We start from the raw sequence: 288,358 nt of genomic DNA on the forward strand, positions 1-288,358 counted from the left end.
GTGGCCTTGACCAAAAAAGGAGCTAATGCTAAGTCTTGGCCTCCACAGGCCGAGGAGGCCTTCTGCACTTTCAAGTCTGCCTTTGCCTCCGCTCCAGTCTTGTCCAGGCCTGATCCATCAAAGCCTTTCCACCTGGAAGTAGACGCCTCCTCCATGGGTGCTAGTGCCGTGCTCATGCAAAAGACTTTGAAAGGCAAGTTGGTATCCTGTAGTTTTTTCTCTAAAACTTTCTCTCCCGCTGAGAGAAATTATTCCATAGGAGCCATCAAGTTGGCTCCGGAGGAGTGAAGACACTTACTTGAAGGATCTGTTCACCCTGTGAACATTTATACAGATAATAAAAACCTTTCTTACCTCCAGTCTGCTCAGAGACTAAACCCCCGCCAAGCTCGCTGGTCTCTATTTTTTGCCAGGTTTAATTTCCTGATCCACTTTGTCCAGCAAGTAAGAACATCAGAGCCGACACTCTTTCCCGCTCTTCTGATGTCTCTGGAGATGAGGTCAAGCCACAGCACATTGTACCGCCGGAATGTTTGGTCACCGTGGCTCCTGTTGACTTGCGTAATCTCCCTCCAGGGAAGACCTACGTTTCTCCCCATCTACGCCTGAAAGTTCTTAAGTGGGGGCATTCCTCTTTACTTGCAGGGCATCCCGGTATCCGCAAGACTGTGCAACTAATCTCCAGAAGATATTGGTGGCCATCCTTAGAAAAGGACATCTCTGAATTTGTGCAGGCCTGTTCTGTATGCACTAGAGACAAGACCCCTCGCCTGAGACCCATCGGTCTGCTCCAGCCTCTTCCAATACCGGAGTCCCCATGGTCCCATATCGCTATGGACTTTGTTACGGTACTGCCACAATCACATGGCAAAACTGCAATTTGGATCGTCGTGGACCGCTTTTCTAAGATGGCGCACTTTATCCCATTGCCAGCCTTACCATCTGCGCCACTGTTGGGTAAACATTTCTTACAGCACATCTTCCATCTGCATGGGCTACCCTCGCATACTGTGTCCGACAGAGGGGTACAATTTTTGTCCAAATTCTGGAGGGCCCTCTGTGGACAACTTAAAATCAAGTTGGACTTTTCCTCGTCTTATCACCCCCAAACCAACGTCCAAGTGGAGCGAGTAAACCAAGTTTTGGGCGACTATCTTCGTCACTTCGTCTCCTCCCGCCATGATGACTGGGTTGACCTCCTCCCGTGGGCGTAATTCTCTTATAACCATAAGGATTCTTCCGCTATAGGAATGCGGATATTGCCGATACGTAATAGGAAGGGAAAGAGGTTTTGGGCGAGTACAGGACTTCACCTTTTCCTTCCCTATTTGTGACAGTATGGCTATGACTGTATTGAGGTTGGGTTGCAGGGGCATAACTAGGTAGAGGTGCAGAGGTAGCAGCAGTACTAGGGCCCTGGTGCCTTAAAGGGGTATTCCAGGCAAAACCTTTTTTTATATATATCAACTGGCTCGGGAAAGTTAAACAGATTTGTAAATTACTTCTATTAAAAAATCTTAATCCTTCCAATAGTTATTAGCTTCTGAAGTTTTCTGTCTAACTGCTCAATGATGATGTCACCTCCCGGGAGCTGTGCATGATGGGAGAATATCCCCATAGGAACTGCACAGCTCCCGGGACGTGAGTCATCAGAGAGCAGTTAGACAGAAAATAATAACTCAACTTCAGAAGCTAATAACTATTGGAAGGATTAAGATTTTTTAATAGAAGTAATTTACAAATCTGTTTAACTTTACGGAGCCAGTTGATATATAAAAAAAGGTTTTGGACAGGAATACCCCTTTACCGGACCCCAAGGCACATTTACCCTATGAAAGGCTAGTATTATAAATGGCACATGGTAGACATGACGCCCTGTAGCAGATTTTGCTTTGGGGCTCAGAAGCTACAAGTTTTGTACCATTTGCTTTAGCAAAATAAATGTATGAGTGTGTCTTTTTTTTATTTTATTTTTTATTTGCTCAGAATAACATTTAGCCCATTTCTACCCTTTAAAATGAAAGAGAACCTGTGTACAAATGCAGTAAGCAGCGAGCTGTCAGTCACATGCCACCGCCTTCCTGAATGAAACAACAAGGTCAGTAGAAGTCTGCATAGCTGAGTGAAACCTGCTAGAGACAGTACATAAACTGCTTGCCTGGTGTCTATTGACGGCTTAAGATTAGTGCTCTGCACAGGTTGTGTACCTAATGATATTCAAGTATACAGACAAAACCATATTGATGTTATATGGTTTCCCAATGAAGCAACAGTAATAAACCATGAAAGTGCTTCCCTCTTCATTTCCAAGTCTCCTTTATTACTCCTATTAAAATTCTCAATATGGTCCTAGTTTCCGAGCTAATTGATGACGGGATGACTTTGGTGAGTGCAACTTACAATGAACGCTTTACAGATCAGGATCATTTCCTTCCAGTGTGAGTTTTATATATTATGTCTTTTATATTTCTAGACAAATCACATTAAACATGCTAATATATGAAAGCAGCAAAGATGAAACAGGTGTTCCGTCTTAATTTTGCTGATTCCTAAATGTGCTAAATAAGATAAATAATTTACCATAGCCTGATAAATACACTGGTGTTCCTATTTTCTAACCTGTTCATAAATCAGTTTTGACAAAGTTAAATAATGATTTCAAAAGTGTTCTCTAACTGTAGTCTTAGGGGCAACAAACAGGCCGGTTATTCCATAAATCCAAAGCATATGCTCATTATCCTTAACTAAATGTAATTACTGTGAATTATGCAAATGAGGCTTTCAAAGAGATGTGCTAAAGCCTTGTCTTGTGTACAGTCTCCGGAGGACTGGAGTTGGACAACGCTGATTAACAAAAAAAGTTCAATTTTTCATCTGTTTCTAATTTTATTTCAAGCATTTCAGTTCACTACGTTACAATGAATCTGCAATAATCTATTCTGCAGAAAGCCTTCATTTAGTGTACAGTGACAGCATTAGTGTTCAGCCGGCACTGGCTCGAAAAAAAAAATGAGAAACTGTTTAATATGATTTAAGAAACAGAAAATCCTATTGTCATTCTGATCGCAGCCTAGTCTCGCCACTTTCTTTCACTGCTCTGATGCTAAAGCACAGCTGTGAGTTGATCCATTAGTGTTATCGTACTAAAATGAAATGAGAGAGAAAATACTAAAGGCAATTAAAATGATCAAACTCTCTGAAATGCATTATAGGTTAAAATGGAAAGGTCGCCATAGAAAATTGCAAATAAAAATAGGGAACATTCCATTCCAAATTTTTTACTGTTGCTTTGTAAGAAGATGAAACATAATGTATAATTTGACTTTCCAGAGCCACTTTAAAATGGTTCAGGTCAATGTAAGGCATTATGTTTTTCTCCTAATGAAACATATCATTTAAAGGGTAACTGTTCCTGAAAAACAAACTTATCCTATAAAAGCGGTGTCCAAGCTGATGTAATTTTCCATGTAATAGAATACTGTATTACCATTGTATAACACATTTAAATTCACAGTTCGCAGCTCGGAATGAGGTAAAGATCTTTCACAAATTGGAGGTCACATAGCGTCTATGTCTCTGTTATCTATTTTTGCAATATTCTGCCCATCTTAACTTCTTTGTGAAAGATTATGGTAACTCTAGTAGAACAGAATTTAGCATTTGATGATAAGAAGAGCTGAATTTAATAAATGAGTAGAAAGTACAGTTCTATTATTCTAGATGAAGAAAAGGAAGAACCTAAAACATACACCAGTCAGCCATAATATTAAATCCAATGACAGGTGAAGGGAATAATGTTGACTAATAATCGTGCCTGGGATTTATCAGGAAGCAACTGAGCAGTCAATTCTCTAAGTTCATGTGTTGGAAGCAGGAAAAAACAGCCAAGAATGAGTATCTGAGAAACTTTCACAGGGGCAAAATTTTGACGGATTGACTTGGCTGCCAGGGAGCTTGGGTGCAGCTGCACGACACTGGAATGAAGCATTGGCAAGGATCAGATGAATGAAACCTATACAAGTATCCACATGTAAAAATAATAGGGACAGGCAGGGTCAACTAGAGGGGTCAATTATGGACAGAATCAGAGTAAGAGATGTAGTAGTCAAAATCCGAGCCAATGTCAATAGCCAGGAGGTAACATGTGAAATAAAGTCATATTCAAACAGTCAAAAGGCAAATCATGGTCAGAAGCCAGTAGGAATGTCAGTAAATAAACCAGGACAGTTGTTTAGCAGGGGTCAGGAGAAGTTTCTGTAGACCCCTTCTCCTGGAACACCATGACAGCAGGGAGAAACAGCTCTCAGCAGCGCGCTTCTTTCTTCTCATTCTAACCTTGTCATAAAGACATGTAAGAAGTTTTTGAAATGACAGCTACACTTTAAAGGGGTACTCCGGTGATCAACGTGTTTTTCCATTGTGACTTACCCTATTTGTTTTGTTTCATTTCTATTCTTGTTGTTTAGGCAACTCTATTTCCATTCTTTTTTGGATTTTTATCCCCCACTTTGTTTTCCTATCTTTGCTTCCGTTTCCTATTTCTTGCTGTGCTGAAAACTACAAATCCCAGCATGCCACATGCCTTGCTGGTTTGGGGCGGCTCCTTTTTTTTAGTTTTGTTTGTTCCGCCCTTTACCCATCCTACTATTTTCCCGGTTCAGCCCCCTTATACACAGCACACTAATATAATCAGCCCTGGTTGAGATACACTGTCATACACACACAAAAGGGACTACAACTCCCAGCATGTGTCATTCAGGAGTCTTCAGTCTGTGGTATAACACCAGCATGCTGCCTCTGTAGACTCCTGGGGGTTGTAGTTCACAACACCTCTGTAGGGCATACACCAGTGTTTCCCAACAAGGGTGCCTCCAGATGTTGCAAAACTGCTACTACCAGCAAAAGCTGTCTGGGCATGCTGGGAGATGTAGTCTTGATACAGCTGAAGACACCCTTGTTGGGAAACAATGCACTTTGTTTGTAATATACTGAATAGGCTAGGCCAGTGTTTCCCAATCAGTGTTCCTCCAGCTGTTGCAAAACTACAACTCCCACCATGCTCAAAGGCTGTCAAGGAATGCTGGGAGTTGTAGTTTTACAACAGCTGGAGGCATACTGGTTTGGAAACACTGGTGTAATATGATGTGTATGCTGAATAGGCTAGGACAGTGTTTCCCAACCAGTGTGCCTCTAGCTGTTGCAAAACTACAACTCCCAGCATGCCCAAAGTCTGTCCAGGCATGCTGGGAGTTGTAGTTTTGATACAGCTGGAGGCAGACTGGTTTATAAACACTAGCATACACAAACATAACAGGGACTACAACTCCAGCATGTTTCATTCATGAGACCCTCCCCCCCCCCCTTCACACATAGAAATCATCCCCAGTCCGAGATTTATTCCCCTGCAGTCTATACATCCCCAGCCCGTGCACCTTGTTATCCCTTCAGATAACACTTCCTCCCCTTCACATACATCTTCTTTCTCTTCTTTCTTCTTCTCTGTCTTCTTTCAGTGCAGACCTGCGTCCTCAGAAGACAAAGCAGGGGGAGGGGGAGATGAGGAGTTGTGTAGGAGCTTCTTGCTCTCTTGCACACCTGTGACCACCTGCAGGGGAGATGAGGGGGCGTGGCTTATCTCTGTCATGCAGTTTTGAAAGAACAGAGAGAAAAAAAGCCATGACATCTTGTCCACAGCCTAATCCTAACCTGTGGACAACAGTCAGAGATCCCACACAGAACTACAGAACTTCCTGGCCCAAAAACAGGTAAGAAAAATAGACACATGCTACACAAACATATAATACATGTCAATTGCAAAAAACAGGAACATTAAAAGAAGATGCAATATAGCCAAAAATCTTAACCACCAGAGTACCCCTTTAACCCGTACAGGACCTAGGGCGTATGGATACGCCTTCTGTACCTGGGTCTTAAGGACCCAGGGCGTACCTGTACGCCCGTGGGGTGACTGCTGATATCAGAAGGCACCCCGTGCAAATGCTCAGGGAGGTCATCAGACCCCCCAATGTTGGCGATCGGCGCAAATCGCAAGTGAATTCACACTTGCTATTTGCACCGATTCCGGGTCATACGGGTCTATGGTGACCTGGTGACCCGGAATATAAGGGGGATCGTGGTTGTCTAAGATACCCACGATCCCCCTGTAGCGATAGGAGTGAGGTGGCAGAGGTGCCACCCCTCCTATCCCTGCTATTGGTGGTCTAGACGCGACCACCAATAGCAGATCGGGGGCTGGGGGGTTTACTTTCGTTTTTCCCATTCCGCCCACCCACAATAGGCAGGGCAGGACGGGGAACCGAAGGCCAAAGATCCACTTACCTGTCGGTGGAAGCTGCAGGACGGGATCGGCAGCGGTGATCGGCGCTGGCAGCGATGTCGTGCGGCAGAAGAGGACGGCTCCCTGGATCCGACGGAAGCCGGTAAGTTGCCTAGCAACATCTAGAGGGCTACAGTCTGAGACTGTAGCGCTCCAGATGTTGCAAAACTACAACTCCCAGCATGCCCAGACAGCTGTTTGGGCATGCTGGGATTTGCAGTTTTGCAACAGCTGGAGGTCTATAGTTTAGAGACCACTGCACAGTGATCTCTATACTGTAGAACTCTAGATCTTGCAAAACTACAACTCCTAGCATTCCCACACAGCAGTTTGCTGTCTGTGCATGCTGGGATTTGTAGTTTTGCAACATCTGGAGGTCCACAGTTTGGAGATCACAGTGCAGTGGTCTCTATCTGTAGCCCTCCAGATGTTGCAAAACTGCAAATCCCAGCATGCCGAAACAGCTGTATCGACATGCTGGGAGTTGTAGTTGCGTACCTCTAGCTGTTGCATAACTAGATCTCCCAGCATGCCTTTTGGTGATCAGTACATGCTGGGAGTTGTAGTTTTGCAACAGCTATAGGCACACTGGTTGGAAAATACTGAGTTAGCTAACAAAACCTAACTGAAGGTTTTCCAACCAGTGTGCATCCAGCTGTTGCAAAACTACAACTCCCAGCATGCACGGTCTGTCAGTACATGCTGGGAGTTGTAGTTTTGAAACAGCTGGAGGTTTCCCCCCCCCCATGTGAACGTACAGGGTAAGTTTCCTGCTTCAAGTTTGAGCTGCGGCAAATTTTTTGCCGCAGCGCAAATTTCTAGCGGGAAGCTCACTGTAAACCTGTGCCCGTGTGAATGTACCCTAAAAACACTACACTACACTACACTAACACATAATAAAAGGTAAAACACTACATAAACACCCCCTTACACTGTCCCCACCAATAAAAATGAAAAACGTATTGTACAGCAGTGTTTCCAAAATGGAGCCTCCAGCTGTTGCAAAACAACAACTCCCAGCATTTCCGGACAGCCACTGACTGTCCAGGCATGCTGGGAGTTTAGCAATAGCTGGAGACACCCTGTTTGGGAATCACTGGCGTAGAATACCCCTATGTCCACCCCTATGCAATCCCTAATTTAGTCCTCAAATGCGCATGGCGCTCTCTCACTTCAGAGCCCTGTCGTATTTCAAGGTAACAGTTTAGGGCCACATGTGGGATATTTCCGTACTCGGGAGAAATTGCGTTTTTTTCTCCTTTTACCCCTTATGAAAAGGAAAAGTTGGGGGCTACACCAGCCTGTTAGTGTAAAAAAAAAAAAAAAATGTACACTGACATGCTGATGTTGCCCCATACTTTCTATTTTCACAAGTGTTAAAAGGAAAAAAAGACCCCCAAAATTTGTAACGCAATTTCTCCTGAGTATGGAAATACCCCATATGTGGGCGTAAAATACTCTACGGACGCACAACAAAGCTCAGGAGTGAGAGCGCACTATGTACATTTGAGGCCTAAATTGGTGATTTACACAGGGGTGGCTGATTTTACAGCAGTTCTGCCATAAACACAAAAAAAGAAATGCCCACACGTGACCCCATTTTGGAAACTACACCCCTCACGGAACGTAACAAGGGGTATAGTGTGCCTTAACACCCCACAGGTGTTTGACAAATTTTCATTAAAGTTGGATGGAAAATGAAAAAAATATTTTTTTCACTAAAATGCTGGTGTTACCCAAAATTTTTCATTTTCACAAGGAAAAATAGGAAAAAAGCCCCCAAAAATTTGTAACCCCATTTCTTCTGAGTAAGAAAATACCCCATATGTGGATGTAAAGTCCTCTGCTGGCGCACTACAATGCTTGGAACAGAAGGAGCGCCATTGGAAAATTTGTCCGGAATTGAAGGCCACGTGTGTTTACAAAGCCCCCATAGAGCCAGAACAATGGACCCCCCCCCACATATGACCCCATTTTGGAAACTACACCCCTCACATAATGTAATAAGGGGTACAGTGAGCATTTACCCCCCACAGGTGTCTGACAGATTTTTGGAACAGTGGTCCGTGAAAATGAAAAATGTAATTTTTCATTTGCACAGCCCACTGTTCCAAAGATCTGTCAAATGCCAGTGGGGTGTAAATACTCACTGCACCCCTTATTAAATTCTGTGAGGGGTGTAGTTTACAAAATGGGGTCACGTGGGGAGGTCCACTGTTCTGGCACCACTGGGGGGCTTTGTAAACGCACATGGCCCCCGACTTCTATTCCAACCAAATTCTGTCTTAAAAAGCTCAATGGCGCTCCTTCTCTTCTGAGCATTGTAGTGTGCCAGCAGAGCACTTGACATCCACACATTGGGTATTTCCATACTCAGAATAAATGGGGTTACCAATTTTGGGGGTCATTTTCTCATATTACCCCTTGTAAAAATGTAAAATTTAGGGGAAAACCATCATTTTAGTGAAAAATTATCTTTTTTCATTTACAAAAAGTCATCAAACACCTGTGAGGTGTTAAGGCTCCCTGTACCCCTTGTTGTGTTCCTTGTGGGGTGTAGTTTCCAAAATAGTATGCCATGTGTTTGTTTTTTGCTGTTCTGGCACCATAGGGGCTTCCTAAATGCGACATGCCCTCCAAAAACCATTTCAGAAAAATTCGCTTTTCAAAAGCCAAATGTGACTCCTTCTCTTCTGGGCATTGTAGTGCGCCAGCAGAGCACTTGACTTCCACACTTGGGGTATTTCCATGGGGTTACAAATTTTGGGGGCATTTTGTCCTATTATCCCTTGTAAAAATTTAAAATTTGGGGGAAAACTAGCATTTTAGTGGAAAAAAATTTAATAAATCATTTACACATCCAACTTTAACAAAAAGTCGTGAAACACCTGTGGGGTGTTAAGGCTCACTGGACCCCTTGTTACGTGCCTTGAGGGGTGTAGTTTCCAAAATAGTATGCTATGTGTTTTTCTTTTTTTGCTGTTCTGGCACCATAGGGGCTTCCTAAATGCGACATGACCCACAAAAGCCGTTTCAGAAAAACTCGCTCTCCAAAATCCCATTGTCGCTCCTTCCCTTCTGAGCCCTCTACTGCGTCCACCAAACACTTGACATACACATATGAGGTATTTCCTTACTCAAGAGAAATTGGGTTACACATTTTAGGAAGATTTCTCTCCTTTTACCCCTTGTAAAAATTCAAAAACTGGGTCTACAAGAAAATGCCAGTGTAAAAAATGAAGATTTAGAATTTTCTCCTTCAATTTGCTGCTATTCCTGTGAAACACCTAAAGGGTTAACAAACCTTTTGAATGTCATTTTGAATACTTTGAGGGGTGCAGTTTTTATAATGGGGTCATTTGTGGGGCCTTTCTAATATGAAGGCCCTTCAAATCCCCTTCAAAACAGAATTGGTCCCGAAAAAATTAGATTTGGAAAATTTGGAAAATTGCTGCTGAACTTTGAAGCCCTCTAATCTCTTCCAAAAGTAAAAACATGTCAATGTTATGATGCAAACATAAATTAGACATGTTGTATATGTGAATCAATATATAATTTATTTGGAATATTCATTTTCCTTATAAGCAGAGATCTTCAAAGTTAAAAAAAATGCTAAATTTTCAATTTTTTCATAAAATTTTGGAATTTTTCACCAAGATCGACAAAATTTTACCACTAACATAAAGTAGAATATGTCACGAAAAAACAATCTCGGAATCAGAAGGAAAGGTAGAAGCATCCCAGAGTTAATAATGCTTAAAGTGAAAGTGGTCAGATGTTCAAAAAATGGCCGGGTCCTACAGTGAAATGGCTGGGTCCTTAAGGGGTTAAAAAAAAAACATTTAAAAACATGTCAAACATGGCACTAAATTTCACATTACTTGAGCAGAGCAATCACAGAGCAGATTGTATCGCACAAATCAACAGGCACGAGGTATATCATAATCCTCACTGTAGCAATTTATATAGAGTATACCTGGACATCGTTGCTTGCGTTAGGTCCATAGACATATTTAGTAAAAAAAAAACTACTCACAAGCTCGAAGACTTTCTTCATTCCTTTCTTTTATTTCTTGTTTCACTTGTTAGCAACTTCACAGAGTAAGCAGCACAAATTTTAACATAAGATGTCTGGTCTTAACCAAGTCAGATGGAATACGACCTGTGCTCCATCCTGCTGCGCACTACATTTCAGAGTAAACCTCCTTAGTCACAGCCATCACGCCCCCTCACATAGACTTGCATTGAGGGGGCGGGACGTGACGTCACTATAATCCGTCCCCGTGGTCCGAAGGCATAAGACTTGGAGCCTCCAGAGCTTCCTACAGTGCTAACAGGTGGGTGCTGCATACTAGATTGTGGGGGTCCCCAGCGGTGGGACCCCTGCGGTCAGACATCTTATTCCCTATCCTTTGGATAGGGGATAAGATGTCTTAGTGCTGGAGTACCCCTTTAAATAAAGGATTACGGTTTGTCCCACTATATGAGAACTAAGTTTGACCAGAAAATTGACTTCTACCATTTTTGCAGGAGCATCCAACTTGGAATACATTTATCCGATGGTAACATGTTGGGACGTTGTGATACGATAGACAAAATAGCTGCTGCCCTGCGAAAATCGTCCTCTTTTGACCCTGACATCCGGGTGTCATCTTTGGACACTTTTATACAAGTTGTGTCAAAGGAAATTGAAAAGAAATGGGATAAGAGTGTTTTTGTAAAATCTAATATTACACAAGCTGAATGTAGTGCTCTCGGTTCTATCTGCAATGATTCCTCCTTGGAGGTGAAGAGGGCGGATAAAGGAGGGGCCATTGTGGTGATGAACTGAGATTACTATGTGAATGAGGCTCTAAGTCAGTTGTCTAATGACAAAGTGTATCAGAAACTAAAAAATTATCCTACGTGGTCTTTAAGAAGGAGATTGATAACTTTGTTTTGGAAAGTATAGAGGAGGGAGTTATCTCAGAAAATTTGGTAAAACACTAATATCAGAAAATCCACAAGGATCGAGAGCGGCCACCTGGTTGGCCGCTCGTTTCAAGATTGGCCTTCCTGTTGCAGCCTCTCTCGATCCTTGTGGATAGTTATCTACAAAAAATTGGAAAGATACTAATGATTTCTTGGACCATTTAGAATTATGTGACTTTGAAGGTGGGACATATCTCTGCATGATAGACGTGCAGAGTCTATACACCAACATACCATAGAATAAAGGAATGCAGTGTGTGAAATAACTTCTTTCCAGAAATCATAGGATTGATAATCTTAAATTACATTTCCTGATGACCCTGTTAAACTTAGCATTATCTAAGAATTATTTTAGATTTGATAAGGAATTCTTTCTCCAAATCGATGGAGTAACCCCTAGCCTGGCCAACGCATTCATGGCAAATTTTGAGACAGTCCACGTATTTGGTACATGTGAGCTTGAAATGTCATCCACGGGGCTTTGCTACATGGATGACATTTTTATGCTCTGGAAACATGACGAATTATGATTATTGACAATTGTAGAGAAACTAAATTAGTGTCACAATACTATTAAATTCACACTAACGTACAGTCCAGATGTCATACATTTTCTTGATGTAGAGGTTTGAAAAACACATAAAGGTTTTCTACTACACTTTACAGTAAACCAACTTATAAGAATAGTATGTTGCACTGCACTAATTATCATGTTCTTATGGTCTTCAAGGAGTTGCTTAAAGGGGTACTACCGTGCTGACAAATTATCCCCTATCTAAAGGATAGGGGATAAGTTGCCTGATTGCGCGGGGTCCCGTCGCTGGGGACCCCCTTGATCTCGCACGCAGCACCCCGCTCTCATCAGGCCCCGGAGCGAACATCGCTCCGGGTCTGATGACTGCCGATCACGGGGCTAGAGTATTGTGACATCACGGCTCCGTCCCCATGTGACGTCACGCTCCCCCCCTCAATGTAAGTCTATGGCAGGGGGCGAGACAGCTGTCTCGCCCCTGCCATAGACTTGCATTGAGGGGGCGGAGCGTGACATCACACGGGGGCAGAGCTGTGATGTCACGATCACCGTCCCCGTCATCAGACCCGGAGCGGTTGTTCGCTCCAGGGCCTAATGAGAGTGGGGTGCTGAGTGCAAGATCGCGGGGGTCCCAAGCAGCGGGACCCTGCGTGATCAGGCAACTTATCCCCTATCCTTTAGATAGGGGATAAGTTGTCAGCACGGTAGTACCCCTTTAAGAGCCAAAAACAGCTGACCAAAAATATGGTAATTTGTTCAAAGAGTCCCCTATGTTTGTTTTAAAAAAAAAGGTAAATCTTTTGGGAAGAGATTAATTAGGAACAATTTAGCTCGCAAGAAAATTAGCAAACAAACATTTTTGGCAACTAATAAGAAAGGCAACTTTCCATGTATATCATGTTTACAATGCAGCAGCATTGTGAAAGGTGATATAATTTGTCCCCCACGAAAGGACACAAGATTCAAATTTAAGGCTTCCGTACTTGTCTCATCGCCAACGTCATTTACCTTTTGAAATGCCTGTGTGGGAAAATATATGTCGGGCAAACGGCACATCTAATAAAAATTTGTGTCGGTGAAGATAAATCTGTGATTTGCAGGTATCTGCAGAGTGGTGCGGTGGCAGACGTGGAAACGCAATATGGTGAAATGAGTGTTGCTAGACACTTCAGGATAAAGATGTTTATGCACCTAACGCGAGCAACGATTTCCAGGTACACTCCATATAAATTACATAATTTCACATAACAGATTGACATGATGGGTATGAAAGACACAGCAAGTATGATAATACTGTGCAAAAAATACATGAGGTGTAACATCTAAATAGTAGGGCAAAATGGTACCATAATGCTCAAATGCAAGGAAACATAGATTACACCACAGTTCTAAAAAAACAAGTCATAACTGGGAAAATACCAACCAAGCCAATGACAGTCCCAACGCACGTTTTGCTCACATTTAATCAGGGAGCAATGACGTGGCGGATCCACATGTGAGTACATGGGACAGGGAATTATGGGAGGGCGGGAAACAGCGGCGGGAATGAAGGTAGGCGGGCTGACCCTGAATCACATTATTCCTTAGTATTTAGATGTTACACATAATGTATTTTTTGAACAGTATTACTCTATCTACAGTGTCTTTTATATCCAGCATCCAATGTTTGTGTGTTATGAATCTCTCTGTTTTTATATAGTTTTTAATATGATTAGAGATGAGCGAATCGAAGCTGACAAACCCAAATTCATTATGAATTTCATGAAAATTTTATTTGCAACAAATCCAAATACCACTGCGATTCTATTGCGCAAATCGCTTCATTAAAGGGGTACTCCGGTGCTTAGACATCTTATCCCCTATCCAAAGGATAGGGGATAAGATGCCTGATCGTGGGAGTCCCGCTGCTGGGGACCCCCGTGATCTTGCACGCGGCACCCCATTTGTAATCAGTCCCAAGAGCATGTTTGCTCCGGGTCTGATTACCAGCGACCACATTGCGGGTGGTGTGTGACGCCCTCCGCCCCCTCCCGTAGGCTTGCATTGAGGGGCAGAGCGTGATGTCACACGGGGGCGGAGGCGTGACGTCACACGCCGCCCGCCCTGTGGTCGCCGGTAATTTATTAGGAAAGGGGTTAAATTATTTATTAATTAAATGTATTATTATTTATGATATTTATTATTATTTATTAAATGTATTAGGGAAGGGGTTAAATGACCTTTATTAACACTTTTTTTTTGTACTTTTTTTTTGCAGTGTTATAGATCCCATAGGGACCTATAACACTGCACACACTGATCTCTCATGCTGATCACTGGCGTGTATTAACACGCCTGTGATCAGTGTTATCGGCGCTTGACTGCTCCTGCCTGGATCTCAGGCACGGAGCAGTCATTCGTCGATCGGACACCGAGGAGGCAGGTAAGGGCCCTCCCGGTGTCTTGTAAGCTGTTCAGGATGCTGCGATTTCACTGCGGCGGTCCCGAACAGCCCGACTGAGCAGCCGGAATACTTTCACTTTCACTTCAGAAGCGGCGGTCAGCTTTGATCGCCGCATCTGAAGGGTTAATACAGGGCATCACCGCGATCGGTGATGTCCTGTATTAGCCGCGGGTCCCGGCCGTTGATAGCCGCCGGGACCAACCCGATATGACGGGGGGACACCGCGTCACCCCGCGGCATATCGCAGGAGCCGGCGCAGGACGTAAATATACGTCCTGCGTCGTTAAGGGGTTAAATGTATCATGCCATCCCAGTAAGGTCAGACTTACTTTTTAGTGCCAAAAGGATACATTTATTGATGATCCAAGAACAGTAATATAAATACAGAACAAATGAATGCAGGGAATAATGTTAATTGGGCGGGGAACATCTAAGATGCTTGATCGTGGGGGTCCTGCCGCTGTGAACCCCCACAATCTCTCCTGCAGTATTCTATGTCTGAACTTCCCTCCATGCCTGATGACGGGCAACACAGGGGCCGGAGTATCATGATGTCACGGCCTCGCCCCCTCGTGACGTCACAATCCGCCCCCTCAATGGAAGTCTATGGTTGGGGGCGTGGCAACCGTCATCACCCATCATCAGGCACAGAGCGAAGTTTGCTCTGTCCAGCAGATGACACAGGGTGCTGCAGAAGAGATCGTGGGGTCTCCCGTGATCAGACATCTTATCTCCTATGTTTTGGATAGGGGATCAGATGTCTAGGGGCAGAGAACCCCTTTAACCTATGATGGTCAATGAGCTTTCTCTGGCACTTGAAATATGTGTTATTTGCATGTGTGTACAGTATTGGTGCCGATAAAGACTTTTTTTTAAAAGCTGTCAAACTCTTCATTCACATATCTAGACAGAAATGCTGGACATTTTTGTTATTGCACTGGGCCATTACCAGTATAAATCTGTGCCATCTACATCTTTGCATTTTAAAATGTAATTTTTTTGTCATCCATTCGCTAATGTTTATTTTTTCCAGGTTCACTTATCATCCATCTGTAAATAATCTTACATATGATTTTAGCTTTAGACCAGTGGATAAATCTATTTAGGCTTATAAATGGATACATTTGTCTCTGTTAAGACTGATGATCTTGCACAAGACGTCATTAATCTTCTTCATAACACATAACTAGCTGAGATATAACTGCTTCTATTGAAAGAAATTCTTGGATGTTATTGCGTATAGCAGCAGCTTCATTTGGAATTTGTTACTAAATGTAATATAGATCTATTTTACCAGTGCTGGTATCAACATACAAATGAATTCATTGAAGCACATGTGTAACTCAGCCAAGACTCTTTCAGATGTGTAATTGAAGACAAATTTTTGGCATTGGGAGCAAAGGTCCTGCCATGATCAGCAAATGCAAAATGATCATCAAATCCACAAAGGAACATTGTTCACGCACAGAAGCATGGCAACAATTACCTGCGACAGATGGTGCATACCTTTTGTAAAAATGTTTAACAATAGTAAGACTTGAAAGGCATACTTTAACTACAGTATAGTTTTAAAGTGGCCCTATACAGATGTAGCCACTGTTATCTTGAGTGTGTAGACCCACAGCAGAGCTTTGATAACATAAGACCCATAATTGCTACATATTCTAACACATGGGGAGAGATGTATGAAAATCTGTCGAGAGGAAAAGTTGCTGAGTTGCCCATAGCAACCAATCAGATGGCTTCTTTCATTTTTCAGAGGCCTTTTTTAAAAAGTGAAAGAAGCGATCTGATTGGTTGCTATAGGCAACGGACAGGTATTCATAAATCTCCCCCATGGTGTATTACACAGGTGTTCCCTTCAAGAAGCCCTATGTGAGTGAATAAAAGCAGAAATACAGCAACCTAAGGACATTGCAAATTTTAGTGTCCATTAAGTTACTAAATGGCATAATACAGGACTGTAGTGAATCAGTGTGACCCTGAAAAATTACTAAATTTAATGCAAAATATATTTTGACAAAAAATTCAAGAAAAGATGTAGTGTAAAATGTCAGCCTGCTCTTAAGGCCAGCTGGATACTGATGTGTATTGAAGAGGCATGTACACACTTGTGTTTCACAATATTTAAGGAATACTGTAATGGAATATAACTTAACTCCTTCGGATAGGGGATAAGTTATAGATCGAGGGGGGGTTTGAGCGCTGGGACCCCCCACGATCTCCTGTACGGGGACGCGGCAGTCCGCAGTATGTATCTCCATATGTATGCTACAGCTTCCTGCTGGGGATGGCCGGCACTTCCTGTGGACTGCTGTGGCCCCGTACAGGAGATTGCAGGGGGTCCCAGTGGTCGGAGCCCCCACTATCTATAACTTATCCCCATCCTTCGGCGTCTATTACAGTGAATGAAAGCTCTGCTTTAGTGACCCAGTGCCACCACTACAAAATGAACGAAGCTGAATGTGGAAGCCATAGCTCTGACAAACAGCTGACTGGTAGGAGCACTGTGTATCAGCACCCTGCTGATTAGGCATTGATAGCCGGTTCTGTGAATGGGCCATCAATGTTAAATGGTTGGAAAACCCTTTTTGCTAAATTTAGTCTTCAATACACATCTAAGACAACCCATTATTAATCAAATCTAATGAATCTTTATACAAGTATACACAGTGAATTGGCAATTGGAATGCATTTTTTTTAAATTCAACCCTGCAACATACTATAACATTACAACAGGGCATAATAACACATTGCAGTGATGGTGCAAGCACATGAGCTGTGCCTATACCATCAAGTGTCAGTGCCACATGAATTATACGGTTAATAATGAATATATATGTGATCACAGCCATTTAACCCTTTACATGCTTTAGGGGTCTAAATGGTTAGAAATGGTCTACCCATTGGTGATTGCATGATTTATGGGGAAAAAAGAAAGCAAAAAAAACTGCTTGTCTTTCTGTAAAAAAATGCTTTTCTGAAGGTAAAGTGTATTTTTTTTAATGCATTTTATTTCTGGGTTTTTGTTTCCCCCTGCTTCTCCACATCCCTTCTCACAGAATGTGTCTGATAGGTAGACTGAGACAGAGAGAACGCAACATTATCCCATTCCACTGTGTGAAAAAGACTCAGCATTTAAAAAGATCCTGCCGGCAGCGTGGTGGGTATTCATTCCACCTCTTCAGTGGGGGTGGAATAGGCAACTTTCCCTTTTTACAGACATGTATGGTTGTTTTTTTTTTTTTTTGTTTCTATCTGTGGATGCTGATGGTTTCTGTCAGACTCCTTCTTAGTAAAGTCTGGTTATAAGAGGGTTCCAATAAGGTAAGCTCTAGGTCCCAGCTAATAGCTAATATCTCAGAATCTTTATTTCTTCTTGAGCTAAGGATCAGGCCTCCCAAAGGGGATATTTATGTCTTATCAAATCTGTCTTGGCTCCCAGATGCACCCAGTCCTAGATGTCTACTAATATGGTGTATGGTTGGATAAAACATTTACCTGTTATAGGCTCTATCTGTTTGCTTATAGCTGCTACCAATTATCCTTGGTGCTGGGCAGGTCCAAATTCCAGCTGTCCCTGACACACTTGTCACTTACATATGACTCTGAACTAAATGGATGCAAACATTGCTGCTTTGCTTCTTCAGAACTTCCATATTAGTGTTGACTTACACAACATATTGGTTTACTGCACTAGCGTTGACTACAAAACATGTTGGTTTACAGCACTAGCGTTGACTACAAAACATGTTGGTTTACAGCACTTGCCAAGTGCAAACAAGAGACACAACCTCAAAAATAGCATGTTTTTAATTTAATGCAATAAAACATTTATCATTTGTGATGGAACCATTTCCACTCATTTTACATGCTTTCTCTCTTCCAAAAAGCTTTTACATTTGGACAAACTTTCTCTAAATAAGGACAGCTGATTTGCTAAAAGTAAAGGGGGTCAGGAAGGATGTTGGTGGTATTAGGTGTTTATCTTGTTGTGGCCCATCCTCTTCTATTATAATTCCTCTACATCTCTTTGCCTAAAGATTTAGTTTTCTAAAACAAGCTATTCAAACAAAACATCTATATAAAGATAAAATTATTAATATACTGTAGAATATATTAGCTACAGTAGGATGTGTAATACGTATAATTGTGTTACAAATTATTTTCAGTAATAGTTCAAATGTCTCCACTAGTGATCACCAATTACGTTCCACTTCCAAAACAAACTTTAGCTATTATGGACCACTACAGCAGAAGAAAATAGAAAAAAGTTCAAGTGCTGTCAGATAATGGGTTGCAATACAAATCGCCCAACAGCTTAACAAGAATTTTATCAGAGTGGAACAGTCTTTTTCATGCTCGATTTGTCTTGTAATCAAATTGCCCTGAAGGAAACACAATACTTTTCTATATTGTAATATCACAGTAGAAATTTTAGACATTGTGTAAGTATCAGAGATGAGAAAAAATAATATCACTTAATATATGTGTGTGAGCCGGAGGTAGAAGAAATTATGAAAACAGACCAGTTTTTTGTGCTACTACTGTATCAACTATGATTTTTATAATTGCTGCTTTTTCCTAATAACATCCAGAAGTTCAAGGATTCCTTTCATAAAACTGAAGTATGTGGCCTAACAAACAGAATCATTTTATTTTCAGCAAATATCGTCTGATTCCCGGCCCCATTAACCAAAAAAATTCACAATAACTTCATGGTCAGGAAACGAGCACAATTGTATGTTACATTTTTTTAGGATATGGATAATAGCTTTTAATAATTTGCCCACTTTATTGTATGTTTCACAGCTGATGCACTTTTGAATAAATCTATATTCCATAATATTTATCTGTATGTTCTTCTTTCCATACTGCATATTTATTGCCCAGGTGACAAGTTTCTTTAGCGTAAAGATTATTTGCATTCATATCTTGTCATGTCGGGGGTAGAGAGCAGTGCAGATCTGAGCTCACCTCAAACCACTGTCCCTACTTACTTGAACAATTTGTCCTGAGCAGCTGTCCCCACCCAGGCAGCAGTCCCTCCTATGTGCAGGAGTGTCAGAGTAGTAAGGACTCCCCTATCAGACCACATTCTAAAGGTTTTGCAAACAAACAATGTGCTGGATAAACAAGGATATTAATTTCTTAGTGTGAATTCGGGTAGAAAAACAGACATGGTGCACATCTACAATCTTGTATAATGATCTGATTGCTTCTCAGCATAATATTAAAAACTAACAGGTTGTTAGTATACATTTTTGATCAAAAAGTACAAGCCCACTCGCCACGTCAAGGCCACCTATTTAGAGTGGGTCCCTAATGTCCCTAGCATAAAATGGCGCAGCACCGAGCGGCGTCCACCACCGCCGTGACACCAATGCCCACAGGGGGGAACGACCCACCGGCAGAGCGGCCCCAATGCCACTCAAACCAGTCTATGGGCCGCACCCCCCCGCAGACACGGCGCCACGGCAGTAACGGACACCGCACAGCACCACACCAGTATGAACAAGGTGTAATGGCTCACTTACCATGCTCTCCCAGTCAGACTGGGAGGCTGCTAGGAAAGAATGACCCATGTGTAGCTAACTACTACTTATATAGGGTTGGGCTGAGGGGGTGGGGAAGAGTGCAGCACATGTTCAAACAAAAAAAAAAAGAGGGGATAGAAATCACAGTATGAATTTGGGTAGAAAAACAGACATGGTGCACATCTAAAATCTTGTATAATGATCTGATTGCTTCTCAGCATAATATCAAAAACTAACAGGTTGTTAGTATACATTTTTGATCAAAAAGTACAAGCCCACTCGCCACGTCAAGGCCACCTATTTAGAGTGGGTCCCTAATGTCCCTAGCATAAAATGGCGCAGCACCGAGCGGCGACCACCACCGCCGCGACACCAATGCCCACAGGGGGGAACGACCCACCGGCAGAGCGGCCCCAATGCCACTCAAACCATTCTATGGGCCGCACCCCCCCCCCGCAGACACGGCGCCACGGCAGTAACGGACACTGTGACTGGTTTGAGTGGCATTGGGGCTGCTCTGCCAGTGGGTCGTTCCCCCCGTGGGCACTGGTGTCGCGGCGGTGGTGGTCGCCGCCCGATGCTACGCCATTTTAAGCTAGGGACTTTAGGGACCCACTCTAAATAGGTGGCTTTGACATGGCGAGTGGGCTTCTACTTTTTGATCAAAAATGTATACTAACAACCTGTTAGTTTTTGATATTATGCTGAGAAGCAATCAGATCATTATACAAGATTGTAGATGTGCACCATGTCTGTTTTCTTCTAACCAAATTCACACTGTGTTTTCTATCTCCTCCTTTTTTTTTTTGTTTGAACATGTGCTGCACTCTTCCCCACCCCCTCCGCCCAACCCTATATAAGTAGTAATTAGCTACACATGGGCCATTTCTTTCCTAGCTGCCTCCCAGTCTGACTGGGAGAGCATGGTAAGTGAGCTATTACACCTTGTTCTCACTGGTGTGGTGCTGTGCGGCGTCCGTTGCTGCCGTGGCGCCGTGTCTGTGGGGAGGTGCGACCCATAGACTGGTTTGAGTGGCATTGGGGCTGCTCGGCCAGTGGGTCGTTCCCCCCGTGGGCACTGGTGTCGCGGCGGTGGTTGTCGCCACGCCATTTTAAGCTAGGGACGTTAGGGACCCACTCTAAATAGACGGAAACCACAGTATTACCTTAGGAGACTGGAATGTCAGTGACAAAGTCCATTGACAGATTTGACCAAGACCTCTGAGGTCAAAGGATGGCCACCTATAATATCTGGCAATTAGATGTTTTGTGCCAGCAATACCAAGGTGACTTGCCAAAAGAGAATCATGAATCTCAAACATTTGTCATATATGAAAGTGGCTAGACCTTTTGGGGGAGATTAGATTTCTTCTTTCATTGTCAAAGAGGCCTGTGAAAAAATGAAAGAAATAATATGATTGGTTGCTATGGGCAACTGTACCACTTTTCCTCTACAAAGGTTTTAATAAATCTCCCCAAACAGTTTACCCTGAAGTACATTATCAGGAGCCAGCTGTTTTAATGAGCCCCCTCACCCCTTTTTATCTGAGGTGAGGTTCCCCCTATTTTCATTTTCAGTCAGATACCAACCAAGCATCTACAGACTGATGTTACCAGAGTGGGCGTTACATTGTTACTGTCCCTCCCCAGCCTATATAATGTCAGCCTGTTACTGCCTATGAGGGCCATTTTTGACACTCCAATGGGCAGATTTACTAATCTAGTCTATTCTGGGTATGCTTATAGACCAGCGTATGTGGTAGTCTCCTGTCTATTGTGCTCCTAATTTATCAAAGGTCTCACAGCCCTTGATAAATTCTGTGCTCAGACTTCAGGGTCTACAGCTTAAACTGCATTTAGACCTGCTCCAACATGGTCTGACATTTCAGCGTATTTTGGGCAGACGCGACTTGTCGCACATAAGTCGCACTTGATAAATTCAGCACCAATGCATTTTCCAATGCATTTCCGTCTAAAATAGACTTGCATGCATCATGTTCTAAAAATCCTCTAGAGCAAAAGTCGCAGAAAAGTCGCACATATTTAGACTGTGACTTTCTGTGAGAAAAATTTAGATAGGAAAAAAACTGTCTAAATCCTTTGATAAATCTCCTCCAAGTCTGTTGCTACCAGCTTTTCCCAGTACACCTGTGGTGGTGGGTTGCTGGGTAATATTTAGAGGTTAGCTCTGTTTTTGGGGCTAATGCTAAACCCAGCATAGTAATGGACTCCTTCACTACTAAGCCTTAAAATTCAATTTAAATCACACAACACAAGTAAAAACATTTTTATGAACCCCCCCCCCCCACCCCCTTACATGCCTTTGTTATCTCTTTATTTAAAAAAATATTAAATAATGTGCATTCAGGTAGTCCTACAAATCTCGAGAAGTTGCATACATGCATCTAAAATGAGAAGAAAGGAAAAACTTAAAAAATACATTCGTACATTCGTACATTCGTAAAGTTGCTAAACTACCTTTGGCTGGTGAGTCACTGTCTGAGGTCAGCCAACTGCTTAATGCTTTGTTTTGTGTTGTAATGTTATAACTTTTATGGGCTTGTTCTACAGTGAGTCTACAGTTATTCAGGTAACAGGTCACTATCTGAGGTCAGTACATTGCTCAATGCTTTGTTCAGCCTATTACCTACTGTGTTTGTAAAGCCTTTCTGGGATCAGTAGTTCCACTTCAAGTTTCTCTGTGCTCTCTGTTCATTTTTTCTCTAAGATGGTGGCCGCAATGCAGTAGATAGGGTTTTATCAGCCTTTTAACCCCTTAAGGACGCAGCTCATTTTCACCTTAAGGCCTCAGATCTTTTTTTCAAATCTGACCACTGTCACTTTAAGCATTAATAACTCTGGGATGCTTTTACTTTTCATTCTGATCCCGAGATAGTTTTTTCGTGACATATTCTACTTTATTTCAGTGGCAAATTTTTGTCAATACTTGCATCATTTATTGGTGAAAAATTCCAAAATTTTATGAAAAATTTGAACATTCAGCATTTTTTTTTTACTTTGAAACTCTGCTTATAAGGAAAATGGAAATCGCAAATAAATTATACATTGATTCACATATACAATGAAGGACACGTATCATTATTTGTTTATGGTAGAAGCAGTTTACCACTTATGCCGAATTCTAAATTATGCGCAGAAGCTCTAAATGTATCAATCAAGCGCAATGAGTTTCATAAATTGCGGGCAAATATTGTAATCTCCTCAATCCACTCTTTGAAAAATAGAATCGATGATTTAGAGCACCTTGCTACATCAAAGCCAAGATGGCTTATATTTGCGTTCTAAAAAAGGTACTTGCGGAAAATGTTTGGGTGTAAGGGAAAAGTATGCAGTTAATAAATCCGTTCTTACTACAGATGTCACTGCAAGGTTCCCTGTATTGCGACATCAGGAGGAAATGCTCTATCAGAATGTACGCAAAAAAGACGCAAAAAAACAACTTGCGCAAAATTTTGCGCAAGAATATACACACAAAAACGGTGTAAATTCTTTGATACATGTCCCCCAATATGTCTACTTCATGTTGGCATCATAAAGTTGACATATTTTTACTTTTGGAAGACATCAGAGGGCTTCAAAGTTCAGCAGCAATTTTACAATTTTTCACAAAATTTTCAAAATCGAAATTTTACAGGGACCAGTTCAATTTTGAAGTTGATTTGAGGGGCCTTCATATTAGAAATACCCCATAAATGACCCCATTATAAAACTGCACTCCTCAAAGTATTTAAAATGACATTCAGTAAGTGTGTTAACCTTTTAGGTGTTTCACAGGAATGGTAGCAAAGTGAAGGAGAAAATTCAAAATCTTCATTTTTTACACTCGCATGTTCTTGCAGACCCAGTTTTTGAATTTTGACAAGAGGTAGAAGAAGAGAAATAACCTTAAAATTTGTAACCCAATTTCTCTCGAGTAAGGAAATATCTCATATGTCTATGTCAAGTGCTCTGAGGGTGCACTACAGGGCTCAGAAGGGAAGGAGCGACAATGGGATTTTGGAGAGTGAGTTTTTCTGAAATTGTTTTTAGGGGGGCATGTCACAATTAGGAAGCCCCTATGGTGCCAGAACAGCAAAAAAAAAAAAAAAAAAAAAAAAAACACATGGCATATTTTGGAAACTAAACCCCTCAAGTAACATAATAAGGGGTCCAGTGAGCCTTAACACCCCACAGGTGTTTGACAGGAGAAAATGTCCCCCAAAATTTGTAACCCCATCTCTTCTGAGTTTTGAAATACCCCATGTGTGGACATCAAGTGAACTGCAGGTGCACTACAATGCTCAGAAGAGGAGTCACATTTGGCTTTTGGAAAGCAAATTTTGCTGAAAAACAGCAACAAAAAAACAAACAAACAAACACATGGCATACTATTTTGGAAACTACACCCCTCAAAGAACGTAACAAGGGGTACAGTGAGCCTTAACACCCCAAAGGTGTTTGACAACTTTTCGTTAAAGTTGGATGTGTAAATGAATTATAATTTTTTTCACTAAAATGCAGTTTTTCCCCCAAGAAAATGTCCCCCAAAATTTGTAACCTCATTTCTTCTGAGTATGGAAATACCCCATGTGTGGACATCAAGTGCTCTGCTGGCGAACTACAATGCTCAGAAGAGAAGGAGCGCCATTGGGCTTTTGGAGAGAGAATTTGTTAGGAATGGAAGCCGGGGTGCATGTGCATTTACAAAGCTGGTGCCAGAACAGTAAACCCCCTCCCCACATGTGACCTTATTTTGGAAACTACATCCCTCACAGAATGTAATAACGGTTGCAGTGAGTATTTTCACCCCACTGGTGTTTGACAGATCTTTGGAACAGTGGGCTGTGCAAATGAAAAATTTAATTTTTCATTTTCACAGACCACTGTTCCAAAAATCTGTCAGACACCTGTTGGGCGTAAATGCTCACTGTAACCCTTATTACCTTCCGTGAGGGGTGTAGTTTCCAAAATGGGGTCACAGGTGGGGGGTTCCATTGTTCTGGCACCATGGGGGCTTTGTAAACACCCATGGCCTTCAATTCCGGACACATTTTCTCTCCAAAATCCCAATGGCGCTCCTTCTCTTCTGAGCATTGTAGTGCACCCGCAGAGCACTTTACATCCACACATGGGGTATTTCCATACTCAGAAAAAAGGGTTTTTTTTTCCTATTTTTCCTTGTGAAAATTTAAAATTTAGGGTAAAACCAGCATTTTAGTGAAATGTTTTCTTTTTTCATTTTCCCATCCAAACTTAAACATCCCACAGGTATAGTGCACCTGTGGGATGTTAAGGTGCACTATACCCCTTGTTACATTCCGTGAGGGGTGTAGTTTCCAAAATGGGGTCACGTGGGTATTTGTTTTTTTGAGGGGTTTATGTCAGAACCGCTGTAACAATCAGCCACACCTGTGCAAATCACAAATTTAGGCCTCAAATGTACATACTGCGCTCTCACTCCTGAGCCTTGTTGTGCACACGCAGAGCATTTTACGCCCACATATGGGGGATTTCTGTACATGTGGGGCAATACCAGCATGTTAGTGTAATTTTAAAACATTTTTTTACTCTAACATGCTGGTGTGGACCCCAACATTTCCTTTTCATAAGGGTTAAAAGGAGGAAAAAGCCCCTCAAAATTTGTAAAGCAATTGCTCCCAAGTACGGAAATACGCCATATGTGGCCCTAAACTGTTTCCTTGAAATACGACAGGGACATGAAGTGAGAGAGAGCCATGTGCATTTGAGGCCAAAATTTGGGATTTGCATAGGGGTGGACTCGGATGGAAGCGTTACAATTAGCTCCGCTATCAAAAATATTCTATGCCAGTGATTCCCAAACAGGGTGCCTCCAATTGTTGCTAAACTCCCAGCATGCCTGGACAGTCAGTGGCTGTCCGGAAATGCGGGGAGTTATTGTTTTGCAACAGCTGGAGGCTCTGATTTGGAAACACTGCTGTACAATACAGTTTTCCTTTTTATTAAAGGGGAAGGGGGGAACAGTATAAGGGTGTGTATATGTAGTGATTTACCCTTTATTATGTGTTAGTGTAGTGTAGCATAGTGTTTTTAGGGTACATTCACACGGGCGTGGCTTTATGGTGAGTTTCCTGCTAGGAGTTTGAGCTGTGGTGAAAAAATTTGCCACAGCTCAAACTTGAAGCAGGAAACTCACTGTAAACCCCAGCCCTTGTGAAGGTACCCTGTACATTCACATGGGGGCAAACCTCCAGCTGTTGCAAAACTAAAACTAGCAGCATGCAATGACAGACCAGACATGCTGGGATTTGTACTTTTGCAACAGCTGGAGGCACATTGGTTGGAAAATACTGAGTTAGGTAACAGAACCTAATTCAAGGTTTCCAACTAGTGTGCCTATTGCTGTTGCAAAACTGCAACTCCCAGCATGTACTGATCAACAAAGGGCATGCTGGGAGTTGTAGTTATGTAACAGCTGGAGGCACACAAATACAACTCCCAGCATGCTGAGACAGCCTTTTGCTGTTCGTGCATGCTGGGAGTTGTAGTTTTGCAAGATTTTGAGGGCCACGGTTCAGAGGCCACCGCCCAACTGTCTAGGCATGCTGGGAGTTGTAGTTTTGCAACATCTAGAGGGCTACAGTTTAGAGACCACTACATAGTGGTCTCCAAACTGTCACCCTGCAGATGTTGCAAGGCAACTACTTACCTCCTGCAGCAGGATCGCCGCACACTACGCAAGCTGGAGGATCGCCGCCCGCTACCGCCAGGTAAGGACCTCCACTGCCGCCGCCACTCACATCACAGTTCCCCATGCTCTGCCCTAACTACCGTGGGTGGGCAGAGTTGTGAAACCGAACTTTAACCCCCCTGCCCCCGAACTGCTATTGGTCAGTCGCCTCAATCCTATCCCTTCAGGGGGATCGGGGGTGTCTTGGACACCCCTGATCCCCCTTATTTTCCAGGTCACCGGTTCATCGGAGACCCGTATGACCCAGAATCACCGCAGATCGCCGGTTTGAATAGACTGGGGATTTCCGGTGATCCGGTGATACCGCGATGTGCCCATGTGCCGGGATGCCTGCTGAAGGATTTCCCGCCCTCTGTCCTGAAGATGTTAAAATGAATATAAAATTTAAAATAAAAATGTTATAAAAACAAAAATATTTTATAAAAATGACATGAAAATAAATAAATAGGTAAATTTAAAATAAATAAATATTTTTTTAAATAAAAATAACAAAAAATGTATCAATATAAATTGTAGCACCTTGTGCTATTATTAATAAATTATTTATTTAATACCAAATGCAAAGAAACTTTATAGCTTTCAAATCGACATGTATTTAAAAAAAAGAAAAAAAAAGTGTCAGTCAGTAAAGAGGAAATCTTTCCTGGTCTAGAAGTGGTTAAATTCTATTATGGCAGGAAAATATAACACTGGGTTTCACACATCATAAAAATCATATAATCATGAGGATAATATGTCTGTAAAATAGGTAAAAAAAAAAATAATAATCATAATAATAATAATAATGATAATAATAAGGACAAATGGCTGTCACAGCACACACTGTGGAAAAACACCTGTAATTCCAATTTTGGAATTACGGGTGTTTTCTATTTTTGTTTACTTTTTTTTGTGTTTTTCAGATTTTTTATATAGTTCTATATAGACTTTTAGAGAGTTATTCGATTATAAATGTGACCATTTTTTCCCACTTTCATATTTTGTTAAGGATTTTTCGATGTGCGGACGCAACCTAATAAACAAAATTAAATAAAATGTTTCTATATCTGCATGTAGATCCTTAGTGATGTATTCCCTCGCCGATAGGCACGCCTTTTTCTAATTGCCAGGATCACACATAATTCATCGGCATTCGCAGAGCGTGCCCCTTTGATACAGAAAAATAAACAGTTTTCCATCAGAAATCCCACATTTGACTGTTTTCCCGGCATGCTTCATCAAATAAATGTGGTCTGCGGGCATTACTGGCGGCTGCGGTCCGGATCTGGACCGCCAGTTGATTACCCCTGGCCTAGGTCCTATTTTCGGGGTAGGGCTTATATTGCAGCCCACCCTGATAATCCTGCTAGGGCTTACTTTCGGGGTAGGGTTTATTTTCGGGGAAACACGGTAGTGAAAGTCTAAAACTAAATAATGCAGGCTTAGACTGCTATTAAATCTCCCAATGTTGATGCTTAATGTATTGATTATCATCATTTATCGAAAGAACATTCTGTAAAATCAACAATCCTATGTAAGACGACTTCAACACTGCTTAAGCACCTTTTTTAGGATCGGAATTCTCAAGCTTTTCTGTGTTTTCCTTGGAGTTTTTGGAATGTTTTTACGATGTACTATTGGAGATACCAAGGAGACCATGGAAACTTACGAGGCAAATTTTCAGGATTTTAACGTCTTAAGGACCCAGCCAATTTTCACTGTAGGACCTGGCCATTTTTTGCACATCTGACCACTTTCACTTTAAGCATTAATAACTCTGGGATGCTTTTACCTTTCATTCTGATTCCAAGACTGTTTTTTCTTGACATATTCTACTTAATGTTAGTGGTAAAATGTTGTCAATACTTGCATAATGTCTTGGTGAAAAATTCCCAAATTTTATGAAAATTTTTTAAATTTAGCATTTTTTTTTTTACTTTGAAGCTCTCTGCTTATAAGGAAAATGAATATTCCAAATAAAATATATATTGATTCACATATACAACAGGTCTACTTTATGATTGCATTATAAAGTTGACATGTTTTTACTTTTTGAAGACCTCAGAGGGCTTTGAAGTATAGCAGCAATTTTCCAATTTTTCACAACATTTTCAAAATCGTAATTTTTCAGGGACCAGTTCTGTTTTGAAGTGAATTTGAGGGGCCTTCCTATTAGAAATACCCCATAAATTATCCCATCATAAAAACGGCACCCCTCAAAGTATTCAAAATGACGTTCAAAAGGTTTGTTAACCCTTTAGGTGTTTCACAGAAATAGCAGCAAATAGAAGGAGAAAATTCAAAATCTTCATTTTTTACACTGGCATGTTCTTGTAGACCCAGTTTTTGAATTTTTACAAGAGGTAAAAGGAGAGAAATCTTCCTAAAATGTGTAACCCAATTTCTCTCGAGTAAGGAAATACCTCTTATGTGTATGTCAAGTGTTTGGCTGGCGCAGTAGAGGGCAAAGAAGGGAAAGAGCGACAGTGGGATTTTGGAGAGTGAGTTTTTCGGAAATGGTTTTGGGGGGGCATGTCGCATTTAGGAAGCCCCTATGGTGCCAGAACAGCAAAGAACACCCCCACATGGCATACTATTTTGGAAACTACACCCCTCAAGGCACTTAACAAGGGGTCCAGTGAGCCTTAACACCCCCCAGGTGTTAAAGTTGGATGTGTAAATTATAATTTTTTTCACTAAAATGATGGTTTTCCCTCACATTTTAAATTTTTACAAGGGATAATAGGACAAAATGCCCCCCCAAATTTGTAACCCCATCTCTTCTGAGTATGGAAATACCCCATGTGTGGACATCAAGTGCTCTGCTGGAGCATGACAATGTTTATTAGTACCCCTTATTACATTACGTGAGGGGTATAGTTTGCAAAATGGGGTCACATGTGGGGGGGGGGGATCCATTGTTCTGACATTATTGGGGCTTTGTAAACACATGTGCCCCTCAATTCTGGACAAATTTTCTATTCAAAAGCCAAATGGTGCTCCTTCTCTTCTGAGCATTGCAGTGCACCCGCAGAGCACTTTACATCCAATATGGGGTATGTTCTCACTCAGAAGAAATGGAGTTCCAAATTTAGGGGGGCTTTTTTCTTATTTTCCCATGTGAAAATGAAAAATTTAGGGTAACACCAGCATTTTAGTGAAAAACATATTTTTTTTCATTTTTCCATCCAACTTTGAAGAATTTTCATTAAACACTTGTGGGGTGTTAAGACTCACTATACGCCTTGTTACGTTCCGTGAGGGGTGCAGTTTCCAAAATGGGGTCACGTGGGTATTTCTTTTTTTGGGTTTATGTCAGAACCGCTGTAAAATCAGCCACCCCTGTGCAAATCACCAATTTAGGCCTCAAATGTACATAATGCGCTTTCACTCCTGAGCCTTGTTGTGCGCCTGCCGAGCATTTTACGCCCACATATGAGGTATTGCCGTACTCGTTACAAATTGTGTTACAAATTTTGGGGGTCTTATTTTCCTTTTAACACTTGTGAAAAAAAGATGGGGCAATACCAGCATGTTAGTGTAAAAATTTAATTTTTTTTACACTAACAGGCTGGTGTAGCCCCCAACTTTTCCTTTTCATAAGGGGTAAAAGGAGAAAAAGCCCCCCAAAATTAGTAGTACGGAAGTACCCCATATGTGGACCTAAACTGTTTCCTTTAAATACGACAGGGCTCTGAAGTGAGAGACGCCATGCGCATTTGAGAACTAAATTAGGGATTGCAAAGGGGTGGACATAGGGGTATTCTACGCCAGTGATTCCCAAACAGGGTGCCTCCAGCCGTTGAACTCCAGAAATGCGGGGAGTTGTTGTTTTGCAACAGCTGGAGGCTCCGTTTTGGAAACACTGCCGTACAATAAGTTTTTCATTTTAATTGGGGGGGGGGGGGCAGTGTAAGGGGGTGTATATGTAGTGTTTTATCCTTTATTATGTGCTATTGTAGTGTTTCTAGGGTACATTCACACTGGCAGGTTACGGTGAGTTTCCCGCTAGGAATTTGCGTTGCAGCGAAAAATTTGCCGCAGCTCATACTTGAAGCATGAAACTTACTGTAAACCTGCCCGTGTGAATGTACCCTGTATGTTCACATGGGGGAAAACCTCCAGCTGTTTCAAAACTACAACTCCCAGCATGTACTGAAAGACCGTGCATGCTGGGAGTTGTAGTTTTGCAACAGCTGGAGGCACACTGGTTGGAAAACCTTCAGTTAGGTTCTGCTACCTAACTCAGTATTTTCCAACCAGTGTGCATATAGCTGTTGCAAAACTACAACTCCCAGCATGTACTGATACTTGGAGATGTAGTTATGCAACAGCTGGAGGTACGCAACTACAACTCCCAACATGCCGAGACAGCTGTTTGCTGTTTGGGCATGCTGGGATTTGCAGTTTTGCAACATCTGGAAGGCTACAATTTAGAGACCACTGCACAGTGATCTCCAAACTGTGGACCTCCAGATGTTGCAAAACTACAAATCCCAGCGTGCCCATACAGCAAACAGTTGTGTGGGCATGCTAGAAGTTGTAGTTTTGCAAGATCTAGAAGGTCACAGTATTAGAGATCACTGCGCAGTGGTCTCTAAACTGTAGACCTCCAGCTGTTGCAAAACTACAAATCCCAGCATGCCCAAACAGCTGTCTGGGCATGCTGGGAGTTGTAGTTTTGCCACATCTGGAGGGCTACAGTCTAGAGACCACTGTATAGTGGTCTCAAACTGTAGCCCGCTAGATGTTGCTAGGCAACCTACCGGCTTCCATAGGATCCAGGGATCCAGCCACACGACATGCCGCCCGCCGATCACCGCAACTGATAGCGTCCCTCAGCCTCTACCGATGAGTAAGTGGACTTTTGTGCCCGGTCCTCTTCGGTTTCCCTTTCTGCCCCGCCTATTGAGGGTGAGCAGGATGGAGAAAACGAAAGTTAACCCCCCGCCACCGATCTGCTATTGGTCATCGCTCTAGACGACCAATAGGAGGGGTGGCACCCCTGCCACCTCACTCCTATGCCTTCAGGGGGATTGTGGGTGTCTTGGACATCCGCAATCCCCCTTATATTATGGTCCTGTACGGGTTAACAGTCCTGGATTCTATGCATTTTATTTTATTTACTTTACCTAGTATTTTTTTTTTCAATTTGTACCTATGTTGTACCTATGTTCCATGGCTGGTCTCGCAATTCTTAAGTGATCTTTACCCCGATGTTCACTTTTAGCAGCATACAAATGAGTGTCTCTGGTTTTTCCCAGGTTGCAGTGCAGCATGAGACATTACATCACTAGTCAGATGTAATAAGGGAGCATGGCTGTGCTTCAATGAGTGGAGCGACCTCTGGGTGAGAGAAAGATCATTCCTCACAGGGCTGCAGGGAATTGCAGTTTCAAGCACAGCTTGCATAGAAGAGAGCCTAGCTGTGCTGCAATAGATGGCGTGGCTGATGTGTGGGAGAGAAAAAGTGACCTTACACTTACAAACAAGGGATCCTAGGACTTGTAGTTGGAGGGAGGGAACTCCAACAGGAAACTGCCATTTCACAGAAAGAAAGTAGCAGCGTAATGGTGGACTCACAACACAATTTAGCCCCAAGACAAGCACAGTTGCTTCCTAAGCATGTCCATTATAGTCTGGCAGGTAAATACTTAAATGGGTATTGGGACTTAGACATCTTAAAGGGGGCTGCTTGGACCCCTGCGACCTCTGTTTAGCCCCCGGCATTCTGTGCCAGATGCTGCTCCCATGTCTATGTAAGGGGGCGTGACCCCTGCGGTCAGATATCTTATCCTTTTAAGGCCAGAATATCCCTTTAAGTCCCCTTATGTTGGATAACCTCTTTAAAGATTAAAATTTTAGCATAATCCAAGTATATACAATATAAGTGCAAACTTTAATTTGAAAAAACCTTTGACATGTTGTCCAGACATGAAAAGTTTAGATCGCACTGGATCTCCTGATTGGAAGTTATAAGCTGTTGAAGTGCAGTGCAGCGCTCTTCACTCCCCAGGCGGCCACATTGTCTGACTCATTTATTCTTTGGACTAATGCAGTGAATGAGTCATATTTGATGGACAGCACATGCTATCACACACATTTGCCTGCAAATAACTGGTGATCATGGCGGGTTTCTAAGTGATAAGTCTTCTTGACAGCAGCATTTAACCCAAGTTCCAAGCCATCCTCCCCAGACTTTAAGCACAGGAGATACTGGAGGTGGAAAAGAAATAGTCAGAAGAGCTCTTACCTTATCTGCTCCCTTCAGACTCCTGATACACTGCCCCCTGCAGGACCTTTAAACTCATGGTCACATAACATGATTGACATGATGTCATTGCAGGTTCCTCGCCCTTTCTAACTTTGGGAACAGCACTCTCAATGCATCAGTGATGTTCCTGCTTTGGAGATGCTTCTTTGTCCAATCACAGGCAGAATTACAGATTTTAACAGTGTCAAATTCTGAGGGTGTGATAAGATTTAAAGGGGTACTCCACTGGGTACTCCATCAACTGGTGCCAGAAAGTTATACAGATTTGTAAATTACTTTTATTAAAAAAATGTGTATATTTTTGGGTGAAAAAATGCTGTCCCTGCAGCTATTGCCTGTGTGTTTCTGTGAGGAGTCCAAATACAGGAAGTGAGGGAAGGACAAACAGGGCTCTGTGCAGACGCGTGGCTTGTCAATCACCCTAATGTGTGAGCCGGGGGTTTCACAGAAGCTCAGTGTACAGAGTCCTGCTTGTCCTCAGTGTACAGAACCTTGCTGGATTCTCAGTGTACAGAGACCTGCTTGTCCTTAGTGAACAGAGCCCTGCTTGTCCTCAGTGCACAGAGCTCTGCTTGTCCTCACTGCACAGAGCCCTGCTTGTCCTCAGTGTACAGAGCCCTGTTTGTCCTCACTGCACAGAGCCCTGCTTGTCCTCAGTGTACAGAGCCCTGCTTGTCCTCAGAGTACAGAACCCTGCTTGTCCTCAGTGCACAGAGCCCTGCTTGTCCTCAGTGTACAGAGCCCTGCTTGTCCTCAGTGTACAGAGCCCTGCTTGTCCTCAGTGCACAGAGCCCTGCTTGTCCTCAGTGCACAGAGCCCTGCTTGTCCTCAGTGCCCAGAACCCTGTTTGTCCTCAGTGTACAGAGCCCTGCTTGTCCTCAGTAAACAGAGCCCTGCTTATCCTCAGTGTACAGAGCTCTGCTTATCCTCAGAGTACAGAGCCCTGCTTATCCTCAGTGTACAGAGCCCTGCTTGTCCACACTCACTTCCTGCATTTGGACTCCTCATAGAGACACACAGGCAATAGCTGCAGGGACAACAATATACATGTTTTTTAACTAATGTATATTACAAATATACCTATAGTGGTATTATCTACATCAGGGGTCTCAAACTCAAATTATCTGGGGGCCACTGGAGGTAGAAGCTGGTTGAGGCTGGGTCACATGCGTCCCTTACATATAATGCCCCCATCATGCGCCCCTTACATATAATGACCCCATCATGTGCCCCTCATCATCCACCAGCAACCCCTTCATTCCCCCCTACCCATGTGTGGTAATAGAATGAGCTGACGGATGATAGGGTGCTACTTCTGGGGGTTCCCCACATTAGGTAGGCAGCAGGTTCCCAACATTAGATATGCAACAGGTTCCCCACATTAGGTAGGTAGCAGCAGTTTCCACCCATTTGGTAGGTAGTAGCAGGTTCTCCACCTTAGGTAGTAACAGGTTCCCCACATTAGGTAGTAGCAGGTTACGGACAATAGGTAGAAGCAGGTTCCCCACATTAGGTAGTAGCAGGTTCCCCTCATTAGGTAGTAGCAGGTTCCCCACATTAGGTTGTAGCAGGTTCCCCGCATTAGGTAGTAGCAGGTTCCCCGCAATAGGTAGTAGTAGGTTCACCACATTAGGTAGAAGCAGGTTCCCCACATTAGGTAGTAGCAGGTTCCCCATATTAGGTAGAAGCAGGTTCCCCACATTAGGTAGTAGCAGGTTCCCTGCATTAGGTAAAAGCAGGTTCCCCACATTAGGTAGTAGCAGGTTCCCCCCATTAGGTAGAAGCAGGTTCCCCACATTAGGTTGAAGCAGGTTCCCCACATTGGGTAGCATTGTCTTCAGCGTCTGCCCCCTGGAAAGACTTATATTTCTCCGCGTTTGAGACTTCGGATCTTGAAATGGGGTCATTCTTCTCTGTTGGCAGGTCATGCTGGTATCCGTAAATAATTGCAACTAATTTCTCATCAGTATTGGTGGCCCACTCTGAAAGGGGATGTCATGGATTATGTTTGTTCTTTCTCTTGGTGCCCGGGACAAAACACCACTTGCCAAGCCTGCCGGTCTAATACATCCTTTGCCTGTTCCTGATCTGCCCTAGTATATCATTGCAATGGACTTTATTACGGATCTTCCTTCTTCTAGCGGCAATACGGTCATCTGGGTTGTTGTGGACCGATTCTCTAAGATGGCTCATTTTGTGCCTTTGCCTGGGTTACCATCCGCACTTCAACTTGCCAAACTGTTCCTTTGCCATATCTTCCGTCTCCATGGATTGCCGACACATATTGTCTCTGAACGAGGAGTCCAGTTCGTCTCCAAATTCTGGAGGGCACTCTGCTCACAACTTCAAGTTAATTTGGATTTCTCCACTGCCACTGGGATCACCCCCAGTATAATTGTCAAGTTGAGAGGGTGAATCAGATTTTGGGGGAGTATCTTCGACACTTTGTCTCCGCCGGCCATGACGACTGGTCTGATCTTCTACCTTGGGCTGAGTTCTCATACAACCATAGGGATACCGAATCCACAGGAACTTCACCCTTCTATGTAGTCTATGGACTTCTTCCTCATCCTCCTCTACCCTTACCTTCTTCCTCCGGAGTCCCCATGGCTGATGAACTAGTACAGGACTTCACCACCATTTGGAAGAAGACTTGTCTCTCCCTTCTTCGTGCCATGACCTGTATGAAATCTCAAGCGGACAATAAAAGGCGTCCTCCTCCTGAATTTTCACCTGGGGACAAGGTATGGCTGTCATCTAATTATATCCGCTTCAGAGTACCGTGGTACAAAATGGGACCACACTATTTGGGGCCTTTCAAGGTCAAGAGATGTCTTAATCCAGTGGCATATTCGCTACATCAGCCTTCCTCCCTCCGGATCCCAAATTCTTTCCACGTCTCCCTCCTGAAACCAGTCATCTATAACCGCTTCTCTAAAAAGGATACTTCTCCCACACCCATCTCTGGTACCTCTGATGTATATTCTGTCAAGGAAATTCTGGACTCCAAGCTCATCAGAGGTAAATGTTTCTTTCTTGGAGATTGGGAGGGATTCAGTCCTGAAGAGAGGTCTTGGGAGCCACAGAATAACATCCTGGATCAGGATCTTCTCAAAAGTTTCTTGAGCCGTAAAAGGAGGGGTAGACCAAAGGAGGGGGTACTGTGACAGACACCGGCCATGAGCGCAGCGTCCCCGACCGCCGGCAGGGCCGGGATTCGCATCGGGGGATCCTGGCCCGTCTCTTACCTCACTCCACTCCTGCAGCTGCTTCCTCTCAGCCCCGGCGCGTGCGTCCCAGTCCCTTAAGGTGCGCTCATGCCGGAGCTTTGAAATTTAAAGGGCCAGTGCACCCATAATTAGTGAATTCACCTGTCACCATGTTATAAGTTATTTGCCCCCCCACGGATCTTCAGTGCTTATTGCAAGAGAAAGCGTTCCCATTGCCTGTTTTGCCTACCCGTGTTTCCTGACCTTCCTGCTATGTTTTTGACCCCGAACCTTTGCAGCCTGCCTAGACCTACCACTATGTTGACTACGCCTCTGCCTCATCCTCCGGTACCCCACTTTGCCCAGTTACCTGTGTGGTCGGGCCGTGTCGGTGGCAGCGACCATGGTGTCGCCTGCCGCAGCAAATCCTTCCTGCTTTTCGGCAGGCTCTGGTGAAGACCAGCGGCACCTTAGACTCCACTCCCTGATACGGTCTGAGTCATCAGCCACACAGGTAGAGGATCCACATCCAGTTTCGTGACAGCCCGCATTCAGGTGCGTGACAATTACATTGATTTCTTTAAATTTAAATTTAAGATTTATATTAGATTCCAAAGTTTAATGTCCCAGTGTTTAATTTGAACTAATACTGCATGACCATAAAACCCAATCTAGCAAGTAGGCACATGGCGGCACAATGACATAGCCTAAAGGTGGCAGCAGCATGAGGAGACCATAATCTGGCAGAATGATACAGCCGGGAATTGGAATTTAAGGTAATGTCCTAATGTGGCCGCAGCATGAGTAGACACTAGGGCTTCACAATCCCTGAGATTAAAATATGAATTTTAAAATTGAAGAATTATGGTAGCTAGTGTTCCCATAAAATATTTGTAGGCAATGTCCCAGGCCCAGCAGCATCAGTACACCATATATTGGCTGAATTACACAGCCTGGAGGTGGCAAAAGCATGACGAAACCATATAGTCTCTGAATGGCACAGCCTGGAGGTGGCTGAAGCATGAGGAGATCACAGAAATGTAAAAAAAAAATATTGAAATTTAGGATTTTGAAATTGAAATTTTAGCTTACACTCCCAAGTTTTGGTTTCCCGTCCCCCGGCATGTGGGTACAAAGGACCAAATTTAACAAGGAGTCACATGTCACATGGCGGCACAATAACAGAGCCAGGAGGTGGCATCAGTATGAGAATACCATATATTGGCTAAATAACTGCCTGGAGTTTGTGGTAGCATGAGGAGACCATATAGTGTCTGAATGGCACAGCCTGGAGTTGGCAGAAGCATGAGGAGACCATAAAGTGTCTGAATGGCACAGCCTGGAGGTGGCTGAAGCATGAGGAAACAATATAGTGTCTGAATGGCACATGCTGGAGTTGGCAAAAGCATGAGGAGACCATAGAAATTTAAAATTTTGAAATTGAAATTTAGGATTTTGAAATTAAAATTTCAGCTAACACTCCCAAGTTTTAGAGTCACGGCAGAAGCATGAGGAGGCCATTGAAATTAAAGATTTAGAAATTTTAATTTTTTTAATTGAAATTTAGGATTTTGAAATAGAAATTTTAGCTAACACTCCAAAGTTTTGATGTCCCGGGCCCCAGCGTGTGGGTACGAAGGACCAAATTTAACAAGGAGTCACATGTCACATGGTGGTTCAATGACAGAGCCTGGAAGTGGCATCAGTATGAGGAGACCATATAGTGGCTGAATAACTGCCTGGAGTTTGTGGCAGCATGAGGAGACCATATAGTGTCTGAATGGCACAACCTGGAGTTGGCAGAAGCATGAGGAGACCATTGCAATTTAAGATTTTGAAATGTATTTTTATTTTTATTGAAATTTAGGATTTTGAAATTGAAATTTTAGCTAACACTCCAAAGTTTTGGTGAAACCTAAACTGTGCTCCAATGTGCCCCTCCCCCTCCTCCTCCAGTTAAGCCCCGACAGGGCTCATGTGGCCATGAGATGTAGGCGCCACGTCTCCTGTGCCCTGACCACCGATCGTTTCCAACACATGTTGTAAGAAATAAAGCAGTGGAATGACGTTGTTCATCCGCAAGTCTGGTGACTTACTAATAATGTGGCTTCCTCAATGGGCCTGAGCAAACGGCAGGTGTCACGTATGAGCTGCCACTGGTTCACATTGAAGTTACACAGGGGAGTACCCCTATCTGCATGGATCGTCAAGAAATTGGTGATGGCTTTTCTCTGTTCGTACAGTCGGTCCAACATGTGAACGGTGGAATTCCAACGTGTGGCAACGTCACAAATAAGACTATGTTGGGGGATACCGTTCTGACGCTGCAGCTCAATGACGGTGTGCTTTGCTGTGTATGAGTGGCTGAAGTGCATGCAAAGTTTCCTTCCTATTGTTAGGATGGCTTGCAAATGGGAGAACACTTCAGGAACCGCTTCTCAACCAGATTAAACAAGTGTGCCATGCAGGCCGCATGGCTCAGCCTTCCCAGTCACAGCACATTCAAGATGTTCTTCCCGTTGTCGGTCACCATGGTTCCCATTTCCAGATTTTGTGGAGTAAGCCATGCTCTGATTTCTTTACAAATGACTTTTAGCAGTTCCTTCCCTGTGTGACTCCGTTTGCCAAGGCAAACCATGTGAAGAATAGTGTGACACCGCCGAGCCCTGCACACATGGTATGCTGAAGGGCCACTGAGACTTGTCTGGGCAGTGGAGGCTGAGGACACGGTGGAGGATGAGGAGGCGGAGTCGCACACCGTCACAGGACCAATGGGCTGACAGCATGGAGGAGGAAGCGGTGTGAACTGTCTAAGTTGGTGTTGTGGCTGTGCAGGAACCACATTCACCCAGAGAGCTGTAAAGGACATGTATTGTCCCTGACCATAGCTACAGCTCCATACATCGGCGCTGCCGTGCACTATGGTACACACTGACAGGCTCAAGGATTGGCCCACCTTCTCTTCCACAAAGAAATGACGGCTTGGGACTCTCCACCTCGGTTCGGCACAAGCCATCAGTTTTCTGAAGGGTGCAGAGTCCACCACTGGAAAAGGGAGGGACTGTAGCACCGGCAACTTAGAAAGGCGCACATTCAGCTTCTTCGCGTTGGATGAGTGGGCGCACACTGTTGTCTGTTGGACATGGCTTTTCCGATGGATTGTTGGCGGAATGACTGGCTAAACGTAGGAGAAGCATCTTTAGCGACAGAAAGAGGGTATAACACACAGCTCCTTTCGGCTGAGGTGGTGGACCCTTGGCTTGCTGAAAGAGGGAGTAGCATGCCACTTGGTGATGCAGCAGGCTGGACCACTATACCGGAGCCATAGTTCTCCCAGGCCGCTTTATGGTGGCGCAGCATGTGTTGACACAGGGCCGTGGTGCCAACATTGGGACCCTGCAATGCTTCACATCCTGCCGACATATCTTGCATGTGACTATGATAACCTCTTCCGAATGCTTGATGAAAAACTGCCACACCGCCGAGTAGCTGATTTTCCCACCAAAAGTGCACACTAATTGACTGCTACTGCCGCCGTGTCCAGGAACCCCTGTTCCACTACCTCCTGGGAAGGTAGGCTGCAGCAAAGCAGGTGGTCTCCCCCCGGCACGTTTGGCTCCAGAATTTCCACTTCTGCCACCATGCTGACTGCCAATCATTCTACCACCATGCTGGCTCAGCTGCTACCTCACGGGCAACTTGCAACTCTCTTCTCCTGATGATGATGAAGCCCCTTCTGCACCCAGCTCCCAATTGCGATCAGCTTCATTATCATCATCAACAAGTGTCTGCACGTCACTGATGTCCTCCTCAGATTCCTCAACAGTGTCTGCTTCAAGACCCTGAACGCTGGCAACACCGCCTCCCACATCACTCTCCTCATCACTACTTGCCTGCCAAACAGAGGAAGCGGCGGTTGTCTCCTCCACTTCTTTGCTGGGCAGTAGCTGCTGACTGTCCTCTATTAGATCATCCTCACTAAATAGTGGCGCTGAACCCACAGCATAAGATACTTCTTTAGAGGAGGAAACAGCATAGGCCAGAGGCAATGGGAGGACAGGGACTGCTACCCGGGCCATGCCAACTGAGGGTTGTGTCTGAGGAACCCACCGACTGTTGACTGGGGGTGTCAGATGTCACTTGTGATGAAGTGGATGAGCGTGTTAATCAATCGACGACGGCAGATGGGTTGCTTGTTGCGACGCGACCGCTAGCTGATGCCGGGAGCTCAGGCCTCTCGTTGCAACTCCTGCTGTCACTCGCCCCTAGTCTGCTGCCTTAAGAATTTTGGCCTCTGCCACTCCTCTGTGCACGTCCTGGCACTTCTCTGCTTGACATACTTAGTGCGTATATGAGGGGAGTACAATAGGCTTCACTACGCTTAAAACAGTATTTGTCTAGAACAGCAGCAGGTGTGTAGTTTTGGCTGTGCTTCACAGAATTTAGTCCATTGACAGATTAACAGCTACAAAATAGTACACTACTTAGATGAAGGTATGTGGTATGCACTTATGAGGGCAGAAAAATGCTCTACAGTACTCTTAAAAAAGCACTGAGGTAAAACATCAGCATGTAATTGCTTTTGCCTGGACTTTCACAGTATCTAGGCCCTTAACAGATTAACAGGTACAAAATAGTACATTACTTAGATGTAGGTATGAAATATTTACTTATGAGGGAAGAAAAATGTGCTACAGTATGCTTAAAAAACTTTTTTTTGCACAACACCAGCAGTACACAACAGTGTTGCAGCACACAGGCGCTGTTGAGTAAAACTCCAGCCGGTGATTACTTTTGGCTGTCCTTTCACAGTATGTAGGCCCTTGACAGATTAACAGGTACAAAATAGTACACCACTTAGATGTAGGTATGTGGTATGCACTTATGAGGGCAGAAAAAAATGCGGTACTGTACGCTTCAAACATTATTTGAGTAAAACCCCAGCCGGTGATTTCTTTTGTCTGTCCTTTCACAGTATGTAGGCCCTTGACAGATTAACAGGTACAAAATAGTACAGCACTTAGATGTAGGCATGTGGTATGCACTTATAAGGCCAGAAAAATGCGTGACAGTACGATTAAAAATACATACTTTTGCACACCAGCAGTACACAGTCGCTGTGTACTAAAACCAAAATTGCACTCTTCCCAGACTATTAGAAATGGACTGCTGGATATTATACCGCAGGGGTCTAAAACTCCCTGCCCGCGGGCCATTTGTGTCTCGCGGAACAAAGGTTTGTGGCCCGCACCAGGGATGTGCGATTTGTATTGCCCGACGCCGGGGACATGAAGTTACAGGCGCCGGGCAGGGGTTTATTCAGGCATTTAGCCCTGCTTCGGGCACGCAGCGCTAAATGCTGGAAGGCTTCACTTACCCCGCCCTCCTCCTCCTTGTCTTCGGTTGGTCAGCTGGCCCGAGTCTGATGAGGGATGTCGCGCATGTGACGTCCCTCCACAGACCCGCACAGGAGGACGTCAGTGACGTCAATTGTTAGGCCGCCGCCGTAGAGAAGCGCAGCGCAGGACAGGTAAGTGTGTCTATGTGTGTGTCTCTCTGTCTGTGTGTGTGTGCATGTTTGGGTGTCTGTCTGTGTGTGTGTGAATGTGTGTGCATGTGTGGGTGTCTGTCTGTGTGTGTGTGCATGTGTGGGTCTCTGTCTGTGTGTGTGTTTGTGTGCATGTGTGGGTGTCTGTCTGTGTGTGTGTCAGAGTCTGGGGGGCGGGGGTTAAACGAAAATGCTACCTAATGTGGGGGACCTGCTACTACCTAATGTGGGGAACCTGCTACTACCAAATGTGGGGAACCTGCTACTACCTAATGTGGAGAACCTACCACTACCTAATGTGGGAACCTGCTACTACCTAATGTGGGGAAACTGCTACTACCTAATGTGGGGAACCTGCTATTACCTAATGTGGGGAACCTGCTTCTACCTAATGTGGGGAACCTGGTACTACCTAATGTGGGGAACCTGCTTCTACCTAATGTGGGGAACCTGCTACTACCTAATGTGGGGAACCTGCTACTACCTAATGTGGGAAACCTGCTACTACCTAATGTGGGGAAACTGCTACTACCCAATGTGGGGAACCCCCAGAAGTAGCACCCCCATCATCTTCCAGCTCATGCTATTACCACATTGGGGTAGGGGGAATGGGGGGGGGTTGCTGGTGGATGATGGGGGTGTTGCTGGTGGATGATGAGGGGCGCATGATGGGCGCATTATATGTGAGGGGCGCATGATGGGGTAATTGTATGTGAGGGGTGCATGATGGGGTCATTATATATGAGGGTTGCATGATGGGGTCATTATATGTGAGGGGCACATGATGGGGGCATTATATGTAAGGGACGCATGCGGCCCAGCCTCACCCAGCTGCTACCTCCAGTGGCCCGCGGATAATTTGAGACCCCTGGTCTACAGAAAAGTATAACCAGCAGATTTATTGTGGAACAAAGACACAGAATTGGGCAGAAAAATTATTCCTGCCTCCTCTGCTAAGGTTTATGAATTTGAGGCAGCTTTTTGAAATATATGAGACAACACATAGCTCTCTGCCCCTCTCTGTAATACAATGCTGTAGAAAGTGACTGGGAGGTTAATGGTTGCAGGAAAAATCATTTTCAGTGAACAAAAAAGCACTGTTCTCTGTCCACCAGAATGCTGATGTGACTAGGAGGGGAAACTTTGCTGTAATAAGCTTTTCTGTGTAATATACACACACAGGCTGTCCGTCCTATATCTCTGCAGTGTAATGAGTGAAGTGACAAGCCGCAATATGGCTGCCGATTATATAGGACTGTGACATCACAGGGATGACTGACTGCTGATAGGCTGCATCCTGCATGTGATTCAGGGTAATCCCACCTACTTCCCTTCCCGCCTTGCCTTCCCGCCTTCCCAGTATCCCCTGCCCTATTTACTGACATGTGGATCCGCCATTGGAGCCTGGACAGCACTAAATGGAGTTTAAAGGGGTACTCCGGTGAATAGACATCTTATCCCCTATCCAAAGGATAGGGGAAAGATGCCTGATCGCGGGAGTCCCGCCGCTGGGGACCCCCGGGATCTTGCACGCGCACCCCATTTGTAATCAGTCCCAGGAGCGTGTTCTCTCCGGGTCTGATTACCGGCGACCACACGGCCGGCGGCGTGTGACATCACGCCTCCGCTCCGTGTGACAGCTGTCACGCCCCCTCCCGTAGGCTTGCATTGAGGGGCGGAGCGTGACACTGGGGCGGAGGCATGTCGTCACACGCCGCCGGGCGTGTGGTCGCCGGTAATCAGACCCGGAGCGAACACACTCCGGGGACTGATTACAAAAGGGGTGTCGAGTGCAAGATCACGGGGTCCCCAGCGGCGGGACTCCCACGATCAGGCATCTTATCCCCTATCCTTTGGATAGGGGATAAGATGTCTAAGCACCGGAGTACCTCTGTAATGAAGCGATTTGCATGACAGAATCACGGGAATATTCGCATTTGTTGCTAATTGAATATTCAATGAAATTCTAAACGAATATGGGTTCTTCAGCTTCGATTCGCTCATATCTAGTCACAGCCCTATATAATTGGTTGTGATGTGTTCTGTGGGGAAAAAAATTACGAATATTTGTAATTGCGAATATATAGTGCTATGTTCGCCATATTCTCGAGTATGCAAAATTCGCAATAAATATTCAAATTGTGAATATTCACGCTCATAACTATTTATCACAAATGGCTGGGCCATTGTATCAATAAAGCACTTTCTGCCTTTTGTCTCAACCCCATTGTTCATAGACTGTAAGCTCTCACAAGCAGGGCCCTCACTCCTCGTATTTGAAGATCTAATGCATAATATTATAATTATTATACTATCTGATACTTATATTTATTTGCACCCACAAAATTGTAAAGTGATGCAGAATTTGAAAGTGCTATATAAATATTATTATATAAATATGTATTTTTTATGGTTGTGGGAAGAACTTGGACATGTGTCCCATAGAAATCCTAGGACCCTTTAGGGCTCATCTTGTCCACCACCAACATCAAGGGCAACTCACACACCACCTAAATGAACACTTAATAGGATGTACTCCAAAGGAAATAATTGCCATCTATGACCAGCTGTGGAACCACACATCCTCTAAGCTGTTGTCACATACAGAATGATATCAAAAGACTAAGTTAGGCTTTATTTACACCTGTGTTAGAAGCCCTCAGCTTCAGCGTCATGAGGCTCTATTGCAAATTCTAGAATATAAACCCCTTAAGAACCAGGCCAATTTTCACTGTAGGACTAGAGCGTTTTTTGCACATCTGACCACTGTCACTTTAAAGGGGTATTCCAGGCAAAAACTTTTTTTTATATATCAACTGGCTCTGGAAAGAGATTTGTAAATTACTTCTATTAAATCTTAATACTTCCAATAGTTATTAGCTTCTGAAGTTGAGTTGCTGTTTTCTGTCTAACTGCTTTCTGATGACTCACGTCCCGGGAGCTGTCCAGCTCCTATGGGGATATTCTCCCATCATGCAAGGGATATTCTCCCATCATGCACAGCTCCCGTGACGTGACATCATCATTGAGCAGTTAGACAGAAAACTTCAGAAGCTAATAACTATTGGATGGATTAAGATTTTTTAATAGAAGTAATTTACAAATCTGTTTAACTTTCCGGAGCCAGTTGATATATATAAAAAAAGTTTTTGCCTGGAATACCCCTTTAAGCATTAATAACTCTGGGATGCTTTTAACTTTCATTCTAATTCTGAGATAGTTTTTTCGTGACATATTCTACTTTATGTTAGTGGTAAAATTTTGTCGATACTTGCATCATTTCTTGGTGAAAAATTCCTAAATTTGATGAAAAAAATGAAAATTTAGCATTTTTCTACCTTTGAAGCTCTCTGCTTGTAAGGAAAATAGACATTCCAAATAAATTATATTTTGATTCACAAAAACAATATGTCTACTTTATGTTTGCATCATACAGTTGACATGTTTTTACTTTGGGAAGACATCAGAGGGCATCAAAGTATAGCAGCAATTTTCACATTTTTCACAAGATTTTCAAAATTGGAATTTTTCATGGACCAGTTCAGGTTTGAAGTGGATTTGAAGGGTCTTCCTATTAGAAATACCCCACAAATGACCCCATTATAAAAACTGCACCCCTCAAAGTATTCAAAATGACCTTCAGTAAGTGTGTTAACCCTTTAGGTGTTTCACAGGAATAACAGCAAAATAAAGAAGAAAATTCTAAATCTTCGTTTTATACACTCGCATGTTCTTGTAGACCCAGTTTTTGAATTTTTACAAGAGGTAAAAGAAGACAAATCCTCTCAAAATGTGCAACCCAATTTCTCTTGAGTAAGTAAATACCTGATATGTGTATGTCAAGTGTTCGGCGGGCGCTGTAGAGGGCTCAGAAGGGAAGGAGCAACAATGGGATTTTGGAGAGTGAGTTTTTCTGAAATGGTTTTTGGGGGGCATGTCACATTTAGGAAGCCCCTATGGTGCCAGAACAGCAGAAAACCCCCACATGGCATACCATTTTGGAAACTAAACCCCTCAAGGCACTTAACAAGGGGTCCAGTGAGCCTTAACACCCCACAGGTGTTTGATGACTCTTCGTTAAAGTCGGATGTGTAAATGAAATATTTTTTTTCACTAAAGTGCATTTTTTTCCCAAATTTACCATTTTTATAAAGGGTAATGGAAGAAAATGCCCCCCCCCCAAATTTTTAACCCCATCTCTTCTGAGTATGGAAACACCCCATGTTAGGACGTAAAATGCTCTGCGGGCAAACTACAATGCTCAGAAGAGAAGGAGTCACATTTGGCTTTTTGAAAGCAAATTTTGCTGAAAAGGTTTTTGGGGGCACGTCGCATTTAGGAAGCCCCTATGGTGCCAGAACAGCAAAAAAAAAAAAAAAAAAAAAAAAAAAAAAAACAGAATACGATTTTGGAAACTACACCTCTCAAGGAACGTAACAAGGGGTTCAGTGAGCCTTAACACTTCACAGGTATTTCACGACTTTTTGTTAAAGTTGGATGTGTAAATGAAAAAAAAAATTCACTAAAATGCCTGTTTTTCCCCAAATTTTACATTTTTACAAGGGGTAATAGGAGAAAATTACCCCCAAAATTTGTAACCCCATTTTTTCTGAGTATGGAAATACCCCATGTGTGGACATCATGTGCTCTGTTGGCGCACTACAATGCTCAGAAGAGGAGGAGTGCCATTGAGCTTTTGGAAAGGGAATTTGTTTGGAATGGAAGTCAGGTGCGTTTACAAAGCCCCCCGTGGTGACAGAATAGTGGACCTCCCACATGTGACCCCATTTTGGAAACTACACCCCTCACAGAATTTAATAAGGGGTGCAGTGAGTATTTACACCCCACTGGCGTTTGACAGATCTTTGGAACAGTGGGCTGAGCAAATGCAAAATTACATTTTTCATTTTCACGGACCACTGTTCCAGAAAACTGTCAGACACATGTGGAGCGTAAATGCTCACTGTATCCCTTATTACATTACATAAGGGGTGTAGTTTCCAAAATGGGGTCACATGTGGGAGGGGTCCATTGTTCTGGCACTTTGGGGGCTTTGTAAACACACGTGGCCTTCAATTCCGGACACATTTTCTCTTCAAAATGCCAATGGCGCTCCTTCTCTTCTGAGCATCGTAGTTTGCCCGCAGAGCACTTTACATCCACATACGGGGTATGTTCTTACTCAGAAGAAATGGGGTTACAAATTGTGGGGGGCTTTTTTCCTATTTTCCCTTGTGAAAATGAAAAATGTTGGGTAACACCAGCATTTTATTGAAATTTTTTATTTTAATTTCCCATCCAAATTTAATGAAAATTCGTCAAACACCTGTGGGATGTTAAGGCTCACTATACCCCTTGTTACATTCCGTGAGGGGTGTAGTTTCCAAAATAGGGTCACATGTGGGTATTTATTTTTTTGCGTTTATGTCAGAACCTCTGTAAAATCAGCCACCCCTGTGCAAATCACCAATTTAGGCCTCAAATGTACATAGTGCGCTCTCACTCCTGAGCCTTGTTATGCACCCGCAGAGCATTTTACGCCCACATATGGGGTATTTCCGTACTCAGGAGAAATTGCATTACAAATTTTGGGGGTCTTTTTTTCCTTTTACCTCTTGGGAAACTAAAAAGTAAACGGCAACACCAGCATGTTAGTGTAAATTTTTTTACACTAACAGGCTGGTGTAGACCCCAACTTTTCCTTTTCATAAGGGGTAAAAGGAGAAAAAGCCCCCCCAACAATTGTAGTGCAATTTCTTCAGAGTACGGGAATACCCCATATGTGGCACTAAACTGTTTCCTTGAAATTCGACAGGGCTCCGAAGTGAGAGAGCGCCATGTGCATTTGAGAACTAAATTAGGGATTGCATAGGGGTGGACATGTGGGTATTCTACGCCAGTGATTCCCAAACAGGGTGCCTCCAGCTGTTACTAAACTCCCAGCATGCGTGGACAGTGAGTGGCTGTCCAGAAATGCTGGGAGTTGTTTTTTTGCAACAGCTGGAGGCTCCGTTTTGGAAACACTGCTGAACAATATGTTTTTCATTTTTATTGGGGGAGGGGGGGAAGTGTAAGGGGTGTATAAGTAGTGTTTTATCCTTTATTATGTGTTAGTGTTGTGTAGTGTAGTGTTTTTATGGTACATTCACACTGGCGTGTTACAGTGAGCTTACCGTTGGGAGTTTGCCACAGCTCCTACTTGAAGCAGGAAGCTCGCTGCAAACCCAATCCGTGTGAATGTACCCTGTACATTCGCATGGGGGGCAAACCTCCAGCTGTTTCAAAACTACAACTCCCAGCATGCACTGGCAGAATGTGCATGCTGGGTGTTGTACTTTTGCAACAGCTGGAGGCACACTGGTTGGAAAACCTTCAGTTAGGTTCTGTTACCTAACTCAGTATTTTCCAACCAGAGTGCCTCCAGCTGTTGCAAAACTACAACTCACAGCATATACTGATCGTCTAATTGCACGCTTCGAGATGTAGTTATGCAACAGCTAGAGGTACACAACTACAACTCCCAGCATGCTTAGACAGCTGTTTGCTGTTTGGGCATGCTGGGATTTGCAGTTTTGCAACATCTGGAGATCTACAGTTTAGAGACCACTGCACAGTGATTTCCAAACTGTGGACCTCCAGATGTTGAAAACTACAAATGCCAGCATGCCCAGACAGAAAACTGCTATGTGGGCATGCTGGGAGTTGTAGTTTGGCAAGATCTAGAGGGCCATAGTTCACAGCACAGTGATCTCCAAACTGTGACCCTCCAGCTGTTGCAAAACTACAAATCCCAGCATGACAGCTGTCTGGGCATGCTGGGAGTTGTAGTTTTGCAACATCTGGAGGGCAACAGTGTAGAGACCACTGTATAGTGGTCTCAAACTGTAGTCCCCTAGATGTTGCTAAGCAACTTACCGGCTTCCATCGGATCCATGGAGCCATCCTGTTCTGCCACACGACATGCCGCCAGCGCCGATCTCCGACACCGATCGTCGCGCACAGCCTCACCCACAGGGTAAGTGGATCTTCGGTGCCGGTTCCCTTCATTTCCCCGTCCTGCCCCGCCTATTGTGGGTGGGCAGAACGGGAAAAAAGAAAGTTAACCCCCCTGCCCCCGATCTGCTATTGGTGGTCACATCTAGACCACCAATAGCAGGGATAGGATGGGTGTCAGGTGTCAGGGGGATCGTAGGTGTCTTGGACAACCACAATCCCCCTTATTTTCCGGGTCACCGGGTCACCATAGACCCGTAATGACCCGGAATCGTGCAAATGGTAAGTGTGAATTCACTTGCGATTTGCGCCGATCGCCGACATGGGGGGGTCTGATGACCCCCCCTGGGCATTTGCGCGGGGTTCCTGCTGATCGATATCAGCAGTCACCCCCGTCCGGTCCCCGCCCGGCACATGTCGGGGACCGAAATTCCAACGGGCGTACAGGTACGCCCTTGGACCTTAAGTGCCAGTGAGCAAAGGCGTACCTGTACGCCCTTGGTCCTTAACAGGTTAAATGGAAAGATAAGGCTGAATGACAGACCCCTTAATAGAACCCATTTTAAGTCAATGGGATCCTTAACCCCTTAACGATGCAGGATGTAAATGTACGTCCTGGTGAAGTGGTACTTAACGCACCAGGATGTACATTTACGTCCTAAGCAAAACCACGAGCATTGGAGCGATGCCCGGATCAAGCGCGGCAGGTCCCGGCTGCTGATTGCAGCCAGGGACCCCCCCCGTAATGGCGGACATCCGTGATCCTGCGGATGTCCGCAATTAACCCCTCAGATGCCATGATCAATTCAGATCACGGCATCTGCAGCATTGCGGTCATTAAAATGGATGATCGGATCGCCCGCAGCGCTGCCACGGCGATCCGATCATCCAGCACAGCAGCCGGAGGTCCCCTCACCTGCTTCTGCTGCCTTCCTGGTGTCTTCTGCTCTGATCTGCCTTTCCGCAGACCAGAGCAAAAGATGACCGATAATGCTGTTCAGTGCTATGTCCTATACATAGCACTGAACAGTATTAGCAATCGAATGATTTCTATAAATAGTATGGGGACTATTAACCTGTTGGGGACGAAGGGCGTATGCATACGCCCTTGCGTCCTGGTACTTAAGGACGAAGGGCGTATCCATACGCCCGTGGGAATTTCGGCCCCCGCCGCGCGCCGGGCGGGGACTGGGCCGGGATGACTGCTGATATCTGTCAGCAGGCACCCCGTGCAAATGCCCAGGGGGGTCATTAGACCCCCCCATGTCGGCGATCGGCGCAAATCGCAAAGTGAATTTACACTTGCGATTTGCGCCGATTCCGGGTCATTACGGGTCTATGGTGACCCGGTGACCCGGAATAGAAGGGGGATCGCGGGTGTCCATGACACCCACGATCCCCCTAAAGCGATAGGAGTGAGGTGGCAGAGTTGCCACCCCTCCTATCTCTGCTATTGGTGGTCTAGACGCGACCACCAATAGCAGATCTGTGGCGGAGGGGTTTACTTTCGTTTTCCCCATCCTGCCCTCCCACAATAGGCGGGGCAGAACGGGGAAAACGAAGAGGAGCGGCGCCGGAGTCCACTTACCCCTCCGGAGGCAGCGGAGCGTCGGGGATCGGCGGCGGCGACGGAGATCTGCGGCGGCGTGCGGCAGAAGAGGACGGCTCCCGGATGCGACGGAAGCCGGTGAGTAGTTGCATAGCAACATCTAGAGGGCTACAGTCTGAGACCACTATAGTGGTCTCTAGACTGTAGCCCTCCAGATGTTGCAAAACTACAACTCCCAGCATGCCCAGACAGCTGTTTGCTGTGTGGGCATGCTGGAATTTGTAGTTTTGCAACAGCTGGAGGTCTGCAGTTTAGAGACCACTGCACAGTGATCTCTATACTGCCCTCTAGATCTTGCAAAACTACAACTCCCAGCATGCCCACACAGCTGTTTGCTGTCTGGGCATGCTGGGAGTTGTAGTTTTGCAACATCTGGAGGTCCACAGTTTGGAGATCACTGTTCAGTGGTCTCTAAATTGTAGCACTCCAGATGTTGCAAAACTACAAATTCCAGCATGCCCACACAGCAAACAGCTGTCTCGGCATGCTGGGAGTTGTAGTTGCGTACCTCCAGCTGTTGCATAACTACATCTCCCAGCATGCCCTTCTGTGATCAGACATGCTGGGAATTGTAGTTTTGCAACAGCTGGAGGCACACTGGTTGGAAAATACTGAGTTAGTTAACAGAACCCAACTCAGTATTTTCCAACCAGTGTGCCTCCAGCTGTTACAAAACTACAGCTCCCAGCATGTACTGACAGACCGTGCATGCTGGGAGTTGTAGTTTTGCAACAGCTGGAGGCTCACTGGTTGGAAAATACTGAGTTAGGTAACAGAACCTAACTGAAGGTTTTCCAACCAGTGTGCCTCCAGCTGTTGCAAAACTACAACTCCCAGCATGTACTGACAGACCGTGCATGCTGGGAGTTGTAGTTTTGAAACAGCTGGAGGTTCCCCCCCCCCCCCATGTGAACGTACAGGGTACATTCACACGGGCGGGTTTACAGCAAGTTTCCTGCTTCAAGTATGAGCTGCGGCAAATTTTTCGCCGCAGCGCAAATTCCTAGCGGGAAACTTACCGTAACCCGCCAGTGTGAATGTACCCTAAAAACACTACACTACCACCTAATAAAGAGTAAAACACTACATATACACCCCCTTACACTGTCCACCCCAATAAAAATAAAAAACGTATTGTACAGCAGTGTTTCCAAAACGGAGCCTCCAGCTGTTGCAAAACAACAACTCCCAGCATTTCCGGACAGCCACTGATTGTCCAGGCATGCTGGGAGTTTAGCAACAGCTGGAGGCACCCTGTTTGGGAATCACTGGCGTAGAATACCCCTATGTCCACCCCTGTGCAATCCCTAATTTAGTCCTCAAATGCGCATGGCGCTCTCTCACTTTGGAGCCCTGTCGTATTTCAAGGAAACAGTTTAGGGCCACATATGGGGTATTTCCGTACTCGGGAGAAATTGCACTACAAATTTTGGGGGGCTTTTTCTCCTTTTACCCCTTATGAAAAGGAAAAGTTGGGGTCTACACCAGCCTGTTAGTGTAAAAAAAAAAATTTTACACTAACATGCTGGTGTTGCCCTTTACTTTTTATTTTCACAAGAGGTAAAAGAAAAAAAAAAATAATAATTTGTAACGCAATTTCTGCTGAGTACGGAAATACCCCAGATGTGGGCGTAAAATGCTCTGCGGGCGCACAACAAGGCTCAGGAGTGAGAGCGCACTATGTACATTTGAGGCCGAAATTGGTGATTTGCACAGGGGTGGCTGATTTTACAGCGGTTCTGACATAAATGCAAAATAATAAAAACCCACATTTGACCCCATTTTGGAAACTACACCCCTCACGGAATGTAATAAGGGGTACAGTGAGCATTTACGCCCCACAGGTGTCTGACAGATTTTTGGAACAGTGGTCTGTGAAAATGAAAAATTAAATTTTTTTGTTTGCACAGCCCACTGTTCCAAAGATCTGTCAAACGCCAGTGGGGTGTAAATGCTCACTGCACCCCTTATTACATTCCGTGAGGGGTGTAGTTTCCAAAATGGGGTCACATGTGGGGGGGTCCACTGTTCTGGCACCACGGGGGGGCTTTGTAAATGCACATGGCCCCCGACTTCCATTCCAAACAAATTATCTCTCTATAAGCTCAATGGCGCTCCTTCTCTTCTGAACATTGTAGTTCGCTCGCAGTGCACTTGACGTCCACATATGGGGTATTTCCATACTCAGAAGAAATGGGGTTACAAATTTTCGGGGGCATTTTCTCCTATTACCCTTTGTAAAAAAGTAAAATTTGGGGAAAAGCCAGCATTTTAGTGGAAAAATATTTTTTTTTCATTTACACATCCTACTTTAACAAAAAGTTGTCAAACACCTGTGGGGTGTTAAGGCTCACCGTACCCCTTGTTATGTTCCTTGAGGGGTGTCGTTTCCATAATAGTGTGCAATGTGGTTTTTTTTGCTGTCCTGGCACCATAGGGGCTTCCTAAATGGGACATGCCCCCCAAAAACTATTTCAGAAAAACTCACTCTCCTAAATCCCATTGTTGCTCCTTCGCTTCTGAGCCCTCTAGTGCACCCGCCGAACACTTGACATACACATATGAGGTATTTTCTTACTCGAGAGAAATTGGGTTACAAATTTTGAGAGGATTTTTTCCTTTTACCCTTTGTAAAAATTCAAAAACTGGGTCTACAAGAACATGCCAGTGTAAAAAATGAAGATTTTGCATTTTCTCCTTCACTTTGCTGCTATTCCTGTGAAACACCTAAAGGGTTAACACACTTACTGATTGTCATTTTGAATACTTTGAGGGGTGCAGTTTTTATAATGGGGTCATTTATTGGGTATTTCTAACCAGAAGACCCTTCAAATCCACTTCAAACCTGAACTGGTCCCTGAAAAATTCCGATTTTGAAAATTTTGCGAAAAATTGGAAAATTGCTGCTGAAATTTGAAGCCCCCTGATGTCTTCCAAAAGTAAAAATTCGTCAATTTTATGATGCAAACATAAAGTAGACAAATTGTATATGTGAATCAATACATAATTTATTTGGAATATCCATATTCCTTATAAGTAGAGAGCTTCAAAGTTAGAAAAATGCAAAATTTTCAAATTTTTCATGAAATTTTTGCATTTTTCATCTAGAAAGGATGCAAGTATCGCCAAAATTTTACCACTAACATAAAGTAGAATATGTCATGAAAAAACAGTCTTGGAATCAAATTTATAAGTAAAAGCATTCCAGAGTTATTAATGCTTAAAGTGACAGTGGTCAGATTTGCAAAAAATGCTCCCGTCCTTAGGGTCATAATGGGCTCCGTCCCCAAGGGGTTAAAGTGAAAAAATAAAAGTTAAAAAAATAAAAAAATAAAGTAAAAATAGATGTGAAAAACCCCCTCCCCAATAAAAGCATAAATTGTCCCATTCTCCCTATTTCCCCCCCAAAAAGTGTTAAAAAATATTTTATATACATATTTGGTATCGCCGCGTGCGTAAATATCTGAACTATTAAAAAAATGTTAATGATTCTGTGCGGTGAACGGCGTGAACATTAAAATAAAAAAAGTCCAAAATAGATGCTTTTTTATAACATTTTATTCCAATTTTTTTTTTATAAAAAATGAATTAAAAATTCTATATAAGCAAATATGGTATCAATAAAAAGTACAGATCACGGTGCAAAAAAGTGAGCCCTCATACTGCCGCTTATACAGAAATTTGAAAAAGTTATAGGTCTTCAAAATAGGGGGATTTTAAATTTACTAATTTGGTTAAAAAGTTAAACAGTAATCGAAAAGTATGTTATCATGGATATCATTTTAATTGTATTGACCCAAACAATAAAGAACATATGTCATATGTGTCAGGATTCGGCAGGCTGGAGGTGGATCCTCTGTGTCAGAGAGGGATTGGTGTGGACCGTGTCGGTGGACCGGTTCTAACTTGCAGCGGCGGTAGCAACCAGGTCGTATCCACCGGCAACGGCTCAACCTCTCTGACTGCTGAGATAGGCGCGGTACAAGGGATTAGACAAGAGCAGGGTCGGACGTAGCAGAAGGTCAGGGCAGGCAGCAAGGATCGTAGTCAGGGGCAATGACAAGAGGTCTGGAACACAGGCTAGGAACACACAAGGAACGCTTTCACTGGCACAATGGCAACAAGATCTGGCAAGGAAGTGCAGGGGAAGTGAGGTATTATAGGGAAGTGCACAGGTGAAGACACTAATTAAAACCCATGCGCCAATCAGTGGCGCACCGGCCCTTTAAATCGCAAAGACCCGGCGCACGCACGCCCTAGGGAGCGGGGCCACGCGCGCCAGGACAGCACAGACGGGGAACGAGTCTGGTAAGCAGGTCGGGATGTGCACCGCGAGCGGGCGCGTCCTGCATCGCGAATCGCATCCCGGCTGGGGACATTATCGCAGCGCACCCGGTCAGCGGGTCTGACCGGGGCGCTGTGAACAGGAGAACGCCGTGAACGCTCCGGGGAGAAGCGGGAACCCGGAGCGCTTGGCGTAACAGTACCCCCCCCCCCCCTTGGGGCTCCCCCTCTTTTTAGAACCCGAGAACTTGTGGATAAGGTCCTTGTCAAGGATGTTGTCCTCGGGTTCCCATGACCTCTCCTCCGGGCCGCAATTCTCCCAATCTACAAGAATTTTTTTTTTACCTCTGACCGTCTTGGATGCCAGAATTTCTTTAACCGAGAAGATGTCAGAGGACCTGGAGACAGGAGTAGGAGCAACAACCTTAGGAGAGAAGCGGTTAAGGATGAGTGGCTTAAGGAGAGAGACATAAAAAGCATTAGGAATACGGAGAGAAGGAGGAAGAAGGAGTTTGTAGAAGACAGGGTTGATTTGGCATTTGACTTTAAAAGGACCAAGATAACGTGGTCCCAGTTTATAACTGGTGACACGAAAGTGGACATACTTGGCGGAGAGCCACACTTTTTCTCCAGGAGAAAAGACAGGAGGAGTTCTTCTTTTTTTGTCGGCATGTTTGTTCATCCGGGATGAGGCCTGTAGGAGAGATTTTTGAGTCTCTTTCCAGATGGTGGAGAAGTCCCGAGTAACCTCATCAACAGCGGGCAAACCAGAAGGCATGGGAGTGGGGAGGGGGGGGGAAGAGGGTGACAGCCGTACACCACAAAGAATGGGGATTTAGCAGAAGACTCAGAGACTTTGAAATTGTACGAGAATTCGGCCCATGGTAGGAGATCGGCCCAGTCATCCTGGCGGGAGGAAACAAAATGTCGCAAATAGTCACCAAGAACCTGATTAACTCTTTCCACTTGCCCATTGGATTGGGGATGATAAGAAGACGAGAAGTTTAATTTGATTTTAAGCTGATTACAGAGGGCCTTCCAGAATTTCGACACAAATTGAACGCCTCTATCCGAGACGATATGCGTGGGAAGCCCGTGAAGGCGAAAAATGTGCACAAAAAATTGTTTCGCCAACTGAGGCGAAGAAGGAAGACCTGAAAGAGGAATAAAATGTGCCATCTTAGAAAAATTATCAACGACCACCCAATTAACTGTGTTGCCATGGGATAAAGGTAAGTCTGTAATAAAGTCCATAGCAATCTGAGACCATGGTCGCTCATGAACAGGCAGAGGATGGAGGAGACCGGCAGGCTTCTGGCGAGGAGTCTTGTCCTGGGCACAGCCTGTACAAGTACAAACAAAATCAGCAACATCTGTTTCCAGGGTAGGCCACCAATAAAAACGAAAGATGAGCTGGACGGATTTCTTGATGCCAGCATGGCCGGCGAGGTGAGAGGAGTGTCCCCACCTGAGAATCCTGAGGCGCTGGCGTGGAGGGACGAAGGTCTTTCCTGGAGGAGTTTGTCTGATGGAAGCTGGAGAAGTGGAGATCACACACTCAGGAGGAATAATGTGTTGCGGGGAGGTTTCCATTTCAGAGGCATTCGAGGAACGAGAGAGAGCATCAGCCCTAATGTTCTTGTCAGCGGGGCGAAAATGAATCTCAAAGTTAAAACGGGCAAAGAACAACGACCACCTAGCCTGGCGAGGGTTCAGCCGTTGGGCAGACTGAAGATAAGAGAGATTCTTGTGATCGGTGTATATAATAACTGGGTATTTGGACCCCTCCAGCAGGTGCCTCCATTCCTCGAGAGACAGTTTTATGGCCAGTAGTTCTCGATCCCCAATGGAGTAGTTTTTTTCGGCCGGAGAGAAGGTCCTAGAAAAGAAACCACAAGTAACAGCATGTCCGGAAGAATTTTTCTTTAGGAGTACAGCTCCAGCTCCCACCGAGGAGGCGTCTACCTCCAGTGAGAAAGGTTTAGATGGATCAGGTCTGGAGAGTACGGGAGCAGAAGAAAAGGCAGTTTTGAGACGGTTGAACGCCTCTTCCGCTTGAGGAGGCCAGGACTTAGAGTTGGGGTTTTTCTTGGTTAGGGCCACAATTGGTGCCACAATAGTGGAAAAATATGGAATAAACTGTCTGTAGTAATTGGCAAACCCCAAGAAACGTTGGATAGCTCGGAGTCCGGAGGGGCGTGGCCAATCCAATACGGCTGATAGTTTGTCCGGGTCCATTTGGAGTCCCTGGCCAGAGACTAAATATCCTAGAAAGGGAAGAGATTGACATTCAAAGAGACATTTTTCCATTTTGGCATATAACTGATTGTCCCGAAGTCTCTGAAGAACCATGCGGACATGCCGGCGGTGTTCTTCTAGGTTGGAAGAAAAAATCAAAATATCGTCCAGGTAGACCACAACACAGGTATATAAAAAATCCCGAAAAATGTCATTTACAAAGTCCTGGAAAACGGCAGGTGAGTTGCAAAGCCCAAAAGGCATAACCAAATATGTCCATCTCTGGTGTTAAATGCGGTCTTCCACTTGTCCCCCTCCCTGATGTGGATGAGATTATATGCACCTCTTAAATCCAATTTGGTAAAGATGTTTGCGCCACGTAGGTGGTCAAAGAGTTCCGAGATAAGAGGTAGGGGATAGCATTTTTTTATAGTGATTTTGTTAAGACCGCGGTAATCAATGCATTGTCGTAAGGAACCGTCTTTTTTGGAGACGAAGAAGAATCCAGCTCCAGCAGGGGAGGAAGACTTGCGGATAAATCCCCTTTTTAAATTTTCTTGGATGTACTCTGTCATGGCTTGTGTTTCCGGAGCAGACAGGGGATAGATTCTGCCCCGGGGTGGAGTAGTACCAGAGAGGAGATCAATAGGACAGTCATAAGGCCTGTGAGGAGGCAAAGTCTCTGCTTGTTTTTTGCAAAAAACATCAGCATAGTCCAGATAGGCCTTGGGGAGACCAGGTATCGGAGGAGCCATAGGGTTTTGACTGACAGGACTGGGAGCAGACATAAGACACTTTTTGTGGCAAGTATTACCCCAGTTCTTGATTTCCCCGGTGGTCCAATCGAGGGTAGGGGAATGGCGTTGAAGCCAAGGTAGTCCAAGAAGAATTTCAGAAGTGCAGTTAGAGAGGACCAGAAATTCAATCTTTTCATGATGAGGTCCAATGCACATTAAGTGGGGTTCCGTGCGGTAACGCACAGTACAGTCCAATCTTTCATCATTAACAGAGGCGATGTAGAGGGGTCTGGCGAGACAGGTCACTGGGATGTTGAACCTGTTAACGAAAGAGGCCAAAATAAAATTTCCTGCAGATCCGGAATCCAAGAAGGCCACAGCTGAGAAGGAGAAGGTAGAAGAAGAAATCCGCACAGCACAGTAAGACGTGGAGAAGCAGAGTTCCCACCTAGAGCTGTCTCACTTTTGTGCGGAGTCGGAGTGCGTCTTTCCTGACGTGGAGGTCGGATAGGACAATCCTTCAAGAAGTGTTCGGTACTGGCACAGTACAGGCATAGGTTCTCAATGCGGCGGTGTGTCCTCTCTTGAGGTGTCAGGCGAGACCGGTCTACTTGCATAGCCTCCACGGCGGAAGGAACAGGAACAGATTGCAGCGGACCAGAGAAGAGAGGAGCCGGGGAGAGAAACCGCCTCGTGCGAACAAAGTCCATATCCTGGCGGAGCTCCTGACGCCTTTCGGAAAAACGCATGTCAATGCGGGTTGCCAGATGAATAAGTTCATGCAGGTTAGCAGGGATTTCTCGTGCGGCCAGCACATCTTTGATGTTACTGGATAGGCCTTTTTTGAAGGTCGCGCAGAGGGCCTCGTTATTCCAGGACAATTCGGAGGCGAGAGTATGGAATTGGATGGCGTACTTGCCCACAGAAGAATTACCCTGGACCAGGTTAAGCAGGGCAGTCTCGGCAGAAGAGGCTCGGGCTGGTTCCTCGAAGACACTTCAAATCCCCGTGAAGAAAGAGTGTACTGAGGCAGTGACAGGATCACTGCGGTCCCAGAGCGGTGTGGCCCATGACAGCGCTTTCCCAGACAGAAGGCTGACCACGAAAGCCACCTTTGACCTTTCAGTTGGAAATTGGTCCGACATCATCTCCAAATGGAACGTTGCGAGAGAAAACCACGGCAAAGTTTAGAGTCCCCATCAAACTTGTCATGCAATGATAAACGGAGGCTGGATGCGGCCACTCGCTGCGGAGGAGGTGCAGGAGCTGGCGGAGGAGATGGTTGCTGAAGCTGTGGTAGAAGCTGCTGTAGCATCACAGTCAGTTGAGACAGCTGGTGGCCTTGTTGCGCTATCTGTTGCGACTGCTGGGCGACCACCATTGTAAGGTCAGCGACAACTGGCAGCGAAACTCAGCGGGATCCATGGCCGGATCTACTGTCAGGATTCGGCAGGCTGGAGGTGGATCCTCTGTGTCAGAGAGGGATTGGCGTGGACCGTGTCAGTGGACCGGTTCTAAGTTGCTACTGGTTTTCACCAGAGCCCGCCGCAAAGCAGGATGGACTTACAGCGGCAGTAGCAACCAGGTCATATCCACCGGCAACGGCTCAACCTCTCTGACTGCTGAGATAGGCGCGGTACAAGGGATTAGACAAGAGCAGGGTCGGACGTAGCAGAAGTTCAGGGCAGGCAGCAAGGATCGTAGTCAGGGGCAACGGCAAGAGGTCTGGAACACAGGCTAGGAACACACAAGGAACGCTTTCACTGGCACAATGGCAACAAGATCCGGCAAGGAAGTGCAGGGGAAGTGAGGTATTATAGGGAAGTGCAAAGGTGAAGACACTAATTAAAACCCATGCGCTAATCAGTGGAGCACCGGCCCTTTAAATCGCAAAGACCCGGCGTGCGCGCGCCCTAGGGAGCGGGGCCGCGAGCGCCGGGACAGCACAGATGGGGAACGAGTCCTGTAAGCGGGTCGGGATGCGCACCACGAGCGGGCGCGTCCCGCATCGCGAATCGCATCCCGGCTGGGGACATTATCGCAGTGCACCCGGTCAGCGGGTCTGACCGGGGCACTGCGAACAGGAGAACGCCGTGAGCGCTCCGGGGAGGAGCAGGGACCCGGAGCGCTAGGCGTAACAAAATGTCATTGTACGGCGTGAAAACAAAACCTTCCAAAATTAGCAAAATTGCTGTTTCCTTTTTAATTTTACCACATAAATAGTATTTTTTTGGTTGCGCAATACATTTTATGGTAAAGTTAGTGATGTCATTACAACGGAAAACTGGTTGCGCAAAAAAAAAAGCCCTCATACTAGTCTGTGGATGAAAATATAAAAGAGTTATGATTTTTTGAAGACGAGGAGGAAAAAATGAAAATGTAAAAGAAAAATTGTCTGCGTCCTTAACCCCTTAACGACCACGGACGTAAATGTACGTCCTGGTTTGGCGGGACTTCCCGCACCAGGATGTACATTTACGTCCTGTGTATGACTGCGAGCATCGGAAGGGTGCTCGCGTCATACACGGCAGGTTCCGGCTGCTTGCAGCAGCCGGGGACCTGCCGGTAATGGCCGACATCCGCGATCGCGCGGATGTCCGCCATTAACCCCTCCGATGCCGTGATCAATACAAATCACGGCATCTGCAGAATTGCGGCACTTTGATTGGATGATCGGATCGCCCGCAGAGCTGCCGCGGGGATCCAATCATCCAGCATGACAGCCGGAGGTCCCCTTACCTAGCTCTGGCTGTCTCCCGGGGTCTTCTGCTCTGGTCTGCGATCGATCAGACCAGAGCAGATCACTGATAATACTGAGCAGTGCTGTGTCCTATGCATAGCACTGCACAGTATTAGCAATCAAACGAGTGCTATAGATAGTCCCCTATGGGACATAAAAATTGTAAAAAAAAGTTGAAAAATTTTAAAATAAAAAGTAAAAAAAAGTGAAAAATCCCCTCCCCCAATAAGAATGAAAATTGTCAGTTTTTCCCATTTTACCCCCAAAAAGCGTAATTTTTTTAATAAACATATTTGGTATCGCCACGTGCGTAAATGTCCAAAATATCAAAATATAATGTTAATAATCCCGTACGGTGAATGGCGTAAACGTAAAAACGTAAAAAGTCCACAAATCCTGCTTTTTTGTCACATTTTATGAAAAAAATGTATAAAAATGATCTAAAAGTTTTATATATGCAAATGTGGTATATAAAAAAAAGTACAGATGACGTTGCAAAAAATGAGCCCTCATACCGCCCTATATACAGAAAAATGAAAAAGTTATAGGTGGTCAAAATAGGGCGATTTTAGATTACTGATTTTGTACAAAAAGTATTCGATTTTTTTTAAGCGGTACAAAAATATAAAAGTATCTAGCCATGGGTATCATTTTAATAGTATTGAGCCACAGAATAAAGAACACCTATCATTTTTACCATTAAGTGTACAGTGTTAAAACCCTCCAAAATTTGCAAAATTTTGGTTTTCATTTAAATATCTTCCCTAAAAAATTTTTTGGGGGTTCGCCGTACATTTTATGGTAAAATGAGAGGTTTCATTACAAAGTAAAATTGGTCACGCAAAAAACAAGCCCTTATATGGGTCTGTACATGGAAATATAAAGGAGTTATGAATTTAAAAGGCGAGGAGGCGAGGAGGTCCCCTCATCTGCCTCCGCCGCTATCCTGGGGTCTTCTTCACTGATCTGCCTTTGTGCAGACCAAAGCAGAAGATCGTTGATACAACCGATCAGTGTTATGCCTATGTATAGCACTGAACAGTATTAGCAATCTAATGATTGCTATAGACAGTCCCCTGTGGGGACATAGAGAGTTAAAAATAAAAGTTAGAAAAAAAGTTAAACAATAAGTACAAAAAAATGTGAAAAAGCCCTTCCCCCAATGAAAATCTAAATCAAAATATAATGTTCATGAGCCCGTACGATGAACTGTGTAAACGCAAAAAATATAGTCCAAAATTGATGTTTTTGGTCCAACACATTCACTAAAATATCAATAAAAGCAATCAAATACTCACATATATACACAAAATTGGTCCTAAATTAAAACTACAGGTCATGGCGCAAAAAATTAGCCCTCATACAGCCCTGTATCTGTAAAGAATTGAAAAGTTAGAGATGGTCAAAATAGGAAGATTTTTTTAAAAGCAGTACATTAATAGAAAAGTATGTAAATACGGTTATCATTTTAACCGCATTGACCCACAGAATAAAGAAAACATGTCACTTTTAGCGTAAAGTGTACAGTGTGAAAAAGGAACCCTCCCAAATTTGCAAAATTGAGGTTTTCATTTTACATTTCCTCACACAAATAATACTTTTTTTGTGGTTTGCCGTACATTTTATGGTAAAATGAAAGGTCTCTGTACAATTGGTCGTGCAAAAAACAAGCCCCCATATGGGTCTGAGGATGGAAATATAAGAGTTATGGATTTTATGGAAAGCGAGAAGGAAAAAACGAATACGCAAAAATAAAATTGGCCTAGTCCTTAACCCCTTAAAGGACAACTGCAGTGGAACACATTTATATATGCCCCTACCTCAAAAATAAACAAAATAAACTCATACATACCTTCCTACGAGCTCCCGTTGGTCCGGCACAAGCCTCACGGTCCGGCAGTGCTGACGTCATTCCACTTCCTGGGGACGGGGACGCCGCAGAGCCGTCGGTGTATCACCGGCCGTAGTGATGTCCCGCCCCGATCGGTGATAGGCTGAGCCCACTGTCATGTAAGAAGCCGGCCAGAGCTCCATACATGACAGTGGTCTCAGACTATCACAAGCCGGGGCAGGACATCGCTATGGCCAGTGATATGCCGACGGCTCTGCGCAGGGTTTTTCAGTTTTAGCATTTTTGTTTTTTCCTCCTTACCTTTTAAAAATCATAACCCTTTCAATTTTTCACCTAAAAATCCATATTATGGCTTATTTTTTGCATCACCAATTCTACTTTGCAGTGACATTAGTTATTTTACCCAAAAATACATGGCAAAACGGGAAAATAATCATTGTGCGACAAAATCGAAGAAAAAACGCCATTTTGTGAATTCTTCATGGACCAGTTTCGATTTTAAGTGGATTTAAAGGTGTTTGACGAGTTTTTGTTAAAGTCGGATGTGTAAATGCTTTTTCCCCAAATTTTACATTTTTACTAGGGGTAATTGGAGAAAATGTCCCCCTAAATGTGTAACCCCATTTCTTCAAATTTGTAACCTCATTTCTTCCGAGTATGGAAATACCCCATGTGTGCATGTCAAGTGCTCTGCTGGTGCACAACAATGCTCAGAAGAGAAGGAGCGCCATTGAGCTTTTGGAGAGAGAATTTGTTTGGAATGGAAGTCAGGGGCCATGAGCATTTACAAAGCCCCTCGTTGTGCCAGAACAGTGGAACCCCCACATGTGACCCCATTTTGGAAACTACACACCTCACATAATTTAACGTTTGTCAGATCTTTGGAACAGTGGGCTGTGCAAATAAAAAATTTAATTTTTCATTTTCATAGACAACTGTTCCAAAAATCTGTCAGACACCTGTGGGGCGTAAATGCTCACTGCACCCCATATAACATAGGGGTTTAGTTTCCAAAATGGGGTCACATGTGGGGGAGGTCCATTTTTCTGGCACTATGGGGCTTTGTAAATACACGTGGCCTTCAATTCCGGCCACATTTTCTCTCCAGAAGCCCAATGGTGCTGCTTCTCTTCTGAGCATTGAGGTGCACCCGCAGAGCACTTTACATCCCTATATGGGGCATGGGGCATGTTCTTACTCAGAAGAAATGGGGTTACAAGTTTTGGGGGGCTTTTTTCGTATTTTCCCTTGTGAAAATGAAAAATTTGGGATAAGACCAGCATTTTAGTGAAAACATTTTTTCATTTTCCCATCCAAATTTAACAAAAATTTGTCAAACACCTGTGGGGTGTTAAGGCTCCCTATACCCCTTGTTACGTTCCATGAGGGGTTTAGTTTCCAAAATAGGGTCTCACATGGGTATTTATTTTTTTGTGTTTATGTCAGAACCGCTGTAAAATCAGCCACCCCTGTGCAAATCACCAATCAAGGCCTCAAATTTACATAGTGCGCTCTCACTCCATAGCCTTGTTGTGTGTCCGCAGAGCATTTTACACTCACATATGGGGTATTTCCGTACTCAGAAGAAATTGTGTTACAAATTTTGGGGGTCTTTTCTTCCTTTTACCTCTTGTGAAAATAAAAAGTATCTGGCAACACCAGCATGTTAGTGTAAATTTTTTTTACACTAACAGGCTGGGATAGATCCCAACTTTTCCTTTTCATAAGGAATAAAAGGAGAAAAAGCCCCCAAAATGTGTTACACAATTTCTCCTGAGTACAGAGATACCCCATATGTGGCCCTAAACTGTTTCCTTGAAATACGACAGGGCTCCGAAGTGAGAGAGCGCCATGCACATTTGAGGACTAAATTAGGAATTGCATAGGGGTGGACATAGGGGTATTCTACACCAGTGATTCCCAAACACGGTGCCTCCAGCTGATGCTAAACCCCCAGCATGCCTGGCAACAGCTGGAAGCTCCATTTTGGAAACACTGCCATACGATTTCATTTTTATTGGGGGGAGGGGACAGTGTAAGGAGGTGTTTATGTAGTGTTTACCCTTTATATTGTGTTAGTGTAGTGTTTTTAGGGTACATTCACACAGTTGGGGGTTTACGGTGAGTTTCCCGCTAGGAGTTTGCGCTGCGGCAGAAAATTTGCAGCAGGAAACTTACTGTAAACCCACCCGTGTGAATGTACCCTGTACATTATCAATGGGGGGGGGGGGCAAACAACCAGCTGTTGCAAAACTACAACTCCCAGCATGCACTGACAGAACGTGCATGCTGGGAGTTGTACTTTTGCAACAGCTGTAAGCTCACTGGTTGGAAAACCTTCAGTTAGCTTTTGTTACCTAACTCAGTATTTTCCAACCAGTTTGCCTCCAGCTGTTGGAAAACTAGATTAGATGTAGTTATGCAACAGCTGAAGGTACGCAACTACAATTCCCAGCATGCTGAGACAGCTGTTTGCTGCTTGGGCATGCTGGGAGTTGTAGTTTTGCAAAATCTGAAGGACCACAGTTTAGAGACCACTGCAAAGTGATTTTCAAACTGTGGCCCTCCAGATGTTGCAAAACTACAAATCCCAGCATGACCAGACAGCAAACTGCTGTGTGGGCATGCTGGGAGTTGTAGTTTTGCAAGACCTAGAGGGCCACCGTTTAGAGACCACTGCACAGTGATCTCAAAACTGTAGCCCTCCAGCTGTTGCAAAACTACAATTTCCAGCATGCCCAAACAGCAAAAAGCCGTCTTGGCATGCTGGGAGTTGTAGTTTTGCAACATCTGGAAGGCTACAGTTTAGAGAACACTGTATAGTGGTCTCAAAACTATAGCCCTCCAGATGCTGCTAGGCAACTACTCACCGGCTTTCGTAGGATCGCCGCACGTCATCACTGCACCAGGGAGCCGCATCGCCATCCTCTGCTGCCTGCTGACGATCGCCGATGGGTAAGTGGACCTCCGGTGCCGGTCACCATTGGTACCCCTGCTCTGCCCGGACTACTATGGGTGGGCAGAACGGGGGAACTGAACTTTAACCCCCCTGCCCCCGGTCTGCTATTGCTTGGTCGATTCTGACCGACCAATAGCAGGGATAGGAGGGGTGGCACCCCTGCTACCTTACTCCTATCCCTTCAGGGGGATTGAGGGTGTCTTGGACAACCACAATCCCCCTTATTTTCTGGGTCACCATATGTCCCGGAATCGCCACAAATGGCCAGTGTGAATTCACCGGTGATTTGCGGCGATCGGCGACATGGGGGATCACAGGACCCCCCTGGGCATTGGCACAGGAGGCCTGCTGATAGATATCAGCAGTCATCCTGGTCCGATCCCCACCTGGAGCGCGGGGGGGATCCGAAATTCCCACAGGCGTACAGGTACGCCCTTGGTCCTTAAGTACCAGGGCATCAGGGCGTACCTTGTGCTCATGGTCCTTAAGTGGTTTAAGGGGTACTCCGGTGGAAACCTTTTTTTCTTAAATCAACTGGTGCCAGAAAGTTAACTAGATTTGTAAATTAAGTAGAAAAGAGTGGATCAGCTCACCTGAGCCTCCAATGCACTGCAATCCTCAGGACAAGCAGCACAATAGACGAAATAAGCCAGTACATTAAAATCCAGAGTTTGTTGATATCTTGTTAAAAGTTCCATAGAAAAACTGTTAGGGGAGTGCATCAGGAAATATCACATACAGTAGACAGCTTGGAAAATGGGTTCCTTCAAACCAACACGTTTCGGTCAAGGACCCTTAGTCATGGCATACATGTTCACTTGCCAAGTAACATTTTTATACTGGCCTTTAAGGTCCACCCCCAACAAAGGGAGGGGGGGAACTTCTGTGAGGTTTCAAAAAACATTATCACCTGTGCGCATGTTAAAAGCAAAGACAAAGAGAAAAGGAACCCAAAAACAACAAAAAGAGACATATAGGTGTTGTGAGCTCAGTAGTGCAGGATAACATCGGGTTTGCTGTTCATTCCGTATGGTTGGATACTGTTGAATAAATAACTCCACATGGTTTTTCTGTTACGGAGGTGACTACTTGAATCTCCGCCTCTTTTGTTTTGTGTGACTCTGTCAATGCCAGAAAAAATCAGAGTGGAAGTATCTCCTAAATGTTTAGTGGCAAAATGTCTGGAAACATTGCATACGTTGGGAGTAATTGGACCAGTTTCATGCCTTACATGCTCCTGGATTCTTTTTTTCAATGATCGTTTTGTACTTCCAATGTGGTTTAAATTGCAATTTGTGCAGGATATATTGTAAATCACAAATTTACTATTGCAATTAATAAAATTATTGATGGGGTATTTTTTATTGTCAACGGGGCCCTCAACTGCAGAGCACTTGGCAGCATATTGACATACTACACATCTGGGCTCCCAATACCTATGAAAACCCTTTACAGATAACCAGGAGTCTTTTTTACTCGTAGTTTCAACTAAACTAGGAACCACTATAGACGGCAGAGTGGGTGCTCTTCTACTAGAAAAACGCACCCCCTCCTGTGAGAGCTTTTTTAGATCTGGATCACAGAAAAGTATAGGTAAATGTTTGCTAACAATATTTTTTATCTTGTTAAACTCTGCACTTTCTGTAGTAACAAATGTAAGTTTACTGCTGTTATCGGTTTTACCTTATTGAGGAGATATGATTGTTGCATGGGATCTAATCGGTTACGGGTTTTACTGAGGAGCCCAGAGGGATACCCTCTCTGTCGGAGTCTGGTGCACACATTATCAGCCTCCCTGTGGTACACTTCATCTGTGGAACTGTTCCGTTTGATACGTATCAGTTCTCCTACAGGTATACTTTCAATTGTGTGTTTTGGATTACATGAATTGGCCCTGAGAGTGGTGTTGCCTGAAATTAGTTGTTGTCCTTAGCAACTAAAACAATATACTAAAAATGTACTGTGTTTTTTTTTCCCCAACTATAGGTAAAGTTAAAATTACAGTCATTAGCATTCAGGTACTCAATACATTTTTTTGCTTGATTTTGATTCCCATTCCAGGCAACAGCCACATCATCTATATGTACCAAATTAAACAGTGTTGAAAAGGGTTGTTATCAGACATAAGACAAACAAATTAGCAAGGGCAGGTGAGGATTTAGCCCCCATTGAAGCTCCTGTTTTCTGCAAATAAAAAGAATCGTTGAACATAAAATAATTATGTTTCAAAACATATGAAGTAACTTCCAAATGAAATTGTTTTAAATCATTACTGTAATTGGAAAAAACGTGCATGATGTTTTCAATTGCTTGTAAAGCCAAGTCATGTGGTATGGCAAATAGAGTGATTCAATATGCCAGGTAATCCATGAATATGAATCGCTCCATGTGAACTGCTACATTAAGTAAATGTTTGGAATCTTAATATAACTAGGACACCTCAGCACAAGAGGCGGAAGTACCGAGTCTAACCATTCACAAAAATTCTCATCTAGAGAATCGATTCCCGCCACAAACCGGTTCTTGTGCATTTTTGGCAAACATATACAGTGGTCCCTCAACATATGATATTAATTGGTTCCAGTAAAACCATCATATGTTGAAACCATCATATGTCGAGTACATATGTCTATGTAAAATTGGTAATTGGTTCTGGGGCCTCGGAACCATTGTATGTTGAATGCATATCTCTATGGGAAACTGCTAATTGGTTCTGGGATGACCATTGTATGTGGAGTGTATGGGGAGTGTTTAACAAACCAGGGTGCCTCCAGCTGTTGCACAACTACAACTCCCAGCATGCATGTACAGCCATTGACTGTCTGGGCATGCTGGGAGTTATAGTTTTGCAACAGCTGGAGGCACACTGATAGGAAACATTGATGTATGGGGTGTATTGTGTGTATATGTATTGTATGTGATGAGTGACATCGCATACAGTACTGTACAGTTCTTTAAATACCTTCAGGGGGGACAGAATGTCCTCCATTACCATCCTGCCGACTACAGCTCTATAGGAAAGGAAGGGGAGGGCAGCCAGCAGCTCATTGGATGCCTGCAGCAAGATGCTGCAGGCTATTGGCTATGGCTGCACTGGGGGGGGCGGGGCTTACACGGAGCTCACAGTGGAAGCCTGCGTGAGTTAGCAGGACAGCATGTGAGTAACAGGAGGCAGAACGGGGCACACGGGGCACATTAAACAACTATCTGTTAGTTACTGAAGTTGTCAGCGCTGTCAGATAGCTGTTTGTACGATGGCCCCGACACACAGCAGCATCATATGTCGAGGCTGCCTTCAACATACGATGGGCTCTGAGAGGCCATCATATGTTGAAATGATCATATGTCGGGGCCATCATAAGTCGAGGGATCACTGTACTCAATTTCTTTCTCAGAAATGACAGATAGGGCTGCTACCTCTTGTAACAGTTCTCTCAATTTAAGGCTGGGTTCACATCACGTTTTCCCCATACAGGAGCGCACACGGCAGGGAGGAGCTAAAACCTCGCGCTCCCATATGCTTTCGTATGCGCTCCCGTTTGTAATTCATTTCAATGTGCCGGTCGGAGTGAAACGTTCGGTCCAGTTGGCTCATTTTTGCGCCGTATGCGCTTTTTCCCTGGACCTAAAACTGTGGTCAACCACGGTTTGAGGTCCTGTTGTAAAAGCGCATACGGCGCAAAAATGAGCTGACCAGACCGAACGTTTCACTCCAGCCCGCTCATTGAAATTAATTACATATGGGAGCGCATATGAAGGCATACCGTATGGGAGAAAACGTAGTGGGAGCCCAGCCTAACTTGAAAGCATGATGTTGGATTGGTGCTCAGCAGGCGGTAGGTGTTCCTATCTTGAAGCATTTCTTCACTAAGCTTAAGGTATAGTCCAGTGTTCAGACACATCACGGACCCCCCTTATCTGTGGCACGAACAGTTAGATCTTTTTTTTTAAGAAGGGAACTCATAGCTTGTCTTTCTTTTTTAGATAAGTTGTCTTTTGCATCGTAATTTCCGGCACTGTGTTTTTTCAAAGAAACTAAGTCCTTCATAATTAAGTCCTGAAAATGATCCAATACTATTGGTCTTGTTTGTACAGGATAAAATTCACTATTTTTAGTTTTAAATGTTGAGGATTTATTTATAATGTTATTTTTTGCTTCTGCCTCCAGAATATTTAAATTGCGGTAAGCTATTTGTTCAGCAAAGGATATTAGTATTGTATGAGTCTCCTCCTGTGGTTTAAAATCCACTTCTGATTCCAACATTTTTCATTTAATGACAATAAAAAAACATTTTTTGCCATTAAATGAAAAAGATCCATCAGAAATGTTGGAATCAGAAGTGGATTTTGAACCACAGGATGAGACTCAAACAATTACGATGCAAAAGACAACTTATTTAAAAAAGAAAGACAAGCTATGATTACCCTTTTTAAAAACAAAGATCTAACTGTTCGTGCCACAAATAAGGGCGGTTCCGTATTGTGTCTGAGCACTGGACTATACCTTAAACTTAGTGAAGAAATGCTTCAAGATAAGAACACCTACCGCCTGCTGAGCGCCAATCCTACATCATGCTTTCAAGATAAATTGAGAGAACTGTTACAAGAGGGAGTAGCCCTATCTGTCATTTCTGAGAAAGAAAAGGAGTATATGTTTGTGGAAAAACCTATTACACCTATTTTTCACACTTTGCCAAAAATGCTCAAGAACTGGTTCCTGCCACCGATGCATCCTATCGTGGTGGGAATCTGTTCTCTAAATGAGAAGATTTGTGAATGGTTATGTGGTAGCCCTTGGGGGGTGTATGCTAGTGGTGGTATGGTACCGGTATATGAGGGGTTAATGTTAACCCTATTATTCGTGATGCCAGGCTGAGGGCTGGTATGCTGGGGTAATGCTCCGGCCTATCGCCGCCCTTCCCAGTAACGATAGGTGCATGAAATGACTGAAGGTCCACAAGGAGATTGAACTTGAACAAGTTTTTTAGTGGGGTTCTCTAAAATGGCGCTGGGCAGGAAGGACGCTATCGGTGCAGCCCCGACTTCCGGCCCCTCCAGAAACGACTCCTGCATCTCTGAGTTCCCTTTCGGCTGGGATACAGCAACTTGGCTTCCACGCCCAGGGGCGGGGAGTGGCGCAGCGCGGACTTTCTTCGTGCGCTTTTCCGGCAGCAGTTCGGCTCCGCCTGTGCCGCCCGTACCAGAGGATCGCAGCATGAACTCATTGCGCAGTTTACACATTTCAACTGTAGAAAAATCTTCGCCTCCCCCCTTACTTTTCTCTTGGTTCAGTGATCTCTACATCTGAGGGGAAGCGCCTGGACGAAGTCTCTATTTTATTGCTGGCAAAATTTTTAATCTCTATTACTTTTCTCTTGGCCTCCTTATATGGTGCCCCACAAGCACCGTTCTTGTACACAGCAACACATGAATAAAGTTCGCTTTCTGGGGGGGGGAGTACACTCTCACTAGTGGCAATAGTAGGCACACACCCGAATCCTGTTCGTGCAAAGCCAAAAAGGCTTTGTGGTAGCCCTTGGGGGGTGTATGGTAGTGGTGGTATGGTACCGGTATATGAGAGGTTAATGTTAACCCTATAGTTCGTGATGTCAGGCTGAGGGCTGGTATGCTGAGGTAATGCTCCGGCATATCGCCGCCCTTCCCAGTAACGATAGGTGCATGAAATGACTGAAGGTCCACAAGGAGACTGAACTTGAACAACTTTACTTAAGTGCTTGCGATACATCCAAGGCACAGTAACAGTCTCATGCAAACAGTCCTTATATCGCTCAGTGACTGACAGTTGTTGCGGACCTTGAGCTATTTAGAAAGTCTCTGAATTTAGGGTAGATATTTGCAGATCCGTCCGGATTTAGGGGTTATATTAGGTCCGGTGATGCTGCAGAGTGTCTGGGGATTGATACACTCTCTATTCTGAATTACCAAGCCGTTGCCACAAGGCTCGGGCCTAACTCACTGCGATAGTTGCTGCGCAGATCCTTCTTATTTGACAGCCCAGGAACAAGAGAGAGCAAACATGGCCGCTGCTCCCTTATATGGGCAGGAGGTGGGGTGAATCCGATTGGTCCGAACATCTGTCATTCACCATTACACAGAGTAATGGGATTGCACACGTCACAGGGCCTCCAAAGGTCCTTAAGCAGAATACCATAGAGATTACCTAGTCACGTGACCCGCAGATCCTGCAACGCTATGGAACAGGTAATTAACTATTTATTTACAGTTGTATTACTATATTTACATCAACCTTACATAAATTACTGAACTATTAGTTGGAATAGAGGCGACAAGGGGTAGGCTACACAACAGGGATCCCTACATCCTAGTGACTCTGGCTATGGGGACCCACACATACATAGGTACCGTATAAGATGCGGTACCGGGACACCACAGTTAGACTAGGTACTTCCGCCTCTTGTGCTGAGGTGTCCGAGCTATATTAAGGATTCCAAACATTTACGTAACATAATGCAGCAGTTCACATGGAGTGATTCATATTCGTGGATTACCTGCCATATTGAATCGCTCTAATCTGCCATACCACATAACTTAGCTTTGCAAGCAATTGAAAAGATCATGCACATTTCCTCCAATTACATTAATGATTTAAAACAATTTATTTTGGAAGTTACCTCATATATTTTCAAACATAATTATTTTTTGTTCAATGATTCTTTTTATTTGCAGAAAACAGGAGCTTCAATGGGAGCTAATTCCTCACCTGCCCTTGCTAATTTGTTTGTTTCAACACTGTTTAATTTGGTACGGCATGTATATAGATGACATGGTTGTTGTCTGGAATGGGGATCAAAATCAAGCAAAGAAATGTATTGAGTACCCCGCATCATTTGAGAAACCTTGGCGTGGTGTGCGGGCTCAAGTGTGTCCTTCATATAAGGATATACTGGCTAATGTCTCAATTTTACATCAGTTTTGAGGGTTAGCTAATGTCATTGTTTACATTGACCACAGTTGTGAAACCACATTGTGATCCATAGGTGCAGGTCCTCCACTCCAACTTAGGTGCACAACTGCACTTGGAGTTGAGCACCTTGTATATCCTTAGATCACATCAATATAAGTGTTTGTTTAAATTCAGTCATGTTTAACGCATCCACATGCACATTTATCTGGTGTCAGGATGCCATTGTGGTACTTGTGACCGTTTGCAGGCATCCTCCATTGTATGCAATTTTTGCTGGAGATCGCCCTTAGCAACGGTTTACAAGTGCAGGACCTCCGCCCCAGCAAATGTGCACAACTGCACTTGGGGTTGAGTTTTCCTGCTATAACCATGTTCATGCAAATATAAGCTGTAATGTCTTTGCTTAAGGCTTATACTAATGCACCCTTTTATCTTGCTGGTTAGCATTAGAGTTTCACCTGTGAGGCCTGCTATAATGAACCAACCAGGGTGGGGCTTGTAGCTTGTCTACTCCCTCCCATTGTATCTGTGCTTAGATTCACACTGGAGGTGACTGAGGAGCAATCTGCAAGTCAGGCCTATCGCTGCCTTAACCCCTTAAGGACCAAGCCCATTTTGGCCTTAAGGACCAGAGCGTTTTTTGCACATCTGACCACTGTCACTTTAAACATTAATAACTCTGGAATGCTTTTAGTTATCATTCTGATTCCGAGATTGTTTTTTCGTGACATATTCTACTTTAACATAGTGGTAAATTTTTGTGGTAACTTGCATCCTTTCTTGGTGAAAAATCCCAAAATTTTATGAAAAATTTGAAAATGTTGCATTTTTCTAACTTTGAAGCTTTCTGCTTGTAGGGAACATGTATATTACGAAAAAAAAATTTTTGATTCACATATACAATATGTCTACTTTATGTTTGCATCATAAAATTGACATGTTTTCACTTTTGGAAGACACCAGAGGGCTTCAAAGTTCAGCAGCAATTTTTGAAGTGGATTTGAAGGGTCTTCATATTAGAAATACTCCATAAATGATCCCATTGTAAAAACTACACCCCCCAAAGTATTCAAAATGACGTTCAGTGTTTTAACCCTTTACGTCAGTGTTTTAACCCTTTACGTGTTTCACAGGAGTAGCAGCAAAGTGAAGGAAAAAATTCAAAATCTTCATTTTTTACACTAACACGTTCTTGTAGACCCAATTTTTGAATTTTTGCAAGTGGTAAAAGGAGATTTTTTTTTCTTGTATTTGTAGCCCAATTTCTCTCGAGTAAGGATATACCTCATATGTCTATGTAAAGTGTTTGGTGGGCGCAGTAGAGGGCTCAGAAGCGAAGGAGCAACAAGGGGATTTTGGAGAGAAAATTTTTCTGAAATGGTTTTTGGGGGCATGTCACCTTTAGGAAGCCCCTAGGGTGTCAAAACAGCAACAACAAAAAAAAAAAAAACACATGGCATACCATTTTGGAAACTAGACCCCTCGGGGAATGTAACGTGGGATAAAGTGAGTCTTAAAGGGGTACTCCGTCCCTAGACATCTTATCCCCTATCCAAAGGATAGGGGATAAGATGTCAGATCGCCGCGGTGCCGCTGCTGTGGAGCCCCGGGATCCCTGCTGCGGCATGGCGCTATCATTACAGCACAGAGCGAGTTCGCTCTGCACGTAATGACTGCCAATACAGGGGCCGGAGCATCGTTACGTCACGGCTCCGCCCCTCATCATGTCACGGCCCGCCCCTTTCAATACAAGTCTATGGGAGGGGGAGCGACGGTCGTCACGCCCCCTGCCATAGACTTGCATTAAGGGGACGGGCCGTGATGTCACGAGGGGCGGAGCCATGACGTCACGCGGCTCCGTCCCCTGTATCACCCGTCATTACGCACAGAGCGAACTCGCTCTGTGCTGTAATGATAGCGCAGTGCCGCAGCGGGGATCTCGGGGATCCCCAGCAGCGGCACAGCGGCGATCGGACATCTTATCCCCTATGCTTTTGATAGGGGATAAGATGTCTAGGGGCGGAGTACCCCTTTAATACACCACAGGTGTTTCATGATTTTTCCAAATGTAAAAAAGAATATTCCCAAAAAATTTACATTTTTAAAAAGGGTAATAGCAGAAAATGCCCCCCAAAATTTGAAGCCCAATTTCTCCCGATTCAGAAAACACCCCATATGAGGGTGAAAAGTGCTCTGCTGGCGCATTACAGGTCTCAGAAGAGGAGTAGTCACATTTGGCTTTTTGGAAGCAAATTTTGCTCTGGGGGCATGCTGCATTTAGGAAGCCCCTATGGTGCCAGGACAGCAACAAAAAAAAAAACACATGGCATACTATTTTGGAAACTAGACCCGTCGGGGAACGTAACAAGGGGTTAAGTGAACCTTCATACCCCACAGGTGTTTCACGACTTTTGCATATGTAAAAAAAAAAAAAAAAATTTTTACCTAAAATGCTTGTTTTCCCAAAAATTTTACATTTTTAAAAAGGGTCAAATCAGAAAATTCCTCCCAAAATTTGTAATACAATTTCTCCCGAGTACGGCGATACCCCATATGTGACCCTAAACTGTTGCCTTGAAATATGACAGGGCTCCAAAGTGAGAGTGCCATGCGCATTTGAGGCCTAAGTTAGGGACTTGCATAGGGGTGGACATAGGGGAATTCTACGCCAGTGATTCCCAAACAGGGTGCCTCCATCTGTTATAAAACTCCCAGCATGCCTGGACAGTCAGTGGCTGTATGGTAATACTGGGAGTAGTTGTTTTGCAACAGCTGGAGGCTCCGTTTTGGAAACAGTGGCGTACCAGACATTTTTCATTTTTATTGGGGAGGGGGGCTGTGTAGGGGTATGTGTATCGTAGTGTTTTTTACCTTTTATTTTATTTTGTGTTAGTGTAGTGTTTTTAGGATACAGTCACTGCGGTCTCAGCTCAAGCTAGCAGCCGGATACTTACTGGAAACCTCCGCCCATGTGAGTGTACCATGTACGTTCACATTGGGGGGGGGGGGGGGACATCCAGCTGTTGCAAAACTACAACTCCCAGCATGCACTGACAGACTGTACATGCTGGGAGTTTTAGTTTTGCAACAGCTGTAGGCACACTGGTTATGTATCACTGAGTTTGTGACCTAACTCAGTGTTTCACAAATAGTGTGCCTCCAGCTGTTGCAAAACTACAACTCCCAGCATGTACGGTGCATGCTGGGAGTTGTAGTTTGCAACAGCTGGAAGCACACCGGTCGTGAAACACTGAGTTAGGTAAAAAAAAACTCTCTGAGGTTCACAACCAGTGTGCCTTCAGCTGTTGCAAAACTACAACTCTCAGCAGTCACCAACAGCCAACGGGCATGCTGGGAGTTGTAGTTATGCAACCAGAAGATGCACCACTACAACTCCCAGCATGCACTTTAGCTGTTTGTGCAAGCTGGGAGTTGTAGTTACACAACAGCTGAAGGTACACTTTTCCATAGAAAAAATGTGACTCCAGCTGTTGCAAAACTATAAGTCCCAGCATGCCCATAAGGGAATGCTGGGAGTTGTGGTGGTCTGCCTCCTGCTGTTGCATAACTACAGCTCCCAGCATGCCCTTTCAAAGCATCAGCAGGAGGTTGTCACTCAGCTCGAAGCCGCCGCTTCAGGTCAGTCCCTTGCCGCCGCCGCTCCTGGGGCCCCGATCCCAAAGGGATGCCGGGGATCGGGGGTCCCCAGCTGCCGGGGTCAACTTCCTGCACCCGTTCACGTCCTCCAGAAGAGGGGCGGAGTGGGTTGCGGGAGTGACACCCGCAGCAGGTGCCCTGATTGGTCGGCCGGTAAACCGGCTGACAAATCAGGGCGATCGTGAGGTGGCACCAGTGCCACCTCACCGCTGCTGGCTATGGCTGTTCGGGGCCATCAGAGACTGGAGACCCGACTGACCCGGAATTACCGCAGATCGCTGGGCTGAATTGATCTGCGGCCATCGCCGACATGGGGGGACATAATGACCCCCCTGGGCGATATGCCGCGATGAGTGCTGAACGATTTCAGCAGGCATCCGGGTCTGGTCCCCAACCAGCTAGCGGTGGGGACCGTATTTCCCACGGGCGTATGGATACACCCTGTGTCCTTAAGGACTCAGAATGCAGGGTGTATCCATACGCCCTGTGTCCTGAAGAAGTTAATATTGGTTCCTGGTTTTATTTATCTGGCCAAGTAGGTTAGTTGATAGGACCCGCATCATTTGAGAAACCTTGGCGTGGTGTGCGGGCTCAAGTGTGTCCTTCATATAAGGATACACTGGCTAATGTCTCAATTTTACATCAGTTTTGAGGGTTAGCTTAATGTCATTGTTTACATTAACCACAGTTGTGAAACCAAATTGTGATCCATAGGTGCAGGTCCTCCACTCCAACTTAGGTGCACAACTGCACTTGGAGTTGAGCACCTTGTATCACCTTAGATCACATCAATGTAAGTGTTTGAGTATCTGAATGCTAATGAATGTAATCTTAAATTTACGTATAGTTGGGGAAAAAAACGCAGTTGCTTTTTTGGATATCATTTTGATAGAGAAGAAAGTACAGGCAACTCACCACGTTGTTGTAACTTCGTGTTTATTGCTGGGACATGCAGGCAAAGCGGCTCCACGCCACACCGGGATGCCGAACACTAGTGCGCTAACCGATCTTTTTTGGATATTGTTTAAGTTGCTAAGGACAACAAAGTAGAAATCACCCCATTCCGGAAACCCATTTCAGGCAACACCACTCTCAGGGCCAATTCATGTCACCCAAAGCCCACAATTGAAAGTATACCTGTAGGAGAACTGATCCGTATCAAACGGAACAGTTCCATAGATTAAGTGTACCACAGGGAGGCTGATAATATGTGCACCAGACTCCGACAGAGAGGGTATCCCTCATGGCTCCTCCGTAAAGCCTGTAACCGAGTAAATCCCATGCAAATGTCATATCTCCTCAATAAGGTAAAACCAATAATCGATAACAGTAGTAAACTTACATTTGTTACTACGTATAGCACAGAGTTTAACTAGATAAAAAATATTGTTAGCAAACATTTACCTATACTTTTCTGTGATCCAAATCTTAAAAAGTTCTTACAGGGGAGGGTGAATGTTTCTAGTAGAAGAGCACCCACTCTGTCTTCTATACTGGTTCCTAGTTTAGTTGAAACTGTGAGTAAAAAAGACTCCTGGTTATTTGTAAAGGGTTTTCATAGGTGTTGGGAGCCCAGATGTGTAGTATGTCAGTATGATGTCAAGTGCTCTGCAGTTGAGGGCCCCGTTGACAATAAAAAATACCCCATCACTAATTTTATTAATTGCAATAGTAAATTCATGATTTACAAGATATCCTGCACAAATTGTAATTTAAACTACATTGGAAGTACAAAACGATCATTGAAAAAAAATAATCAAGAAGCACATATGGCATGCAACTGGTCCTACTTCCACTCTGATTTTTTCTGGCATTGAAAGAGTAACACAAAACAAAAGAGGTGGAGATTTAATCTGTCACCTCCGTAACAGAGAAACCATGGATTTATTTATTCAACAGTATCCAACCATATGGAATGAACATCAAACCCGATCTTATCCTGCACTACTTAGCTCTGAACACCTATATGTTTCTTTTTGTTGTTTTTGGGTTCCTTTTCTTTTTGTCTTTGCTTTTAACATGCACACAGGTGATAAAGTTTTTGGGAACCTCTCAGAAGTTCCCCCCCTCCCTTTGTTGGGGTGGACCTTCCAGGTCAGTATAAAAATGCTACTTGGCAAGTGAACATGTATGCCATGACTAAGGGTCCTTGACCCGAAACGCGTTTGCGTGAAGGCACCCATTTTCCAAGCTGTCTATTGTATGTGATATTACCTGATGCCTCCCTTACCTGCCTTTCTATGGAACTTTTAACAAGATATCAATAAACTCTGGATTTTAATGTACTGGCTTCTTTTGTCTATTGTGCTGAGATTTGTAAATTACTTCTATTAAAAAATCTTAATCATTCCAGTACTTATTAACTGCTGAATACTACAGAGGAAATTATTTTCTTTTTGGAATACAGAGCTCTCTGCTGACATCACGGGCACAGTGCTCTCTGCTGACATCTCTGTCCATTTTAAGAACTGTCCAGAGTAGGAGAAAATCCCCATAGCAAACATATGCTGATCTTGACAGTTCCTAAAATGGACAAAGATGTCAGCAGAGAGCATTGTGCTCATGATGTCAGCAGAGAGCTGGCACCAGTTGATAAAAAAAAAAAAAAAAGTTGATTTAAAAAAAAAAAAAAAAAAGTTTTCCACCGGACTATCTCTTTAAAATGACTACCTTATGTTATCAAACCTTATATCTCAGTGCATTTGTTTCAGATAAATCCTTGTTGTTGGTTCTGGGGATATAGTGTCCCATGCAGGCTCAAGTCCTGCAGGAATGTATGCTTCTATGAGACATGTGAGGAGTCTGATGGAGAATGCACAGGTATAATTGGAGACTAGAGTTGAGCGAACTTTTGAAAAGTTTGGTTCGCCAAACTTGCCAAACTTTTCGTAAATAGTGACTTTGGTTCATCTCGATTCAACTCGAACGGGCAATGAAATAAGCCCCTAAACTCATTAATAACACTGCTTAACAGCTTTAAACCCCTGTCTAACACTGTTAGGAATGTATTCAAGTAGTTTTAAAGTGTTTTTAAGGTGACATGCGGTAACCCATAGTAACTATTATCAGTTCGTCCATTTTTTAAGCTTATTCACACCAAATGAAATTTAAAAATGTTTCAATAATTTTTTTTTTAAATTTTGAATAAAAATAAATATTCAATTATATAGTTCCTAGGCTGGTGATAATGACATGCATGGGTTGTGTATTCGTAGACCTGGCTGAAACGAACAGCAGAATATGTAATAGTGGCTTACTGGAGGAAGTTTTAGTAGTCTTCATAAAGCAGTAGGTTAAGAAACCTTTAAAATTCATGAAAATGTGGCCAGCTAGGTGACCTAGGCCTGGCTGGCTGGAGGGAGGAAGGTTTTAATAGCAACCTTCAGCATGTCAATGGTTTACTGGAGGAATCGTAGTAGCCTGCTTACAGCAGCAGGTTAAGAAACCTTTAAAATAAATTTGAATTTTGCCCCAACCAGGCAGCCCAGTCCTGGCTGGAAGTAGCAGGTTTTTCAAAAAATCTATTTTAATTTGGACAGCAGCCCTGGCTGGCCACAGAGTATTTGCAAAAGCAAACAAAATAAATTAGAATTTTGCCCCAGCCAGCCAGGCGACCCAGGCCTGGCAGGAAGTAGTAGGTTTCCCAAAAAAGAACACAGCAATGGAGCAAAACTTTTTTTGGACACGTGTTGCCCCTGGCCGTAGCTACTACTCCACATATCAACCATGGCATGCACTGTTCTGCACACAGACAAGTTCATGGAATGGCCCACCCTCTCCACCACATGATTGTGCAAACTGGGGATGGCTTTCTTTGCAAAAAAAATGGTGACTAGGTACGTGCCACCTGGGCTGGCCACACCCTATTAGTTGCCTATATGAGGGCTTGCTCCACCAACAACTTGGCCAGGTATGAATTGAGGCATACTACAACATGGTGACTGGGAGAATACTGTTGTCTGGAGGACATGGATTCCCCAATGGATGACTGATGGGATCGGGGAGGAGGTGGGCACCTGAGCTCATCAGACCAGCAGCCCTGCACCTGTTACATTTCACAGATTTTCTTCCCCTACCTCATCTACGTTCTTCTTCACTGACACTGCCACTACCCTACTGCTCTGAACACATCAGCTTATGCCCAGGTGGTTCTTAAGTCCTGTCCAACACAATATCATCTTCAGCATGGACTTCATTGACTGCATGGATTTCTTAGGCTCCTTTCTCCCCCTCAGCATAGCCACCTTGACGCCTTACAGTATTCCCACCATGCCTACGACCACCAGTCCCGCTTGTGCTGGACTTAACCACTGATTCTACCTGATTCCAGACATGTTTTTTTGGGTTACTTTTATCCTTTTTGGGTGAATTTTCACCAACCTGCTTGCCAGAGATGACAGCACAATGCGTACTGCAGGTGTTTGCGGAATAAAATGAAATTCACCAGAACTGTATTCACACTACAGGCTAGATACGTGTAACTTCAACATGCTTTTTGCATGGCAGGGGTGACAGCACAATGAGTACTGAAGGTGTTTTCGGCACAATATTAAATGCACCAGAACTGGATTTACACTACAGGCTAGATATGTGTAACTTCAACATGTTTTTTTATGTGGCAGGGTTTGTTAAGGATGGGTTAATGTGAGGCCTTAAACTGTGAGTGACTACCGCTGTGCTATTTTGCCAAGTATCCACATAAGCAAATTCACACCAGACCAGGTTGGTATGAATTCCCTCCTCGGTACTGACTCCAGGGAGTTCTGTTTATTATCCGGAAATCACATTAGTTTATTACAATCTGGCAAAAAGGGGAGGGTAAAGCTATGCATCAAGTCATCGTTCTATATGCTGATTGGTCATTTGAGCGTGGCGTAGCATAAGTCACTTATGTTGCAACATCTCTATCTTGAGATTTTTCCATCCTTCCACAAAGCCCAATGTTTAGACTTCGTGTATCCACAGGCTCCATCTAAAGGTTCTAGTCTTAGTTACAGGCAAAGAGCAAGCTGAAATGTATTGAAATAAGGAAAACACAATTCTTCTGCAATATTTAGCAATAACATATATCATTTAACACAGACCCAACAATTCCCCCCTAAGAACTTTGTTTTCTTCCATCTCTCCCTAAGGTGTGTTCTGCCTAACTGTCCCAGGTTCAGGTGGAGGAACATAAACAATGGGATGCTTCACTGGTTTGAGATGAGCGGCTCCTGGTGAACCGCCCCCCTTTCTACTCAGACTTGTCCTTTACCTGGGGCTTCTATATTAGCCCTACTCTGTTGGGTTTGCACTTGCACTATTGGCATACAAGATGGTTGTTCTAATGGGGGAATTTTCTGGATGGTAAGAGGAATACTAGAAAAAGCTTTCCCATTGTCCTTCAAGGAGCCTGATTTAGTGAGCGTCATTCTCTGTAGTAGCGACTTGCCGGTATTGTCTTTTCCTCTATCGGCACTCTGTGGTCTATAGTTACAGTCAGTCCCTGTGTTCCATCCCACTGCTCCTCAATAGTCACATTTGTTCCCCCAGTAGTCATCCATCACACATATGTATACTGAATTGTCATCCCATAGATAAGACATTGTTTTGGCATCTCGGGATAGTTCACTATGTCTCAATACTCAAATTTAAAGGTAGTCACTGCTGAGACATATCCTTTTCCGTATAAGTGGGATGCAAACCCAGCAACCTAATCCGACTCGACCACACTACTGGGCCGACTTGACAATGACCCAAGAGTTGTATCCCACGTTTTGATAACTCTGTATCTCACATTTTGGTGTAGGAACCCTCTTGCAGTGTGAGGCATGTATCCATGTTGATTTTCCTTCCAGTTTCACTGAAGTCAGAGTTGTCAGTAGAACCTGATAATGACCTTCAAATCTAAGTTTCAGCGACCCCCTAACGTGTCTTTTCACGAGGACAAACTCTCCGGGCTGCAGATTGTGACTTCCTAGTTCAGCGTCTGGATCTGGAATGGAAGAATGGAAGTAAACTGCAACATGTGTTACTTTCAGCTCATTACACGGTGTGATAACAAACTTTACAAACTATCATTCCCTGCACTAAGCTGCTGAGGGTAGTAACATCCTAGCTAAGGGACCCCCCCCCCCCTTTAAAAAAAAAAAAAAAAAGTGTCTCATATGGGGTTAGACTTATTGGCTGTCGGGGTGTGTTTCTAACAGACTACAGGGCTATGGGCAGCACTTCTGGCCATGGAAAGTACAGGGTGCCATTCAGTCTTTTAACTTTTCCACTGCTCTGAGGATGATATGGAGTATGGAGTCCAATGTCTGCTCCCACCATTTTTCCCACCAAGTTCTCTTGTAATATCCGCAATGAAAGCTGGTCCCTGGTCGCTTTCAATTACTTCAGGGACTCCAAATCTGCATACCAGTTCCGTTAGTAGTTTCTTTACAGTAGTCTTTGCTGTAATATTAGTGACTGTACTCAAACTTTCCACTTTTGGGCAATTGCATGTGGTCAATCTGGATCCTCTGAAATGGGTAGCAAGGTTTGGCCAAGTGTTTCTTAGGAGTAACTTCTGTTCTTCCAGTGTTCCAGGTGTTGCAAATGTCACATCCCTTTACATATTTTTCAACTGGTGTTGTTATTCCTGGTGCAAGGTAGATTTTGTTGATAGAAGTGATCATTTGGGTTTTTCTTCTGTGGGTGACTCCATGAGCCCATTGAGTCACCCCCGGGTAAAGGGCTTGAGGAAGACAAATCTTGTTTGCTCTTCTCCATAGGCCGTCCGATTAATTTAGTTCAGCTCACATTTTTCTCCCACATATTCTTTTCCTTGTCCAAGGCTTGAGTCTGGAACTGTTTCAGTGTCTTGAGTCGGGGGTTTTCCTTTTCCTCTTCAGGTTCTACTGATCCTTTCTTCTGTCTTCTTGTCACCACATATACCCCTGCTTCCTCTTGAGTGAGGGGCTGTATTACAGCTTCTTTAGCTGCCTGGTCTGCCAAGAAATTTCTTTTGGCCTTTTCAGAGTCCAATCTTCCGCGCGCCTTGAATTTGATAATCACCACTTGTTTAGGCAGTTTTAAGGCTTCAATCGGGGTCCTGACAGCTTCAAAGTTCTTTATAGAGGTTCCATTTGCAGTCATGTATCACCTTAAGGCCCATTTCAATCCTAAGTCCAGCGCCACTCCATGCCCATATGCAGAGTCTGTGTAGATGTTGGTGGTTTGTCCTTCCGAGATGCGGCAGGCTTCAGTTAGGGCAATTAGTTCCGCCTCTTGTGCTGAAACACGGAAAGGGAGTGGTCTTGCCAGCAGAACTTTGAACGGGCTAACTACTGAGTATCCTGTGTGGAAGTTGCCACTTTCATCAGCATATCTGGTCCCGTCTGCGTGGAGAGTAAAGTTTGCATTGTGCAACGGTATTTCTTGGACCGTTGGTAGATGTGATGTCTCTATTTCCATAGCCGTCTCCATTTCCATAACTCTAAACAATTGTGCTGAGGGTCACTGAGGTCTTCATCATTTTGTTCAGTTTCTTTTCCTTCATCAGGGTAGCTGGACTCAGGATTGTGCATCTTTGAAAAATGACTTTCTCTGGGAGTAACACAGAGCATTGAAGCCTCACTTGTCTTTGTAGAGAAAGTGGATTTCTTTGGCATTGAGTTAGAATAGCCTTCAGATTATGCGAAGCAAGGATAACGATGGAATGTCCAAGAAGGATGTCCGAGGTCTTGTTCAAAGGTCTTTAGCTGCTAACACAGCTCAAAGGCAGGTTGGTGCAGTTTGTGCAACAGGATCTAGTCTGCAAGAGTAGTATCCCAAAGGTCCCAATTTGTCTCCTAGAGGGGCATTTACTAAGGGGTTTAGTAATTTTTTTCTGACAATTTTTGGCGCAAAATTGTCGCAATTGCGCCTACCCTATTTTTCGTGCGACTTTCTCTAGCAAGAGCTAGAAAGTCAATATTTTTTTCCCGCTTGATTTACGCAAGTTTTCATTTTTGACTTGCAGTGGTCAGGTATTTATTAACTGAGACAGCCGCAGCTGCACAATAAACTGTCGCAACGGCCGTAAAAATTGACTAAATTTACTCCAGCTCCAACATGGAGCAGGAAAAGCTACTGCCACCCTGGCTCCGACATACTTTCTCCCCGCTACGCTCACTTTGCTACAGGGACACTGCAGTGATTTACATCCCCCCCTCTCACCTGCCAGCGCCACACAACTCCCATCTGTCTGCTAACTGTTGCAAGACTACAAGTCCCAGCATGCCCTTACAGTGAGGACACGCTGGGAGTTGTAGTCTTGTAGCAGCGGGAGCTGAGCGGCACGGGCGGGAGACAAGGGGGGGGGGGGATATCTGTGTCCCCATAAGTGAGGGTAGCAGGGAGGCCGTATGAGGAGCCCGGGCGGCTGCATTGTAATGTTAGCCCGGGCTCCTGCACTGACAGCCAAAGGCTTTGGCTGTCAGGGCATGCTGGGTGTTGTAGTTTTGCAACAGCTGGAGGGCCACAGTTTGCAGACCACTGGTTTGTGGTCTGTAAACTGTAGTCCTCCAGCTGTTGCAAAACTAAACAGCTGAAGGGGACCGGCGAAGACGTTCACTTATCCTTCCGAGGCTCCAGCGACGATCGGTGACGGAGATCGTCGGGCGGCACTGTCGCGCGGCAGTGTCTTGCGGCAATGTTGTGTGGCGCTGGTAAGTTGCCCAAGCCCTAAAACAGTGTTTCCCAACCAGGGTGCCTCCAGATGTTGCAAGACTACAACTCCCAGCATGCCTGGACAGCCTTTGGCTGTCCAGGCATGCTGGGAGTTGTAATTTTGCAACATCTGGAGGCACCCTGGTTGGGAAACACTGGCCTAAAACAGTGTTTTCCAACCAGGGTGCCTCCAGATATTGCAAAACTACAAATCCCAGGTTGGGAAACACTGTGCCCGGCCTCTGCCCCACCTTACTGTAAGAGCATGCTGGGAGTTGTAGTCCTGCAGATGGGGGCAGGGGACAAGCTTGTCACTTGCCCACACATCTCCTGCACCACACAATTACAACTCCCAGCATGTCCTTACTGGAAGGACATGCTGGCTGTTGTAGTCGTGCGGGGCAGGAGATGTGTGAGCAGGTGATAATAAATGTACTAACCCATTTTTTTTTCTCATTTTTGTAATAAATTTTTTTTAAAACTTGTTGTGTTTTTTCCTTACTTTCCTAGACAGGCTTAGTAGTGGAAGCTGTCTTATAGACGGAGTCCATTACTTAGCTGGGCTTAGCGTTAGCCACAAAAACAGCTAGCGCTAACCCCCAATTATTACCCCGGTACCCAATGCCACAGGGGTGCCGGGAAGAGCCGGTACCAACAGGCCTGGAGCATCAAACATGGCGCTCCTGGGCCTAGGTGGTAACAGGCTGGCGTTATTTACTCTGGGGAGGGCCAGTAACAATGGTCCTCGCCCACCCTGGTAACGTCAGGCTGTTACTGTTTGGTTGGTATTTGGCTGAGAATGAAAATAGGGGGGACCCTATGCGTTTTTTTAAAATAAATAATTAAATATTAAAAAAAAAACACATAGGGTTTTTATTCTCAGCCAAATACCAACCAAAGAGTAACAGCCTGACGTTACCAGGGTGGACGAGGACCATTCTTACTGACCCTCCCCAGCCTAAATAACGCCAGCCTGTTACCGCCCAGGCCCAGGAGCGCCATTTTTGATGCTCCGGGCCTGTTGGTACCGGCTCTTCCCGGCACCCCTGTGGTGTTGGGTACCGGGGTAATAATTGGGGGTTAGCGCTAGCTGTTTTTGGGGCTAACGCTAAGCCCGGCTTAGTAATGGACTCCGTCTGTAAGACAGCTTCCACTACTAAGCCTGTCCAGTAAAATAAATAAAAAAAGACACAACAGGTTTAAAAAAAAAATTATTACAAAAAAACACTCCGCCACAAGCCCTCGTTAACCATTTTATTAACATCAAGCAAAGAAAAACGCTGGTCGTCGAAGTAGTCCACCGAATCCGAACGAGTCCACAGGATACACGGATCTGTAGAAGAAGTAACAAAAAAAAAAAAAAGTACATTTAGGGAGAAAAAACAGTGTTAAAAAAATTTAATAAACACACACACACACTAAACACCGTTTACCACTATTCTGAGCCAAGACTACAATTTAGTTATTGACTTATTTAGATGTGGTGAAAAAGCTAAAAAAAAAACTCAAAAACAAAAGATCCAGAAGGAAACCTAGCAGCCAAACCTATTCAGACAGCAGGAAAAAGGAACAGACTATTTTTTCTACTACATGAAGTACATTTCCCACTTTTGCCTATGTGTGCCAAATTTATTAACGCCGTGCAACAATTTAGTAAACATAGTCAAAAATAAAGTAGAAAAAAACAGGGTAAAAAACAGACTACATAGTAAAAGATTAGTAAATGCCCCTCCATGTTTTTTTGTGCAAGGACTACAGAGACATGGCCCTTTGTTTCAGAGACAAACAGATAAAACAGCAGTTCGCAATTTGGGATACCAAGCACTGGAGCAGAAAGGATAAGGTCTTTTAGGCTGTTCAAACACTGTATAGCTTCTTATGATAGTGGCTGCTTCTGAGTCATAGCTGGAATGGCATCATACAGGGGTTGCATCAGTGCTGAGGCATCAGGAATTCATTGTCGGCAGTAAGTGATCATACCAAGAAAGGCTTGTAGTTACTTGACAGTTGTAGGTACAGGAATTTCTTGTATCACTTTCTTCCTGTCTTCCGTGAGGTGTTTAGCACCTTGAGAGATACAATGTCCAACTTTTTGTTGTGCCCATTGAACTCAGAAGCAGCCACTATCATAAGAAGCTATACAGTGTTTTAACAGCCTAAAAGACCTTATCCTGTCTGCTCCGCTGGGCTGGAAGTCAGACGGCCTCTCCGCCACTGCGGAAGTGCATGCTGCTGTTTTAGTTTCCCAGAAGCTTCTTAACCGTATGCCAGTGGAATAATAGATGAACTACCACTGACAGCAGGCTTCACGGGACCCATATGGTCTAAACTATATTTTCTTTAAGAGCACATAGGACATTGGTAGTTTTATTATATTATACATGTCATTTTCTCACATACCCCTAATATCTTGTCATCACCCCTGAGGATGTCACCAAATTGGCGACAGAAACACGTCGGGTGAGGGGAGTTATCCATCTTTTTTCACCAATAAAGAGGCTAAAGTGATTAAGGTTGTGCTGATGTTAAAGATATGAGCACCCTTGATTTAATGTTTTTTTAACAGCTCTATGATTTGTAGGACATATATCATTATATGAGCACGTGAAAACACTCTATTTTGGTTTATACATTTTATGTAAGAATATTAAAAGCTATGTTTTAGGCACCTCAAGCACTGGTTATTGTTTTGGTCTAACTGGTGGTACTTTATACTGTTTATGCCTTGAGGATCTTTGTGAATGACAGTCGTGTACGGGACCTTTATAGTTGTTGTGCTTTATTCCATTGAAGATATGAATTTGCATGGTTAACTAGAGCTTGCACTTTCTGGGTTTCCATAAAACCAAAGCCCACTCGGTGTATTATTCCAGATAAGGTATTATTCCAGATTCTTGTTTCAAGGGCTGTTTGTAAATATTCAGACACCATATTTGGTCTAATGGTTTAGTATATGTTACTGTAGGAGGTATTGGGAGGCACATGAAATTGCACCACAATGTGATTGTAACTGGTGAAAGTGGTATCTTTCCTGAGGAATGATGATCAGTGATAGGAGACTGAAACCGTGCATGGGGTTCATCTTGGGCTGGAGGATTGTCTTCACTGGGTAGAGAGGTCTGACTTCTTGGTGAGGCCGAGCAATTATTAGCAGAATGAAATACATAGCTTTCCGGTGAGGGCTGATCTGGGAGTTTGTGGGTTTGATTTGGGAATAGGCCTGTGATCTAGTTTTTAGGTACAAAGTAACCCCCATCCTGTGTCATACCTGGAAAGAGATCAAGTGCTTTAGCACTAGGATGACTGCTAGAGGAAGTTCCGTTTGGAAACCTTCCAGCAACTGGCAAGTCCTGTTTGGGTGTATCGGATGAAGGCTCATTACAGGGAGTAAGTAGATTGGGTAAGCCAAGATGACTGACAGTAGAGGAAGTTGGTGAGGCACTGCTTCCTGGTCCTCCAAGATGGCTGACAGCACAGGAAGTGGATGGAGCAGCACTTCCTGGTACTCCAAGATGGCTGACAGCACTGGAAAGGGGTTGAGCAGCACTTCCTGGTACTCCAAGATGGCTGAGCGCACAGGAAGTTGCTGTAGTAACATGGCCACCACTAGACGGATGTTGAATAACATATAGGGGGGTGGGTGCATTTTGGGGGGGTTCTATTTTTGCAGCATACGGAGGTGCTGTGGCAGTACATGGTGGAGCATTTACAGGCCAGGGCTGGCCACAGGAAACACAGTCTTTTACTGAGGGCAGGTTTTCCTGACCACAACATGAACCAACAGCTAGGATCTTCATCATTATTGAGTGGTGATACGTCTCTATTTTTTGTAATACAGATACATAAACACATTGCTCTTCTCATCTCTGTATCCCTTCTCCACATTTCTTTCTTTAGCAATAGCGAATGACGCACGGTGCCATGCCTCGGAAGATGCCAGCAAATCATTAGCTTCCAAAATCCCTTTATGCTGTTGAAGAGCCTCAGACCATAAATCTTGTTGTAATCTACCCTTTTCAGGCAAATTGCATACAGCCATTAATTTTTTCATTTTGTCAAGATACTTCTTTCCCTCACGGTACATCACTGTGTCACGTGGCTCTTCACACCCAGGAAGCGAGGAGGTTGAACTTTTAAATGCAGAGGGCAAACGGCTCATATTTTACCCTTTACAGTTAACCAGTGCAGGAATTTAACAGTTTTAAAGTCTCAGGTAGAGTGAGGGTGTCAAAGTGACAACCACAGTGTGTGTGATGCTGCTATTATCTTCTACTCTTGCATTACTGATACAATATAAAAGACACGAGAGCCAATCTTTGCTCCAGTACAACCCAAGTTATCAGTAAGCCGTCCTCTATCAGCTTATATGATACATGGAAAAAACATCAGCCCAGCAGTACACCTAGAGTTATTAGGGATTAGAACACAAAGATCTACAGCAATCTTACTCCCTTGACCAAATCCACTAATTAAAAAGTCAAAAATGCAATTAAATCCGAACAATCAGGAAAAAAACACTGGATTTTTAAAGACTCAAAACTCCAAAGAGTCTCTCAAAGTTAAATCCTTGCCATGATTATTATTGTTGGCATTAAGAAACAAATTTGACCTTGCTTCGATACACTTTATTCAGCCGTTGCTGATAAGTAGAGATGTAGCAAATTGTTTGCCAGCGAACAGTTCCTGGCGAATTTAGCATGCTTGCATGTGCCTCGCCGGGCGAACATCTGTGAAGTTCGATCCGCCCCCTATACTTTAACATTGTGGTAAACTTTGACCCTGTGAGTCAGAGTCAGCAGACACATTACAGCCAATGAGCAGCAGTCCCTCCCTTCCCGACCCTTCTACCTCTTGCACGGACGCCATTTTACACTCATTTGGCATACTGCAGGCTAAGGAAGTGGAGGGTCAGAGAAGCTGCTCCTGCTGTATAGGGAAAGCGATAGCTAGGTTGCTGCTAGGTGGTGTATTCAGGGTCCAGTTTACTCCTAAAGCACTAGTGTAACATCTGCTTTAACCCCTTAAGGACGCAGGACGTAAATGTACGTCCTGGTGCGGTGGTACTTAACGCACCAGGACGTACATTTACGTCCTAAGCATAACCGCGGGCATCGGAGCGATGCCCGTGTCATGCGCGGCTCGCGATCTCGCGGGCGTCCGCCATTATCCCCTCAGGTGCCGGGATCAATACAGATCCCGGTATCTGCGGCAGTGCGCGATTTCAATGAATGATCGGATCGCCCGCAGCGCTGCTGCGGGGATCCGATCATTCATAACGCCGCATGGAGGTCCCCTCTCCTTCCTCCGTGCGGCTCCCGGCATCTCCTGCTCTGGTCTGTGATCGAGCAGACCAGAGCAGGAGATGACCAATAATACTGATCTGTTCTATGTCTTATACTTAGAACAGATCAGTATTAGCAATCATGGTATTGCTATGAATAGTCCCCTATGGGGACTATTCAAGTGTAAAAAAAAAATGTAAAAAAATGTAAAAGTAAAAGTAAAAAAAAAAGTGAAAAATCCCCTCCCCCAGTAAAAAAGTAAAACGTCAGTTTTTTCCTATTTTACCCCCAAAAAGCGTAAGAAATTTTTTATAGACATATTTGGTATCGCCGCGTGCGTAAATGTCCGAACTATTAAAATATAATGTTAATGATCCCGTACGGTTAACGGCGTGAACGAAAAAAAAAAAGTCCAAAATTCCTACTTTTTTAATACATTTTATTAAAAAAAATTATAAAAAATGTATTAAAAGTTTTTTATATGCAAATGTGGTATAAAAAAAAAGTACAGATCATGGCGCAAAAATGAGCCCCCATACCGCCGCTTATACGGAAAAATAAAAAAGTTAGGGGTCATCAAAATAAAGTGATTATAAACGTACAAATTTGGTTAAAAAGTTTGTGATTTTTTTTTAAGCGCAACAATAATATAAAAGTATGTAATAATGGGTATCATTTTAATCGTATTGACCCTCAGAATAAAGAACACATGTCATTTTTACCATAAATTGTACGGCGTGAAAACGAAACCTTCCAAAATTAGCAAAATTGCGTTTTTCGTTTTAATTTCCCCACAAAAATAGTGTTTTTTGGTTGCGCCATACATTTTATGATATAATGAGTTATGTCATTATAAAGGAGAACTGGTCGCGCAAAAAACAAGCCCTCATACTAGTCTGTGGATGAAAATATAAAAGAGTTATGATTTTTAGAAGGCGAGGAGGAAAAAATGAAAACGTAAAAATTAAATTGTCTGAGTCCTTAAGGCCAAAATGGGCTGAGTCCTTAAGGGGTTAAGGATAGCACCCAAAAAAAATCTATAAGGCTCATATATCAATCTGTGTGTCTTGCAACAGCTGGAGGCACCCTGGTTTGGAGGGAACCGCTGGTTAAAAGGGGTACTCCAGAATAAAACTTAAGTTCCTTCAAGCAACTAACTACTACAGTATTCAAAGGGCTGAAAGATATCAGTCCGTGTGTCTTGCAACAGCTGGAGGCACCCTGGTTGGGAGGGAATTGCTGGTTAAAAGGGGTACTCCAATAAAAAACTTAAGTTCCTTCAAGCAACTAACTACTACAGTATTCAAAGGGCTGAAAGATATCAGTCCGTGTGTTTTGCAACAGCTGGAGGCACCCTGGTTGGGGACCACTGCTTAAAAAGGGAACTCCGCTGGCAAGCTTTTTTTCTTCAAAGCAACTAACTACTACAGTATTCAAAGAGCTGAAATATATCAGTCCGTGTGTTTTGCAACAGCTGGAGGCACCTTGGTTGGGGACCACTGCTTAACCCCTTAAGTACCAAGGACATACAGGTACGTCCTTGGTCCTGCTCCCGTGATATAACGTGGGTGTTACACGGTAACCCCGCATCATATCATGACGGGCCCGGCGTCATAGTGAAGCCGGGACCCGCCGCTAATAGCGCGCAGCGCCGTTCGCGGCGCCGCGCGCTATTAACCCTTTAGCCGCGCGCTCAGAGCTGAGCGGCTAAAAGTGAAAGTAAAAGCTGCCGGTTAACTCAGTGGGCTGTTCGGGATAGCCGCGACGAAATCGCGGCATCCCGAACAGCTTACAGGACAGCGGGAGGGCCCCTACCTGCCTCCTCGCTGTCCGATCGCCAAATGACTGCTCAGTGCCTGAGATCCAGGCATGAGCAGTCAAGCGCCAGAATCATCGATCACTGGTTTCCCATGAGAAACCAGTGATGAATGATAAAGATCAGTGTGTGCAGTGTTATAGTTCCCTATGAGAGCTATAACACTGCAAAAAAAAGTGAAAAAAAAAGTGAATGAATATCATTTAACCCCTCCCCTATTAAAAGTTTAAATCACCACCCCTTTTCCCATTAAAAAAAAAAACACAGTGTAAATAAAAATAAACATATATGGTATCACGACGTGCGGAAATGTCCGAATTATAAAAATATATCGTTAATTAAACCGCTCGGTCAATGGCGTAAAAAAAATTCCAAAGTCCAAAATAGTGCATTTTTGGTCACTTTTTATATCATTTAAAAATGAATAAAAAGCGATCAATAAAATCTATCAATGCAAAAATGGTACCATTAAAAACTTCAGATCACAGCACAAAAAATGAGCCCTCATACCGCCCCATACACGGAAAAATAAAAAAGTTATAGGGGTCAGAAGATGACAATTTTAAACGTATAAATTTTCCTGCATGTAGTTATAATTTTTCCCAGAAGTACGACAAAATCAAACCTATATAATTAGGGTATCATTTTAATCGTATGGACCTACAGAATAAAGATAAGGTGTAATTTTTACCGAAAAATGTACTACGTAGAAACGGAAGCCCCCAAAAGTTACAAAACGGCGTTTTTGTTTCCAATTTTGTCGCACAATGATTTTTTTTTCCGTTTCCCCGTAGATTTTTGGGCAAAATGACTGACGTCATTACAAAGTAGAATTCGTGGCGCAAAAAATAAGCAATCATATGGATTTTTAGGTGCAAAATTGAAAGAGTTATGATTTTTTAAAGGCAAGGAGCAAAAAACGAAAATGCAAAAACGGAAAAAACCCCGGTCCTTAAGGGGTTAAAAGGGGAACTCCGCTGGCAAGCTTTTTTGCTCATTGTCACGCTAGTGCAAATCATATTTAGTGTGACAGTTGTGCAAAAAAAAAAAAAAAAACTTTTCTGGCTATTAAATGAAACCAGTCACTGTCAGTTCACGTCACAGTTGCCAGTTTGTTTGCCTGCAGGGCAAATTGTGTCACCCTAGTGCAAATCACATTTGGTGTGACAGTTGTGCAAATTTAAAATGACAGGCAGAAGAAGGTCACCCCGCAGGGGCCGTCGTGGTGCTGGGATTCCCTTTGGCCCTAGAATGGCCAGTGTTCAGAGGCCACGTACCCTGAACCCCCAAAGTTCTGAGGACTTAGTTGACTGGCTATCACAATACACCCAATCTACTACAGCTTCCGCTTGGAACCTTGACGCACCATCTTCTCCTCCTCTAGCTTAGCTTCGGGCACCTCTTATGCTACCACTTGCCCACCTGCCGCCACCACCAACACTAGAACCACAGCAGCTTTACTTGATCCGTCAGAGGAGTTATTTACACATCAGTTTGAAGACATGAGTGATGCGCAACCATTATTGCCAGAGGATGTAGTTAACAGGGATATGTCTCAGTCAGGCAGCATTACACACATGGACGTACGGTGTGATGATGATGTTGTACCCACTGCTGCTTCCTTTCTTGAGGTGTCAGATGAAGGTGAAGGTGTTGATGATGACGATGTGTCCGTGGATGCCACATGGGTGCACGCTAGAAGAGAAGAAGAGGGGGAAAGTTCAGATAGGGAGACAGAGAGGAGGAGGAGACGAGTTGGAAGCAGGGGGACGTCGTCGCATGGAGCTTGTGGCACAGTCAGACAGCATGCATCGGCACCCGAGGTCAGCCAGGCGGGACGCCAATCAACGCATGCTGTTGCCACCACCAGAATGCCGTCATTCAGCAGTGTGGCATTTTTTTTGTGTATCTGCCTCTGACAACAACGAGGCAATTTGCAACCTGTGCCAGAAGAAACTGAGTCGTGGGAATTCCAACTACCACCTAGACACAACTGCTTTGCGAAGGCACATGATGTCACATCACAAATGCCTATGGGATCAACACGTCAGTACAAGCAGCTCACAAAGTCAAAGCCGCCATCCTCCTCCTCCTGGTCCAGCATCTTCAACCAGGTCAACCACTGCTGCCCTCCTTGCCCCCTCTCAACCATCCGCCTCTCCGTCTCTCGCCTTGAGCAGTTCCTGCTCATTTGCCCACAGTGAGATGTTTGAGCACAAGAAGCCAATGTCTCAAAGTCACCACCTAGCCCGGCGTCTGACAGCTGGTTTATCGGAACTGCTAGCCCGCCAGCTTTTACCATACAAGCTGGTGGAGTCTGAGGCAAGGGTCCATCTGACCACTGATACCTGGTCTGCAAAGCATGGTCAGGGCAGGTATATCACCTACACTGCGCATTGGGTAAACCTGGTGACGGCTGCCAAGCATGGAATGCGTGGCTCTGCAGAGGAGTTGGTGACACCGACACAATTTGCAGGCAGGCCTGCTGCCACCTCCTCTACTCCTCCTACTCCATCCTCTTCCATAATATCCTCGGTCGAGTCCTCTTCCACTGCTGCATCTTGCTCCACATCACCGGCACCCCCCAGCTCCCCAGGTTCTATTCCACATCCGGATACGGCAGTGTCACGCCATCTTGGGGTTGACTTGCCTCAAAGCGGAGAGTCACACTGCACCAGCGCTCCTGTCGGCCCTGAACGCACAGGTGGACCAGTGGCTGACTCCGCACCAACTGGAGATCGGCAAGGTGGTTTGTGACAATGGAACAAATTTGTTGGCGGCATTGAGGTTGGCACATGTGTGTAATCTGATTGTACAACGCTTTGTGCTCAAGTACCCAGGCTTACAGGATGTCCTGAAGACATCAAGGAAGGTGTGTGGCCATTTCAGGCATTCCTACACGGCCATGGCGCACTTAGATATCCAGCAGCGAAACAACATGCCAGTGAGGCGCTTGATTTGCGACAGCCCGACACGTTGGAATTCAACACTACTAATGTTCGACCGCCTGCTCCAACAAGAAAAAGCCATCAACGAATATTTGTATGACCGGGGTGCTAGGACATCAACTGCTGAGCTGGGAATTTTTTTGTCATGTTACTGGAGGCTCATGCGCAATGCCTGTAGTCTCATGCGTCCTTTTGAGGAGGTGACAAACCTGGTCAGTACAACAGAAGGCACCATCAGCGACATCATACCGTTTGTTTTCTTCCTGGAGCATGCCCTGCGAAGAGTGCTGGATCAGGCAGTAGATGAGCGTGAAGAGGAAGAGTTGTGGACACCATAACCACCAGAAACAGCCTTATCAGCATCGCTTGCTGGACCTGCGGCAACGCTGGAAGAGGATTGTGAGGAAGAGGAGTCAGAGGAGGAATGTGGCTTTGAAGAGGAGGAGGAAGACCAACCACAGCAGGCATCCCAGGGTGCTCCTTGTCACCTATCTGGTTCCCATGTTGTTGTAGGTGGCTGGGGGTAAGAAGATTATACCTTCCCTGACATCAGTGAGGATGAGGAAGGGGACATCAGTAGCTCGGCATCCGTCTTTGTGCAAATGGGGTCTTTCATGCTGTTGTGCCTGTTGAGGGATCCTCGTATTAAAAGGATGAAGGAGAACGACATGTACTAGGTGTCCACGTTACTAGACCCCCGGTATAAACATAAAGTGCCTGACATGTTACCGCATTACAGAAAGGCGGAAAGGATTCAGCAGGTCCAAAATAAATTAAGTATGCTGTACACAGCGTATAAGGGTCATGTCGCAGCACAACAGGGATCTAACAGGGGAAGAGGTCAAAGTAATCCTCCTCCTCCTCCCACGAACACGCCGGCAAGGACAGGATGCTTTACAGGCTTGCTGTTGATGGAGGACATGTGGAGCTTTTTAAGTCCTAGGCATCGCCACAGCCCTTTGGGGTCCACCATCAGAGAACGACTTGACCGACAAGTAGCAGACTACCTGGCCTTAACTGCAGATATCGACACTCTGAGAAGCGATGAACCCCTTGACTACTGGGTGTGCCGGCTTGACCTGTGGCCTGAGCTATCCCAATTTGCGCTCGAACTTCTGGCCTGTCCCGCTTCAAGTGTCCTGTCAGAAAGGACCTTCAGTGCAGCAGGAGATATTGTCACTGAGAAGAGGAGTCGCCTTGGTCAAAAAAGTCTGGATTACCTCACCTTTATTAAGATGAATGAGGGATGGATCCCGAAGGGACTGACACTGGGCGATACATTTGACTGAACAAGGCCTGATCAGATGACCTGCCATGGGCTAAAAATGGTCCACACGCTGCTGTATTTGAACTCTGAATGCCGTATGACTTGCGTGACTTATCCACCACCAAGTAGGGTTCAAGCCGCAATGTTTTAAGGCACTTTCTGCATGGCTAAACAAACAGAATTTTTTTCTGGCCGCTGCTACAGCAGCGGCTGCGACAATACCAAATTTTCATCCATGTGTACATGCCTAATTTTTCTGGCCTCTGCTGCTGCACTTGTTATGGTGCTACAATTTTTCTGGCCGCTGCTACAGCTGCGGCTACGACAATACCCAATTTTTCATCCATGTGTGCTGCTGCACTTCCCACTATCCCACTATGTGCTGCCTCAGGGGGGGGCTCTAACTATGTGCGGCCTAATATGGGGGAATCTTATGTGCTGTCTCAAGGGGAGCTCTAACTATGTGCTGCCTTACATGGGGGAATCTATGTGCTGCCTAAAGGGGGGGCTCTAACTATGTGCTGCGTAACATGGGGGAATCTATGTGATGCCTAAAGGGGGTATATATCTATGTGAAGCCTAAAGGGGGGCTCTAACTATGTGCTGCCTAATATGGGAGAATCTTATGTGCTGCCTAAAGGGGAGCTTCAACTATGTGCTGCCTAACATGGGGGAATCTATGTGCTGCCTAAAGGGGGGATCTAACTATGTGATGCCTAAAGGGGGGATCTAACTATGTGCTGCCTAATATGGTGGAAACTTATGTGCTGCCTAAAGGGGAGCTCTAACTATGTGCTGCCTAACATGGGGGAATCTATGTGCTGCCTAAAGGGGGAATCTAACTATGTGCTGCATAAAGGGGGCTCTATGTGCTGCCTAAAGGGAGGCTCTAACTATGTGCTGGCTAAAGGGGGGCTCTAACTATGTGATGCCTAAAGGGGGGCTCTATGTGCTGCCTAAAGGGGGCTAAAACACCTTATTCCAAACCATTTAGGAATAGTGATTTAAAAGTTGTTTCAAGGGGACTAACACCTGGACTGTGGCGGGCCGGAGGGGGGTCCATGGCAAAACGCCACAGTCCAGGTGTTAGTCCCCTTTAAACAACTTTTAAATCACTATTGTGCCCAGAAAGACTCCCTGTGGGTTTTAAAATTCGCCTGCCCATTGAAGTCAATGGCGGTTCGCCTGGTTCGCAAACTTTTGCGGAAGTTTGCGTTCCGGTCTGCGAACCGAAAATTTTATGTTCGCAACATCACTACTGATAAGGAATTCACAGCTAGCTAAGAGAAAAACAATTTTTTATAAGCCTGCAAGTTTTTGAAAAAAAAAATCTCCCCTGCTTTATGCCTTCTGGGCTTATTTAAAGCGGCAGTCAATCACAAGCGACTAAAAACTGCTCAGTGAACAGGAGAACAACACAGCGGGAATATCTCTGTCGCTAAGAGTTAAATCCTAGAGGGTCGACTTAGGCCATCCGGACTCCCACAAAACTGCCCAAAAACACAAAGAAGACTACAGATTCATAAAAATCAGCAGACTTACCGAGTTTTTGTGGGGTTGATCAGGCCCCTAGTATAAACAGTCACTATCCACGGAACAGTAAAGGATACACTCGGTGGGTAACAGGTAAAAACTTGACCTGCGGTGGTGCTAGGAACAATGAAATACAGGATAAGTGTGTGCAATCAATAAAGAACAAAAGGCAATCCTGCACTCATCCCCAAGGTACACTGTATTCGGCTCCTCTCACAGGCGCAACATCCAACACGCAGGTATGTTTGGCGTGGGGTGCTCAGAGGCGATTGCCGGCGGTTTCACGCCAAGGGATTATGTGCTTCTTCCAGCCTCATTAATGTCATTGCGCTGTGCAGAAATTATCATGCAAGGTAGTGATCATGTGACCCAGAGGCGGACGTCACAAGTGTAGGTAAGGAAAAAAGGAATATTATTTTCATTATATTCGAAAAAAGCTAGAAAATAGTAACATTTAATCTTCATGTGTATCAGCGGGTTAACTGAAGCAAAGTACATATATACATATGTAAAAGATGAGAAAATTCAGAGAAAAGGAGACATGTCTAGTCTGTCATTAAGACCTAATGGGCCCTGGGTTTCTGTGCTTCTGCTTGAAGTAATAGACTGCTTTTCTTATAATTGCTAGTAATGCGTTCTAGACCTCCAAATCTCAGTTGCTCATAGTTACCTCCGTGGACTTCATGCATGTGTTGTACAAAACTCGGGGAACCACCTCCCTTTTCAATGGAGTATATGTGTTCCATAATTCTAGTACAGAGTTGCCTCTCCGTTTTACCTATATAGAATTTCTGACAACTACATTGCATGAAGTACACCATAAAGGTACTTTTACAGGTAATTAACTCATTGACTACAAAATCTTTGCCTCCCAATTTTCCACTAGTGGAGTTGCTGTTGTACTTGCAAAAATTACATGCACCACATTTTTTGTTTCCTTTTGTAAAATTTTTAGTGAGCCAGGAATAATGATGTTTAGATTTATTCTTACTCTTCGTTTTTTTCAAAAAATCTTGGATAGTGTTGTTTCTTCTGAAAGTCACTATAGGTCTATTAGTGGCTGTTTCCACAATATCTACATCTGATTGTAGCAAATACCAGTTCTTCAAAATGGTAGATCTAATCCTATCATTAAGGGGGCTATTTTTGAAGGCAAAGAAGAACCTCTCTTCATGATGATTTTTCGGGGCTCTTTCTTTTCTCTTTTTAAAGATGAGGTCATTCCTGTCCAGTGTATTAGCTCTCTCTAATGCCTTCTTCACTATCTTTCTGGGATATCCTCTGTTCATTAAGCGAGCTGATAGATTGTGAACTTGTTGCAGAAAATCTCCTTTGTTACTATTATTCCTTTTTAGCCTCAAAAAATGGCTATATGGTATTCCATTCTTAACTTGAGCAGGGTCTGAGCTCTGATAGTGAAGAATGGCATTTTTAGCCACAGGCTTTCTGAAACCTTGTGTCTTCAAAGTATCTCCTTCCACTTGCAATTTTAGATCCAGAAATTCAAGGCTATGTCCCCCAAAGACACTTGTCAAAATCATGTTCATCTTATTTGTGGTTTTCAGATGATCGACAAACTTCTCAAATCTTTCTTTGGTACCCTCCCACACCACTAGTACGTTGTCCATATACCTCCAATAAGCTTTTATATTATTAAGATATGGATTGGAAAAGCTATATATAGAGATGAGCGAACTTTTCAAAAATTTGATTCGGCCGATTTGCCATATTTTCCGAAAAAGTTAGTTTTGTTTCTAATTTTTTCGCGGCGAATCGCTATTAAACAAGGCTATTTCTAGCCTACATACAGCCTCTATAGGGGTATAGAACACTTTGATGTGTTCTAAAACGCATATGGAGTGTGCTGGGTTAGTAAAATAATACCGTTATTCAGAATAACATGCAGATTACCGGCCTCGCTTTTAGAATCACTGCCACACAGCAGCACAATTACAGAGCCTGGTGGTGGCATCAGTGTCAGGAGACCATATAGTGACTGAATGACACAGCGTGGAGGTGTTGGCAGCATGAGGACACCATATAGTGGCTGAATGACACAGCGTGAAAGTGTTGGCAGCATGAGGACACCATATAGTGGCTGAATAACACAGCTTGGATGAAGCTGTAGCATGAGGACACCATATAGTGGCTGAATGGCACAGTGTGGAGGTGTTGGCAGCATGAGGACACCATATAGTGGCTGAATGACACAGCGTGGAGGTGTTGGCAGTGTGAGGACACCATATAGTGGCTGAAAGATACAGCTTGGAGAAAGCTGAAGCATGAGGACACCATATAGTGGCTGAAGGACACCGCATGGACAGGTTGTCAGCATGAGGAGACCATAAAGTGTCTGAATGGCACAGTGTGGAGGTGTTTACAGCATGAGGAGACCATATAGTGGCTGAATGACACAGCGTGGAGGTGTTGGCAGCATGAGGACAACGTCTAGTGGCTGAATGACACATTGTGGATGTGTTGGCAGCATGAGGAGACCATATAGTGGCTGAATGACACAGTGTGGATGTGTTGGCAGCATGAGGAGACCATATAGTGGCTGAATGACACAGCGTGGAGGTGTTGGCAGCATGAGGACACCATATAGTGGCTGAATGACACAGCTTGGATGAAGCTGAAGCATGAGGACACCATATAGTGGCTTATTGACACAGCATGGACTGGTTGTCAGCATGAGGAGACCATATAGTGGCTGAATGACACAGCATGGAGGTGTTGGCAGCATGAGGAGACCATATAGTGGATGAATGGCACAGCCTGGAGTTGCCAGCAGCATGAGTAGGCACTAGGCCTTCACAATCCCTAAGTTTAAAAGATGAATTAAGAAATTTAAACCGAAGATTTTGGATAGCGGGTGCTACCTATGAGAAAATTAGAAATTCCCAGACCCAGGCCCAACAGCGGCATCAGTAACCCATATATTGCCTGAATTACACAGTGTGGAGTTGGCTGATTCACGAGTACACAGCAGGGCTTCACAATCCCCCCCAAAAAAACACAAAATGTTTTTAACTTTTTGAAAAAGATTTTGGCTACCTTTTAGAAAATTTGAAATTCCCAGACCCAGGCCCAGCAGCGCCATCAGTAAACCATATATTGGCTGAATGATACAGCCTGGAGTTGGCTGATTCATGAGTACACAAAAGGGCTTCACAATCCCCCCCAAAAAACACAACATTTTTCGAAATTTTTGAAAAAGATTTTGGATAGCGGGTGCTACCTATGAGAAAATTTTAAATTCCCAGGCCCAGCAGCGCCATCAGTAAACCATATATTGCCATATAAACCATATATTGCACCTAGTGGGTGCTACCTATATATTGCCTCAATGACACAGCCTGGAGTTGGCTGATGCACGAGTACGCACAAAAGCTTTACAATCCCTAAGAAAAAAGAAAAACATTTTTGAAGGGAAATTTTTACGAAAATTTAGGACAGCGTGTGCTACCTATATATTGCCCCAATGACACAGCCTGGAATTGGCTGATGCACGAGTACGCACCAAAGCTTCACAATCCCTACGAAAAAAGACAAACATTTTTGATGGAAATTTTTTATGAAAATTTAGGACAGTGGGTGCTACCTATATATTGCCTCAATGACACAGCCTGGAGTTGGCTGATGCACGAGTAAGCACAAAAGCTTTACAATCCCTACGAAAAAATTACAAACATTTTTGACAAAAAAATTTTACGAAAATTTAAGACAGCGGGTGCTACCTATATATTAACTGAATGATGCAGCCTGGAGTGGGCTGAAGCATGAGGAGACCATTGAAATGTCTATTTTTTTTTTTATTTAGATCAAAATTTGTGTCCCGGACTCGGCCGCGTGGGTACAAAGGACGTAATGTCACAAGCACCCACAGGGCTCATGTGGCCGTGAGATGTATGCGCAATGTCTCCATTGCCCTGACCAGCCCTTTTTTGTTTTTGTACTTTTGTTTAAGAACAAGTGCATATCCAAGAGTCCAGAAGACTCTATAATGCAGGATGGTGGACCACCAAAAGACATTCTTCTCTAAAGTAATTTTTTCTGAAATAAAGAAGCAGAGTTCATCCCTCTCCGTATTATTTTTGAAAATGTAAATTAAAAAAAATCATACACAACAAGCGTTCCATGGTGTAATGTTTAGTACTCTGGAAAATTCAAGTTTATTATCAAAAATAGTATCAGAAACTTTTGAAAAAACAGTACCCAAGAGGGTTTAATAACCCAATACATTGCACCATAAATGTTGAAATTTTAATTAAGCATGTATGTATCTATTTCAAAAATCCTAAAATTGAAGGGCCAAGCCCAGAAGCATCATGAAGGCAAGTAGTTCCTGAAAGACACAGGAGCAGTCAGGAGTAGGCATCAGCAATACCCAAGAGGCTTTCATAACCCCTTATATTGCACCATCAATCGTGAGATCGAGCAATAACAGGTGTGTTATTCCCTCAGATGTCCGGGGCTGCACGCGCGCTACACTGAACGGACCAGCCTGTGTGTATCCTTCAAGCGACAGGTGTGGGTAACCTGCTGAACCATGTTCGTGATTGGGATTGGAGATTGCAATTATTTGCCATGAAAGAAGAATTCTAACTAACTGCAGGTCATAAGCTCGGGTTCATTAAGTCCCTGACCTTTGTACACACCACCTGTCTCTACTACCGATTGGATGGTTTAGTGAGTTCCTCGGATCGGCCCCGGCGGGGTAGGCCACGGCCCTGACAGAACGCCGAGAATTTAAAGATCATTGTTGAAATTTGCATTAAGCATGTATTTAGCTACTGCGAAACATCCAAAAATTAAAGGCCCAAGGTACCAAGCATCAGTGAGGCAAGAAGTTCCTGAAAGACACAGAATGAGTCCGGAGAAAGCATTTGCAGTACCCAAGAGGGTTTCATAACCCCTTCACTAAAGATCAATGTTGAAATTTGCATTGAGCATGTATTTAGCTACTGGTAAACATCCAAAAATTAAAGGCCCAAGGCCCCAAGCATCAGTAAGGCAAGTAGCTACTGAAAGACACAGAATGAGTATGGAGCAGGCTTCCGCAGTACCCAAGAGGGTTTCATAACCAACCCCTTACACTTAAAGATGAATGTTGAAATTTGCATTAAGCATGTATTTAGCTACTGCTAAACATCCAAAAATTGAAGGCCCAAGGCCTGAGGGCAGGGGGACAAGTAGTTCCTGAAAGACACAGAATGAGTATGGAGCAGGCATTCGCAGTACCCAAGAGGGTTTCATAACCCCTTACATTTAAAGATCAATGTTGACATTTGCATTAAGCATGTATTTAGCTACTGCTAAACTTTCTAAAATTATAGGCCCAAGGCCAGAAGCATCAGTTTCCCCCATATTAGGAGCATAGTTGTCCCCCAGATTAGGCATCATAGATGTCCCCAGATTAGGAGCATACTTGTCCCCCAGATTAGGCAGCAGAGATGTCCCCCAGATTAGGAGCATACTTGTCCCCCAGATTAGGCAGCATAGATGTCCCCCAGATTAGGAGCATACTTGTCCCCCAGATTAGGCACCATAGATGTCCCCCAGATTAGGCAGCATACTTGTCCCCCAGATTAGGCAGCATAGATGTCCCCCAGATTAGGAGCATACTTGTCCCCCAGATTAAGCACCATAGATGTCCCCCAGATTAGGCAGCATAGATGTCCCCCAGATTAGGAGCATACTTGTCCCCCAGATTAGGCAGCATAGATGTCCCCCAGATTAGGAGCATACTTGTCCCCCAGATTAGGCAGCATAGATGCCCCCCAGATTAGGCAGCATAGATTTCCCCCAGATTAGGAGCATACTTGTCCCCCAGATTAGGCAGCATAGATGTCCCCAGATTAGGCAGCATAGATGTCCCCCAGATTGGCAGCATAGTTGTCCCCCAGTCAGCGCGGGCCGGTCAGAGCCAATCAAAGGACCGTATATGGCAAGCGGGCCATACAATGCCCAGGTCTGCCCCAGAGGGTTTCATAACCAACCATAATTGAGACATTTTTGTTGTAGGAGCATGGTCAATCTACTCCGAGCCATCTGGCATTGGTGGCTGGAAATCCTGGCTGATCCATCCCTGATTCATCTTGAGAAACATCAGTCTCTCCACATTTTTAGTAGACAGACGAGTTCGCCTTGGGGTGACTATGGCCCGGGCCACACTAAACACCCGCTCTGATGGCACACTACTGGCCGGGGAGGACAGCTTTTCCAGGGCAAACTATGCTAGTTGTGGCCATAAATCAAGTTTGGCTGCCCAGAAGTCCAACGGATCTTCAATGGTTGTTGGCATGGCCATGTCAAGGTATGCCACCACCTGCTGGTTCAGGTCCTGCTCCATGTCTACCTGCTGCTGATGAGTTGCTTCACTATGCAGGTGAAGAAAGCTACTCATCAGCGACTGTAGACTCAGGGTGCTGCTGATTGAGCTGGTACTGCTCCTGCAACCCCTCCCCTCCACAGCAGCCATGGCAGTGGAAGGTGAGTGCAGAGGGCCCCCCTGAGTCAGACCTGCGAGTGGATGGACCATGTGGCCGATAGGCATCAGCCAACTGACTACGTAGAAACTCAGTAGGTCAGTCTGTCCTCCCTCTCAGTGGGTGTAAAAAAGGCCCCCATTTTGGGACGGTATCGAGGGTCTAATAAGGTGGATATCCAGAAGTCAACCCGTTGACAAATTTTGACAATTTGGGGGTCAGAATGCAAGCAACTGAGCATGTATCGTGCCATTTGCGCCAGTGACTCGGAGGGACTACCTGCCTCCATCTCCACTGCATACTGCCACAGTGTGTCTGGGTCCTCTGTCTCAACTTCCTCATAACCCTCCAGCTCCTCTGGCTGCTCCTGCTCCTCCTCTCCTGTCCGAAGACTAGAAACACCGGCCATCTCATCCAACTTAAACTGTGCTCCGCTCTGCCCCTTATCATCTTCCTCCTCCGTTTCATGCCCCCACAGGGCCCATGTAGCCTGGAGATGTAGGCGCAACGTCTCCATTGCCGTGACCAGCCATGGTTTCAATCATTTGTTGTAGGAAATGTAGGAGTGGAATTACGTCGTTCATGGCGTAATCCAGACGACTCACAAATAATGTCGCTTCCTCAAAGGGCCTCAGCAAACGGCAGGTGTCACGTATGAGCTGCCACTGGTTCACATTGAAGTTACACAGGGGAGTACTCCTATCTGCTTGGATCATCAAGAAATTGGTGATGGCTTTTCTTTGTTCGTATAGTCTGTCCAACATATGGAGGGTGGAATTCCTTGGTGGTGTACGAGTGGCTGAAGTGCATGCACAGTTTCCTTGCCATTTTCAGGATGTCTTGCAAATGGGGTGAAGACTTGAGGAAGCGCTTGACAACCAGATTCAACACGTGCGCCATGCAGGGCACATGTTTCACACTTCCTTGTCGCAGTGCGGACACAATGTTCTTCCCGTTGTCGGTGACCATGGTTCCCATTTCCAGATTTCTTGGAGTAAGCCATACTCGGATTTCTTTACGAATGAACTTTAGCAGTTCCTCCCCTGTGTGACTCCGTTTGCCAAGGCAAACCATGTGAAGAACAGCTTGACACCACCGTGCCCTACACACATGGTACGATGAAGGGCCACCGAGATTTGGCCGTGCAGGAGAGGCCGAGGACAGGGTGGAGGATGAGGAGGCGGCGTCACACACTGTAACAGGACCAACTGCCTGGGAGCGAGAGCGTGGAGGAGGAAGCGGTGTGACCTGTCCAATTTGCTGTTGTGGATGTGCAGGAACCACATTTACCCAGTGAGCCGTAAAAGACAAGTATTGTCCCTGCCCGTAGTTACAGCTCCACACGTCGGCGCTGCCGTGCACTTTTGAACACACCGACAGGCTCAAGGACTGGCCCACCTTCTCTTGTACAAACTTATGAAGGGCTGGTACTGCCTTCTTCGCAAAGAAATGACGGCTTGGGACTCTCCACCTCAGCTCGGCACAAGCCATCAATTCTCTGAAAGGTAGAGTCCACCACTTGAAAAGGGAGGGACTGCAACACCAGCAACTTGGACAGGAGCACATTCAACTTCTGCGCCATTGGATGAGTGGGCGCATACTGTTGTCTCCTGGACATGGCTTCACCGATGGATTGTTGGCGGAATGGCTGACTAAAAGCGGGAGAAGCAGGAGCGACAGAAGGAGGGTTTGACACACAGCTCCCTTCGGCTGAGGTGGTGGAGCCTTGGCTGGATGAAGGAGGGAGCGGATGGCCACTGGGTGATGCAGCAAACTGGACCACTACATCGGAGCCACGGTTCTCCTAGGCCGCTTTATGGTGGCGAATCATGTGTTGACGAAGGGCCGTGGTGCCGACATTGGGACCCTGGCCACGCTTCACCTTCTGCCGACAGATCTTGCATGTGGCTACGTGAACCTCCTCCGGATGCCTTATGAAAAACTTCCACACCGCCGAGTAGCTGATTTTCCCACCCGCAGTCCGCACTAATGGACTGCTACTGGCGCCGTCTCCAGGAACCCCTGTTCCACTAACTCCCGGTAAGGTAGGCTGCCGCGAATTAGGTGGTCTCCCCCGGGCACGTTTGGCTCCTGAATTTCCACTACTGCCACCATGCTGACTGCCAACCGTTCTACCGCCTTGCTGCCTCAAGGGCAACCTGCAACTCTCTTCTCCTGATGATGATGAAGCCCCTTCTGCAACCGGCTCCCAATTGCGATCGGCTTCATCATCATCAACAGTTGTGTGCAAGTCACTGATGTCCTCCTCAGGTTCCCCAACAGTGTCTGCTTCAGGACCCTGAACACTTGCCACACCGCCTCCCAAGTCCCTCTCTGTATCACTACTTGGCCGCCTAGCGGAGCAAGCAGCGCATGTCTCCTCCCCTTCTTGGCTGTCCAGTAGCTGCTGACCGTGCTCTATTAGATCGTCCTCAGTAAATAGTGGAGCTGAACCCACAGCATAAGATACTTCTTTAGGAGAGGGAACAGCATAGGACAAAGGCAATGGGAGGACAGGGACTGCTCCAGGGCCATGCCAACTGAGGGTTGTGTCTGAGGAACCCACCGACTGTTGACTGGGGCTGTCAGATGTCACTTGTGATGATGTGGATGATCGTGTTAACCAATCCACGACAGCAGATGGGTTGCTGGTGGAGACACGACCGCTGGCTGATAAAGGGAGCTCAGGCCACTCAGAGCGACTCCTGCTGCCACTCGCCCCAAGTCTGCTGCCAACTCTGCCTGAAGTATTTTGGACTCTGCCACTCCTCCGTGCACGTCCTGGCACTTCTCTGCCTGACATACTTAGTGCGTTTATGAGGGTATTACAATACGCTACACTACTCTTTAAACAGTATTTGTCTAGAACAGCAGCAGGTGACTATTTACGGCTGTCCTTATACAGTATGTAGGCCCTTGACAGATTAACGGGTACTAGACGGTACAATACTTGGATGTACCTATGCGCTATGCACTGATGAGGGCAGTAATATGCCTAACTATTAGCAGAAAAAACTCTGTATTTTTGAAAAACACCAGCCGGTGGATACTATGGTTTGGACTTTGACGGTATGGAGCACCTTGACAGCTTAACAGGTGCTAAATGGTACAATACTTGGATGTACCTATGCACTATGCACTGATGAGGGCAGTAATATGCCTAACTGTTAGCAGAAAAAACTCTGTATTTTTGAAAAACACCAGCCGGTGGATACTATGGTTTGGACTTTGACGGTATGGAGCACCTTGACAGCTTAACAGGTGCTAAATGGTACAATACTTGGATGTACTTATGCACTATGCACTGATGAGGGCAGTAATATGCCTAACTATTAGCAGAAAAAACTCTGTATTTTTGAAAAACACCAGCCGGTGGATACTATGGTTTGGACTTTGACGGTATGGGGCACCTTCACAGCTTAACAGGTGCTAAATGGTACAATAGTTGGATGTACCTATGCGGTATGCACTGATGAGGGCAGTTATATGTGTAACTATACGCAGAAAAATCTATTTAAAAAAAAAAAAGACAGTGAATAGTATTGTTTGGACTTGCACAGTATGTAGCCAGCGCCCTGACAGATGAACAGGTACAAATTGGTACAAATGCACTACAGTCCACTGAACAATCACGTATTTCTGAACAGCAGCAGGACCCAACAGTGCAGCACCACAAAAAAAAAAAATCTAGGGATTAAACCCTAAATTTCACTCTGTCACACAATTCTGAGCAGCAGAAGATTTGTGGAGCAAATAAAAATAAACTCAATTGTGCTGAAAAATTAGGACATGATAAGATGCTTCAGAAAGTTCAGGCAGCTTGGAGATCTGTATGAGGCAGCTGACAGCTATCTGCCCCTCTCTGCTGCAATGCTCAATAACGTGAATAGGAGGTTTAGCTATCAATGATCCTTCTTCTCAGTGTAACAGGAAAGCACTCCCTTTCCCTAATGCTGATGTGACCAGCACTGACTAGCAGTTGCAGTGTAACGCTGTGGTATGAGCTATTCACACACACGCAGTCCCGTCCTCTCTATCTGAGTGCATAGATGAAATGAAGAGAGGCGAGATGGCCCCAGATTATATAGGGCCTGTGACATCACAGGGGTCAGTGAACACTGATAAGCTGCATCTCACATGTGATTCAGGGTCAGCCCGCCGCTGTTTCCCGCCCTCCCATAATCCCCTGCCCCATGTATTCACATGTGGATCCGCCATCTTAGCTCTCCAATAGCCTGGAATGCTGTAAAATGGAGTTTAATGAAGCGATTCGCGCAATAGAATCGAGGCGATATTCGCATTTGTTGCGAATCAAATTTTTCATGAAATTTGTAACAAATTCGGGTTCGTCAACTTCGATTCGCTTATCTCTAGCTATATACATATTGAGGGGCATTTACTAATCTTTTACTATGTAGTCTGTTTTTTACCCTGTTTTTTTCTACTTCATTTTTGACTATGTGCGACAAATTTACTAAATTGTTGCACGGCATTAATAAATTTGGCACACATAGGCAAAAGTGGGAAATTTACTTCATGTAGTAGAAAAAATAGTCTGTTCCTTTTTCCTGCTGTCTGAATAGGTTTGGCTGCTGGTTTCCTTCTGGATCTTTTGTTTTTGATTTTTTTTTTTTTTTGCTTTTTCACCACATCTAAATAATTCAATAACTACAGTGGTCCCTCAAGTTACAATATTAATTGGTTCCAGGAAAACCATTGTAAGTTGAAACCATTGTATGTTGAGACCATAACTCTATGGAAACGTTGTAATTGGTTCTAAAGGCACCAAAATGTCATCCAAAATAGGAAAAAGTGACAAAGAAAAATAAGTAGATAACTAATATAGATAAAGCAAATCCTTACATATAAAAGTAATAAAGATCTGCTGGGAGCTGTAAATTACTGTCTATGTCAGTGTTTCCCAAGCAGGGAGCCTCCAGCAGTTGCAAAACTATAACTCCCAGCATGCCTGGACAGCCAAAGGCTGTCTGGGCATGCTGGGAGTTGTAGTTTTGCAAAAGATGGGGCCACCCTGATTGGGAAACACTGGTCTATGTAGAGAACAGGAGCGTCTTCAGGGGTCCTGTACAGTACAGGCAATGTCCCAAACAAGTAATGGAGTCGCCCTCACCTGGTGTCCAAAAGAGCAGCTAACCCTGATACAGGTAAAGAGTACAGAACATGTAATACCAGACACCAGTCAGTGCATACACTTCAGTAATACAGGGGCTTTACCAGTGAATGACCATTTTGATTGGTTGCTTCTTTCAGCCATTGACACGTTTCACAGATCTGGACTGTCTGTAGCATTGTATGTTGAGTCTGGTTTCAACTTACGATGGTCCAGAAAAGACCATTGTATGTTGAAACTATTGTATGTTGAGGCCATTGTAAGTTGAGGGATCACCGTAAATTGTAGTCATGGCTCAGAAGTGGTAAACGGTGTTTAGTGTGTGTGTGTGTGTTTATTAGATTTTTTTAACAGTTTTTTTCTCCCTAAATGTACTTACACATTTTTTTTGGTTACTTCTTCAACAGATCTGTGTATCCTGTGGACTCCTTCGAATTCGGTGGACTACTTCGACGACCAGCGTTTTTCTTTGCTTGATGTTAATAAAATGGTTAACGAGGGCTTGTGGGGGAGTGTTTTTTTGTAATAAATTTTTTTTTAAACCTGTTGTGTTTTTTTTTATTTTACTTTACTAGACAGGCTTAGTAGTGGAAGCTGTCTTATAGACTGAGTCCATTGCTAAGCCGGACTTAGCGTTAGCCACAAAAACAGCTAGCGCTAACCCCCAATTATTACCCCGGTACCCAACACCACAGGGGTGCCGGGAAGAGCCGGTACCAACAGGCCCGGAGCGTCAAAAATGGCGCTCCTGGGCCTAGGCGGTAACAGGCTGGCGTTATTTAGGTTGGGGAGGGCCAGTAACAATGGTCCTCGCCCACCCTGGTAACGTCAGGCTGTTACTGTTTGGTTGGTATTTGGCTGAGAATAAAAATAGGGGGGACCCTATGCGTTTTTTTATATATTTAATTATTAAAAAAAAAAACGCATAGGGTCCCCCCTATTTTCATTCTCAGCCAAATACCAACCAAACAGTAACAGCCTGACGTTCCCAGGGTGGGCGAGGACCATTGTTACTGGCCCTCCCCAGCCTAAATAACGCCAGCCTGTTACCGCCTAGGCCCAGGAGCGCCATTTTTGACGCTCCAGGCCTGTTGGTATCGGCTCTTCCCGGCACCCCTGTGGCGTTGGGTACCGGGGTAATAATAGGGGGTTAGCGCTAGCTGTTTTTGTGACTAGCGCTAAGCCCAGGTTAGTAATGGACTCTGTCTATAAGACAGCTTCCATTACTAAGCCTGTCTAGTAAAGTAAGAAAAAAACACAACAGGTTTTAAAAAAATTTTATTACAAAAAACACTCCCCCACAAGCCCTCGTTAACCATTTTATTAAAATCAAACAAAGAAAAACGCTGGTCATCGAAGTAGTCCACCGAATCCGAAGGAGTCCACAGGATACACGGATCTGAAATGAGAAGAAAACAAAAAACATGGGTTAGTACATTTATTATCACCTGCTCACACATCTCCCGCCCCGCACGACTACAACTGCCAGCATGCCCTTACAGTAAGGACATGCTGGGAGTTGTAGTTGTGTGGTGCAGGAGATGTGTGGGCAAGTGACAAGCTTGTCCCCTGCCCCCAGCTGCAGGACTACAACTCCCAGCATGCCCTTACAGTAAGGTGGGGCGGAGGCCGGGCACAGTGTTTCCCAACCTGGGACTTGTAGTTTTGCAACATCTGGAGGCACCCTGGTTGGGAAACACTGTTTTAGGCCAGTGTTTCCCAACCAGGGTGCCTCCAGATGTTGCAAAACTACAAGCCCCAGCATGCCTGGACAGTCAAAGGCTGTCCAGGCATGCTGGGAGTTGTAGTCTTGCAACATCTGTAGGCAACCTGGTTGGGAAACACTGGCCTAAAACAGTGTTTCCCAACCAAGGTGCCTCCAGATGTTGCAAAACTACAAGTCCCAGCATGCCTGGACAGTCAAAGGCTGTCTAGGCATGCTGGGAGTTGTAGTTTTGCAACATCTGGAGACAACCTGGCTGGGAAACACTGGCCTAAAACAGTGTTTCCCAACCAGGGTGCCTCCAGATGTTGCAAGACTACAACTCCCAGCATGCCTAGACAGCCTTTGGCTGTCCAGGCATGCTGGGAGTTGTAGTCTTGCAACATCTGGAGGCACCCTGGTTGGGAAACACTGGCCTAAAACAGTGTTTCCCAACCAGGGTGCCTCCAGATGTTGCAATACTACAAGTCCCAGCATGCCTGGACAGTCAAAGGCTGTCTAGGCATGCTGGGAGTTGTAGTTTTGCAACATCTGGAGACAACCTGGCTGGGAAACACTGGCCTAAAACAGTGTTTCCCAACCAGGGTGCCTCCAGATGTTGCAAGACTACAACTCCCAGCATGCCTAGACAGCCTTTGGCTGTCCAGGCATGCTGGGAGTTGTAGTCTTGCAACATCTGGAGGCACCCTGGTTGGGAAACACTGGCCTAAAACAGTGTTTTCCAACCAGGGAGCCTCCAGATGTTGCAAAACTACAACTCCCAGCATGCCTGGACAGTCAAAGGCTGTCTAGGCATGCTGGGAGTTGTAGTTTTGCAACATCTGGAGACAACCTGGCTGGGAAACACTGGCCTAAAACAGTGTTTCCCAACCAGGGTGCCTCCAGATGTTGCAAGACTACAACTCCCAGCATGCCTAGACAGCCTTTGGCTGTCCAGGCATGCTGGGAGTTGTAGTCTTGCAACATCTGGAGGCACCCTGGTTGGGAAACACTGGCCTAAAACAGTGCTTCTCAACCAGGGTGCCTCCAGATGTTGCAAAACTACAACTCCCAGCATGCCTGGACAGCCAAAGGCTGTCCAGGCATGCTGGGAGTTGTAGTCTTGCAACATCTGGAGGCACCCTGGTTGGGAAGCTTGCGCAACTTACCGGCTTCCGTAGGATCCAGCGCTGCACGACACTGCCGCGCGACACTGCCGCACGACAGTGCCGCGCGACGATCTCCGACAGCGATCGTCGCTGGAGCCTCGGAAGGGTAAGTGAACGTCTTCGCCGGTCCCCTTCAGCTGTTTAGTTTTGCAACAGCTGGAGGACTACAGTTTACAGACCACAAACCAGTGGTCTGCAAACTGTGGCCCTCCAGCTGTTGCAAAACTACAACTCCCAGCATGCCTGGACAGCCAATGGCTGTCCAGGCATGCTGAGAGTTGGAGTCTTGCAACATCTGGAGGCACCCTGGTTGGGAAACACTGTTTTAGGCCAGTGTTTCCCAACCAGGTTGCCTCCAGCTGTTGCAAAACTACAACTCCCAGCATGCCTGAACAGCCAAAGGGTGTCCAGGCATGCTGGGAGTTGTAGTCTTGCAACATTTGGAGGCACCCTGGTTGGGAAGCTTGCGCAACTTACCGGCTTCCGTAGGATCCAGCGCTGCACGACACTGCCGCGCGACACTGCCGCGCGACACTGCCGCGCGACAGTGCCGCGCGACGATCTCCGTCAGCGATCGTCGCTGGAGCTTCGGAAGGGTAAGTGAACGTTTTCGCCGGTCCCCTTCAGCTGTTTAGTTTTGCAACAGCTGGAGGACTACAGTTTACAGACCACACACCAGTGGTCTGCAAACTGTGGCCCTCCAGCTGTTGCAAAACTACAACACCCAGCATGCCCTGACAGCCAAAGCCTATGGCTCTCAGGGCAGGAGCCCGGCTGACATTACAGTGCAGCCGCCCGGGATCCTCATACGGCCTCCCGCTACCCCCCCCCCCTTGTCTCCCGCCCGGGCTCATAACACGGCCTCCCCGCTACCCCCCCCTTGTCTCCCGCCCGCGCCGCTCAGCTCCCGCTGCTACAAGACTACAACTCCCAGCGTGTCCTCACTGTAAGGGCATGCTGGGACTTGTAGTCTTGCAACAGCAGACAGATGGGAGTTGTGTGGTGCTGGCAGGTGAGAGGGGGGGGATATAAATCACTGTAGTGTCCCGGTAGCGCAGTGAGGGTAGCGGGGAGAAAGTATGTCGGAGCCCGGGCGGCAGTAGCTTTTCCTGCTCCATGTTGGAGCTGGAGTAAATTTAGTCAATTTTTACGGCCGTTGCTACAGTTTATTGCGCAACTGCGACTGTCTCAGTTAATAAATTCCTGACCACTGCAAGTAAAAACTGAAAACTTGCGTAAATTAAGCGGGAAAAATTTTTTTGACTTTCTAGCTCTTGCTAGGAAAAGTCGCACAATTTATAGGGTAGGCGCAATTGCGACAATTTTGCGCCAAAAATAGTCAGAAAAAAATGACTAAACCCCTTAGTAAATGCCCCTCATTGTTTTTCAAATACCGAAAGCAAAAGATTGGCATGAGGTTGGACTGCCCATTGCCGTTCCCATCCGTTGCCTGTAGCAGCGGTTATTATACTGAAATGTATTATTGCACAGAATGAACCGTAGGGACTCGCTAATGAAGTCACAAAATTCATTATAATTGTCAGTGCATTGTAGAATTGAGCGGACGGCCTGTACACCCGCATTGTGCGGGATGCCGGTGTACAGTGCCACTACATACCAGCTGGTATGATTCTTTCCACTGAAAATCGTGTACAAATCTAAGCACTTCTCCAGTATCTTTTAAATAAGTGTGCATCTCTGCCAAAAGAGGTCTTAGGAGCCAGTCTATGTACTTAGAAAGGTATTCAGTCACCGTTCTCACCCCCGCGACAATGGGTCGACCAGGGGTTGGGAGCGGGACTTGTGTACCTTTGGAAGTATATACCACCTAGAGTTGATGGGATGGGTGGGTATCAACCGTTCAGCCAATTTTAAATTTTTAATTCCCTTTTCAACATATATCCTCAGAAAGGACCGTAGTTTATCCTTTATTTTGGGGACAGGATTGCATTGCAGCAGCTCATATGTGTTAATGTCAGCTAACTGGCGTGTGGCTTCTATATCATATTGTTTCTCTGTCCACACTACTATGCTGCCTCCTTTATCTGCTCTGGATACTACAAGGTCTTTACAATTGGCAATCTATTTTTACCCTTCTCTTTCTTCAAGGAAGATGTTACTTGTTGCTTGAGGGTACACTAATGCTTTGATGTCCCTTTTTACTGCTTTGCTAAATAAATTTATGGCACTACCTGGGGCTAGTGGTGGGTTACATGTAGAGGGATTATCTCCAGAAAAATTATTATGTGCATGTGACATAATGGGGGAGATTGAGTTAATGTATTAGATCCTTCAGCTGCCAGTTCAGCCAACATTCTAGTACACATTGCATCATCAGAATTGATATCAAAGCTCGGACAAAAGCCCAAAGGGCCGATTACACAGGGTTTGTCACTTTCAGTCTGGCTGGGAGAGGAATCACTGCCTCTTTGAGCAAAAAACTTTTTTAATTATATTTTTCTAATAGCTCTAAGCAAATACATTTTAAATAAAGTATGATGAAAATCCTCAGCCAGACCGAAGCTGAGACCCCGGGAAATAGCCTTCAAAGTGTGATTGGGGATGACCTCCTTCGAGATATTAACTACAATACATTCATTATTTAGTCCCTCCAGGAGACCCCCTTCCTTTTTAGAAGAATTTGCCCCTGGGTCTTTCTCTGTCTTTTTCTGCCTCCCCTCCCTGTTCTCCTTCTAAAGGGAATCCTTGTGTCCCCCTAGTATTAACTGTGCAGTCTGTAGATGTCTCGTCCAAGGCACTCGTGTCAGACTCAGTGGTCCAAAAATCCTTGCTCCTGCGTTTACGATTCCCTCGTTTTCTATAGGAGTTATATGGCAGAGATGCACACTTATTTAAAAGATACTGGAGACGTGCTTAGATTTGTACACAATTTTCAATGGAAAGAATCATACCAGCTGGCTTCCATAGATGTAGAGGCACTGTACACCGGCATCCCGCACGATGCGGGAGTACAGGCCGTCCGCTCAATTCTACAATGCACTAATGAATTTTGTGACTTCATTTGTGAGTCCCTACGGTTCATTTTGTGCAGTAATACATTTCAGTATAATAACCGCTGCTACAGGCAACGGACGGGAACTTCAATGGGCAGTCCAACCTCATGCCAATCTTTTGCTTTCGGTATTTGAAAAACAATATGTATATAGCTTTTCCAATCCATATCTTAATAATATAAAAGCTTATTGGAGGTATATGGACAACGTACTAGTGGTGTGGGAGGGTACCAAAGAAAGATTTGAGAAGTTTGTTGATCATCTGAACACCACAAATAAGATGAACATGATTTTGACAAGTGTCTTTGGGGGACATAGCCTTGAATTTCTGGATCTAAGATTGCAAGTGGAAGGAGATACTTTGAAAACACAAGATTTCAGAAAGCCGGAGGCAAAAATGCCATTCTTCACTATCAGAGCTCGCACCCTGCTCAAGTTAAGAATGAAATACCATATAGCCAATTTTTGAGGCTAAAAAGGAATAAAAGTGATGAAGGAGATTTTCTGCAACAAGTTAACAATCTATCAGCTCGCTTAATGAACAGAGGATATCCCAGAAAGATAGTGAAGAAGGCATTAGAGAGAGCTAATACACTGGACAGGAATGACCTCATCTTTAAAAAGAGAAAAGAAAGAGCCCCGAAAAATCATCATGAAGAGAGGTTCTTCTTTGCCTTCAAAAATAGCCCCCTTAATGATAGGATTAGATCTACTATTTTGAAGTACTGGTATTTGCTACAATCAGATGTAGATATTGTGGAAACAGCCACTAATAGACCTATAGTGAATTTCAGAAGTAACAACACTCTCCAAGATTTTTTGAGAAATACGAAGAGTAAGAATGAATCTGAACATCATGATTCCTGGCTCACTAAACATTTTCCAAAAGGAAACAAAAAATGTGGTGCATGTAATTTTTGTACAACAGCAACTCCACTAGTGGAAAACTGGGAGGCAAAGATTTTGTAGTCAATGAGTTAATTACCTGTAAAAGTACCTTTGTGGTGTACTTCATGCAATGTAGTTGTCAGAAATTCTATATAGGTAAAACGGAGAGGCAACTCTGTACTAGAATTAGTGAACACATATACTCCATTGAAAAGGGAGGTGGTTCCCCGAGTTTTGTACAACACATGCATGAAGTCCACGGAGGTAACTATGAGCAACTGAGATTTGGAGGTCTAGAACGCATTACTAGCAATTATAAGAAAAGCCGTCTATTACTTCAAGCAGAAGCCCGTTGGATTCTAAGCACAGAAGCCCAGGGCCCATTAGGTCTTGATGACAGACTAGACATGTCTCCTTTTCTCTGAATTTCCTCATCTTTTACATATGTATATATGTCCTTTGCTTCAGTTAACCCGCTGATACACATGAAGATTAAATGTTGCTATTTTCTTGCTTTTTTTTGTATATAATGAAAATAATATTCCTTTTTTCCTTACCTACACCTGTGACGTCCGCCCCTGGGTCACATGATCACTTTCTTGCTCAATATTTTCTGCAATGACGTTAACGAGGCCGGAAGATGCACATAATCCCTTGGCGTAAAATTGCCGGCATTCACCTCTGAGCGCCCCACGCCAAACACACCTGCGTGTTGGATGTTGCTTCTGTGAGAGGAGCCAAATACAGTGTACCTGGGCGGTGAGTACAGGATTGCCTTTTGTTCTTTATTGTAATAATGGGTTGCCTTGGGCGGCTCAACGTGTCGCTCCACCGGATCTGTATCTTCCCTCGAGTGTGGTCCAGGCCATCCCCCTCCTGCCACCAAATGTTAAGGATGGGTTAATGTGAGGCCTTAAACTGTGAGTGACTACCGCTGTGCTATTTTGCCGAGTGTCGATGTAAGCAAATTCACACCAGACCAGGTTAGTATGAATTCCCTCCTCGATACTGACTCCAGGGAGTTCTGTTTATTATCCGGAAATCATATTAGTTTTTTACAATCTGACAAAAAGGGGAGGGTAAAACTATGCATCAAATCATTGTTCTATATGCTGATTGGTCATTTGAGCGTGGCGTAGCATAATTCACTTATGTTGCAACGTCTCTATCTTGAGATTTTTCCATCCTTCCACAAAGCCCAATGTTTAGACTTCTTGTATCCACAGGCTCCATCTCAAGGTTCTAGTCTTAGTTACAGGCAAAGATCAAGCTGAAATGTTTTGATTTAAGGAAAACAAAGTTCTTCTGCAATATTTTGCAATAGCATATAGCATTTAATACAGGCATATGAGTATAGATATAGCGATCAACATATCAGAATATTATAGACCCAACAGGTTGACAGCACAATGAGCACTGCAGGTGTTTGCGGAACAATATGAAATGCAACAGAACTAGATTTACACTACAGGCTAGATACAGATCACTGCACCTCACTGGCTACTGTTGCTGATTGTGGAACACTATTCAATTCAGGTATAGTGATATTGCGAACATGAAATTTTCAGTTCGTGAACCAGCGAACCGGGCGAACCGCCATTGACTTTGGGCAGGCGAATTTTAAAACCCACAAGGACTCTTTCTGGGCACAATAGTGATTTAAAAGTTGTTTCAAAGGGACTAACACCTGGACTGTGGCGTGCCGGAGGGGGATCCATGGAAAATTACATAGTTGATGCAGAGTCTGGTTTTAATCCATAAAGGGCATAAATCACCTAACATTCCTAAATGGTTTAGAATAACGTGCTTTAGCCCCCTTTAGGCAGCACATAAAGCCCCCCTTTAGGCATCACATAGTTAGATCCCCCCTTTAGGCAGCACATAGATTCCCCCATATTAGGCAGCACATAGTTAGATCCCCCCTTTAGGCAGCACATAGATTCCCTAAAATTAGGCAGCACATAGTTAGAGCCCCCCTTTAGGCAGCACATAGTTAGAGCTCCCCTTTAGGCAACACATAAGATTCCCCCATATTAGGCAGCAGATAGTTAGAGCCCCCCTTGAGGCAGCAGATAGTTAGAGCCCCCCTTGAACCCAAGGCCCCAGCGCTGCAAGGCAGCAGTGCAAACATCTGAGCCACCATGCTACCCTTAGCATACATCTTGTATCCACGGTTGCTAAAATGGAAAGAGATGTCAGCAGAGAGTACCAGAAAAATTAGGCATGTACACATGGATGAAAAATTGGGTATTGTCGCAGCCGCATCTATAGCAGCGGCCAGAAAAACTGCAGCACCAGAAAAAGTGCAGCAGCAGAGGCCAGAAAAATTAGGCATGTAAACCTGGTTGGAAAATTTGGTATTGTCGCAGCTGTAGCAGCGGCCAGAAAAATTGCAGAAACATAACAAGTGCAGTAGCAGAGGCCAGAAAAATTAGGCATGTATACATGGATGAAAAATTGGGTACTGTCACAGCGGCAGCTGTAGCAGTGGCCAGAAATATTGCAGCTCCATAACAAGTGCAGCAGCAGAGGCCAGAAAAATTAGGCATGTACACATGGATGAAAATTTGGTATTGTCGCAGCCGCTGCTGTAGCAGCGGCCAGAAAAATTTCTGTTTGTTTCGCCATGCAGAATGTGCCCTAAAACATTGCGGCTTGAACCCTACTTGGTGGCGGATAAGTCACTTAAGTCATTCGGCATTCAGAGTTCAAATACAGCAGCGTGTGGACCATTTTTAACCCAAGGCAGCTCATCTGATCAGGCCTTGTTCAGTCAAATGTATCGCCCAGTGTCAGTCCCTTCGGGATCCATCCCTCATTCATCTTAATAAAGGTTAGGCAATCCAGACTTTTTTGACCAAGGCGACTCCTCTTCTCAGTGACAATACCTCCTTCTTCACCGAAGGTCCTTTCTGACAGGACAATTGAAGCGGGACAGGCCAGAAGTTCGAGCACAAATTGGGATAGCTCAGGCCACAGGTCAAGCCGGCACACCCAGTAGTCAAGGGGTTCATCGCTTCTCAGAGTGTCGATATCTGCGGTTAAAGGCCAGGTAGTCTGCTACCTGTCGGTAAAGTCGTTCTCTGATGGTGGACCCCGAAGGGCTGTGGCGATGCGTAGGACTTAAAAAGCTCCGTATGTCCTTCATCAACAGCATGTCTTTAAAGCATCCTGTCCTTGCCGGCGTGTTTGTGGGAGGAGGAGGAGGATTACTTTCACCTCTTCCCCTGTTAGATCCCTGTTGTGCTGTGACATGACACTTATACGCTGTGTACAGCATACTTCTTAATTTATTTTGGACCTGCTGAATCCTTTCCGCCTTTCTGTAATGCGGTAACATGTCAGGCACTTTATGTTTATACCGGGGGTCTAGTAGCGTGGACACCCAGTACATGTCGTTCTCCTTCATCCTTTTTATACGAGGGTCCCTCAACAGGCACGACAGCATGAAAGACCCCATTTGCACAAGGATGGATGCCGAGCTACTCAGGTCCCCTTCCTCGTCCTCACTGATGTCAGGGAAGGTATAATCTTCTTCCCCCCAGCCACGTACAACACCACGGGAACCAGATAGGTGACAAGGAGCACCCTGGATGCCTGCTATGGTTGATCTTCCTCCTCCTCTTCAAATCCACATTCCTCCTCTGACTCCTCTTCCTCACAATCCTCTTCCAGCGTTGCCACAGGTCCAGCAAGCGATGCTGATAAGGCTGTTTCTGGTGGTGATGGTGTCCACAACTCTTCCTCTTCACGCTCATCTACTGCCTGATCCAGCACTCTTCGCAGGGCACGCTCCAGGAAGAGTGGGTGAGCACAGTGTAGCCGTCAGACAGTACGGCTCCCCACCACTGCGGGTTTGTGCGCCATCCGGGATTCCGGTCCAGATGCAATAGCGGTTAACTGTATTCGGGACACCATAAGGAACTGTCCTTTGTATCAATATCCGCTACAGGAAACCTACACCCTTTGAGTAAAGCATTTTGTATCGGGTGCTACTCAAATTAAGTAACTGCTCTTATATGTAGAATTACTTTCAAGTCCACACAAATATTGTTTATGATAAATCCCCTGATGATGCCCAAGATAGGGGCTGAAACGTGTAGGGAGTAACAAGTGTGTTGTGGCTGTTGATACACAAAACCACATACAGTGGTATGAATCTCGGTATCAGTTAAATCTATGATTTTGGTGTTGGGCATTATTATACACTAATATACTTTTGAGGTGTGATTTTAGTGTATTAATATTAAAAGCTATGTTTTAAAGCACCCCCATATTTTCCTATTTGGATTTTCTATATGAGAAAACAAACGGTATGATGTCGCTGATGGTGCCTTCGGTGCGACTGACTAGGTTTGTCACCTCCTCAAAAGGACGCATGAGCCTATAGGCATTGCGCATGAGCCTCCAGTAACGTGGCAAAAAAATTCCCAGCTCCGCAGATGATGTCCTAGCACCCCGGTCATACAAATATTCGTTGATGGCTTTTTCTTGTTGGAGCAGGCGGTCGAACATTAGGAGTGTTGAATTCCAATGTGTCGGGCTGTCGCAAATCAAGCGCATCACTGGCATGTTGTTTCGCCGCTGGATATCTGACAAGTGCGCCATGGCCACACACCTTCCTGGACTGCTTCAGGACATCCTGTAAGCCTGGGTACTTGAGCACGAAGCGTTGTACAATCAGATTACACACATGTGCCATGCACGGCACATGTGTCAACTTGCCCAACCTCAATGCCGCCAACAAATTTGTTCCGTTGTCACAAACCACCTTGCCAATCTCCAGTTGGTGCGGAGTCAGCCACTGGTCCACCTGTGCGTTCATGGCCGACAGGAGCGCTGGTGCGGTGTGACTCTCCGCTTTGAGGCAAGTCAACCTCAAGATGGCGTGACACTGCCGTATCCGGGATGTGGAATAGCACCTGGGGAGCTGGGGGAGGGGGGTGCCGGTGATGTGGAGCAAGACACAGTAGTGGAAGAGGAGTCGACCGAGGATGTTATGGAAGAGGATGGAGTAGGAAGAGTAGATGAGGTGGCAGCAGGCCTGCCTGCAAGTCCTGGCGGTGTCACCAACTCCTCTGCAGAGCCACGCATTCCATGCTTGGCAGCCGTCACCAGGTTTACCCAATGCGCAGTGTAGGTGATATACCTGCCCTGACCATGCTTTGCAGACCAGATATCAGTGGTCAGATGGACCCTTGCCCCTACACTGTGTGCCAGACATGCCATAATTTCCTTTTGCATAATGGAGTAAATGTTGGGGATTGCCTTTTGTGCAAAAATTTTTTGTCCGGGTACCTTCCACTGCGGTGTCCCAATGGCTACAAATTTTTTAAAGGCCTCAGACTCCACCAGCTTGTATGGTAAAAGCTGGCGAGCTAACAGTTCCGACAAGCCACCTGTCAGACGCCGGGCTCGGGGGTGACTTTGAGACATTGGCTTTTTGTGCTCAAACATCTCCTTGACAGACACCTGACTGTGGGCAGATGAGCAGGAACTGCTCAAGGCGAGAGACGGAGAGGCGGATGGTTGAGAGGGGCAAGGCGGGCAGCAGTGGTTGACCTGGCTAAAGATGCTGGACCAGCAGGAGGATGACGGCTTTGACTTTGTGTGCTGCTTGTACTGACGTGTTGATCCCATAGGCGTTTGTGATGTGACATCATGTGCCTTCACAAAGCAGTTGTGCCTAGGTGGGTGTTGGACTTCCCACGACTCAGTTTCTTCTGGCACAGGTTGCAAATTGCCTCGCTGTTGTCAGAGGCAGACACACAAAAAAATGCCACACTGCTGAGCTCTGCGATGACGGCATTCTGGTGGTGGCAACAGCATGCGTTGATTGGCGTCCCGTCTGGCTGACCCCGGGTGCCGATGCATGCTGTTTGACTGTGCCACTAGCTCTTTGCGACGACCTCCCCCTGCTTCCAACTCGTCTCCTCCTCCTCTGTCTCCCCATCTGAACTTTCCCCCTCTTCTTCTCTTCTAGCGGGCACCCACGTGGCATCCACGGACACATCGTCATCATCAACACCTTCACCGCTATTTGACACCTCAAGAAAGGAAGCAGCAGCGAGTACAACATCATCATCACAACGTACGTCCATATGTGTAATGCTGCCTGACTGAGACATATCCCTGTTAACTACATCCTCTGGCAATAACGGTTGCGCATCACTCATGTCTTCAAACTGATGTGTAAATAACTCCTCTGACGGATCAAGTAAAGCTTCTGTGGGGCTAGCGTTGGTGGTGGCGGCAGGCGGGCAAGTGGTAGCATGAGAGGTGCCGGAAGCTAAGCTAGAGGAGGAGAAAGATGGTGCGTCAAGGTTCCGAGCGGAAGCTGTAGTAGATTGGGTGTCTTGTGATAGCCAGTCAACTAAGTCCTCTGAACTTTGGGGGTTCAGGGTACGTGGCCTCTGAACACTGGCCATTCTAGGGCCAAAGGGAATCCCAGCACCACGACGGCCCCTGCAGGGTAGCCTTCCTCTGCCTGTAATTTTTTTGGTTAAATTTGCACAAGTGTCACACCAAATGTGATTTGCACTAGGGTGACATAATTTGCCCTGCAGGCAAAAAAACTGCCTACTGTGACGTAAAATGACAGTGACTACTGGTTTTATTTAACAGCCAAAAAAAGGTTTTTTTTTTTTTTTAATTTGCACAACTGTCACACCAAATGTGATTTTCACTAGGGTGACACAATTTGACCTGCAGGCAAAAAAAACTGGCAACTGTGACGTGAACTGACAGCGACAACTGGTTTTATTTAACAGCAAAAAAAGTTTTGTTTTTTTTATTTGCACAACTGTCACACCTAATGTGATTTGCACTAGAGTGACACAATTTGCCCTGCAGACAAAGAAAACTGGCAACTGTGACGTGAACTGACAGTGACGACTGGTTTAATTTAACAGCCTAAAAAGTTTTTTTATTTTTTTATTTGCACAACTGTCACACCAAATGTGATTTGCACTAGGGTGACACAATTTGCCCTGCAGGCAAAAAAACTGGCAACTGTTACGTGAACTGACAGTGACTGGTTTTATTTAACAGCCAAAAAAGGTATTGTTTTTTAAATTTGCATAACTGTCACACCTAATGTGATTTGCACTAGGGTGACACAATTTGCCCTGCAGGCAAAAAAACTGGCAACTGTGACGTGAACTGACAGTGACGACTGGTTTTATTTAACAGCCAAAAAAGGTATATTTTTTTTAATTTGCACAACTGTCACACCTAATGTGATTTGCACTAGTATGACAATGAGCAAAAAAGCTTGCCAGCGGAGTTCCCCTTTTAAACAGTGGTCCCCAACCAGGGTGCCTACAGCTGTTGCAAAATACACAGACTGATATATTTCAGCCCTTTGAATACTGTAGTAGTTAGTTGCTTTAAAGAAAAAAAGCTTGCCAGCGGAGTTCCCCTTTTATGCAGTTGTCCCCAACCAGGGTGCCTCCAGCTGTTGCAAAACACACGGACTGATATATTTCAGCCCTTTGAATACTGTAGTAGTTTGTTGCTTTGAAGAAAAAAAGCTTGCCAACGGAGTTCCTCTTTTAAGCAGTGGTCCCCAACCAGGGTGCCTCCAGCTGTTGCAAAACACACGGACTGATATCTTTCAGCCCTTTGAATACTGTAGTAGTAAGTTGCTTGAAGGAACTTAAGTTTGATTCTGGAGTACCCCTTTTAACAAGCGGTTCCCTCCCATCCAGGGTGCCTCCAGCTGTTGCAAGACACACAGACTGATATCTTTCAGCTCTAAAAAGGGCCTTTTTGGGTGCTGTCCTTAAAGCAGATGTTACACTAGTGCTTTAGAAGTAAACTGGACCCTGAATACACCACCTAGCAGCAACCTAGCTATTGCTTTCCCTATACAACAGGAGCAGCTTCTCTGACCCTCCACTTCCTAAGCCTGCAGCATGCTGAATGAGGGTAAAATGGCATCCGTGCAAGAGGTAGGAGGGTCTGGAAGGAAGGGACTGCTGCCGATTGGCTGTAATGTGTCTGCTGACTCTGACTCACAGGGTCAAAGTTTTCTGCAATGTTAAATTATAGGGGCGGATCGAACTTCACATATGTTCGCCCGGCGATGCGAATGCGAACATGCTAAATTCGCCGGGAACTGTTCGCCGGCGAACAATTCGCGACATCTCTATTCAGGTATATGAAGGTATGAGCCTTGGAAAAGGCTGTGGATTTGTGTTAGCAAAAGATGAGCTTTTCAGAGGCTCTAATTAGGATGTCCCCTTTTATGCTGTTTTAGTGTATGGGAGCGCCTATAAGATTCTTGCATGGGGATTGAATCCTGTTCACACACACACACACACACACACATATACACACGGTCTCTCTTTCTAATTTGTATATCTATCTTTCTCTCTCTCTTTCTAATCCGTTTCTCTCTAACTTTCTCTCTCTTTCTAATCTGTATCTCTCTCTTTCTAATCACTAACTGTTTCTAGTTATTCTGTCTCTCCCTCCCTCTTTCTCTCTCCCTTTCACTCTCCATCCAGCAATTTTAGCGCTCTGTATGCAGTGGGTGATGTTACTGCCCTATTATCTGTATAAAATTGCCCTCCCCCTTGCTTTGTCCTGTTGGCCTTCATGCTGATTGACACAGTAAGCAGCAAATCCCATGCTAGACCTTGGTTATCATGTGATATGCTGATGTCCCAGACGAAATCTCACCTTCCCTCTGCCCGCCCTGCTTGTTCCGCCCGCCAAAGAAAACAGTTACGTTTCGTGCTATTTACTAGCTTGCGTGAGCTTAACCGGTAAAAGCTCAAGTGTTCGCCGAGCTGCAAAAATCATAAATTTCAGGTCGAATCCAGGTTTGCTGGATCTCTATTGGAGACATATGGGGGTACAGTAGAGAGCTCATACTGCTTCTATGGCCGCTCAATAATAATGGAGCTCTACTATGACTGGGCTCATAAGCCATAATCATTAAACCTTCCCATGCGTTTTTGAGCCTGTAACTATTTACTAAAATATAAATAACTATGTTTCAGATTTTTTTGCTCAAATTTTGTTTTATTTTTGGTCTTGAAATAAGCAGCATAATATTTATTACCACAGCATTTCTTGCTTCTTGTAAATGTAATTGAATTGACAGTTTTAGTGTAACTCAATGATAGCTTTATGCTACCAAGCAATATTCCTAAGAGCAGCAATTATTTATTAAAAACAACTTTTAGTAAATCACATTTACAATTAAATAAACATACAACCAGGAGGAATATAAATGAAGCTATACAGAGTTAAATCATATCCCAGCTGGACTTTGTCAGATTAGTATTTTTTAATAATATTTTCCTACATTAAAAAGTATTTATTATCCTTCTTAGTTATAATTCATTTACTTTTTATGATAATCAAAAGGTAAAGCACTACTCTTTCTTAAGGAAAATTATTCTTTCATAATCCCTATGCAATATAGTTATTTTAGGATTGGCTATTGTACATACTTTACATAAGGAAGATTATGACTAAATGGAGGGGTCTGTTAATAATATGGTACATTATTGTCAAATCGAAAGGACAAAACTAATAACATATATTCACCATTCATTGTAACACACACATACATATTCTGAAATAAAAAAAAGTAATATTACCTAAGTAATAAGGGCCTCATGTCTACCTGTATGAATACACCTTGCGGATCAGGAACATCTACAAAAAATTATAAAGGTGCCGTAAAACTTAGCATTTATTTATATAGCTGGATAAAATCCACTGCAACAATAGTGCAGAAAATTATACTATCACCAAATCATAATCGAAAAAAATTTGCAAAACCATATCCATCCTACTTTTGCCGAACACCTGGTATGTTTATGCGGACCATTCAAAATACATTAAGATTATATTTCATTTGCATAAAGGTAACCCTAAATTCACCCAACGCGTTTCTGCCTGGTTTAATTAGTCCGTTGCTACATGAACAGCCAGGCTTCCTCAGGGGTTACAGAACACAAGGGGTTAATCATCCATATACAAAGATTATTCAGAGTGGTCACAACATTATATGACCATAGAATGTATAGAATAATACTGCAGCTCTAGGCCGCTCCAAGTGGAGCAAAACAGATAATTTATAAATAGAAATTAAATACAGGACTTTTTCCCTGCAGGCAATGATAAACCCACTCTGGAATGATACCACTTGTTAAACGGGAATGTCACCAGTTGAATGTTGGGTGAATTTAGGGTTACCTTTATGCAAATTAAATATAATCTTAATTAGACATGTGCAATTCGGTTCGGCACAAATGTCTAAATTAACGAATTTTACCGTTTTCGTGCATTCGGACCGATCCGAATGCACGAAAACATATTTTGAACATTCCCGAATAGCCACGATAATACGAATAGCAAAGTAACGAATACATTCATTATTTCCCGAACATAAAGCTGTAAATAACGAATGCATTGGTTATCTGTAAACGAACGTGAAGAATTCATTCTGATAACAAATATAATAAAAAGGATATAGATAGTTTGATTTTTCGGATACATTCGGTATTCGGGTACATTCGGTAAATCTTTTTATTCTTTTTTTGGACTTTAGCGATCCTAAAAAATTATGGAGATACTTTTTTTATAAAAATTTCGTAGGGTATCATAAAAAAATCATAATAAAAAAGATACAGTGGTGATGGAAAAAATTGTATCTAATGAAATGTATCATTTTTATTATGAAATGTTTATTCATTTTTAAACAGGGATCAATTTATGTGAGCGGGTAAAGCACTAAAAATGTAGCCAACAATAATGAAAATGTAGTGTGTGCTTGTTTTTCACTTTTTTTTAAAAACATTTTTAGGTAGTACTACTACTCCCAGCATGGAACACACTCTTCCATGATGGGAGTAGTAGTTACCTGTACTAATTGACAGATTGCAGGGGTCCCTTGCGATCATCTTGTATAATGTATAGATCTTGTATAATGTACACATATTCATATTTCCCGCAGAGCTGTGATTGGCCAGATGGTTCCAGCCAATCACAGCTCTCTGTGAGAAATAGGAATATGTGTATATATACGGCCGTGCAGGGGACCATAGAAGAGCGGCCGCCGCTTTCATACATTATACAGGAGCATCACAGCGGGCGTCAGGAGTGATACCCGCAGTGATCTTTCCTTTACTACAAGTACTAATACTCCCAACATGGAGCACACTCTGCTCCATGCTGGGAACTGTAGTACCTGTATTAATAGACAGATCGCAGCGGTTACACTCGCTGCCATATGTCTATTAATGCAGGTACTACAGCTCCCAGCATGGAGCAGAGTGTGCTCCATGTTGGGAGTATTAGTACCTGCAGTAAGGGACAGATCCCAGGGATGTCACTCCTCCTGACACCCCCTGCGATCCTCCTGATGTGAATGTCGGGATCAGCTGTTCTCAGGGCTACAGAGCCAGGAGAACAGCTGACGCTGAGCCGTAGGTATACATCGTATATCTACTGCCCAGCAAGAACTTACAGTGAGCTTGCAATGTGTATACAGTATACACATTGCTGGCTCACTTAACCCCTTGCTGAGCTGTGCGCTATGCGCAAGCCCAGCAAGGGAAGAGTTAACTTACACTGCTGGACAGTGTAGGTTAACCCTTTGGGCGGTATACACTATATACAGCTATCTATAGATAGCTGTATACAGTGTATACAGAAGACGAAGTCCAGCTTACTTCCCTCGAGTCCCGGGCCGGGTTCGTGTAGCTCCGCCCCCTAGTGATTACATTAGGGTGCGGAGCTACAGAAGGGAACAAGGCTAATTAATCTGAAGCTCTGTTCACATTGTACGTTTTGTATAATGTGAACAGACCCTTCTGGCAGTGTCTACCCAGACAGGGAGACTCCAGCTGTTGCTAAACTACAACTCCCAGCATGCCCAGACAGCCAAAGGCTGTCTGGGCATGCTGGGAGTTATAGTTTTGCACCAATTGGTGGCTCCCTGTTTGGGTAGACATTGCATCATGGGTGCTCTCCCCAGCGGACAGCGCCAAAAATGTCATAACCAATTTTTTGTGGTTTTTTTTCTTCTCGTTTCAGATCCCTGTATGCAGAGGATTACTGCGGATTCGATGGATTACGGCGGATTATTTATTTTTTCCTTTAATAAAATGGTTAACGAGGGCTGTGGGGGAGTGTTTTTTTAAATAAAATAATTTTTCCAATGTGTTGTGTTTTTTTTTTTTATTGAATTTTCAAGGTTAGTAGTGGACGCTGTCTTATTGACGGAATCCATTACTAGGCCAGGGCTTAGTGCTAGCCCCAAAAACAGCTAGCGCTAACCCCCAATTATTACCCCGGTACCCACCGCCACATGGGTGCCGGGAAGAGCCGGTACCAACAGGCCCGGAGCGTCAAAATGGCGCTCCTGGGCCTAGGCGGTAACAGGCTGGCGTTATTTAGGCTGGGGAGGGCCAGTAACAATGGTCCTCGCCCACCCTGCTAATGTCAGGCTGTTGCTGTTTGGTTGGTATCTGGCTGAGAATGAAAATACGGGGAACCCTATGCGTTTTTTTTTTTTATTTTTTTATTTAAATTTAAAAAAAAAAACGCATAGGGTTCCCCGTATTTTCATTCTCAGCACAATACCAACCAAACAGCAACAGCCTGACGTTACCAGGGTGGGCGAGGACCATTGTTACTGGCCCTCCCCAGCCTAAATAACGCCAGCCTGTTACCGCCTAGGTCCAGGAGCGCCATTTTTGACGCTCCGGGCCTGTTGGTACCGGCTCTTCCCGACACCCCTGTGGCGGTGGGTACCGGGGTAATAATTGGGGGTTAGCGCTAGCTGTTTTTGGGGCTAGCACTAAGCCCTGGCCTAGTAATGGATTCCGTCAATAAGACAGCTTCCGCTACTAACCCTGAAAATTCAATAAAAATTAAAAAAAAACACAACACATTGGAAAAATTATTTTATTTAAAAAAACACTCCCCCACAGCCCTCGTTAACCATTTTCTTAAAGGGAAAAAAAAATAATCCGCCGTAATCCATCGAATCCGCAGTAATCCTCTGCATACACGGATCTGAAACGAGAAGAAAAAAAACCACAAAAAATTGGTTATGACATTTTTGGCGCTGTCCGCTGGGGAGAGCACCCATGATGCAATGTCTACCCAAACAGGGAGCCACCAATTGGTGCAAAACTACAACTCCCAGCATGCCCAGACAGCCTTTGGTTGTCTGGGCATGCTGGGAGTTGTAGTTTAGCAACAGCTGGAGTCTCCCTGTCTGGGTAGACACTGCCAGAAGGGTCTGTTCACATTATACAAAACGTACAATGTGAACAGAGCTTCAGATAAACTAGCCTTGTTCCCTTCTGTAGCTCCGCCCCCTAATGACGTCATCACTAGGGGGCGGAGCTACACGAACCCGGCCCGGGACTCGAGGGAAGTAAGCTGGACTTCTTCTTCTGTATACACTGTATACAGCTATCTATAGATAGCTGTATATAGTGTATACCGCCCAAAGGGTTAACCTACACTGTCCAGCAGTGTAAGTTAACTCTTCCCTTGCTGGGCTTGCGCATAGCGCACAACTCAGCAAGGGGTTAAGTGAGCCAGCAATGTGTATACTGTATACACATTGCAGGCTCACTGTAAGTTCTTGCTGGGCAGTAGATATACGATGTATACCTACGGCTCAGCGTCAGCTGTTCTCCTGGCTCTGTAGCCCTGAGAACAGCTGATCCCGACATTCACATAAGGACGATCGCAGCGGTGTCAGGAGAAGTGACATCCCTGGGATCTGTCCCTTACTGCAGGTACTAATACTCCCAACATGGAGCACACTCTGCTCCATGCTGGGAGCTGTAGTACCTGCATTAATAGACATATGGCAGCAAGTGTAACTTCTGACACCCGCTGCGATCTGTCTATTAATGCAGGTACTACAGCTCCCAGCATGGAGCAGAGTGTACTCCATGTTGGGAGTGGTAGTACTTGTAGTAAAGGAAAGATCACTGCAGGTATCACTCCTGACACCCGCTGTGATGCTCCTGTATAATGTATGAATGCGGCGGCCGCTCTTCTATGGTCCCCTGCACGGCCGTATATATACACATATTCCTATTTCTCACAGAGAGCTGTGATTGGCTGGAACCATCTGGCCAATCACAGCTCTGCGGGAAAAATGAATATGTGTACATATACGTGAGTGCAGGGGACCATAGAAGAGCAGCCGGCGCATCTATACATTATACAAGATGATCGCAAGGGACCCCTGCAATCTGTCAATTAGTACAGGTAACTACTACTCCCATCATGGAAGAGTGTGTTCCATGCTGGGAGTAGTAGTACTACCTAAAAAATGTTTAAAAAAAAAGTGAAAAACACGCACACACTACATTTTCATTATTGTCGGCTACATTTTTAGTGCTTTACCCGCTCACATAAATTGATCCCTGTTTAAAAATGAATAAACATTTCATAATAAAAAATATACATTTCGTTAGATACAATTTTTTTCATCACCACTGTATCTTTTTTATTATGATTTTTTTATGATACCCTGCGAAATTTTAATAAAAAAAGGTATCTCCATTATTTATTAGGATCGCTAAAGTCCAAAAAAAGACTAAAAAGATTTACCGAATGTACCCGAATACCGAATGTATCCGAAAAAAACAACACGAATACCCGAATACCGAATGTATCCGAAAAATCTAAACCGAAAATATTGCCAAACCGAAATTTTTTTCCAAAACGAAAAAACGAAACGAAATTAAACGAAAATTTTTCTAGTGCACAAGTCTAATCTTAATGTATTTTGAATGGTCTGCATAAACATACCAGGTGTTTGGCAAAAGTAGGATGCAATATGGTTTTGCACATTTTTTTCAATTATGATTTGGTGATAGTATCATTTTCTGCACTATTGTTGCAGTGGATTTTATCCAGCTATATAAATAAATTCTAAGTTTTACGGCACCTTTATAATTTTTTGTAGATGAAATAAAAAAAAAAGCTATTATTAATATAATGTTAATATATGTATTGTTCCAATGTGCCATTTATAAAAAAAAAATTGTCATTTATAAAACTTTTAACATGTCACAGAGACATGTCAAAAGTTTGATATGTCAGAGTTTTACTGCTGAGACCCCCCCACCAATCGATAGAACAAACATAAGTCTATGGGGCAAGACTGTGAAACAGGACCGACATTACTGACAGATTGTTCTATTGCTTGGTGGGGGTCTCAGTACAGGGACCCCAACTCATCAAAACTTTTGACATACTCTGTACTCTAGAAAGACAATTAGTGTAATGACCAGAGGGGTGACAGTCCTCAAGTTCTCTCTTGGGGGAATGTGTGTGGTGGCGGGAAGGGAAATGGAGGGGTGGTAACGGGTAGAGGCATGTGAGTAGGAGAGGGAAGATGAAAGAAAAGTAAGATGAATAAGAGATCACTTAATCACTAAGAAGGGTGCAAAGAATATTTATTATAAACTATGGGATGGGTTAGTACGTAGATGGACCGCAGGGCCCTTGCGGCCAAATTCCCACTATCAAATAGACTTGGAGTAAATATATATAATGATATTACATTACAAGTACAAATAACGCAAAAACTATAAAAAATTTAAAATGTGTCCCCTTTAACCCCTTCATGACCCAGCTAGTTTTGGCCTTCATGACCCAGTCCGTTTTTTCAAATCTGAATGTGTCTCTTTAAGTGGTAATAACTTTGAACTGCTTTTACCAAGCAAAGTGATTCAGAGTTTTTTTTTTCGAGACATATTGTACTTTATATTAGTGGTAAATTTTTGTTGATACATGAAGCGATTTTTGTGAAAAACTAAAAAAAAAATGTGAAAAATTGAATTTTTTTTTCATTTTTCTATGTTTGAAACTCTCTACTTGTAAGAGAAATAATCATGCCAAAAAAATTTAGTTATAAGTTCACATCCACAACATGTATACTTTATGCGGGCATCATTTGTTAAACATTCCTTTACTTTTTTATGACATTAGAAGGCTTATATTATTATGAGCATGTATGTATATATTATTATTTTTTATTATTTTTTTTTTATTTTTTTTTATTTAAATGTTTTTTTATTTTATTTTACTTTACAATAGCTCCCTATTGTGTCTAGTGCCCAAAACATGCAGTACTAAGTTTTGGACACTAGGGGGAGCTGTTGTACAACTTAAGAAAAAAAATGAGAAAACTAAAGTGAAAGTAAAGCATGCCGTCGGGCACAGGGGCAGATTGCAATCCACTGCAATACACCGGCAGCTCCGGACAGGTAAGGGACACCGGGGGAAGGGACACCGGGGGGAAGGGGGACACTGGGGTCTCCTAGCAGAGCAGTGTGTGATCTGATCCCCGTGATCGGGACACACACTCCACGCTGCTTAGGATTTTTATGTGCAAAACGCTGCCATCAGCTAGTCAGATTTGACTAGCTGATAGGAGCGATCGCTGTGAGGGGGGGCGGACAAAACCCCCCTGGGTCCCGAGGCAAGATGGCTGGCTATCAGTGATAGCCACCATCTTACCGGGTGCAGCACTGCACTTTTGGCTGCGGCCAATATAATACATGACGTACATGTACGTCATGGGTCGGGAAAACCTTCCCTTCCATGACATACATGTATTCCATAGGTCGGGAAGGGGTTAAAATTTTTAAATAGGCATGGTATAAAAACTATATAATTTCATAAATATCCAGACAGCCTTAAAAAGTGCTCAGTGCTTGTGTGGCAACCTGTAAAGGAAATTGACATTTGGTGCCAAATAAAGAAAGTCTAGAGATGCTACATGTGTAGCAGTTGCACTTGTATTCCTGTAGAAAAAAGTACTTGATACAGTTCCAATAGTTCAATAATAGATTTAGGGTGCAACTATATAGCAATTTTTACTTATTGTATTCCTGTGGAGAAAAGTATTCTGTACAGTTAAAAAAGCTACTGAAGAAAGGGAAAAACCCCTTAGCCTGAGAACCCAACATCCCCAGATCACCAGCATCATATCCAGACAGCTGAGGATCTAATACCCTATCCGAGCGGAGTTTGCTTCCCGCCGCAACACACACTCCTCTCCTCCACAAGGCTGCAGAGAACACAGCCCTCCACTCTCCACGTACGCTCGCTGGGAGAGACGGTCTACCCTTACAATAATACAAAAATTGCTTTGCCACACAAGCACTGAGCACTTTTTAAGACTGTCTGGATAGTTATGAAACAATGTCGTTTTATACCATGCCTATTTTTAATTTTTTAAAGGGGACATGTTTTTACATTTTTATAGCTTTTTATAGTGTGTTATTTGTACTTGTAGTGTAATATCATTATATATATTTACTTTATTTGATTTGAATTTGGCCGCAAGGGCCCCGCAGTCCATCTACCCACTAACCCATCCCATAGTTTATAATAAATAATCTTTGCACCCTTCTTTAGTGCTCAAGTGATCTCTTATTCCTATTTTTTCTTTCATCTTCCCTCTCCTACTCACATCTCTCAACCCATTCCAACCCCTCCATTTCCCTTCGCCACCACACACATCCCACAAGAGAGAACTTGAGGACTGTCACCCCTATTATGATCATTACACTGATTGTCTATCTATAAGCACTCTGGATACAGTGTTCAACAGAGAGAGAGAGAAGCCTATTTGGTAAATTGGCACTATACAAATGTAGACATTCTGTCACACAAAATCTGGTCTAAATAAGGAGGTGAGGATAGGTTATTGCTCAGACTTAAGATGTGCCCAGCCTCTCTTTTTCTAGATTAGGGGGGGTTTTCTCACTTCAGCAAGTTACCCCTTATACACAGAATAGGGTATAACTAACAGACTGCTCAGGGACAATCACTGGGTCGCCTGCCAATCCTGAGAATGAATCAGACTCCCACCCATGTGCTAGTTATTCCCTATCCTGTGGATAGAGGATAACTTGCTAAAGTTAGACTAACCCTTTACCTAAAGGAACGATAAGGCTAGATACATCTATATTCTATACTCATTACTACATTTTATCAAGCTGAATGAGAATAACCCTAAGTAAAACAATACATTTTTTCATGAAACCAAATTAACACAATATTATGTCATGCTATGTCGCAAGCAAATACATAAATAATTTTTTATGTAAAAAGGCTGACATTGTCAGTCTTTTTGAAGTTTGGCCCATATTTTTCAGCCATTTTTCTAAACATTTTTGTTGCAGCAAATACATAATTATGCAACTTGGTAAACCAACATATTTGGGGGGGGGGGGGGAAGAGGCCAAATATGTGTGAAAAAAAAAGAAAAACATGTAATCACTTCATGCAGAATAGTGTATATATACACATGGAGACAGTGTTTAGTAAAACTGTCATTCACGCGGCATTGCATGGGTTAAGTGACACAAGTCCTGCTGTGTCTGGCAGGAGACAGTTTCTGCCTGAGATTCTGGGACCAATCAGATGTGATCACTGTCGGCAATCATTTTGATTGATCTGGGCGGGCATATCACAATGTATCAGCTGTGTCGATACAGTAACTCTGGCTCCGATTCTCTCATTTGGCCCAACAGTTCGTCGCCGCTAACCCGGGCTCACTTTTAGCTAGACCCGGCGGCTGGACTCCAGTCGATGCAGCCAAAATGAGGACCTTTTGGGGCCTCGTGCTGCATATGGGTATAGTTAAAAAAAAACAGTGTCAGGCAATATTGGAGTGGGGATGTCTTTTACCAGACACCCCTCTACAGTATGGCCATGACACGTTCCTGGTTCAAGGCCATTCCGAGATGTTTGCATTATGCTGATAATGCGGCATGTCCCCCCCAAACTAATCCCACGTATGACCGCCTGTATAAAATCAGGCCGGTCATCAATCACTTCGGGGCCAGATTTTGGGAGGCCTATGTCCCAGGCTGGAGGTCTCTATTGATGAGTCGCTCATCAGCTTCAAGGGGAGACTCAGCTTCCGGCAATAAATCCCGACCAAGCGAGCGCAGTATGGCGTGAAGATGTATAAACTTTGCGAGAGTACCTCCGGGTACACTTGCAAGTTTATAGTGTATGAGGGACGAGATTCCCGTTTTGAACCCCCAGAAGGTCCCCCCACTCTGGGTGTTAGCGGGAAAATCGTTTGGGGCCTTTTGCACCCATTGTTAGATAAAGGTTACCACCTTTACGTGGATAACTTTTATACTAGTATCCCTCTCTTTTCATCCCTCGCCGCCAGATCCACGGTCGCTTGTGGGACAGTCCGGAAGAATCAAAGAGGCCTTCCGCCCCATCATTCCCTACATGCTCCTATCCCCCGGGGTGAGTCCCGTGCCTTTTCCCATGAGACCCTGTTGTTGGTCCGGTATAAGGACAAGAGGGATGTCCTTATGCTCACCACAATTCATGGGAATGACAGCACCCCTGTCCCTGTGCGAGGTACCGCGGGACCGGTCCTCAAGCCCGATTGTATTCTGGACTACAATCGGTATATGGGGGGAGTTGATCTTCCTGTTCAAGTCCTCAAACCATATAACGCCATGCGGAAAACACGCGTATGGTATAAAAAGGTTGCGGTCTACATGGTACAGGTTGCCATGTACAACTCTTTTATACTGTACCAGAACGCTGGCAACACAGGGACACGACTAAGAGCCAGTACAGGCTCGAAACGCGTCGGTTTCCCTTCCTTCTTTTTATTTCCACCATGGATATCCTTTGTTTTTAACATGCTATATTAAAGGTGAAGTTTTAACTTTCTAATTGTTTTTTCTGGAGCAGCTGGAGGCCCCCCCTGCACGTGTGCTTTCTTCTTCCAACACAGGGACATACCTGGAGTTACAAGAGGTAGTTCTAAAGGCCCTCATCTTTGGTGACCGCCAAAGAGCGGGTCAGAGCACCTCTGGAACTTTAGGTCCCTGGATCGTCCCCGGCCAACACTTTCCAGGTGTGATCCCCAACACTGGAAGGTCGGGACGAACTCAGAAAAGATGCAGAGTGTGTCACAGGAAGGGGAGGCGGAGGGACACCACCATTCAGTGTGACACTTTCCCCGATCATCCGAGCCTCTGCATAGGCTGCTTCAGGAAGTATCACACTTCCATGGAGTACTAAATTTTCCATCCTTTGCCCTAAATTTCATTCCCCAGAATTCGGCTCCAATGTACCAGTCCAGGGTACATTGTCTTCCAAATTTTATACCAAAATACCCTACCCCCAAAAAATCAAACCCAAAACCTCTTTCCCAATGTCTCTCATAATATCTTTGTCCCCCAAAAAAGGGGTCATGGGACACAGAGTCAACAGCATTGGCGGTTTGCAGTTGCCTCAAATGCGCAACACTCTCTCCCCACCTGAGCGGGTTGCGCATTTGAGGTAACAGAATAGGGACGGCCCCACACATCCCCTTCCCAGAATGATGATTCAGAGTATAGGGTTTGGGGAGGGCATCCTTTTTACTTTTGGCTGTATTCTGGGTCATCATTCTGGGAAAATAATTGGCATATCAGTACTAAAATTGCAATTTTCTTCCCCCCATAGTACTCTTCATCAATTCCTGGCAAATAAATGAAGGGAACACCCGTCTGTTCCGAATCTCCACTTCACCCTATACACCTTCCCTAGGGGGTGTACTGTTTGTATAATCTCACATATGGGTGTTCCTTTCTTGTATTTTCCTCTGAATGTATGTAACTGTTAGGTTCGTAACAAACATCCGCCTCAAATGTGAAGAGTTCTTGTTGAGCTCTGTCGTATTTCCAGGCGACAATTCGGAGTCACATGTTAGTTGTTCCCAGAAAAATGAAGCAGAGCATAGGTTGAAAATTGCAATTTTCAAAAGCTACCCTTCATCCATTCCTGGAAAATAAATTTAGGAAACACCTGTACGTTAAAAATGTCCTCTTTACCCCTATACCCATTCCTCAGGGTGGGTACTTTCTGTAATGGTGTCACATGTGGGTGTTTCATTTTTGTATTTTCCTCGGAATGTATGTAACCGTCAGCTACTGATATGCCAAAGGCCACGAATACAAAGTGACCTCTATGACTTCTAAGCCTTGTTGTGCGCCCGCCCAGCACGTTACCCCATATGTGGATGTATTTTTATAATCAGGGGGAAAAGCCCTCCAAAATTTGTAACCCAATTTCTCATATTACTCCTTGTGAAAATGTTAATAATTGGGTAACCCAGGCATTTTACTGTAAAAAAAATCAAATTTTTCAATTTATGGCCCACTTTTCAAAAAACCTGTGAAGTGTTATTTCCCACTGTACCCCTTGTTACATTCATTGAAGTGTATAGTTTCTAAAATGGTGTCACATGTGTTATTTTTTTTGGCTGTTATTGCACAATGGGGGTGTTACGCCGAGCGCTCCGGGTCCCCTTTCCTCCCCGGAGCGCTCGCCTCATCCTCGTTGCTGCAGCGCCCCGGTCAGATCCACTGACCGGGTGCGCTGCGGTACCGCCTCCAGCCGGGATGCGATTCGCGATGCGGGTGGCGCCCGCTCGCGATGCGCACCCCGGTCCCCGTACCTGACTCGCTCTCCGTCGGTCCTGTCCCGGCGCGCGCGGCCCCGCTCCCTAGGGCGCGCGCGCGCCGGGTCTCTGCAATTTAAAGGGCCAGTGCACCAATGTTGGTGTCTGGTCCAATCTTCCCAATTACCAATTAGTGTGATCACCTGTGCACTTCCCTATATTACCTCACTCCCACCTGTTCCCTGGCTATATCTAGTCTCCTCCCTTGCACTCCCTTGCCGGATCTTGTTGCCTTAGTGCCTAGTGAAAGCGTTCCCTTGTCTGTTCCTAGCCCGTGTTCCTGACCTCCTGCCGTTGCCCCTGACTACGATCCTTGCTGCCTGCCTCGACCTTCTGCTACGTCCGACCTTGCTTCTGCCTACTCCCTTGTACCTCGCCTATCTTCAGTATCTTCAGCAGTCAGAGAGGTGAGCCGTTGCTAGTGGATACGACCTGGTCACTACCGCCGCAGCAAGACCATCCCGCTTTGCGGCGGGCTCTGGTGAAAACCTGTAGTGGCTTAGAACCGGTCCACTAGCGCGGTCCTCGCCAATCCCTCTCTGGCACAGAGGATCCACTACCTGCCAGCCGGCATCGTGACAGTAGATCCGGCCATGGATCCCGCTGAAGATCCTACACTGGTCGCCCAGCTAGCCTTAAAGATCGCCCAACGAGATCAACAGCTGGCATACTTGACCTCCGAGGCACTGCGTATTCAGTCACAGATACAGCAGCTGCAGATACAGCAACAGCTACAGCTGCAACTACCATCTCCTCCGCCGGCTCCTGCAACTCCTCCGCAGCAACCGGCCGTTCCTAACCCCTGCTTGTCCCTGCCGGACAAATTTGGCGTAAAGATCGCCCAACGAGATCAACAGCTGGCATACTTGATCTCCGAGACACAGCGTCTTCAGTCACAGTTACAGCAGCTGCTGCCGCAGATACAGCAACTTCAGTCACAGCAGCTGCTGCCGCAGATACAGCAACTTCAGTCACAGCTACAGCTGCAACAACCATCTCCTCCGCCGGCTCCTGCAACTCCTCCGCAGCAACCGGCCGTTCCTAACCCCTGCTTGTCCCTGCCGGACAAGTTTGATGGGGACCGCAATGATTCTGCCACAGCCACAGTCCAGTCCTTCTTCACTGAGGTCCGTGGTGTCTTCGAGGAGCCTGCCCGAGCTTCTTCTGCCGAGATTGCCCTGCTGAACCTGGAACAGGGTGTTTCTTCCATTGGCGAGTACGCCATTCAGTTCCGTGCTCTTGCTTACGAGTTGTCCTGGAATAGTGAGGTTCTCTGCGCGACCTTTAAAAAAGGCCTATCCAGCAACATTAAAGATGTTCTGGCCGCACGAGAGACTCCTGCTGACCTACATGAACTCATTCATCTTGCCACTCGCATTGACATGCGTTCTTCCGGATGGCGTCTGGAGCTCCGCCTGGATATGGACTTTGTTCGCACGAAGCGTTTTTTCTCCCCGGCTCCTCTCTCCTCTGGTCCTCTGCAATCCGTTCCTGTGCTTCCCGCCGCGGAGGCTATGCAAGTTGACCGGTCTCGCTTGACACCTCAAGAGAGGACACGACGCCGCATGGAGAATCTTTGCCTGTACTATGCCGGTACCGAACACTTCCTGAAGGATTGTCCTATCCGTCCTCCCCGCCTGGAAAGACGTACGCTGACTCCGCACAAAGGTGACACAGTTCTTGATGTCAACTCTGCTTCTCCACGCCTTACTGTGCCTGTGCGGATATCTGCCTCTACCTTCTCCTTCTCTACTATGGTCTCCTTGGATTCCGGATCTGCAGGAAAAATTTTTTTGGCCTCTCTTATCAACAGGTTTTACGTCCCTGTGACCAGTCTCGCCAGACCCCTCTACATCTTTTGTATTAACAATAAAAGATTGGACTGTCTCATGCGTTTCCGCACAGAACCCCTCCTAATGTGCATCGGACCTCATCACGGAAAAATTGACTTTTTTTTCCTCAGGTTCTTTGGCCCCAAGAAGAGGGGGAGACCCAAGGGGGGGGGGTACTGTTACGCCGAGCGCTCCGGGTCCCCGTTCCTCCCCGGAGCGCTCGCCTCATCCTCGTTGCTGCAGCGCCCCGGTCAGATCCACTGACCGGGTGCGCTGCGGTACCGCCTCCAGCCGGGATGCGATTCGCGATGCGGGTGGCGCCCGCTCGCGATGCGCACCCCGGTCCCCGTACCTGACTCGCTCTCCGTCGGTCCTGTCCCGGCGCGCGCGGCCCCGCTCCCTAGGGCGCGCGCGCGCCGGGTCTCTGCAATTTAAAGGGCCAGTGCACCAATGTTGGTGTCTGGTCCAATCTTCCCAATTACCAATTAGTGTGATCACCTGTGCACTTCCCTATATTACCTCACTCCCACCTGTTCCCTGGCTATATCTAGTCTCCTCCCTTGCACTCCCTTGCCGGATCTTGTTGCCTTAGTGCCTAGTGAAAGCGTTCCCTTGTCTGTTCCTAGCCCGTGTTCCTGACCTCCTGCCGTTGCCCCTGACTACGATCCTTGCTGCCTGCCTCGACCTTCTGCTACGTCCGACCTTGCTTCTGCCTACTCCCTTGTACCTCGCCTATCTTCAGTATCTTCAGCAGTCAGAGAGGTGAGCCGTTGCTAGTGGATACGACCTGGTCACTACCGCCGCAGCAAGACCATCCCGCTTTGCGGCGGGCTCTGGTGAAAACCTGTAGTGGCTTAGAACCGGTCCACTAGCGCGGTCCTCGCCAATCCCTCTCTGGCACAGAGGATCCACTACCTGCCAGCCGGCATCGTGACAGGGGGCTTTATAAATGCACATGACCCCCGACTTCAATTACAACAAAATGTTCACTCCTTCTATTCTGAGCATTGTAGTGCATCCACAGAGCAATTTACATCCACATATGGGGTATTTTTTTTCTCAGACAAAATTGTTCTACAAATTTTGGGGGCCTTTTGCCCTATTACCCAATGTGAAAATGAAACATTTACGGCTCACTGTTCAAAAAACCTGTGAGGTGTAAGTACTCACTGTAACACTGTTAAGTTCCCAGAGGGGACTAGTTTCCAAAATGTAATGCCATGTGTTTTTTTTTTTTTTTTTACTGTCCTGGCACCATAGGGGCTTCCTAAATGCGGCATGCCCCCAGAGCAAAATTTGTAACTCCTTCTCCTCTGAGACCTGTAGTGCGCCAGCAAAGCACTTTTCACCCCCATATGGGGTGTTTTCTGAATCGGGAGAAATTGGGCTTCAAATTTTGGGGGGTATTTTCTGCTTTAACCCTTTGTAAAAATGTAAAATTTTTGGGAAACCAAGCATTTTAGGTAAAATGTATTATTTATTTTTTACATATGCCAAAGTCGTGAAACCCCTGTGGGGTATTAAGGTTCATTTTACCCCTTGTTATGTTCCCCAAGGGGTCTTGTTTCCAAAATGGTATGCCATGTGGGGTTTCTTTGCTGTCCTGGCACCATAGGGGCTTCCTAAATGTGGCATGCCACCAGAGCAAAATTTACTTAAAAAAAGCCAAATGTGACTCCTTCTCTTCTGAGACCTGTAGTGCGCCAGCAGAGCACTTTTCACCCCCAGATGGTGTGTTTTCTGAATCGGGAGAAATTGGGCTTCAAATTTTGGGGGGTATTTTCTGCTTTAAACCTTTGTAAAAATGTTAAATTTTTGGGAAACCAAGCATTTTAGGTAAAATGTATTATTATTTTTTTACATATTGCAAAGTCGTGAAACCCCTGTGGGGTATTAAGGTTCACTTTACCCCTTGTTATGTTCCCCAAGGGGTCTAGTTTCCGAAATGGTATGCTATGTGTTTTTTTTTTGCTATCCTGGCACCATAGGGGCTTCCTAAATGCGGCATGCCCCCAGAGCAAAATTTGCTTCAAAAAAGCCAAATGTGACTCCTTCTCTTCTGAGAGCTGTAGTGTGCCAGCAGAGCACTTTTCACCCCCATATGGGGTGTATTCTGAATCGGGAGAAATTGGGCTTCAAATTTTGGCGGGTATTTTCTGCTATTACCCTTTTTTAAAAAGTTACATTTTTGGGAAAACAAGGATTTTAGATAATTCTTTTTTTTTCCATTTGCAAAAGTCGTGAAACCCCTGTGGGGTATTAAGGCTCACTTAATTCCTTGTTACGTTCCTCAAGTGGTCTAGTCTCCAAAATGGTATGGCATGTGGGGGGTTTATGCAACATGCCCCCCAAAAACCATTTCAGAAAACGTACTCTCCAAAATCCCTTTGTCGCTCCTTCGCTTCTGAGCCCTCTACTGCGCCCGCTGAACATTTTACATAGACATATGAGGTATGTGCTTACTCAAGAGAAATTGGGCTACAAACACAAATAAAAATTTTCTCCTTTTACCATATGCAAACATTCAAAAATTGGGTCTACATGAACATGCGAGTGTAAAAAATGAAGATTTTGAATTTTCTCCTTCACTTTGCTGCTACTCCTGTGAAACACCTAAATGGTTAACACACTTACTGAATGTCATTTTGAATACTTTGGGGGTGTAGTTTTTATAATGGGGTCATTTATGGGGTATTTCTAATATGAAGACCCTTCAAATCCACTTCAAAACTTAACTGGTCCCTGAAAAATATTGGGGGAGATTTATCAAAACCTGTTCAGAGGAAAACTTGCCCAGTTGCCCATAGCAACCAATCAGCTTGCTTCTTTCATTTTTATGAAGGCCTGTGAAAAATGAAAGAAGTGATCTGATTGGTTGCTATGGACAACTGGGCAAGTTTTCCTCTGCACAGGTTTTGATAAATCTCCCCCATGGAGTTTGAAAATTTTGTGAAAATTTGAAAAATTGCTGCTAAACTTTGAAGCCCTCTGGTGTCTTCCAAAAGTAAAAACATGTCAATTTTATGATGCAATCATAAAGTAGACATATTTTATATGTGAATCAAAACATTTTTTATTTTGAATATCCATTTTCCTTACAAGCAGAGAGCTTCAAAGTTAGAAAAATGCTAAATTTTCTATTTTTTCATCAAATTTTGGGATTTTTCACCAAGAAACAATGCAAGTTACCATAAAATTTTACCACTATGTTAAAGTAGAATATGTCACGAAAAAATAATCTCGGAATCAGAATGATCAGTAAAAGCATTCCAGAGTTATGTTTAAAGTGACAGTAGTAGTTTGCAAAAAACGCTCTGGTCCTTAAGGTGTAAAATGGCTTGGTCCTTAAGGGGTTAATGAAAATTTTTTTCATGAAATTCTTAATGAATTCGTATTTGTCAGATTTGATTCGCTCATCTCTACTTACAACCTATATAGTAAATACAGGGAACACAATGGCCCTCATTTACTGGGCTCTTTGAGGGGTTTGGCGCCACTGTTTGTAAAATGTATGCGCCAGACTGAAACAACCAAAATAAAAATAAAACAACAAAGTTGCAGAACAAGCTACTAAAAAAAAGTTAATTTGGGCAGAAAATTGCTGACCACCAAATAGATGGTCTGAAAATAACTCTTAACACCATATTATCCAATAATTTTACTTCTGGCCCTTTGGAATATTTTGGGTTTGTTTTTTTCTATATAATTTTGCTTGGTTTTAGATTCCCTAGTTATAATGTGTGAGAATCATTCATTTGTAATGTAATTTGTAGATTTCATCTGCATGCACCAAAAAATTACAATGTGCATTGATGAGGCAAAAGTAAAAATGCAGATACAGTGACATAGAATTGCAGAAAAGAGATGTAAATCCAGTGCTGATGCTCCTATCAGTCTTTTCTCAAAGGTTGTTGTTAATAATGCACAACCTGGCATGAGCATGTGGCAACCAATTACTTTTGTCAGTAGTTACATATCTTTGCAGCAATGCCAGTCTGTGTATGTGATTGGGACCACCCTATTAAATAGGTGGGCACCTTAAAAGGCAGGGAGAAAGGAAGTGGGAACAACAAATAGGATGCACTTATTTTACTTTTTTGATCTTGGTATTTGTAATGATTTCTTTATTTGCATACCAAAGATGCAGTATTGCAGGGAACTTGGCATTTCCAGTATGTTATCTAGCTATTTCATGATTAGGGGTATTGTCACTTAACCCCTCCCTTGCTGGACCAGGTGCAGAGCACTTAAAGCAGTAGGCCGCAACATATATATATATATATATATATATATATATATATATATCTTGCTGATAACGCCTTTCCAGATGACTGGGTAGAAGGCATACAATGCATGTCTCCCGCTCAGCCCAAGCTGGGATTGCAGCTGTGTAATGACAGGCCCGGCTCAGGAGCAAGAGGTGTGTCAAATCTGGTTCACTTTCTGCTGCTGAGTGGGAAATCCTGTTCAGAACAGCACCACTATTAAGTGTATAACCAGCGGAGGTATGTGGTGATGCTAAGTATTGCCACTGATCTCCTTACACTCCGTGGGCAAGGGGCTCTGCACTTGACCCATGGAATGTAGAACTTGCATATTTGTGAGAGCTTTGTAGGGCATTAGCTACCCTTTGATGTCAATGAATAGTAAATACGCTGAGGATTTTTACATGTGTAAATAATGCAATTAATAAGAGTTTTGGACCTAAAAACATAATGGTAAACATTAATTTTAATCAAGACTAGTCCACTGGGTGTAGCTGTCTATGTGGAGACTACACCCATACTCAGTATTGTAAGGCCATATAAGTCTTTTTTTTTTTGTAACTATCACATACTTAGGCTTCTAATGTTTTTGTACTTCCTATAAGGGTTTTGTTGTCTTGCATAAACATGCATGTAAAAAAAAAAAACATCAGTGTTGACATTTAGAGCTCATGACAAGCTTATACATTATTATATGTAAAGTTTAATTCCAGATTCACAAAGAATTCAAAAATTGAACAAAGGCTTGTTTTTTTTTTTTTCTACTTAAAAATGCCATACAATATAACACAAGATATCAAAGGATTGATGTATAACAGTATTTGGCTGCAAAACCTTTCAACACAGAACAATATAATCTTATAACGCAATACAGAAACGTACTAACAAAATAGCTTGAATAGGTTTCTGTAAACTAGCTCACAGGACATTTTGTAAAACAATTACAAAGTAACATTTTCAAAATTACTTCTACTTGGCAGGAAATAGCTTCCTTTGGCAGGTTCCATTGAAATATAAAATACACATATTATACTAAAAATAATTTGCCATCTGGAGTGTGATGAATCCTTCCCCTGACACTGGAAAGCTCCAGAAGATATATTTATTAACTTCTATAGAGGAGCGGTAGGTAAGAAAATATTAATCCTTTCCATGTGCTTTCTGCTTTTCTACATGTTACTAGGTATCCCAATGGCCACAGCCCAACTATATGTCAGGGTTATTAGTGATAGTCCATGGCTTAGGTTATTAGAAATAAATCAAGAGTTATGAATTATGTGAAATTGAAATCAGAAACAATAAAAAAGTCAAAATTTTAACTCTCAGCAGTAATCATGCTCCCATGAATTCTCTCTATCCAAGAGGTGCAATTTGTTGCTTATGGGCCCCAATGCAAAATCTGTAAGAAATAACATTAAATAAAGAAAGATGCAGAGCAGTCACCACAGGACTGGATTGGAGACGCTTTATTCCATAACGATTGAAGGAAACTTCAAGATCAAGTGGTTGCAAAGACAGAAAGGCAGGAACATCTCAGTGGGCGACCGGTCCCGGTGAGACGCTCCTGCCTTTATGTCTTTGCAACCACATGATGCTAGAGGTTCCCTAAATTGTTATGGAATAAAAAGTCTCCAATCAAGTCCTGTGGTGAGTACTCCGCTGCTTTCCACTTACTGTTAATGTTAACAGCCATTGGAGTTTTGACGTAGGGACGGTGTCAAGTGTCCTATCTATTTGTTATGTGTAAAATTTGTAACATGGCTCCATATCTTCCATGTGTCATTTATACTACTGGTGTCTTCTTATGGGGCAAAGGCGCCTCTCCATCCATTATAGTTTCGCCCCTGATCTGTCCCAAGACTAGAGTTTGGTATATTGAGAAAATATACAGTTTGCCATTATTCTCGATCTGAATTTAAAAGAAGTATATAAATATAATTCACTTGACCAAAGACCTTATGGAGTGCCCGCTCTGCTGCAACAGTAGAAATACCTTTCCCTGTAGGTAGGTATTGAAGGAGGAGGATATAATCAAAATATATACAAAATATATACAGTGTGCGCTGAGAGGGACTTAACTAGTAATGAAGCGTATAATTGCACCGCAAATAGTGCTCAAAGTTCCAAAAATGTCCGAGTTAGTACCTGTTTCCGTTGAAGGAGTTCCTGCTGGGAGATCCAGAGCTTCAGGAGTTAATCCTATGGCGTGTGTGCACCGGCCAGTCGCGTCTCTACCACGCTGCTGTCGGCTTCCGGGTTGCTCAATGTTTCTAGCTATAGTGACGTCACTATGATGGCTGTGGAAGTCCAAAAATGCTCTCAACGCGTTTTGGAAAACAAACAGTTTCCTTTCTCGGGATCTCCCAGCAGGAACTCCTTCAACGGAAACAGGTACTAACTCGGACATTTTTGGAACTTTGAGCACTATTTGCGGTGCAATTGTACTACTGCCTTTCATAATACAGGATTAATTCCCTCTCACAGTTCATGTGACCGGGCTGATTTTCAGCCACAATACCGCGCTACTTGCCGTTAGTATCATCAACATCAGCCCTGTTTGTCAATACTTAGAGGTATACTGCCGATTACTGTACAGCATTACTATTTATATCTTTACCTTTGCACAGTAACCAGTTACTACTACTGTCCATCTCTCTTTGCAGTATCATCTGTGCGATCTCCATACACTGCATGACAACACAGAGAGAAGCCACCAGCTTTGTCTTACAGCCCAAGAACGCTAATATAACTCAGGTATGCTTCATTACTAGTTAAGTCCCTCTCAGCGCACAGTGTATATATTTTGATTGAATTTAAAAGAAGACCTCAAGTCTGTCCAAAAGAGAAGTGGTCAGTCAAAAAAAAAGGTTGAGTCTTTTAACCTTGAGTGCTTTAATTTCAACAGTGCTTTTCTTTATTGCTGTGCTCTTCTTGTTCCAAGTTATGAAGGTTTTACAGTTTGGTTGCCTATCTGTCCTTTGTTTTGAATAGTCACATGGGCAGGAACTTTATTGCAAAGTGAGATGCGATTAGGAGACTGAGGGGACATGCCTCATGTTCCTATTTATACCCCCTTAGCCTACCATTTACTCCAAATTTTGCAAAATAAAGTTCCCACCCATGTGACTGGTTAGTAAAGCTTCCTCAAATTATAAATTATCATATAATAGAAGTAATATAATTATTTCTTACTATGCTTTATAATTGTGGACAACGTGGAAAGGTTTTTCTGTAGGTGCCTCTTCTCTACACTGTGACATTCAGCAAAATTTCATTTTTATTGGAGAGAACAGAGAAGCTGTGCTCATGGCCTATATTCCCAGGTATGTAGCTGCTGGGTGTCTCCTTTACCTATACTGAGTCTCTACTATTACTAGGATCATTTTCAAATTGCACAGTAGTTCCTGAATATTTCAGTATAATTTAACCAGATAATCTTTAAATGTGAAAGCAGTGGCTGCTTTGTGTTTATGCTGGGTTTTAAGTAAGATTAAATAAAGTCTTAAAATCTTAAGCAAATTTTGGAAGTTGTATTTACAGTACATTTCTTCAATTTTTCAGTGTTGCCCAGCAGCTCTATGCAATGATGGAACAGCAATATACCTTTTATAGGTGAGCTGGAGTTATTTCCGGAAGAGTACACATTTTCTGTAAAGACTGTATCATTCTTAGACTTTATCCTCCTAATTCATTACAAGATGTATGCGACAATTAAAAAATAAGGGTGGTGCTTAAAATAATGAGGAAAAAAATTGCTTTCTTTTTTGTGGTCCTACCCGCCAGAACTATTCCAACTGGTCTGAAATTATTACCAGAAAAATTTGAACTTGATATATTAATATTTAGCACAATGACAACAACATTTATGAAAAGAGCAATTTTTTACAAATTAAACCATACAGACTTGTTTCACTTTATTTCACTATTACAAACAAATTGAATAGTTATGTAGACTCTGCTAACTTGATAGGTTACAAACCAAAAATGCAATATACACATATTTAATGTCACAAAAATAAGACATATTCAATACAATGTACAATGCAACTTTCTCACTTTATTTTGGTAGAGGCAGAGAGTAGGACTGCAACTAATGATGATTTTTTAAATCGATTAATTGTCTTATTTTTTTTTTTTATTTATTAATTGGATAAAACCCCAAAACGGAACTAGGGGACCAGGGAAGGGTAAAAAGGAGAGCTGGAAGAAGTGGGCACCACATTGTAAAGAGTTAACAGGGTGAAAAGAATGGGGACAGCACCTGAAGGGTTAATCTAGGAATCTGCAGGGTAGAAGGAGTAGTTCACATACCTTAAAGAGAAGGGCGTCCTCCTGCACCAGGAAGATCTGTCAGCTTCTGGCCGGATAGAGGGGCTCACACAATGTAAGGACTGGAGGCTTCTTGTCACCGGAGGCACTGAGGACAAGTAGGCAGCACCGGTTTCTTAACATCCCTCCAGGCCGCAGTCTCAGTGCTGCAGGGAGGCTGCAGGTTGGCAGCTTCTTCACAAAGGCACCAAAGGGTAAGGGGAGGCATTAGAGGGTAAGGGGAGGCACCGGAAGGGGACATGTAGCTGCAGACTAGTAGGAATTCTGCATTATTAGGCCACTTCCCCTAACTACCACGGTCACGCCCCTAACCACTGATTATTCCATAAATTTTATCAATAAAGTCGATTATTCGTTGTAGGTCTAGCAGAGAGTTTCTCTTTCTTGCTGTCTGGATAAGCCCCATGGAGCTGGTGTAAGCTGTATGAGTCAGCCTCAGGCTAAAATAGGGGAAAACATTTCAGCAAGACTTGATGTCAGCAAAATAATGATCACATAAATGAATTTTGTGGGAATGTCATGTCATTAATGTGTGATTATTTTACTGGTGTACAATTTTACAAATTGTTGTACTCAAATGGATACATTGTGGTTCAAGCTTGTGATTGCCATATGGTGATCCTTACTATTTGGAACCCGTAAAAAAACTTCAGTGAAATTGAGCTATAATGAAATATTCAGCAATGGAGTAGATATTTGGTCTGATTTTTTTGTTTATGTATCGGAACAAAAATAGAGAGTAAGTGAGTCAGATTTACAAAATGTGAATTTAAGCTCTACCCTAATATATATATATATATATATATATATATATATATATATATATATAACAATACAGTATTAGTATTTCTATTATATTATTTTAAGAACTTAGCATTTGTGACAAGAACAAAATGTCAATGAACTAAATAAAAAGCAACTGACTTAGTTCTGTCTAAATGACCTAGACCTAAAATATGAAGACATGTCTGGCTGAGGATATAAAAAAATAGGTAATAAATAGCCCCTTCAGGTACTGTCCTGTGCAACATGTTAAAATTTCCCTTGACAAAATGAACAATGTTGCATTAATTACACATACAATGTATCAGTAAAATCTGTTATCCCAAATTCTCCTTGCATCTGTCTTAGTTGGGAGTTAAACAAGGCCCTAGATATTTCTTTTTTTTCTCACTGAAATGTATTTCTAAACCATAAAATGTGAAGACAATGGACTCACAAATGAAGCTGCAGGGTTAAAAGTCACTCAGAACGTTACAATATTTATTGCCTTGATTTCAGCTCTTTTATTAGAGTCCTCTAACTTCCTGTACAAATGTCATTAAAACCACAGGGAGTTCTAGACCTTTTAATGCAGGAGAACACTCTATTATTTAGTACCTCTGTAAGACAATCTTTTCAACTGCAGTTTTCAAGTGATAATTCAAAAAAAAAAGATAAACCTTGATTGAACAATTACTAGCTGTTAGCCTTAGGAATAGAAGGCAGTTAAGTGACTTTTACATTTATCTACAGGGACTTACATTTTGGACTCTGATATCAAACAAACTAATATAGTATGTTGTCTCCACAAGACTTAATAAAGCTGACTTTTATCCTTGAAAAACGCAGGGCAATCAATATAAAAGGTCTTCACAATATTACCATCAATAACAAACCACTGAAAATGTCTGTCTTTTCTAAAATGTTCACCACTAGTATGGTTTTTGAAGCTGACCATACACTTTAGACATGGCTGCTCATCTCATGTAGCCTCATGACTCCCTCTTAATAAATGACATCTGGAAAGAGAAGGATTGCCCAAGTTCAGTTTCAACTGCCATATCATTTTACTCTTGAGGATGTGTATGGCAACCTTAAAGGGGTATTCCATCCCGGGACATCTTATCCCCTATCCAAAGCATAGGGGATAAGATGTCTAATCACTGGTGATCCAGCCGCTGGGATCCCCCGTGATCTCTCTGCACCCCAGTGTTCTGAACATTCATGTTCAGAATGCCAGGTTCGGGCGGCTGTGGTTATGACTTCACGGCACGTCACCTCCATTCATGTCCATGGAAGGGGGTATGAAGTTCGACCACAGCTGTCACGCCCCTTCCCATAGACATAAATGGAGGGAGCGTGACGTAAAATCATGACCACGAATACCCGAACCCAGCATACTGAACATATGTTCAGAGCGCCGGGGTGCTGGGCTGGAGATTAAGGGGGGTCCCAGCAGTCGGAAGCCCTGCAAACCCCCCTTTGGATAGGGGATAAGATGTACAGGGGCAGATTACCCCTTTAAGTATGGCTTTTTTTAATGAAACTGAAAAACCAAATATCCTTGAGAGAATAAATATTACTTTTTAAAGGGAGTATATGAACTACACACATCAATGGTCATCTTTATCATATGACCATACAGCCATGTTAAGTCACATTCAATACCTGTTCACAGTGTCAGACTGGGATGACTCGGTTGCAGTGGCTGAATTCACACCAATATATCAGCCTGAGCGCTGTCAGCTATGAGCCTAAGTACTGTACAGATTATACCAAAATAGACTGGAAGCCAACTGGGATGAGCAAGACTAGCGTTCCAAAAACTTTCAATTGGGGATTGATTTACTGTTCTCTTTTGCTAGGATCTGTTTTTGGTCAGTATCTGGTACTCGGCATAAGCTCTTATGTAAAAGATAATTGCACCTTTTTTTTAGTGTGTGTGTTGGACCCGTTTATGGTTTTGGTTAGAAATAAAATAGCAACCAAAATGAGCTCCAAATTAAATTCCAAACCTAGTGAACACAGCCTTATAGGGTCCATGTGAAATAATACACACAATCCCCACTTGAAGGGATACTCCACTGGAAAAAAAAAAATATTTTAAGTCAAGTGGTGGCAGAAAAGTAAACAGATTTGTATATAACTTCTATTACAAAATATTAATCTAAATATTAATTGTTTTTTCTTTATCTTTTCTTTATAGGAGATAATGGAAATCTCTAACTTTTTTTTTTTTACTTATTTTCTTTACTTTTTTTTTTTTTTTCTCTTCTTCTTCTTATTATTATTATAGTTTCTGGGGTTACCTAAGGGAAAAAAAAATATTATTGGACTGAATAGCTTCAGGGTAATTAATTGTTGGAGTTTATCCAATATCCTCCTTATAGGGCACTGGGGAAGTGCTCTTGGGGTAAAATGTGTTGGGTGTGCTGGATGGTAATTGTCTTTTTTTTTCTTATGTTATTTAAAACTAGGTTGAGGGCATGTAACAAAATTGTATTGAATACAAGGAAGAACTTATTGTATGTGAGTACTATACAAATTAAAGAATATGCCTCTTCACAAGGTAAACAGTGGACCACCATGATCATTAGAAATCCATTACTCAAAAATGGTAATTAAAATAGTATCGCTCAATGTCAGGGGATTGAACTCCCCTTATAAACGCTCGCTCCTGTATAAAGAACTTAAAATAAATAAAGCAGAAATATACTGCATACAAGAAACACATCTTAACGAAAAAGATTTGTCCCGTGTACAGCATCGAGCGTTCCCTGTAATAATTTCTTCCCCCGCAGTGGGTAAAAAGGGAGGGGTATCAATTCTTTTTAGAGATACATTAGCGATTAAAATTCAGCAGCAAGAAATTGATGAGATGGGACGTTATGTTATCTTGGTATGTACCATTAACAACATGGAGTACACTTTGGTGGCTCTATATAGTCCAAACACTAAGCAACATCGTTTTTTGACATCATTCTTAATACGGGTCCACAAAATTAAAAGGGGGATGCTAGTTATAATCGGTGACTTCAACACAGCAGTGTGGCCCTCTTTAGACACAACTACAGAATTTAATAGACCAGAACCAACATTATATGCCAAAACATTAGCTGATTATCAGCTGCTGGACCCATGGAGTACTCAGCATCCAGGCGAGAAAGATTATACATTTTATTCACCTAGTCACCGCATGTATTCTAGGATAGATTTTTTTTTTGGTTGAAAAAAAAAATATACACAAAGTTAAAGACACCACAATTGGTTTGATCTCTTGGTCAGATCACCGCCCCATGTCACTTACACTTTCAGAGCATAACTCATTTTCTTATGATTCAGTATGGCAGCTTAATACACATGTTCTCCAACTCCCGGAATATCTCAAACAAACAGTAGAGACTATCAAACTCTTTCTTTTAAATAATGACAATGGGGAGGTCTCGGACCATACTTTATGGTGTGCTCATAAGGCACTAATTAGAGGTCACTTTATAAGTCAATCAGCTCACTATAAAAAAGAATCAAACAAAACAGTTGAGGAAATCCAGCATAAACTAGTACTATTGCATGCAGCAAATAAAAGAAAATACGATCCGCAAAAAGCGAATGAAATATCAACCCTTACAGATAGAATGCACTTCTTTCAGTATTACAAATATGAACTAGCAGCCAAGCGTTTAAATTTGGACCACGTCAAATTAAACAGCAAAGAGGGAAAACCCAAATCCCATTTATTTATAACAAGAACAAAATAAAAATAATGGATCCTAAGGGTATTGCCAACGTATTTGCTGATTATTATAGTTCCCTCTTTAACCTAAAGGATGATCCTAAAACTTTTCAACCTAGTCCAAATGAAATCACGTCGTTTTTAGAAAGATTGCATTTGCCTAAAATTTCCCCTATTCAGTTGGGCAACCTATCTGAACCAATTTCTGAAGCTGAGATTTATCAAGTAATTAAGAAATTAGAAATGAATAAATCACCGGGTCCGGATGGCTTGTCTAATACTATAAATGTTGTGGATCTACTGTGATCCCTTACATGAAAAGAATCTGTAATAAAGCCATGCAACAAGGATATCTCCCCGCAGAAATGCTAAAATCCTTAATTGTCGCAATTCCAAAACCTGGAAAACCTTCAGATATTCCGGGCAACTTTAGGCCAATAACTCTGTTAAACTCAGATTAAAAAATATATTAATCTATTTTGGCCAAAAGAATAAACCAATTATTGCCCTCACTAATTAAAAACGACCAAGTCGGTTTTGTTAAAGGGCGTCAAGCTAGCGATGGCACCCGACGAATAATGAATATCTTATCAGTAATGAAAAAAAAAGGAACGCCTTCTCTGCTTCTCACGTTGGACGCAGAGAAGGCGTTCGATAGAGTACACTGGGGATATATAGCGCAAGTATTGGATAAGGTTGGGATCAAGGGACCTATTGGAGCAGCGGTGATGGCATTATATAAGGGACCAACAGCATCAGTAAACATTTCTGGGACTAGATCGACTGACTTCCAAATGACAAATGGCACAAGACAAGGGTGTCCGTTATCCCCAATAATTTTTGCCCTAGCAATGGAGCCATTAGCACAAAGTATTCGGGATTGTTCAGATATAAAGGGCATAGAGATAGGAAAAAGAGAGTATAAATTGGGATTGCTTGCGGATGATATTATCTTAAGTTTAGCTGATCCGATGAAATCTCTATCTAGGGTAACGGAAATTTTGGGAAATTTTGGGAAGATCAGCTATTATAAAATGAATCCAGACAAATCAAACATAATGGACATCTCAATACCGCCCCTTTTAAAAAAAACACTTCAAAATAAATTCTCATACCAATGGGTGGGACCCCAGCTTACATATCTGGGAATAATCCTTACATATCCATTGGTTAATATAGTTCAAACAAACTGTTCCAGATTGACTTCATGTATTTTGCAAGATGTATCTTTTTATGTAAAGTTACCATTATCATGGGCCGGCCGTATTGCTGTAACAAAAATGACTCTACTCCCCAAGATTTTACACTATTTCTGCAATTTAGTGGTACCCTTCCCCTAGCGAGAAATTCAGAAATTACAAAAACTAATTATGCAACTAGAATGGCAGGATAAAAAAGGAAGAGTCCCAGTAAAAATAATGTTTCTCCCAGTAAATAAGGGGGGAATGGGCTGCCCTGATTTACACCGATATTTACATGCAACAATACTTGACTTTACACGTCATTGGTGGCACGAGGATGAAACAAAGCAGTGGGTGGAAATCGAGACAGAACTAGTCGGAGATACATCTTTAAAAGAAATATTATGGATTAACAGGATTCATAGGAAACCAACAGACCAAACTTTCCCCACAGTTGCAGCTACATTATATACCTGGAACCTCAGAGAAACAAGATTACACATACCATTATCTAAGGATAATTTTCCGGTAACAGGGTCCCAAGGGAACCCCAAAGCACATCTTCCTTATAAGAGACCAGCAATATAATTGGCATATGGGGCCCTTTTGCAGATTTTGCATTGGGGCCCAGAAGCTACAAGCTACGCCGCTGAATAGAGCTTAAGGATGGAGGTAAATATCACAATAGAGGCAAAACTACAAAAGAATGGGCTACAGATTTGCTCCTTCTTTCACACAAACTACCCCTCACGGTGCCCCGCTTTCACAAAGATTGCAGTTCATGGCTCCCCTTTTTTTCACATACATTGCGGCTCATGGTTACTGTCTCTCACACAGACTGAAACTCGTGGCCCCATTTTCTCACAGAGTGCTGCCCAGGCTTCCGTTTCACATAAACTGTTACTTAGCTTAACCCTCCCCATTATAAACTTCTGCACAGTGGCCCCTATTTAAACTGCTGTTTAGGGCTCCCTATAAAGACAACTACTCATGGCCATTTATAGAGACTACTGCTCAAGCTCCATCCCTCACAGTCTGGTCTCCATAACACCCTTCCCACAGACCACCACATGGTAACCCCTTCTTTCTCCTAAGTTGTGAAGTATTTTCCTAAGGGGAATTTTCCATATAGAAATAAACATATTTGGTATCACTGCATGTGGAATTGTCCGAATTATTAAATTATAACATTATTTATCCCAAATGGTGAATTATGTAAACAAAAACAAAATACTAGACACCAATGAATTTATTGAGAAGTATATTTTATTGAAAATGGTCCCACAAAAAATAAGCCCACACATGGGTCTGTAGATGGAAAAAATAAAAGAGTTATGGCTATTAAAAGATGAAAATTTTATAAATTAAAATGCAAAATCAGAATAATTTTACAAAGTAAAATTTTTTAAAATTGTTGTCACATTATAAATGTATACTAAAGGGCTTTTATATATTATTTGTTTCTAGAAGGTCACCTTTAAAGCACTTTACATACTAATTGACATTTATGAACTGTAGTATCTGCTGGCTTACAGTAAAGACAGGCATTCTTTAGTTGCATTTACCGTTCAAACATGCTTTTTTCTATCTGTAAGATACATATAGTATGCAAAATGCGTACTCTACAGAATGTTCTTCACAGATTGGACTTAGAACTTTGCCATATTTAGACACAAATCCTATTAGTAGCTAAAGAGAATCTAACCAAACAAATGAGTCACAAAATAAAAGTCTTAAATAAAAGTTTTTTTTTTACGTATTATCATTATATATTGCATATCTACGAGTTGTTACAGTGGGTATGGAGACCAAAAAAGTAATCGGGACATGGAGACGCAATCCGTGCGTGAATAGTATGACAGCGATCCAAATATGAGGCCTAGGTTAGCCATTTGATCATTGATAAAGAGACTCTCGTCTCGAAACACGTCATATAAAAAAATAGATCTCATATTCGGATTGCTGTCATACTATTCACGCAAGGATTGCACCTCCATGTTCTTGTTTCTTTTCTGGTCTCCGTACCCACTCTTACAAGTCCACTAATCAATGTGGATATTCCATGATCTGATTCCTGGGTGGCTACACCATTCTTGAATAAAGCTTGTACAGTAGTTGTGTACCTTACACAACTCGGAAAGGTGAGCATATACTCACCCTATGTACCCTCGTCTTAAGTGCATTATTATACATATGTACTGTCCCATGGGAGGCTCTGCTCTTAGTTTTTCATAACTAGAAATATCTATGAGTTGCAAAAGTATGTGAACCTCCTTGAAGGAACAAAGTCTCAATGAAGAAAAGCTCGGCACCACTGAATAATGTCCACTTGATAGGTGACCCGTGAGGGCCTAGTAATTCCCTTTGTAACTGCTGGAGGTACATAGGTGGTGCTTCCACGCTTAAAGAAACAGCATTCCATAAATCCACACAAGAAGAAGAAAGCAGAGCACTCACCAGCGACCTTTCTTGCTAGCAGCTTTATTTCGGCATGTAGTTTACATCAACCGGGTACACATCGGGAAAATCACAGACAGGGGAGTGCAGACATGAGACGCGGGGGTAACCTCAGGTGACGGGCCGTTGCTTGCCGAAACGAAATAAAGCTGCTAGCAAGAAAGGTCGTTGGTGAGTGCTCTGCTTTCTTCTTCTTGTGTGGACTTCTTGAAGGAATGTTATAATCTCCCTGTAGTATGCAGTGTCCCAGCACCTATCTACAAGCTAATAATGAAAATAGGTTGTAGTGTAGTTGTAAAAAGTATCCAGAAAGTTAAATCCTGCTTGGGTATTGTAAATTAGCCCCTTAGGGACTCAGCCCATTTTCACCTTAAGGACTCAGCAAATATTCATTTTTGCATTTTTGCTTTTTCCTCCTTCCTTTCTAAAAATCATAACTCTTTCAATTTTGCACCTACAGACCAATATAAGGACTTTTTTTTGCGTCACCAATTGTACTTTACAATAACTTCACTTAAAATATAACCTGCGGCGAAACTAAAAAAAAAAATTATTTGTGGGATGAAATAAAATAAAACGCCATTTTGTAAATTTTGAGGGCTCACATTTCTATGCGGTGCAATATTTGGTAAGAATTACAGCTTATTTTTATTCTGTAGGTCCATACGGTTACAAGGATATCCAATTTATGTAGGTTTTATTTTATTTTAATACTTAAAAAATTATAAACTTCATGTTTAAAATTGGCACCTTATGACCCCTATAACTTTTTTATTTTTCCGTGTATGGGGCGATATGAGGGATAATTTTTTTGTGCCGTTATCTGTAGTTTTTATAGGTACCATTTTTGTTTTGATGGGACTTTTTGATCATTTTTATAATATTTTTATGGTATATGAAGTGACCAAAAATGCACAATTTTGGACTTTGGTATTTTTTTACATGTACACCATCGACCGTGTGGTTTAGCTAACATTATATTTTAATAGTTTGGACATTTACGCACGCGGCAATACCATATATGATTAATTTTATTCTTTATTACATTATTTTATTTTAAAAAATGGGAAAAGGGGGGTGATTTAAACTTTTAATAGGAAGGGGTGAATGAACCTTTATTAATTTGCTTTGACGTCAGTGTAACCGGCGCTCTATTGCTCTAGCCTGTTGCGCAGGCATGGAGCAATAGATCGCCGATCGGACCTCGGAGAGGCAGGTGAGGTCCTTCCCGACGTCCGATAAGATGATCGGGACATCGCGATTTTATCACGATAGTTCCGATCAGCTCCGCTGAGCTGCCGGGATTATTTTACTTTAGTTTTAGAAGCCGCAATCAACTTTGATCGCGGCGTCTAAAGGGTTAACCCCTTAAGGACTCAGCCCATTTTGGCCTTAAGGACTCAGACAATTAAATTTTTACATTTTCATTTTTTCCTCCTCGCCTTCTAAAAATCATAACTCTTTTATATTTTCATCCACAGACTAGTATGAGGGCTTGTTTTTTGTGCGACCAGTTGTCCTTTGTAATAACATAACTGATTATATCATAAAATGTATGGCGCAACCAAAAAACACTATTTTTTGGGGGAAATTAAAATGAAAAACGCAATTTTGCTATTTTTGGAAGGTTTCGTTTTCACGTCGTACAATTTACGGTAAAAATGACGTGTGTTCTTTATTCTGAGGGTCAATACGATTAAAATGATACCCATTATTGCATACTTATCTATTATTGTTGTGCTTAAAAAAAATCACAAACTTTATAACCAAATTAGTACGTTTATAATCCCTTTATTTTGATGACCTCTAACTTTTTTATTTTTCCGTATAAGCGGCGGTATGAGGGCTCATTTTTTGCGCCATGATCTGTACTTTTTTGATACCACATTTCCATATAAAAAACTTTTAATACATTTTTTATAATTTTTTTTAATAAAATGTATTAAAAAAGTAGCAATTTGGGACTTTTTTTTTATTTTAATAGTTCGGACATTTACGCACGCGGCGATACCAAATATGTCTATAAAATTTATTTTTTACGCTTTTTGGGGGTAAAATAGGAAAAAAAACGGACGTTTTACTTTTTTATTGGGGGAGGGGATTTTTACTTTTACTTTTACATTTTTTTACATTTTTTTTTACACTTGAATAGTCCCCATAGGGGACTATTCATAGCAATACCATGATTGCTAATGCTGATCTGTTCTATGTATAGGACATAGAACAGATCAGTGTTATCGGTCATCTTCTGTTCTGGTCTGCTCGATCTCAGACCAGAGCAGAAGACGCCGGGAGCCGGAAGGAGGAAGGTGAGGGGACCTCCATGCGGCGTTCTGAATGATCGGATCCCCGCAGCAGCGCTGCGGGCGATCCGATCATTCATTGAAATTGCGCACTACCGCAGATGCTGGGATCTGTATTGATCCCGGCACCTGAGGGGTTAATGGCGGATGCCCGCGAGATCGTGGGGTCGGCCATTGCCGGCGGGTCCCTGGCTGCGATCAGCAGTCGGGATCAGCCGCGCATGACATGGGCATATAGCCTCTGACTGTATGACATGTTGCTGTTGCAACTTTCTTTTTTGTATATTTTGTATTTGCCACAGCAGCGGGCACCTGTGTATTAGGTTGTTGTGCTGGCTATTTTTCCTTTTGTTTTTACTTTGTAAGTTGGGGGGTTTGGCACCCTCTTTAGCCGTGCACCCCACCCCTCTCAGACTGGAGGTGGTTTAGTCAATGGCTGATCCAACATGTCACACAGTCAGAGGCTATATGCACAGCAGAGGTGAGTTATCATGCTAGGGTCCCATCCGATATGAAGCCACCTCCGCGTGGTGGATGGGGGGACACATTTTGATCAAAGAGTGCGCTAAGAGCCTCCATTTTTTGACCAAGAGTGCTGTTGCAACTTTCTTTTTTGTATATTTTGTATTTTCCACAGCAGCGGGCACCTGTGTATTAGGTTGTTGTGCTGGCTATTTTTCCTTTTGTTTTTCCAGGGATGCAGGGTGTATGCATACGCCCTGCATCCCCAAGAGGTTAAATAGAAAAGATAAGGAAATATTTCAACCAGCACAGTGTTCCATTTAACCCCTTAAGGACTCAGCCCATTTTGGCCTTAAGGACTCAGACAATTTTATTTTTACATTTTTGTTTTTTCCTCCTCGCCTTCAAAAAATCCCAACTCTTTTATATTTTCATCCACAGACTAGTATGAGGGCTTGTTTTTTTGCGCGACCAGTTGTCCGTTGTAATGCCATCACTCACTTTACCATAAAAGGTATGGAGCAACAAAAAAAAATACTATTTGTGTGGGGAAATTAAAAAGAAAACCGTAATTTAGCAAATTTTGGAAGGTTTCATTTTCACGCCGTACAATTTACGGTAAAATGACTTACGGTGAAAATTAGTATGTTTAAAACTCCCCCTATTTTAAAGACCTATAACCTTTTCATTTTTCCGTATAAGCCGCAGTATGAGAGCTAATTTTTTGCGCCGTGATCGGTACTTTTTATTGATACCATATTTGCTTATATAAAACTTTTAATACTTTTTGTATTATTTTTTGGGGGAATAAAATGTTATAAAAAAGCAGCTATTTTGGACTTTTTTTTACATTCACGCCGTTCTCCGTATGGTATCATTAACATTTTATTTTAATAGTTGGGATATTTACGCATGCGGCGATACCAAATATGTTTTTTTTGGGGTGAAATAGGGAAAATGGGACAATTTACGTTTTTATTGGGGGAGGGTTTTTTTCCCATTTTTTTACTTTTATTTTATTTATTTTTTTACTTTTACTTTTACACTTTAATAGTCCCCATAGGGGACTAATTATAGCAATCATTTGATTGCTAATACTGTTCAGTGCTATGTATAGGACACGGCACTGATCAGCATTATCGGTCATCTTCTGCTCTGGTCTGCTCGATCGCAGACCAGAGCAGAAGACCCTGGGAGATGGCTGGAGCAAGGTGAGGGGACCTCTGGCCGCCATTCTGGATTATTGGATCGCTGTGGCAGTGCTGCGGGCGATCCGATCATCCATTTAAAGTACCGCGATGCTGCAGATGCCGTGATCTGTATTGATCACGGCATCTGAGGGGTTAATGGCGGACATCTGCAAGATTACGGATGTCCTCCATTACGGGTGGGTCACTGGCTGCTATCAGCCGGGACCTGCCGCGATGCTCGCGGTTAGGCATAGGACATAAATGTACGTCCTGGTGCGTTAAGTACCAGCTCACCTGGAAGTACATTTATGTCCTGCATCGTTAAGGGGTTAAAAAGCATCTCTAAGAAAAATCATAAAAACCCATATTGAAGGATAACCACATGTTCAAACAACATGAAAATCCCATACAAATATGTTGGAGAAACATACCCATGATAAACCTCTAGACTAACATGTTCCAGACTAAATCAGTCCTTACTAATATCCAATAAGGACTGATTTTCGCCAGAATATGTTAGTCTAGAAATCTTTTTTATGTGAGTTTTCATGTTCTTTAAAGACGTGATTGTTCTCCAATATGGATTTTTAAGATTTTTTGATGAAATAAGAAACTTTTTAAAGAGAAAACTGTGCTGGCTGGGATATTTTATCTTTTCTATTTTGTCATGAGAGGGAAGCTATACATGGAGCAACCCAGGTGAGCTCAATCCATGTTTTCTTTTCATGCAGATTGTGAGTTAAACTTTTTTAATGTGTTAGATAGTTTTTGCACTGCTTCACATTTGGTGGTATTTTATGCAACACTGAGGTATTATGGTTTACAAGGGTTAACTTAGCGTGTGACCAAAGTGTATAAAAATGTATGAGAATTGGTTCACATGATCTCTCCTCAGAAAAGCTTATGCCTAGAGGCCTCTAGAATTTTCTGAAATAGGAGTCCATAAGTCCAACCCTCTCTACTCAGAGGGCTGGAACCAGTCTAACTAGTCAGCATTGGGAGTAGTCTTAGTTTTTGCCAAGCCAAAGAAGCAGTTCCTGTGAGTTTCTCCCTGTCAGCAGAGCCTGTGTTTTGTCAGCTAGTCCTACCACTGTCAGGGGAGTTTAATCCTGTTCAAAAAGCCAAGTCAACTCAGCTATGGAATGGTCATAGTGAACCATGTCACCGTGTGGTCTTCAGTCCACTCTAAAGGGGTAAGAATGGAGTTCCTAATCGGAGATGAAGAAGAGATAGAAGTTGTGCAAATGCTTTTCGGCTACCACTGAACCCTGTGCGTTTGGTCAGATTCAGGGCCATATAGCTAACAAGGCATATCCTTCTCGCCTTATGCCCTGCACTACAGTAAGCCAAGATGTAAAGACCTCTCTCAGTAGAGTTAATTTCCCATAGCAACACCTCGGTGTTAAAAAAAGACGTATCACATAACTTCTGCTATCAAACCTAGTAAAGGGGATTGTGCCCAAACCCCATACACTGTAGCCAAAAACTGTGCAAACTTTTCACTACCCTGTGCTTTAAGTCTGTGTCTTTATTTCTTAAATTGTTGTGCACAGAGGATTCTACAAGTACAGTTTTTTCCTGTTTTGCAAGCTCACACCTATCATCATGGGCTCATCAGCGCCCAGACACCTACACCATAGTATTCCCAGGATCAAGGACTTCCTTTATTGTGTAGACCCCCATTCACAAAAGTTGCAGAGACCACAGGAGGATATTCAGGGCTCAGCCAGGCCCCAATAGTACTGCAGTACAGCATTCATTGTCCTTGTGGACGCCACATCTACTTTGTTTTAGGATAGAAGAGCAGCAATACAAGAATTGATAGAAGTCGGTATAATATCATGGGGTCCACACCTCAATGGGCTTGGTCCAGTGTCTACTATAGTTAAACCAAGAAAGGAATCCAAGACAGCACTTTGAATGTTTCCTTTATTACACCTTGCAAATTTTCAGAATAAAATCCTTCCTTAAGCAATAGTACAAGTAGAGTTACACAGTAGTAGAGTTGCATAACCAAGTCTTTTATACATGGTGAAAAATACATTGAACAAAACTCAATTACCTCTGTCATGAAATGTCATGTAGGGCAGGGAAGAGGGCATCCTGAGTTTATCTCAGGACCCCTTTTTCTGCCAACTTGCATAACCACCCTAAGCAGCGGCTCTTAACTGGATGTCAGTCCCTTTGCTGATTAAAGTGCAGGGTATAGGCGTTGTATATACGCTCTACACATTGAGATAACTCGGTTATTATCGTGCATACCAGATCTAAAGTGCAGGGGCAACATAATAAAAACAATAAACTGAACTCTATGAGGTTGGGGAGAAAGTTCAGAATACAATAGGTTACAAACTAACAAAGACAGAAAACCAGGATACTAAATAACGGCATGAATACAAAGTAGATACAAACATATCAGGGAAACATAGAAGCAGCGTATACAGTATATATATCAAACAGACAACATCCTAATAACCAAAGCAAGATACAGCAGGTATGAGAATATGAATGAAAATGGATTACAGGAAATATATAGTGGCAAGATGAAGCAAGGATGCAGGTGATGGAAAGTTATCTGAAGTCAGAACACTATATAGATAAGGATAGACAGGTACTGGGTAACACAGGACTAAAATCAAAATAAAACTACAACCATGGAGCAAATGAAAATACAAACACCAGACTCGAGGCCAAGGGCACAGCAAAGCTATGTAGATCAGAACCTAACCTAGAGAAAAACACACAATACACAAGTGTAAACACAGGTCAAGATAACACAGGTAAACACAGATAACACAGGTAAACACAGGTCAAGATAAGGGTACTCCACTGGAAAGCATTTTCTTTTAAATCAACTGGTGCCAGAAAGTTAAACAGATTTGTAAATTACTTCTATTAAAAAATCCCAATCCATCCAGTACTTATCAACTGCTATTTACTACAGAGGCAGTTCTTTTCTTTGTGAATTTCCTTTCTGTCTGACAACATGCTCTCTGCTGACACCTCTGTCCATTTTAGGAATTGTCCAGAGTAGAAGCAAATTCCCATAGCAAACCTATCCTGCTCTGGAAAGTTCCTGACCTGGACAGAGGTGTCAGCAGAGAGCATGTTGTCAGACAGAAAGGAAAATAAAAAAGAAAAGAACTTTCTCTGTAGTATACATGATCTAAAAAGTACTGGAAGGATTGGGATTTTTCAATAGAAGTAATTTACAAATCTGTTTAACTTTCTGGCATCAGTTGATTTAAAAGAAATTGTTTTCCAGTGGAATAGCCCTTTAATAGAAGTTAAGGATAACAGCGGATCAGATGTGAACAAAAGTCAAAATATAATACCAGAGAGCAACATGTTAGTTCTGGCCAGGTGCGATCATTATATTTATAGTAGAGATGAGTTTGCTGATGAACTGTGACACACAAGCCTGGCAATAGCTGTATTAATATCAGAAGGGTTGAGAAACACATGGTATTTTAGCACCTGAATGAAAGGAGGAAGTACTAGAAACACAGAGATGACATTAGGGTAGCCCAGCATAACTTGCAGCTATCAGCAAGATCACATGACCTCTGGTTATCCAACCATTGCTTGCATTTATGAGACATAGAGCTTCCTTGTTAATTGGGAGACAGCATAGGATTGTGTTTAAGAGGCTGATAAAACCCTGACGTTAGAAGTGGGCTGACCTCAGAAAGTGACCTCCTGTAACCTGAATTACCGTGTCCAGTTGGTGCACTACAAATCCGGCCAGCAGTGTCACTGCAGAATGAGCCAATAAAAGCTATCAAATTACAATACCTAGCAATCTGAACAAAGCAGTGGACGGACCTGTCCCCGTTCTACTCACGTTAAAGAATAAAAAAGGGATAAAAAAAAAAAACAGATACAAACGAATGGTCAAACGGGTATAAATGGATGACCTCTTCCATTTTAGAACAAAAACAATGGTTCTGCTGTTGCACTTGAGCATTCCCTTAACTGAAAATGTTTCCTGCTCATCTTTATTTCAGATTTGATGTCCTACTAAGGAGGGTCCAGTGGCGGAAACTGCAGGAAACGGAGTGACAGCGTTTCTGAATCCATCCTATCACATCAATCCGACCGACCAGTGGAGTGTATGTCATACTCTTTGAAGAACTGCGCCATCATCCAGATAAATTCTGCAGTTATCTCCTCCTTTCTTTGGCCAGCTTCAATGAGCATCTCCAGTGTGTGTCGTCACGGAATCAGCGACAGCATGACACTCCGCGGAGAACAAGGGTAGCAGTCATGCAGATGAGAGACCAGTTTGCAGAGTTTTTCCTGCTGCTGTGGTGGCGGCTTCTGCTGCGGTGGCTGATGCTGCTGCTGCTGCGGTGGCTTCTGCAGTTCCATATATTGGGACTGCTGAGATGGTTCTTGGTCCTGTAATAACCAAAAAAAGTAAAGTGTCAATAAAAACCAAAATGTTTTGAATAATAAATTGCATATGTTTTGAAAACTTACCATTTCGTTTACATTCAGATCATCAGATTCATTAGATTGTGTCCGTGTCTGTTTGTTCAGACATCTGGTTATTGAAATACAAAGACAAACAATTGGGGTGAGAATCAATTTGTTACGGAACTGAAAACTCAAATTAAATTATGTTTTTTTTTGGGTAAAGGTCTGACATCCTAACCTTTTTTATTTATTGTCCTATGTCATAGAGTGAGCACGCTCCCCCTGTCAACACCGTAGATGCCTTGCTTAGGATTAACCCCTTAAGGACCAGGCTATTTTACACCTTAGGACCAGAGCGTTTTTTGAACATCTGACCACTGTCACTTTAAACATTAATAACTCTGGAATGTTTTTATTTATCATTCTGATTCCGAGATTGTTTTTTCGTGATATATTCTACTTTAACATGGTGGTAAATTTTTGTGGTAACTTGCATCCTTTTTTTGGTGAAAAATCCCCAAATTTGATGAAAAAATTGAAAATTTAGCATTTTTCTAACTTTGAAGCTCTCTGCTTGTAAGGAAAATGGATATTCCAAATAATTTTTTTAATTCACATTTCCAATATGTCTACTTTATGTTTGCATCATAAAATTGACAAGTTTTTACTTTTGGAAGACACCAGAGGGCTTCAAAGTTCAGCAGCAATTTTCCAATTTTTCACAAAATTTTCATACTCACTATTTTTTAGGAACCAGTTCAGGTTTGAAGTGGATTTGAAAGGTCGTCATATTAGAAATACCCCATAAAAGACCCCACTATGAAAACTGCACCCCCCAAAGTATTCAAAATGACTTTCAGTCAGCGTTTTAACCCTTTAGGTGTTTCACAGGAATAGCAGCAAAATGAAGGAGAAAATTCACAATCTTCATTTTTTACACTTGCATGTTCTTGTAGACCCAATTTTTGAATTTTTACAAGGGGTAAAAGGAGAAAATTTATACTTGTATGTGTAACCCAATTTCTCTCGAGTAAGCACATACCTCATATGTCTATGTAAATTGTTCGGTGGGCGCAGTAGAGGGCTCAGAAGTGAAGGAGCAACAAGGGGGTTTTGGAGAGTACGTTTTTGTGAAATGGTTTTTGGGGGGCATGTTGCATTTAGGAAGCCCCTATGGTGCCAGAACAGCAAAAAAAAAAAAAACACATGGCATACCATTTTGGAAACTAGACTCCTTGAGGAATGTAATAAGGAATAAAGTGAGCCTTAATACCCCACAGGGGTTTCACGACTTTTGCATATGTAGAAAAAAAAAATTTTCACTAAAATGTGTGTTTCCCCCCAAATTTACATTTTTGCAAGGGTTAATAGCAGAAAATACCCCCCAAAATTTGTAACCCCATCTCTTCTGAGTATAGAGGTACCCCATAAGTTGACCTGAAGTGCACTACAGTGAAGTGAAGTGAACTACAATGCTCAGAAGAGAAGGAGTCATATTTGGCTTTTTGAGAGCAAATTTTGCTCGGGAGGCATGTCGCATTTAGGAAGCCCCTATGGTGCCAGGACAGCAAAAAAAAAAAAAAAAAAACACATGGCATACTATTTCGGAAACTACATAACATAACAAGGGGTACAGTGAGTCTTAACACCCCACAGGTGTTTGACAAATATTCATGAAGTGGGATGTGAAAATGAAAAATTAGATTTTTTTACACTAAAATGCTGGGGTTACCCCAAATTTTTCATTTTCACAAGTGGTAAAAGGAGAAAATGTCACCGTAAGTTTGTAAATACATTTATTTGGAGTAAAGACATACCTCAAGTCTGGGCGTAAACAGCTTGCACACTGGTCTGAGAGGAGCAGGTCGCATTCAGGGGCCTTGAGCTTCTGCGTTGCGGCCTATGAAGCCAGAACAGTGGGACCCCCCCTCAAGGAGCATTACATGGGGTAAATAACTGGGGTACACTAAATAACTAAAGTGGGGTACAGTGGGACATAAAATTATAAAACAGGTTATGTTCCCAGAATGACGACCCAGAGCATAGCCAAAACTAAAAAATATGCCCGCCCCAAACCCTATGCTCTGAATCATCATTCTGGGAATGTGACGTGCGTGGCCGTCCCTAACCTGTTGCCTTAAATGCGCACCCCGCTCAGGTGGAGAGAGAGCGCTGCACATTTGAGGCAACAAAAAAAGTCCCCGATAATATTGACCCAGAGAAAAAAATACCCCCAGAGGTCTTATCAGTTTTTTTTTTTTAGATGAGTTTTTTTTGGGCACTTTAGTGGTTTTATGGTGTTAAAATTTGGAATGTACTCTGGACTTGGTACATTGGGGTCAAATTATGGAAAATTAAAATGAAAAGGAAACATTTTGTACTGCATGGAAGTATGATACTCCCTGAAGCAGTTTTTAATGCAGAGGCCCGGATGATCGGGCCAAGTGTCACATTGAGTGGTGGTGTCCTTCCGAATCCCCCTCCTGTTACACACTCTGCATTTTTTCTGGGATAGTCCCTTCTTTCCAGTGTGGGGGACTTCACCTGGAAAGTGTTGGCCTGGGACGATCCTGGCACCTATAACTCCAGTTCCTTGGGAAGTCCGGCCTGCTCTTTCCCGGTCGCCAAAGATCAGGACCTTTAGGACTTCTTCTTGGAACTGGAGGAATGTCTCTGTGTTGCCAGCGTACTGGGACAGTACAAAAGCGTTGTACATGGCAACCTGTACCAAGTAGACCGCAAATTTTTTGTACCATACCCGTGTTTTCCGCATGGCCATGTATGGTTTGAGGACATGATCAGAAAGATCAACTCCCCCCATATACTGATTGTAGTCCAGAATACAATCGGGCTTGAGGACTGGTGTTGTGGTACCTCGCACAGGGACAGGTGAGCTGCCATTACCATGAATAGTGGTCAGCATAAGGACATCCCACTTATCCTTATACCTGACCAGCAACAGGTTTTCATGGGTAAGGGCACGGGACTCACCCTTGGGCATAGGTGTCTGCAGAAAATTTAGAGGAAGGCCTCTCTGGTTTTTCCGCACGGTTCCACAAGCGGACATGGATCTGGCGGCAAGGGATGTGAACAGAGGGATGCTGGTATAAAAGTTGTCCAGCAAAGGGTGCACAAGCTCCCAAACGATTTTCCCGCTAACACCCAGAGTGGGGGAACAATCTGGGGGTTCAATACTGGAATCTCGTCCCTCATACACTCTAAACTTGAGATTGTACCCGGAGGTACTCTCACAAAGTTTATAGAGCTTCACGCCATACCGTGCCCGCTTCAAGGGAATATACTGGCGGAAGATGAGTCTCCCCTTAAAACTGATAAGAGACTCAGCAACCGAGAGCTCCCTGAGGGGTACGTAGGCCTCCAAAAATTTGGCCCCAAAGTGATCGATGACCGGCCTCACTTTGTAAAGCCGGTCATAGGTGGGATCACCTCGGGGTGGACATGCCTCATTATCTGCATAATGGAGGCATTTCCGAATGGCCTCAAACCGCCTCCGTGCCATGACCATACTGTAAAGCGGGGTCTGGTAGAAGATCTCCCCGCTCCAGTACTGTCTGACACTTGGTTTTTTGACCAGGCCCATATGCAGCAAGAGGCCCCAAAATGTCCTCATCTCTGCTGCATCAATGGCGTACTATTCATTGGGTCTGGCCAAAACAGAATCAGGGTGGTGGGCGATGAACTGCCTGGTGTACAGATTCGTCTGCTCCACCATGTGATTGACAAAATTGTCACTGAAAAAATAACTGAAATAGTCACCAACAGACTCCGGAACCCGTGGCTGATAAGCCTCTGGTTGTCTCCAGACAGGTTCACCGGAAGGGGGCTCCGGTAATCTTGTCTGGGGGGTCGGACTCCTAGTAGGAGCAGCATCACCACTCGCACTAGTGCCGGCCACTGGCCAACTATCATGGGGGGTGTGTGGCCTCTCCTGGCGGCGTCTCCGCCGCCATATAGGTGACTCATCATCAGTACTAGATGATGAGGAGGACGATGAAGAACACAGGAATGTAGGATCTTCATCGTCCTCACTGACAGATTCGGAGTCGGAGGCAAGAAAAGCGTATGCCTCCGCTGCCAAAAATGCCTGGCGAGCCATCGCCTTTTTTTTACGGTGGTGGTGGGGGGGGGCTGGTGGCGGGAGTGGTGGGTGTGTGTGTGTTGGGGGGTTGAGTATGTAGTGTGTGTGATTGGTGTAACTGTAACCGTATGGGGGGGGGGGGAAATGTGCTGTGGCCAAAAATTTAAAAAATTGGGGGCCAAATGCAGCGCCCTGAATCCCTAATAGGGCCCGGGTCCCACAAAAAAAATTGTGGCGGACCCTTTAGGTCCTATTAGGGGTCGGGTGGGGGGAAATGTTTTAACTTTTTTTTTTTACTTTACTTTACTGGTTAACACTACCTGTCCCTGGGGCTGTACTCTCTCCCTGCTCTAAGGGGGGTCTTCCTCTGTGAGGGGCTCTGATCTTCACAGAGGGGGGGTCCCTGGCTCCTTCTCGCAGCTCTGGCCGCTGAATGAACTCAGGGAGCAAGCAGAGCCGCGAGAAGGGACCGTTAACCCCTCCCCTGCCGGCTGCTATTGGCCTTTGCAGCGATCCTGGGGGGGGTGACGAAATCGCCACCTCCCCATAGATACAGAGGGTGATAGGGGGTGTATCCTACACCCCCGATCACCTTGTATCTCCGGGTCAGCGGGTCACACGTGGCAGGGACCGAAATTCCCTTAAGTACCAGGGAGCAAAGGCGTACCTGTACGTCCTTGGTCCTTAAGGGGTTAATCATGGCATCTATGGGGTTAATCGAGTCAGGACCAGAGGCAATCACGGCCAAGGCCGTTGTTGTGGGTGCCCGGATGTGATTAATAGCTGTGTCCTGATGGTGATTAGTGTTGCTCGTGAATATTCGCAATGCAAATTTTATTCGTGAATATCGCACATTTGCAAATTTGTGAATATTCGTGAATAAAGCACTATATATTTGCAATTACGAATATTCGTTTTTTTTTTTTTTAATACATTTATTTTTTTCACAGTACACATCACAGTGATCATCCCTCTCTGCTTCCAGCTTGTGTGGTGTAAAGAAGGCTCTAATACTACTGTGTTAGACTGGCGTGCAAATTTTCGCATATTCAAATTTTTGCATATGCTAATTTTTGTATATGCGAATTTTCGCATATGCAAAAATATGCTGCGAATATTACGAATATGTGAATTTAGCGAATATTAGACGAATATTCATCCATATATTCGCGAAATATCGCAAATTCGAATATGGCCTATGCTGCTCAACACTAATGGTGATCTCCTGAGCTGCCTGTGGAAGCGCAGGATATCGTGGGGACGTATGCATTCGTCACTGCACGCAAATGTGTCGGGTGCTTGGACGTATGCATACGTCCAATAACGGAAAGGGGTTACTTCCTTCTCTCTTTGACAATTTTTCATTTTTGCACTTTTCTTTTTTTCCTCCTCCCCTAGGTTTGATTTTATTTAAATAATAAATAAAAAAATATATAACTACATGCATGAAAAATAATACGTTTAAAAAAGGTCCTGTTCTGACCCCAATAACTTCCTTAATTTTTCCACATAAGGGGATTTAGGAGGGCTCATTTTTTGCACCGTCATCTGAAATATTTTTTGCTACCATTTTTGGTACAAGGCAGCATGCTCTGCTTTCCACAATATTGTCCTGGAATTTTTGATGGTTTTTTACTAATTTTATGGTATAAAAAGTGTCCAAAAATACGCTATTTTGGAATTTGGAATTTATTTTACATGTACCCCATTGACCGTGAGGTTTAATTAACAATATATTTTTGTAGTTCTGACAGTTAAGCACGCGGCTATACCAAATATGTATATATTTATTTTTATTTCAACATTTTTATTTTTTTTATAGGAAAAAAAGGGGTGATTTAAACTTTTATTATGGAAGGGGTGAACATTTCATTTCTTTTTTACCTTTTTTTCCATATGTTATAGCCCCCATAGGGGACTAGAACACGGCATACCTTGATTGCAGACACAGATCAATGCTATGTCATAGCATAGGATTGATCAGTGTTATCGGCGCACAACTGCTCCTGCCTGGATGTCAGGCATGGAGCAGTGAATCGGCGATCGGACGGGGTGGAAAAAGGTAAGAGACCATCTTCCGTCCTGTCAGCTGATCGGAATGCCACGGTTTTGACGCCACAGTCCCGATCAGCCCACTGAGCTAGCTTGAAGCTAAATTAAACTATTTCAGATGCCACAATCAACTTTGATTGCAACATATAAAGGGTAATGGCCAACATCAGCCTAATCGGCGAAATCCGGCTTTAGCTGTAGGTGCAGGTTGCTTATAGCACCCAGGACCCACTGGGTATCATGCGCGCTCACCTGCTGAGCATGTGTCATACCTAGGGAGCATGCAATGGACATAGATCCATGTCCATTTGCAGCAAGGGGTAAAAATATACTTACAAATTCCTTACAAATTTCAAATCCTCCAGTTTAACTTCAGAGTCGGAACTTCAGAGTCAGTTTTCCCTGTGTAGAAAAAAAAAAAAAAAACATTATTTAAAAATTTTTTGGTCTGCACATATCTGCATATAGTTGTATTTTTGCAACCTCATGAGGCACCCTGCTGGAGAAAGATCCGTGTTTGTTTCCATCCAGGGTGCCTCCAGAGGTTGCAAAACTACAACTTCTAGTGTGCCCTGACAGATGATTCAGCATGGGAGTTGTAGTTTTGCAACTGCTGGAGGCACCCGTACACCCTACAACATAAAAGGGTAGGTACTTACAAAGCATGGAAGAGAAGATCATTTTTCGTGGGACATTTTGTAATCTAAAAAAAAATATGTAAAAACTTTGGAAAAAATATAAAAAAAACAAAGCATAGACACAGTACCAAACTACTGCAACATCATTTGCACAAATAAATATACATACTTCCCATTATTGACACAAATATAGAAAAGCACATGTTCAACACAAACACAACATACCAACATAATCCATTTAAAATCTATGCAATCCTTGGGCTCACCTTCACAGATGTTCTTGTGATTGAAGATCGGATGTTGCCAAGAAGATCTTGATTTTAGATTTTTGATTAAGATGGTACCATGAAAATGTGCTTCCTCTCTGCTGGGCTGGAGACTGCTCTAAGAACTTCCTGGTTCTCTTCTGAGCATGCTCAGAAGTTAAAAATAGGTAAAAAAACGGATTTAAAAAACTGACCAAAAAGGATACAAACGGATGTCATTTAAAAACTATCCGTTTTCCATAGACTTCAAAGTTTAAATTATGATGTCCTTTTCTTGATGGAAGAAAAAATGCCGCTTGTGACATTTTTTCTGCCATCAAAAAAACGGAAATGAGTGCAGATGGGTACAAACGGATGTAAACGGATTGTAAAAAAGTCCTGTTGACATGAAGGGGATTTTTTTTTTTAAATCGTTTTAAATCCATCCATTTACAGCCTGCAAGAACGGAACCAAAACGGGGATAAAAAAAACGGGGACAGACAGCTGTGTGAACTCACCCTAAGCTGTAGGAATTGTAGAGATAATTGTCACATCTGGAAGCAAGGGAGCCCAGAAGTCCATTTATCACATAAGAAAACTGCAGTGTTATAAACAGTACATTGCAGGCGGTATTATATACAGTACTGAGGCCCAAGAGCTTTGAAGTAGTCTTCTGCCCACAATGGGTTTTATGAGTGCTCATGTATTCACTGTTATCAAAATATGAAGGTTCAAGAGTCATTAGGTCTTTAGGAATCTTCGGAAGCTATTTCATGTTCCTTTCACATTTTGGAGTTTGAATGAAGACAAAGGTTTTACAATGGTGAACTTAAGTTAATACAGCAATACAGTCACAGTAGATCAGCTTACAATATTAAAGCCGAAATAGATAGTCGGCTCAGTCACACTCAGATACCGCATGCCCTTCAAATGCAATCTTTGCAACAATAATATCATCATTCTTGCCTAAGCTGGCATTTTCACTTCTTACAGAATTTACAGTAGTTTATGCTGCTCCACTTATGCAGATGTGTTATGTATTTATGTTCTGTTATGCTGACACCTGGATAACACAGTCTGACAGCAACTCCAATTCAGACAACAAATACTGACAAATGAGCAGATATTAAATGTCACTGAATCAGATCACTATGTTTTCTCTTCCTGTATACAGAGCAACAATCCTTAGGCAGTTTTCCTCATAGAGAAATGGATCCATTCGCATTATCTGCTCATCTATCTTGTCTCTTCTTCCTACTTGCCTCTTGGGAGAAGAATCATTTTTCTGCCGCTGTTTTCAGTATAGCGTAAGGCTGCATTCACACATGGGGAAAAAATGATAGCACGGAGGAAACCCTCTAAGGTATGATCACATATTCCAGATTTGGTGCAGACTTCCCTGTGGACTTTTCCAAACCCCATTTTGAGGTATGGAACTACCTCTGCTGAGGCTGCCTGCACTATTGGAGCGTTGATCAAGCCGGAGGCTGGTAGGAAGGAACCCTATGCCCGTTCTCTAAGCTGATCAGGAAACTGCAATTTCTTCAAAGTGGTCCCGACCAACAACCCCTGAGCTAACCAACAACAGTTTTTAATACATTTAGATGCCACAATCAATTTTGATTGTGGCATCTAAAGGATTAGTGCCAGACATCGACCTGATTGGGGATGTCCAGCATTAGCCATAGGTCTCGGCTGCTGATAGCAGCCTGCACCAACTGGTTTTGAAGCACAATCAGCTCTTGAGAGAGTGCATTTGTGCCCTGAATTCTTAAAGGGTTTTTCCAGGATGTATTTATTTTTTACTATGCTACAGGGTCTGTAAAGTTAATGTAGTTCATAATATAGTGTCTGTACCTGTGTGTGACGTGGTCTCACAATTTTTCTGTGAATATCGCCCCAATATTTTTTTTTAACAGCATACAAAATGACTTGAGATTTCCAAGGTTGCAGTGTGTCCAGACCTCACATCACTAGTGAAGTGATCAGAGGGAGCCTGACCTGCTTCAATTTTGCAACAGCTGTAGGCCCCCTGATTAGAAAACACTGTGTTTCAATGGGTGAGGTGGATGATGTGTGGGAGGAAGGAACGTGACCTCAAACTTTCAAGCATGGAACTGTGGGATGTGTAGTTTAGAGAACAAAATCAAACAGAAAATATCCAGTTCTGGCAGGTACACTAAGTATTAAAATCACCTTATGATGGATAACCCCTTAAGGACAGACCCATTTTTTTACCTTAAAGCACAACTGTCATGAACTCTGGGTGCTATAACCTACACACAGCCTTTGTACTGTGTGCAGATGGTGTGTGCAGCATTGTTTTTACCTTATTTTTGCAGGCTTTCATCACCCCAAAAAATGCTTTTGATCACAGCCACACAAAGTCGAATAGGTGTGGCGCGTGGTACGCTATGCACCGCTGCCACAACACCCACCCCCTGTGTCAGCCCTGGGACCGCTGTGTGATTAAAACACAGGTCCCAATGCATGCGGCCCTCAGTTCAGCTAACGTGCGAGTCGCCATGTGTTATCCAGGCAAGCGCTCGCTCCCCCAGTGAGCACTCACTGCTGCCGCCTTTTGCCTCCTCAGTGCACCTGCGCAGTGCTAGAGGCAGAGAGCGCACTTCCTCTCTGCCTCTAGAACCGGGAACTGTCCTGCGCAGGCGCACTGAGGAGGCAGACGGCGGCGGGAGCGAGTGCTCACTGGGGGAGCGAGTGCTTGTCTAGATAACAGGCTGTGGCGTGCATGTTAGATGAGCTGAGGGGCACATGCGCTGGGACCTGTGTGTTAATCACACAGTAATCCCAGCGCTGACACAGGGGGTGGGCGTAGCGGCAGTGGGGCATAGCGTACCTCGCACCATGCCTATGTGACTGTGTATGGCTGTGATCAAAAGCATTTTTTGGGGTGATGAAAGCCTGCAAATATAAGGTAAAAACAATGCTGTACACACCATCTGCACACAGTACAAATGCATGTGTGTAGGTTATAGCACCCAGAATTCATGACATTTGCGCTTTAATGACCAGGCTCTTTAATTTTTTTTTACATCTGTCTCTTTAAATGGTAATAACTTTAGAATGCTTTTTCTGAGTGGAGTGATTCTGAGATAGTTTTTGGTGACATGTTGCACCTTATATAAGAGGTGTATTTTTGTTGACACATGAAACGTTTTTATGAAAAACTCCAAAATATTGTGAAAAACTGGAAAATTTCAGTTTTTTTCTTTTCCTTTTTTTTCATGGTGTTCACTGTGCAGTAAAACTGATGTTATATTTATTCTGTGGGTCGGTACGATTATGGTGATACCCATTTTATAAAGTTTTTTATGTTCTTTTTCTGAGCAAAACCATTTTTTCCCTTTTTTTTGTTATTATGTTCCGATGACTTTGAGTGAGGGCTTTTTTTTTTTATTTTGCGGGACAAGCTATACTTTTTCTTGGTATCATTTTTGCGATACATTCTTCCTTTTATTCTGCTATTTGTACCAAAATTGGTGAATTTTGCACTTTTTTTTATTTTTCACCGTGCGGGATCATTTAGCTTCATATTACATGTCATTACAGACGTGGAAATACCTATTATGTAAATTATTTTTATTTTTTTCACTTTTTACAGGCTATACTATGCTGCAATACAATTGTACTGCAGCACAGTATGACCTGATCAGCCGCACACAATACAGCCTGTGCGATCGAGCCTCTGGCTGGATCTCACAGGCTTCCGTAGCAGGGAGACAGGAGGTCATCATCTGACCTCCTGTGGCCATAGCAACCAACGGCGATCCACGATCGTATCGCGGCGTGCCATTGGTGAAGAGGGGGATCACCCTCCCCCTGTCAACACCATAGATGCTGTGAATCAGGATTGACCATGGCATCTATGGGGTTAATGCTGCCAGGACCGCATTAATGCAGCAGTTGCGGCAGGTCCCCGGCTGTGATTGATAGCTGACTTCCGTTTGCGATCTCCTGAGCTGCCCGCGGCAGGGCAGGAGATCCTGAGGATGTATGCATACTTCCCAGTGTGCAAACATGTCGGGTGTTAGGACGTATGCATACGTCCCATAGCAGGAAGGGGTTAAAGAAGTACTCAGCCATTAGACATCTTATTCCCTATTAAAAGGATAGGGGATAAGATGTTTGATTGCAGGGACCCCCCGCAATCTCCATGCAGCACCCAGCATTCTAAACAGTATTAGAACACTGAGTTCCTGCAGCGGGAGACGTGATGTCACACCACGTTCCCTTTTGACGTCACGTCTCCCGTCGCAGATACCCAGCATTCTAAACTTGCTGTTTAGAATGCCGGGTGATGCATGGACTGCCGGCTGCTGGGACCCCCGTGATCAGACATCTTATCCCCTATCCTTTGGGGTGGATGTCTAGGGATGGAGTATCCCTTCAAGGTGTACATATAATATTTCAATACATATAATATGAAATGCATCTTAGAATGCATTATATTACCTTACATTTTCTACTATGTACTTTATCTTTATAAACTCTAGATTGTCACTATATGTGTGTAAACTATATATTATTATTGTTATTGCTATTATTATTGCAACTTATGTTGATAAAAACAGAACCTCTATCTGTCAACATCCTGTTCTTTACAATCTTATGACATAAAGCCTACAACCATAACTGATAACACTGTATTCTTTCTCTTGTTTAATGGACCTACCTGGAGCTCAAAGTACAAGGCTGATGTACGGTTTACACTCTATAACACTGAAGAGTAATACCGGCTTCCAGCACAGACAAAAAAGGTTAAATGACAATAATGATAGTATCATTCCACAGGAGGTTTCCCAATGAATGACAGATGGAAGAATAAATGGTAAAAAAAATAGCTCAATAAGGTATTTTTTTTTTTAATAGGTTACTTTACTCATAAAATAATATAAAAGTCATAACATAATTATGTTAAGTATTAAACCTACTGAAACATATTATATTTGAAATAAGGCTTTTTATCTAAAATCACCCAAAAATCGAAGAACCTTTTTGTCTGTACCATAGAATACATAACTATCTTGAAAGTCTATACTTTCAGACAGATTTAAGATTTTATCAGAAGCTATGCTTTATGATACACCATTAAAAACATTTTTTTTATTACAAAAGAAATATACTGTCATTTTATACTGTTGCTGTTTTTACTTGCCCCTTGCCTTCTTTGTAATAAGTTAGACTGGATTCACATATGTCCGTCATCCGTCATAGGTGAACTCAGCCTAGATCTCGATGCAACTGATGCCACAACTAGTGGCCACAACAAGTTGTCATCAGTTGTATGGCATCAGGTGTCCTTTGTTTCTGAAGCTGCATCCCCCTGTCCGGGGCCCTCCGGTGTGTGTCAAACCATCCGGCTTCAAAATTGAAATGCTGGATGATTGTGAACTGTTCCATTCAAATGAATGGGATCAGTTCTTGCATCAGTTTTCATCCGGTGCACGCCAGAGGGAAACTATGCCTTGAAGCCGCAAAGAATGCAGTAGAATGAGAGTTTGCTTTGGCAGCTCAAAGCTTTTTTTTAATTTTTTTAAAGTGTACCCCAGTTTGAAAAAAAAATTTGGTCATAAAGTTATACAGATATGTGAATTACTTCTATTTAACAATCTTAATCCTTCCAGTACTTAATGCTCCACTGTAAATTGTATAGTTCTTATCTGTCTGACCACAGTGCTCTTTGCTGAACCACTGTCCGTGTCCTGGAACTATCCGGAGTACAAGCAAATCCCCACAGTAAACCTCTCCTGCTTTGGACAGTTCCTGACATAGACAGAGGTGTCAGCAAAGAGCACTGAATTGAAAACATTTGTTTTCCACCGGGATACCCCTTTAAGATCCCTATGATTTATTCCACTAAAATAAGGGATGCACCTATCCTGAAGTGAGCTCCATCTCCCAGTGACCCCATAGAAGCTTGATAGATGGCATTATATTATTGATGTATAACTTTGCTATGTTCATGTATTACTTTCTGTCTTTAGATATAGTAGAAATAGTAGACAATATTCAATAGTAGAGAGACAAACTCGGCACAGCTCGCCTAATTATTAGCACCTGTCATCCACTGCCTCTGCTGGCTCAACCACGTCTGATGGTGCTCACTGGTAATAGCAAAGTCCAATGCAAATATTCAATTGAAAAGAGAAAAGAAAACCAGGGCAACTCACCAAGTACGTAAACTTCAAGCTTCTTTATTAATCCATGAAGGGTATAAACAGTGCAAGACACGGGTGGACAGAACACAGGGGGACGTTCGTTTGGGGCTAAGGTGCCGTTTCGCAAGATATGCTTCAACTGGCCCACATCGTCTTCCAGCCGGAAACACATTTAAATAACCCTCCCCTCCGTTGCCATAGAAATGAACCAAACAAAAGGTAAGTGCAATTAAAATGTTAAAAACAACTGTGTGATACACCTAAGATTCTGTTTATGTTAATAATGCACTGAGCTCAGTACGTTCATTAAGACCTAAAGGCCCCATTGCTTCTAAACGAAGAATCCATTTCGTTTCACTTCTTAATAGTATTTCTTCTCTATTTTTCCCAGCATATCCATGTTCGATCCTTTCCAGCCCGGCAAAACGGAATCCATATTTTTCTCTAGAATGAACTTCATTAATATGTTCTATAAATCTAGTGGCTCCGATGCCGGTCCTGAGGGATCGAACAAGTTCGCGGATTCTGTGAAATAAGGGCCTTTTTGTCTTCCCAATGTAGAATAGCTTACATTTACATACCAATGCGTAAACCACATGGGAGGATCTGCATGTAATACATTGTTTCACATTAATAATATTACCTGCTAGCTCTACAATTCTACATTTCATATTTAGAGAGCAAAATGAACATGAACCGCAAGTGAAATTCCCTTTTGGGCGTAATTCAGACAACCAATTCTGTTCCTATGCGTTTTTTCTTTTTCTCAATAAATCTCCAACTGTCTTAGTTTTTCTATATGTAACAATTGTTTTTTCATTAGTAATTTCTGATATATCATCATCTTCTTGTAAGATATACCAATTATTTGTTATTGCCTTTTTCACAACATTATTAATAGGAGTATTTGAGAAAGAAAAAACTCAACTTTTATTATTTTTTCTGTCTTTCGTTTTCAGCAAAACCTCTCTTGGTACTCGATCTATTTTCTTTCTTGCATCTAAAATTAAATTAAGAGGATAACCTCTCTGTTCCAATCGATACAGTAAATCATCTGCCTGTTTTTGAAACAGCATGTGGCTGCTATTGATTCGCTTTAGTCTGACTAGCTGACTGAATGGTATACTATTTTTAACCTGAGGGGGATGGGATGATTGATAATGCAACAATGAATTTATGGCAATCAATTTTCTAAAACCAGATGTCACTATATTGCTATCCACAATATCTATCTGTACATCTAAAAATTCAAGATGTTGATCTCCAAATACATATGTAAAAAAATATTAACTCCATTAACTTGGTTAAGATATTCAACAAAGGCTGCAAATTCTTCCTGTGACCCATCCCAAATAATAAAGAGGTCGTCCACATATCTGAATAAAAGCTTAATTTTACCAATAAAGGGGTTCTTGGATGTGAACACCCACTCGTCTTCCAACATGGAGAGCAAAATATTGGCATAGGCACATGAGGTAGGAGACCCCATGGCTGTACCATGTGTCTGCCTATACCAATCCCCTCCATATTGGAATACATTATTATACAAAACGAATGTAAGGGCTTCGGTAACAAAATTAATAAAGTCAGATGACTTGCCTGTTTTCCGTAGGATAGAGGTCATAGCCTGCACACCTGAATCCAAAGGGATTCGGGTGTACAGGCTCTCCACATCCACGGAGCACAGTTTTAAACCAGGTTGCCAATGGAAATTATTCAGAATTTTGATTAAATCTCCGGTGTCCCTGAGATATGAAGGTAATTCTCTCAATAAAGGCGACCCCAGCCAATCAACATAACTGGACAAATATTCAGTCGGTGACCCAATCCCAGAGACAATAGGATGCCCCGGGGGCTGGGTCACCGACTTGTGGACTTTAGGCAATATATACCAGGAGGGTTTCTTAACGATCCTAGGAAGGAGACGTTCAGCACTTTTTTTTACTGATAACCCCTTTTTCATGAAACTTCCGAAGTAACAATCTCAGGTTGTTAATTATCTGTGGACAAGGGTCTTTTTTTAATTTACAGTAGGTGTTCTCATCTCCTAACTGTCTAAGAGCCTCTGTGTTATAGTCAGTAGTTTTCCAAAGAACTACACCCCCACCCTTATCAGCCTTGGTAACAACAATATCTTCCCTTTTTATTAATTTATCTAGGGCTTTTTGTTCTCTATCTGAGATGTTGCTCTGGACCTTCGGGTAAATGAGGGCTTTAACTTCTTTTAAAACTGACTTCTGGAATACATCAAGTGGACTCCCAGGTGTAACAGGGGGATTAAACAAAGATGGATTACCTCCTGAAAAAAACTTTTCACTAGTACTATCTGTTCCATCAGAAACCTGATCTCCTGATCTCCTACCTCATGTGCCTATGCCAATATTTTCCTCTCCATGTTGGAAGACGAGTGGGTGTTCACATCCAAGAACCCCTTTATTGGTAAAATTAAACTTTTTCTCAGATATGTGGACGACCTCTTTATTATTTGGGATGGGTCACAGGAAGAATTTGCAGCCTTTGTTGAATATCTTAACCAAGTTAATGGAGTTAATATGTTTTTTACATATGTATTTGGAGATCAACATCTTGAATTTTTAGATGTACAGATAGATATTGTGGATAGCAATATAGTGACATCTGGTTTTAGAAAATTGATTGCCAAAAATTCATTGTTGCATTATCAATCATCCCATCCCCCTCAGGTTAAAAATAGTATACCATACAGTCAGCTAGTCAGACTAAAGCGAACCAATAGCAGCCACATGCTGTTTCAAAAACAGGCAGATGATTTACAGTATCGATTGGAACAGAGAGGTTATCCTCTTAATTTAATTTTAGATGCAAGAAAGAAAATAAATCGAGTACCAAGAGAGGTTTTGCTGAAAACGAAAGACAGAAAAAATAATAAACTTTGCGTTTTTTCTTTCTCAAATACTCCTATTAATAATGTTGTGAAAAAGGCAATAACGAATAATTGGTATATCTTACAAGAAGATGCTGATATATCAGAAATTACTAATGAAAAACCGATTGTTACATATAGAAAAACTAAGACAGTTGGAGATTTATTGAGAAAAAAAAAAAAACGCATCGGAACAGAATTGGTTGTCTGAATTACGCCCAAAAGGGAATTTCACTTGCGGTTCATGTTCATTTTGCTCTCTAAATATGAAATGTAGAATTGTAGAGCTAGCAGGTAATATTATTAATGTGAAACAATGTATTACATGCAGATCCTACCATGTGGTTTACGCATTGGTATGTAAATGTAAGCTATTCTACACTGGGAAGACAAAAAGGCCCTTATTTCACAGAATCCGCGAACATGTTCGTTCCCTCAGGACCGGCATCAGAGCCACTAGATTTATAGAACATATTAATGAAGTTCATTCTAGAGAAAAATATGGATTCCGTTTTGCCGGGCTGGAAAGGATCGAACATGGATATGCTGGGAAAAATAGAGAAAAAATACTATTAAGAAGTGAAACGAAATGGATTCTTCGTTTAGAAGCAATGGGGCCTTTAGGTCTTAATGAACGTACTGAGCTCAGTGCATTATTAACATAAACAGAATCTTAGGTGTATCACACAGTTGTTTTTAACATTTTAATTGCACTTACCTTTTGTTTGGTTCATTTCTATGGCAACGGAGGGGAGGGTTATTTAAATGTGTTTCCGGCTGGAAGACGATGTGGGCCAGTTGAAGCATATCTTGCGAAACGGCACCGTAGCCCCGAACGAACGTCCCCCTGTGTTCTGTCCACCCGTGTCTTGCACTGTTTATACCCTTCATGGATTAATAAAGAAGCTTGAAGTTTACGTACTTGGTGAGTTGCCCTGGTTTTCTTTTCTGTTTTCAATTGAATAGTAGAAATAGTAGTTTGAGTGCATACAATGTACATTACAAATTAACATGTACGTTAATAAAAAAAACACACACACACACATATACTGCACATCATTTAAAAAATACATCTTAGCCACATTTATTAACTCTTTAAGGACTCAGGGTTTTTCGGTTTTTGAACTTTGTTTTTTCCACCTCACTTTTAAAAATCATAACCCTTTCAATTTTGCACCTAAAATTCCATATTATGGCTTAATTTTTGCACCACCAATTCTACTTTGCAGAGACATTAGTAATTTTACCAAAAAATCCGGAAGAAAAAATTAATTGTGCGACAAAATTGAAGAAAAAAAATTACATTTTGTAACTTTTGGGGGCTTCCGTTTCTACACAGTGTATTTTTCGGTAAAAATAACTGTATATTTTTTTTATTCTGTAAGGTCTATACAATTAAAATGATGCCCTATTTGTATAGGTTTGATTTTGTTTTACTTCTGGAAAAAATCATAACTACATGCACTAAAATGTATACGTTTAAAATTGTCATCTTTTGACCCCCTATAACTTTACGTACGGGGTAGTATGGGGGCTCATGTTTTGCGCTGTGATCTGAAGTTTTTAGCAGTACCATTATTGTATTGATCAGACTTTTTGATCGCTTTTTATTCATTTTTTCATGATATAAAAAGTGACCAAAAATACACCTTTTTGGACTTTGGAATGTTTTTTGCACGTACGCCAATGACCATGCAGTTTAATTAGCCATATATTTTTATAGTTTGGATATTTCCGCAAGTGGCAATACCAGATGTTTATTTTTATTTACACAGTTTTTTTTTATGGGAAAAGAGGGGTGGTTCTTACTTTTATTAGGGAATGGGGTTAAATGATCTTTATTAACTTTTTTTTCACTTTTTTTTTTTTTTTGCAGTGTTATAGTGGCTATAGCACTGCACACACTGATATGCTACACAGATCATTGTCGCGCATTAACACGGCAATGATCAGTGTTATCGGCGGTTTTCGGAACATCACAATTTCACTGCGATGGTCCCGATCAGCCCGACTGAGCTTGCGAGAGTGTATTTTTGTTACTTTAGACACAGAGATCAACTTTGAATGCTGCATATAAAGGGTTAATAGCGCGCGGCACAAGTGCCGAACGCTATTATCCCAGGGTCCCGCTTTCATTAGCCGCGGGGACCAACCCGTTATGACGCAGGGTCACAGCGTGACCCCGCGTTATAGACCGGGACTGGGTGCAGGGCGAACAGATATGCCCTGCGTTCTTAAGAGGTTAAAGGGATTTTGCCAGCATGGACACACATTCCTTTTCTATAGCATAGGGATATGTGTCTTATTAAGGTGGATCAGACAAGTGGACCACTGTGATTTTGAAAACATGACTTAGTGAATCCCTCACCCCACAATCATGGTATATAGGAGTGCTGAAATTAGTTGGGGACTATACCTGGACCTCTAATAGACAATGAATAGAGTGGTGTTCAAATAACATAGTAATATAGTTTGTAAGGTTGAAAAAACACCAGAGTCCATCAAGTTCAACCTATATCCCTATTGAGTTGCTGCTGAGTTGAAAAAGAGGAATGCAAAAAAGAGGTAAAAATTTATAGAGGTAAAAATTCCTTCCCGACTCCAAATATGGCAGTCAGAATGAATCCCTGGATCAACATCCTTTCCCTATACATCTATTATCTATAACATGTAATGTTATTACTCTCTAGAAATGAATCCAGGCCCCTTTTGAACTCTCTTACTGAGTTCACCATGACCACCTCCTCAGGCACCTCCTTTTTTGACCAAAGATCAGCAATTTTGGACTTTGGTATTTTCTTCAGTTTACTCAATTAAACCTACTATTTAAAAAAACATTATAATTTATTAGTTGTAACATTTACGCACATGGTGATACTACATATGTTTATTCTTGTGCACATTATTTGAAAAAAAAGGGAAAAGGAGAGTATTTCACATTTATATTTTTTTTTACATTTTATTCACAGTTTTAGACCATCCAGGGGATTACTTACTGGTCAGCAGGGGACACCTTTCAAACTGCATATCCTCACAACTGCTTTCGGCAGGAATGTCTCCCTGGCATGGTAAGAACATATTTTAATTTTTTTTAACCATATATAACGCATTGCCACGCGTTATATATGGTAAAAACTGGTGACAGGTTCCTTTTCTTTTTTAAATTAGATCTTTTTATTGAAGTTTAACATTTTTATACAATAATAACATAATAACATATAAACCCCACACAAAACAGTCCAAGGTCCACCAAAAGTCCAAGTCCATGCACTGTGTCCCACAGAATGAGTACACCTTGCGGAGAAGAAAAGTCCCAGGGTCATCCAATTATAGTACCCCAAAGAGAGGATTAGGAAAGTACAGCCATGGTACCACCGAACTGCCACATTATATAGCATTGGCAGCCATTTTGCGGCTTCTCATTTCATATCATACACTGCAGAGGGATAGGACATACTGCGTTTCTCTGTGTGTTACACAGACACGCTGAATTGATCATACCAACTGCTAGTCACATCAGCATTGTGGACAGAGAGCAGTGCAGTGCTTTGCTTGTTCTCACTGCAACGGATTTTTATGCCAGCCATTAATCTCCCTGTCACTTTATTCAGCATTTTATCAGAGAGGGGCAGATAACTTTTTGTTGCCTCATACATATCAACAAGCTGCCTCAAACATAGCAGAGAAGGCATGAATGATTTTTCAGCGCAATTCTGTGTATTTTTTCTACAAGAAATAATCTGCTGCTTATACTAGTCTGTATACGGTATAATAACCAGCAGTTCACTCCATTCTTAATACTCTGTGACAGAGTGCAAATTCTTTTTTTTTTGCGGTGCTGCACTGTTGTGTCCCGCTGCTGTTGTGCAAATACGTTTTTTCAGCAGACTGTAGTGAATTTTTCTGCCTTCATACGTGCATACCACATACCTACATACCTAGTGTACTATTTTGTATCTGTAAATCTTTAACAGGTCTAGATACTGGGAAGGACCAGGCAAAAGTAATCACCGGCTGGTGTTTTACAAAAATACGCTTTCCAAGTGTGCTGTAGTGCATTTTTTTGTCCTCATACTTGCATACCACATACCTACATCTAAGCAGTAAACTTTTTTGTACCTGTTAATCTGTAACAAGCCTACATACAGTGAAAGGCCAGGGAAAAGTAATCACTGGCTGTTGTTTTATGAAAATATGTTTTCTAGGTGTACTGTAGCGCAATTTTTTGCCCTCATACATGCCTACCACATACCTACATCTAAGTAGTGCACTTTGTTGTATCTGTTAATCTGTAACAAGCCTACAAACAGTGAAAGCACAGGGAAAAGTAATCACTGGCTGTTGTTTTATGAAAATACATTTTCCAAGTGTACTGTAGCAAATTTTTTTGCCCTCATACGTGCCTACCATATACCTACATCTAAGTTGTGCACTTTTTTTTACCTGTTAATCTGTAACCAGCCTACATACAGTGAAAGGCCAGGGAAAAGTAATCACTGGCTGTTGTTTTATGAGAATATGTTTTCCAAGTGTACTGTAGCTCATTTTTTTGCCTTCATACATGCCTACCACATACCTACATCAAAGAAGTGCACTTTTTTGTACCTGTTAATCTGTAACAAGCCAACAAGCCTACATACAGTGAAAAGCCAGGGAAAAGTAATCACTGGCTGTGGTTTTATAAAAATATGTTTTCCAAGTGTACTGTAGTGCATTTTTTTGCCCTCATATGTGCATACCACATAACTAAATCTAAGTAGTGTACCATTTTGTACCTGTTAATCTGTCAAGGGCCTATATACTGTGAAAGGACAGCCAAAAGTAATCACCCGCTGGTGTTTTACAAAAATAGTTTTTCGCCGCATTGTAGCGCTTTTTTCTGCCCTCATAAGTGCATACCGCATATGTCCATCCAAGTACTGTACTATTTTTTTTACCTGTTAATCTGTCAAGGGTCTATATACTGTGAAAGAAGAGCCAAAAGTACTCATTGTTTGGTGTTGTACTCAGATACTTTTTTAAGTGTGCTGTAGAGCATTTTTCTGCCCTCATCAGTGCATACCACATACCTACATCTAAGTAGTGTACTATTTTGTACCTGTTATTCTGTCAAGGGCCTACATACTGTGAAAGGACAGACAAAAGTAATCTGCTGGTGTTTTACAAAAATACAGAGTTTTGAGGCATATTGTAGCGCATTTTTATGCCCTCATCAGTGCATACTGCATACGTACATCTAAGTAGTGTACTATTTTGTACCTGTTAATTTTTCAAGGTCCTACATACTGTGAAAGTCCAGCCAAAAGTACTTATCGGCTGGTGTTGTACTCAGATACTTTTTAAAGTGTACTGTAGAGCATTTTTCTGCCCTCATCAGTGCATACCACATACCTACATCTAAGTTGTGTACTATTTTGTTCCTGTTAATCTGTCAAGGGCCTAGATACTGTGAAAGGACAGCCAAAGTGTGCACCTCCTGCTGTTCTTGACAAATACTGTTTTAAGCATAGTGAAGCGTATTGTACTCCCCTCATATACGCACTTAGAATGTCAGGCAGAGAAGTGCCAGGACGTGCACAGAGTAGTGGCAGAGGCCTAAATCCTTCAGGCAGAGGTCGCAGCCGACTAGGGGCGATTGGCAGCAGGAGTCGCAGCGAGAGGCCTGAGCTCCCGTTTTCAGTTAGCGGTCGTGTATCGAACAGCAACCCATCTGCCATCGTCGATTGGTTAACATGCTCACATTCACTTCATCACAAGTGACATCTAACACCCCCCAGTCTACAGTCGGTGGGTTCCTCAGACACAACCCTCAGTTGGCATGGCCCGGGAGAAGTCCCTGTGCTCCCATTGCCTCTGACCTATACTGTTCCCTCTCCTACAGAAGTATCTTATGCTGTGGGTTCAGCTCCACTATTCACTGAGGGCGATCTAATAGAGGACAGTTAGCAGCTACTGCCCAGCCAAGAAGTGGAGGAGACATGTGCCGCTTCCTCCGCTAGGCGGCCAAGTAGTGATGAAGAGAGTGACATGGGAGGCGGTGTTGCCTGGGTTCAGCGTCCTGAAGCAGACACTGTTGAGGAACCTGAGGAGGAAACCTGATGATGAAGCCGATCACAATTGGGAGCCAAGTGCAGAAGGGGCTTCTTCATCATCAGGAACTTTTCAAAGGTTCGCTCATCTCTAATCATCATCACACATAAGATTGACCACAACATCCAACACAAACAACAGAAGACAGAAACAAAAACAGGCATGAAAGGTCCAAGGATCAGGAGATATCAACCCATGGCCCTGGTTATAAGAAAGAGATATACACCACTTAGAGCTATGCGGACCAAGTCAGAATGCATGCGCCCAGGGACCCCAAATCCCCAAAGACTTACGGACAGCCTTGCGTTTTTCATAGATCCCTTTCTCCCATCGTACAATAAGTGAGACCAGGGCAGTCAGATCAGCAACCATAGGGGGACTAGCCTTATCCAATACTGGGCTATAAGTTTCCTGGCCTGGTATAGAACACGAAGAATGCCCAATTCAACTCCCAAGGGTTCTTCTCCACACCCTATTAGATCCAGAATGCATGACTTTGGCTCCAGAGGCACCACAATGCCATACCCTGTGCATACCAGCAAAAGCACCTCCCTCAAGTAAGGAACCAGAAGCAAGCGTTCTCAGCCCATATGAAATAAGTTAGCCCCACCTGACCATACCTTGGACAAGTAGAATCAGGGCAAAGACCTAGCCTGTGTAGGAGCACAGGAGTTTTATACATCCTATGCAGGAGAAACAGTTGTGACAGGTGATTAGCTTCAGATAAAGACAATAGGGGGGTTGCAATAGAACAGTAGTCTACTCTTGATCTTAAAGAGGACCCAAATCCCTTTCCCACTTACCCCGCAGCAGTAGAGGGAATTTCTGATGGTAAACATCTAGTTCTTCGCATAACCATGAAATAACCCTAGCAGAATCTGATGTAGTAACTAATGATTCCGAAACCACATTAGAGTGGATCTCCAATGACTTCAACCTGCCCTGCGCCTCAAACACATGACGTAACTATAACTGTGGCACCTCAGACTCACTCTGGAGATCCCCATAGGCCTAAAATATTCCATTTGTTTGGAAGAGCAAGACCACCAGAATCCTTTCCCTTTTGCAGTGTTTCCAGCCTGATCCTGGCAGATCTACTCCCCCCGAGACATGCTGTCAGAAGATGCATTGCATCCTCTCAAAATGTGACATCGTGATCCACACCGGTGAATTTTTCAAAATGTGCAGCAACTGAGACATTAGCACTATCTAAATTAGCATGACCAACCACAGGCAAAGAGAGTTTACATCATACAGAGACCTTTTGGAAACTCCAATTTAGGACAGGCAGAAGATTGGTAGGTATAAAGTCAAAAAACATATGGGGTCACCAGTATTTCTAAATACTTAAAACTAGTAACTAGCTGAATATTGTGTTCTTTAATCTACAAAATCGGCAGGAGCAGATCAAGGGGCATAAGGACTCACTTGTCCCAGAAGGAGCCAAACTCAGAGATCTCTAGCATAACAGGAGCCAAGGATTTTGTGGTGTCCCCCAGAAAGTTAAACATGTAGTCCGCATACAGCGCTACATGTTCTTCAATACTTCCATACCTAAACCCCACAATATCCATAGGCAAACATATCAGACATGCCAAGGGAGTGTCCATAAGGGACACCCCTTTCGCATACCCGTCTGCAATTTGAATGGCTCAGAGAGCCATCTGTTTACTCTGATACAGGCCATTGGTTTCTGGTTTAACAATTTGACATAGGTCCAAACCCCATGCACCCCAAAATCATCCACAAATACCGTATTTATCGGCATATAACACTCACTATTAAAACTAAAATTCAAGACAAAAAGTCTGCCTGCGTGTTATATGCCGATAAATCTTTTTGTCACTGATTTAAAGTGGCCGTAGCAGCGTCTGCTTGTTAAGGATTAGCAGCCTGGCCGCGGCCACTTTAAATCAGTGACTAGTGCGCGGCTCCCGCTGTGTTTTTTTTAAATTTTCCTCCCCTTCCCCCTCTGCTTTTTAATGTATTGATTTTTTTTTTTTATCGTCCTTACCGAGCCGCGCTCGGCAGGCCAGGTCTGGTGTCGGGTCTTGCCGTCTGCGGTCAGAGAAGCAGGATGAGTGATGTTCTCTGCCGGCTGCACAGCGTCTGAGACGTCACTCATCATTCGCTGAAGCCGCCGCTGGTCAGTGTGGTCGCAGCAACCGCAGCCATTAGAATAGTCACAGCGGCAGCACCATTGAATGAATGACGTCCCTGATTGTGCAGCGGAGCTAGCAATCAGGGACGTCACTCATTCAATGGTGCTGCTGCTGTGACTATTCTAATGGCTGCGGTTGCTGCGGCCACACTGACCAGCTGTGGCTGCAGCGAATGATGAGTGACATCCCAGACGCTGTGCAGCGTCACTCATCCTGCTTCACTGACCGCAGCCCGCAAGACCCGACACCGGACCTGGCCTGCCGAGCGCGGCTAGGTAAGGAAGATGGGGGAAAAAAAAATAAAATATATATATATATATATATATATATATATATATATATATATATAAAACAGTGGGGGAAATCGCATGAGGAGCAGGGGGGCATGATGAGCAGGGGGCCATGATGAGCAGGGGGGCATGATGAGCAGGGGGCCATGATGAGCAGGGGGCAATGATGGGCAGGGGGGCATGATGAGCAGGGGGGCATGATGAGCAGGGGGCCATGATGAGCAGGGGGCCATGATGAGCAGGGGGCCATGATGAGCAGGGGGCATGATGAGCAGGGGGCCATGATGAGCAAGGGGCCATGATGAACAGTGGGCCATGATGAGTAGGGGGCCATGATGAGCAGGGGGCCATGATGAGCAGGGGGGCATGATGAGCAGGGGGCCATGATGAGCAGGGGGCCATGATGAGCAGGGGGCATGATGAGCAGGGGGCCATGATGAGCAGGGGGCCATGATGAGCAGGGGGCATGATGAGCAGGGGGGCATGATGAGCAGGGGGGCATGATGAGACAGTGGGGGAATGATGAGACAGTGGGGGAATGATGAGACAGTGGGGGGAATGATGAGAGGGTAAGGGGGGATGGGTGTAGATGTGGCACAGGGGCTGATAAAAGGGGAGGAATGATGTGGCACTGGAAGGGGGGACCAAACTGAAGTTCAGGCAAAATCAAAGTTAGAGGGATGATATGTCATTTAGTCTGTCATTTATCTTTTTTTAACTTAAATTTCTCTATTAAAATGGGGGTGCGTGTTATACACCAGTGCGTGTTATACACTGAAAAATACGGTAATTCCATTCAATGCTGTCAAAAGTTTTTCAGCATCGAGAGAAAAGATAGACCTGGCCCCCACTCCTTCCTGCGACATTTGTTAGTTAAGAAACAATGTTGTGCATGGTAGATTTCCATTGCATGAAACCCGTTTGATCCCCTTAACCAAGGAGGGGCAACCTTCACTAGCCGAATTGTGAGTACCTTAGCCAGCAGCTTAACATTCGTACACAGTAAAGACATTGGCCTATAAGACCCTACGTGCATCAGATCTTTGCCAGGTTTTGAAAGGAGCACTACTATAACCTCAAGCATGGAGCAAGAGAGAGAACCCTCCAATTTCATTTACTCGAGCATTTGCAACAGCTACAGTAGCAGAACCCCCTGATACTGTTTATACACCTCGCTAGGAATTCCATCCACACCTGGAGACTTCTCATTCATCGAGTCCTTTAAGGCTGCCTCCAACTCCTCCAGAGTAATAGGCGAGTCTAACTTGTCTCTCTGTTCTAGAGAAAGGGACAGACAGGCAAACACTATTCTCAAGGGCATCTAACTCCTCAAGGGCACAGGTAGTTTTGGAGGAATACATATCCTGGAAGAAATCAAGTATCACCTGCAAGATACCCCTATCATCTGCAACAACCCTCCACCCCAAGTCCTATAAACAACCCATAAATGCCTGTTGAGCCCTAGCAATAGAGCTGAGTAACCTACCCATATCCTCCCGACTCTCAAAGTACCTTTGTCTGAACCTCTAAGCGAATCTCAGACTATGGAGACCGAAGCTGATTCAGTGCAAGAAATTATTTCAGTTCAGCATCCATAATCTCCGAAGTAGACAGCAATTGTAACTAAGGGTATTTTCAGATCCACAGCATATTTTACGCTGCAGATCTGCCACTGAAGGACCCCTACAGGGTGCCTTTAGATGTGCCTGCTCGGAGCAACAATACACCGCTACTAGCAGACACACTGCTGCGATGTGCGCATCCGCAGTGTACTCGCACACATTGCTGCCGCTCTCTGAGCTAGGCAGAGGGCAGCCGCAATGTACGAGTATACTGCGCATGCGCGAAGCGATTTGCAAATCGCAGTCTTCCTGCTTGTAGCGGTGGATTGCCACTCTGAGAAGGCACCTGTAATGGCAGCATAAAGCGGTCCTTCAGCGGCGGATCCGCAGTGTAATATGCGCTGGGGATCCGTTCGTGTGAACGTACCCTAAAACAGGTTCAGTCTCCACGGGGAACGGCCCTCCCTAGTGGTATCAGATTCTATCCCTGTCAGTCGGAGGTGAAAGGTTCCTTCTAAAAGCATAGTCAACCTGGAATTTTTATGTGTTAAATTATAATTAAATATTGTGCCGGTCAACATTTGTTGAAAAAAATGCATGTGTCATGTACTAAGTAGATCTCCAAAATAACTTTCTAAAACTATAGTTTATAGGCAAGGAACCAGCGTAGTGGAGAAATAGCTGAATTCTGCCAGCAATGATGGGCATCAGATATTGCTCCGCTGTAGGTCAATTAAATGGCTAAATGCCACATTCAATAGCCGATGGATTGCTTTGGTGTCTTTCTTTTATCGGCGATTGTTAAAGGCTTTAAAAATCGATCTACATTGATCTATGTAAGTAATTGAATGATGGACCCAAGGGGGGCCAAAAAAGTGTTAAAAAAAGTAAAAAAATAAAGTAAAAATATATATTTTTTTATATTAAATAAAAATTCCCTCCCCCAATAAAAATGTTAATCTCCCCCGTTTCATATTTTTCAAAAAAAGCACTGTAAAACAAATAAACTAAACATATTTTGCATCACAAAATATGTTTGCTGATGTATTCTTTTTTTTAGTAATTTTTTCCTTACTTTTTTTTTTGCTTATGTGTGACTTATTTATCAACTGGTTTCAGCCTATTGATAATTTTCTTTCACGTAAGCAATTTTTCCTTTTTTACTTTGGTAGTAGCTTTTACTGCTCCATGTTTGAGCTGGAGTAAATTTAGTCAATTTTTAACCCTGTTGCGACTTTTTTTGCGCAGTTGCGACTGTCGCAGTTAATAAATACCAGACTACCCGTAGTCCATATTAAAATTACTACTACGTAGTTAATTTTTGAAAAACTTGCTTTTCTCGCTTTCCAGTCAAAATGTCGCACAAAAAATCGCGTAGTCGCAGTTGCGACAATTTTGCGACAATTATAGTAAAGAAAACCTGACTAAACCCATTGATAAATGTCCATACATATGCCTAATTTCCCAAACTATTACATTTTTTATGGATCCATTACATCCCAGAAAAAATGTGAATATAAAGTGATCAAAAGGCCAGAACTACACAAAAGTAGCAACATTAAAACTAAATAAATCTTAACACAACTTAACACAACTTAACACAACTTAATAGCATAAAAATTAAAAAGTAATGGGCATCAGAACATGAAAATGAACAAATATGCAGTATATAAGTTTTCAATTTTTTTAACCATAAAACGAAAAATAAATTTTCAATTTGGTATCACTTAAATTGTCCTGACCCACAGAATAAAGTAAAAATGTCACTTTTCACCATTTTGTGAGCAAAAAAATTATTTCCCCACAAAATTGTGCAATTCCATTTTTTTTTTTGTAAAATGTTGCCCTACATTTTTTTTCGGACTTCACATTGCATTACATGATAACATAAAGTATACCAATGAAAAGCAAAAATTGTCCCATAAAAATAAGCCCTAATACAACTTTGTCAGTTGAAAAAAAAAAAAGGTGTGTTTCTTAAAAAGGCGAAAAGGAACATGAACCACAAAGAAAATTTGAAGGGTCATGAAGAGGTTGATGACATCAATCTAAGTGTATGTAAACTCAAAATGTTATCCAACCTCCTCTTCCCTCGTGAAAACCAGTTGTCACTGACCGCCTTTGTGAAAACAAGAATTTACCGCTGTTTCCCAGTTTAAACCAGTTTTTATTGAGCACCTTTGTGGAAACTAGAATTTATTGTTAATCAAAAATCTCAACGTCAGTTAAAACGGGTTTAAACTGGAGAAAGCTAATTTTACTAAATGACTCTTGAATGAAATGACTGTAATTCATGAAGAAAGTCGGTAACCTGATGATGTGGAGGTATAAGACATTTGAGAGGCGATATTAGCCTGGTAAATATCGTTAAAATGTATGTTTAAATTTAGTATTAACTAGCAAAACCTGTTTCAGTGAAATTAATCAGTTAATAGCAACTAAAAGTGTTAGTTGGAATTAAAAAAAAATTCTATGATGTAGCATTGGTTGAAAATACAACAATATTCAGCATAACATATAAGATATAACATTTGGTTTTTATATTAGCAGTAGCATTCTAGTTTGAACTAAGTTTCTGGTTTGAACTAGGGAAAAACAGTAAATCCTAGTTTACACAAAGGTGTTAGGTCAAAACTGGTTTTCACTAGGGAAAACAAGACTATAAACCAGTTTTAACTGTAATATACAGTACAGTGGGGCAAAAAAGTATTTAGTCAGCCACCAATTGTGCAAGTTCTCCCACTTAAAAAGATGAGAGAGGCATGTAATTTTCATCATATGTATACCTCAACTATGAGAGACATAATGAGAAAAAAAAAAACACAAAATCCCATTGTCTGATTTTTAAAAAATGTATTTGCAAATTATGGTGGAAAATAAGTATTTGGTCAATAACAAAAGTTCATCTTAATACTTTGTTATATACCCTTTGTTGGCAATGACAGAGGTCAAACATTTTCTGTAAGTCTTTACAAGGTTTTTCACACACTGTTGCTGGTATTTTGGCCCATTCCTTCATGTAGATCTCCTCTAGAGCAGTGATTTTTGGGGCTGTCGCTGGACAACACAGACTTTCAACTCCCTCCAAAAGTTTTCTATGGGGTTGAGATCTGGAGACTGGCTAGGCCACTCCAGGACCTTGACGTGCTTCTTACGAAGCCACTCCTTCATTGCCAGGCGGTGTGTTTGGGATCATTGTCATACTGAAAGACCCAGACATGTTTCATCTTCAATGCCCTTGCTGATAGAAGGAGGTTTTCACTCAAAATCTCACAATACATGGCCCCATTCATTCTTTCCTTTACACGGAACAGTCATCCTGGTCCCTTAGCAGAAAAACAGCCCCAAAGCATGATGTTTCCACCCCCATGCTTCACAGTAGGAATGGTGTTCTTTGGATGCAACTCAACATTCTTTCTCCTCCAAACATGAGGAGTTGAGTTTTTACCAAAAAGTTCTACTTTGGTTTCATCCGACCATATGACATTCTCCCAATACTCTTCTGGATCATCCAAATGCTCTCTAGCAAACTTCAAATGGGCCCGGACATGTACTGGCTTCAGCAGGGGGACACATCTGGCACTGCATGATAGCAGTCCCTGGCGGAATAGTGTGTTACTGATGGTAGCCTTTGTTACTTTGGTCCCAGCTCCCTGTAGGTCATTCTCTAGGTCCCTCCGTGTGGTTCTGGCATTTTTGCTCACCGTTCTTGTGATCATTTTGACACCATGGGGTGAGATATTGCATGAAGCCCCAGATCGAGGGAGATTGTCAGTGGTCTCCCACAGTTGATTTCTTCACACCTTGCCACAGCTGCTTGCCTATTGCAGATTCAGTCTTCCCAGGCTGGTGCAGGTCTACAATTTTGTTTCTTGTGTCCTTCGACAGCTCTTTGGTCTTGACCATAGTGGAGTTTGGAGTGTGACTCACTGAAGTTATGTACAGGGGTCTTTTATACTGATAACATGTTCAAACAGGTGCCAAAAATACAGGTAATGAGTGAAGGACAGAGGAGACTCTTAAAGGAGAAGTTACAGGTCTATGAGAGCCAGAAATCTTGCTTGTTTGTAGGTGACCAAATATTTATTTTCCACCATAATTTGCTAATAAATTCTTTAAAAATCAGATAATGGGATTTTTTTTCTCATTGTGTCTCATAGGTATACCTATGATGAAAATTACAGGCCTCTCACTTTTTTTTTTAAGTGGGAGAACTTGCACAATTGGTGGCTGACTAAATACTTTTTTGCCCCACTGTATATATAGCAAAAATCTATATTGACCTGAAATAAAAAATATAGTTAAAGGAGGTATGCAAGGATAGAAAGACCGAGCTAATTTCTTCCAAAAACTGCACCACAGAGGTAGTGCCTCTTCCTGTTTATAGAAGAAATTTGCTCTGTTTTTCTATCCCTGTATAAACCCTTTAACCTTTTTTTACCATGTGGGAAACATTGTAAAAATAAAACACATGTTTTATAATAGTTAGAATACACAAATGAATGTATTCCGTGACAAAAGAAAAAACATAAAATGCACTGTATCCATATGTTTTTTTACAATAACATTATATAGGCAACAGAAAGCCCCTATATGCCTATACAGTGAGCTTCATGGTAGCCATCTGCCGGAGGTATACATTCGGAGCTTTTCTTGATATTTATGGCAGTTTCAAGATGTGAACATAGCCTGACAGTACTATTATAACCACCAGCTTAGCTTTGAGTATGATTCTAATTTGAATTGTGGTATCATTTTTGAACAGTTTTCGCCTACTAAATAACATGTGCATAGCTTTAGAGCAAATAGAGATCAAGAGGAATGCAGATAAATGTAAATACATTCCTATGTATGGAATACATGGTAATTTGTGCAATTTCATTTACAATATTGTTACATTTTGGCGTATACAGTAAACAATCACATAAAGCATTTAATCAAGTGGTTGTTTTTAGGTATGTATGAGGCATGCATAGTATAACATGTTTCTTACTAACACTATATTTTCTATGTGCCGAGGCTATAAACTGTTTTTCTCTCTACAAGTATATATTAATATAAAGCAGGGTTTACAAAGTAGCATTTTCATTAAAATATACACTACAACACCTACAGTATCTCACATAAGTAAATACTCACCTCACATTTTTGTAAATATTTTATTATATTTAGTGTTACAACACTGAAGAAATTAGGCTCTGCTACAAAGTAAAGTAGTGAGTGACCAACCTGTATAACGGTGTTCAATGTTGTGTCCTCTCAGATAACTCAACAAACAGCCATTAACCCCTCAGGGACGGAGCCCATTATAACCCAAAGGACGGGAGCATTTTTTGCAAATCTGACCTCTATCACTTTATGCATTAATAACTCTGGGATGCATTTACTTATAAATTTGGTTCCGAGATTGTTTTTTTTTATGATATATTCTACTTTATAATAGTAGTAAATTTACGTCGATACTTGCATCATTTCTTGGGGAAAAATTCCAAAATTTCAGCAAAAATTTGAAAATGTAGCATTTTTCTAACTTTGAAGCACTCTGCTTGTAAGGAAAAGGGACATGTCAAATAAATTACATATTGATTCACAAATAAAATATATAAACGTTATGTTAAAGTTGACATGTTTTAACTTTTTGAAGACATAAGTTGGCTTCAAAGTATAGCAGCAATCAGAATTTTTCAGGGACTAGTTAAGTTTAGAAGTGAATGTGAGGGTCTTTATGTTGGAAATCCCCTATAATGGACCCCATTTTGAAAACTGCACCCCTCAAAGTATTCAAAATGACATTCAAAAAGTTTGTTAGCCCTTTAGGTGTTTCACAGGAATAGCAGCAAAATGGAGGAAAAAAATCTAAATCTAAATTTTTTACACTAAAATGTTATTGTAGCTCCATTTCTTCATTTTTACAAGGGGTAAAAGGTAAAAAGGCCTCCCAAAACTTGTAATTAATTTTCTCTTGAGTAAGGAAATACCTCATATACGGATGTAAAGTGCTCTGTGGGTGTCCTAGAAGGCTCAGAAGGGAAGGAGCGACAATGCCATTTTGGAGAGTGAAATTTGCTGAAATGGTTTTTGTGGGGCATGTCCCATTTTGGAATCCCCCATGATGTCAGAACAGTAAAAAAACACATGTCATACAATTTTGGAAACTAAACCCCTCAAGGAACGTAACAAGGGGTACAGTGAGCCTTAAAGGGGTATTCCAGGCAAAAACTTTTTTTTATATATCAACTGGCTCCGGAAAGTTAAACAGATTTGTAAATTACTTCTATTAAAAAATCTTAATCCTTCCAATAGTTATTAGCTTCTGAAGTTGAGTTGCTGTTTTGTCTCTAACTGCTTTCTGATGACTCATGTCCCGGGAGCTGTCCAGCTCCTATGGGGATATTTTCCCATCATGCAAGGGATATTCTCCCATCATGCACAGCTCCTGGGACGTGACATCATCATTGAGCAGTTAGACAGAAAACTTCAGAAGCTAAGAACTATTGGAAGGATTAAGATTTTTTAATAGAAGTAATTTACAAATCTGTTTAACTTTCCGGAGCCAGTTGATATATAAAAAAAAAGTTTTTGCCTGGAATACCCCTTTAATACCCCACAGGTGATTGACGAACTTTTGTTAAAGTGGGACGTGAAAATGAAACATTTGATTTTTAACACTAAAAAACACTAAAAAAGTGCTACCCCAAACAATTTCACAAGGGGTAATAGGAGAAAATGCCCCCCAAAATTTGTAAACCCATTTCTCTCAAGTAAGAAAATACCTCATATGTGGATGCTTGCTCTTCTGAGTGTTGCTGTGTAAGAGGGGGAGTGAAAGAGGAGTTTCAAAAACTGTGATTATCTGTTGTGCGGAGTGAATCTGTGGAGTGGGTGCGACTGCCTATAGCCCACATTCATATTTTGGGTAAGTTTTTCTCTTTTGCACATAGTGGGATAACTGTTAGAGTTTAAATACCCTTTTAATTTTATTTTTTTTTTCCCTGTTCCACCTCTAGGGGGAGGAGGAGTAGATTGGGCACAGGTGTATAAATCTTAGCTTGGGACTCTTATTGAGAGCTTGCTCTTCTGAGTGTTGCTGTGTAAGAGGGGGCGTGAAAGAGGAGTTACAAAAACAGGAGTTTGAAAGCAGGAGGTTGAGATCGCTGTGAGTGTTAATTTCTAAAATTTTAAGTGTAATTTTGACTGTCTGTTTTTTCCTATACATTTGTGAAATCCCCATAACTAGATGGCCTCCATGTTGGAAAATGCAGTCTAATGTACATCCTGTTCAATGTATGCAATCCTTGAACAACAGTTTGAGGGTGCATATTGTTGTGCGAGATGTGTGCTAGTTGTCCGTTTGGAAGATCCTGCATCTAGAGGGGCGACTGGCAACAATGAGAAGCATTAACAACATGGAGAGGAGTCTCCTGCTCACTGAGCAGGCACTCTCGGGAATAGAGGTGGGGGAGGACAGTGGGACGGAGTTGCAGAACAGTCAGGCAGTTAGCTGGGTTACAGTTAGAAAGAGGGTTAGGGGAAAAAGTGTCAGGGAGGCTAGTCCTGAACTAGCACACCCCAACAAGTTTGCCCGCTTGGCAGATGAGGGGGATGCCATTACAGAGCTAGCAGAACTGCAGCAGGATACCGCCTCTGACCGCCCGGGGGTGTCTGCTCCAGTAAGGAGGGAGGGAGGAGTACAGGGCAGGCCAGACAGGTACTAGTGGTGGGGGACTCAATTATTAGGGGGACAGACAGGGCAATCTGTCACAAAGACCGGGATCGCTGAACAGTGTGTTGTCTGCCTGGCGCACGAGTTCGGCAGTTCGCAGATCGGGTTGACAGGTTGCTGGGCGGGGCTGGAGAGGACCCAGCAGTCATGGTACATATTGGCACCAATGACAAAGTAAGAGGTAGGTGGAGTGTCCTTAAAAATGATTTCAGGGACTTAGGCCGCAAGCTTAAGGCAAGGACCTCCAAGGTAGTATTTTCTGAAATACTACCAGTACCACGAGCCACACCAGAGAGGCAGCGGGAGATCAGGGAGGTAAACAAGTGGCTCAGAAGCTGGTTTAGGAAGGAAGGGTTTGGGTTCATGGAGAACTGGGCTGACTTCGCTGTCGGTTACCGGCTCTACCGTAGGGACGGGCTGCACCTCAATGGGGAGGGTGCAGCTTTGCTTGGGGAGAAGATGGCTAGAAGGGTGGAGGAGTGTTTAACCTAGGGACTTGGGGGGAGGGAACCTACAGCAAAGAGGGGGAAGATAGTGTAGATAGAGAGGTGGGAATTATAAATGTACCTGGGGGTGGAGCGGAGGGAGGGGTTAGAATAGTTAATAGGAATAGGCTTCATAGGAAAATAAAACTTACACCCTTGAATCCCATTAACTCCAATAACATAAAGGATGGAAATGTAAAGTGTATGTTCACAAATGCCAGAAGCCTAGCAAATAAAATGGGGGAGCTTGAGGCCTTGATACTGGAGGAACATATTGATATAGTTGGGGTCACTGAGACATGGCTGGACTCCTCGCATGACTGGGCTGTCAATCTGCAGGGGTTTACATTGTTTCGCAAGGATAGAATGAACAGAAAAGGTGGTGGAGTCTGTCTGTATGTAAGAAGTGGTATGAAAGTCAGTGTGAACGATGCCATAGTGTGTGATGATTTTGAGGAGGTGGAATCACTGTGGGTAGAATTACAAAAGGAGGGAAATACTGAAAAAATAATATTTGGGGTAATCTACAGACCCCTAATATCACTGAAGAGATAAAAGTTCGGCTTCATAAACAAATAGAGAAGGCCGCCCGGGCAGGTACAGTGGTAATAATGGGAGATTTTAACTATCCAGATATAGATTTGGGTCCGGGGTTGGCTAAAACTACAAAGGGGCGACAATTCCTAAATTTATTGCAGGATAATTTTATGGGCCAGTTTGTGGAGGACCCAACAAGAAGTGATGCCTTGTTGGATCTGATCATTTCCAACAACGCAGAGCTGGTTGGTAATGTAACTGTGCGGGAAAACCTTGGTAATAGCGACCACAATATAGTTACTTTTGACTTAAAATGTAGAAAACAAAGACAGGCGGGGAAGGCAAAAACATATAACTTTAAAAAGGCAAATTTCCCTGGGCTGAGGGCTGCACTACAGGACATAGACTGGGGGGAGGTGTTCTCAAATACTGATACAGAAGGTAAATGGGACATCTTTAAATCAACTCTAAATAACTATACATCTAAATATATACCAAAGGGGAACAAATATAAACGATTAAAACTAAATCCTACATGGCTGACACATGATGTTAAAAGAGCAATAAACAACAAAAAAATAGCCTTCAAAAAATACAAATCTGATGGGTCAGCTATAACATTTAAACAGTACAAGGAGCTTAATAAAATCTATAAAAATGTAATAAAAACAGCAAAAATTCAAAATGAGAGACAGGTGGCCAAAGAAAGCAAAACTAATCCTAAATATTTTTTTAGATATATAAATGCAAAAAAACCAAGGACAGAGCATGTAGGACCCCTTAATAATGATAATGGGGAGGTTGTCTCAGGCGATCAAGAGAAAGCGGAGCTACTGAATGGGTTCTTTAGTTCTGTATACACTATGGAAAAAGGAGCTGACATTGGCCAGGTCAGTGCTGGTAACACATCATGTAATGTACTGAACTGGCTTAATGTAGAGATGGTACAAGGTAAGTTAAGTGATATAAATGTAAGCAAATCCCCAGGGCCGGATGGACTACACCCAAGAGTTCTTAGAGAGGTAAGTTCAGTAATATCTGTACCACTGTTCATGATATTTAGAGATTCTCTGGTGTCTGGTATTGTGCCAAGGGACTGGCGCAAGGCGAATGTGGTGCCAATCTTCAAAAAGGGCTCTAGGTCTTCCCCAGGAAACTATAGACCGGTAAGTTTAACGTGCATTGTGGGTAAATTGTTTGAAGGACTTATAAGGGATTACATACAGGAATACATAGGGGATAATTGTATTATAAGTGATAGCCAGCATGGGTTTACTAAGGATAAAAGTTGTCAAACCAATCTAATTTGCTTTTATGAAGAGGTGAGTAGAAGCCTTGACAGAGGAATGGCTGTGGATATAGTGTTTCTGGATTTTGCTAAAGCGTTTGATACTGTCCCTCATAGACGTCTGACAGGTAAGTTAAGGTCTTTGGGTTTGGAAATTTTAGTTTGTAACTGGATTGAACACTGGCTCATGGATCGTACCCAGAGAGTGGTGGTCAATGATTCATACTCTGATTGGTCCCCGGTTATTAGTGGTGTACCCCAAGGTTCAGTACTGGGCCCGCTGTTGTTTAATTTATTTATCAATGATATAGAGGATGGTATTAACAGCTCTGTTTCTATCTTTGCAGATGACACCAAGCTTTGTAGCACGGTACAGTCTATAGAGGATGTGCATAAGTTACAAGATGACTTGGATAGACTAAATGTCTGGGCATCCACTTGGCAAATGAGGTTCAATGTGGATAAATGTAAAGTTATGCATCTGGGTACTAATAACCTGCATGCATCGTATGTCTTAGGGGGGATTAAACTGGCAGAGTCACTGGTAGAGAAGGATCTGGGTGTACTTGTAGATCACAGACTACAGAATAGCATGCAATGTCAGGCTGCTGCTTCCAAAGCCGGCAGGATATTGTCATGTATCAAAAGAGGCATGGACTCAAGGGACAGGGACATAATACTCCCCCTTTATAAAGCATTGGTACGGCCTCACCTGGAATATGCTGTTCAGTTTTGGGCACCTGTCCATAAAAGGGACACTGCGGAGTTGGAAAGGGTGCAGAGACGCGCGACTAAACTAATATGGGGCATGGAACATCTTAGCTATGAGGAGCGATTAAAGGAGTTCCAATTGTTTAATCTTGAGAAGAGATGTTTAAGGGGGGATATGATAAACGTATATAAGTATATTAATGGCCCATACAAAAAATATGGAGAAAAACTGTTCCAGGTTAAACCCCCCCAAAGGATGAGGGGACACTCCCTCCGTCTGGAGAAGAAAAAGTTTAGTCTCAAGGGGCGACACGCCTTCTTTACCGTGAGGACTGTGAATTTATGGAACGGTCTACCTCAGGAACTGGTCACAGCAGGAACAATTAACAGCTTTAAAACAGGATTAGATAAATTCATGGAACAAAATAACATTAATCCTTATGAAGAAATATAAAATCCCATCCCTTCCCCAATATCGCGCCACACCCCTACCCCTTAATTCCCTGGTTGAACTTGATGGACATATGTCTTTTTTCGACCGTACTAACTATGTAACTATGTAACTATGTAACTATGATGTAAAGTGATCTGCAGGTGCACTAGAGGGCTCTAGGAGAGCGAATTTTGCTGAAATGGTTTTTGGGGGGCATGTCACATTTAGGAAGCCCCTATGATGCCAGAACAATAAAAAAAAAGCCCCACATGGCATACTATTTTGGAAACTACTCCCCTCAAGGAACGTAACAAGGGGTACAGTGAGCCTTAACACCCGACAGGTGATTGACAAACTTTCGTTAAATTGGGACATAAAAAAAAATGTTCAATAAAATGCTGGTTACCCCATATTTTTCCTTTTCACAAGGGGTAATAGGGAAAAAAAGCCCCCAAAAATGTTGTAACCCCATTTCTTCTGAGTATAGAACTACCCCATATGTCGATGTAAAGTGCTCTGCGGGCGAACTACAATGCTCAGAAGAGAAGGAGCATTGGGCTTTTGGAGAGAGAATTTGGTTGGAATGGAAGTCGGGGGCCATGTGAATTTACAAAGCCCCCCCTGGTGCCAGAACAGTGGTCAAAACCCCACATGAATCCCCATTTTGGAAACTACATCCCTCACAGAATTTAATAAGGGGTGCAGTGAGCATTTGCACCCCACTGGCATTTGACAGATCTTTGGAACAGTGGGCTGTGCAAATGAAAAATTACATTTTTCATTTTTACGGACAACTGTTCAAAGAATCTGTCAAACACCTGTGGGATGTAAATGCTCACTGTACACCTTATTACATTCCATAAGGGGTGTAGTTTCCAAAATGGGGTCACATGTGGGGGTCCACTGTTCTTGCACCATGGGGGACTGCCCTATAGATCTTCTGCCTGGTACCACTCGTCTTATTGGAAGGATATGCCCTCTATCGGTTCCTGAGACCAAAGCCATGGCTAAGTATATCCAGGAGAATCTCCAAAAGGGATTTATCCATAAGTCCTCTTCTCCTGCTGGATCTGTTTTTTTCTTTTTTGTTGGGAAAAAGGATGGCTCACTCCGTCCATGCAATGACTACAGGGGACTTAACAAAATCATGGTCATGAACCGTTATCCACTACCTCTTATCTCGGAACATTTTGACTGTCTACGTGGTGCCAAGGTCTTCTCTAAATTGGACTTACGTGAAGCGTATAACCTCATATGTATCCGCAAGGGAGATGAATGATAAACAGCCTTCAATACTCGTAACGGACATTTTGAGTATCTTGTAATGCCTTTTGGTCTCTGCAATGCTCCAGCCGTTTTTCAAGAGTTTGTCAATGATTTCTTCTGTGATCTTCTCTACACCTGTGTTGTCATATACCTAGATGACATCCTGATCTTCTCTTCCAACTTAGAAGATCATCGTACTCATGTTGGTCTGGTTCTTCAGCAACTTTGAAAGAATCATCTCTACGCCAACTTTACTTTTTTTGAAAAGCTGCTGAGTTGCCCATAGCAACCAATCAGATTGCTTTCTTCATTTTTCAGAGGCCTTTTCAAAAATGAAAGAAGCAATCTGATTGGTTGCTATGGGCAACTGCACAACTCTTCCTCTACATTGGTTTTGATGACTCTCCCCCATAGAGGGAGATTTATCAAAACCTGTCTAGAGGAAAAGTTTCTGAGTTGCCCATAGCAACCAAGCAGATTGCTTCCTTCATTTTGCAGAGGCCTTGTGAAAAATGAAAGAAGAAATCTGATTGGTTGCTATGGGCAATTTAGCAGCTTTTCCAGGAAAGTAAAGTCACAACACTGTAACACCCCGGGACTTGAATCAGTGGTGGTCTTCCATTCCACTGTGCTGCTGAGACAGTCCTGCTTATCTTACTGTTTTACATGCCATGATATCCCCATAGACCACAATGGGCCTATTGGTTTCAATTAGCAAAAATCACAGAGTTAATGCACTAGTCAAAGTTCCCTATACCATTAAAGAAGGGAGGGCACAATATTCGTGAATATGCGCATATGCGCACAAATGTTCGCATATGTGGGAAAAAAATGAATATTCGTAATTACGAATATATAGTGCTATATTCACAAAATTTTGGAATTTGCGAATATGCGATATTCGCAATTAAAATTCGAATTGCGAATATTCGCGAGCAACACTACTAAAGTGGTCTTCTCCCGTTTAAAGTCTGCCTTTGCCTCTGCTCCCGTGCTTGCAAGACCTGATCCGGAGAGGCCCTTTGCTTTGGAGGTTGATGCTTCATCTATTGTAGTGGGTGCTGTTCTTACTCAGAAAAACGCCAAGGGCAAGACTGTAACTTGTGTGTTCTTCTCCAAGACATTCTCTCCTGCTGAGAGGAATTACTTCATTGGAGATCATGAACTCCTCACTATCAAGCTAGGTTTGGAGGACATTTATTGGAAGATTCTTCTCATCCGGTCAGCATCTACTCCGACCATGAGAATCTTCTAAACCTTCAGTCTGCTCACAGTTTGAAACCCCGCCAGGCAAGGTGGTCACTGTTCTTTTCTAGGTTCAACTTCTTCATCCACTTCCGTCCAGCAGACAAGAATATCAGAGCAGATCCTCTCTCCAAGTCCTCAGATGTCATTGGTTTGGACTCTACGCCTAGGCATATTATTCCTCCTCCTTTTGATTCCTGCTGCTCCTGACGAAATGCAGCAGGTTCCTCCAGGAAAATTGTTTGTGCCCGCCAGACTGAGACGTAAGGTATTGAAATGGGGTCATTCTTCCTTGACAGCAGGACATCCTGGAATATGCAAGACTACTTCTATTCTCCCGGCACTACTGGTGGCCCCATCTTGAACGTGATGTTTCTGATTTTGTTTGTTCCTGTGAAACTTGTACCCATGAGAAAACCTCTCGACAGAGACCTGCAGGACTCTCACAGCCTTTACCCATTCTTGAGACTCCCTGGTCCCATATTTCAATGGATTTCCTCACTGATTTGCCACCATTTCATAATAAAGCTGGCATCTGGGTCGTTGTAGATCGGTTTTCCAAGATGGCTCATTTAATTCCTCAACCAGGTCTTCCTTCTGCTCCACAGCTGGCAAAGTATTTCTTGCTGCATGTCTTTCATTTACATTGTCTTCCTCACCATATCGTTCGATCGTAGTGTGCTGTTTGTCTCTAAGTTCTGGGAGCCCTTTGTAACCGTCTGGACATCAAGCTGGACTTCCCCTCGGCCTCCACCAGTCAGGTGGAGAGGGTTAATCAAATCCTTGAGACTTATCTTTGGCATTTGGTTTTAGCTCGCCAACACGATTGGGTCGACCTTCTCCCCTGGGCATAATTCTCTTATAATCAAAAGGATTCCGAGTCCACGAGGTTGTCTCCCTTTTTTTTGTCTACATTGGACTCCATCCCCGTCCTCCTCTTCCTCTCCCAGTCTCCTCCGGTATGCCTGCTGTTGATGAGCTGGTCCATGACTTCTCCCCCATTTGGCAACAGACCCGACAGTCGTTATCCCAGGCTTCTTCACGCATGAGGGCGCAAGCTGATAAAAGTAGAAGACCTTCTCCATCCTTCTCTCCTGTGACATGGTGTGGCTTTCATCCAAGAACATCCGCTTCAACTTGGTCCTTGCTACCTTGGTCCCTTCCAGATTCTACAAAAAATGTATCCTGTCTCCTACAAACTCCATCTACCTGGATATGTTACGTATTCCCAATTCCTTACACATCTCTCTCCTCAAGCCTCTTGTCATAAACCTGTTTTCTCAAAATAATCTTGTCCCCACACCTGTCTACGGCTCTTCTGACATTTACAAAGTTTAACAGATTCTTGCCACTAAAACCGTGAGAGGTAAAAAAAAAAATTCCGGTTGACTGGGAGGGTTTACGGTCCTGAGGAGAGATCTTGGGAGCCTGAGGAGAATATCCTGGACTGGGACCTTCTCCGGAGTTTTCTGAGTCAAAAAAGGAGGGGGAGACCACTGTTACATTATGCGCTCATGCCGCACATGCTGGCTGTGAACGCATGGTCCCCTTACCTGCTGCTGCCAGCGGGACTTGGATTTGCATCGCATGACATCCCCGCATGCGAATCCCAGTCCGTGACTCACCAGGTGCTTCTCCTGGCCCCGCCTTTGCCTTTTTGCCCCGGGCCTGTGTCCCAGTCCCCTAGGGCGCACGTGCCGGAGCTTTAAGATTTAAAGGGCCAGTGCGCCCATTAGTGTAGTACACCTGTGGCTCATTGATACATTCCTCCTCCTCCCACACTTCCCTGCTAGATCTGTGTTGCCTTGTGCATGAGAGAAAGCATGCCTGAGAGTTGCCTTGCCGTGTATCTGATCCTTTGCTCTGTGACCTGACCTTGCTCCTCTGCCGCCTGCCTACTGACCTCCTGCTATGTCCTGACTGCGCTACTGTGTCGCCTGCCGTGACCTTCTGCTATCCTAACTATGAGCTGTCATATCCCTTCTGTGCCTCGCATCTCCTCAGCCGCCTGTGTGGACAAGCTGTGCCAGGTGTAGCGACCTGGGTCCATCCCGCTTTGCGGCGGGCTCTCGTGAAAACCAGTTGCACCTTAGACTCCGCTCCCTGGTATGGTCCGAGTCTTCTGCCACACAGGTCCAGCATATCCACATCCACCGGTGTTCCTGTCTTCTGAAATGTGAGTGTTACACCCCTCTTGCTGCTGCCAACTCCAGGCTGTGTCATTCAGCCACTATATGGTCTCCTTATACTGATGCCACCTCTATGCTCTGTCATTGTGCCGCTCTGAGACAGCGATTCTAATAGTAATGCCTCTATTCTGCATGTCCTACTGAATAACAGTATTATTTCACTAACCCAGCACACTCCCTATGTGTGTTACATCAAGGTAAAGTGTTCTACATCTCTATTGAGGCTCTATGTAGGCCAGAAATGGCTGTTTTTAATAGTGATTCACCACAAATAAACTGTTGTCACTGTCTTCCAGGGCTTGTGAGGTTTTGGTGGATAATAGAGCCCTTGTGGTCTGTTTTCTCCATAATTTATTTTCTTAAGTGTCTGAAAATGGTCCAGGCTGAGACAGGGGTATGTAATGAAGATGACATCTGGATCTTGATGGTGGACAAGTGTTGGGGCTCGAGGCTTTGGGGTAGAATTAGATTTGGCTCCAAAGGTTACACAACCAGTTAAATATCTGCAGACCATACATCTGAGGTCATCAATGGCTGAGACACAAGATGGCTGCCACCGTGATGTTCAGTGAATACAATATATATTCACAAAGACCAGGTACATTAGACACTTAATGAAGCAGTATTACAGGAGACCAAATGCATTCATAAACACCCCACAGACCAATCTATTTATTAGGAATTTTGGAAGAGTTATATCCTAATATCCAATGCACAAATTAACACTACACACCCAAATACTGGCAGAAATAAAGATGTTTAATAAACAATTAACTAAACGCGTTCTAACTAAGGGAAAAGGTAGTTAGAAGACTTAAAACTGCAGTGTAAGTAACACATAGTCAACAATTATAGCAGAAACGCTATCTGTTGGTTATTTGGGTGGATTTTCCTAGGTGCAACTATTATAAAAGAAACACGCAAAAGAATAAAACAGAAAAAATACTTAGCTTCGGGGAACCTTTATGGCAAGTATGAGAAACAAAAACAGGCTTGGAGAAGTAGCTGCAGTCCTTTGTCTCAGGATCAGGCTCAAACAGGAAGTTGAAAGGAAGCTGGTGTGGTTGCTGTCCAGCCTCATCCTCCTTGCAATGCCTTTTATTATGTTTTCTCCGACCCTTTTCCAACCCACCTGTGGGTTTGCAATGTTACAAAAGACCACCTATAGGTCCCTGTGAACATGCCCAAGAGACCCCATTTACCTGTGGGAAAGACTCCATCCTGTCTTTGTCTAAACTAACTCCATGTGGCTTTCTGGTACAGGATCACAAAATAGACTGTCATAACAACAAGGATGCTGTGGGAACTTCTTGTGCTTGTCAAAATAATTTTTTGTTTTTGGTCTGTCTGGGTTTAAAACAACTGTCCTGCTTCTCTCAGTCCAGTGATTCACCCCTCTTAAAGTCTGTTAACTGGTAAAATTGTCTGAATGCTTGATAGATTCATGGCTAGCAGTTAAAGATATCTTGCCAAGATGCTACCTAAGAGTGGCCTCTGAGAGCCTTTTTTTTTAGAGCAACGGGGGGGGGGGGGGGGGAACCCTTTTTTGTGCTCTTGTGACAAGACCCAATACAATATGCTTTATGATCTTAGGCCATAATTGACCATTCCAACATAGATGGCTTGCTTGAGAAACAGGGTTATCCATGTAATGATGCAGGCCAATTTATGTTTTATTGTTAAAATAATGGAATAAATAATCAAAACTGTCTAAAAGAAAATAATCAAAACTATCTAAAAGAAAATCTCAGCTCTAAAACATGCTTTATTTGTCCAGCCCTAATGCAAATATCAGACATTACACAAAACTGCCTTCCATTTCTAACTTTGCATTTAATTTACTTTGTAAGAAACATTGTGGGACGTTAACAGTACAAAGTATCAAGGCATTTTACATACCTTCTTTTGTGTGCAGCTGCAGTGGGTTCACAATTGTAAAGGCATACTGAATGAGGATCAGTACAAATAAGATCAGACAATGCTGTGGAAGAGCATTCCCTACTTAATGAAGGAAGGTGGATGGAAAAGCATATTAGAACTATAATGAGGGTGAAAGAAATGATACTGCTGTGGGCAGAATACGTCTTTTAAATGTGTCAGCAGTATTTATTTTAAGAATGAAAATGAGATTAATAAAATGTGTATATGGACAAATCATTGCTTAAAATAAAGAAATGTGTTAATGCAGGGTTAACCAAGAGTTCATATTTAAAATGCGGGAAGGATTCAAAGAGAAACAGAGATGTATATTGAAAAATCCACTGCCAGTCCAACTCTTATAATGTTCCCAATAGCCTAAAGGTCTGCTTGTAAAATAAATACATTTATTATGTTAACTTTTCATCAATTTCATTCTGATCATAAGCAGCTTCAGTAGCGCAAAACCTCAAAAGTCACACAATTCCATGTTGAAATGATGACATTTTTAAAAAAAATCACCATTTCTTCTATAAAATGTGCAACGTTTTGTAACATACACGCTCCGGTGACACACTGGCCGTAAGCACGCTGTCATGTCTCTGTTGAAGGCGGGGCTGGGATCTGCTTAGCGGGACGAGTCCACATACGAATCCCAGCCTGTCACTCACCTCCCTCAGCCACTGCCTCACTGTGTCCCTGTCCTCATAGCTCCGGTGCGCGTGCCTCCACCTTCTGCGGGTACGTGCCAGAGCTCTGTTTCTTAAAGGGCCAGAACCCAATTAATTAAAGTGTTTACATCTGTCCCCTGGTCCATATATTGCTGCTTCTCCCTTGCTTCCCTGCAGGATCTTTGATTGTTTATGCCATAGTGAAGCCCTGGGTCTCGCTACTGTGTACCTGTTCCCTGTTTCCCTCCCTACCTGTACCTGTGTACCTGCCCTGACCTTCTGTCATCTGCCATGTCCTGCCAGTGTCATTCTGTGCCAAGCCACCCTCCTAGCTACCTGTGTGGATGAGTCATGCCAGGGGTAGTGACCTGGGTGCCACCTACCGCAGCAAGACCATTCCACTTCGTGGCGGGCTCTGGTGAAAACCAGCTGCACCTTAGACTCCACTCCCATGGCATGGCTCACGTCTACATCCACACAGGCCCTGAGGATCCACCACCTGCTTTCCACTTGCCGTGATTACTAACACTTTTGAGTTTAGAAATGAACAATACAAATATAGGACCCTCCCTCATAAAAAAATACCCAACCAAAAAAAGAAAACAAAACCACAAAGAAAGTGGGGAGCATCCACCCAAAACCTCAGCAAACTGTGTCCCTATGTACAACAATACTGTGTACAAGCTGTGAAGTTAAGCATCAATCATAAATACCTGGTTGGTACATGTTTAGCTATGAATCAGTTGCACCCCACCACCACCTCGACACCACCTCGACATCCTGAAAAAAAAAAAAAGGAAAAAAAGAAACAGACCCATATTAACGATTCTTTCAACACATTATCTACATATTCACGGCTGTAACAAGAGTGTGGATTTGGCTCAATCAAGATACAACTCATTGGGGTTTATGATGGACAGCACAATGTGCCACCATGTTCAGTACCAGTACACCCCCGTCACCTAGACATACATATCATAATTCTTTAACATTGGATTTCACAGAGCGCCCAACCATGCCATTATTAAACAGGTTATATAGAATCGTCTGGATACACATCAGCTGTCCGGGCATGCTGGGAGTTGTAGTTTTGAAACATTTGGAGGTCCGCAGGTTGAAGACCAGAAGACCACTGCAGCCTTCGTCATCATCCAGACCCCCCCCCCCTTTAGTTTTGTACTCACCTCCCCTCAGCGGGACGGTAGGGTGAGCTGGTCCGGGCTATCTGTGCTGCAGGGACCATCCGGTGGGGAGGGATAGTAATTTCGGGCTATCCATCTTCACCGGGGGGGCCTCTTCTCCGCGCTTCGGGCACGGCCCCAGAATAGTAACGTTGCCTTGACGACGACACACAGGGACGTTCATGAGCAACGTCCCTGTGCGTCGTTGTCAAGGCAACGTCTCTATTTCGGGCCCGAGTCGTGGAGAAGAGGCCCCCCCGGTGAAGATGGACTGCCCGGAATGACTATTCCTCCCCACCGGACAGTCCCTGCAGCACAGATGGCCCGGATAATGTCCCGCCGAGCGGAGGTGACTACAAAACTAAAAGGGTGAAGAGGGGGGGGTCTGGATGATGTCGAAGGCCGCAGTGGTCTTCAACCTGTGGACCTCCAGATGTTTCAAAACTACAACTCCCAGCAGGAGTTGTAGTTTTGGAAAATCTGAAGGTCCGCAGGTTGAAGACCATAAATCAGACATTGACAAGCGGTGATGATGAAGGGGTGGGTGGGCTGATGACAGGTGGTGATGATGAAGGGGGGGTGGGATGATGACAAGGGGATGATGACAGGTGGTGATGATGAAGGGGGGTCTGGGATGATGACAAGGGGATGATGACAGGCAGTGATGATGAAGGGGGGGTGTGGGATGATGAAAGGTGGTGATGATGAAGGGGGGGTGATGAAGGGGGCGGTGATGACGGGGGGATGATGACAGGCGGTGATGATGAAGGGGGGTGTGTGGGATGATGACAGGGGGATGATGACAGGCGATGATGATGAAGGGGGGATGATGAAGGGGGGGATGATGACAGGGTAATGATGACAGGCGGTGATGATGAAGGGGGTGTGTGGGATGATGACAGGTGGTGATGATGACAGGCGGTGATGATGAAGGGGGGATGATGACAGGGGGATGATGACAGGCGGTGATGATGAAGGGGAGATGATGAAGGGGGGATGATGACAGGGTAATGATGAAGGGGGGGATGATGACAGGCGGTGATGATGAAGGGGGGATGATGACAGGGTGATGATGATGAGGGTGTTAATGATGGGGGTCTGGATGATGACAGGGGGATGATGTATTTCCCACCCTAGGCTTATAGTCGAGTCAATAACTTTTCCTGGGTTTTTAGGGGGAAATTAGGGGCCTCGGCTTATATTTGGGTCAGCTTATACTCGAGTATATACGGTAAACCTATGGCAAATAGGTTTTTCCAAGGGCTTCTTCAGAAGGTAAATTGCCCATCAAAAGCTGCATGGAATCCATATCTGAAATGCATGATTTTTATGCAGCACTTAAGCGCAGATTTTTTTTTTTATAATTTGAGGAATCTGCAGCAATTCCATGTAGAGCCAAGCAGATAAGTGACATGGTACTTTTTTTTTTTATTTTTTTATCTGTGATATGGTTCTAGAAAACTTTCATATACAATTGATCACTAAGCAATTAGTGAAACCCGATATTTCCCATTTACTAGTAAAAAATTTAATGTAACTTTAATTGGGTGCCTGGAAACAATTAAAAACCTCAACCCACTGGTCTCATAGGTATAAACAGAGGCAAAATTATATTAAGGCATGCAGCTGCATAAAAAACTAAATGTGTATTAAATTTACCACGTTTATAACCCTCCATCCATTGGTCCAATATTGTGTGAAAGTGGTTTTGTAAAAGTACACAAATTTTTCAACACAATTTTTTTCATTTACGTCAATGTAAATATTGGAAATATGCTGATTTGGACACAAGTATTGAGTGAATGATGTGCCCAAATCAGTATAGTTTTAAGCCGTGTGAACATGTCCTACAGCTTTCTTAACATTCAACCTATCGCTATATGCTTATTTATGTGTCAGATGACAGAAAGCATCACCTGAGATACAATGCATTTTTTTTTACAAAATAGGCCCTTGAAACAGAATATATACAGGTATAAGAAATGTCAAGGTCATCTTCACTTGTAAAATCTGTGAGTAAATGTCCAATATCAAGATATACTGTTAAAACATAGCCAAGCATGCAAATATGTACTGTCATTTCAAATAAAAGGTGGATGCAAACTCTTTGTTGTTTTGTTAGTACACAGTTTTTGGTTTTACTATAATCTTATGCAAAACGACACTGTAATATCAGGTTAAGTTGTATGAAATAAAAAAAAAGCTAATTTATAATAAAAGGTTTGAGAACTGAGTAAAAAAAAAAAAAAAAAAAGGAAATATTAGTGACTAGACCAGGTTTCTACTGACCTTGAAGTTGGTTTGTCTTCTGACTCAGAACATACACTTTCTTTCCTGTCTGCTATAACTGCTGTCGTAATCTACAGAATATCTGTATCTAGTCACAGGTGAATAGAACCTTCTGGGTCATTACTTATGGATTTCCTGCAGCAAAATCCATCAATTCGCTGTGCAGGTCTCTGACAAATAAACGATATTCATTAAATCCTAGTTGTCAACAGCACCTAGTAGCAGCATCTACTGTACTGTACCATTCCTACAGCTTTACCTTTCTCACATTTGAGATTCTTTCACCTATGAAAGATAATGTAATTTAAGAGTACACTGTAATGGGGCAGCCCAATGGTGTAAAAGGGACGCAGAACGAAGGCAGGGTAGTATATTCAGCCAGGTAAATTGGCGGAACACCTGTTATCAGGGGAGTACATTGGCACTCAAGGTTTCACGTATGATAACTAATGATGAGAGAATTTCCCACAAAAATGTGTTTCTGTCCGAATTTATTTGCGGCAAATTGCTAGTAGAAACGGCTATTTCTGGCCTACAGAGAACCTCAATAGGGGTGTAGAACACTTTGCCTTGCTGTAACACGCATAGGGTGTGTGCTGGAAGGTGACATCAGTATGAGGAGACCATATAGTGGCTAAATGACACAGTGTGGAGGTGGTGACAGCATGAGGAGACCATATAGTGGCTGTATGACAAAGCGTGGAGGTGGCAGCAGCATGAGGAGACCATACAGTGGCAGACTAACCGAACGTGGTGGTGGTGGCAGCATGAGGAGACCATATAGTGGCTGAATGACCAAGCATGAAGGTGGCAGCAGCATGAGGAGACCATATAGTGCCTGCATGACAAAGCGTGGAGGTGGAGGCAGCATGAGAAGACCATATAGTGGCAGACTTACACAGTGTGGAGGTGGTGGCAACATGAGGAGACCATTTTGTGACAGAATGATACAACCTGGAGTTGGCGGCAGCATAAGGAGACCATATAGTGGCTGAATGACACAACATGGAGGTGACAGCAGCATGAGGAGACCATGTAGTGGCTGAATGACACAGCCTGGAGGTGGCAGTAGCATGAGGAGAACATATGGTGGCAGTATGAGAAAGCTAGGAACAGGCATCAGCATGAGGAGAACATATGGTGGCAGAATGAGACAGCCTGGAGGTGGTAGCAGCAGCATCAGGAGTCCTGAAAGTGAAACAGTGACAGAGTGGTGCGGTGGGTGGCAATACCAGTACCCGTTGATGAAAAAAAGGATTAAAAAAGGAGAGCTTGGCATCAGACGTGTGGCATCAGGCAGGTGGCAGGATCAGAATAATAGCTGAGGCAGGTAGGCAGAAGAAAACAAAAGTAAGTACTTAAAGGAGTACTCCAGCGCACACTTTTTTCCTTTTATCCCGTCCGGGCTGCTAAATAAAAGAAAACACGCTTTCTCTTACCTGCCAACGAGCCCCCGGAGCTCCGGTACACTCCGGTACAGGTGTTCGGTCCCCGGGCTGTATTCTTCTTACTTACTGTTAGCCCGGCACGTCACACGGAGCTTCAGCCTATCACCGGCCGAGGCAGGACATCGCTGCGGCCGGTGATAGGCTGAAGCTCCGTGTGACTTGACGGTCTAACAGGAAGTAAGAAGAATACAGCCTGGGGACCGAATACCTGTACCGGAGTGTACCGGAGCTCCGTGGGCTTGTTGGCAGGTAAGAGAAAGTGTGTTTTCTTTTATTTTGCAGCCCGGACGGGATAAAAGGAAAAAAGTGTGCGCCGGGGTACTCCTTTAAACTATATGGACCCTATTTTTTTTTTTTTATCAAACAAAAGGAAAGGTGTGCAAAAAACACCATGTGCCACCTACACCTCCAAGTATTGATGTGATGCAAAGACCTCTAAAAGGTGGAAGGGTGCAACGTATGGTCCATTGTAACCGGTGGGGGTAAAAACGTCCCCTGTAAGGCCCTACTCTTGCATTATTAATTCCCTTCTAGGCAAGTGTTACTCACCCTAAAAATGGTGGCCCCACACAGGAACCTCTCCCTATTTCTACCTACAAACACTGCCATTTCCCAGGGTTTTTAATTAGAAATAGGGACTGTTTCCTGTGTGGGGCCACCCTTTTTAAGACGAGTAACCCTTTCCTCGAAAAGGTAGAAGGTGGGGGTAAAATCTTCCTCTGTAAGGTCCTCCTCTCGCTCTTTTAATTCCCTTCTTGGCAAGTGTCACTCACCCTTAAAAGGGCGGCCCCACACAGGAAACTCTCTATTTCCACCTACAATCCCTATGAAATGGCAGTGTTTGTAGGGGGAAATAGGAAGAGGTTCCTGTGCAGGGCCACCCTTTTTAGGGCGAGTAACACTTGCCAAGAAGGGAATTAATAGTGCGAGAGTAGGGCCTTATAGGGGAAGATTTTACCACCATACGTTGAATGGGCAGTACAAGATATTTTTTTGTTTTCTTTTATTTTGAAAGTGTAAATGATTGAAATAAAATCTAACTTTTGTTGAAATATTATAAGAATGTCTAATCTGTAATCTGATCCCTTTTGGAGATTTTTCCATCTTTCCTTGGCTTCTTTATGCACAGTAATACAAATTTTTACCTGGGGTGCCCAAACTTTTGATCCCCACTGTAAATGTTCAGTATTGTTAGCATGCAGCAGGAGAAGTGGAGAGAGAGTACATTTTACCCAGATATCCTAAGCTATGTGAGTTTAGTCTAGGAAGAGCTTGGTAAGTTTTGTTTCTGGCCCTGGAGTCTGTGAGTTCCTGATTCAAAGAGAACCTGTTCTAAGAGAGTTTTAAAAGACAGGAGTTTGAACCAGGAGTTTGAGATCCCTGTTTTGGCTGTTAATCTATGACATCCCCATAGCTAGATGCAGTCCAGTGTGCATCCTGATCAATCTATACACTACTTGAACAGCAGTTTGAGGGTGCATACTGTTGTGCGAGATGTGTGCAAGTAGTTCATTTGGAAGCCCAGATCCTGGATCTATAGGAGCAACTGGCAATACTAAGGGTCATTGACAACTTGGAGAGGAGTCTCCTGCTCACATAGCAAATACTCTCTAGGGGAGAGGTGGGGGAGGATAGTGGGATGGAGATGCTGTACAGCCAGGCAGCTAGCTGGGTTACAGTTAAAAAATGGGATAGAGGGAAAAGTGTCAGGGAGGCAAGTCCTGAACTGGCACACCACAACAAGTTTACCTGGTTGGCAGATGAGGGGGATGCCATTTCAGAGTTTCAGTACTGCCGCAGAGCTCTGCCTCTGACTGCCAGGGGGTGTCTGCTCTAGTAAGAAGGGAAGGAGGAGTCCAGGACAGGCCAGACAGGTACTGGTAGTGGGGGACACTATTATTAAGGGACAGACAGGGCGATCTGTCACAAAGACCAGGATCGCCGGACAGTGTGTTGTCTTCCTGGTGCTTGAGTTCGGCACATCGCGGATTGGGTTGACAGGTTGCTGGGTGGGGCTGGAGAAGACCCACAGTCATAGTATACATTGGCACCAATGACAAAGTAAGAGGTAGGTGGAGTTTCCTTAACCCCTTAAGGACCAAGGACGTACCGGTACGTCCTTGGTCCTGCTCCCGTGATATAACGTGGGGTTACACGGTAACCCCGCATCATATCACGGTGGGCCCAGCGTCAAAGTGAAGCCGGGACCCGCCGCTAATAGCGTGCAGCGCCGATCGCAGCACCGTGTGCTATTAACCCTTTAGCCGCACGCTCAGAGCTGAGCCACGCGGCTAAAAGTGAAAGTAAAAACTGCCGGTTAGCTCAGTGGGCTGTTCGGGATAGCCGCGGTGAAATCTCGGCATCCCGAACAGCTTGCAGGACAGCTGGAGGGTCCCTACCTGCCTCCTCGCTGTCCGATCGCCAAATGACTGCTCAGTGCCTGAAATCCAGGCATGAGCAGTCAAGCGGCAGAATCATCGATCACTGGTTTCCTATGAGAAACCAGTGATCAATGTGAAAGATCAGTGTGTGCAGTGTTATAGGTCCCTATGGGAGCCATAACACTGCAAAAAAAAAGTGAAAAAAAGTGAATAAAGATCATTTAACCCCTCCCCTATTAAAAGTTTGAATCACCCCCTTTTCCCATAAAAAAAACACAGTGTAAATAAAAATAAACATATATGGTATCACTGCGTGCTCAAATATATGAATTATAAAAAATATATTGTTAATTAAACCGCTCAGTCAAAAAAATTCCAAAGTCCAAAATAGTGCACTTTTGGTCACTTTTTATATAATTCAAATATGAATAAAAAGCGAGCAATAAGTCCTATCAATGCAAAAATGGACCCGTTAAAAACTTCAGATCATGATGCAAAAAATGAGCCCTCATACCGCCCCATACACAGAAAAATAAAAAAGTTATAGGGTTCAGAAGATGACAATTTTAAACGTATTAATTTTCCTGCATGTAGTTATGATTTTTTCCAGAAGTACGACAAAATCACACCTATATAAGTAGGGTATAATTTTAATCGTATGGACCTACGGAATAAAAGTAGAGACAAAATGACTCATTGCCAAAGAGAGTAGAACTAACCCCAAAATGTTCTTTAACTATATAAATAGCAAAAAGGTCAAAAATGAAAGTGTTGGCCCTTTGAAAAACAGAGGAACATGAACGTGTTCACAGAGGAACATCAAATTCCAGGTGAAATACAGCAAGATAAGGTAAACTGCTCAGTACAGGTCACCTGTCTAACCCAGGAAGAAGTACAGTGCCACCTACAAAAAAATCAAAATAGACAAATCACCAGGTCCAGATGGCATTCACCCCCGTGTTCTAAAGGAATTAAGTAATGTAATAGACAGACCCCTACTTTTAATATTCAATATAGTGACAGGGACTGTTCCCCAGGACTGGTGGATGGCAAATGTGGTGCCATAATTTAAAAAGGGGTCAAAAGGTGACCCTGGGAATTATAGGCCTGTTAGTTTAACCTCCATTGTATGTAAATTGTTTGAATGTTTTCTGAGAAATGCTATTTTGGAGTATCTCGATAAATATAAATGTATGACTCCATATCAGCATGGGTTTATGAGGAATCGGTCCTATCAAACTAACCTGATCAACTTTTATGAGGATGTGAGCTCCAAACTGGACCACGGGGAATCGCTGGATGTCGTATGTCTTGATTTTTCCAAAGCATTTGATGCAGTGCCACATAAACAATTGTTGCATAAAATGAGAATGATCGGGCTAGGGGAGAATGTGTGCAAGTGGGTAAGTAACTGGCTCAGTGAAAGGAAAGAGAGGGTTGTTATTATTAGTACTTTTTCTGATTGGGTGACTGTTACTAGTAGGGTACCACAGGGGTCAGTCTTGTGTCCTATTCTATTTAATATATTAATTGATGACCTTGTAGAGCGGTTGAATAGTAAAGTAGCAATCTTTGCAGATGATACTAAACTCTGTAAAGTAAACACAATAGAGGACAGTGCACTGTTACAAATTGATCTGGATAGGTTGGAGGTTTGAGCTGGGAAGTGGCAGATGAGGTTCAACACTGATAAATGCAAGGTAATGTACATGGGGAAGAAAAATCCGGGCTGGGATTATGTATTAAATGGGAGAACACTTGGGGCAACTGACTTGGAAAAGGACTTAGGAGTCTTAGTAAACAGTAAATTTAGCTGTAGTGACAAGTGTCGGAGCAGCTGCTGCCAAAGTAAATAAAATCATGGGGTGCATCAATAGGGGCATAGATGTCCACGACATGGAAATAATTCTACCGCTGTACAAATCACTAGTCAGACCACACATAAAATACTGTGTACAGTACTGGGCACCAGTGTACAAGAAAGATATAGTGGAGCTGGAGAGGGTTCAAAGACGGGTAACCAGAGTAATACTGGGAATGGAAGGACTAGAGTACCCAGAAAGATTATCTGAATTAGGGTTATTTAGTTTAGAAAAAAGAAAGCTTAGGGGAGACCTAATAACTATGTATAAATATATCAGGGGACCGTAAAGAGATCTCTCCCATGATCTATTTATACCCAGGACTGTATCTATAACAAGGTGGCATCCTCTACAGTTAGAGGAAAGAAGGTTTCTACACCAGCACAGACAGGGGTTCTTTACTGTAAGAGTAGTGAGACTGTGGACTCTCTGTCAGAGGAGGTAGTCATGGTGAACTCTGTAAAAGAGTTCAAAAGGTCCTGGATGCATTTTTGGAGAATAATAACATTACAGGTTATGGATACTAGATTTATAGGGAGAGAAGGTTGATCCAGGGATTTTTTCTGACTGCCATATTTGGAGTCGGGGAGTAATTTTTACCTCTAAGGGTTTTTTGCCTTCCTCTGGATCAACTCAGTAGGGACTCATTAGGGATATAGGTTGAACTTGATCGACTCTGGTCTTTTTCAACCTTAAGAACTGTGTTACTATGTTACTAATTTGTCTGCCACTGTTTATTTTGGGCTTATTATGTTCACACATTTTTAGTGCAAGAAAACCCCTAAAAAATGGTTCATAAATGCAAATTGAAATGCCCCAAAAACAGATTTCCAGCTACCATTGATTTCAATGGGGAGTAATCCAATCAGCATAAAAGCATGGCTTAAAATCAACCCTGAAAAATAGTGATGCTACATTTTTTTAGAGCAAACTTTTTGGAGTCTCACATTGAAATAAATGAGAGCTTAAAAAATATGTGAAAGCTACATGTAAAACCATATCAAAAGAAGCGCTACATTTAGGGCTGGTTTTTGAAGCAGTTTTTGCAGGTGGGTCTAAATAAGCTTTTTTTTAACCATGCCCAACATGCACAGACACAGATATGTAGCATACTGTATATTTGTAAATTTCACAGTAGGTAGGGAACATTGTAGCCTTAAATTCACCCCAACTACTGACCCTAATCAGCGGCCCCAAACTGGTCGATGGACCCTCACTCATGAAGCGCCAGGAGCACTAATGAAGGAAAGGAGGGTCAGTAAGGCCAGGTCAACCACAAGGACACATCAATGAGAGAGTCAGAACACAAAGTGGGAATACCAGGAAATGGGCAAAAGGATTAGAACCAGAAGGACTATGCAGCCGATAATCAGAACCAAAGGCCAGAAACAGTGACATGCAGGGGTCATACTAGGAGAGGCAGGGTCAGGTCCAAAACAGCAGGTTGAGGGCAGGGTCTGGGAGCTAGCAAAGAGTGAGTTCAAGGCAGCAGTAATAAATCAGGGATACAATGTTTGTTTGAGGGCGAAGGAACCCCAATCACAGGCGCCTTTCACCAGTAGATATCCATTTACATGTCCTGCCATTCAGGAGGCATGAACTTTGCCATTGCAATCGATTGGCCTGGCCCTCCAGTCTCATGATTGGACCACCTGCCCTGCCTTCCATTGTGATGAGTACTGGAAGGATTATGATTTTTAAATAGAATTAATTTACAAATCTGTTTACCTTTCTAGCACCAGTTGATTTGAAAAAAAAAAAAATAATAATAATTGTTTCCACCAGTGTTCTCCTTTAAGTGCAAATGTGGATTTAGGAAAAGTATTACAAGAGAAAATGCTATGTATATTTCACCCCATTACAAACTCAACCTTCAGAAATTTTACTTGCAGTATAATGAAAAACCACAGGTAACATATGGTGATATAGTGTCAAATAAAAGTCCAGGTTTGCTATATTATTAAACTCAGCCCTGCAATATCAGCGTGTTCATATGTCAGTTGCCTTTGTTTTCACCTAGACCAAAAATACCAATACTTTTGCATGTATATATTGGTATGGTTCATTTAGAACAATCTCTATTTTATCTTGAAATCCCAAGAGACTCTGCAAACAGCTCACACAACACACTGTTTTTTATTCATGGCAGTTTGTCAGGAACATATTGTTTTCATTTTTCAGATATATCAAAATGACTTATGTGTGCCTCCTTGTTTAGAACTCATTGCTTTATTCAAAGCATAAACAACTCAGTGATCAACAATATAAGAGTTCCCTTCACACCCACTCATGACTTTTTTTTCTAGATAACAGTGTCATAACCTTTCAATTTAAAACAACTTTTCACAACACAGCGTAGCATTTTTAAAAGGTCATTCTGTATCTGCCTACTTAAAATACCTGGCTGCTTTTTCTGAAAAAAGAATGTTATCAGATTTGTGGAAATAGTAGTTGAGCGCTTGCTGAAAAAAAGACAAATGTTTGACACCATCAATGCATTAAATATTCACCTTATAAGATACAAAATGACAATATGTAACTGCCTTCAAATTTTGAAGCAATAATGTTTTACTGACCAATAGTGTTGATCGCGAATATTCGCTATGCGAATTTTATTCGCGAATATCGCATATTCGCGAATTCACGAATATTCTCAATTACGAATATTCGTTTTTTGTTTTTGTTTTTTTCACAGTACACATCACAGTGATCATCCCTTTCTGCTTCCAACTTGTGTGGTGTAAAGAAGGCTCTAATACTACTGTGTGAGACTGGCATACGAATTTTCGCATATGCAAATTTTCGCACATGCAAATTTTCGCTTATGCGAATTTAGCGAATATATGACGAATATTCATCCATATATTCGCAAAATATCACAAATTCAAATATGGCCTATGCCGCTCAACACTACTGACCAAAGCAAAATTAGCTAGTTTGCCATGTTTTTATTAAAACTTTGCGAGCGTATTATATACCATATTTTTCGCCGTATAAGATGCACTTTTTCTTCCCCAAAACTGGGGGGGGGGGAAGTTGGTGCATCTTATTTGGCGAATACACACACCTATCGCGGCGGTCCCTGCGGCCATCAATGGCCAGGACCCGCGGCTAATACAGGACATCACTGATCGCGGTGATGCCCTGTAGTAACCCTTCAGACGTGGCGATCAAAGCTGACCGCCGCGTCTGAAGGGAAAGTGACACTAACCCGGCTGCTCAGTCGGGCTGCTGGGGACCGCCGCGGTGAAATCGCGGAGCCCCGAACAGCTTACAGGATACCGGGAGGGACCTTACCTGCCTCCTCGGTGTCTGCTCCGTGCCGGGATCTCCTTCATGGCCGGCGCTCTTCTTCGACGTCATCACGTCGTCGCGCACACCGTCCCGTCATCCAATAGGAGCGGTGTGCGTAGCGACGTGATGACAGCAACGTGATGACGGGACGGCGTCATTATTCTCTATCTTCTTACCAAATCTCACCAAAAGACCCAAAAAAATATATAAGGAAAAAAATAAATAAATATATATATATATATATATATATATATATATATATATATATATATATAATTATTATTATTATTTTTTTTTTATGTGTAATATTTTGCAAATAACATAAGTTTTTTTTTTACTTTTGTATGACTCTGGATTTATTTCCATATTTGTTCTGATTGCATGGATACCAAAAGTGTATATATCTTTATTTTCTTTATGTGTACTTGTCAGGGCCTGGAATGAAGGGTGTCCATTTTGCCCTAAGGCTAATTTTTAAGCATCATATGGTCTTCACACCTATGGTGTCAGGTCATAATTGAAAACTATCACTGAATATTACAGGTAAGAACTCTTAATGGCCTTAAACAAACCAGCATTTAAAACTCAAATACAGTACTGATATTTACAGAAATACTTAGGTGATACATTAGAGAACCACTACATGTATGTACATATTAACCCCTTAAGGACCATGGGTTTTTCCATTTTTGCACTTTTGTTTTTTCCTCCTCACCTTTTAAAAATCATAACCCTTTCAATGTTGCACCTATACATCCATATGATTGCTTATTTTTTGCGCTACCAATTCTACTTTGCAGTGACTTCAGTCATTTTACCCAAAAATCTATGGTGAAACGGAAAAAAAATTTTGTATTTTGTAAATTTTCGTTTCTACGCAGTACATTTTTCCATAAAAATAACACTTTATCTTTATTCTGTAGGTCCATATGATTAAAATGATAGCCTACTTATATAGGTTTGATTTTGTCGTACTTCTGTAAAAAATCATAACTACATGCAGGAAAATTTATACGTTTAAAATTGTAATATTCTGACCCCTATAACTTTTTTATTTTACCGCGTATGGGGCGGTATGAGGGCTCATTTTTTTGTGCCGTGATCTGAAGTTTATAGTGGTACCATTATTGTATTGATCGGACTTGATTAATCTCAGGCTTGGAGCAATCAATCGCCGAAGGGACGCACCGGAGGAAAGGTGAGAGGAACTCTGCTCGCGTCCTAGCTAATCAGGACACCGCATTTTCCCTGCGGTTGTCCCAATCAGCCCCGCTGAGCATCCGGGAAGTGTTTACTTTCATTTTAGAAGGGTTAATAGCGCGGCACCATGATCGCTGCCGTGCGCTATTTGCCCCGGGTCCTGGCTTCAGATACATGCCGGGACCGACCCGATATGACATGGGGTCACCGCGTGACCCCGTGTTATATATCGCGGGAGCCGGCCAAGGACGTAAATATACGTCCTTGGTCGTTAAGGGATTAAAGGGGTACTCCCATGGAAAACTTCTTTTTTTTTTTTAAATCAACTGGTGCTAGAAAGTTTAACAGATTTTCCAATTACTTCTATTAAAAAATCTTAATCCTTCCAGCACTTTCTAGGTGTTATATACTACAGAAGAAATGCTTTTCTTTGTGGATTTCTCTGATGTCACGACCACAGTGCTCTCTGCTGACCTCTGCTGTCCATTTTTGGAACTGTCCTGAGCAGGAGAAAATCCCCATGGCAAATATATGCTGCTCTGGACAGTTCCTAAAATGGACAACAGAGGTCAGCAGAGAGCACTATGGTTGTGACATAAAATGTATTGTAAGGATTAAGATTTTTTAATAGAAGTAATTTACAAATCTGTTTAACTTTCTGGTACCAGTTGATTTAAAAAAAAAAAAGTTTTCCACGGGAGTACCCCTTTAAGTACTTATCAAAGAAAAAACTCAAATGTCATGAATGCAATCTCTTATTTCTCATGGACCCACTGGGATATTGTATGGCTCCAATTACAGCCTCTTAGTCTGATACATGATCAAAAATTGTCAAAGGACTGATGGTTATTCTACTGTTAGGTAGCCCTATCTTTGGGCACCCTCTTCCCTAAATGTATCAATTAAGTGTGTCTCATAAATGTATACTTAACCCCTTAAGGACTGAGCGATTTCACGTTTTTGCATTTTCGTTTCTTCCTCATTGCCTTTAAAAAATCATAACCCTTTAAATTTTGCACCTAAAAATCTGTATTATGGCTTTTTTCTTGTGCCACCAATTTTACTTTACAGTGACATTAGTCATTTTACCGATAAATCCACGGCGAAACTGAGAAAAAATTCATTGTGCGGCAAACTTGAAGAAAAAATGCCATTTTGTAAATTTTGGGGCCTTCCGTTTCTACACAGTACATTTTTCGGTAAAAATAACACCTTATCTTTATTCTGTAGGTCCATACGGTTAAAATGATACCCTACCTGTATAGGTTTGATTTTGTATAACTTCAGAAAAAAATCATAAATACATGCAGGAAAATGTATACGTTTAAAATTGTCATTTTCTGAGCCCTATAACTTTTTTATTTTTCTGTGTTCAGGGTGCTATGAGGGCTAATTTTTTTTGCGCCGTGATCTGAAGTTTTTAGCGGTACCTTGTGTTCTGATCAGACTTTTTGATCACTTTTTATTCCCTTTTTTATGGTATAAAAAGTGATCAAAAATGCGCTATTTTGGACTTTGGAATTTTTTTGCGCTTACGCCATTGAACGTGCGGTTTTAAAAGTGGTATATTTTTATAATTCGGACATTTCCACACGCGGTGATACCACATATGTTTATTTTTATTTTTATTTACACTGTTTTATTTTGTTACTAGGAAATGCCAGGAGATTTAAACGTTTAATTCAGAAGGGTATACCTTAACCCCTTAAGGACTCAGGGTTTTTCCGTTTTTGCACTTTAGTTTTTTCCTCCTTACCTTTTAAAAATCATAACCCTTTCAATTTTCCACCTAAAAATCCATATTATGGCTTATTTTTTGCGTCGCAAATTCTACTTTGCAGTGGCATTAGTCATTTTACCCAAAAATGCACGGCGAAACGGAAAAAAAATCATTGTGCGACAAAATCGAAAAAAAAAACGCCATTTTGTAACTTTTGGGGGCTTCTGTTTCTACGCAGTGCATATTTCGGTAAAAATGACACCTTATCATTATTCTGTAGGTCCATACGGTTAAAATGATACCCTACTTATATAGGTTTGATTTTGTCGCACTTCTGGAAAAAATCATAACTACATGCAGGAAAATGTATACGTTTAAAAATGTCATCTTCTGACCCCTATAACTTTTTTATTTTTCCACGTACGGGGCGGTATGAGGACTCATTTTTTGCGCCGTGATCTGAAGTTTTTATTGGTATGATTTTTGTTTTGATCTGACTTTTTGATCACTTTTTATTCATTTTTTAATGCTATAAAAAGTTACCAAAATACGCTTTTTTGGACTTTGGAATTTTTTTGCGCGTACGCCATTGACCGTACGGCTTAATTAATGATATATTTTTATAGTTCGGACATTTACGCACGCGGCAATACCACATATGTTTATTTTTATTTTTTTTTACACTGTTTTATTTTTTTTATGGGAAAAGGGGGGTGATTCAAACTTTTATTAGGGAAGGGGTTAAATGACCTTTATGAACACTTTTTTTTTTACTTTTTTTTTGCAGTGTTATAGGTCCCATAGGGACCTATAACACTGCACACACTGATCTCTCATCCTGATCACAGGCGTGTATTAACACGCCTGTGATCAGCATTATCGGCGCTTGACTGCTCCTGCCTAGATCTCAGGCACGGAGCAGTCATTCGTCGATCGGACACCGAGGAGGCAGGTAAGAGCCCTCCCGGTGTCCGATCAGCTGTTCGGGACACCGCGATTTCACCGCGGCGGTCCCGAACAGCCCGACTGAGCAGCCGGGATACTTTCAGTTTCACTTTAGAAGCGGCGGTCAGCTTTGATTGCCGCTTCTAAAGGGTTAATACCGCACATCGCCGCGATCGGCGATGTGTGGTATTAGCCGCGGGTTCCGGCCGTTGATTAGCGCCGGGACCCACGCGATATGATGCGGGATCGCGGCGCGATCCCGCTTCATATCGCGGGAGCCGGCGCAGGACGTAAATATACGTCCTGCATCGTTAAGGGGTTAAAGGGTTAACTTTTTTTTTTACACTTTTTTTTTGCGAGCTCATAGCTCCTATAGGGACCTATGAGCTTGCAATGGCTGATTGCACACACAGATTGTTGCCTTGCTGTTGCATGGCAACAAGCTGTGTAATCGGCGGTTGATTGCTCCTGCCTGTAACTCAGGCATGGAGCAATCAATCAGAGCCAGGATGCCGACGGAAGAAGGTAGGGACCTTCTTCTCTCAGGATAGCTGATCAGGGCATCGCGATTTTATGGCGATGACCCCGATCAGCTCGACTGAGCAGCCGGGAAGCATTTACTTTCACTTTCGATGCGGCGCTCAGCTTTGAGCGTCGCATCGGTAGGGTTAATAGTGTTCGGCCGCGCGCTATTTCCCACGGGTCCCCGCGTTATAGACAGGGACCGGATTTAGGACGTACTCATACGTCCTAAGTCCTTAAGGGGTTAATATGGGATTAAGATTGATGTGTCTACACCCTCATTTTTCGTCTCAATAAGGGTAGAAGTCACATCACATAATACATTGCTGTCCCTTCTGCAGCCCCAGGCAAAAGAGCTGGGAGAGCTGGTAGCACTGGTATCGACTGAATATAGATGTTAGAGCTGCTACTGCAGGTTTATGCATTGGACAGAAGCATTCCCGCTACTTGCTGATGAAAGAATGATGAATAATATGAATGTAACCATACACATGGAGATTTACATTAATACTTCACTTATTTCCTTCTATTTTCGAACAGCAACAGTTTTGGCTCAGCTTACCAGCAGTAATGGAAAAAAAGAATATAACTGTCCCATCAGTTAAAGGGGCACTCCGGTTTTCTTTGACCACAGTGCTCTCTGCTGACACCTTTCTCTGTGTGGAGAACTGTCCAGAGCATGAGAAATTTGCTATGGGGATTTGCTTCTACTCTGGACATTTCCTGACATGGACAGAGGTGTCAGCAGAGAGCACTTCCTGTGGAACACAGCAGCTGTTGGGTGACCCAAACCACTTTAGTGCCAACTGCACTCAGCAGATATGCGCCCTCTGCTGTGGGGTGGGTCATCTGGCGGCCACCTGTGGGCAGATTCGGTGTAACTTGTGTGGTGACTTAGGTCACCCGTTCAGCCGGTGTCCACGCTCGTTCTCCAACACTGTGACCGCCCCGGCTGGGGAGAGCCTAACGGTTGCCCCAGAGGGGGAGGGGACTAGAGGAGGAGAGGGGGCACCAAAGCCAGTGAAGGAAAAACATAAGACCCCCTCTATGCGGAGGCGAGAGGAGAAGCGCAGGTTGGAGAGGGCCCTTGAGAATGCCCAGGTGCCAGGGGTAGCTCGGGTCCCACTCCAAACACTGGCTCAGAAGAAGGTCAGAATAACTCTGAGGCTTTGGGTGGGGCCGAACTGGATGAGGAGATAGGGAGACTGCGTAGGGAAGAAGGTCAAGATGGTCCTTCCTCCAGTCATGCCTCTGAATCCGAAACTGTGGATGAGGAGGAGAAGGAGGGGCAGACAGTAAATGGTGGCCAGGAAAAGAAGAAGGGGAGGAAGAAGGGTAAGAGTAAGGCAGCGCCGTCCTCCTCTTCAGTTGTAGCCTCAGACCATAGAAGGAACAACTCAGTCTCTGACCCTCTGATCGTCCTTTCAAATCGATATGAGGCCCTTGGGGATACCATCTCCCCTCCTCTTATCGAGGGTCCGGAGGCAGTGCGGCCTCCAGGAGGTGCCGAGCCTCCTTCCTCTGGGGCAGTTTCCTCAGGGGAGAGGTAACACCAGTTGCTGGAGGTAAAGATCCTGGGATGGATATATCCCTGAGTTTAAAAAGAGGCAAAGGGTCTTCCTCCGATTCAGATGGGGGTGGAGGGAAGGAGAGGAAGAAGGTTTAAGGGGTGAGGCCATCTAACTCAATCACCCAGGATGGCGGCACTCACCCCACTGACACTGGCATCTATTAACTGTGCCAGCATAAAGTCTGATACGGCTAGATTTGCAGCCTTTGATTTTCTCGGCCGTGTTGAAGCTGACATTTTGTATCTGCAAGAGACCAGGTTATCAGATCTAGCCTCCTTGGTAAAAGCCAGAAGAGAGTGGAGGTGCGGTCCTCCCACTGGTCTCTTGCGGCTGAGCCGTATAGTGGGGTGGCGGTCCTTTTTACCGCTCCTGTTGAATGCAGACGGGTTATTGAGTTAGAAATGGGGAGGTGCCTGATCTTAGATGTCTTCATGAAGGGACAAGAGCTCCGGCTCATTAACATCTACACCCCGCAAACTAAGCGGGGCCGTAAAGATCTCTTTATGAGGATTAAGCCCTTTCTTTTTACGAGTCGGCAAGTGATCTTTGGAGGGGACTTCAATAATGTCACGAGGTCCCAAGATAGGAGAGGCTCCAATGGTCCGCTGACTTGCGATAGTGTGGCACTTATTAGCATAGCTAGAGAAGCTCGCCTAGAGGACGCCCACATCCGGAGCCCCTCAGGCCACACGGGTTTCACCTATCATCAAGGTAGTCGCAGGTCTAGGATAGATAGGTTTTATTTAAAGGAGAAAGCCGTCTCTTCCGCAGTGTCCGTGGTTGAGGTGGAGTTCTCCGACCACTGTATGATTTTGTTTTCCCTGAATGTTTCAGAGACCCCCCGGATGGGAAAAGGTTATTGGAAGCTGAATTCGTCCCTCCTGGAGGAAGCGGAGATAAGACAGTCCTTTGAGGATTTTCTTCAGAGTCAGGTACCTTTACTGGGCCTATGTAGTAGTAAGTCAGAGTGGTGGGAGATATTCAAGAAGCAGGTTGCGGGGTTCTTCCGCCAGCTCTTGAGCCTCAGGTCCCTGAACAGGTATCGCCTGTATCAGGGTCTGAGGAGGAAACTCGAGCTCCTTGTCTCGACTGGAGGTAGCCGAGAGGATATCTCCAGAGTGAAATCCTTGCTGATGAGGTGTCAGTACGGCACGCATCTTTGGTTTTTGAGAGGGATTTCGGGAAGTACCGCTCGCCCGACCCTTACAGAAACTGTAAGATGTCAGTGAGTAGTAAAGTCATTTCAGGACTGATTGATAGTACAGGATCTCTGAATCGGTCCAGATCAGGGATCTTGGAGGTCGTCAGATCCTTATACTCGCACCTCTTGGGAAGGAAGGATCTAGATCGAGACAAGATGTCGGCTTTCCTGGCTGAAACCATTCCTGATCCAGGAGTAGACCCCTCTCTTGATGTTTTGGCAGAAGAAATCAGGGAAGAGGAAGTGAGACTGGCGATCGAGGGGCTCGCCCCTAAGAAGTCGCCAGGTCCGGATGGCTTAACATCCGAGTGGTACAGGACCTTTAAGGAGTCTTTAGCTCCCCTCTTGACTGATATATTCAATGAGTGTCTCTCCTCGGGCACTCTGCCGAAGTCAATGAGGAGGTCAGCCCTGATTCTTCTATCAAAGGGTAAAGATCCCAGCCGTATTGAGAATTGGAGGCCCATAGCTCTTCTCAATACGGACAGGAAGCTTCTGGCCAAGATACTGTTTAATCGGCTGGTGAAATTTGCACCCCGGCTCCTTTCGGGAGCTCAGCACTGCTCTGTTCCAGGCCGAAGCACCTTAAGTGCGGTCCTTAGTGTCAGGGAGGCAGTGGAGAGGAGTAGTGCGGGTTTCTGGAAGGGGTACTTGCTGTCCCTGGATCAGGCCAAAGCGTTTGATCGGGTGAACCACGAGTACCTCTGGTCCGTCCTCCTGAGATATGGCTTACCGAGTACTTTTGTTAATTGACTTAAGATCTTGTATGCAGGGGCAGAGAGTTTCCCACTGGTGAACGGTTGGTCTGGCCGCTCTTTTGAGGTGGGGTCCGGAGTCCGTTAGGGTTGTCCTTTGAGCCCGCTTTTATACGTGTTCGCAATTGATCCCTTCGTCCGGAGGGTAGATTGTGGGCCGTTGGCGGGAGTCGGGATGAGCCTGGCGGAGCTGGATGTCGCCCAGAGAGTGGTGGCGTACGCTGACCATGTCACCATTTTTGTGTCCTCGCGAGAGGAGGTCGATGTGGTGATATCGGAAGTGGACCGCTACTCGGAGGCATCCAGGGTTTAAGATCAATCGGGATAAGTGTGAGAGTCTCTGGCTGGGAGAGGGAGATCCCACGTTTGATCGCCGGACACCCTTCCAGGGCCCCAAGAGTCAGCAAAAGTGTTGGGCATCATATTCGGCCAGGATGATTATCCCACCAAAACTGGGATGGTAAGCTCCAGGATGCCGCTCAGAAGGTGGACCAGTGGAAGGGTTGGTCTATGACCCTCAGGGAAAGGGTACACCTGATCAAATCGTACCTGCTCCCCTTGTTTATCTATCTGGGCAGCGTATGTATCCTGCCAGAGGCTTACTACACTAGGGTCTACAGCCTGTTTTTCCAACTGTTATGGGGAAACAGGATGAACCTATTCAAGAGGGAGGTTACGTACGGCACAAGGAGACTAGGGGGTTTATCTATGGTAAACCCTGTGGTGTTCTTAACCAACACCTTCTTGAAAGCTAACATCTCGAACCTCTGGTCAGAGAGGGCTTCTCCGTGGGTACTCTCCTGCAGGGAATGGTTTCGGCCTTTCTTCCAGGAATGGGAGACAGGAGGGCAAGGGAAGGACCTCCGTACGCCCCATGGATATCTTCCGGCTTACGCTACCCCGACTCTGAAGGCGATACGTCGGTGGGGTCTGGGCGTGTGGGAGATCAGGACCCAGTCAAGGCAGTTCCTTGACAAACGGGTTCTGTTGACCCACTTCCAGAAGCCTTTGGCGCTCAGGGACTGCCCAAGTCGGGATCTGAGGGTGGGGTTGTACCTTTTAAACATGAAAAGGATCCCCCAGAAGTTTTGGGACTTGGCCTGGCGCTGCTTTCAGGGGAAGCTATATGTGAGGGACAATTTGAAGTGTAGGAACTCTGATGACCGGGGATGTCCCCGAGAAGAGTGCGGGGACATGCTGGAAAGCATGGACCACTTCCTGCTTCATTGTCCTTTTAATATAGGAGTTTACAACAGGGTGGGTGCTTCCATCGGCTGGATTCAACTTGCCGGCCTTACCTATCAGGAGTGGGCTTATGGGGCATTCAGGAACCTGGGTGGCCGAGATCGGGGAACTTTATTCTTAGTCAGTTTAGTGGTTAGGTACTACACGTGGAATGCACGGTGTTTAGTGTCGACCCAACAGAAAATCCTCTCCGAGGTGGAGGTCTGTAGGAACATCACCGGTGACCTTGGGAAGATCAGGTCTTTGGAGCATGGCAGTCTTGGTACCAGTAGGGCTTCTCTCCTATGGAGAGGGTTTTCCTTTGATGTGCCCTAGGTACTAGACCTTTTAGGTAGAGTACCTTTATTTTGGTTAGGGACAGTGTCAGAGGGACAGAGATAGGATGAGAACAGGGTTAGTTTGAATGAAGGGATAGGATTAGGGAGAATTGTAGGGGGAGTTAGGGAAAGAGTGTAAAATTATTTTGAATGCATCAAGTCTGCCATCCTTCTCCCTGGTGGTGGGCTAATGCATGTGCACGCTAGTTTTTTGTTTTGTTTTTAAGCTGATATGGTATGAAGGGCTTACAGGCGACCAAACTTGGGCCTAAAGTGGGTTGTGGTTCAGTGTGTATAAGTTTGTGTATAAGTTGGTTGGGAGGAGTGCTAGGTGGGGAGGGTGTGCTTGTGGGTGGTGGTGTTCATCTTTGGGGGACCTGACATGGGTCAGTTAAGGACTGGACTTTGTGAACTGTAAGAACGGTATGGACTCTGACCCATGTACAGGAGGGGTGGTGTGGGTGAGGGTACAGTTTTAGTGTAGGGTTTTTCCTAGGGTTTTCCATTGATTTTGTAGGTGTTTTCTGTAGTGCATATATTTTGTTTATATTTTATTTTATTTATATTATATTTTATTTATATAGTATATTTAGTAATTTTGTACCTATATTGTGTTATATCTATATTGTTTCATATTGTTTCAGCGTTATGGTAGCCGGACCAGTTGCTGTGTTGATATGTGGTTTATTTCGTTTATTTCAGTTACTTGGTCTGTTTTATGTTTTCTTTTGTATCTTCATTAGTCCCGGATAGAGGATCCAGTTAATTTGACGTCTTGTAAGTGAATGTATGTGTGATATGATTATTTTGATGATTATTATTATTATTACTATTATATATATATATATATATATATATATATATATATATATATACATATATATATATATATATATATATATATATATATATATATATATGTATGTATAAAAAATTTTTAAAAATAAAATAAAATATAAGAAAAAAAGGAAAAAAAAAATTTTTTTAATTTTTTTGAGGTGTGCTTGCTACGTTTCTGTTTAGTTTTCTTGTTGCGTGTTCCCAAGTATGGATGGTTTTGAGTTATGGTCGGGTAATGATAATTTTTATGTTTATATTTTGACAAGCCAAGTTGTGCTATTTTATTTATTTATTTTTCTTATGTTCATTTTCGGTAAGTGTGTGAGTGTTTGATTAGATATTTAATATCTTAGTAAAGCTGGGCTGGCCGGTTAGGCAGGGTTTTGTTTATGAGGTTTTGTTTTTGGTTCTAGAGTATTTCTTATTTATGTTATAGCTGGTTAAGCTTGCTTTGTGTTTTGTATTTGATAAGTTTTGTATTTTTCTAATAAACAGAGTGTCAGCATACTGGAAAGAAAACAACTTCCTTTGTAGTATACAGCAGCTGATAAGTACTGGAAGGATAAAGCTTTTTACATAGAAGTAATTTACAAATCTGTTTAACTTTATGTCACCAGTTGATTTGAAAACAGCTGGTTTGCTTTGCAGTCATTTACCACTAAGCAAAACCACATATTTTATCACAAATTACTTTAGTTTTGCAGTTTTGTGTCTGCATGATTCACAGTTGGTATGGTACATCTACCGCAAAGCTTGTTAAGGTGCAAGGAAATCTGGAATGGTCCAACTACTGGAAAGGCATATACTATATTTAGACATTTTCCTGGAAAACCCCTATTAAATTCAATGGGCCTTGTCTGTGTAATGTCCTGTTTACAATACCTTATAGTGCTTTACAATCAGAATCTTTTTGAATTTTTTAAGATATAGGACCCAAAATAGGAAGATTTTTCTTTTAATTTCTAACAATAAATCAGGGCTCTACATTAGATAAATGGCAACACTTTTATCTTCTGTATTATGCTCTATATCAGTACTTAGACTTTTATAGCACTATATGTATTAATTTGATAACTTTGTATGCCAATGACCTTTACACGATACTGCACACAAAGCTTTTAGAATAATATCTACTGTATAATTTGTGTTCTCATTTACACTGAATACTTGAATATTTTCTTGTTTCCGATAGATCAAAGCTTTTACTGTCAATCCTCAAATGATTATCTCTTGGTAAATACTAATTATGGCATACGAATGTTTATTAAGTAGATAAGATAGCCAGTCTCCATGTAGTCTTTACTCAGTCTCTATTTTGTTTTTCCCATCATGCATAGTAACAAACTTATTTATTATTAAAATTAATTGCAAATCATGTTGCCTCTATGAGAAGAAACATTGAAGTGGTTTTGTATTATATGTTAGTATTCAGAAAATGTTTTCCAATTTCAGCCAAAGTCTAGAGTCTTTCATCTGACTCCTATTTTTCAATAAAGAAACTAATGTACTGTTTTCTTTGAAATGTAAAAATCCATCAGAACGGATAAGACATAAATTCATGTGTGTTTGGTCTAATACAAATCAGTAACAGTGCTCTGAAAAGCAAGACGTATTAATCAAAAACTTTCATATTTCACATTGAAATATAGCATACACCTCAAATGTATATTTTGTGTTTTTTTCTTACTTTAGAGCTAAATTTATAGCTTGAACCATTTATAAATCTTTCTGCTGAAACAACCTCACATAATCAAAACTATATAATAGCAATTAGAACTGTGTGTTTGTATCCATAAAATGCAGCTTTGTGAACAAAAGTAAATGTGAACAACAGTAAGGTTGTTATCCCTGTTGTAAATGTTTTCTTCTACTGTAAACAAATGAAAATAAATTCTAATTTGTTTCCATATAATGGCAAGGCCCCATTTAAAGCATAGATTTTTCCAGTGTTCTATTGGTAAACTCTCTTAGGCGAGCTGCTGTGGCTCTGAGCCACCTCTGTGACACTTGAGCTGCAAATGAAAACAGCGATTTCTTAAAGGGTACTCTGGTGGAAAACTGTTTTTTTTTTTTTTTTTTTTATCAACTGGTGCCAGAAAGTTTAACAGATTTGAAATTACTTCTATTTAGAAATATTAATCCTTCCGGTACTTATCAGCTGCTGTATAATACAGAGGAAGTTGATTTATTTTTAAATTTATTTTCTGTCTGACCACAGTGCCCTCTGCTCCTCTAGGAACTGTCCAGAGTACAAGCAAATACCCATAGCAAACCTCTACTGCTCTGGACAATTCCTGACATGAACAGAGGTGTCAGAAGAAAGCACCGTGGACAGACAGAAAAAAAATTCAAAAAGAAAAGAACTTCCTCTGTATTATACAGCAGCTGATAAGTACTGGAAGTATTAATATTTTTTTATAGAAGCAATTAAAAAATCTGTTTAACCTTCTGGCACCAGTTGAATTGAAGGCAAATGTTTTCCACCGGAGTACCCCTTTAGGTGTACAAAAAGCCACTTATCAAGCTATAGGTATCATTTGTTTAATTTTGTGACCTATCCCTTTGACCTATCCACCAGTATCTACAGCTCCGTACATGGTAAAGACCTAAAAAATTGCCTTTAATAAGTCACCAACTTGTCTTTTTTCTAAACGTAGATCCATTTGTAACAAAGAACTTTGACAGTTTTGTATTTTCTGTAGAAAAAAGAGAATACCTGATGTCTGTTGGCACTGTGGGGGTCTCCGTAAGGGACTATGTCACATATCTGGCAGGGTTGCCCTTCATCGACTTCCTTTTTGTCTACTGTTCTACACATTGCCTGTGAGGTCACGGGGATATCTGTATATAGCTCTCCGGAAGCTGCCTTACTGTTTCAGTTCCCTATGTCCTCTACTTCTTTCCAGGAGTCTCTCCTTACTTACATGCTGCAGGCGGCCAGAAAGGTCATTCCCCGTAGGTGGAGATCCCCTGAACCCCCCATTATTGGTGAATGGTTGGTGGAAATGACACTATCCCAGCGAATGGAAGAATAAATTGCTCTGACCCCTACGGAGAGTGAATGTTACGTCAACATTTGGTTTGACTGGTTAACCTTCCAGTCATCCCCTGGATATTGGGCTCTCCTAGCACCTGTTGCATTTGCTACCCCATAGGGCTATCTTTCCTTTCTCCCCTTGTTTTTCTTTTGTTTCTTATGTTTTTGGGTCCCCCCCCCCTTTATGTTTTTGTCTTTCTCCTGGAGTATATTTGTCTTTTGGTCCCTCTCCTTTATTGCTCTGGATTGCTTATTTACTTTTTCTTGGTCTTACTCCGCTGAATATATCTTGCTCTGGTTCAGTCTCTTTTTTTCCTTTCTTGTCCTTACCTGGATTATTCTTTTAAGGCGCCCTTTGGATAGGGATAATATGTTTTTGCCCGGAATACCCCTTTAACCCTTCTGCCAGCACTAGAGAAGTGCAAATTAAACATATCAATTCTATTTCACTTCTTTTCTAAAAAGGTATTAGCATCTATACAGGAGTAGCGAAGCATCTATATTGCTCATCAAACTTCCGGTAAAGTGACAGGTGTCCTTCCCCCTGTTCCCAAAACCCAGGGTACATTTTCGCACTTTTGCTTAAAAGGGTGATCCCTGCTTTGGACTTTCCATGGTCAGTACCTAGTAGTGCCCTATGTATGCCAGCACATTTCTTCCACAACCGTGAAGTCCTCAGGGACTTAGAAAAAGGAGGGTAAGTGTATAAATACAGCAAATGATGATAAATAACAAATTAAGGGATAACATTGTCTCATAGGGCTTAGAGAAGCACAAGCAGATTAAAACTGCACAAGCAGTGTGAAACAGGCTATTGCTCTGTGCTGTGGTTCGGAGCAGTTTAAACAAAAGGATTTATTCATAATAAGAGTGTTGTGGGTAGGTGGCACATTTATTATCTATACTGGTATTATCATTTGTGCTTATCACTCAAATTGCTAAGTAGAGCCAAGCAATGATGAGCAGAAAAAAAATGCTCAGCTTAATGTTTCGGCCCACTTGAGTTTAGCAATTAATGGAAGTCTCAGCAGCCGGACCCCCACTGATAAAATCCTCTGGCATGTCACTATAACATGTCAAGTTTTGACCCCATAGCAGTACAGATCATGCCATCTGACAGGAGTGGATCATAGACCATGTCTTGGTCACAGTCAGTCTTAAATAATTATAATGTGACTTTGAAATTATCCTACATATAATTGTCATTCAAAAAAGAAGTGTCTTCTTGCTCATTTTAGCCAGGCCACCCTTAGGGATGTAGTTTCCAAAATGGGGTCAGTTCTTTTGGGTTTCCACTGTACTGGTATCTCAGGAACTCTGCAAAGACAACATGATGCCATAAAACATTTTTTAGCACAATCTGCATGATAAAAGCCACTGAGCCCTGCATTGTGCTCAAATAGCAGTTTATGTCCACATACCGTGTTTCTCCGAAAATAAGACCGGGTCTTATATTAATTTTAGTCACAAAAAACACACTAGGGTTTATTTTCAGGGTAGGGCTTATTTATGTACATTGAACAACATTTAACGATATGTACCCCCCCCCCCATCATCATGTGATGGGTGCAGCTCTGCCCCCCCAACGTCCCCCGCCACCGGTTTATCAGCCCAGCGCTGCACCCCATATCGGGAGACTAATCGTATGTCACCCGCGAGCACAGCTTCTCTCCCCACCTGCCAAATAATTATCACTACTTGTACTTTGTATTCCTGTGCCCGGGCTGCAAGTATTAGTATTAAAAAAATTTTTTAACTCTACCTTTGTCCTCCGTTCCCCCGTTGCTAAGGAACCGGCCTCATGGTCCCTCCGCTGTTCTTGCTGCTTCCTGGGGATGGGAACATCACAGAGCCTTCAGCCTATCACCGGCCGCAGCGATGTCCCACCTTGACTGATGATAGGCTGAGCCCACTGTCATGACAATGCGCTCAGCCTATCATCGGCTGAGGTGGGACAACGCTGCGGCCGGTGATAGACTGAAGGCTCTGAGACGTCCCAACGGGGGAACGGAGGACAAAGGTACGGTAAGTTAAAGTTTGTTTTTTAATATTTGCAGCCCGGGCATTGCCTAGGTCAGTGGTCTTCAACCTGCGGACCTCCAGATGTTGCAAAACTACAACTGCCAACGGCTGTCCGGGCATGCTGGGAGTTGTAGTTTTGCAACATCTGGAGGTCCGCAGGTTGAAGACCACCGGCCTAGGTCTTATTTTCAGGGTAGGGCTTATATTGCAGCCCACCCCGATAATCCAGCTAGGGCTTATTTTCGGGGTAGGGTGTATTTTCGGGGTATATGGGTATATGGTATTGTTGTACCCATCAGAACCCATTTAACAATTAATAAACTGTATTTCACTAGAGGCACAAGCTGGGCACATGTTGGGCACTAATATGGAATATCTGTGGAACATTGCCACTACTTAATTTCTGAAAAAACTAGCAAGGTGGAAATGTTCAGTATACTCCTTTAAAAAATGCCTTAGGGGTGTATTTTTCAAAATGTGGTTACTTTTTGAGGCTTAATTTCATTATTTCATGTCAGATATCTTCAACTGTAGGTTAATGCTGTGTAAAGACTATGAGGGACATTTATCAATGTTTGCTTATGTATTCCTTTTTTTAGTACTTTTTTTTTTACTTTTTTACTTATGTGTGACTTATTTATCAACTAAGTATTGTTGGTATTGGTATTGTTGTACCCATCAGAACCCATTTAACAATTAATAAACTGTATTTCACTAGAGGCACAAGCTGGGCACATGTTGGGCACTAATATAGAATATCTGTGGAACATTGCCACTACTTAATTTCTGAAAAAACTAGCAAGGTGGAAATGTTCAGTATACTCCTTTAAAAAATGCCTTAGGGGTGTATTTTTCAAAATGTGGTTACTTTTTGAGGCTTAATTTCATTATTTCATGTCAGATATCTTCAACTGTAGGTTAATGCTGTGTAAAGACTATGAGGGACATTTATCAATGTTTGCTTATGTATTCCTTTTTTTAGTACTTTTTTTTTACTTTTTTACTTATGTGTGACTTATTTATCAACTGGTTTCAGCCTGTTGATAATTTTCTTTCACTTAAGCAATTTTTTCTGTTTTACTTTGGTTGTAGCTTTTTCTGCTCCATGTTTGAGCTGGAGTAAATTTAGTCAATTTTTAGCGTTGTTGCGACTGGTTTTTTTGCGCAGTTGCGACTGTCGCAGTTAATAAATACCAGACTACCTGTAGTCCATTTTAAAATTATTACTACATAGTTAAGTTTTGGAAAACTTGCTTTTCTCGCTTTTCAATCAAAATGTCGCACAAAAAACTGCGTAGTCGCAGGTGCGACATTTGTGCGACATTTTTAGTAAAAAAAATGTAACTAAATCGCTTGATAAATGCCTGTCTATGTCCCAGATTTATCAAAGTTTGAAGAGCTTATTTTCCCGTATTTTTGGCGCAACTTTGGCGCAACTCAGATTATTTACGACTTTCTTTTTGTTTACATCCCACCGCTAATCTTGACATCTTGCTCACGTAGACGTTTTTTCACTTTTCACTTTCCAGTATACCCTGTTTTATCAACTGCGACTATGGCAGATCTAGGCACATCTGATTAAAAAGCTCCAGGAATCTACACCAGCTTGAACCTTGTTTATGTTTCTGCTTTTCTGAATGCCTGATCACGGATCACACTGATTTACATCCCCACCTTTTCTCCCACCCGCCCGCGCCGCATATCTCCCATCTGTCTGCTACCTGTTGCAAGACAACAACTCTCTTACAGTGAGGGCATGCTGGGAGTTGTATTCTTGTAGCCAGTAGCGGGCAGGAGATGTGTGGCGCAGGCGGGTAGGAGACAAGGGGGGGATGTAAATCAGTGCCCCGTCATTAAGTGAGGGCAGAGGGGATAGCATCAGATGCCAGCCCGGGCTCCTTTAACATACCTCGGCGCTGTGACGTTTTTGGAGTCCCTAATGTAATTTCACATTTCCCGCTGGGCCCTGTGATTGTCCGGGACCAAGCAGCCAATCACATGACCCTGTGGGAGATTTGATCTTACAGTAGGGACTAAAACTCTGCAGCTCCATTATATGTTAAAAGGATACCGGGACTCCTGCAGATGGGCTGATAGATGTGCAGGAGCCGTCCCTGCCATCCCTCAGCGCTGCGGTACATGCTGAAGGATGGCAGGGATGGCTCCTGCACATCTCCTGGCCTGACTGCGGGAGTCCTGGATGGCTGCAAAGTTCTGTCAGACTGGGCTCCCTTTGCTACGGCACAGCAGAGTTTACTGTCATTTCAAAATCACTGTAATTTCATAATTCCCGCCGGGTCCCTCGACGCGGGACCCGGCGGGAATTATGGAATTTCAGTGATTTTCTCATCACCTCCGGCCAGGGAGCAGAGCGCGCATTACCGCCCACTTCCCTGGCTTGCACAACTACAACTCCCAGCATGTCCTTACTGTAAGGACATGCTGGGAGTTGTAGTTGTGCGGCAGGGGTGGGTGACAAGCTTTTTACCTGCCCTCTGCTGCACAACTACAACTTCATGCTGAGAGTTGTAGTTGTGGGGCGGGTGACAAGCTTGTCACCTGCCCCATGCCACACTATTATAACTCCCAGCATGCCCTTTCTGTTAGGGCATGCTGGGAGTTGTAGTCATGCAGAGGGGGGTGCCAAACTTGTCACTCGCCTGCACATCTCCCGCACCACACGACTACAACTCCCAGCATGTCCTTAATGTAAGGGCATGCTGGGAGTTGTGGTAGTGTGCAGGGCTGCCATCAGAAATTTTGGGGCCCCTCATACAGCTCAAGGCCTGCCCCCCCCCCCCCGTTTCATGTATAGATACATGGAGGAGGTGTGCCGGCCGCAGCTTCCTGCGGGGTACAGACGTCAGCTTCCAGCAAACCGCCGGGGCCTGTGCAGGAGATCATGGGGGGGGGGGGGTTCTAGGGCTTGGGCAGGGGTGTAGCTAGAAACCACAGGGCCCCCATGCAAAAATTTACCTCGGGGCTCTCTACCCCTCCCTGCAGCCCCCCCCCCCCCCCAGGGCCCGGGCATTTTATAATAAGCAGCCCATTTTTTTGGGTGGGGGTCCAACTGCTGAGACCCCCACCGATCACCTCGGTTGAAGTGGTTCTCCAGCTGTTGGAAAGCTAAAACTCCCATCATATCTGGAGAGCCTCTGGCAATGGGAGTTGTAGTTATGTAACAGCTGGAGAGACACAGATTGGACACAGTTTTACCCATCATTACTGCAGAACTTACAAGTGACTACAGTTCTGATGGGACAGTCAGGAGAATACACAATGATATCTGTGACCTGAGTGACGTCTTCTGACTTGAGTGATGTCTTCTCTGTTATCTTTTCTTCTTCATCTGGTCCAGAAACCAGGTCTTCCTCCTGCTCCATCTTCTCTGCAGAGTCTGACATCCAGACATCATTGGCTTCTCACACTGTCAGCAGATCCTCCTCCTCTGCATAAAGACATTATAACCTTGCCAGAAAGTGTACCCTAAATAAAATACTGCCCACACTGTACCCTAAATATAATACTGCCATACACTGCGCCCACTAAATATAATCCTGCCCCACACTGTACCCTGAATATAATACTGCTATACACTATACCCACTAAATATAATACTGCTATACACTGTACCCACTACATATAATACTGCCCCACACTGTGCTCTGAATATAATACTGCCATACACTGTACCCACTAAATATAATCCTGCCATACACTGTACCCTGAATATAATATTGCCAAACACTGTACCCTGAATATAATACTGCTATTCACTGCACCCACTAAATATAATACTGCCCCACACTGTACCCTGAATATAATACTGCCATACACTGTACCCACTAGCTATAATCCTGCCATACACTGTACCCTGAATATAATACTGCCCCACACTGTACCCTGAATATAATACTGCTATACACTGTATTCACTAAATAAAATACTGCCCCACACTGTACCCTGAATATAATACTGCTATACACTGTACCCACTAAATATAATACTGCCACACACTGTACCCTGAATATAATACTGCCACACACTTTATCCACTGAATATAATACTGCTATACACTGTACCCACTAAATATAATACTGCCACACACTGTAACCTGAGTATAATGCTGCCACACACTGTATCCACTGAATATAATACTACCACACACTGTACCCACTAAATATAATCCTGCCACACACTGCACCCTGAATGTAATACTGCCACACACTGTACCCTCTGAATAGAATACTGCCCCACACTGTACCCTGAATATAATACTGCTATACACTATACCCACTAAATATAATACTGCCACACACTGTAACCTGAATATAATACTGCCACACACTGTATCCACTGAATATAATACTGCTATACACTATGCCCACTAAATATAATACAGCCACACACTGTACGCTGAATAAAATACTGCCGGACACTGTATCGACTGAATATAATACTGACACACACTGTATCCACTGAATATAATACTACCACACACTGTACCCTGAATTTAATACTGCCACACACTGTACCCACTAAATATAATCCTGCCACACACTGTACCCCTGAATATAATACTGCCACACACTGTACCCACTAAATATAATCCTGCCACACACTGTAACCTGAATATAATCCTGCTATACACCATACCCTGAATATAATACTGCCACACACTGTACCCCTGAATACAATACTGCCCCTACACTGTACCCACTAAATATAATACTGCCACACACTGTACCCTGAATATAATACTGTCACACACTGTACCCTGAATATAATACTGCCACACAATGTACCCCTGAATACAATACTGCCCCACACTGTACCCACTAAATATAATACTGCCACACACTGTACCCAGAATATAATGCTGGCATACACATCATATATACATATACACCCCCTCTTATCCTCTGTGTCCTCATCACCCCCATAAACCCCTGCCACAGTGGTGCCGGAAGAGCTGGTACTAACAGGCCCGGAGCATAAAAAATTGAGCTCCTAGACCTAGGCGGCAACAGGCTGGTGATGTTTAGGCTGGGGAGGGCCAGAAACAATGGTCCTCGCCCACCCTGATAACATCGGGCTGTTGCTGCTTGGTTGGTATTTGGCTGAAAATAAAAATAGGGGGAACCCTATGCCTTTTTTTTATATTTAATTATTTATGCAAAAAAAAGCAGAAAGGTTCCCCCTATTTTTATTCTCAGCCAAATACCAACCAAGCAGCGACAGCCTGACGTATCCATGGTGGGCGAGGACCATTGTAACTGGCCCTCCCCAGCCTAAATAACACCAGGGCCTGTTGGTACTGGCTCTTTCCAGCAACCATGTGGCGGTGGGTACCGGGGTTTTTGCTTATGTAAGCCAAAGTATCAACCCCCCAGTGATACTATTATAAATATGCCATACATAAGCAAAACTACAGCACACAAAAAAATGCCTACAGAACTTGCTTACCAAAGCAATGATGATAAATGTCCCCCTATATTTGGCCTTAAAATGCACACAGGGCTATTTCCCTCCCGAGCCCTAATGTATGTCCAGACAAATAAGGTTTTTTAAGGTTTTTCTTAAACCAGGACAAATGGCATAATAATAAGGATAACAATCAGAGCATTGCCTTTTTAAGGTGCATAAGCTGAGCACAGCATATTGGGCAGTAAGGAAAAGTAGCAATTTTCACAGTGCAACATTCATTGGGTATTAATGTCCCAAAAATACCTTATGGATGGGGTACAATGGTAACTATTATAAAATGCTGGCCAGGAGTTGATTACAACACTTTCAAAACTTTTCAGTAATATTCTAGATGGTCATTCTGGATTCAGGGAGAATGCAGTAACTCAGCACTAAGGGAAATTATGTCCTATTGTTTTGTGGAAGCTGTGTTTGGCATCTGTCGGGGGTGCCAGTAACTTGAAAGAAACATGTGGCATCTTTATAATAAAAGAGAAGGATATTAGTACAGCACTCAACCTTTAGTTGCAAAACAGTAGAAACTTTATTTTCTTTAGATCATCAAACAGGTAACGGTGGAGAAGAGGAGAACTGAGATCTTCGTGGAGCTTGTGGGTGACAAATCCGTTTCTCGGGTCTATGCGGGATCGAATGGAAAGCCAGCGAAACAGATTTGTCGTCCATGAGCTCCACAGAGATATCAGTTCTTCTCTCCTTCACTGTTACCTATTTGATGATCTACAGAAAAGAAATAAAGTATCTACAGTCTAGGTGCACAGGATTTTCTGTGGGGGTTTCTATTGTCCCAGGAAAAATTTATGTAAAGTCGCAAGATCTTTGATAAATTTCTCCCACACACAAATCACCTCAGAACAGCCGTAGTATACATATGCTTTCAGTTTGTGTACATTCATGTAGTGTTTTATGTAGTGTGACAAAATCTGCGACAAATCCACAAAAGTCGCAGTTGAAAAATTCATTACCACTGCATTAAAGTTACTACAAATCAGTGTACATCTACCCACCTTGATTCCTTGTGTAAATGAAAATTCACACAAAAAAAGTCACAAATTATACACTACGACACATTTTACAACAAATCAACACAAAAAAAGAACGGTAAATCCAATGATAAATTTGTTCTTATGTCCTATGCCAAAGTTAAAAAAAAGTTATACCAAAAGCCAGCTGATTTGGTCTTTTTTTTTTTTTTGTGTGTGTGTGTTCCTTTATAAAAAAAAAACAAAAAAAAACAACTGATGACAGTTCTGTTGAATGATCCCCTATCCAAAGAATAGCAAACAAGATGTCTGATGGTGGGGATCCCGCTGCTGGGGACCCCGTAAACTCATGGCCAGCAGAGGAGGTGTCCGGAATACGGAAGCTTGGAGCTTCTGCATTCGTGATGTCACTCCACGCCCCCTCCATTCATGTCTATGGGAGGGGGCATGATGGCTAGTACTTAGCCATCATGCCTCCTCCCATAGACATAAATGTCGCCAGTCATCTGGCAAGGAATGTAGTTTGCATGGATGACTAGGGTGCTGCGCCAGAGATCATGGGGGACCTCTGCAATCTGACCTCTTATCCCTTATCCTTTGAATAAGGGAAAATATGTTTTTGGTGGAGTACCCCTTTAGGTAAACAGGGGAAGTCTCATGCCATGTGTACAAAAGTAGAGTTTTGCCTAACTGAGTGAAAATTGCATATTGAGGTTCTTATTTTCTTGAATTCTTTGTAAAATTAAAAATTCTAAGCTAAAACTAAACAATATAAAAAAAAATGGTAATGTTTCCTTTTTTTTTATGTAATAAATTCTTCAAAATGCCTAAGACATTACACAATGTGAATTTTTCTGCTCATATTTTACTTTGCAAGAGAATGTGCTGTTAATTGCAGTGGCAATTCATTTTTTTCCACTTGTGTAATTTAAATACTAAGACCACGTTTTCCAGGAAAATAAGTGCATCAATAAAAATAGGCGTCAAATTTCACGCAGTGTGAACCCAGCTTAAGAGGTAAAAATGCTAACAAAAAGCCTACACAAAACATCTTTACATAAAGAATTATTGACAATCAGTGGGTGAGCAGCTACAAAGATTTGTCTTATAAATAAAAAAAATATTTTTGCCAAATAAACCCATATCAATTAATTTACCTTACAAAAGCTAAACTTTTGTGGCCATATTAAGGCCAACCAAAGACAACTTCGCTAAGTGTAGTATAGTTGGCAATTTTATGAAGTCCGTAATGTGGTGCTAAGTAATATTCCCATACTTAAAGGGGTACTCCAGTGGAAAACTTTTTTTTTTTAATCAACTGGTGCCAGAAATTTAAACAGATTTGTAAATGACTTCTATTTAAAAATCTTATTCCTTCCAGTACTTTTCAGCTGCTGTATACTCCACAGGAAGTTCTTTTCTTTCAGAAATTATTTTCGGTCTGACCACAGTGCTCTCTGCTGACACTTCTGTCCATGTCAGGAACTGTCCAGAGCAGGAGAAAATGCCCAAACATATGCTGCTCTGGTGTCAGCAGAGAGCACTGTGATCGTGGCAGAAAAGAAATCCAAAAAGAAAAAAAATTCCTCTGTAGTATACAGCTGCTAATAAGTACTGGAATAATTAAGAATTTGTAATAGAAGTCATTTACAAATCTGTTTATCTTGATAAAAAAAAAACTTTTCCAACGGAGTACCCCTTTAAACAAAATGCAGAGCTGTCAAAACTGTTAAGTGATGGCCTACAGGTAGTTTCAAAAAAAGCACCCATGTTGGGTCCATTCTGCCAAGCTTATTCATGACTAGAGTGAGCGAAGTTTTGAAAAGTTTGATTGCTGGACTCGCTGAACTTTTCGGAAATTGCGAGTTTGTTTTGGCTTTACTCGAAGTGGCATTGAAATAAGCCCCTAAAAATGTTTATAACACTGCCTAACCGCTCTAAACCCCTGTCTAACAATGTAAGTAGTTTTAAAGTGCTGTTAAGTCTCAATTATGGCGACATGTGGTATGCCATGGTAGCTGTTACAGTTCACCCATTTTTCAGGCTTATTCACACCAAAATAAAGTGGTAAAAAGTATCCCTGGTTGTCAGTAGATGCCTGTCGGTGTTAATATGCACACGGAGCCGGGGCGTGGCCTGGATGCACATGGACGCATAATCTGTGAGCTCCGTCTGTCTCCGGCTCCTAAGTGGCACGTACCGGCTTAAACCCGCTATATCTGATATCCCCGGTGCTATAAGTGGGGTCACATGTGGGGGGGGGTCCACTGTTCTGGCACTATGGGGGCTTTGTAAACACACGTGGCCTTCAATTCCGGACAAATTTTCTCTTCAAAAGCCCAGAACTGCTGGGCAATGTCAGAACCGCTGTAAAATCAGCCACCCCTGTGCAAATCACCAATTTAGACCTCAAATGTACATAGTGCGCTCTCACTCCTGAGCCTTTTTGTGCATCCGCAGAGGGGTGGGGTGGGCTTTGTAAATGCACAAGGCCCCCGACTTCTATTCCAACCAAATTCTCTCTCCAAAAGCTCAATGGCGCTCCTTCTTTTCTGAGCATTGTAGTGAGCGAGCAGAGCACTTGACGTCCACACATGGGTTATTTCCATACTCAGAAGAAATGGGGTAACAAACTTGGGGGGAGGCATTTTCTCCTATCACCCCTTGTAAACATGTAAAATTTGGGGAAAAAACCAACATTTTTGTGAACATTTTTTTTTTTCTTTTACACATCCGACTTTAACGAAAAGTCATCAGACACCTGTGGGGTGTTAAGGCTCACTGTTCCCCCTGTTCCTTGAGTTTTTTTTTTTTTTTGTTTTCTGGCACCATAGGGGCTTCCTAAATGTGACATGCCCCCCAAAAACCATTTCAGAAAAACTCACTCTCCAAAATCCCATTGTCGCTCCTTCCGTTCTGAGCCCTCTAGTGCACCCACAGAGCACTTGACATACACAAATGAGGTATTTCCTTACTCGAGAGAAATTTGGTTACATATTTTAGTGTGATTTCTCTCCTTTTACCTGTTGTAAAAAGTCTAAAACATGCGAGTGTCAAAAATGAAGATTTTGAATTCTCTCCTTAACTTTGTTGCTATTCCTGTGAAACACCTAAAGGGTTAACACACTTACTGAATATAATTTTGAATACTTTGAGGGGTGAAGTTTTTATTTCTATTATGAAGGCCACCTCAAATCCACTTCAAAACTGAACTGGTCCCTGAAAAATTCCAATTTTGAATTTTTTTTTAAAAATTGGAAAATTGCTGCTGAACTTTGAAGCCCTCTGATGTCTTCCAAAAGCAAAAAAAAAAAAAATGTAAATTTTATGATGCCAACATAAAGTAGACATATTGTATATGTGAATCAATATATAATTTATTTGGGATGTTCATTTTCCTTAAAAGCAGAGAGTTTCAAATTTTGGGAATTATTGTATATGTGAATCAATATATAATTTATTTGGGATGTTCATTTTCCTTAAAAGCAGAGAGTTTCAAATTTTGGGAATTTTCATCAATAAATGATGCAAATATCAACGAAAATTTACCACTAACATAAAGTAGAATATGTCACGAAAAAACAATCTCGGAATCAGAATGAAAAGTAAAAGCATCCCAGGCGTACTCCACCCCAAGCATCTTATCCCCTATCCTTTGCTTTGTGCCAGTGGCGTTGTGACCGGGGTGCGGGGGGTGCGGACCGCATCGCGTGACACCAAGCTGATGGGGTGACACCACTCTGCCAGCACCCCCCACCCCGGTCCTCAGTTAGTTCTGACAGCCTCCCCCAGACCACCCCCCTGGTCCTCAGTTAGCTCCGAAAGCACCAAGCCCCCCCCCCCCCCCCGTAGCTCCGGCAGCTGCAACCTCCTTCCACCAACGCTGCACACCCCCCACCGCAATTCTACTAGCACCTCTACCTCCCGCCCCCTCTCTCTCCCCCCACCCCGCATCGGCGCCGGTCTACTAGCACAACAACCCCCACCCCCCCGGTGCCGGTCCTCAGATTGATGTGCATCGCGATTACCCCCCATTCCCCCCCGGGCCGTTCTCTCACCACGAACCTCCAGTTTGATCCGTCCGGCACGCGTCCCTGCATGTGACGAGATGTCAGCGGGCGGAGCTAGATGGATGGCGCTAACATGACACGCCGTCCGAACTGGTCAGGCCCGCACTAGTGAGCCCGGGGACAGTTTGAGCAGCCGAGCCAGCAACCAGTCTGCACCGGTGTTGCTGGTCACGGTGGATGATGGGGGTGCTTTTTCTGGGGGGAGGTGTTGCTGGTGGATGATGAGGCTGCACCCCATCATCCCCCAGCACCCCCCCAGCAGTAGCATCCCTATCATGCACCAGCACCCACCCCCCCATCAGTAGTACCCCTATCATCAACCAGCAGCACCCCAGCAGTAGCACCCCCCAGCAGTAACACCCCCATCATCTACCTGCAGCCTCCCCCAGCAGTAGCACCCCCTTAATCCAGCAGCTGATTCTATTACCATAGGGGGAATGGGGGGGTTGGTGGATGATGGGGTGCTACTGCTGGGGGGTGTTGTCAGGGCACCGCCCCCCCATTCTCCCTACCCCCCTGTTCTATAGTAATAGCATCAGCTGGTGGATGATGGGGGTACTACTGCTGGGGGCACGGTGTGTGAGGTTTATTTTCATAGAGTGTAGTGTATACTAGGGTTGCACGATATGGGACAAATGTGCGCTTGCGATTATGGGCCTAATGATTTCGATATGTGATGCAATGAAATAAATAAATAGTGAAATCCCCTTATTTCATTTCCAATCTCCTCAATTTTACAACTATTCACCCATTTTATGTCCACCGCAAATTTGACATCTCACCATTTAATTTCTATCTCCCCCCCTCACATTCCCCCCCTCTGGTCACATTCTGCCCCTCCCCCTCTTGTCATATTTCCCCCTCTTGTCACATTCTGCCCCTCCCCCTCTTGTCACATTCCCCCCCTCTTGTCATATTCTGCCCCTCCCCCTCTTGTCACATTCCCCCTCCCCCTTTTCACATTCTGCTCCCCCTTGTTACATATTCCCCCCCTTGTTACATATCCCCCCCCTTGTCACATTCTGCTCCCCCTGTCACATATTCCCCCCTCTTGTCACATTCTGCCCCCCATGTCACATTCTGCCCCCCCTTGTCACATTCTGCCCCCCTTGTCACATTCGGCCCCTCATCACAATCTGCCCCCTGTCACATTCCCCCTTTCCCCCCTTTAACATTCTGCCCCCCTTTAACATTCTGCCCCCTCCACCCCTTGTCACATATTCCCGTCACATTCCTCGTCCCCGGCAGCACACACGCTAGGTTTGTGTGTGTTTGCAGATCTTTGAGGACTTTTACCTTTCAGCCAATCACTGGCTTGACATGTGACACTGCTGCGGCCAGTGATTGGCTGAAAAGGTAAAGGTCCTACAGCTTGTATAGAGACACCGGGACCGCACGGAGGTGTACAGCTGCAGGGACTGGGAAGAGGTGAGCATAATGTTTTTATTATTTTTATCCCTGCGCCCTTTATTTAGATCAGTGTTTCTCTACCAGGGTGCCTCCAGCTGTTGTGAAACTACAACTCCCAGCATGCCCGGATAGCTTTGGCTGTCCGGGCATGCTGGGAGTTGTAGTTTCATAACAGCTGGAGGCACCCTGGTTGGGAAACACAGACTTTTAATATTTAAATTTTTTTGTGTCTGCCTGGCCGGCCCCCACTGCAGCCGCACAGGGGATCCGCCCGGGCAGACAATCGCAAATTTTCCCGGGGGCCATATCGATATATGGCAAAAAGCAAAAATCGCAATTCGATTGTTTTTGCAAAATATGGTGCAGCCCTAGTGTATACTAGTTTATTGTATTTAGAGGATACATGGGAAGATTTAGCAAAACCTACACAGAGGAAAGGAACAGTTGACCAGTTGCCCATAGCAACCAATCAGATTGCTTCTTTCATTTTTATAAAAGACCTCTGAAACAATCTGATTGGTTGCTATGGGAAACTGGTTGACTTTTCCTCTGCACAGGTTTTGATAAATCTCCCCCACAGTGTCTGGCAGGTTTATAATAATAATTATTATTTTCATATAGAGGATCAGAATGCGCTGACATAGTGAGGAGCCGTCTGGGCTGGTGGTATGTTCCATCTGAATTAGATAAGAAAAGACTATAGAGAAGACGTCACCTGTAGTTACTGATATCATTGTGTATTCTCCTTACTATAGAGAAGACGTCACCTGTAATCACTGATATCATTGTGTATTCTCCTTACTATAGAGAAGAAGTCACCTGTAATCACTGATATCATTGTGTATTCTCCTCACTATAGAGAAGACGTCACCTGTAGTCACTGATATCATTGTGTATTCTCCTCACTATAGAGAAGACGTCACCTGTAGTCACTGATATCATTGTGTATTCTCCTCACTATAGAGAAGACGTCAAATGTAATCACTGATATCATTGTGTATTCTCCTCACTATAGAGAAGACGTCACCTGTAGTCACTGATATTATTGTGTGTTCTCCTCATTATGTCCTATCAGAGCTGTAGTCACTTGTAAGTTTTGCAGTTTAGATGAGTGAAATTTAACTCCCAGCATAACCTCACCACTGCTTAAAGGGGTACTCAGCTACAAAACATTTTCTTTTGAATCAACTGGTGCCAGAAAATTAAACAGATTTGTAAATTACTTACTTGAAGGATTCAGATTTTAACTTCCTGGCACCAGTTGATTCAAAAGAAAATAATTTCCAGTGCAGTACCCCTTTAAGTAATTCTGGGAGTTGTAGTTTTAAATGGTGAAAACCTCTTTAGCGCTTTTCCATTCTGTGGCAATTGGTATATTTAATTATTATGCTGGAATTTTTCACAATGCGCTGCACCAGTGGCATCCGTCACAACAGGCTAAAAACTTTATTATGTGGGGGGGGGCTAGGTGTGGGGTGACACCATTTTCTACCGAACCGGGTGACACCAATCCTAGCAACACCACTGCTTTGTGCAGTAATGATAGCGGTGTGCTGCAGTGGAGACCCCGGGGGTCCCCGACAGGACCCTCGCGATAGGGGATAAGATGCTAGGGGTGGAGTACCCCTTTAAAGTGACAGTGATCAGATTTGCAAAAAAGGTCTGCGTCCTTACGGTGAAAATGAGCTGCATCCTTAAGGGGTTAAGGAACTTAACTGGACTTGTAAATAAGTACTCTTAAAAATTAGCTGATCATTCAAACTTTAACAAAATCCCCCCAAAATGTTTATCTATGTTACACTAGCTTCCCCAGGGGCAATTGGGTGAATGCCAAAAACTAATGCCAGTCTGGAATTTAAATAACCTCCTTTTTTAACAGCATGAGTGACCTCTGTCCTAAAACCAGACACAAGGCAAAGAAACTATTTGAAAGACAAGTGCTAGTGTTGGAATGACAGTAAACAACACCAATCTGAATAAGAGAGAATTGTGGTGCTGGATGAAAGATGGAGATCTTTGTATGTATATCGGGTAGGTCTGTACTTTCACGCAGACTAAGAAGTTGTAATAGAAGCCCAGACCTAAAACTTTTAGTTAGACTTGTCACGGAAGCTGGGCGTCACCTGCATGGTAATTCACAGTTATTAGATTGATTATGCTGCCATTGAGCATGTGCATGTACAAGTTGTTCACACATGCACCAAACCTTAGAGTCAAGAATATTATAGCACTTGCATACAAGCTTAGAATTGATGACATCTGTGAATTGAATTGAGACAACAGAAGGGCATCATAGTGGGCATATTACACCTAATATAGTGTTAGTATAAATATCATTAGTTATACTATACACTAGTAATGAGCGGCATAGGCCATATTCGAAATCATGATATTTTGAATATATGGAAGAATATTTGTCCTATATTTGGGAATTTCACATATTCATTCACTTGTTTTTTCATGCAAAATCCATAATGAAATTCACAAAAGGCATATGGCAGATTATATCTTTCCACTAACTACTTTCCTATTGGTTGCTAGGGATGTTGCTACCCTTTGACAACTGTATTTGCATCCTTCTCATTGGCCCACAAGCTAAAAGAAGGGAGGGATCAGTGTCCCCTGGAAGTGCGGATATTTGTGAATTTTCCCATATTTGCCTTCTTTGGACCACAAGCTGGAAGCAGGGAAAGATGATGACTTTTTATTTACACAGTACACATCATTGTGGTGTGTACTGTGAAAAAAAAAAAATATTTGTCATTACGAATATATTTCGCTATATTCTAAATATTTGCGATAAAAATTTGCTATTCAAATATTCTAACTCAACACTACTATACACAAAAATACCTACAAGTTGGTACAGTAACAAAATATGGGATATTATAGTAACCATAAAAAATGGTATAGATATTACTGAAAGCAACCAGTGCAATACATATTAAATGTATACCATACTGATGATTTATAGAATGTCATATTGAGTTAAGGAGTAAGAACAAAAATAAACACTATCATAGGGGGAGATTTATCAAAACCTGTGCAAAGGAAAAGTTGCCCAGTTGCCCATAGCAACCAATCAGATTGCTTCTTTCATTTTGCAGAGACCATGTTAAACATGAAAGAAGCGATCTGATTGGTTGCTATGGGCAACTGGGCAACTTTTCCTCTGGACAGGTTTTGATAAATCTCCCCCTTTATTGGCATTCTATGAGTAGAACATATGGACATTGTCAGTGTGTCAAAAGTACAATTCTCAAAATCTCTGTAAAATATGAACATGACAATGTTATCAGTGGATGTTATTCAAATAAAGATTATACCTTTGTTGGTACCTACTTTAACCCCTTTATTGGAACTCTAAAGTCTGTATTATGCATGAAAAACTACAAATGCATGAAAAACTACAAATGTCCGCCATTAACCCCTCAGATGCCGTGATCAATACAGATCACGGCATCTGCAGCATTGCGGTCACTAAAATGTATGATCGGCTCGCCCGCAGCGCTGCTGCGGTGATCCGATCATCCAGAACGGCAGATGGAGGTCCCCTCACCTGTCTCCGCTGCCTTCCAGGAGTCTCCTGCTCTGGTCTGCGATAGAGCAGACCAGAGCAGAAGATGACCGACAACACTGATCAGTGCAATGCCCTATGCATAGCACTAAACAGTATTAGCAATCTAATGATTGCTATAAATAGTCTCCTATGGGGACTATTGAAGTGTAAAAATAAAAGTAAAAAAATAAAAAAAAGTCCCGTTTTCCCTGTTTCACCCCCAAAAAGTGTAAAAAAAAATAAAAAATGTATCAATAAAAAGTAAAGATCACGGTGCAAAAAATTAGCCCTCATACCGCCGCTTAAACGGAAAAATGAAAAAGTTATAGGTCTTCAACATAGGGGGATTTTAAACTTACCGGTATTTGGTTAAAAAATCAGCAATTTTTTTTAAGCACAACAGTAATAGAAAAGTATGTTATCATGGGTATCATTTTAATGGTATTGACCCAAAGAATAAAGAACACATGCCAATTTTACTGTAAATTGTACGGCGTGAAAACGAAACATTCCAAAATTTGCAAAATTGCGGTTTTCTTTTTAATTTTATTTCGTTTTTCTTTTTACACAGATAACATTTTTTTGGTTGCGCCATACATTTTATGATAAAGTGAGTGATGGCATTACAACGGACAACTGGTCGTGCAAAAAACAAGCCCTCATACTAGTCTGTGGATGAAAATATAAAATAGTTATGATTTTTTGAAGGCGTGGGGGAAAAAATGAAAACGTAAAAATAAAATTGTCGGAGTCCTTAAGGCCCAAATGGGCTAAGTCCTTAAGGGGTTAAAGTAGATGCAACACTGGCAAGGAGACCACTCATGTACTGTGCCAGTAGTATATCTCCTTGGGTATTAAAGGGGTACTCCTCCCCTAGACATCTTATCCTCTATCCAGACAGATTCTTTAGATTTAGGCATAAACTTACAAAATCAACATTGCATTTCAACTAAATGTCTTGTTCCCTGGAGCAATTCTGCTCTTAAAGTTAATATTTGCTTAATTTAGTTCTATAACCTTATATTTGTCCGCTGCTGTATCTTGCCCAGTAGATGGGCAACAAAACACCAATTCATCACTGTTATGTGGATCTGAAATAATGCTTTATATACCCATAAAATATATAAATTTAAGATGTAGGCAAGGCATTTGTTTTCTCACAGAAAAGGATAGTAACCTATTGGCGTGAAATATTGTTTACTCTTCACTATTAGCACCTTGTAAATCTGTCTTAAGTTTATACAATGCTACGACTGTGCCTTATAATTTAGTTATATTGTCCATGTACGTGTTACAACATGGTATCAAATTATGTTACACTTGCAATTTATCACAGCGCACCTGTCACTATTCAAAGGCATCCAATGTGTTTAGATGTTATTTGTATTCTGTCAACGCCGAAAATTACCATGCAAAATTGTTAAAAAAAAAAAAAAGAGAGGCTAAAAAATCCTGATATAACTTTAATTTGCTAATAATTCATTGGATAGATTTGTGCTGACAGAAAGCACCAGGTTAATGCAGAGAGCAGTACCACCATGAACACTAACTTATTTTCCATCAAGTATTTTATTGGAATTCACATCAAACCCATCACAATGGTAATCCATAACAGCGAATGTACTGTGGAGGGTACTGCCCGGCCTGTCTTAGCTGCATTGATAGCCTGTTACATGAGCCTTTAACGTTCTCTCACTGCGCTGGTGTGAAAATGAGAAGCGTGGAATGAATTCTAATAGCATCTGTCAGGTCTCCCTGGATGAGTGTTTGTCCAACTGCATTGGCTTCTCATTTATCCTTACTATCACCACATATTCATATCCCTATGAGATCTCAAGGTGAAATCCTTGTTTCACCTTCATGAGTGTTGACAGCCATAGCAAATCACTTTATCTGTGCCTCCTTTCTCTTTTAAACTATTGTATGCTTTTTTCTGTATAACTATAAAATTAATAGTTTACTGTCTTTACTTAACTTGTCTCATGTAAGGAAAATGATACACTAAAGTATACTACTTTACTTTTATGTGGTGTTTAAATAAATACAGCATTTGAACAATATAATTTTGAAGGTGACGGCACAAAGCTTACATTTCCCAGGTACAATAGCTAAAGTTTAAAAGTGTTCTCTAGAAAACTTTCTATTATGTAAAAAATAGGGGTAAAACAGATGCTTCAACTTTTTACAATACTAATTTTCTTTACAACCGCTGACAGGTGAGGTAAATAATGTGGATTCTATGAATATGGTAGCTGTCAATGGGTGGGATATGAAAGGTAGCAAGTAAATAGTTTATAAGTTGACATGTTATAAAAAGAATATAAGAAACTCTCAAGTAAAAATGAATCATTGAAAGACAACTAGATCAGAGCATTTCCAAAATGGCAGGTCCTGTGGGATGTATGCAAGGGTTAGTATTTACCAAAAGTGGTCCAAGCAAGGACAAGCAGTAAACTGGCGATAGGGTTATGGATGTCAAAGATTCATTCAAGACCACAGGCTAGTCCGTCAAGTCCACAAAAGTTTTACTGTAGCCCAAATTACTGAAACTGGTAATGCTGGATGATTGTGGACCGATCAGAGAGTCCATGCTGGCCCTTTTCTACTGCTTAAAGAACCTTGTTACGCCTAGCGCTCCGGGTCCCCGCTCCTCCCCGGAGCGCTCACGGCGTCTTTCTCCCTGCAGCTCCCCGGTCAGTCCCGCTGACCGGGAGCGCTGCTCTGTCATGGCCGTTGGGGATGCGATTCGCACAGCGGGACGCGCCCGCTCGCGAATCGCATCCCAGGTCACTTACCCGTTCCCGTCCCCTGCTGTCGTGTGCTGGCGCGCGCGGCTCCGCTCTCTAGGGCGCGCGCGCGCCAGCTCCCTGAGACTTAAAGGGCCAGTGCACCAATGATTGGTGCCTGGCCCAATTAGCTTAATTGGCTCCCACCTGTTCCCTGGCTATATCTAGTCTCCTCCCTTGCACTCCCTTGCCGGATCTTGTTGCCCTTGTGCCTAGTGAAAGCGTTTTGTGTGTCTAAAGCCTGTGTACCAGTACTTCTGCTATCCACCCTGACTACGAACCTTGCCGCCTGCCCCCGACCTTCTGCTACGTCCGACCTTGCTTCTGTCTACTCCCTTGTACCGCGCCTGTCATCAGCAGTCAGAGAGGTGAGCCGTTGCTAGTGGATACGACCTGGTCACTACCGCCGCAGCAAGACCATCCCGCTTTGCGGCGGGCTCTGGTGAAAACCAGTAGTGACTTAGAACCGGTCCACTAGCGCGGTCCTCGCTATCCCTCTCTGACACAGAGGATCCACTACCTGCCAGCCGGCATCGTGACAGTAGATCCGGCCATGGATCCCGCTGAGGTTCCCCTGCCAGTTGCCTCTGATATCACCACGGTGGTCGCCCAGCAAGCCCGACAGATCGCCCATCTAACCCACCAGCTGTCGGAAGTGTCCACCATTGTGCACCAACTTCAGTCGCAACTTCATCAGCAATCATCTCCTCCGCCAGCTCCTGCACCTCCTCCGCAGCGAGTGGCCACTCCTAGCCTCCGCCTGTCCTTGCCGGACAAATTTAATGGGGACTCTAAGTTTTGCCGTGGCTTTCTTTCCCAATGTTCATTGCACTTGGAGATGATGTCGGACCAGTTTCCCACTGAAAGGTCTAAGGTGGCTTTCGTAGTCAGCCTTCTCTCTGGAAAAGCCCTGTCATGGGCCACACCGCTCTGGGACCGCAATGACCCCGTCACCGCCTCTGTACACTCCTTCTTCTCGGAAATTCGAAGTGTCTTCGAGGAACCTGCCCGAGCCTCTTCTGCTGAGACTGCCCTGCTGAACCTCGTCCAGGGTAATTCTTCCGTTGGCGAGTACGCCATACAATTCCGTACCCTTGCTTCTGAACTATCCTGGAATAATGAGGCCCTCTGCGCGACCTTTAAAAAAGGCCTATCCAGCAACATTAAAGATGTTCTGGCCGCACGAGAAACTCCCGCTAACCTGCATGAACTCATTCATCTAGCCACTCGCATTGACATGCGTTTTTCTGAGAGGCATCAAGAGCTCCGCCAGGAAAAAGACTTCGATCTCTGGACACCTCTCCCACAGTCTCCATTGCAATCTGCGCCTAGGCCTCCCGCCGAGGAAGCCATGCAAGTGGATCGGTCTCGCCTGACCCTGGAAGAGAGGAATCGCCGTAAGGAAGAGAATCTTTGTCTGTACTGTGCCAGTACCGAACACTTTTTGGTGGATTGCCCTGTCCGTCCTCCACGTCTGGGTAACGCACGCTCGCACCCAGCTCTCGTGGGTGTGGCGTCTCTTGATGCTAAGTCGGCTTCTCCACGTCTCACGGTGCCTGTCCGGATTTCTACTTCAGCCAGCTCTTCCCTCTCAGCCGTGGCCTGCCTGGACTCTGGTGCCTCTGGGAATTTTGTTCGGGAGTCCTTGGTGAATAAGTTCCGCATTCCGGTGACCCGTCTTGTCAAGCCACTCCAGATTTCCGCGGTCAACGGAGCCAGGTTGGATTGCACCGTGCGTTACCGCACGGAGCCCCTCCTAATGTGCATCGGACCTCATCACGAGAAAATTGTATTTTTGGTCCTTCCCAATTGCACTTCCGAAATTCTCCTTGGACTACCCTGGCTTCAACACCATTCCCCAACCCTGGACTGGTCCACTGGGGAGATCAAGAGTTGGGGTCCCTCTTGTTCCAAGGACTGCCTTAAACCGGTTCCCAGTACTCCCTGCCGTGACCCTGTGGTTCCTCCTGTATCCGGTCCCCCTAAGGTCATTAAGGACTCTGCCTGCCACAGGAAATGCCTCTCCCCCCCTCCCAGTCCCATCAGGCAAGCCTCTGTGTCCCTTCATGGCTCCCGTCCTTGTGTCTCCCTGCCCCGTGCCAAGCTTCACCCTCTGCCCTCCCTCCCCATTCCTACTCCTGCTGTACTACCTGCCACTGAGGAAACCATCCATTCCTTCCCGGTGTCCTCATCCCAGGGGAGGCAGTCACCGGACAAAAAAAAGGGGAGACCTAAGGGGGGGGGGTACTGTTACGCCTAGCGCTCCGGGTCCCCGCTCCTCCCCGGAGCGCTCACGGCGTCTTTCTCCCTGCAGCTCCCCGGTCAGTCCCGCTGACCGGGAGCGCTGCTCTGTCATGGCCGTTGGGGATGCGATTCGCACAGCGGGACGCGCCCGCTCGCGAATCGCATCCCAGGTCACTTACCCGTTCCCGTCCCCTGCTGTCGTGTGCTGGCGCGCGCGGCTCCGCTCTCTAGGGCGCGCGCGCGCCAGCTCCCTGAGACTTAAAGGGCCAGTGCACCAATGATTGGTGCCTGGCCCAATTAGCTTAATTGGCTCCCACCTGTTCCCTGGCTATATCTAGTCTCCTCCCTTGCACTCCCTTGCCGGATCTTGTTGCCCTTGTGCCTAGTGAAAGCGTTTTGTGTGTCTAAAGCCTGTGTACCAGTACTTCTGCTATCCACCCTGACTACGAACCTTGCCGCCTGCCCCCGACCTTCTGCTACGTCCGACCTTGCTTCTGTCTACTCCCTTGTACCGCGCCTGTCATCAGCAGTCAGAGAGGTGAGCCGTTGCTAGTGGATACGACCTGGTCACTACCGCCGCAGCAAGACCATCCCGCTTTGCGGCGGGCTCTGGTGAAAACCAGTAGTGACTTAGAACCGGTCCACTAGCGCGGTCCTCGCTATCCCTCTCTGACACAGAGGATCCACTACCTGCCAGCCGGCATCGTGACAAACCTTCAGTTGGCATTTGACCGTTATAACTGGAAGATGGAGCAATGACATGAGGTGGCCTTTTCCTATAAGTCATGCTTTGTTGTACAATATAAAGATGGATACTGTATGTGCATGTGTTTCACTTACCTGAGGAAAAGATGGGCCAGAGTTGCACCAGAAGAAGAAAGACGAGACAAGGCAGTGCAATCATCTGGAGAATATTTTGCTGGGGAACCTTGAGTCCTGGCATTTGTGTGAATATTACTTTGACACGTGCACTAATGTCAGTGACCTCTTTCAGCAGAATATGGTGCCATACCACACTGCAATAATATTTCAAATATGGTATGAGGAACATGAAAAAGAGTTCAAGGTGTTTACTTGGCCACCAAAACACTATCCAAGAGTGTATCTCTGGGATGTTCTATAAAAAGAAGTGTTAGGCTAGGTTTCCACACAGGTTTTTCTGGCATTTTTTTAAGGAAAACTGCCACTGCAGTTTTTGAGCCAAAGCCAAAAGTGGATCCAGTAGTGGATCCAGATTTGGCTTAAAAACAGCAGTGGCAGTTTTCCTTAAAAAAACACCAGAAAACCTAGCCTTAGAAGCAGAGACATAGCTTGAAGCTTCAGGGCCCCACATGGCAATTATAATACTGGTCTTTTATGGGACAGATGTGCTTTGGGGCTCCTGTAGGAACCAGGGCCTCAATGCAACTTATTTCTTTGCTAGCCATATAATTTGGAACCTGGAAGTCCCTGGTAGCTGAACTGGGGGAATTGTCAAAATCAAGAGAAGAATTTTGAAACCCCCTTACGTCTTACGTCTAGGCAGGGTTGGGGGTGAGGGTCACAAAAGCCTGACAACCCCTTATCAACTTGGCAAATGTATAGACTTGTGCACTAGAAACATTTTTGTTTCGTTTGTTTTTTTCGTTTTGGAAAAAAATTTCGGTTCGGCAATATTTTCGGTTTCGATTTTTCGGATACATTCGGTATTCGGGTGTTCGGGTTGATTTTTTTTCAGATACATTCGGTATTCGGGTACATTCGGTAAATCTTTTTATTCTTTTTTGGACTTTAGCGATCCAAAAAAATTATAGAGATACCTTTTTTATTAAAATTTCATAGGGTACCATAAAAAAATCATAATAAAAAAGATACAGTAGTGATGGAAAAAATTGTATCTAACGAAATGTATCTTTTTTATTATGAAATGTTTATTAATTTTTAAACAGGGATCAATTTATGTGAGCGGGTAAAGCACTAAAAATGTAGCCGACAATAATAAAAATGTATTGTGTGCGTGTTTTTCACTTTTTTTGTTTTGTTTTAGGTAGTACTACTACTCCCAGCATGGAACACACTCTTCCATGATGGGAGTAGTAGTTACCTGTACTAATTGACAGATCTCCGGGGTCCCTTGCGATCCTCTTGTATAGATGGGGCGGCAGCTCTTCTATGGTCCCCTGCACTCATGTATATATACACATATTCATATTTCCCGCAGAGCTGTGATTGGCCAGATGGTTCCAGCCAATCACAGCTCTCTGTGTGAAATAGGAATATGTGTATATATACGGCCGTGCAGGGGACCATAGGAGAGCGGCCACTGCATCCATACATTATACAGGAGCATTACAGCGGGTGTCAGGAGTGATACCCGCAGTGATCTTTCCTTTACTACAAGTACTACTACTCCCAACATGGAGTACACTCTGCTCCATGCTGGGAGCTGTAGTACCTGCATTAATAGACAGATTGCAGCGGGTGTCAGAAGTTACACTCGCTGCGATATGTCTATTAATGCAGGTACTACAGCTCCCAGCATGGAGCAGAGTGTGCTCCATGTTGGGAGTATTAGTACCTGCAGTAAGGGACAGATCCCAGCGGATGTCACTTCTCCTGACACCCTCTGCGATGTCCTGATATGAATGTCGGGATCAGCTGTTCTTAGGGCTACAGAGCCGGGAGAACAGCTGACGCTGAGCTGTAGGTATACATTGTATATCTACTGCCCAGCAAGAACTTACAGTGAGCCTGCAATGTGTATACAGTATACACATTGCTGGCTCACTTAACCCCTTGCTGAGCTGTGCGCTATGCGCAAGCCCAGCAAGGAAAGAGTTAACTTACACTGCTGGACAGTGTAGGTTAACCTTTTGGGCGGTATACACTTTATACAGCTATCTATAGATATAGTATATAGTGTGCACAGAAGACGAAGTCCGCTTACTTCCCTCGAGTACCGGGCAGGGATGACCGCATTAGGGGGCGGAGCTACAGAAGGGAACAAGGCTAGTTAATCTGAAGCTCTGTTCACATTGTCCGTTTTGTGTAATGTGAACAGACCCTTCTGGCAGTGTCTACCCAGACAGGGAGACTCCAGCTGTTGCTAAACTACAACTCCCAGCATGCCCAGACAGCCAAAGGCTGTCTGGGCATGCTGGGAGTTGTAGTTTTGCACCAATTGGTGGCTCCCTGTTTGGGTAGACATTGCATCATGGGTGCTCTCCCAAGCGGACAGCGCCAAAAATGTCATAACCATTTTTTTGTGTTTTTTTTCTTTTCGTTTCAGATCCACGTATGCAGAGGATTACTGCGGATTCGATGGATTACGGCAGATTTTTTCTTTTTTTTCTTTTAATAAAATGGTTAACGAGGGCTGTGGGGGAGTGTTTTTTTAAATAAAATAATTTTTCCAATGTGCTGTGTTTTTTTTTTATTGAATTTTCAGGGTTAGTAGTGGAAGCTGGTCTTATTGACTGAATCCATTACTAAGCCAGGGCTTAGTGCTAGCCCCAGGGGTGCTGGGAAGAGCCGGTACCAACAAGCCCGGAGCGTCAAAAATGGCACTCCTGGGCCTAGGCGGTAACAAGCTGGCTTTATTTAGGCTGGGGCAGGCCAGTAACAATGGTCCTCGCCCACCCTGGTAACGTCAGGCTGTTGTTGTTTGGTGGGTATTGTGCTGAGAATAAAAATACGGGGAACCCTATACGTTTTTTTTAATTTTATTTATTTAAATAAATAAAAATAAAAAACGCATAGGGTTCCCCGTATTTTCATTCTCAGCACAATACCAACCAAACAGCAACAGCCTGACATTACCAGGGTGGGCGAGGACCATTGTTACTGGCCCTCCCCAGCCTAAATAACGTCAGCCTGTTACCACCTAGGCCCAGGAGCACCATTTGGCGGTGGGTACCGGGTAATAATTGGGGGTTAGCGCTAGCTGTTTTTGGGGCTAGCACTAAGCCCTGGCTTAGTAATGGATTCAGTCAATAAGACCAGCTTCCACTACTAACCCTGAAAATTCAATTTAACCCCTTAAGGACCGGAGGTTTTTCCGTTTTTGCATTTTCGTTTTTTGCTCCTTGCCTTTAAAAAATCATAACTCTTTCAAATTTACACCTAAAAATCCATATGATGGCTTATTTTTTGCGCCACCAATTCTACTTTGTAATGACGTCAGTCATTTTGCCCAAAAATCTATGGTGAAGCGGGAAAAAAAATCATTGTGCGACAAAATTTAAAAAAAAACGCTGTTTTGTAACTTTTGGGGGCTTCCGTTTCTACGTAGTACATTTTTCGGTAAAAATGACACCTGATATGTATTCTGTAGGTCCATACGATTAAAATGATACCCTACTTATATAGGTTTGATTTTGTCGGACTTCTGGAAAAAATCATAACTACATGCAGGAAAATTAATACGTTTAAAATTGTCATCTTCTGACCCCTATAACTTTTTTACTTTTCCGTGTATGGGGCGGTATGAGGGCTCATTTTTTGCGCCGTGATCTGAAGTTTTTAACGGTACCATTTTTGCATTGATAGGACTTATTGATCGCTTTTTATTCATTTTTTCATGATATAAAAAGTGACCAAAAATGCACTATTTTGGACTTTGGAATTTTTTTGCGCGCACGCCATTGACCGTGCGGTTTAATTAACGATATATTTTTATAATTCGGACATTTCCGCACGCGGCGATACCATTTATGTTTATTTTTATTTTTATTTACACTGTGTTTTTTCTTTTATGGGAAAAGGGGGGTGATTCAAACTTTTAATAGGGAAGGGGTTAAATGATGTTTATTCACTTTTTTTTTGCACTTTTTTTTTGCAGTGTTATAGGTCCCATAGGGACCTATAACACTGCACACACTGATCTTTTACATTGATCACTGGTTTCTCATAAGAAACCAGTGATCGATGATTCTGCCGCATGAATGCTCATGCCTGGATCTCAGGCACTGAGCAGTCATTCGGCGATCGGACAGCGAGGAGGCAGGTAGGGGCCCTCCCGCTGTCCTGTCAGCTGTTCGGGATGCCGCGATTTCACCGCGGCTATCCCGAACAGCCCACTGAGCTAGCCGGCATGCTTTCGGTTTCACTTTAGACGCGGCGTTCAACTTTGAACGCCGCGTCTAAAGGGTTAATAGCGCGCGGCACAGCGATCAATGCCGCGCGCTATTAGCCACGGGTCCCGGCCGTTGTTAGAGGCCGGGCCCGACCCGCTATGACGCGGGGCCACGCCGTGGCCCCGCGTTATAGATCGGGAGTGGACACATGACGTTCCAGTACGTCATGTGTCCTTAAGGGGTTAAAAAAAACACAACATATTGGAAAAATTATTTTATTTAAAAAAAAAACACTCCCCACAGCCCTCGTTAACCATTTTATTAAAAGAAAAGAAAAATAATCCGCCGTAATCCATCGAATCCGCAGTAATCCTCTGCATACATGGATCTGAAACGAGGAGAAGAAAAAAAACACAAAAAAATGGTTATGACATTTTTGGCGCTGTCCGCTGGGGAGAGCACCTATGATGCAATGTCTACCCAAACAGGGAGCCACCAATTGGTGCAAAACTACAACTCCCAGCATGCCCAGACAGCCTTTGGCTGTCTGGGCATGCTGGAAGTTGTAGTTTAGCGACAGCTGGAGTCTCCCTGTCTGGGTAGACACTGCCAGAAGGGTCTGTTCACATTATACAAAACAGACAATGTGAACAGAGCTTCAGATTAACTAGCCTTGTTCCCTTATGTAGCTCCGGCCCTAATGACGTCATCACTAGGGGCGGAGCTACACGGACCTGCCCGGTACTCAGGGGAAGTAAGCGGACTTCGTCTTCTGTATATACTATATACAGCTATCTATAGATAGTTGTATATAGTGTATACCGCCCAAATGGTTAACCTACACTGTAAGTTAACTCTTTCCTTGCTGGGCTTGCGCATAACGCACAGCTCAGCAAGGGGTTAAGTGAGCCAGCAATGTGTATACTGTATACACATTGCAGGCTCACTGTAAGTTCTTGCTGGGCAGTAGATATACAATATATACCTATGGCTCAGCATCAGCTGTTCTCCCGGCTCTGTAGCCCTGAGAACAGCTGATCCCCACATTCACATCAGGACATTGCAGAGGGTGTCAGGAGAAGTGGCATCCGCTGGGATCTGTCCCTTACTGCAGTTACTAATACTCCCAACATGGAGCACACTCTGCTCCATGCTGGGAGCTGTAGTACCTGCATTAATAGACATATCGCAGCGAGTGTAAATTCTGACACCCGCTGCAATCTGTCTATTAATGCAGGTACTACAGCTCCCAGCATGGAGCAGAGTTTACTCCATGTTGGGAGTAGTAATACTTGTAGTAAAGGAAAGATCACTGCGGGTATCACTCCTGACACCCGCTGTGATGCTCCTGTATAATGTATGCATGCGGCGGCCGCTCTCCTATGGTCCCCTGCACGGCCGTATTTATACACATATTCCTATTTCACACAGAGAGCTGTGATTGGCTGGAACCTTCTGGCCAATCACAGCTCTGTGGGAAATATGAATATGTGTATATACACGTGAGTACAGGGGACCATAGAAGAGCGGCCGCCGCATCTATACATCATACAAGAGGATCGCAAGGGACCCCGGAGATCTGTCAATTAGTACAGGTAACTACTACTCCCATCATGGAAGAGTGTGCTCCATGCTGGGAGTAGTAGTACTACCTAAAAATATTTTTACAAAGTGAAAAACACACACACAATCCATTTTTATTATTGTCGGTTACATTTTTAGTCACACATACACAAGGTAGATCCAGCTCACCCCTCTAATCTCCGCTAACTGCCGCACGGACTCAGCCCGGACAATGCTGAAGATAATCCAGTAAGAACAAGAGGAATGTCCAGCGCAGCCAATACTCAAATGTTAGTGGTTTATTGTAGACTTATCAGCATACAGGAAAAACAGCAGTGACGCGTTTCGATCAGCTAAGCGATCTTACTCATAAGTAACTACTACTCCCATCATAGAAGAGTACTACCTAAAAAATGTAAAAAGAAAAAAGTGAAAAACGCGCACACAATACATTTTTATTATTGTCGGCTACATTTTTTGTGCTTTACCCGCTCACATAAATTGATCCCTGTTTAAAAATGAATAAACATTTCATAATAAAAAAGATACATTTCGTTAGATACAATTTTTTCCATCACTACTGACTACTGTATATTTTTTATTATTATTTTTTCATGGTACCCTACGAAATTTTAATAAAAAAGGTATCTCCATATTTTTTAGGATCGCTAAAGTCCAAAAAGAATAAAAAGCTTTACCGAATGTACCCGAATACCGAATGTATCTGAAAAATCAAACTGTATCTGTATCCTTTTTATTATCTTTGTTATTAGAATGAATTATTTACGTTCATTTATGGATAACGAATGCATTCGTTATTTACCGCATGCATTCGGGAAATAACTAATGCATTCGTTATTTTGCTATTCGTATTATCGTGGCTATTCGGGATTGTTCAAAATATGTTTTCGTGCATTCGGATATCGGTCCGAATGCCCGAAAATGGTAAAATTCGGTAAATTAGACATTCGTGCCGAACCGAATTGCACATGTCAACAAATGTGCCCATCCTTTTATTTCCTTAGAGCTCAATACATCCCTCTTGTGTCAACAAAAAATATGATTTTGCAATATGCTGTCAGGAGATTAAAGAGTAAATGCTGTATTATTGTTACTAGATTTCTCTGTTGTTGCAAAATTAACATAAGGTAAAATTAAAAGCTGTAATTGGAGAGCAGAAATCCGTGTATTAGCAAATGTTTATTTTACGGAAAAAAAGAAAAGAACTATGGGGGAAATTTATCAAAACCTGTGCAAAGGAAAAGTGCAAAGGGAGTTTATGACAGGTTGGTACCAGAAAGGTAAATCGTAGTGTGTGAAAAGCTATTCTCCTGTGGTTAAGACGAGTGGTTGTGACTTTAAAGTTATATATAAAACGGGGGGGTGGCTTGGCAGCCGCGCGGGATGGACGCGTAGCTTTGCAGCTCCGGAGCCCAGCGACGTTTACAGCACTCAGTTGCGCCTGATCTCCCTTGGATCTTAATCTGCTACCTGCCATACAGTGCCGGAATATCCCCCGCAGCTATGGCCACCAGGAGAATTTATTTATTTATTTTATTTTATTTATTTATATAGCGCCTACAGATTCCGCAGCGCTTAGGAGAAGGACGAGAACAACGGGGAGACCCAAGAAACTTACGGACTTCTACTATGTCCCCAGGAGCGAGGCGCTGCAACATGGCGCTGAACCGTTGAAGCACAGCTCCGGCTCCTCCCCTTCTTATCCGACTAGCAGAGACCAGCGTTAACCTCATGGAGACGGATCCCCCACACATAGGCGCCGCAGCAACTCTCTCCCAGCGCTGGACGATAGAGGACCTCAAGGTTCTCCTGCACCCCAGCCGGGGGAAGAAGCCGATAACTCAGGCGCTCCACAGGTGCGTGTTACGGACCCACTATTCCCGGTTTCATCTCCGTCGGTCAGACCACTCAAGCAGAGGTCCAGGTACCTCACAGACCCTTGTGCAGCACCCAGATCAGAGATCGACATTAACCCTATCTGAACCGTTTGATCATTTCACTGCATCTGAAGTGCCGGTGACTGAGAGTTCTCTTAAGGCTATGCTACAGGCGTTACACACCTCCATTCACAGTAATATTATTCTCACTTTACAACCTTTGCAATCCTCCATCACCGAAATAGAAACAAGGGTGGAGCACGCGGAGACTAAAATGGCGGAGCTGACAAGTTCGCATAACTCACTGATAGATGCTCACTATAATCTTGAGGAAGAAGTACAGAATATGCGAGCAAAGACGGCGAACATTGAGGACCGCTCCAGACGCAATAATGTTAAAGTTAGGGGGGTCCCTGAGGATGTGCCACCTAAGGAGTTGGTCCCCTACATACAAGACCTTATTAAAGCGGTCCTGCCTGATTGTTCTCCAAGAGATTTGCTCATAGATAGAGCGCATAGAGTGTAGTAGCCCAAACATGTCCCTGATACGGTACCCCGTGATGTTTTAGCACGGGTTCATTTTTATCATGTTAAAGATGCGTTCATGATGCGCACCAGGAGCAGGGAGTCCCTTCCAGCTAGATTTTTTGGTGTTACAGTCTATGCAGATCTATCCGCGGTGACTCTTCAAATTAGACGCAGTTTGCTGCCCATCACCAAAGCTTTGCGGGATAATACTATTCCCTACAAATGGGGATACCCAACACGCCTCCCTATTCACTATAGTGATGGCACTCATGTGGTACGCTCCATAGAAGAGGGCACCAAGCTACTGTCGCAATGGAATATCCTGGTCCGAGACACTGTGGAAAAGAACAAGACTGAGTCTCACCGTGTTTCTCCGGACTGGCAGATTGCAGGGAAAAATGGCCGCGATGGTCACTGAACTGAACTCTCACACACATGTGGCTCCTTACCCACGGGCTGCGACCTGAGCGTGTTGTCTCGGGAATGGCTTTTAAGCAACTGTCCATACCCCCGATCTACATGGATGTCAACATGACTGTTACGCCTAGCGCTCCGGGTCCCCGCTCCTCCCCGGAGCGCTCACGGCGTCTTTCTCCCTGCAGCGCCCCGGTCAGTCCCGCTGACCGGGAGCGCTGCACTGTCTTGGCCGTTGGGGATGCGATTCGCACAGCGGGACGCGCCCGCTCGCGAATCGCATCCCAGGTCACTTACCCGTCCCGGTCCCCTGCTGTCATGTGCTGGCGCGCGCGGCTCCGCTCTCTAGGGCGCGCGCTCGCCAGCTCTCTGAGACTTAAAGGGCCAGTGCACCAATGATTGGTGCCTGGCCCAATTAGCTTAATTGGCTTCCACCTGCTCCCTGGCTATATCTGATCTCCTCCCATGCACTCCCTTGCCGGATCTTGTTGCCTTGTGCCAGTGAAAGCGTTTAGTGTGTCCAAAGCCTGTGTACCTGAACTTCTGCTACCCATCCTGACTACGAACCTTGCCGCCTGCCCCCGACCTTCTGCTACGTCTGACCTTGCCTCTGCCTAGTCCTTCTGTCCCACGCCTTCTCAGCAGTCAGCGAGGTAGAGCCGTTGCTAGTGGATACGACCTGGTTGCTACTGCCGCAGCAAGACCATCCCGCTTTGCGGCGGGCTCTGGTGAAAACCAGTAGCCTCTTAGAACCGGTCCACTAGCACGGTCCACGCCAATCCCTCGCTGACACAGAGGATCCACTACCTGGAAGCCGAATCGTGACAGTAGATCCGGCCATGGATCCCGCTGAGGTGCCGCTGCCAAGTCTCGCTGATCTTCCCACGGTGGTCGCTCAGCAATCGCAGCAGATTGCCCAACAAGGACAGCAGCTGTCGCAGTTGACCGCCATGTTACAGCAACTTCTGCCTCTGCTACAGCAGCAACCATCTCCTCCGCCAGCTCCTGCACCTCCTCCGCAGCGAGTGGCCGCTCCTAACCTCCGCTTGTCCCTGCCGGACAAATTTGATGGGGACTCTAAACTCTGCCGTGGATTTTTGTCTCAGTGTTCCCTGCATATGGAGATGTTGTCGGACTTGTTTCCTTCAGAACGGTCTAAGGTGGCGTTCGTAGTAAGCCTTCTTTCAGGAAAGGCCTTGTCTTGGGCCACACCGCTCTGGGACCGCAATGATCCTGCCACAGCCACAGTCCAGGCCTTCTTCACTGAACTCCGGAGTGTCTTCGAGGAGCCAGCCCGAGCTTCTTCTGCCGAGACTGCCCTGTTGAACCTGGTCCAGGGTAATTCTTCAGTGGGCGAGTACGCCATCCAATTTCGTACTCTTGCTTCCGAGTTATCATGGAATAACGAGGCTCTCTGCGCGACCTTTAAAAAAGGCCTATCCAGTCGCATCAAGGATGTGCTGGCCGCACGAGAGATTCCTGCCAATCTGCAAGAACTCATCCATCTAGCTACCCGCATTGACATGCGTTTTTCTGAGCGACACCAAGAGCTCCGCCAGGAAAAAGACTTAGATCTCTGGGCACCTCTCCCACAGTATCCGTTGCAATCTACGCCTGGGCCTCCCGCCGAGGAGGCCATGCAAGTGGATAAGTCTCGCCTGACCCAGGAAGAGAGGAATCGCCGTAGGGAAGAAAATCTCTGTCTTTACTGTGCCAGTACCGAGCATTTCTTGGTGGATTGCCCTATCCGTCCTCCACGCCTGGGAAACGCATGCACGCACCCAGCTCACGTGGGTGTGGCGTCTCTTGGTTCCAAGTCTGCTCCTCCACGTCTCACGGTACCCGTGCGGATTTCTTCTTCAGCTAACTCCTCCCTCTCAGCCGTGGCCTGCTTGGACTCCGGTGCCTCTGGAAATTTTATTTTGGAGTCGTTTGTTAATAAATTCAGCATCCCGGTGACCCGTCTCGTCAAGCCGCTCTACATTTCCGCGGTCAACGGAGCCAGATTGGACTGCACCGTGCGTTACCGCACAGAGCCCCTCCTCATGTCTATTGGACCCCACCTTGAGAGGATTGAGTTCTTCATTCTCCCCAACTGTACCTCTGAGGTCCTCCTCGGTCTGCCTTGGCTCCGGCTTCATTCCCCCACCATTGATTGGACCACCGGGGAGATCAGGAACTGGGACTCTGCCTGCCACAGGAAGTGCCTCTCCCCCCCTCCCAGTCCCGTCAGGCAAGCCTCTGTGCCTCCCCATGGCCCCCGTCCTGGTGTCACACTGCCCCGTGCCAGGCCTCGCCCTCTGCCCTCCCTCCCCATTCCCACTCCTGCTGTACTGCCTGCCGTTGAGGAAACCCTCCATTCTTTCCCGGTGTCCTCATCCCAGGGGAGGCAGTTACCGGACAAAGAGAAGGGGAGACCTAAGGGGGGGGGTACTGTTACGCCTAGCGCTCCGGGTCCCTGCTCCTCCCCGGAGCGCTCACGGCGTCTTTCTCCCTGCAGCGCCCCGGTCAGTCCCGCTGACCGGGAGCGCTGCACTGTCTTGGCCGTTGGGGATGCGATTCGCACAGCGGGACGCGCCCGCTCGCGAATCGCATCCCAGGTCACTTACCCGTCCCGGTCCCCTGCTGTCATGTGCTGGCACGCGCGGCTCCGCTCTCTAGGGCGCGCGCGCGCCAGCTCTCTGAGACTTAAAGGGCCAGTGCACCAATGATTGGTGCCTGGCCCAATTAGCTTAATTGGCTTCCACCTGCTCCCTGGCTATATCTGATCTCCTCCCATGCACTCCCTTGCCGGATCTTGTTGCCTTGTGCCAGTGAAAGCGTTTAGTGTGTCCAAAGCCTGTGTACCTGAACTTCTGCTACCCATCCTGACTACGAACCTTGCCGCCTGCCCCCGACCTTCTGCTACGTCTGACCTTGCCTCTGCCTAGTCCTTCTGTCCCACGCCTTCTCAGCAGTCAGCGAGGTAGAGCCGTTGCTAGTGGATACGACCTGGTTGCTACTGCCGCAGCAAGACCATCCCGCTTTGCGGCGGGCTCTGGTGAAAACCAGTAGCCTCTTAGAACCGGTCCACTAGCACGGTCCACGCCAATCCCTCGCTGACACAGAGGATCCACTACCTGGAAGCCGAATCGTGACAATGACGATATCCAATTTTCCTCTACTCCTAGTTCTAACTCCTGAAGGAGCTACCTTTACGTTTTTTCTCTGTTTGTCTGTTGTGTTTGTTTGTGTTCTTTTCCAGGCAAAGAAATGCAAAATTGCGGACCATGGGCACATTGACTCAGCAGCACCGGCTACTTCCATCAAGTCAAGATACAGTGACTGTTCCAGTTACTAGCTTTTCCCTGCCTCTACCATGACTATAAAGGTTCTTTCTGTTAATGCAAATGGACTGAATGTCCCTCAAAAGAGAGCCTCCCTCTGGAGCGAGTCAAGAAGGATGGGGTGCGATATCCTATGCGTACAAGAAAAGCTTTTGATTGCAGTGGATGCGTCACGGATGCACAACCCGTCCATCCCAGTTGTATACCATTCTCATTATCACTCTAAGTTTCGAGGTGTACTGTTAGCTGTTAATAGCTCCATAGCCTTTCAGGAAATCTTCACCCGTATAGACCCACACGGCAGATACATTATTTTAGTGTGCTCCTGTAATAATGTAACCTATACAATTGTCTCAGTTTATGCCCCCAACAAGGGACAGATACGCTTCCTAAACAAATTGTTCCGTATTGTTAATAAGTGTAAACAAGGCCACCTACTCCTGTGTGGAGACTTTAATGCTGTGATCCATGCTTGGATTCCTCTTCTTCTAGTAGACATGGGCCAGTGTCTCTCTCGGGTCTCCTCCATAGGGAGGAAATTTTTGATATGTGGAGGGTATTACACACCACCGAACATGACTACACGTTCTATTCAGCGACACATAACACTTATACGTGTATTGACCTTTTTCTTTTTTGTTAGTTACTCACTCTTGAATTTGGTGCAGTTAGTATCGATATTAGATGCCACTTGGTCGGACCACTCTCCGATTCTGTTGGAGATGCGAGAACTTGATTTGCAACCCAAGATGTATCTGTGGCGCTCCAATAAATTTTTGATGCATCACTCTCAATATGGGGGGGAGACCTGGCTCCGTATTTCTTAACTAATGTGACTCTGGATGTGGGGCCCTCTACTGTATGGAATGCTCACAAAGCATAAATTAGGGGTACTTTTATTAAACTAGGTCATAGGTGCAAAAAGCTACAAAACGTCCGCCTAGATGAGCTTCTGCAAACACAACGTCAAATAGATTTGCGTAATAGAGAGTCCCCTACTCCACAACTAGCAAAGAATATCATGGACATACGCCTACAGATCAGGGAACACCTTATCTCTCAACACGCTAAATCGCTCGCTAAATCCAAATCAAAATATTATGCATCTGATAATAGATCGGGGAAGTTACTAGCTGCACGCTACGAACTACCTACACTAAGTCCCGTATCCCATACCTTTAGGGGGAGAATCCCGATGAAAAGCTGTACCATCCACAAATGATAGCGAATCATTTCATGTCATATTAAAAATCTTAACCTAGACTCTGATCCCCACACCCCTAAACCAACTGAACAGACTATAAAGGAGTTCTTAGCTACTTTGGGTCTACCTTCCCTGTCCTCAACACAATTAGCAGACCTCAACATCCCCATTGGGATAGAGGAGGTGCGCAAAATAATTTCCTCACTCCCTGCCGGTAAAGCCTCCGGTCCTGATGGCCTCTCCACAAATTATTCTAAAAGATTCTTACCTACCCTTCATCCTTACATACATGTTTGACTGACCTTAGGGGTTCTTTGCCGAAGGAGAACCAGGCCACCCTTATCATTACTCTCCCAAAACCGTGGAAACCCCCGGACTCACCTGGTAATTTCCGCCCGATCTCACTACTCAATGTAGATCTTAAAATGTATGCTAAATTGTAAGCGCAGCACTTGGCCCCAATTCTCCCCCACCTGATAAAAACAGACCAAGTGGGTTTTGTGCAAAAAATGAGTTCTTAACTTGCTGCATGTGGTGGAACAAAGGGGCATACCATCATTGTTCTTATTCCTCGATGCCGAAAAGGCGTTCGACCTCATTAACTTTGATTTTGCCTTTTCGGTTTTACACAGAGTGGAAGTGGGGGGGGGGGGGGGAGTTTTTAGGCGCGGAGAAGGCGCTTTATACTTTTCCCAATGCTAAAGTTTACACGAATGGAGCCTTATCTGCTGAATTCAGCATTGCCAATGGGACTAGACAGGGGTGCCCGCTCTCCCCTTTAATCTTTGTACTGTGCATGGAGCTATTGGCCCAAGCCATGAAACTTGAACCTCATATCTCAGGTATTAAGGTGGGTGGTCACGAACATTTAGTGTCGCTGTATGCGGAGGATGTTATTATCACCTTATCCGATCCAGCACAATCCCTGCCGAGGACCTTGGCTCTGCTGAAGGAATTTGGGGTGTTATCTTATTATAAGCTAAATGCTGCTAAATCCCGTTGCACCTCCCTCCATCCTCATATGAACATTTATCCAGTACCTTCTGCCTTGACTGGCAGAGAGATAAAATATCTTATCTAGGGGTGTCCGTGACTAGGTCATTTAGCTTACTCTATAAATATAACTACATCCCCTTTATACTCATTATGCAACAGGACCTGGAGAGACTGGGGAGATATGAGATTTCATGGTTAGGAAGGATCACTGCATTCAAGATGCTCATACTGCCAAAACTGCTTTATTTATATTTATTTATATGTCCATACACCTACCACCCACTTTCTTCACTCGGTTACAAGCGATATTGTCGTACTTTATTTGGGGTAAAAAGAAGCCAAGGATCTCTCGCACTTTATTGATGAGAGACAAAGACAGGGGTGGTCTGGGCTACCCAGACTTACGTAGGTACTACTCAGCCACCTTGATTACACTGCTACGGGCATTTTGGTCGGAGGATCGTAGCATGCCGTGGGTTAAAGTAGAGCATTCAGTAGGAGGCCTTTCCACACCCAAATAGTTACTATTTCTTCCTATTTGGAACTTACCACTTCCTACTGATCTGTCACCTCTTACAGTGGCAGGTCTGCAATGCTGGTCTTCTTTCCATAAACATAGCTTACACTCCCAACCTACTTTTCCATTGCAGACTCCACTGTATGTACTGGCTGAGGGTATACCCAATATTCAACTCCACACCTGGACAGAAGCGGGAATCAAGTCAATTTCCCAGCTGTGTAAGGGGGAACAGATACACCAATTTGAACATCTTCATACACTTTATAATACTCCTAATTCTGACTTTTATAAATATTTGCAAGTTAGACATTTTATTGCTGCCCAAGACTGGAAGGGATGGACCTTTTCTAGAGACTTGCTTAGGCTATTTGATATGACAGTTAGGGGTTTAAAACAGACTTACCAACTCTTAGATGTTGACCCACTACCTTATAGCAGGCCACCGTTCACTAGATGGGAAAGAGAGCTAGCAGTAACTATCTCCGACACTGAATGGACCCATTCCTCCAAATGGATATTTTGCTCCCTACGAAGGATTTCCCAAGTGGAGGCTGCGGTCAAAACTAGGCTGTGCTGGTACTTTCCCCCTACGAGATTGCATGCAATGTATAATACCTCTTCACCGTTATGTTGGAGAAACTGCGGCCATAGGGGGGTCCATTTCACATGTACTCTGGTTTTGTCCCAGCTTACGGGCTTATTGGTCTGATGTTGAGAAGATGCTACGCTCCATCTATCCCCCCAATGCCAGCCTTGATGCCCAAACTAGCTCTATTGCTGATTGGATTATCTGATTTTCCTACTGAATTTAGACCTTTGTTGTGCAAGATACTGGTTATTGCCAAATTAATGGTGACCAGACATTGGAAATCGCATATTTTACCCAAAATAACTGAAACTACCTCTCTAATCAACACAGCGTGCCAATACGAAACATTGATAGCTTGCTCTTCTGAGTGTTGCTGTGTAAGAGGGGGCGTGAAAGAGGAGTTTCAAAAACTTTGATTATCTGTTGTGCGGAGTGAATCTGTGGAGTGGGTGCGACTGCCTATAGCCCACATTCATATTTTGGGTAAGTTTTTCTCTTTTGCACATAGTGGGATAACTGTTAGAGTTTAAACACCCTTTTTCATTTTTTTTTTTTTCTCTGTTCCACCTCTAGGGGGAGGAGGAGTAGATTGGGCACAGGTGTATAAATCTTAGCTTGGGACTCTTATTGAGAGCTTGCTCTTCTGAGTGTTGCTGTATAAGAGGGGGCGTGAAAGAGAAGTTTCAAAAACAGGAGTTTGAAAGCAGGAGGTTGAGATCGCTGTGAGTGTTAATTTCTGAACCCACAAGGTCTACAAAAAATTTTAAGTGTAATTTTGACTGTCTGTTTTTTCCTATACATTTGTGAAATCCCCATAACTAGATGGCCTCCATGTTGGAAAATGCAGTCCAATGTACATCCTGTTCAATGTATGCAATCCTTGAACAACAGTTTGAGGGTGCATATTGTTGTGCGAGATGTGTGCTAGTTGTCCGTTTGGAAGCCCAGATCCTGCATCTAGAGGGGCAACTGGCAACAATGAGAAGCATTAACAACATGGAGAGGAGTCTCCTGCTCACTGAGCAGGCACTCTCGGGAATAGAGGTGGGGGAGGACAGTAGGACGGAGTTGCAGGACAGTCAGGCAGTTAGCTGGGTTAAAGTTAGAAAGAGGGGTAGGGGAAAAAGTGTCAGGGAGGCTAGTCCTGAACTGGCACACCCCAACAAGTTTGCCCGCTTGGCAGATGAGGGGGATGCCATTACAGAGCTAGCAGAACTGCAGCAGGATACCGCCTCTGACCGCCAGGGGGGTGTCTGCTCCAGTAAGGAGGGAGGGAGGAGTACAGGGCAGGCCAGACAGGTACTAGTGGTGGGGGACTCAATTATTAGGGGGACAGACAGGGCAATCTGTCACAAAGACCGGGATCGCCGAACAGTGTGTTGTCTGCCTGGCGCACGAGTTCGGCACATCGCAGATCGGGTTGACAGGTTGCTGGGCGGGGCTGGAGAGGACCCAGCAGTCATGGTACATATTGGCACCAATGACAAAGTAAGAGGTAGGTGGAGTGTCCTTAAAAATGATTTCAGGGACTTAGGCCGCAAGCTTAAGGCAAGGACCTCCAAGGTAGTATTTTCTGAAATACTACCAGTACCACGAGCCACACCAGAGAGGCAGCGGGAGATCAGGGAGGTAAACACGTGGCTCAGAAGCTGGTGTAGGAAGGAAGGGTTTGGGTTCATGGAGAACTGGGCTGACTTCGCTGTCGGTTACCGGCTCTACCGTAGGGACGGGCTGCACCTCAATGGGGAGGGTGCAGCTTTGCTTGGGGAGAAGATGGCTAGAAGGGTGGAGGAGTGTTTAAACTAGGGACTTGGGGGGAGGGAACCTACAGCAAAGAGGGGGAAGATAGTGTAGATAGAGAGGTGGGAATTATAAATGTACCTGGGGGTGGAGCGGAGGGAGGGGTTAGAATAGTTAATAGGAATAGGCTTCATAGGAAAATAAAACTTACACCCTTGAATCCCATTAACCCCAATAACATAAAGGATGGAAATGTAAAGTGTATGTTCACAAATGCCAGAAGCCTAGCAAATAAAATGGGGGAGCTTGAGGCCTTGATGCTGGAGGAATATATTGATATAGTTGGGGTCACTGAGACATGGCTGGACTCTTCGCATGACTGGGCTGTCAATCTGCAGGGGTTTACATTGTTTCGCAAGGATAGAATGAACAGAAAAGGTGGTGGAGTCTGTCTGTATGTAAGAAGTGGTATGAAAGTCAGTGTGAACGATGCCATAGTGTGTGATGATTTTGAGGAGGTGGAATCACTGTGGGTAGAATTACAAAAGGAGGGAAATACTGAAAAAATAATATTTGGGGTAGTCTACAGACCCCCTAATATCACTGAAGAGATAGAAGTTCGGCTTCATAAACAAATAGAGAGGGCCGCCCGGGCAGGTACAGTGGTAATAATGGGAGATTTTAACTATCCAGATATAGATTGGGGTCCGGGGTTGGCTAAAACTACAAAGGGGTGACAATTCCTACATTTATTGCAGGATAATTTTATGGGCCAGTTTGTGGAGGACCCAACAAGAAGTGATGCCTTGTTGGATCTGATCATTTCCAACAACGCAGCGCTGGTTGGTAATGTAACTGTGCGGGAAAACCTTGGTAATAGCGACCACAATATAGTTACTTTTGACTTAAAATGTAGAAAACAAAGACAGACGGGGAAGGCAAAAACATATAACTTTAAAAAGGCAAACTTCCCTGGGCTGAGGGCTGCACTACAGGACAAAGACTGGGGGGAGGAGTTCTCAAATACTGATACAGAAGGTAAATGGGACATCTTTAAATCAACTCTAAATAACTATACATCTAAATATATACCAAAGGGGAACAAATATAAACGATTAAAACTAAATCCTACATGGCTGACACATGATGTTAAAAGAGCAATAAACAACAAAAAAATAGCCTTCAAAAAATACAAATCTGATGGGTTAGCTATAACATTTAAACAGTACAAGGAGCTTAATAAATTCTGTAAAAATGTAATAAAAACAGCAAAAATTCAGGTGGCCAAAGAAAGCAAAACTAATCCTAAATATTTTTTTAGATATATAAATGCAAAAAAACCAAGGACAGAGCATGTAGGACCCCTTAATAATGATAATGGGGAGGTTGTCACAGGCGATCAAGAGAAAGCGGAGCTACTGAATGGGTTCTTTAGTTCTGTATACACTATGGAAAAAGGAGCTGACATTGGCCAGGTCAGTGCTGGTAACACATCATGTAATGTACTGAACTGGCTTAATGTAGAGATGGTACAAGGTAAGTTAAGTGATATAAATGTAAGCAAAGATGGACTACACCCAAGAGTTCTTAGAGAGGTAAGTTCAGTAATATCTGTACCCCTGTTCATGATATTTAGAGATTCTCTGGAGTCTGGTATTGTGCCAAGGGACTGACGCAAGGCGAATGTGGTGCCAATCTTCAAAAAGGGCTCTAGGTCTTCCCCAGGAAACTATAGACCGGTAAGTTTAACGTGCATTGTGGGTAAATTGTTTGAAGGACTTATGAGGGATTACATACAGGAATACATAGGGGATAATTGTATTATAAGTGATAGCCAGCATGGGTTTACTAAGGATAGAAGTTGTCAAACCAATCTAATTTGCTTTTATGAAGAGGTGAGTAGAAGCCTTGACAGAGGAATGGCTGTGGATATAGTGTTTCTGGATTTTGCTAAATAATTTGATACTGTCCCTCATAGACGTCTGACAGGTGAGTTAAGGTCTTTGGGTTTGGAAATTTTAGTTTGTAACTGGATTGAACACTGGCTCATGGATCGTACCCAGAGAGTGGTGGTCAATGATTCATACTCTGATTGGTCCCCGGTAATTAGTGGTGTACCCCAAGGTTCAGTACTGGGCCCGCTGTTGTTTAATTTATTTATCAATGATATAGAGGATGGTATTAACAGCTCTGTTTCTATCTTTGCAGATGACACCAAGCTTTGTAGCACGGTACAGTCTATAGAGGATGTGCATAAGTTACAAGATGACTTGGATAGACTAAGTGTCTGGGCATCCACTTGGCAAATGAGGTTTAATGTGGATAAATGTAAAGTTATGCATCTGGGTACTAATAACCTGCATGCGTCGTATGTCTTAGGGGGGATTAAACTGTCAGAGTCACTGGTAGAGAAGGATCTGGGTGTACTTGTAGATCACAGACTACAGAATAGCATGCAATGTCAGGCTGCTGCTTCCAAAGCCGGCAGGATATTGTCATGTATCAAAAGAGGCATGGACTCAAGGGACAGGGACATAATACTCCCCCTTTATAAAGCATTGGTACGGCCTCACCTGGAATATGCTGTTCAGTTTTGGGCACCTGTCCATAAAAGGGACACTGCGGAGTTGGAAAGGGTGCAGAGACGCGCGACTAAACTAATATGGGGCATGGAACATCTTAGCTATGAGGAGCGATTAAAGGAGTTACAATTGTTTAGTCTTGAGAAGAGACGTTTAAGGGGGGATATGATAAAGGTATATAAGTATTTTAATTGCCCATACAAAAAATATGGAGAAAAACTGTTCCAGGTTAAACCCCCCCAAAGGACGAGGGGGCACTCCCTCCGTCTGGAGAAGAAAAAGTTTAGTCTCAAGGGGCGACACGCCATCTTTACCGTGAGGACTGTGAATTTATGGAACGGTCTACCTCAGGAACTGGTCACAGCAGGAACAATTAACAGCTTTAAAACAGGATTAGATACATTCATGGAACAAAATAACATTAATGCTTATGAAGAAATATAAAATCCCATCCCTTCCCCAATATCGCGCCACACCCCTACCCCTTAATTCCCTGGTTGAACTTGATGGACATATGTCTTTTTTCGACCGTACTAACTATGTAACTATGTAAATCAAGGTCGGGCATGCTCTTCAGTCGGGCACTTGTGGCATGGATGGAGTTCATCTTCATATTCCACTCATGTTGTCTAACTCCAGGTGTAATGGTAATATAGAAACATTTCTAGATAATTCCAAGCTTAGATGGAACATGTATGTGATGCTCTATTTTCGTATTTTCGCATGTAATCTTTTTCCTTACTATGGGATGCAGTCTGTACCCAATGTTTTTGTTTTTTTTTCTTTTTTTTTGTGTGTATTTGGCAAAGTTGCCTGGATCTGTATTCATGTTGTTGTTTGTATGTTAAATTTTTTCCTTCTGAAAAGACTAAATAACTAATGGTTAAAAAAAAAAGTGATATATAAAACTAAAGTAATAATAAGTAAAACTGATCCAAGGTCTTGTAAAGTAAACACTGACAAAACCAGGGTCAATGTGGACATGTATGAAACTGAGTTCTAGAATGGTAGTTTTAAATTTGAGAGGAAAGGTTTCTTCAATAAAATCAGGAAGAATTTATTTACTGTGAGAGTAGTGGATACATGGAATAGCCTTCCTGCAGAAGTGGTAGCTGCAAACACAGTGAAGGAGTTTCAGCATGCATGGGATAGGCATAAGGCTATCCTTCACTTCATATAAGACTTTATATTCAGAATACTGGGCAGACTAGATGCGCTAAATGGCTCTTATCTGCTGACACATTCTTTTTTTTTATGTTAGTGTTCTATATCAACCACAGTCACCAACAACCATCCAGCATATTGTCCATCTTAGCGTGTACTTAGTGTGTACTGAAAACTGGAACTGCCTATATTGTGCCTACCTTTTAACGGTGTCCGTCTCACTGTATTTGGATCTCACTGGCAAACAGGTTAGTCCGTGGTAGCGAGAATGATCTCGTTTTTGATAGCGCCGTCAACCACAAGGACGCCGAGGATGCCGCTATTAATAACTAGTGTTTTTTTTATTTTATTCGCAAATATCGCATATTCGCAAATTCACGAATATTCGCAAATATAGCACTATATATTCGTAATTACAAATATTCGTTTTTTTTGTTTTTTTGTTTTTTTCACAGTACACATCACAGTGATCATCCCTCTCTGCTTCCAGCTTGTGTGGTGCAAAGAAGGCTCTAATACTACTGTGTGATACTGATGTGCGAATTTTCGCATGCATATGCGAAAATTTGCATATACTAATTTTCGCATTTGCGAATTTTCGCTTATGTTAATTTTGTATATGCTAATTTCCGCATATGTTAATTTTCGCATGCGCGAATTTTCGCATATGCGAAAATAAAACGAGAATATTACGAATATGCGAATTTAGTGAATATATGACGAATATTCGTCCATATATTCACGAATATTCGCAAATTCGAATATGGCCTATGTCGCTCAACACTATTAATAACGAGTTAACTCTCTCTACCACGGACTAACCTGTTTGCCGGTGAAAGCCACATTCAGTGAGCCAGACACCGCCCCGTGCCACAACTAGACTTCATTCATCACCTTCTGCAAGGAAACAACTGTTAGAAGAACACCGCAGGTATCTCTGTGTTTAGGCCGGGCGTGCTGCGAGTATCATTGCCTGTGTCTACCTGCATATGTTCCCTACCACTCCATCTGGATATCACTGTTATGACTTTAACCATTAGAATTAGAAATGAGCGAACTTTTGAAAAATTTGATTCGGCCAATTCGCTTAATTTTTGGAAAAAATTGCATTCAATCCGAATTTATTTGTGGTGAATCTATATTAAAAATGGCTATTTCTGGCCTGCAGAGAGCCTCAATAGGGGTGTAGAACACTTTGCTGTGTTCTAACACGCATATGGATTGTGCTGGGGTAGTGAAATTATACTGTTATTCAGTATGACATGCAGATTATAGACATCGCTTTTAGAATCACTGCCGCAAAGTGGCACAATGACAGAGCCTGGTGGTGGCATCAGTATGAGGAGACCATATAGTGGCCTAAATTACACAGCATGGAGGGTGTGCTTTGCGTTGTACGAGTGGCTGAAGTGCATGCAAAGTTTCCTTCCCATTGTTAGGATGTCTTGTAAATGGGGGGGAGGGGGGGCACTTCGGAAACTGCTTCACAACCAGATTGATCAGGTGGGCCGTGTAGGGTGCATGGCTCTGCCTTCCCAGTTGCAGCGCATGAAAGATGTTCTTCCCGTTGTCAGTCACCATGGTTTCCATTTCCAGTTTTCGTGGAGTAAGCCATGCTCCGATTTCTTTACAAATTACTTTTAGCAGTTCCTCCCCTGTGTGACTCTTTTCGCCAAGGCAAACCATGTGAAGAACAGCGTGACACCGCCATGCCCTGCACACATGGTATGCTGAAGGGCCACTGAGCCTTGTCTGGGCAGTGGAGGCTGAGGACACAGTGGAGGATGAGGAGGCGGAGTCGCACACTGTCACAGAACCAATGGGCTGAGAGCATGGAGGAGGAAGCGGCGTGACCTGTCAAAGTTGGGGTTGTGGCTGTGCAGGAACCACATTCACCCAGTGAGTCGTAAAGGACATGTATTGTCCCTGACCGTAGTTACAGCTCCAGACGTCGGCGCTGCCGTGCACTTTGGTACACACCAACAGGCTCAAGGACTGGACCACCTTCTCTTGCACAAAATTGTGCAGGGCTGGTACTGCCTTCTTTGCAAAGAAATGATGGCTTGGCACTGTCCACCTTGGCTCGGCACAAGCCATCAGTTCTCTGAAAGGTGCAGAGTCCACTACTTGAAAAGGGAGGGACTGCAGCACCAGCAACTTAGACAGGAGCACATTCAGCTTCTGCGCCGTTGGATGAGTGGGTGCATACTGTTGTCTCTTGGAAATTGTTTTGCCGATGGATTGTTGGCGGAATGGCTGACTAAAATTAGGAGGAGCAGGAGAATCTGGAGCGACAGAAGGAGGGTATGACACACAGCTCCCTTCAGCTGAGGTGATGGAGCCTTGGCTGGCTGAAAGAGGGAGGGCGTGCCACTGGGTGATGCAGCAGGCTGGACCACTACATCGGAGCCACGGTTCTCCCAGGCTGCTTCATGGTGGTGAAGCATATGTTGACGCAGTGTCGTGGTGCCAACATTGGGACCCTGACCATGCTTCCCCTTCTGCCGACATATCTTGCATGTGGCTATGTGAACCTCCTCCGGATGCTTGATGAAAACTGTCACACCACCGAGTAGCTGATTTTCCCAACAATAGTCCGCACTAATTGACTGCTACTGTGGCCGTCTCCAGAACCCCTCTTCCACTACCTCCCAGGAAGGTAAGCCGCCGCGAAACAGGTGGTTTCCCCCGGGCATGTTTGGCTCCAGAATTTCCAATTCTGCCACCATGCTAACTGCCAACCATGCTACCACCTTGCTGGCTCAGCTGCTGCCTCACGGGAAACCTGCAACTCTCCTCTCCCGATAATGATGAAGCCCCTTCTACACCCAGCTTCCAATTGCGATCGGCTTCATATTCATCAACAAGTGTATGCACGACACTGATGTCCTCAGGTTCCTCAACAGTGTCTGCTTCAGGACCGGGAACCCTGGGAACAACACCTCCCACGTCACTCTCCCCATCACTACTTGCCTGCCTAGCGGAGGAAGCGGGGACTGTCTCCCCCACTTCTTGGCTGGGCAGTAGCTGCTGGCTGTCCTCTATTAGATTGTCCTCAGTGATTAGTGGAGCTGAACCCACAGCATAAGATACTTCTGTAAGGGAGGGACAGCATAGGACAAAGGCAATGGGAGGACAGTGATTGCTCCCGGGCAATGCCAACTGAGGGTTGTGTCTGAGGAACCCACAGACTGTTGACTGGGGTGTCAGATGTCACTTGTGATTAAGTGGATGACCGTGTTAACCAATCGACAAAGGCAGATGGGTTGCTGGTCGAGACACAACCGCTAGCTGATAACGGAACCTCAGGCCTGTTGCCACTCCTGTTGCCACTCGCCCCAAGTCTTCTGCAACCTCTGCCCGAAGGATTTAGGCCTCTGCCACTCCTCTCTGCACTTCCTGGCACTTCTCTGCCTGACATACTAAGTGTGTATATGAGGTGAGTACAATACGCTTCACTTCACTTAAAACAGTATTTGTCTAGAACAGCAGCTGGTGTGCACTTTGGCTGGCCTTTCACAGTATCTAGGCCCTTGACAGATTAACAGGTACAAAATAGTACACTACTTAGATGTAGATATGTGGTATACACTGATGAGGGCAGAAAAATGCTCTACAGTACACTTAAAAAAATATCTGAGTACAACACCAGCCAGTGAGTACTTTTGGCTGTCCTTTCACAGTATGTAGGCCCTTAACAGATTAACAGGTACACAATATTACACTACTTAGATGTACGTATGCGGTTTACACTGATGAGTGAAGAAAAATGCACTACATTACGCCGAAAAACTCTGTATTTTTGTAAAACACCAGCCGGTGATTACTTTTGTCTGTCCTTTCACAGTATGAAGGCCCTTGACAGATTAACAGGTACAAAATAGTACACTACTTAGATGTGCATATGCGGTATGCACCTATGAAGGCAGAAAAATGCGCTACAGTAGCCTTAAAAAAAACATATTTTTGTAAAACACCAGCAGTACACAACCGTGCTGCAGCCAAAAAAAGCTGTGTACTAAAAACAAAATTGCACTCTGTCAAAGACTATTAGGAATGGACTGCTGGATATTTGTCAGGATCCGGAGTGGTATGAAGGGATGACACAGGTAGTGGATCCTCTATGTCAGTGAGGTGATGGCGTGGGCCATACCAGGGGAACGGAATCTAAGGGGTTACTGGTTTTCACCAGAGCCCGCCGCAAGGCGGGATGGACTTGCTGCGGCAGGTAACCCCCAGGTCGTTCCACCCAATAGTGACTCAACCTCACTGACTGCTGAGTCAGGCGCGGTACACAAGGACTAGGCAAAAGGCAAGGTCAGACATAGCAGAAGGTCAGGACAGCGGCAACGGGTCGTAGTCAAGGGCAATGGGAAGGGTCTGGATACACAGGCAATGGACACACGGGAACGCTTTCACTGGCACTAGGCAACAATATCCGGACAAGGACAGGAACAAGGACAGGAAGGGGAAGTGGGTTTTTATGTGTTTGGGAGTGATTAGCACTGATTGGGCGAGGCACCAATTAGTGGTGCACTGGCCCTTTAAATTTCAGAGAGCCGGGAAATGACAGCAGGGGAACGGGGCAGGTGAGAGGACTGGGATGCGACCCCTGGGCGGGCGCATCCCGCCACGCGGATGCCATCCCCACCGGTGATAGTAGAGCAGCGCTCCCGGTCAGCGGGTCTGACCGGGGCGCTGTGAGCAGACAAGCGCCGCGAGCGGAGGCGAGGATTTCCTTGACGGAGAATACATCAGAGGAGCCAGAGATAGGAGCAGGAACAGTGACCTTGGGAGAAAAGCGGTTAAGTACGAGAGGTTTGAGAAGAGAAACATGGAAAGAGTTAGGAATGCGAAGAGAAGGGGGAAGATGAAGCTTATAGGAGACAGCATTGATTTGGTTCTTGATTTTAAAAGGCCTGAGGTACCGAGAACCAAGCTTGTAGCTAGGGACACGGAAACTGATGTATTTGGCGGAGAGCCATACTTTGTCACCAGGGGCAAAAACAGGAGGAATTCTTCTATTTTTATCCGCATGTTTCTTCATGCGAGATGAGGCCAGTAAGAGAGACTTTTGAGTCTCCTTCCAGATGGAGGAGAAATCTTGTGTCAATTCATCCACGGCAGGAACTCCAGATGAAGTGGGAATGGGGAGGGGGGGGAAGCGGGTGAGGGCCGTACACCACAAAGAATGGAGATTTGGAGGAGAACTCAGAATTCTTGAAGTTGTACGAGAATTCAGCCCAGGGCAGAAGGTCGACCCAATCATCTTGATGGGAGGAGACAAAGTGCTGCAAGTAGTTGCCAAGAATCTGGTTTACTCTTTTCACTTGTTCATTGGATTGGGGGTGATAGGAGGAAGAGAAATTCAATTTAATCTCCAAAATTTTGAAACAAATTGAACACCTCTATCAGAGACAATATGCGTGGGAAGCCCGTGGAGACGAAAAATTTGTAGAAAAAATTGTTTCGACAATTGTGGTGCAGAAGGTAGACCCGGAAGCGGGACAAAATTAGCCATTTTGGAAAAGCGATCAACGACCACCCAAACGACAGTGTTGCCATGAGATGAAGGTAGGTCAATTATAAAGTCCATCGCTACATGAGACCATGGCTGTTCAGGCACAGGCAGAGGAAGGAGAAAACCAGCCGGCTTCTGGCGTGGAGTCTTGTCACGTGCACACACTGTACAGGCCCGTATGAAATCGGTAACATCTTTCTCCAAGGAAGGCCACCAATAGTGTCTGGCAATTAGCTGTATGGATTTTTTGATTCCAGCATGACCCACCAGGTGGGAGGAGTGACCCCATTTGAGAGTCTGGAGGCGAAGACGTGGAGGAAGTTTTTCCCGGAGGAATTGGCACCAAAGCAGCTTGGGCGGAGACAACCAGACATTCAGGAGGTATGATGTGTTGAGGAAGAACTTCTGATTCCGAGGCATCGGTGGTACGTCATAGAGCATTAGCCCTGACATTCTTGTCCCCAGGACGAAAATAGATTTGAAAATTGAAACGGGCAAAGAACAATGACCATCTAGCCTGGCGAGGATTTAACCACTGGGAGGATTGAAGGTAGGACAAATTTTTGTGGTCAGTGTAGATGGTGATGGGATGCAAGGATCCTTCTAGAAGATGTCTCCACTCCTCAAGTGCCAACTTAAACCCTTAAGGACCAGGCCATTTTACACCTTAAGGACCAGAGCATTTTTTGCAATTCTGACCACTGTCACTTTAAACATTAATAACTCTGGAATGCTTTACTTATCATTCTGATTCCGAGATTGTTTTTTTGTGACATATTCTACTTTAACATAGTGGTAATTTTTTGTGGTAACTTGCATCCTTTCTTGATGAAAAATCCCCAAATTTGATGAAAAAAATGAAAATTTGCATTTTTCTAACTTTGAAGCACTCTGCTTGTAAGGAAAATGGATATAAAGAAAAAAAAATGTTGTTCACATATACACTGTGACTACTTTATGTTTGCATCATAAAATTTATGAGTTTTTACTTTTGGAAGACACCAGAGGGCTTCAAAGTTCAGCAGCAATTTTTACATTTTTCCCAAAATTTTCAAACTCACTATTTTTCAGTGACCAGTTCAGGTTTGAAGTGGATTTGAAGGGTCTTCATCTTAGAAATACCCCACAAATGACCCCATTATAAAAACTGCACTCCCCAAAATATTCAAAATGAAATTCAGTGAGTGTTTTAACCCTTTAGGTGTTTCACAGGAATAGCAGCAAAGTGAAGGAGAAAATTCAAAATCTTCATTTTTTACACTCTTGTAGACCATGTTCTTGTAGACCCAATTTTTGAATTTTTACAAGGGGTAAAAAGGAGAAAATTTTTACTTGTATTTGAAACCCAATTTCTCTCGAGTAAGGACATACCTCATATGTCTATGTAAAATGTTCGGCGGGCACAGTACAGGGCTCAGAAGGGTAGGAACGACAAATCGTTTTTCGGGGCATGTCACCTTTAGGAAACCCCTATGGTGCCAGAACAGCAAAAAAAAAACACATGGCATACCATTTTGGAAACTAGACCCCTTGGGGAACATAACAAGGGGTAGAGTGAACCTTAATACCCCACAGGTGATTCACGACTTTTGCATATGTAAAAAAATATGTACCTAAAATGCTTGGTTTCCCAAAAATTTTACATTTTTAAGAATGGTAATAGCAGAAAATACCCACCAAAATTTGAAGCCCAATTTCTCCCGATTCAGAAAACACCCCATATGGGGGTGAAAAGTGCTCTGCTGGCGCACTACAGGTCTCAGAAGAGAAGGAGTCACATTTGGCTTTTTGAAAGCAAATTTTGCTCTGGTGGCATGCCGCATTTAGGAAGCCCCTATGGTGCCAGAACAGGAAAAAAAAAACACATGGCATACCATTTTGGAAACTAGACCCCTTGGGGAATGTAACAAGGGGTAATGTGAACATTTATACCCCACAGGTGTTTCACGACTTTTGCATATGTAAAAAAAAAAAAAAAGGGTAATAGCAGAAAATACCCCCTAAAATTTGTTACACAATTTCTCCCGAGTACGGCGATACCCCAAATGTGACCCTAAACTGTTGCCTTGAAATACGACAGGGCTCCAAAGCGAAAGAGCGCCATGCGCATTTGAGGCCTAAATTAGGGACTTGCATAGGGGTGGACATATGGGTATTCTACGCCAGTGATTCCCAAACAGGGTGCCTCCAGCTGTTGTAAAACTCCCAGCATGCCTGGACAGTCAGTGGCTATCTGGCAATACTGGGAGTAGTTGTTTTGCAACAGCTGGAGGCTCCATTTTGGAAACAGTGGCGTACTAGACGTTTTTCATTTTTATTGGGGAGGGGGGCTGTGTAGGGGTTTGTGCATATGTAGTGTTTTTTACTTTTTATTTTATTGTGTGTTAGTGTAGTGTAGTGTTTTTAGGGTACAGTCGCACGGGCAGGGGTTCACAGTAGTTTCTCGCTGGCAGTTTGGGCTGCGGCAGAAAATTTGCCGCAGCTCAAACTTGCGGCCGGATACTTACTGTAAACCTCCGCCCATGTGAGTGTACCCTGTATATTCACATTGGGGGGGGGGGGGGGGAGAAACATCCTGCTGTTGCAAAACTACAACTCCCAGCATGTAAGGGCTATCAGTGCATGCTGGGAGTTGTAGTTTTGCAACAGCTGGAGGCACACTGGTTGTGAAACACCGTGTTTGGTAACAAACTCAGTGTTTTGCAACCAATGTGCCTTCAGCTGTTACAAAAGCCACAACCCCCAGCATGTACGGACAGTGGAAGGGCATGCTGGGACTTGTAGTTATACAACAACTGGAGGCATACTACTTTGGCTGGGGATTGTAGTTATGCAACAGCTGGAGACACACTGGCTTGCTACTTAACTCAGTGTTTCACAACCAGTGTGCTTTCAGTTGTTGCAAAACTACAACTCTCAGCAGTCACCAACAGCCAACGGGCATGCTGGGAGTTGTAGTTATGCAACCAGCAGATGCACCACTACAACTCCCAGCATGCACTTTAGCTGATTGTGCAAGCTGGGAGTTGTAGTTATGCAACAGCTGAAGGTACACTTTTCCATAGAAAAAATGTGCCTCCAGCTGTTGCAAAACGATAAGTCCCAGCATGCCCATAAGGGAATGCTGGGAGTTGTGGTGGTCTGCCTCCTGCTGTTGCATAAGTAAAGCTCCCAGCATGCCCTTTTTGCATGCTGGGAGCTGTTGCTAAGCAACAGCAGGAGGCTGCCACTCATCTCCAACTGCTGATCCAAGCCGCCGCTCCTGGGGCCCCAATCCCAACAGGGATGCCGGGGATCAGGGTCCCCAGCTGCCGGGGTCCTCTTCTCGCACCCGATCATGTCCTCCAGAAGAGGGAGGCAGAAGGTTGCGGGAGTGACACCCGCAGCAGGTGCCCTGATTGGTCGGCCAGTAAACCGGCCGACAAATCAGGGCGATCGTGAGGTGGCACCAGTGCCACCTCACCCCTGCTGGCTATGGCTGTTCGGGGCCTTCAGAGAGCAAATTTGCATTGCGAATATTCGCGAGCAACACTATTCAGAGATGTGTGGTAGAGGATAGCGGTTTTTCACTGTGATCTTATTCAGACCTCGGTAGTCAATACAAGGGCGTAGAGAGCAGTCCTTCTTGGCCACGAAAAAGAATCCAGCTCCGGCTGGAAAAGAAGATTTCCGGATAAACCCTCTTTGGAGGTTTTCCTGAATGTACTCTGTCATGGATTGTGTTTCCGGGGCAGAAAGTGGGTAAATCCTACCACGGGGCGGTGTGGTACCGGGGAGCAAGTCGATAGGGCAGTCGTAGGGTCTATGTGGAGGTAAGACCTCTGCTTGCTTTTTACAAAAGATGTCAGAAAAGTCCTGATAGGCCTTAGGAAGACCCTGCAATGGAGTAGCAATGGAGACTTGGCAGGAAGGAAATGGGTGGAGACATCGCTTGTGGCAAGAAGATCCCCAACTCTTAATGTCCCCGGTGGGCCAGTCGAGGCTAGGCGAGTGACGTTGGAGCAGGGCAATCTAAGGGGTTACTGGTTTTCACCAGAGCCCGCTGCAAGGCGGGATGGACTTGCTGCGGCAGGTAACCCCCAGGTCGTTCCACCCAATAGAGTCAGGTGCGGTACACAAGGACTAGGCAAAAGGCAAGGTTTGACATAGCAGAAGGTCAGGGCAGGCGACAACGGTTCGTAGTCAAGGGCAACGACAAGGGTCTGGATACACAGGCAATGGACACACGGGAATGCTTTCATTGGCACTAGGCAACAAGATCCGGCAAGGACATGAAGGGGAAGTGGGTTTTTATGT

This window comes from Hyla sarda, chromosome 2, assembly GCF_029499605.1.
Source record: "Hyla sarda isolate aHylSar1 chromosome 2, aHylSar1.hap1, whole genome shotgun sequence".
In the NCBI taxonomy this organism is placed as follows: Eukaryota; Metazoa; Chordata; class Amphibia; order Anura; family Hylidae; genus Hyla; species Hyla sarda.